A 257,298-nucleotide genomic window follows, 5' to 3' on the forward strand; every position below is an offset into this window, starting at 1 on the left:
GTACATAGACCCTGTCCATAAAGAAAAAGAGAGGGAAGGAAGGAAAGAAGAAAGGAAGGAAGGAAATAAGTAAAAGCAAACCTCAAAACTATGTAACTGAGCTATACTATCCCCCAAATCTCTCCTCTGAAAAGATTAAAATATCCCTGATACAATCTCGTCCTGTGATTTGTCTTCTAACACCTCCTGGACATTCATGCAGTCACACAGGTAATTCCCATTATTTTTCCCAAGTAGCTCATGATGCAAGAACTCATACTGCCACTCATCGTCAGGGAATTTCTCACCGCCTGCCCTGAGTAACTGCTGTGGCTACACTCTTATCTCCTGTGAAGATAGAGCAAAGCTAACCAAGATGTGAGTACTGTACCTGGGAACAGAGCTGAACATGTCACATGCTTAATTGAGAAACAGGTATTTAAATTATGCTTAAAACACACCCAAAAAAAAAGGGGGGAAAGGGAAAGGATATGTGAGCAGGAAAGAAAGCAGGTCACCTTGCCAAGATAATCAGACCCCAAACTATCACAGCCCTGTGAGAATGTAGCACTTGATCTGGTCAACATGACTGCTCAGCTAAATCCCATGGGACTCCCTCAGAGAGCCAGACTGCTGGAACATCTCATATCTGTACTGATCCCAATACTTTATCATTTAAATCAAAGGTTCAAACATTGCCTACTGTCATCCACAGTTTGCACAAATGGAATATCAACTGAGCCATCCCCTTCATTGCTGTCCATGCCCCACCCATTGTGTCTGACATCACAGAAACCAAGAATTCCCATACCACTACTTATGGAGCACATATGCCAGCTCTGATGGGATAAAGATATAGGCATTTTCCCTGAGGAAACAACACAGATATGTTTCACAACCAGTTACCACATTCCCTTAAAAAGAAAATGGAAAACCAGTCAGAACCATCCATAAACCTGATGTTTTTTTTATCAGACATAGAAGAAGATAGAAAGTAGGGGGTGACTCTTCCCTTTTGAAAGTATTAGCATGTGACTCTGGGATTCTCAAAGCTGCAGAGACATTTTACCATGGATTGTTATTAGTCACTTACCTCTACCACTTAGACTTTGATTTTAGGTCTCAAATTTTAAGGAAGTGTTTTCAGACTGTATTTCAAAGAACTGAGATTCCACGAAGGTGTCTCAAAGACCAGCAACAGGGATTCAACAGGATAAGGTACTGAAGCAAGGCATCTTTGGGCTTTTTATTCCTGATACAACAAAGCAACTCCACTCTCTGTGTTAGAATTAAAAATGGATTTAATATTTGGAAAAAAATGGCTTGACTAAAGAATTTTTGAAGATCATTGGTTTAAGCACAATGTCATTAGAAAGGTTGTGGAAATGAATACGTAAATTCCTTAACACATATTTTGTTAACATGTTCTGCATATCTTTTAGTACAGTGAGTCATTCCAGCAATTTCAAAGATCTTATTTATAAATCTCATGACAGCTGTAGTTTTGAAGTTACATAAACTTATCTGTTAGAGAAAAAGACTGAAAGAGAGAGAGAGAGAGAGAGAATAAAGAGACAACATAAGTCCTCTTTCCTTCTTTTTGGGAGATTGTGAAGCAAGGAGAATATTCTATATTTTGGGTACTATGTCCTAAAACAAAAATGTGAGAGATGGGGAGAGGTGAGAGAAGGTTTAATGGCAGGCAGCGAGAGTTTGCTTTAACACATAAACATAAATTGTGAGTCCTTGTGGTGTGTATTGTAAAAAGAGTGAATGCCTGTGCTAAGAGTTAAAAGCAGGTCTCATAAGAGCAGCATCGTGAAGAACTGGTATGAGCACTGCATTGTGAGGATGTGAAGAAAGGAGGATTAAAGTTTAGAACTAGGAATCATGGTCTGAGGTACAAAAGAGAGAATTACTCTAAAATGGGAAAGCTAATATGCAGATGCTGGAGGATTACCTAAAATAAAGGGAAGCTTATCAGAAAGATAAATATCCACACAACACCACAGAAATCTCTCAGGAATCCTAGAATATAAAATATCAGAATGGCTAAAACACATTTCAGAAAGTGGAGGCTGAGACAGAACTCTGGAGAATCAATATTTTCTTTTTTACATGCTGTGAGATGAGTTTATTGCTTGTCTGCCTGCATGGTATTGAGCTCCTCTCTGTCTATGCTTTTGTCTCCTTTCATAAACTGTCAACAATAGTGCCCATTCTTTCCACCGTGTTTTTCTCATGACTTCCTGGCCCACCACTTCTCTGAATGTCTTTTTCAACTCTGTTTCTATTACCTAATCAGTGTCCTAGCTGAAAGCCATGACAGAGTCTTTTTTGCCCAGTTAGTCCTTGTTTGGGTAGTTTTCACATGTAAAATCACCTCATGGGTAGACCCAAGAGTTGGTCAGATGGCTACCCAGGGCCAGCAACTCTCCTTGAGGAAGGAATGAGTCACCCACCATGAGGTGGTTCAGAGAATGTTCACCCTTATCTCTGGAATGGATTTGAGAGGCTGTGGGTGAGTCAGTTCCTCTCAGATGGACCAGTTATCCCAGCCAACTTTCCCAAGACAGAAATAAGGAAATAGATTTACAGAGGGGAGGAGGAAGAAAGGGAGATTATCCGGAGTGCTAAATGAGAGAGGACAGAGATGAGGCACCAAAGGTCTAAGTCAAGGTCAAAGAAAGAGTCCATTTGCTCCAAGGAAGACTTAAAAGAATAGTGCTGAACTGGTGAAGAATCTGGTGATAAAGTCTAGGTCATAAGTTGATGCACAGAAAAACGGATGATAGAACCTAAAACTAAGATTTCATTTTAGCTCTAAGAAACATCTTCTAAAAACTTCATCTCTGTCATGCACAGTTTCCTCCATTAGCAGTGCCTCTTTCAGTAAGAAAATACAGAAATAGAAATTCATATTAAAATGCTGAATTTGCAATAAAGTGAGATTTTGATAGCAATGAACAAATAAATCCGTATGACTTTTAAATTAAAGCTGTTATATTACATAGAAAAAGTAAAAGTTTAAAAATAAGTACACATCCAAACAGGTAAAGTATTATTTTTTCTCATAGTCCACATCAAACATAGTCCTGTTTATGGAAGAGAATGCCAGTTGTTTCTTAATATTTACTCTCTCTTTTTTCTTTAGTGATAAGAATTCAATTTGTGGATATACATGATCATGATCCTTCCAAACTACATACTTAGAGCTAGTGTGATCTTCTAACCAGATTTTAATCAATAATGTACAAATAGAAGTGCTGCGTTCAACTTTTAGGAAGTGTCTATTGGGAAAGTGATGGCCTTCTTGCTGATTCACCTCCCTGTTACCTACAACAGGATATTAACAGCAATCACCTGACACCAGATGTGTGTCAGGGGACACTGAGACCATTCTCAGGTTTGATGATTGACTAGCAGAACTAATATCACAGTATGGTTTATCACAGCAAAAGGATAAATATTAGAATCAGCAAAGGAAAGAGACAGATAGCATAGAGTCCAGGAAGTAGAAATAAGCAAGCTTTCTGGGGCCTCTTAGAAGGGCATTTATCTCATTCATGAGGGTTCTGCCCTAATGACCTACATACCTCCCTAAGACCCCCACCTCCTAATACCAAAGTTCCTTGGAAGAACCAAAGAGGTAAGCTCTAAGTGAGAGTGGATCAGAGGCAGAAACAAATGCAGGGTGGTGCTTTACAGAAGTTGAACAAAGGACTTCATATTTCCACAAGCCTAGAAAAAGAGGATCAAACCAATGTCACATTTTTCTCAGATTGTTACGTAGGTGACATGACAGAAGTGGGAGCTACTTTCTATTTTCATCATGGAGACCTAGGGATTCGTAGTAGCATTCCACATTCATGAACATGACCCCCGTCCTCCCTCAGATCTTATTCATCTTAGGTTCAGTAAGAATATCTACCATTTCTGCTACTATCTAATTCATTACAGCCAAGAATACCCTTTAGCTTATGAAGGACATCCACTTTTTATCATAGTCACAGTCACCAGATCTACTCTATCTACCTGGAGAGGACAGCATCTCTTATAATAAATATTACTTATTGTATTTAATTCAATTTAAAAAGATGATAATTTATAAATTTGTTTTTTCTATATGATATTCTGCTTGGTACTGATTCACTAAAGGACACAGTTGCTTGGGGATGTTTTCAACAGCCAACTTAAATAAGTCCTTCTAATCACTTCATTTAAATTGAAGCTCCCTGCTCCCCAGACCTACTCTGTCACTCTCTGGTTCCTTCTTTTTCTTTTTTCCTTTGTTCCAAAAGATTTATAACCAATTGTATACAGTCTATTTTACTCTTCTATTATGTACTGTCTGCCACACTGATCTCCATGGGGGTTGAGAATTTTGTCTATTTACTTACTACTCTGTTCAGAACAATGCCTTACATGCAACATTCTTTCAGAAATACTTGTTGAGAAAATAAATGATTGTTCGTTAAATATTTTTCTAGTTTTCTATGATGTAAAAGGGTAAAAAGAAGAAACAACCCTGAAAAATCAAACAAAATTTTAAGATTCCATGTCAGTAATAATCTCAGCAAATGTATGTCAGACAGAGTTATGATCAACAGTTAGCAAATTCATAGAATAGAAACAAACATTCTGCAGTTTCTTTTATTATACATAGTGGTAGGTAATTGAGCTGAGAAAAAACTTATTTTTTTAATTACAAAAAAACGGTTGCAAAGGATTGAAGGTCATGTCAATTTAAAAATATATTTGGAAAGCTGATTCTGTTTTATAAATTACATAGAACAATTCTAAAAATAATTTCCATATGGTTCTTTTTAGTGGATATTAATTATGCAATGCGTGGGGTTTCATTGTATCTCCATACATCCCTATAATACACTTTCATCATATTCACTCCTTCTTATTCTTTCTTGTCCCACTACCCCACCCCTTTTTAATGAGTTTTTTTATGACCTTTTCACATGTTCATATTTTGATCACACCTCCTCTCTCCCTCTCTTTCCCCCCCTCCCACTTCCTGCTGGTTCCCTCCCCCAATAATACCCCTTTTTATGTTATATCCTTTTTTACTTTTTCTTTAGATCTATCTACACTCTGCATATAAGCAAAAACATGTGACATTTGTCTTTCTGAGTCTGGCTTATTTTGCTTAACATGATAATCTCTGGCTCCATTTTTCTGGAAATGACATAATTTCATTATTCTTTAAGGCTGAATAATTTTCCATAGTGTATACATAGCATGTATTTTATCTATTCCTCTGTTTCTGGGCATTTAGGCTGATTCCAAAACTTGGCTATTGTGAGGAGTGCTACAATAAATAGTGTTTGTTGTATACTGACTTGCATTCCTTCAGATAAAAGAAATATAAGCAACAGAATGCTATGCAAAGTGAACAACTACAATGAAAAGAGAAAAAACACAGTTTTAGCAAGAACGTTTATCTGACTGATCAAAAAGCACTTCATTAAACAACAGAAGATGACATAATCATCTACATATAAAGTTAACATTTATGTCTAAAATACTTCTCTTATTTAGAAAACTAAAATATAGTAGTATTTTTCAAACTTCATTCTAGCATTAGTTTAAAATAGTTTTACATAATAATAATACCACCACCCCAGGAATATTATTACCATCCTTTTCCTGTGCTAATAAAAATCATTTAAAACATCATTTCAAATTTGGAACATCAGTTATTATTGCTCGGCATGTAAAAAATGTACTTAGAGCTATATAACAGGTATCTGTCAGATCATTTTCAAAATCTCTCGTTTGTTCTTAAGCTTGAACAGTCTACTATACAGAAAAAGTGCAAAGTTGCTTAGTGACTGTGATTTGAAATATATCAAAATTGCTCATAATCCCTACCCTGTACAGAAAACCATATCCATTAAAAAAAGCTCTTTCAACTGCAAGGCTGGAGCCCAATTTGAACCCACAGCAAAAAAGAAAGTGCATTGTCTCACAGTAACCAGGATGACTTGGGAAATGAGGTAGTACCTTCACTTACTGCAGAGACTTAACTCTATAAACAGCTCATTATTCCTCCCTCCCTCCCTCCTTCCCTCCGTCCTTCCTTCCCTCCCTTCTTCCCTCCGTCCTTCCTTCCCTCCCTTCTTCCCTCCTCCCCCTCCTCCCCTCCTCTTCCTTCTTCTTCTTCTCTCTCCCCCTCCCTCCTGCCCTCCTTTCCTCTATTCCTCCATCCTTCTCTCCCTCCTCCTTCCCTCACTCTCTCCTCCTTCCCTCACTCCCTCCTCCTTCCCTCCCTCCTCCTTCTCCTTTATTTCTTCCCTTCCTTTTCTTCCTCCCTCTTATCTCAGCAATATCTTCAATCTCAGGGAAAAATAAAATACGCTTTACCATCATTCAGTTTCCTGAACTGAAAAGAACAGTTACCATTTTGCTCTAATTTCTTCCCTGGTCCCCTGCTGCTGCCTTGGGAAACCAATGCCTGCTCCATGTGAGGGATGTCAGTGGCAAAGCTGGAATGACTAACTTAGGCCATTAGCACCATCCAGCAGTTGGAGAGATACAATAAAAGAAAAAACTTTATATTTTAGTACTTTTAATGACATTTTTTTCTGCTTCTTGAGCAAAGGGCTTGGCATTTTCCCTTTGCATGAAATGTATACATTTTGCAGGCACTCTGGTGGAGGACGGTAATCAGATGGACTGACTCCGCCCTGGGCTGCCTTTCCTGGGAGACTAACATAAACCCCCATGGGAGAAGTCTGGAGGGGAAATGGTATTAGTTCACATCCACCCCCAAAGGTCCTCCACCCGTAGGCTCTTTTTCATACTTCATTGTACTAGTTTTCATTGATGCTGCCACAAATTACCACAAGGCTATGTCTTAACACAAATTTATTAACTTAGAGTTCTGTAGGTCAGAAATCAGATTTGGTCTCAGATGTCAACAGGGCTGTGTTCTTTTCTGGAGGCACTAGAGATTCATTTTCTTTTTTTTTTTCTCCTTTTATTATATCATTTTTACATTTACTTACATTTGCATACATAGAAAACTTTCTATTTCCTAACTAAAAGATAAGAGATAATGAAGAGAGAAGTATAACTATCATAAACCAGATACAAGTTCCAGAGTAAAGGACATATTTGGAGAAATAATGGAAATGTATTTCTAAAATTAAAGGTGACAGACCTCAAACAGAAAAAGCCAATTGTCAGTGATCATGCTGGGTACTCTGGGATTGCCAGCCTATCCATACTTCTTCATATAGAAAAACTATATTTGACAAAATGAAACAGTGTTAAAATTTGAATTTTTACCTTTTTATAAAGAATATCATCCATTTCACATTATTTTCTCCTTTAAAATTACATACAGATACAATGCATACACTGGTAAATCAACATGTGAGTGACGTGATCAATTTGGTCAACCCTCATATTCTGTGCTATAAATGTATTCTTCTTTTCCTTACTGACTACAAACTTTCAGAAAAACAGCTAACTTGTTTCTCTTCTTTCTTAATCTGACTTGATTATTCCAAATCAAGGGGTGGCAATGTCTAGACTCCCTAGCTATCAGGAACTGGAAATTGAATCCTATAAAATTCCAGTGGGTGAGGATGACCTAATACCATCTTAGCCATAAATTTTACTTTAAAACTTTTTAGCTATCTCCAGTGGCTGCATCTTCTTTTTTCCTTCTCCATAACATAAACATTTGCAATTCATCCAACATGAACTATTACTGTTTTTTTTATTTATAACATGAAAATATTTTAAAACTTACTGTAAAAATGGGTTTTTAAATAATTTTTTATTAGGATGTATTTGTTATATGGGGTGGATTCATAGTGACAATTTTGATTAGGCTTATATTATATATTAGTTACTTTGCCCCCATCGTCTACCCCCCTTAGCCCTGCCCCAACCCCCTTAAAGCAACTATAAGAGATTTTTTTGTTCTGTTTCATATGGGTATATGAAGTCTGCTACCATATATCCTCACCTTAATTTCCTTCATTCACCCTCCCCGCTCCTACAAGTACCCCACCATACACACACTGTACCTGTTTTACAGTACTGTCTTTTGTTATTAATATTTAAGTTGTTATTCAAAGGAGTTTCTCATATATGTTCACTGTGGGTATACTTTATTTTGGTCCATTCAACCCCTTCCATTACTCTCCCTTACCCCTTTACCTCCCAATCCCCATTTTTCAACAGCTTTCAATACACATTCTTATATCCTCTACCTTTCCTTCATATCTCATATTTTACAATATTATTCTCTTTTCCTCTATCATTCTCTTTTCTTTTCTCTCTTTCCCTGAGTTCTATAGAGTAGTTTGTTCTACATATGAGTTTGTATATGATCATGCTTGTTTTTGTGTATATGTTTATCTTTTGGCTCTATCTTCCACATATGAAAGAAAACATGAGGTCTTTGTGTTTCTGATTCTGGCTTACTTCACTTAACATGATGTCCTCCAATTGCATCCATTTCCCTTTAAACCACTTGTCATTATTCCTTATGGCTGAGTAATACTCCATTGTATATATATACCACATTTTCTTGATCCACTCATCAGTTGTAGGGCACCTGGGTTGTTTTCAGAGTTTAGCTATTGTGAATAGTGCTGCAGTGAACATCAGTGAACAGGTATGTCTATTATATCCTGACTTATGTTCCATTGGGTAGATGCTCAGGAGCGGTATCACTGGATAATATGGCATTTCTATCTTTAGCTTTTTGAGGAATCTCCGTATTGCTTTCCACAGTAGTTGTACTAATTTGCATTCTCATCAACAATGTACAAGGGTTCCTGTTTTGCCTCATCCTTGCCAGTATTTGTTTGTTCTTATTGCTCTTGGCTGAGATGAAATCTAAGTGTTGTTTTGATTTGAATCTCTTTTATAACCAGGGAAGCTGAACACTTCTTCATGTATTTACTACACATTTGCACCTCTTCCTTTGAGAAGTCCCTGTTTAATTCATGTGCCCATTTCTTCATTGGGATGTTGATTCTTTGGGGTTGGGGATTGAGTTTTTTGAGTTCCCTATAGATTCTGGATATTAGTCCCTTATCAGATGAGTAGCTAGCAAAGATTTTCTCCTATTCTGTAGGCTGTCTCTTGGGTCTAGTGACTGTTTCTTTTACTGTACAGAAGCTCTTTAGTTTGACACAGTCCCATTTGTTCATTCTTTCTCTTAGATGTTGAGCATTTTGAGTTCTGGTTAGGAAGTCATCCCTATACCTATCTGTTCCAGTGTATTTCCTACTGCTTCCTGGAGTTGTTTAAAAGTTTCATGCCTTGTATTAAGGTCTTTGATCCACTTTGAGTTGATTTCAGTACAGTATGAAAGACAGGGATCTAGTTTCAGTCTTCTACATGTGGGATATTCACTTTTCTCAGCAACATTTGTTGAGGAGACTGTCTTTCTTGTATCATGTGTTTTAGCTCCTTTGTCAAAGATCAGTTGGCTGTAGATGCTTTTTAGATGGGTTTATGTCTGGGTCTTATATTCTGATCCATTGGTCTTCCTATCTGTTTTTGTGTCTGTTTTTATATTTGGAAGTAGATCATTTTATTTTAAAAATTATATACATTAAATTTAAATTAATTGAGAACTACAAATATTTTCCTTATGAAAACAGTCTTAGCTAGGTATGGTGGTCTTAGATATTCAGTGGCAGAGATTGGGAAGATTGCAGTTCAGGATGCTGGGACATAAACATGAGACTCTTGGAAAAATAACTTAAGCCAAAAGGGCTGGGAGCTCAGCTGAAGCTGTAGAGTACCAGCCTAGCAAGCACAAGGCCCCAAGTTCAAACCCCAGTACCACAAAAAAAAAAGAAAGAAAGAAAATTCTTGTATTGTCACCATTCCATTGATGATAAACTAAGTTTTCATTTTTGTTTGCAGTCTTTCATTTATTTTATTTTATTTATTTAGACAGAATCTTGCTCTATAGCCCAGGCTGGACTTGAGCTCAAAATCCTCTTGTCTTGGCTCCTGGGTGCAGAAATTATAGACATGGACCACCATGCCCAGCTAAGGTTTCTTTAAATCAAAGTAACTTTTAAATACAAAATTTTTAAATGTTCTTTTATACTTAGCAACTTAAAGGAAAACTTTTTTCTTTCTTTCTTTCTTTTCTTGTGGTACTGGGGTTTGAACTCAGAGTCTACACCTTGAGCCACTCTATCAACCCTTTTTTGGTGATGGGTTTTTTCTAGATAAGGTCTCACAAACTATTTCCATGGGCTGGCTTCAAATTGTAATCCTCCTGATCTCTGCCTTGTGAGTATCTAGGATTGCAGGTATTAGCCACCAGTGGCCAGCAACTTTTTATCTTTATCATCAAATATTCTTAGAAAATATGGGAAAATGATCAGATCCTTATAGGATTTCTGAAAACTAACATGCTGCCTGGATTTTTACCAACCATTTAGCAATCTGTTACTTTTTAGACCACCCATATTCTTTCAAAATCTCATTTATTTATTAATGAACCTCTTGCTAGCATACAGTTGCATTACAGAAAACTCTCCTTGGCATCCTTGTATTGTCATCATCTAGACTATATTAGGAAGGTAATCCTATTATGATTCCTTGAACTAAATTTCTATACTTTACATTACAATTATGTTCTTTGTTATAAATATTTCTTTTTTGCCTGTTATTATGGAGATTTCAAATAGAATAATGGAATTCCATGATCCTCTGCCAATTTTCATTTTCTCCTGTACCTTCATCCAAGTCCTGTACCAGTTTTATTTTGAAACAAATCCCTGAATGATGTGATTTCCTTTTGAATATTTTGGTATGAATTCTTAAAGATTGGACTTGAACCAAGGGCCTCTTAAGTGTTCTAAGCAAGTACTCTATCTACAACCCCAGAACTCTTTTAAGCATAATCACCATATTAATATCAAACCAAAAATAATTTAACCAGAATGTAATTATATTCCTTAATACAATTAAACATTTCTTAGTGCCATCCAACATCCAATCAGTGAGAACAATTATTTCTTTAACTCAAACCACATTTAGTAATACACATTAATATGACTACTCACATGCCTAGAAGAGACTCTCAGTTCTAGGAAAGTTCTGAAGTACAATGTATAGCATAGAATCTCACTAAGGTGAAATTCAGAATATAGGGGAATATATTTTGTTTACCTTTTATATGAGAAGGCACTAAGAAAATAGTATTTGAGTTTGAATTCCCATAGTGTCTCTGCTTTTGTTTGCTGAAAAAAAATAAAACTTCCATAAAAGTTTTGACAAATAAAAGACTTCATTGTACTTAAATAGTCCAGTGTACTGCCAGGCCTCAATCTAACTCTTGTCACTCAGTGGTTATATGACATTGGACCATTCATGGCCCATTTTCTTGCTTTTGAAGGGATAGTAATATCTCCTGCCTCCCAAAACTTTCAAGAAGAATAAAGGAGCCAATATAATCAAAGTGCTTAGAAGTACTCCTGACACTTAATATGTTCTCAACAAATGATTGCTGTTGTTTAAAAGAAAGAAAGAAAGAAACAGACAATGGAGACTCTCAAACATTCTTTAACTCATGAACCAAATTCTAAAAGACTTTCCAAGCATACTGAAGAGCATTTGAAAGCTGTGTTTGTAGTGACTTCTTAAAAGTACATAGAAATTTAAAAATTGATAGTGATAAGTTGTCCTTAGATAATTATCCAAATCAGAATGATCTTCACATAAATTCCATGACTACAAAAAACTGCTGCTGGTTATTTAGCCAAAACAGAAGACCCCTAAACTATCATCTTATTGTTATATAACAATATTTGCTTGTTGGTTTGTTGGCTGTTACAGAAAGGCTTTGGGTTCTATACTGTGGTTAACTGTGTTTCTTTAAAAATCCATGTGTGACTAATATAGAACCTACCTCAACACAAAATAGCTCTCTGAACTTAAAGGGGGAATGTGAAGCATAGGATCTCACTAAAGTAGAAAATCAGAGCATTACTTTTTATATTGTTTACTTTTTATTTGAGAAGGCACTAAAAATATATATTTGAGAGCTTGTTTGGAGGTTCTAGCAGGGGAGCGCAGCTACTCCTATACCCTTGACCAAAGAACGGTCCTCCTCTATCGGGGATGGTTGTCCTCTTCCACCGAGCGCGCAGCTTCGGGAGGGACGCACATGGAACGGTGAGGGAGGAAGGGGACACCCGCCTAGCCAGCCAGATCAGCCGAATCAACCCTGGCGATCAATGGGGTGACAGATGTCGCAGCCAGATCGCCCTCACATCCTAAAAATATATATTTGTATTTGAATTCCCATGGTGTCTCTGCTTTTGTTTGTTAGAAAAAAATAAAAGCTCCATCATTTTTTTGACAAATAAAAGGCTTCACTGAAGCTGAGCATGGTGACACAGTCCTGCAATCTCTACTCAGGAGGTGACTGCAGGAGAGTTAAGAGTTCAAGTCCAAGCTGGGCTACATAGCAAGTTCAAGGTCAGTCTGGGGTACATAGCAAGTTCAATGTCAGTCTAGGGTACATATCAAGTTCAAGGTCAGTCTGGAGTACAAAGCAAGACCCTGTTTTTTAAAAAAAGAAGACAAGAAAGCTTCATTGTTGTACTTAGTAGTCCAGTTGTTCCTTGCACCTCCAAGGAAAGACAGGCAACTTAAACTGTGTCACCTTGGCACATATAAATAGAAATAATGAACTCCATACAAGTGGGCAAGAAGAATCAGTTCACATTTCAACACAAAGCAAGCACAGTTCACACTTACACATTAGTTCTTTTCCATGGCCGCCACTAGGTGCTGTGAAAAAGACAAGGACAGGAAGAACACCAAGAGAAACTGCTCAGCGATATTTCAGCCTAACCAATTGTTAGGCCTTCTCTCTTTAAAGGTTAGAGATGCTGGGAGAGGAGTAGTAAGTGATCCCATTCTCAAGGTCCAGACAATAACAAAAGAGAAAAACTGAAGGAAAAACTGTACACCCCTAGAAGAGGGACAGAAAATTCTGCTTCCATGAGGGGAGCAGTAAGCAAAACTCTTTCATCTAAGACATACTCAACACACACACACACACACACATACACACACACACACATGCATGCACACTCTGATACTAGGAAGAGTTTGAATCTCATGACAGGAAAGGAGAATAATGCTGAGGAATTATACGTGAGCATACAGAGACTGCCTGAGACTGACTGAAACTAGACCAGAACAGGTGTGAATCTCCATTGAAACCATAAACCTAACACTGAGTGGCAAGCAATTGAAGTCTATAACTGGAAGCAAAGTGTGGAGAGACAACCTCCACTGTGGCACTGGAGAGTCAACCAGAAACATGGAAAAAAAAAATCCATCCAGCACCCCCAATCTACTATCCAGAGTCGATGTCTAGGGCTAGGGCATGGTTCCAGTGGTGAAGCTCCTGCTTAGTGAGCAGGAGATCATGAGTTCACACTCTAATATCAGTTATCAGCAAAAAAAAAAAAAAAAAAAAAGAATAGAGTATAAAAAAGAGTCTATGTCTGGAGAAATCTAAAGTCTATTGGGCATTGATTTTTAGATACAACAAAAATAAAAAGAAAATCTAGATCAACTACAGATCCGATTACCCAGTTCTCAAAACCAATGACTAGACAGAATATCTGACCATTTTTGGGCAGAAACATTATTTATACATATAAAAGCATGACAAAAATCAAGAGATACAATATTTAACAGAAGAGGATGGAAAGAAGACCAAGATGGTAGAACTAATAAATTGTGTCCTTAAAATGATTCTACTTACTATATTAAATTTGGTAATGATAAAGGTATGTGTTAATTAGCATTTCTATTGCTGTGACAAAATAACTGAGAAACAACTAAAAAAAAAAAACTCAAGAGAGGAAGGATTTACTTTGATTGGTGGTTTCAAAGGTTTCAGTGACACTACACTGTCTCTATTGCTATGAGCCTCAGGCCAGGCTGAGCATCATGATGGAGAGCTTGTGATGAAGAAAAGCAGCTCAACTCATGATGAACAGGAGGCAGAAAGAGAAAAAGAAAGGATGGAGACATGACATGACCTACAAAGGCACATTCACTTCCTCCCACCAGGTCCCACTTACCACAATTTCAACCACATCTGAATAATGCCATAAGACTATGAATCCATCAGTGGATAAAGCCCTTATAATTCAACCACCTCTTAATGATTGGACTCACCAGCTGTGGACCAAGTCTTCCACACATGAACCTTTGGGGGGACTTTATTTCCAAGTCATAACAGAGTAATACTTTGCATAAGATAAGTAGAAAATTACGCAGGAAGATAGAACCAAAAGTCAAGTAGAAATGCTGGAAATAAAAACATGCTAGAGTTGAAGAATTCTTTGGTTTAGCTTGTCAGACTGGACAAAGATGAGAAATGAATCAGTAAAACTGAAGGCATGCCAATAGAATTTATCAAAGCATGAAGAAAAAAGGAGTACAAAAATGTAGCAGAGCATCCAAGAGTTGAGGAACAGTAACAAATGGCTTAATAAATGAGTCATTAGGCTCTAAAGGAGAAAATAGGGAGAACAAGGCAGAAGAAACATGTAGAGAGGCAATTCCTGAGAATTTTCAAAAACGAACAAAAGATAACAAAGCACAGACCTAAGGAGTTCAACCCAAGAAGTGTAATACTTTTTAAGTTAGATACATTATAGTCAAAGTGCTTAAAAGACAAAGATTTTAAAAAGTACCAAAGACAACCAAATAAGAAAGAAACTGTATCTACAAAGAAACAAAGTATTCAAGGAACATCTTGTCAAAAATACATAATGTGAAAATAAATGACAGAACATGGAAATAAAAGACTGTCAAAGCAGAAATCTTCACCAAACAAAATTATCTTGTAAGAAAAAAGCAAAATAAAAGCTTTTTCAGAGACCAGCAGACCTGCACTATAAAAAGCGTTAAAGTTCTTGCCAGGCATGGTGGCACACCCCCCAATCCCAGCGGGAGGAGGCTGAGGCAGGAGAATGTGAGTTCAAGGCAAGCCTGGGCTGCATTTTAAGACCCTGTTTCTAAAGTAAGAAAGGACAGGGTTGAGGAGGGGGGGAAGGGAGTGGGCAAAGGAGGGGGAAGAAAACGAAAGGAGGGAAAAGGGGAAAGGAAAAAAGGAAAGGGTAAAAGGACAGGAAAGGAAAGAAAAATATTTTAAATTTTAAAAGTAAAGATTTAAAACCATTTTATCTGATTTTTAGACCTCTTTAAAGTAATTGTCAATAATTAGAATAGTAGCAAATGGAGAACATACAGAACCAGGAAAAAAGTTACACGAACAAATATATAATCACACAGTATGATAAATGCTCTTAAGAGACATTGGGGGCTACGTCCTGTAGTTTTATAGCATTATCTGGACGATCTAGGACTGTATATCAAGAGCATGGAAGACTTATCAAGAAATGGTATGCTAGGAGTACCATGACAAAAATTTGATTTCAAGCAGTCACACTGCTTATTCCACGAAGAATTGCATGATAGGGCAAAGTGGATTCAGGAGAAGGAATTAGGAGACTATTTCACCACTACAAAAAGCAAACCATAGACTTTTGGCCTAGAGTGGATGTGGTGAGAGAAAGTGATATTGACTGACTTGAGACACATTTAGGAGGCAAAAATGCAATGGAGCGAGAGATGCAAAGTGGCCCTGATGTTTCTTTTTCTCTCTAGGTCATCCAACAATCTTCAGGTGACACAAAGGTAATTTCCTGCACAAATAAAGTTAAAAAATGAAAAAAAGAAAGTTAAAGAGTGTTCAGAAAAAGTAAAATTCATGTAAAGGTTTCTTAGGCCCAAATATAGTTATAATTTTATAATGTAAGAGAGAGAATGTATTATAACATAGTTTCTTCTAATGCAAGTAGCAAATTAGTACCACTGTGTACATATTTTAGATATTTAACTTCCTTTCCCTCTAGTCTGATGACTGGTTTTGTGTGCTACCATTTACAAAGACAGGTGTGAGATATGGGATGTTAAGTATCATTGGGTCAGAACTATTTGACCAAACCATTTTTCAAAGTTTGCTGCAGTTAGTCTTTTAATGACAGGTTAGCATACCATAGCATTGGTTCATATAACCACAAAATGTGTGACTTCTAAAAACCATAACTTGCTAGTTAATGCTACAGGTTTTTTTTTTCCTTACTTCAAATGACAAAGCAAATTCTAATTATTCATTTTGCTTTACTTGGAATTTATTTCTTGCAGATTTCTAAAAATAGAGAAACCAAAAGTTCAGAGTAACAAAAACTTCTTTGGTATTCACAAATTTACATCTAGACTGCTTTCTCTTAAATTCTCTGGATTAAATTTTTAATTCCACAAATATGACTCTATATTAGAGAAATAATGTGAGCACTCAGAATGTGAGTAATGGTGGTCCTCATTATTGTCTAAATAAACTATCCTAAATAAAAATATTAAAAGAGGTGATATAGGTATAAGGAAAATAGTTTGAATTAGATGTTGAAAGATTATCATGCTAATTTAATTTTCAAAAAGTGTGTCAATAATGAGTTTTAACTGAAAGGATGCATTCAGAAAAATATCCACTATTAGTTCAGTTCAGTGTGATAGAGACGAGTGTGTGTGTACATATACACACAGTTTTTCCCTTTCTCTACAGTCTTGCCAAAATGTCAGAAAATATAGCACATCTTTCAAAACTCTGGCAGCAGGAGAGAAGGTTGCAGAAATGACAGCTTCTCTACTGAAACTCTCCAGAGAAATGCCAAGCTTGATATTCACTAGGGCAGAGAACAAAAGAGGACCAAGGAACAGCCATCAAGGTTATTTTTTTAAAATGCCATGGTAGAGCTGATTAAAGATTTTCCAGGTGTTGTGATTAAGGCGTCCACTTGCACCCACGTCCTCCCACTACCCTTCACAGGAGCCACCAGTCTGTTTCCATTTGTTTCCAGATTAGAAATCCAGGATGTCATAAACTATGAAAGAAAATGTTCATTTCAATTTTCCATGAAAATTATTCTTTTGCCTACATTTTCCAATTTGGTATATAGAATTACATCTAGTACTCACTTGTAAATTCTTTTTATCACTAGTTAGATACGATATGTTTGCTTTAACATGTCTAATGTTCTTTATATATTTCCCTTTCTTTGCTTTTGTGGTCAGGTTAGCTCTTTTTAATTTTTCATAGTGTATTCAGAGAATGAACCCTTGATGTAATGTATCACAATATCCTGTGAATTTAACCCCAAAGTATTTCTCAAACACTTCCAGTTTCCTTCATCCTCATCATTATCACATTTGTCCAAGCTATCACTATCCTTTGCATGACAATGTTGAAAGCCCCCTAACAGTCATACCAACCTTCTTCCTGACCTTCCACTCTGTTGTCAACACTGCAGACAGAGTGATCATCACAATGCCATAAATTTCACTCTATCTCCCTCCCTGCTTAAACATTTAGTGACTTCCAGTTACCAACCCATAGTAAAAAGACAAAACTCTAAAGTGGCTATAGAGTTCCACCCAGTCAGCACATCACTGGTCTCTGGTCTCCAAATGCTTGGCTGATCTTCCCATTTCATCTACACTGGATACCTTTGAGTCATCTCCTCATTCCACCTGACCTTCCTCTGCCTGGAACATTCATCCCTGCTTTCTTTGGTTACACAATGCCTACTCTTCCTTCACATCATAGGTCAAACATTACTTCCTCAGGAAAATTTTTCTTACTCTTTTTAAAAAATTATTTTAATTTTTAGTAGCATACATTAATTGTGCAAAAAGTTTTCATTGTGATATTTACAACATTTATATAGTATACTTTGATCAAATTCACATCCTTCTTTCTCTTAACAGGTCAGAGCCCCTCATCTTTCCTGGCACCATGTGTAAACTATCATTTGACATCATCATTATATTCATGACTTTACAGTTTTGGTGGGGTGGTTCATTGCTGTGTCTTTGCCTCACGAGAAGGTAAGGTCTATGAGACCATGCTTCCACTAATTGGGCTCTCAATTTATCTCCTGTACTTAGTAGAGAACCTGGGATATAGTAGGCACACAGTAAATTTTTGCTAGATTAATTAACAATATTGATAAATCTATGAAATTTCATAATGAGATGGTATGGAATGGATGGTGAACACTTTGAATTTGAAAACAAATGTTTTAAATTTTTAAATTTCTTTAATTTCCTTGTTGCCTCTTTGATCAGGTTTTTATTGAAAAAACTGTCCCAAATTATTTGACCTTTATGGAATAAAACAAATTTTAGTAGTTATGCAGCTGGCTTCTTTTCTTCTCTGGTAGGTTTCTTTTGTGCTGGTTTCTTTTTGGCTGTTGGGTTTTGGTAGCTGCAGCCTTTTTTCCAGAAGCTTCCTCTTTGCCTTAACGTTAACAGCTTTCTTTCCCTTCTTACTAACCACAGGCTTCTTGCCAGCATTGAATTATTTCTTAAATAGATTCCTTCTCCTCTTTAACACTGCATTCTTAATCATTTGATGCTGGACATCTTAAAGTTCTTTCTCAAAGCTTCTTATCTTTTCCCCATATTGTTAGATGTCTATCTTTTTTTTTGAGATTTCTTTGACCTTATTTTCTTAATAACACATTTTATTAGTTACATATTTTTAATATTTAAGCATACTCTGAGTTTCCCTGAATTTTTTTCCTGGATAAATGTCACCTGTTTTGATGTTTTCTACTTCCCTGTGAAATATATCTGCTTTCCTTTAATTCTATTTCCTATTGATTTGCTTTTGGCTTCAATATTTTATCTTGTAGACTTCTCTCAAATGTTTAATGATTATTTTGGTTTATTAATATTTAAAAGATGCTAGTGGACAGATTGGAAGTTCTGTGTGAATGAGTGCTTTTTGTTTTAGTGGAACCCAGCCAATTTGTTGAGATTTCCCAAGTGTCAATAACCATATGTCTTTCTTCAGAAGCTATACAATTTTTACAAGGAAGAATGTGCACAGTAAGCTTTAATCTCTCAGCAATGCTGTACCAAGAAGAACAAATACAAAAGAGAGTTTGGTGGTCTCACCATTCAATATATGGGTTTCCACATAATATTCTCTTTTTGATGTATAATTTTGTCTTATATTCTAAGCAAGAGACTCACTGGCCTTCAGTCTCTTGATTCAATTTCCCCAAAGAAGAAGCCTCCAGGTTTCTGACCAAGTCAGAGAGGGACTGATTCCTACCTGTATAGGATGCCAGATGGGACGAGAATGTCTAATGATTTTCCTGGACTTCCAGATGTTGCTTTCTTTTCAACCTTCGGCTCATATCTTAAGGAATTTTCATTGCAATCATTACTACCTTTTGGAACAAAGAAAATGTTAAAGGAAGCAATTTTGTAATTTTTCTTATGATTTTATTCTGAGACTGAAAGTGTTTTTACAATTAGTAGTCATTTATTGGGACTTTCCCCACTAGCACTGCAATCAGTAGTTGCCACTTGTAAACACATTAGAAGGTTCATTCTACACCCTTCCTTCTGTATTTCTTCTCTGGAAGTAGAAATAACATATACATTTGTAGCTACTCCAGTTAGAAATTAGATTTTCTTGAGAATTAACATGGATGACTAAGAAAAAAATATATCAGTTTTCAGTTTCTAAAAATGGTTTTACTCTGTACATTTAAACATCTCACTTAACTTACTAGGACATCAGTTTTTAAAATCTGTAAAATGATAAGATTGGGTTTGTGATCTCTAAGATCCTGTGTGTGTCACACATCATAGAAATCAGTAGGCTGACGAGATTGAGCATTGAGTAAATTGCAAGAGTAGACAGTTACTGTACTTGCAGTAAGACTTTAAGGAGCCTTTACTCTCCAACATTTTCAGTAATTGGCTGACAGGATTTATTGCAAAGTCACCCAAAGATGGAAATACTTTAACATACTCAAATTCTTAGGTTATTGAAGTTGTGAAAATTTAGACCTATCATCTTTTTGTCCTTTAATAGTTTAATTTCTTGGGCTGGAGGTGTGACTCAAGTGGTAGAGTACATGCTTAGCAAGTGCAAAGACCTGAGTTCAAACCCCAGTGCAACCAATAAGTAAATAATAGTTTAATTTCTTTCTTGACACTGTCAGAGCTAGGATTCTTTCTAATATATATATAATATATGTATATATATATATATATGCCATCTAATTGTCATAATGACATCAAGGAAATTGGTAAAATAGTGACTCATTATTTTCATTTCCCAGATGACTATAAATGTCACAAAGGCAATAAGCAACAAAGTCAAGACTTATACTTCATTTGTGATTTCCATATTTTGTGCTGCTTTCCCTAGAAGAAAGTTTCTGAAGATAATTCCTGTAGATAAACATATCTGAATAGTTTATTAAAAGCCAAAATTAAGTAAAGAATTTGAACTAGTAAGTACTGGACCCAGTGTCACACAGTATTCTTTCCCAGTATAACTCAGATTTCAAAAATAATCTTCATTTTGCAACTTACATCCACAAGTTTTAACTCCACTTCTGTGTTGGTAGAAGTCAAACCCATGCATATTATGTCTGATTTCTATGAGGTTATGACTGGCCTGAACAGTTAATGTCATCATCTCTAAAATGGTGATTTATCCCTAGCTATTTTATAACTCTTCTGTATTTGAAATGGTCACCAAACTTGGAATACAAAATACATTTAGATTTAGTTACTTCATCTATCCACACAAACCAAAATTTCCTCTGCCAGTTTAACTTCCTAGTGTCCCAGCCCTTCAAAGGACATTACCCACTTCTTTGGTCAAGTAGCCCACGCAGATCAATAAATTTTTTCAAAGCCTTATCATGGTCCTGGCTGTGTGACCTTCCATGCCATTAACTAATCCCATTCCTAGAGCTGAAAGAGCACATTGTCTTCCCCTTAATTACTTCCAATAGGCTTTAGAAGCACACAGATAATCTTTCTGAATTGTCCACAATGAATGTCCACTGCAACATCATCTGCAGACATGACCCCTGTCCTGAGGATAAAAGTCTTGCCACTCTGGGAGTCATTTGAGAATGCATTCCTTCACCAAGTTTAAACTGTCAATGTCACAGAGTTTAAGCTATCAAATGTATACATTTTGATCCAGAATTCACTGAAGCAAGCAATGAACTGAAATGGATCATTTCATCCCACCTCTTGTGAATAATTCCCAACCCTATCTTAGATTCTCAAAAATTCATGTCCTTTCTTTAATCAAATGGAAAATAGTAGACAAAATTATGAAGTAAAATTTCAAATTTCATCCTGTGAGATTGCCTAACAATATAGGCAATTTATTGGATTGAATAACTGAGATATCTAGATTTATGACTGGTAAAGTGACTTAATACAAACATTCCAATTATATTGCCAGGTTCTCTTTCTTTCCAACTATCTACTATGCTCCTACAGTGAAAACTTGAGCCTGGGCTTCATAATGCAACCACCTGCAGTGCACTCTATCTTAATGGCAGCAAAGTGCCTATATAGTTTACAAAATTCATATCCTCATGTCCCAGAAAAAAAGGATTCTTCTATCTCATCAGCTTTGTCTGGGTTTTTACCCATCCCCAATGGATCTCTATGGAGAGTAATTTGAGCATTTCCAAGGCCAATTCGACCATATTCAGACCATTGAATCAGATGAGTATTTTTCAAATTGTAGATGATAATCTCATTTGCAGGTCTTGCATTCAATACAATGAATTTCATGTAATGATTTCAAAAAGAATATAAGTAGAAATATCAGAGCAAATCACTGTAATATTTTTTGCTGAAACTTGCTTAGTTTTATACAAATGTATATGAGTTTGGTGTGAAGTGATATTTTTTCTATAAACTATAAAGTTTGAAAAGCAGTACTTAGAATAAGAAAAATTCAAATCTTTTCAAAGAGAAGTCAGAGTGTTGATTGGAAATGGGAATGGATGCTGGGTAACAATCAAAAGATTGTTACACCACATGGTACTTATCTGCTACCCATTGATTTATAATCTTTCTAATATGCAAATGATTTATTCTTAGTTCTAACTATAGTTTACTGGAGTAAGACAATATCAGTTTGACAAATGTCTTCTGTGAGTTTGGGAACCATTTTTTTTCAAGGCCATTTAAATCCGTCATCTCTGCCATTCTGAATAAGAAGTGTATTTCCCTCTCCAGCAAGCTTATTCCACCCATGATGCGAAGTAAGGTCTTTACATCTAACACTCTCTGTTCAAATTCCAAGTTACTTCTTAACAATCCCAGCTCTTTTTTTTCACTTATGATAGTTATTTTTATTATGTAGACTTCCCTAAAACTAGTCTCCAGATAGTGTCTAAGTATATAAGAAGGAATGAGATAACGAAGAGAGGACAGGACCAGTTATCAGAACTTCCAGACAACCTCAGACCCACCATCATAACCAGCCCCAGGATCTTGGAACTTTAAGTTTTCTGTAACTCAGTTTCCTAAAAGAAAAAAAGAGGGTAAAATTGACTCCTAAGAAAAGTTTATCTTTATGTGATCCATATGGGTAACACTAAGTTGAGCCAGGTTATTCAGTTGTTAAGGAAAAAAATAGTATTTTTTATTTCTTTATCTCCAGTTTACAGCACAGCAGGAATAAGGAAGTCTCCTGGTATCAGTTACCTAAGACAAAAACATATCCAGGAGGAGGAAACACACTAGGCTAGTGAAAACAGGTCAGAAGATAACTCTAATAATTTACTCACTCTGGGATAATTCCTTCTTCCTTCCCTATACTGTATCTTTCTCTTTTGTACATACTGTCCATCTGTTTTTGTTGTTTTTAATTCTCTAGACTGTCCCCACACCTGTCACTATTTCCCTCTTCCCAGGTGATATATAGTCTGGGACCAAAAATCCTAAGAAATGATAGAAGCAGACAAGTAGAGCCTGTCTCATGCTAGCTCTGCAATCACTCACCTGTTACTTAAATCCTCAGTTTCAATAAAAAATAGGGATAATAATAGACTTCACGGTGTCATGTTTATGAAATGAGTTAATATGTATACCATATATGGAGCACATGGCTAGAGTGCTAGGTATACTCTCAACAAGTGGAAAAGAATATCAATAAATACATGGTGAATAATGTTTAATTTCATCAGCAACAAAAGGAATACAATATAACATGGTAATATCTACTTTTCACCAGTAACCTTAGCAAAGATGAATGAGAGTGATTATACCCAAAATTGTTTTGAATATGAGATAGAAACACGTAGAGTGGTCTAATAAGTATCTGGAAAAATATAATAGTTAGTTCTGTATTGAGACAAAGGCAAGGAGAAAGAAATTAACAGAACCTGGAAATAATTTTTTATATGATCCAAGAATATTTCCTTGACAAATTGTCCCAACAGCCCAACTCTACTCCCAATATGTTAGTTTTTTTTAATCCCACATCCATTGTTCAAACTATTAAGAAGAGTTTAATGTGAATTGTGTTTCCTGTGTGCCCAGTTTTGAGCCATATATTGTGGTGAGTATAAATGTAGAAAATAAAGTGCTATTTAAAAAAATGAACTTACCAAAAAAAGAAAATTTCACATTAGAGAGTAATAGCCTACACTTTACATACACTGGAAGGAAGCCCAGCAATAAATGGTCATTTGTGGAGTATATGCTAAGAGATGCAGAATTAGAGACAAGGTCAATTTGAATAGACTAATCAGAAAAAGCTTCATGTATAGGATAAAGTCTACTGTAGTCTTCTGCAGAGAAATCCTTATGCTTCCACTGGCCTCTAAACAAACCAAGATATAAATTTAATATATATTTCCAAAGGCTCAGAAGCTTTAAGATACCAAAGAAATGAAGAAACAGTATTTGCAAGGACATTGCAAAACCCCTACCAGTGTGGCAAATCTTTCCAGCATTGGCCCCACAAGCCTCTCCAATTCTGAAGCTAAAAGACCATTCCTTGCTAGAAGAGTCCTCAGGAATCACTGAATTATCTGCCCTGTGGCTGGAACATCTTTTTGATCTTCCTTCACCCTGCTCATGACTGTCACATTTCAATTTCTGCAGGAAGAAATGCAGGAGAGTTAGTTTTAGAAGTACTTTTAGACTCAATACTTGTGGGAAAGAGAGGAAAAATATTACTGGGCAAAAAACGTTGAGTGAACATCAGTGCAATTTCAGTGGAGGCCTCAGTCAACTCTATGGAAAGTTATAAAGCTGAATGAATCTTTTGAGTTGGCTAAATTCAAGGGAGGGATAATACCAACATTTAAATCCCATGTAAATCAGCCACTGGATGCAGGTCATTCCAGAAATGCAATGTGACATTGGTTGAGGTGGCGTCTCAACTAAAGCATAGTGTGTAGGATGCTGATAGCTGAAGTCTTAATTCTTGCAGAACTCCAGCAACTGGGGGAGTAAAATCCTGAATTCTGAAGTAGAAATACAGGAGATGCATCATATTGTCTACCATATGGCCCATGCTATTAATGGTGTATCAGCCCAGTCACCCTGTGCTCCCAACACAGAGTTCTGTTGTTCCTCTTCATGCACATTCCCTTCTTCTCTTTGATGTCTCCACTTAAAGATCCCAATATACACTCATCCCTAAAAAGATGGGAAGGGATGTTGGTATAAAGGTCACACTCAGGTAAGATTTTGGAGTAGATGCCCCTCTAAAATGACCTGGTCTGTGTGGGTTGCTGGAACTATTTTTTTCTCCATTTTGACCTACTGGATGATAGAGCAATGGCTCAATTTCCTACTGGGACAGTAGAAAGAATGCCTCTCTTTATATCATCATTCATTCCTGAATGAAGTAGGATCCCACAAAACAGAAAATTAAAATATGTCCCCACACTATTCTGTGCCATGTGTTTGCTGCTTGTCATATGCTTCCAGGATCTAGAAACTAGAAAGGTCTATGACTTTCCAAAGGGAATGCATTTCTTCCTATCTACCCCACCCCACATTCCTACCCACCTCCTCAAAGAACACTCAGCCACTAAGACTTTTTCTTCCTCCAACATAGGTCACATTGCTTTTTAGCCCAGTCAGGTTTCTCAGTGGATAAACAAGATCACTCTCTCCCTCTGCTCCTCGTAAGAAAATGTCTCCCTTAATTTCAGCATAAATGACAACCACAGAATGAAGGCCAGCATTATAGCTATCAGACAGATAAAGCTAGTAAGGCCAGAAGAAGCTACTCTCCAGCAAGCGTGGCTGGAAGACTTGGAATCAGTTGAGATGAATGATCTTAGTTTGGCAGTGCAATTGACAAGAGAGGCCTCTTACAGAAGAGCAGAAAACCATTTACTCTGGATTTCAGCATGGCACAATGAAGATATGATGTTTAAAGGGCTGCCATCTTTGTAGAAATGGCCCACAGCAAGGAAAGGCCCATAGCATAGAAGAGAAGGGCCTAATCTTGTATTTTCTCAGTGTAGAAAAATGTCTGCTTCAGGAGCACAGCTGGAGTTAGAGCGAGCTTTTGGCTAAGGAGCTGTGTAATGAATTGTGAGTTATTTTACCTTTTAACCTCAGTTTTCATATTGGCAAGTGGGAGAAAATGTCAACATTTTACAGACTTTCATGAACATTTAATGAAAATAAACAAATAACTGGAGTCAAATATAGTAAGTGGCAGATGGCAGGCACTCAGAAAACAGGAGCTATGATTGTCACTTCACATGGAATCTGATGGGGCCTGTTATCTCCAAGGAGCAAGCTATAACCTATGATCAAGGAAGTGTGGATTTATTCTAACCACATCTATTTTTCTTTGTTATCTCTCACTGTTGAGTAAGATGTGAAAGTTCAGGTTTTCTTTTATTTTTCATAATAAACTTTTATTAGGTTATATTCATTTTATGGGGGGGGTTGTAGGGACAATTCCAGTTAGACTTACATTGTACCTTATTTACATTGCCCCCATCATTTCTCCCCCTCAACCCCCACTTAAAGCAATTGCAAGAGGCTTCTTAGTTTGGTTTCTTATAGGTATATGCAGTCCATCTGTCCTGTACTGTCACCTTAATCTCCTTTACCCTCCCACCTCCCACTAGCAGCCCCACCCCCACCCTGCACATGCACACTGGAAATCAAGGTCAGGAATCAAGTCCTTGCAATGGGCAGAGCACTGAGGGAGGAGCAGAGGGCCCTGTGGTTGGCAAACCATGGTGGTTGTACTAGTCACAAAAGCACAGAATTATCAAAGAAAATGTTGGGCCTTGGACTCCACGTTCTTTTCTCAGGAAATTGTACTAGAGTTTGAAGGTTGACTCTACACCTTAATATATTACTACATTAAGGATGATGCTTTTTCTGCAATGCCTGTAAGTGTAACATATGAAGAGCACTTCTGAGCAAATAGAGAGTTAACATGACTAAATGCTTACAGGAGCTTGGCTGGTAACAAACATAAGTGAAGCAGATCAAATATAAAACCAACCTAACAGATAGCAGGGAGTGTCCAGGGCTCTGATATTCAGCACAGGTAGAAAGTACATGCCCTATCCTAAGGGGACCCCCCCCCCCAACCACCTGGGAATGTGACCACAGATTGCCAAAATGTTCAGGCTTTTTCAAGGGAAGACAGATATCAGGACTTGTATGTGAAGTTTGCCAGTTTTTCAATGTTGACCACTAATTAAAAAATTCCATTCAGTTTGTGCAAGCCCTAGGTCTTATATGGGAAGAAAGGTAAGCAGAAAATATCAACACTCTCATAATTTTAGCTATGACTTCTCTTTATTAATATTTCTTAATATTTGATGCACAGAGAATATTTCCACAGTAACCAAAAACTGTGATGTTATAAACAGGGCTCAAGAGAGGACCCTGGTCATGACATGACAATTTGGGACATTTAACAAGACTCGGGTGAATGAACATAAGAAACTCTCAGGCTTCATAGTTAATCATTTGTTTTTGAACTAAGTCACATGCATAATTATGAAAGTGATCATTTGAAATGAAACACTCCATACTGATGCTCTTTACTTCATAAAGACAAAATAAAATCCTTTTTCTTCACCACTTCCAAATCTTTATGGTAAGTCCATCCATCCTTCTACTGTGACTTCCCACAGTCACTATCTTCGCATCATGAATGACATCTCTTCTAATTCTAAATCAGAACTTATGATCAAAGGGTGTGAAGAGTTTATTCAATCATTTGACCCAGCTAGGTTCACGAACAGTACTCCACAGTACATAGTAGAATGCTGAACCTGGGCACTACCTTCTTCCACTGAGGAAATAGTAGTGTTGAGAGTTATAAGTCAGTCTCAGGTAGTAAGATTAAAACCAGGAGGAATAGTGTCCAACACAAGATAATAGGCTTAGATGGGTATCCAAGGAAGAATCAAGGTACTTTGAACCTACTGCATCTCGAAGCTACCATCTTGTGAACGTTGGGCTAATTCCAGCTAGGACTAACCCACATCTGTGATTAAATATTACCGTTGACAGTGAGTCCCTGTTTTTCTCAAGCAGTTTTCAAAATTCTGAAGATCACAGATAAGGCTTGATCTTTGAGAACCAGAGAGAAAGGGTTGTATGACAAAGATTTCTATCTGTTCAGAATGACTATTTGTGTAAAAGCATGAGGATAATCTCACAGGTAATAATGACACTGGTGGAAAATCCATCTACCAGGAGGAATACAGTGCTGAGAACTTCTGGAGGCATAGTGGTCTTGTCACCTTCTCTAAGGCAAATATTGAACCCAGAACAAATGGTTCTAAAGATGCCAAATGTCCTGCTGGTTAGCTAGGTGGAAATCATATAGTCTGTAAGCAAGGGGAAGGTTTCCTGTGGAGGCTGGGGAAGCCATGAAAAGCTTTAGTACAACAATGCCAACATCAGTGAGAAGGTCATCGATGTTCTAATGTGGGCATCTGCCACACAACCTTAGTACTTGCGGATTTGGGAAATTCATTCTCATAACCTACTAATTTATGCTCTCACAAGTTGCCTTTCTTGGGATCCATTTCTCACATCCTGAAAATTTAGCTGAGATTTTGAGTAATGCCATGGCCACAACATAAAAATTAACCTTAAAAGTTATTATGAGGCAGAATACAGTTCATGGGGAGCAAGGGTGTCTCAGAAATGCCACATATAGAAACTAGGAGTGAAGAGCATCAGAGAGCCACAAGCAGAACTCAGTGCCCAATATATAATATTATAGGAGTACAAAAAACACAAAGAAAATGATCAAGGTATCATTAAGATTACTAAGACAGAAATCAGTTACTAAAACCAGAGTATTCATGGCACAGCTGTTCTTGGAAACAAGAAAAATATCTTACACTGCAAACCTAGCAAAAAGGTTTAAGAGACCTTGACTAAGTGAACAATTTATTTTAGGACCTGTCAAAAGTGTAACCTCTGCCCTGGTTCTGGTTTGGGGGCATATGGACCATAAATGTAGGGATTTTCCAACTACTAAAAAAAGACAGGAGCCAGGCATGTTGGCTCGTGCCTGTAATCCTAATTACTCAAGAGTGGAGGCAGGAGGATCTGAGCTTGAGGCTAGCCCAAGGATAGTTGGTGAGACCCTATTTCAAAAAGCCACTCAAGTGATAGAGTGCCTGCCTAGCAAGCCTGAGGCCCTGGGTTCAAACTCCAGGAATGCAAAAAAAGTACAAATAAAAAGGTTAGGGAGTTAGTTCAAGTGGTAGAGCACTTGCATGTGCAATGCCCTGGGTTTAATCCCTAGAACAGAAAAAAGAAAGACAGAGAGAGAGAGAGAGAGAGAGAGAGAGAGAGAGAGAGAGAGAGAGAGAAAGAGAGAGAAATTACCAAATATTCATTGCTAACCATTAGCTCAAACCTAAGGCACTGGTCATCTTGAAGCTGGAAGGTGAAGAACTCAGCTGCATAGACAACACATACAGCAGTAGAGATTAAAGGAGGTTGATACAACAACAAAAAATCAGTAAATTATTCAGAAACAGATTCACTTTTCTAATTGGAAGAATAGACTTTTTACATAGGAATAAGAGAAAAAACACTTCATTTTGTGGAAAAAATTCATTTTTTGTTCAATTTGTCAAGAAACTCTAAGAAAATCCTATTCTTTATGAATTCATTAAAAATATTTTTTAAATATTATTTTTGGGTAAGGGTAGTTAAATAAAAGTAATGAGACATTTAATTTAAGGATAAATTGCTCTTGCTTCTCAGATTTATAAAAGAAGTCTCTATATCAAGTCAAAGATAATGTGAGATCTGAAATCTGACAGTCTGCCCATAGAATATGGCTGAAGAATTTCTTGGGAGCTATTCAAAGCCATTCTGGCCATAAACTGTTCTGAAACCAAAGAAAAATTTCATTGATATTTGTCATTCTTAATTTGTGCTTAAGACTGTCACTCTTTCTAACCAAACAGAAGAAAATGAACATGTTCCTTGGGCCTAGACAACAAAGACTAATTGAGTTTTCTTTGAGAATAGCAGAAATATTCTGAGATTAAATTTTTTCTATGTTTTATAGTATTTCTACTTCCAATATGGCCTAAAATTTACACACCAAGGACAGAAATCTAAACAGAGTAGAGAATTTTCATAAGAACATCAACTGAGGACCAGAAAATGTTTGTATATCAAATTGCAATGCATTTCTTACTTACTCAGAGCTCCTTCCCATATACTTCTATTTATTTATTTATAATTTTGGCAGCACTGGAGTTTTAACTCAGGTTCTCGCACTTGCTACGCAGTCACTCTACCACTTCAGCCACTTGGCCAGCCTGTCATATATTTCTGTTAAAGCAAACTGAATTGTGAAGTTCAGAAACTGCCGAGGTTGGTTAACAGTACTGCACAATACAAAAGAAACAATCCAGTCTACCTGAGATGCCAAGGGACTTAGAGGACAAAAACCTCTGTTTTCACCTCCATTTTCTTGGAATGGGTTGGTCAAAATCATAAATAATATTGCAGATTGAATATGCTCTTATAAAAACCCAAATATTTTGTTTTCATTGGATAAATATATGCTATTATATTTTATAATATATTTAAATGTATCAAAGAAGAAATGGAGAATCAGCAACAGAAATGTAAAAGCAATAAACCAAGTTAAATCGACTATCTATTGAGTGCATGGTGTGTGAATAATAGTGGATACCAAGAGATATAAAACATGGTCCATTCCCTAAAGAAACTGATACTTCAGAGAAACAAAATAACGACATGAAATGTTAGTTTCCCAAGCTTAAAATATGAATACTTTGTAAGGGGAAGTATTGCATTTTAGTCTACGTTTTTAAAGAGAAAAGGAATCTGAGCTCAATTTTGGAGAATGGGTGAAATACATGTGGTTGTAGTGACATATGTTTTACACAGTAGGATGTGTAAAGATTGGGAAATTAATTTATTCAAATCAAATGTGGCCTAAGCCTGTGTGGTTTCTTAAAAGCAGGTGACTACTGCTTTTATGCCAATGTTTGAAAGGAGAATCTTGGTTTATTCCAAAGATCTAGCACCTAAATTCTCCTCTACTTACTGAAATTGGAATTTTTCCCTTTTTCACATTTTACCACTCAGGTGTTTCCCAATATTTTTTTTTACCAATCTCCTTCTATAACCAACCTTGGTATTAGTTTCCTTAGAAGGTTTAATAGTATCCATCCAAAATCCATTCCCACACAGAACCTCAGAATGGAATTTGGAAATAGGATCATGGCACATGTAATTTATCAAGGATCTCAAGATGAAATAATCCTGAGCCCTAGACTCACTACAATTGTCCTTATAAAAGAAGACACAGAGATATGCAGATAAGAACACCAAATGAAGAAGAAGGCAAAGACTGGAGTGATGTGTCTATTGTAGAGCCAAGGAATGCCTGGGCTATAGATTTTTTTTTCTTTTATTATTCATATGTGCATACAAGGCTTGGTTCATTTCTCCCCCCTGCCCCCACCCTCTCCCTTACCACCCACTCCGCCCCCTCCTTCTCCCCCTCTCAATACCCAGCAGAAACTATTTTGCCCTTATTTCTAATTTTGCTGTAGAGAGAGTATAAGCAATAATAGGAAGGAACAAGGGTTTTTGCTGGTTGAGATAAGAATAGCTATACAGGGCATTGACTCACATTGATTTCCTGTGCGTGGGTGTTACCTTCTAGGTTAATTCTTTTTGATCTAACCTTTTCTCTAGTACCTGTTCCCCTTTTCCTATTGGCCTCAGTTGCTTTAAGGTATCTGCTTTAGTTTCTCTGCATTATGGGCAACAAATGCTAGCTAGTTTTTTAGGTGTCTTACCTATCCTCACCCCTCCCTTGTGTGCTCTTGCTTTTATCATATGCTCATAGTCCAATCCCCTTGTTGTGTTTGCCCTTGATCTAATGTCCACATATGAGGGAGAACATACGATTTTTGGTCTTTTGGGCCAGGCTAACCTCACTCAGAATGATGTTCTCCAATTCCATCCATTTACCAGCGAATGATAACATTTCGTTCTTCTTCATGGCTGCATAAAATTCCATTGTGTATAGATACCACATTTTCTTAATCCATTCGTCAGTGGTGGGGCATCTTGGCTGTTTCCATAACTTGGCTATTGTGAATAGTGCCACAATAAACATGGGTGTGCAGGTGCCTCTGGAGTAACCTGTGTCACAGTCTTTTGGGTATATCCCCAAGAGTGGTATTGCTGGATCAAATGGTAGATCGATGTCCAGTTTTTTAAGTAGCCTCCAAATTTTTTTCCAGAGTGGTTGTACTAGTCTACATTCCCACCAACAGTGTAAGAGGGTTCCTTTTTCCCTGCATCCTCGCCAACACCTGTTGTTGGTGGTGTTGCTGATGATGGCTATTCTAACAGGGGTGAGGTGGAATCTTAGTGTGGTTTTAATTTGCATTTCCTTTATTGCTAGAGATGGTGAGCATTTTTCATGTGTTTTCTGGCCATTTGAATTTCTTCTTTTGAGAAAATTCTGTTTAGTTCACGTGGCCATTTCTTTATTGGTTCATTAGTTTTGGGAGAATTTAGTTTTTTAAGTTCCCTATATATTCTGGTTATCAGTCCTTTGTCTGATGTATAGTTGGCAAATATTTTCTCCCACTCTGTGGGTGTTCTCTACAGTTTAGAGACCATTTCTTTTGATGAACAGAAGCTTTTTAGTTTTATGAGGTCCCATTTATCTATGCTATCTCTTAGTTGCTGTGCTGCTGGGGTTTCATTGAGAAAGTTCTTACCTATACCTACTAACTCCAGAGTATTTCCTATTCTTTCTTGTATCAACTTAAGAGTTTGTGGTCTGATATTAAGATCCTTGATCCATTTCGAGTTAATCTTGGTATAGGGTGATATACATGGATCTAGTTTCAGTTTTTTGCAGACTGCTAACCAGTTTTCCCAGCATTTTTTGTTGAAGAGGCTGCTATTTCTCCATCGTATATTTTTAAATGTCTCTCAAGACCCATGTGTTAAAGTTTTAGTCCCCAACTGGGTGCTACTGGGAGGAGGCAGAACCTTTAAGAAGTGGGGCCTAGTGAGAGTTCTTACAGTCACTGGGGGCATGCCTTTAAACCGAATGGTAGGAATCTGGCTCCTTCCTCTTTCCTTTTTGTTCCCAGACATGAGGTAAATAGCTTTGCCTCACCTTGTGCTCCCCCCATGATATGCTGCCACAGTTCCAAAGCAGCAGTGCCAAATGGTCACAGAACCTCCAAAACTAGAAGTCAAAATAAACCATTTCTCATTATAAGTTGATTATTTCAGGTATTGGTTATAATAGCTGAAAGCTGACTAATACAGCCTGAGAAACTATTTGGACAAGGGAGAAAAAAATAGACAACAAAATATAAAATTGTATATCAAAAATTATACTGCCACATGTGGAAAGTATTTGGACAAATGTACAAATTGGAAAGTAAATACAGTAAGCTCACTTTTACTCTTGAATTTATTACATGCAGTTTTGGCCAGGCACAATAACAAAAATACGTACATACATAGATAAATAAATGGAAATTTCAAAAAAAAATTTAATTCCCATGTGTGCATTACATAACTTAATTGAACCAGAGAAGCTCTCAGTTTGTCCTGTACACTCATCAGTTGTTCTTAAATCATTGTGTGACCTGATGAGTGTTTCCCTTCTCTTAATTTTGTGAAAATCTGCTTCCCAAAAAGCATATGGTGCCCAAAATCCAAGGTAAGAATTATGGTAATCCCCCCAAGCCCAAAAGGGCATGTAATGTGTTAAGTGATAAAGGGAATTTTTAGATTTATTGAAAGGTTGGCATGTCTTTAGCAGCAGCTAGGTGTCTTTGGGGGAAAAATGAATGGAGCATCTGCAGCACAGCACTGAGCTCTAGGCATCTTAAGCATGCTTGTTTTTAACTCAACAGCAGACTCCTTGGAACAATATACCAGTGGATACCAAGAGTCTACTATAAACACTTGTATAGTCATATAAATTATTTTGTTGTAAGTAAACACAGATGTGTCTTATAAATATGATGAATGGCATATACATAAGTAAATGCAGTATAGAGAACATATTTCATGATATTGCAGACTTAAGTGATATGCACAATCACATGTATATCTTGACTACAGATTCACTGAAACCTTCCAATGCAGCATTTTTATATAGTCTCTGAGTTTGTATGTTAAATAGGAAATGCAGGGGCTTAATCTATGAACTATAAGAAGGAACTTTCTTTCCATGGATATTTCAATAAACCATCAATAGACTTTAGCTAATTAATCAGTAAAAGCAATACACACTTTAAACATTAAAACATTTCAAAAAAAATCTGAAATTTACACGTTTAAAATCTATTAGTGATGCTTTTTTTTAGCTTTTCTTTCAGGATATGTCCATATGGACTTAGATTTATACATGTGATAATATTATGCACACAATGTTGCATGTCACTTTTTATCTTTTAATCTGATATCACAAACAGTTGAATTATTTTTGTATTATTTACTTAATGACAGAGAAGTATATCAATTGACTATACCTTAATTTAGCTAATTATGATGTTTTAATATTAAATTTATTCTAAAAAAATTTATTCTTAATTTTTTTATTATAATCATTATGCAATAAGCCCTTTACACTCATACATTGTTTCTCAACAAACTTTTTGATAAATTTCCTTGAGGTAAATTCCCACAGGAGATACAGTACAGTGTCAAAGACCATAAACTTTTCTATGGTTTATGATACATAGTGTTAAACTGCTTTCCAAGAGATATATGACTTCATATTAAGTATACCATCCTTATTGGAAAATGGCCAACATTTAGCTGTTATCATTTTTAATGTTTATGCAAATTTAAAATTTGTTAAAATTGCCTTGTTACTAAGTTTGCATTCCTTTGAATATTAGTAAGGTCAAAATTTTAACATGGTATTTAATACACTGGCTCAAACAGTTAGATAATCAAATTTTCTTTCCCTAAATAAAAGGACAAATAAGATATTCTCAGAATGCATCCTAATGCCACAAGAATGCTGAAAAAAAGATAAAGAATTTGATAAAAAATTTCATCAGAAATTCATCCCAACAATGCAATGATGCCAACAAAATCATTCATCCGGAAATCATCCGTTACATGGAATTATTTTCCTAGAGATGACTCCTATAATGAGACATTCTAATACTATAAGTATATATCCAATATATAAATAATATTTGCTGCACAGTATTTTCATTTAGTTCTGAAATAGTGCTGAGTACCTAAATCAAAGAAACCATGCGATTCATTTAAAGTTCCTTTGTATGGCTGTATTTATTCATAGCTATTATTACTTTATTGTTATTATTGGTTGGGTTTAAAATAACTAAGAAACAATGCAAGGAATTGTAATGCAGCTTTAACTTTAGAATTGCAACTAAACACTACAGTCTTAGAGGAGTTTACTAGAGATGAGGTATTTTCATTTGCCTTCAGCATCCCCATAATTTCCATTTTTTTCTTCATGTGCTATTGTGGTATATGGCTCCTAATCTATCTGGTTTATTACAGCTCTGTGTACTAGCTCCCCGATTTCAATATAACCTACTTCTCTAATCTTGACTGCCAGTAATTTAAGAGACATATCCAAAAGGGTGTCATATTAAAGACTATTTGCAGATGTCTCAAAATTATTGTTCTGTACAGTTTGCTCTTAGCAAAATTACTAATAATAGATATGATATGCTTAAGGTAGATGTCATGAAATCGAGTTCCAGAGCTGAAAAATAGCTATCCAAGTGTTAACTTTAGTCATTTAAATTTATTTCCCTTTTTTCTTTAAAATAGAGTTTCAACAGTGGATTGGTAATGAAAGGATCTTTATAATACTGAAAAAGGAGGTGAATTTCTGCACAAGTATATAATTTGAAAAACCTGTTCTTTATTTTTGTTTTACTAGACTTCTATCTATTTTGTCAGATAAAGCTTAACTGTGTTGGAGAGAATTGTCAGGTACAACAAAGCTATGTCTTGCATTGCTGAATATGATTTGTAGAAAAGTTATATACAGTAAATATTGCGTACACATTTTAGAAGGATATTCCAAAAACAGTGTTCAATCAAGGTCCCATTTTATCAACTAATGTAATTTATAGTTAAAGATTGAAAATATTACAATAAAAGAATAATTCATGAAAGTACATAATGAATATTTACTGAAAGAGTAAGGAAAGCAAGAGAGTAGAACAGAAGGGAGGGAGAAGTAAAGGAAAGGGAAAAAAGAGAGAAGGAGGGTTAGATATTTCAATAAATAAGAATTTTTATATAACACAGTAAATTAACACATCAAAATTTAAAATGTAGTGCTACCTCAAATCCTGAGGAGTCTTTTCTGTTGATTAAAAATCATAATACTTATAAGGGTGGTGTGGTTCAAGACTAGATATGTTTCAATGAAACAAAATAAATGTTCACACACTACATTTAACAAATTAGCAGGAAATAAGTGAATTAACCAATAAATAGTATTATAATAATTAAGAATTCAGTATTAAAAATGTAAAGAATGTTTTACCTACCCTTACTAATCAAAACTAATTCCAAAACTTAAAGATATAAACATTGAATTTGGAATTATAAAATTCTAGGAGAAAATGGAGGTAAATATCTTCTTTTAAACATAAAAATCAATGGGTGCAACCTATAAAGGAAAAAGACATGTGCTTAACCACATAAAGCTTCTATATATCAAAAAAATCCAAAAAAAACCTGAAAGACACAAAAATAAAAAGGGTCAGAATCACAGTTAATACCTATAATATGCAAAATTCTTCTGGAAATTGTTAAGAAACTCCTAAATACCAAGAAAAAAACAAAACAAAAGAAATATGAAGACAAGTCAGAATAAACAAATTCTTGTTAATGATAAGTTGTAAAAGTCTTTCTCCATTAATAATCAATAATCAAAGCAATGCAAGTTCAAATAATAGTGAAATTTCACATTTTACCCATCAATTTTCTAAAGATTTGGTAGCTGTCAAGTAGAAAATAAGAGAAAATCTCAAATTGTTATAAAGAATATCAGCTGGCATGACCTGACTGGAAAGCAAGTTTTAACTATGCATTAACATCTTAAAAATACTCATATGATTTGATGAATTTTCACTTTTAGAAATGCAGCCAAAAGCAAAAATATCAAAGATACCAACAAAGTATGAAAATGCAATTTAATACATTATTTATTATAGTACAATACTGAAAATGCTCAAAATAGTACAGAAATAGTCTGACAGTCCCACTTATATTTGTATGTATGTGCATATTTATGTATATGTAGTTTTGTACATGTGTGTACATACATAAATATATTTATTTTCCTATTTCTTTGTATCATATACATACATAAATATATCGAGTAATGCTGATAAAATGTTGGTTAACTTTGGTTTCTAATAATTTCTGTAATATATATTGCCTTAATAATTAGAAAATTAAAATGGTTTATTTAGAATGGAAATTTTAATTTGATGCTATTTATTCATCTTACAAGATACTCACTGTTGCATAACGGAACCATCTTTCACCTGTTCTGGACAGTCTAGAATTGATAATTTTCTGGAATATATGAAAATAGTAAATACATAAGCATAGAGACAAAGCCTGTATTGTTATTTTGGATTTGGGAATTTCTTAATTTCCTCTCATTTTTAGATTTTTCTTTTCAGATAAGGATACGTAAATTTTTCTATCATGTACTTAGGTAAAATTCATCAAGTTAATTTCTCTGTTCTTTGGTGTCATCATTAAAAATCAGATGGAATTTGGTTAACAAGCTTATAATCAATCTATCACCTCTTTTCTGCTGGACAAGGAAGTAGAACTGTTATAAAAAGAAAACTTAGTTGACTGATCTGCAAAAAAAATTAGAGATCTTTTTTCTTTTGGTCTTTCAATTACAGAATCAAATTAAAAGGTTTTAAAATGTACTTTAAAATTAAACTTTTAGATTCTAAATAGCCTGACAAATACACTGTTTTATCCCACAAGTGCAATTTTATGTAAAGGTTTCCTTTTTATACAAATATGAACAACTGCGCATTCTTCTAGCAAGGGAGCATATATGACTTAAGTTTTAGAACAAGGAAGGCTTTCAGTATCCAAATTACCTAATTGTCTTTCTCATTTGACCTTTCGGCACATCAGCAGAATCAAACTGGAAAAATCAAAGAACCTCCACAACCCTAAACTTAAAAGCATCCGAGAACAGATTTTATGCAAAATATTTCCCTGAGGCTGAGGGGTGAGATCACACAACCTTTCTTTGGCTTCTTAGAAACTTTTAATTCTTTGTCTTGGCACTTTCTGATAAAACAGAAGGCAGACTATGAATGATGATACCCTATGGAGTGATAGATTAAAGCTAGCTTGTCCATTAAACCACAAAATGGTGTGCATTTATGAAGTTATTGATAAATGTTCCTTCTCTATATTAATGCATTACTTTATTCACCATAATTATTGATCTCTAAAAGCCATTCTTTGTACTAAAGTGCTTTAACCAGAGTGCCTTAATAGAGAGTTCATTAATGACCTCATAAAATGATATACACAAGTGAAAGGAAAATAATTAGTGGAGTTAAGTCACATACAGCAAAAATTCAAATATGACATACACCATTGGACACCTTTCAATAGAATTCACATATGAACAAGTAATATAAAGAGGAATCTAAAGCTTGCAGACACTGGGTTGTGTCTAAAATGGAATACAATTAAGATTTCCTACAGGAATACTGCAAAAATCAGTCATATAACAGATGTAAGAAAGTGGAAAAACAGTACTAATTTGTTTAAACTCATTTTTGGTAGATCTTCGATCAAATCATGGAAATCTACAAATAATGAATTCAAAGAGAAGAATGTGTCCCTGCAAAGTACAGTCATTCTTTTCACCCCATAAGATATTAGGACACATACAAGAGTACATAAATCATAAATCATTTTGTGTTTGATCCATTTACCACATGTGGCTTCATAGGAGTACTTTGGACATGGTTGATGTCAAGAGAAGAAATATTACAGCAGATACACAAGGAAAGGTTATATTCCTTTGCTAAAGGCACAAAATTCACTTCTACTAATCTATGATCAGGAAAAGTTCCTAATGGCTGTTGGAACTAGAAAAAGTAGACATGATATAAGTAGAAATTTAATACAAATTTATCTTATGCTAGCAAATAATATGGCTTAGTAATCATTGTGAAGCAAACATTTTTCAAATTCTAGATGTTCAAAATTTTCCATAAGTAATATTTTCATTAGGTAATTTAGCAGTAGAAACAAATTCAATAATCACTTTCATCAGCAGGTTATGCATTATTTCAATAATTAATAATGTACATGATACTATAGCTTAAATGTCCTACTGCAGCCTCCCTGTGGTCCTTTGTTTTTGTTATTTTACTATACTATATCTTCTTGTCAGGGCATTCCTTGGACATCTATTTTAAACTATTATGAAAAAGATTAGAAGGAAATATATTATAGAATGTATTGCTGAACAATATCATATGAATAAAGAGGACGAATAGATTGAGCCCATTAAAGAGGAGACTTGGAAATATTACCCAAATTGCTGATTTTTCCAATGTTGTCCACTGAAATTACTTGTTTATCAACTTCCAAAACAGGTGCTTAGAGGCAGACACAGGTGACTCACCCCTGTAATCCTAGCTGTTTGGGAGGCTGAGATCTGGAAAACTGAGATTCAAGGACAGCTCAGGCAAATAGTTCATGTGACCCCCATCTCCAAAATAACCAGAGAAAACGGTCTAGAGGCATGACTCAGGTGATGAATTACTTTGCAAGTGTGAAGCCCTGACTCCAAACCCCAGTCCCATCAAAAGAGAAAAGAGAGAGGGAGAGAGAGAGAGAGACAAGAAAGGAATATATAAAAGCCAGGCTCGGTGATTTATGCCTGTAATCCCAGCTACTTGGTAGGTGTAGGGAAGTGGACTGTGGTTCAAGAAGGGACAGAGACAGATCCTATCCAAAAAAATATAGCAAAAAGGACTGGGGGTGTTACTCAAGTAGTAGAGCACTTGCCTACCAAGCGTGAGACACTGAATTCAACCCTAGAATCACAAAAAAAAAAAACAAAAAAAAAATGCTTTCCATATAACACTATAACAACCCTGAAGTTGTGATTTTTTTTAACATTTATTTTAAGTCAAGATTTAAGTAGTAAACACCCTGATATATTCCCAGGTATACTTAAGGTTCACATTTAAGTTCTTCATTATTTTAGCTACACATTTTAGGAGATGAGAAAAATCATTTCCTCCTGAACTGGAAGCAGTGATGAACACTAAAACCTCAAATCTAAACCAAGATTTGGTTTCCAGATTGAGAAAGTATCATAGTGATAGGTGGAAAGCAAGATTCATAGCCAATGCTTTTTACAAATGGCAGGTCTACATACATGACATTATTTTCAAGAAAAAAATCATTATAATCTTCCTTCCTGTTTTTGTATAAAGGCCTCAGGCTGAATGTTCTGCTTTTACATTTTTCCTATTAATATTGTGTTTGATGAAAAACATTAATCTGATCTCTCCAGTGTAATACTCTGGGCATGTGAGATGAAAACCTATTTTGGCATAAGAAGAGAACTCAGTGTGTTTGGTCCCAGGCATCACACACTACCTCAGATAACTGTGCAAAGCACACTTGATTGCAATCAATGAATGTCCTCTTTTCTTCCTCTGCATTAAATTTTTTTCTTACTATAGTTTCTTAATATTCATGCATGATTCATGCTTTTCTCCTACACTTCAGTCAATACCATGGGAGGAGAAAGAAAAGATGTTAGTAAGAAGTAACAATATATTATTTTTTAAATCAAGCTAAAATACTACTTGGTGCAATTTTATGAGAATTGGCTGCCCCTATGGAGCTTGCGGAACTTAGAGGGGAAGGAAGATTCATTCTCACCTCTAATTTTAGTACCTCACTCGATAATTTCACATTATTTTCTTCATCCTTCCTCAAGGCTCTTCAATCACTCTAGTTTTATTTTCAGTGTTTTTTTTCAGCACCAAATTCTTGCTGAAATAAAACCTGTCCATGGAATCATCATAAGATTTGTTGGCAGTGTGCTTGTCCAAACAGCGTGAGCTTTCTATCTCCCTCATCTCTATTATATCCCAGTTCTTTGAAGGGCGTAACACAACACTAATACTATACTTTTATGGGAAGACATGTTTTTCTTTATGTTCTAAAACCAGGAGCAAGGGAAATCACACAACATTAAATTTTTCTGAAATTTAAGATAAAATGTAGCACAGAAAAGTAAAGAAAAGATGGTGCGATATTTATAAAGTTAATCATTAACTGTACTTAAAGATTATAACTTTTCATCTGTAGAGGTAGTAATAATTTAAACAAAAAACTACTATGCCCCAAATTGTGGTACTTAAGAACTGATGAAATCAATAGACATACAGAATAAAAAGATACTTAATATTCTTAAATATTTCATGCTTTCACTTTACAGGTAAGGGGAATTAAGGAAGAATAGGAACGGGGGTTTTCTCCTTTGCAGTGCACAAGAATCACACAAGGTAGCTGGTAAATATGAAGGTTCCCAACATGTCTCCACCAGAGATTCTAATCAAATGTATCTGGGTAGATTTGGGAGGATTTGTATTTTCAAGTATTCTCAATGGTTCTGATTCAGAGAGTCTGTTTGAGAAATAAATGAGCAGAATTCCACCCTTGACTCTGAGTTCAATATTGTTTCTGCTACACTACAAGGTCTTTGAACTTTGTGGAATTTGTTAATTCAATTTTAAATGAGATGTCATTAGGTTTCCAACCTAAGTTGAACATATTAAAATTCCCAAGTGCCCACTGACTTTTACCATGACCTTCAGACATTAGTAACTAGACTGTTACCCTTTCTTGCAATACTTGAGTATTTAACTATTACAGAAGTCTCTTTTTCTGTTTCCATATTATTGTGGTTCTGACAACAGAGAGAATTAACTAGGATCTGATTGGTGGATTCTGATTTAAACTGGGCACTCAAAGCATGACCCATGAACTGGAATGAAACCAGTGACTGGTGGTGAGATTTATAAGGACAATGCTTCCTTGAACAAGAGCTGCCCTAGGAACAAATGAGCAGAACCTTTACTTTAAAATCTATTAAATGGCACTGTGATTTTTTTTAAAGTGCCGCATTTCTCTGCAATTGGAAATTATTCTTAAAATGTCAAATAATTGAAATATTTTACCTTGTATAGAAACTTAAATAATAAAACTGCGACAAAATTTAATCTGGAACCATACATAAAATGCATAAAGCAATTTACCTATGCAGAGGAAAGAGTAAATTTCTTTACCTCTCATCAGCTTTGTATTTTACCTCCTAGAGGTAGAGGGACACTACCTTAAAAATCAGAAAAACAGCTATATCTAGAACTGTGTGGAGTGTAAGGAAGTTTCTTTTTTTCAAAGTCAGAAAAAAACCCAGAGCTGTACAATATTAGATAATCAGCCATTTGCAATTTAAATAAACAAAAAGCTTTTGCTCTTTTATTTAATTACCTATCATGGCTTTTAAAATGCCATACTACCAGAAATAAAAGTTCATTTTCACTTATTATCAAAAAACATTGGGCTGGGTGTGGTTGTGCACCCAGGCAATCCCAGCTACTCAGAAGAGAGAGACAGGAGTATAGTCTGAGATCAGCCCACACTCGATTAGCAGGAGACCCTATGTGAAAAACAAACTAAAAGTAAAATGACAGAGGGCATGGCTCAACTGGTAGAATATTTGTCTAGCAAGCATGAGGCCTTGAGTTTACCCCCAGTACAATTTTTAAAAAAAGCACAAACTAACAAATGCTGGTGACGATGCCAAGGAAAAGGACATCATAGAGTATTGATGGAAATGTATATTAGTTAGTACATCATTATGGAAAACAGTATGAAGTTTCCTTTAAAAACTAAAATAGATCTACCATATAATCCAGCTATCCCACTTTGCAGTTTATATGCAGAGGAAATGAAATCAGCATATTGAAGAGATACCTACACTCCCATACTTACTGCAGCACTATTCACATTAGCTATGATATGGAATCATCCAAGGTGTCATCAGCAGATGGATGAATAAAGAAAATGTGGTATGCACACAATGGAATATTAGTTAAGCCATAAAAAGAATGAAATACTTTCATTTTGACAAAATGGATGGAAATGGAGGATGTTAAGTGAACTGAAATAAGCCAGACATTCAAAGACAAATATTGCATGTTCACACACATATACAGAAGCTAAAAAAAAAATTACCTCAAAGAAGAGGAGACTATACTAGTGATTGGTAGAGGATAGCAAGGGTAAAGGGTAGCATAGAGAGAGAACTTGAATAATGGTTACCAAAATGCAGTTATATAGGAGGAGTGGTCTCTCATGTTCTACAGCACAGCAAGGTGACTACAGTTTAGAACAACATATTATATATGTTATGAAGAACTAGAAAAGAGAAGTCTGAATGGTTAAAGAAATGATAAGGAAGTAAAAATGCCAGTCGCTCAATTGTGAACATTACATCTTATATACATGAATTATCATACTGTGCCCTGTAAATATCTACAATTACTATCCATCAATTAAAAATGAAAGTTAAGTTAGAAAAGAATTCCTAACTTCAACTGAAAACTAGAACAAGTAGTCACTGGACTCACAGTGAAGACAGAAGACAGAAGGCAGTTCCTCCTCGCATCTCCCTCCAGGGTGGTGCTCTTGACCCCCTGTGCACACCATGATGAAACTGTAGAACTGATCATCATAATCAAAGAGGATGGATTGATGCTTGGTGTCTAAGCCATCCTAATAAACCTAGTGTATTCTTTGTAGGCTCTTTAGTAAGAATATGTCTACATTTTAAGAACATTTTTAAGTTTTAAGTTTCAAAAACAAAGTATTTTGTAAAGCATAGTCACCTTTTAAAACCTCACCTATATTGTAATTTTCTAATGAGAAAATATATTTCAGCTTTTTAAGGTTTCTACTATAATTATGAGAAGTTATCAGGTTTAAGAAAAAGTTATGGCTATTCCATTCAGTGCACTGAAATGTGCATTATAGGCTGCCATCAGCATTCTTTCCAACCTATAATATAAAAATACAGTTAAACATCCTAGGACCATTTCACAAGAGGAACACCTCGATATGATTATCTCTGTCTGTGAAGTACTCTTGAACATGACATCTCTGAGTGTTAATTGACTTTTTACCTTGAATTGGAGAGATTATAAATTATCAACTTTTTAAAAATGTCACATTGTACTCCTCACACCTTTTTATTCTGTTTTCCTCATTTCTACAGGAAAGGCAGCCTGATTACATGGACAGGCCTGCTTCCATCAATGGCAATGCACAGGACATGCAATGACCAGAGCTATCCCATGACATCAGTTCAGAAGATGAGGTTCTTATAGATTTCCAAAATTCAGGTTTATATATCTTCATTTATGTACCCCTTTTTCCCCACATGTGCCATAAACTCATAAAGCTTCACTGAAAACTACTTATTTTATGAAGTAGAAAATATGGTTGTTAATAGTCTTAAGCTGTATTTATCAAGTAACTGTCCAACAAAAAATGCTAATAAATCTCTACTCTAGGCAGTCCACTAGAAGGGAGGTGAAAATAAGAAAGTTCCTTTCCTCAAGAAGTAGCAGGTGCTAACACTATCTGAGTAGTGTAAGAGAAATGATCCTTGCCAAGGTGATGGAGAACTCACAAAGGTCTGACTTGTTCTTAGAGAGATTTCATGGAGACTAGAAATTCAGCTGAACTTTCAAGGGAGGTACAGAGTAGGTGAGAGATTGTTGTAAGTAGAACATTGAGTAATGGTGTAAAAGAAGGAATGGACTTATTTGGGGGAGGTCAGTTTGCTTAGAACTAAGAAATGATTTAGGAGATAAGTTTATGAAGATAGATTGTACCATTACAGAAAGGATCATGACTACTAAGAACCTTAGACATGAGGGAAATTTTTTTTAATTTTCAAATTTTTTGAGTTTGCTGGTTGGGTGTACATTGTGGCATTTACAAAAATTCTTACAGTATATTAAATATTTCTTTTTTGTTGTGCTTGGTGGGGGTACATCATAGCATTTACAAAGGTTCTTACAATGTATCAAATATATCATACTTGAATTCACCCCTTCCACTGCTCTCCTTCATCCATCCTCCCTTGATTCCTGGAACAGTTTCAATATGAATCATTTTTGAATTTACATACATGTGTACATATTATTTGTACCATATTCATCTTCCTACCCCTTTCCCTGCTACCGCCCCCCCCCACTAGTGCCAAGCACCTCCCTCCACAGAACCTGTTCCACCCTCCTGTTCTCCAATTTTGTAGAAGAAAAATACATAAAAGATAAAAACAGAAATATGGCATTTTTACTAGTTTGAGGTAAAGATAGCTACACAGGGTGTTTCCTTGTGTTGTTTCCATGAATATGTGTATTACAACTCCAATTGGTTCATCTCTTCCAGTCCTCTTCACTCCTCCCTAGTCCTTGTCCATGGAGGCTTCAGCCAGTTTAACATTTCTATATTCATTCCTGTACAGGGTGCATGCACATCAACCACATTCAAATTTTTGGTTTCCTTCCCTTGTCCTATCCCTCCTGTGCATGGCCTCCCCTTAGTGTGACCCATGTCTAACAATATTACTGCATTTGTTTTAGGTCTATAATCCACATATGAGGGAGAACATGTGACTTTTGGCCTTCTGCAGCTGGCTAACCTCACTTAAGATGTTGTTCTCCAGTTCCATCCATTTACCTGTGAATGACAAAATTTCATTCTTCTTTGTGGCTAAGTAAAACTCCATTGTGTATGAATACCACATTTTCTTAATCCATTTGTCAGTAGTAGGGCATCTTGGCTGTTTCCATAGCTTAGCTATTGTTGACAGTGCTGCAATAAAATGGGTATGCAGGTGCCTTTGTAGTAACCTCACTCACATTCCTTCAGGTATATCCCTAAGAGTGATGTTGCTGAATAGTATGGCAGTTCTATTTTTAGTTTTTCAAGGAGCATCCATGTTGTTTTCCATAGTGGTTGTACTAGCTTACATTCCCACCAGCAGTGTATGACGGTTCCTTTCTCCCCACATCCTCGCCAACATTTGTTGGTGCTCTTGATGGTAGCTATTCTACAAAAAGTGAGGTGGAATCTTAATGTGGTTTTGAGTTGCATTTCCTTTATGGCCAGGGATGGTGAGCATTTTTTCATTTGTTTTTATAGCCATTTTGACTTCTTCCTTTGAAAAAGTTCTATTTAATTCAGTTGCCCATTTTCTTTATTGGGTCATTGATTAGTTTTTTGAGCTACTTGTATATTCTGGTCATCAGTCCCATGTCTGATGTATAACTAGCAAAGATTTTCTCCCATTCTGTGGGTGGCCTCTTCAATTTAGAGACAATTTCTTTTGTTGTGTAGAGCTTTTTAATTTGATGTAGTCCCATTTGTCAATCCTATCTCTTAATTGTTGAGCTGCTTAAGTTCTATTGAGGAAGTCCTTGCCTGTGCCTATTGCTTCCAGTGTATTCCCTGCTCTTTCCTGTACTAGCTTCAAGGTTTCAGGTCTAATAATAAGGTCCTTAATCCACTTTGAGTTGACACTTATACATTTGTACTTAAATTCACCCTTCCACCATTCTCCTTCATTCCCCCACTCCCATTCTAGAAATAGTTTCAATAGACAACATTTTTCCATTTACATACATGTGTACACAGTATTTGTACTATATTCACCCTCATTCATCTTTTCTCCACCTCATTCTCCTTCCCACAGCTACCAATCCCCTCAGACAGAACCTGTTCTGCTCTCCTATTCTCCAGATTTTGTATAAGAAAAGAAAAAGAGGAAGAAAAAAATGACATTTTTGTTGTTTAAGATAGATGTAGTTTAAGTTAAGATGTAGTTTAAGATAGATAGCACTTCCATGTTTATATGTATGATAGCCAGATTTGGTTCATTTCCTCTATTTTTTCTTTTTTCTACCTTAGTCCCTTTCTTATGGTAGTTTCAATGGATTTAAAAATTCTATATTCATTCTTGTATAGAAAGTACATCAACCATATTCACCTTCTTAATGTCCTTCTTTTACCCCCCCTCACCCTATATGTGACCTCCCTTAGTGTGATCTGTTTTTCATAATATTACTGCATTTATATTAGGTCTATATTCCACGTATGAGTGAAAACATGATTTTTGGCCTTCTGTAGTTGGCTAACTTCACTTAAGATGAAGTTCTCCAGTTTTATCCATTTGCCTGTGAATGACAAAATTTCATTCTTCCTTGTGGCTGAGTAAAATTCTGTTGTATATAAATAACAAATTATCTTGATCCATTCATCAGTAGTGGGCATCTTGGCTGTTTTCATAGCTTAACTGTTGTGAATACATTGCAATAAATATGGGTGTGCAGGTGCCTTTGTTTTAACCTGACTTACATTGCTTTGGATAAGCCTCTAGGAGTGGAATTGCTGGGTCATATGGCAGTTCTATTTTTAGTTTTTTGAGGAGCCTCCATACTGTTTTTCCTAGGGGTTGTATTAATTTACATTTCCACCAGCGGTGTATGGGGGCTCCTTTCCCCCCACATCTTTGCCATCATTTGTTGTTGTGCTCTTGGTGGTAGCCAGTAAAGTTGTAGCTGAGTTCTAGGCCACAAGATGGAAAAAAGAAATGAAAGAAGGAAAAAGAGGGCAAACCATGTGCCAGCTGTCACTGAAAGAGTTATCTAACATGACATAACAAATGATCACAAATTTAGCAACTTAAGCAATGATAATTATTATCTCATGGTTTTAATGGGTCAGGTATATAGACATAGCTTAGTTAGTTCCTCTGCTTAAGACATCACATTAAGCTATTAAGATGTTACCTTGACTGCATTTCCATCTGGGTGCTCAACTGGAGGTAGATCTCTTTCCACACTGACTCAGATTGTTAGCAGAATTCATTTCCGGTGGTGGCAGGACTTGGGGCCCCAGTTTTTTGCTGGCTGTTGGCTGAAGGCTTCCCTGATAACCTAGAAGTCACACAAATGTCACAAGGGCTTTTGCAATTGCTAGCCACATAAGCTTCTCCAATGTGGGCACTTACAACATCAAGCTAGAAAGGAGGACCTCACCTGTTAGTCAAGCAAGATGCAGTCTTATGTAGCATAGCACAAACACATGAGGGACATCCCTTCATCTTTGCCACATTCTATTGGTTATAAATAAGTTACATATCCTACATGAACTCAAGGAGAGGGCATTTTACAAGGACCTGAACACAGGGGGCCAGGACCAAGGAAGTTTCTCTGGTGTGGTGGTGTTCCCCAGAAACAATCACAGTCTTCCATCTAGTAGTCCAATGCTTAAAGCTGAGCCACCTTCTGTTTATGGATGTCCAGGGTCCTGGAAAAAAAAGGCTATTATTATGGGAAAATGAAAGACTAAATATTGAAACACAACTAAAGGACCATATTCCACTCAGAATTTTGAGCAATTAAATGAGATGAGAACAATGACATCATGTGACTTAGATTAGAAGACAATCAAGTGATTCTCCCTAATTACATTTACTAAGCTTACTACCAGTTGTAGTTTAATAGAATAGAGATAAATTCCCTTAAAATAAGAAAAGTGAATATAAGTCATGTTTGATTCACTTTCACACCAATATTTAAGTCTCAGGTAAATCAATTCTAATGTGATAACTATTTTTTATTTATATAAACATGATCAACCTGATGACCTCATTTTTTAAAATGCTGTGTATCAATATAACCCTGTGCAAACTTCATAGCATTTTTACACATTTTATTCTCAAATCAACCCTCTGAAGGGATCATTGCTCTCATTTAGTAGGTGAGTGTGTGTGTGTGTGTGTGTGTTGTGTGTATACACATATCCAAGATTGACACCGAGGAGTATTAACACATCACTTACTATAAAAGGTAACACAAATTAAATTGACATGGATATCCTAGCTTCCGTTGGTTTAAGTCCTAGCCTATTATGAAAAGTAGTAGTTTTCTATACTGAGTTAACAGCTAAGATTTTTTTCCACAGGACCAAAAACTATTGCCTCCAAAGTAGTCAGGTTGAAATAAAAAATAATTATGTTACCACTCTGGGCCTTTTAACCTAGTTTAATTTTTTTCTGCTATAAATACAAAGATATCACAAGTTTTATAATTTTTAGTGGCTCTCTGTTAACCATATACCCCTATTTTAATCATCAAGAGACTTAAGTTCTGGATTTATAATTTATATATAATACCAGAGGCACAAACTACTAATAGAATCTTTCAAAGATTAATTCTTAAATATATTTTACCTAAGGACTTAAGGAAAAGAGGATTTTAAGAATTGAATTCATTTGTTCAATCAATATTGTTATGGTTTGAACACAAAATGACCCTCCACAGGCTCAAATGTTGAATATTTGGTCCCCAGCTACTGGTGCTGTTTTGAGAGATGGTAGAAACTTTAAGAAGTAGGGCCCAGATAGAGGTAGTAGGTCACTGGAGGGTGGGCATGCTAGTGAAGGTTCTACCTGTCCCTCTCTCTTACTGCTTCTTGCTTACCATGAAGCGAGCAGCCTCTGTCATACACTCTTGCTGCCATGATGTTCTGACTCACCATGGGCCCACAACCAACAAAGCTAAGGACTATGGATTGCAACCTCTGAAACCATGAACCAAAAAAAGCCTTCTTCCTTTAAATTGTTTATGTCAAGTATTTTTTCACAATGACAGTAATATTTATTTCCTTTTTCCAGAAAACTTAGCTATATTCTGTGGAAGGAACATAAAACGATTATACATCCTAATGATTAAAATGAGAATCTGTGTTTGATCATTAGGTCACTTAGGTTTGTATTTGATATCAAGTGAGAGTTATAAGAAAAATAAGAGAAGCTACTACCTTTTTTCTCAGAATGTCAGAGATGCTGAGCAATAGTAAAATTTAGAGCTGGATGAATAGGATTCCCATTGCCTATTTCCTCTATGACTATTGAAAGTGCTTGTTCATGTTTGATGGGGAAAAATGTCACATGCATAAATTGTCCCTCTTCCCAATCAAATTTTTATATATTCACTCACACTTCTCTAATGCAAATGTTTGGTGGAGAATTCAGTCAAAATAGCCTCAAGCTTTAGAATATTAGATTTGTCAATCTACAATGTACAGGGCATCTCAATTTTCTCTACTATTTCTCTTCTTTTTCTAACAACCTTTCATATCACTTTCAAAAACATACTTTCAGAGGAGCAAAATGAAATTAATTCATGTAAATATTCATTGAATAGTTATTATTTTCTTCAACCTCTTGAAATCCAAGGATCAGATATAATGGAGAAACATCATAGTAAAGTGGAACTGAGTATATTCTGGGGTCTTTATGAAGCCTGTTTTCAGACAAATTGAGAGAGAAATCATCCATTTTACTCTCACAATGAATTTCTCTTGTACTGCATGGCAGGAGGCCAGGCTATAAAATGATGTTTTAATGTTGCAAGCTAGATCAAAGAAATACCTTAATGATGTTTGGTCCTGCCTGAATATTAAGAGACAGCTTTGAAGACTCACACATTATGTTCTACAATCTGATGATTGCTTATATTTCTCCTTTAAGATAGAACACAAATTATTTCCATGGTTTATACTAAACCTATAGATATAAGTAGGTTTTTACTACCAAACAGTCAGCAACCAAGGCTTACAATTAACTACACAGCTCATAACATTAAAGCTTAATCTAGTCTCACATAGGGAAAAAAGCTATTTTTGAGGAAATGAATTTAAAAATTGAGAATTATAAACAGTGTATAGATGGCTTTTTAACTACAAAACTTAAAAAAAAACAAGACAATACAATAAGATGATTTCCTTTGGCAGTTAGAATGTAAAAAAATACTAATCAAACCAAGGAAATAATTTCTTTCTCTTCTGCATTGCATATTAAGTGACTGTTAATATAAAAGATCTGTCCCTGGGCAGTGGACAACACAGAATGAACCAGCAATGGAGGAAGCTGTCAACTAGAGAGCAGATCTTTTCCAAATCTTGCTATCTTTTTTATTACGATAAAGGACCTGTATTTTTAAATAAATCATTTGCTTATTTTTGCTTACCCAACTGGTGATACGGGAAACAAATTAAAATACTGAATTTGTTGTATATTTATTGTGATTAAGAAAAAATGGAGAATTAGCTTTGAAGACAAAATAGTTTTTATAGTAATAAATGCTCACTTATAAACATATATAATGACCCCAATAAAGACGCACTCTGTGTTCTCGACAACTATCTGATCCAGTGATTCTCAAAGACAAGCAGCTGTATAACCTGGGCACTTATAAAAATGCAAATTCCCATTATCCACCCTGATCTGAATCAGACATTCTGAAGGTGGAGCCCAGGGTGGTTGAATGAGCCCTGCAGGTGATACCGGTGCATTCTGAAGTTACTGTTGCAATCTAGTCTATTGAGCTTTAAATTGGCATTTCATGTAATGAGATGTTCATACCACTAAACTCAACCTTATGTATTTTTCACAGGCAATGTCTGTAAGGTGACTTAGAGTCAGGCAACATTCATCTTTCTATGGCTTTCAAACAGCCTGATACCCCTTCTGTTTCTTTTCCTCACAGCCAATCATTTTGCTAAGATTTTTAGTTTTGATCTATTTTCACTTTAACATCTCTGGAGAAAATAAAGAAAACTGGGGTACATTTCCTTGGGTTGAGTTAGAAGTTGCTAACTAGAATAGGATTTCAATTAAATCTTCACCCCATTACCTTTAGGTAATTGAACAAATGTCATTGATTGACATAAGTCCAAACTGAAGATCTGAACATAAACTGTAATACTTAAGTTGATCAGCTATTTCATATAAAAATACTCAGATGTCCTCTATAAATATTTGCATTTTTAAACTTGTCAGAATAATATGTGGATTTGATTTTTAGGCATTGAAAAATGGAAGGGAACTCTACAAATTGAAATGAGTTTTCTGAAATCCTTTTACAACCAACACCCTCCACATAGAAGCATTTAGATTAGTGACAAAATTTCATCCAAAGACACAAATAATTTTAACTTATATGAAGCATAAATTATTAAATCTTTATGTCATGATGAGTTGATATTCACTACCTTTATACAAGGATTATTTCAATATGTAAAAGTACATAGTTTTTTTCTTTTTTCTTCATCTTAATGATTTCTCTAGGTTTGTGATTTACAGATGCTTCCTTTTGTATTTGAAACTGGGTCTCTCATAAAAATATATTTTCTATTGTCTCAAAGCTTCCCAGAGGATGACAGTAACCTGAGCCTCTTCTATTTTTTGAGGTCCTCAGTATTTTTGTAAATAGTAATAACAGAATGTCAAAGGCAGTTATAGAAACTGTGAAACTAAACTCAACTCATTATCACATCAAAAATATTGCACAAGCTCATTTGGAGTTGACCAAATTTGAGGAGTTTCACCAATGTGAGGCCCTTAACCAGATGGCCTTCACCTCCACTTGGGCCTTACCAGAGGTTCTTGGTTGTCTATAACTAGTATTAGACAAAACTGGAATATCTCTCTAGAGGAAAAATTGTTCCCTGGTGTCGATGTCCCTGCACCAGGGAATGATGATAGAAAAGGAGAGCTAGTGGGGGTGAGGGCTGATGCTCACGTATATTCTCTCCTTGCCTCCCCAATGGGCAAGTAGCCCAGGAATAGGAGAAAATATAGGTAATATATTAACCTGCTATTACACTCACTTGAATGTCACATGTGCACAGATGGAAACTTCTGTGGAATGGATCTGTAAGATTTCACTACACCATGGGGAAAGATAGCATAACACTAAGCTGCTGAACTTCCAAATGGATGGATGGAAGCAGTCACTCTCCCCAAAGCAATGAGAAAGTTGATTATGCCTCCAGTCCAAACTGCCTTCAGTACAACCTAAGCAAAGAAAGCCCCAAATACAGTCCTAAATACACTACTTTATTCTGAAAAAGAGATTTTTCTGGGGTTTTGTTTTTGTACAGAGAAGCTAGAAAAAGAAAGAAAAGGAAGACCACTACTAAACCTGCCTATATACACTGGAACCTTCACAAATGTATGGAGTTATGAATCTTGTCCATTCTCTGAAATCTTGTGGATCAACACATTATATGTGTATATCAATACATTATAAGCAACCGAAGTGAAAGAAATGTTTCTGCTTTTTTGCTTTTTTTTTTTTTTGCTTTTTTAATATTATTGTGATTCCATGGCCATCTAGGTCAATAAATTTTTAGATGACTAATATAGTGAATTGATGGCTGCTTGGATGACAGAACAGGCTGTCTGGAGTAAGGCATATAAAAAATAATATAGGTTCTTAAAAATCTTTTTTTTCTAAGGTGGTATTAGGGATTGAACTCAGGGCCTTGTATTTAAGTGCGCTACTACATGAGCCACAGCCCCAATCATTTTGCTTTAGTTTGTTTTTCAAATAGCATCTCTCAACGTTTGTTCTGTCTCCCAAGGACCAAGATCCTCCTACCTCTGCCTTTCCAGTAGCTGGAATTACAAGCCTGAGGCCACCACTACTAGCCCCTGACCCCAGGGTTCTTAAAATTCTTGACAGGCACAAAACTCCCAAGGGAAACTCCAAGTAAAAAAATAAAAGGACAAAAACCAATATAAAACATGTCAACTAAACAAAAAATTCTAGCGTCCTGACATTTTCCTGAAGGTGCAATTGCTTCAGTCACCTCTGTATCCTCTTCTACACCTGAAGCAAGAAAAATACTATATAACTTTTTGGCTTAAAAAAAAATCAGACTAGGACTATAGTTCAGCGGTAAAGCGCTTGCCTAGCTATATGCAAGGCCCTAGGCTCAATTCCCAACACCTAAAAACAAAACAAGGCAAAGCAAAGCAAAACAAGATAAAACAAAAACCCCAAGGAACTCAAGGACTTTGGGATGTTAACTGAAGGTCTTGCTATATTATCCAAATGTCCTCACAAAGTTAATAAACAACCAAAATGTTCTATGTCTATATCATTTGGGTCTCTTCCAGTTCTAATGAATAGAAAACTTAACCCAGGCTACCTTAAGTAGAAAGTGATTTTATGGATTCACATAAGAAAATATCCAGAACTGAAACTTGTTTCAGTAATAACTGGGTTCAGGGCGCAATAAACTCTGTGTGGGTTTTAGCTTTTCAACAACTACCAGGTCTGCCTACCTAATCACGGGAGTCATTTTCAGACTTCATATGCTGACACCAAAGCTCTATGTTCCTATCTACACTGTGCAAAGTCCAGAAGAAAAATAGTCCACTTGCTTCAGGAAGGCGCCGAAAAGGGCCCAGAATGGCTCATCTTTATCTCTGATTGATCAGATCTGGGCACATGCAATCCCAGTTTACAGGAAGACCTAGAGCTCCACAGGCCAGACCTGAGCCCCAGCGTTAGCGCATAGACCAACATCACCTAAAGCAAAAGGGCAGCAGCGTAGAATGGTGGTTGGATCCTCCAAAATAAAGAGGGGTGCTGTATCCACAAAAAAAGTAAGTACTGGAAAGCAAAACTGCAAATGTCCTTTAAGGTAGCCATTAGTAAGATCCCACTAAACCACACTCTCCGGTGTGGTGTCACTGGAGCCCGGTGAGATTTTTCAGTCTTCCCAATTCAGGATCCAAATCACACTAGAGTTTTGGAGCGCATAACCTCCCACCACGAGTGCAGAAGCTCCTTCCCATTGCTTGCCGGCCCTCCACTTGTCTTCAAGGGCCGGAACGCATAGCCTTTTAGAAACTGGCGAACAGAGGAGTCACCTGCTCCTGGCCTGGCAGCAGCCCACCGCGCATTGCCCTGTCCAGTGCCAAGGAGCACGATCAGAGCTGACCACGCAGGTGCGCCTAGCCTTCCCGGCGCCGCCCCGGGGACCCGCACACTCCACTCATTCTTGACTTCTACCGATCCACTCTGGGGTACGATAGGAACCGGCGCAGACTGGGGTGTGGGGAGACTTCCAAGGTCTCCTTCTCGAGGCTAGAGCCTCCTGATGGCGCGGGGGCCGCCCGGGCGGGAGGCCGGCGGATGGAGGAGGCTGCGTCTCCGGCTCCCTCGCACCTCCTCCTCTTTCCCCGGCGGGCGCGCGCCGGCTGGGAGCTGGGAGGCAGCGTGAGGGCGGCGGCTGCGCGGCCGGGCGGGTCCCGGGGCCGCGGGAGAGAGCGCAGGAGTCCCGGACGTGCCCGCCGCGCTCTGTCGCCAGGCAGCCGCTCCCCGCGCTGCGCCGCCCGCACCGCCTGCCCAGCCCGACCCGCCGCGGGCTCGGCCCCGGGACGCGGGAGGGGACGGTCCGCAGTCATCCCCGCCCCGCCGGAACTCCGCGCAGCCGGGACCTCACAGTCGCCTCGAGGAACCGCGGAGGCCGAGGACCCGAGAGGAGCAGGATGTCCGCGCACCGCTGCCGCCCGAGGTAATCACCGCGGGTGACCCGGCGGATCCTCTCCGGGAAACCCAACCCGAGCTTGAAATGCTGATCCGACTTGAAATGTGGATTTTAGACGTGGCACCGCGATCAGGACAAGTTTCTTGCCTCTTGACCTGAAGGGGTGTTGAAATTAACACTCGTCTTGTTTATTTAGCCTTTTCTTTCCTATTTGAAATAAGTTTATTTAAACAATGGGAGCAAAAAACAAACAAAAAAACGCCTCCAGAGTGACTTGTGGGTTTGTAAACATAATCCTGAAAGTTTTTGCATGGTGTGGTTATTTGCTTATGTATATTTATTAACCTGTTAGCTCTTTGGCTAGTCAGAAAATTGACATTTAAAATAGTCTTTGAGGAACAGTACGAGTTGGCTGTTGCGTTCAGGCATCCTGATATTTATCAGCTTAGTTAGCATCTGTGTTCCCGGAGTGGTACTAAAGCCTGTCACTCGGTGAAGGTCTCGCATGTGACACTCTTGCCCTCTAGTGCCTCACCAGCTTGGTAGCAGTTTGATGGCTAATATTAATAAGATGTTACATAACACGAGGATACTGGGCCAGAACTGGCGTTGTTGCCACTTATAAAGCCAAATAGCCTGGGCTGATGGTTGCACATGCTACTGTTTCCATTTCTTTTGTAATTGAAACTTTCTCCGGCATTTTCAACTGTTTGAACTTTAATTCCAGGTAAGTGGATTTGTTTATTTATACTGTATAGTAAAGGTTAACTGGTCAATGTAAGGGGCTTTTAATAAGAGATAACTTTGTTTGCAGTTAATCAAGAATTCCAGTGTTGAAGAAATACCTCATTTCATTACTGAAGTGCAGCACTTTGATTAAGTGAAATGAAATAATGAACTATCTTATCCTTCTAGGATAATTTTAAACTTCACTTTCATCAGATTAAAGTATTCAAGAGATGAACCCTTGTAGTTGACTAAGATCTCCACTTAACGACTAAAATTATTTTGTCAAGGGGTTGTTAAATAGACTACATTGTCTGTTGCCTTGTTAGAATTTTGTAAGTAACATCTAAGATTTAAGCAATAACTACCTGCTAATCTAGACAGCAATGATTCCCAGTGAAGCTTTGTATTTGATGCAGTTTATTTTATCAATGTTATTTAAGATTGTATGATTAATAAAAATTAAATGTAGCTGGAAAAAAATCAGCCTAAGTATTGATTGACTATAGAAGTTTTAAATTAAATGAAATTAGATATATTTTTTCACTTAATGTAGTCACTTTTGGGGAGGGGTAGGGAAGAACCCAATTGCATTCTTTAAGGGATTTACTCAGATCATTTCAACTAGTTTTTGAATATTTGGGCACTGTTTAAGCCTCAAAGTCATTTAAAATTAAAAATTTATCTAAATTCTTTATAAATATAACAGGATATAGCAACCTATAATCTGGAAAAGTTTTGAGAAAAACACCTGTAAACAATGCAAACAGCTACATTCCCAATATGAAATTCGGATGCAAATAAAATATTGAGTCATGTGTTAAACTGATCCTGAAAACATTCTTTTTTTTCTCCATAGAAAAATATATTATTGTCAACTACTGAGCAATGCTGTTCACCACCAGAGAGCAGAATGATGAAAGGGAAAGTCTGATATTCAGCTGAAGGGAATCATTTTTCTTTTTCTTCAGCCATAGCTCCCTATCAATATTGTGTTTGAGAAGATTTCAAAACTAAATTTGAAAGACATTCTTTTTTAAATACTACTGAACATATCAAGAGGTTTCACTAATAGAAGTTCTTTTCTTTCCTTTCTTCCCAAGTTAACACAGGATCTTTCTTTCTGTGATATTGTTATTCTTGTCTTTATGGTCTTGATAGTAAAACAGAAGGCCTGTTTCTTTGTGTAACTGTTACAGTAAACTGGTTACTTCAGTTAATTTTCTTCATAGTCTTTAGAATGAGGGATTTTCAGGTACCAAAATATTTAGGATAAAATGAAACTTTTATCTCTTTTTGGAGAGATTTCTTATAGTTTAGTTTGGTTGAGGTATGGAATACCTTGTCTTTCAATAAATTTCCTTCAGAAAAGTATTATTTCTGAAGGTTAAAGCTAATACTAGTTTTTGGTGTAACTGAAAGGTTTTTTGAAAAAAATAGAGAAGAAAATGAGGCATTTGAGGTTTTTTTTCTGGACCACATCTTCTGCTAAAGAAGTTATTAGGAGTTACTACCTAAATATTTAATAGCTGACTTAGGATTTCAAAAATTAAAAAGTGGAAAGAGATTATACACATTTCTTTTAATTCAGAGAATTATTCAGATGACTCCTTTGAAACCTAGTTGAGTCTCAGCTGTATTTTAGTGATTAGAGTCAATTTCTAAACGTAAATGTTTATCTGTTGAGGTATAAATTATATTCAAAGAAAACTACATTTAAATACTTTGTGATTTATATACAAATAAAAACAGTAAAAGACAACTAAGAATAAACCCACTATTCTCAACTGTATGAGTACCTTATATGTCTAATTGTTCAATAATTTAGACAATGAGGAAAAGCACCAGAAGTTTACTTTCCCCATGCTGTGGTTATTGGAGATAAGCATTCGCACTGAAAAATTCCCACCCAGGTTAAGGGATACTCCAGGCCACAAAAGTAATGGCATGCATTATAATGATAATTAGTCTGAACAACACTCAAAATTATTTTGTGATTGAAGTTTCTCTTAGATTTCTAACAAAGAATTGGTTTTAGAATTTGTTGGAATGCCTGATTTTAATAAAAGTTATATCCTTAAGCACCTGATATCACAATGAGTGATTCATCCCTTCATGTTATTCTTAACATTTTGCATCAATTTCACATAAGTCATGTAAGTTACATGACTAGGGAAAAAGTATCCCGGTCCTATTAGGATCAATGTGTATAACACATTTCAAAAAATCTTGTAAATTAATAAGGACTGTAACTCTTGAGTACCTCTACTAAATAAGAGCTTAAACATCAAATTTTATAACCCTATCCTAAGGCCTTTAACTAACTCAATGTGGGCATCCATTTTATACACACTTCAATTTTTAATCTTTTTTTGTTTGATTACAATACTTGAAAATATGAAAGTAGACTGGATTCTGAAAGTAGTCTGGATTCTAGACTTCACTTTGCCATAAGAGTCATGTCATTGGAGCCCTTCATAGATCTGGGGCCTGGTTTCCTCACTGGGAGAATGGGAATCTCAGAGACTTTTATCCTGTCCTGTTTGTTGTCCAAAATTGTAGAAATTTCTCAGGAGGATAAGATAAATATATATGAAAAAAACAGTAGAGAATAACATACAATTTAACTTGTTGATAAGTGCTATTGTCTAGATTACTAGTGGAGATGTAAGCTGTCAGAATAATTTACATTCACAAAGTGTTTACCTTGTACCAGGCACTGTTCCACAAACTTGACATAAATTTTTAGTGCATGTGGTCTTCACAGAGATTGTCTGAGGAGATACTATTCCTATTTCAAAAATCAGGAAATTGAGGCACTGAGATATTCCTTACTTGCCCAAGATTAATCTCTGTCAAGTGGTAAAAGTGGTCTTTATCACTACATCACACTCTCACTTAAATTTTTATGCTTGATACACCTCTTGATATGATTTGAACAATCCATGAATCACTCTAACCATTTCAACCACTTCTACCCCTGCATATGAAATAATTCAGGATGTAGTTACTAAACTTCTACTTTTTTTGTCAGGCATAGAGTACTGCCCAGGACAATTATATTTATAGTTATAGTTATAGGAAATATAACTTATAGTTATAAGTTAGGAAATATAACTTATAGTTATAAGTATAGGAAATATAACTTATAGTTATAAGTTATAGGAAAGGTGGCACCTTTCCTAATAACGCATATATAATCTAGTATACATGATTTCTTTCTCTGTACTATGTCAATGGGATTGAGTGTCACTTATTCTAAAAGAGTACCAAAGAAACAGGAAATTTTTACTTAACTTCTTCATTGATGCATCTATAGAACAGAGAATAATAGAACCACCACATCTATAGCCTCTTCAAGACTCCTGTCATATTTCCCCATTCTTTTCTTCTGCTCTTTTTACATCATCTTCTCACTGCAGATTGGTTGACTTTCCTTTTCTGGTTCATGTAATCTGCCCTAAAACATAGCCAAACTTGATTTGCAACTTTGCATCATATGGTCCACACAATATTGTGAGGTTGTTTAACACTCTCTTCCAATTTTCAGATAAAGACAAAGATGATAAGGGGTAGATTAGATCCTCAAAGCTGCATTGGCACTACCTGCTGTTACATGCACATTCTAGCTCAATCTAAGAGAAAATCAGAGGTCATTTTCCCCTTAAGCCATACAACCAGAACCAACAGCAAACAGCCATGGAATAGTTTTCTTTTCTCACATTGCTAGATGGCATAGCACTAAGGGAAGTGTACAAAAACATGTTTTTTACCTTCCTAATTTCCAAATGCAAAGAAGGAGAGAACATTACAATAGTCATTTTCCATTTCAGTGTACCAAACAATGATTTTCTATCATTTATCTTTTTTAAAAATCCCAGTTCTTCTGATGAAACCCATTAAAAATTATTTAAGGAGCAGGGAGGGGAGATAAGAACAAGTAATAGAGGGAGTGAATTTGATCAAAGCACATTATATGCATGTATAGAAACATCACAATAAACCCCTTTGTACAATTAATATGCACTAATAAAAAAGAGGTAAAATTTTTAAATTAAGAAAACAAAAATCCCAGCAGAGACAGAGTGTATTATTGGTCATGCTCCATGCATTACTTGTCTACTACAGCAGGGTTCAGTTAATATGACACAATTTCATACATTCTTTCCCAAAGAAAAACATACTCTTTGTCAAATTTTAATACTACTAAATTACTTTGAGCAAATTCAAGACATGTATTTGAAGCCTCCAACTGCATTTTTCAACACTATAAAATATAGCTAAATTTGAGAAAGAAGAATGTTGTCAAAATCTTTTAAATATCTTTCATTTATGTTAGAACCTGAAGTTCTTTGGTTATTAATACTCATTTTCCAGATGGTAATCTTTTTTTCACATTTCTTGCACTGCCAACTTTAACATGTTTCGGTTTCATTTAGAAATTGATTTTTACTTTGGAATGGTGGTAGGTGTTAGTGGAAGAGGAAAGATAGGTTACATTGACAAGTAGGTACTTCCTCTTGCAGATATTGCAATATTTTGTAAAATGTATGTTTGTATTCATTCAGTTTGTCACTATCCAAGTGGAATAGCCTGGGATTTCCAAAAGTAATTACACCCTCTGCCTTTTGTTAATGGTACATAATTAGATAATGGCTAATGTTTTCTTGGTGGAGTCTTTAAAAACAGATGCATTGCAAACTCTAGCCACATGAAGCTCTGAAAATTCTCACAATGAGAAAAAATAGATATTTGAGTAAGATTCAATAAAAGGCACATACTGTATGCACCTGATTTATGACTCTGGTCAAAATGGTCACTGCTATTTCTCAATGTTTGTATATAGCCCTGACTGTTTTGGGATTTTCTTTTCTTTTCTTTTTTTTTTTTTGTTTGTTTTTTTCAAGGCCTTCACTTTGAACCACTCCATTAGCCCAATTTTTTGTAATAGGGTTTTTCAAGATAGGGTCTTACTGGCTTCACACTGCAGTCCTCCTGATCTCTGTCTCCTGAGTAGCTAGGATTATAGGCATAAGTCACCAGAGTCGGGCAGCCCTGACTGTTTGAGGCCAATGTGACTGATAGAAAAAAAATTCATGGAAGATGGTTTTGTTTGATAATTTCCCTAGTTTGTGAATGCAATTGCTATTTATAAATATTAATAGAGGCTTTTCTTCACCCATTCAACAAGTATTCAATGTGATGTTCTTACATTAAACATCCTTAGACATCAAGAACAAAGAAATGAGTAAAACAAGTACTTAATGAGGCTTCCAGTCTACAGAGAAAGATTACACAGAACATAGAATGACTAGTAACTGTAAAGTGAGCTATAGACTAAAGTAGAGAGTGATGAGAGAATGTTTAATGTGAAGGCCTTACAGATTTAGGGGATCAGGAAAGACTTCTGTAAGGAAGGGACATTTATACTTAGAACCATAGGATTTGGGAGGATAAAGTCAGATGAAATGGAAGGAAAAACATTCCAGATGAAGGTAACAACATGTGAGAAGACCCTGAAACAGAACAAGGGTTGCCTCTGGGAGAACTAAAAGCTGACCTATTTCCCCAGGACTTAGATGGAAGTACACCATAAACTCAGGCATGAAAGGTCAGAGTGGGATGCATACCAAAAGGGGCATAATGGACATGGATAGGAATATGGGTTTTAATCAGCAAGTGAAATAATCAGCCATTGATGAATTCTCAACTGGAAAGAAATAAATCAGTTCCACTTTGATGCTGCATTGAGAAAAGTGTAGGGGGAGCCAGGAACATTTGTGGTGAGATTAGTTGTTATAGCAGTTCAAGTGAGTAATGCTACCTGGATAAAGAGAATGTGCACTGGATCGTGTGAGTTTGGGGCAACAGAAATGAGAGGACTTAGGTTTATTTAGATAAGCAGAGCTGAATTAAAAGAAGGTGTCAAGGATGAACCACTAGGTGGTTATGGGGAGATGAAGATAGCTTTAGGGGAAAAACCATAAATCCAGCTTTGGACAGGTTGAGTTTGCTTGTGACATGATTCCAGTGGAGCCAAACTGGCTGGTATATAATAAGAAAGGGCACAGTTAATGGTGACTTCTTGTTGCTCTTTTATCAAGTTGATAGCTCAATTTGAAGTCCCAGAGCTTAGATGAAGGAAGTCTGAGTAATGAACATTTGGAATTTATTGGAGAGTAGAGGGCAATGAAAACCAGAGAATGTGTGACTCATCTAAGAAAAGGAGGAGGAAGGAGAAGAAACCCAAGGGTGGGCTGCTGGTTAAGCTTTGACCTGAGCCTCTTCTTTTGCTTGGAGACCCCCTGATTTTAGATCCCTGAACCAAGAGTGACTTCTCTGCTTTCCACAACTCCACTTAAACTAAAATACTTGTGCCTGCCCTTTATAGATTCATAGTGAACTTTCCTTGACCTATTCATTCTATGTGTCAGTCACCATTCTAAGAGATTTTAATAGTTTATCTCATAATCTTCATTAAAAGTCTATGAAATTGCTATCACAGCATCGCTGCTTCCATCTGAGGAAAGTGCAGCATCTAAAGGCAATAGCTTCCCAATGCCCATTTCCAATCCTAGCGTGGAAGGAAAAGATATGCTGTAGCTGTCTTCCCAAGTGTGTGGGATATTTGATATAGGCTGTCAGAATTCAAATTTCAGTTCAGCCTCTACTAGCTGTGATATCTTGGCAAGTTGTTTACCTTCTAGAATGGCCAACACAGTGTTTGTACATGTTAAGTGTTCATTAATGGTGTAGGATGCTACTGTTATTTTACCTTTCTGCATGGTGTTATTTCCTTCAGTGTGACTTATAGGAAACTCTGATAAAGTGATGACATTCATAACTAGTCCATCTCCCTGAACCTGTGCTTATTCAAAATACAAGTCTAAGTGGTTTGCTGGTTTTCTATATTTAATTTACAGTTTCTTGGTCATCCAGCATATTTTCCTCATCATAAGTTGAAGAGGGAGCAGAATTCAACCACAACCATCAGCACTATTCTCCTGATTGTGCAAAAGTCTATAATTTTCCATGTATTTTTGTGAGAGCACTTCAACAACACAGTAATCCTGTACTGAAGCGCTTATCTATTGATCTTGTTGGTTTATAAAAGTTTTTTTATCTTGTTTCGTATTTGAAAAATTATTGGAAACAACAGGAGCCCTGTAACCTTGGAAATCTTAGTCTAACGAGGAAGAGAAACATTAAGCAAATATTCTTGCTAACAATACTTAGCAAGATTTGTGGTAAAGGTTTCAAGGAGATGAGTCTGGCCCAAAATGGGAAAACAGTGGAGTTGGTGAGGAAAGCTTTTCGGAGTATCTGGGTTTATGTAGCATGTTCAGATGGGTGTGTGACCCATTGATTTCAGAGATTTTCACGAAGCTATTTCACAGAGCATAAATGGTTTTGCTCTTTCACCACATATCACTTAGTTGTTCCATCTGCCTGCATTTGGAATATATGTCACTAGCTCAAACTAATTTCTACCCTAATTTTTATGTTCTTATTACTGGTGCCTTTATATTCTACTCTTCAAGCCTGCTTCCTCCCCCACCATAATTCCTGCTATCCTCCCAAGTGTTTCTTCATCTCCATTCTCCCTGATAATGACCTTATGTCTGGATTCATACCACCTCCCATGGATCACACCAGCAACCCCTTAGCTGGGCCTTTCTGGATGCTTCCTACTTCTTTGCTATGTACTATGTAGTGTGGACTCTGTCCATTTTACCACTATTTGCTCATGCCAGATGACACTGCTCCACTAATCATCTGAAAATATTTTTATTGTCTCTTTTTGTTCAAATATATCCAATGATATTTCTGAGATAATAACCTTGAATTTCACAGTCACTTCCAAGGACATTCACTAATCCACAGGACTCTTTCAACCAAATATTATTTCCAATTTTATCCCAACACATTGTGTCTTAGAATTAGTTTATTCTCACTCTCAGGTACTCACATTGAAGCCATTTTATTTCTTTAGCCTAGCCAGGGCATTTTGCCTGCTTTACTCTCCAAGGCCTTTACTCTCCAAGGGCTTTATATCCAAGCCCTGCCCGTCATCTCACGTACTCTGTAGGTACCATGGATCTTAGGAACTGTCACTGACATTCCTAAGCTTTATTAATCTCTCTTTCTCTCTCTTTCTTCTATATCATAAAGTTTTACCACATGAATCATAACTTATTGTATGCAACAAATTGTTAGCTGTTGTTTCACAGTTTCATTCCCCTTGAGAGAGTCATCTTTATAGAGGAAGAATCATTTCTCTTTAAAAATGTTTTTATTAGTATATGATAATTATACAGGGGGTTTCGTTGTGACATTTCCATACATACTTATATTGTAACCTGGTTTGGTTCATCCCCTCCCCCCCATTATTCTTCCTCTTCCCCAACTCCCCTTCTTGAAATGACTTCGACAGGTTTCAATGTTCCATATTCACACATGTATAGGAAGTATCTCAACCATATTCATCCTCCTTTACCCTCCCCCTCCTACAATTACCCTCCCCTTAACATGACCTGTTTTACATTTCTGTCCTTGTCTGTTCATTGTTAGTGATGTTTTGCCTTGGTATTGTACCCATAAATATATTATATTTTAATCAGTCTAACCCCCTCTTTTCTCTTCCTTACCCTTTTCCCCCTACCTTGCATTGTCCAACAGTTTTCAGAGCATTTCATTGTTCCTACATAGCTGTAGTTCAATATTATTCACTGTCTATCATTCTTTTCTTCTTTCCCACCTGACTTATTCTCCTCTAATCGTCCCATTTTTGGAAACATGTTATATGGAGATATGTGTGTGTGTGTGTGTTTAAGTATATATGATAATATTTGTATTTGGATCTGTCTTACACACATAAGAGAAAACATGTGACTTTTGTCTTTCTAAGCCTGGCTTAGAAGGAATCATTCCTAATGTGACCTCTCTGGTACCCTCAGCACTGAGTACAGTGGTACTACTCCCAAAGTAGCTGTTCAATAAATACCTGATGGCTGATTGTAGAATGATTAACTGGTAGGTAATTTTTGTGAGTAAAGATTTGTATCTATCACAAATATTAGATTCATCACATGTTGGGCTGCTGTGATTTTATTTACTTAGTAATCAATAAAATAGACACTAAATCCAGTAAATTTTTGAGTAACTACAACCGTATTAATAGTCATGTGTAACCTGAAAAGGTAACTTTACAGCATTAGAATAAAGTAGAATTTTCAAATTAACCTATAAGCATAAATGTGCCAATGCATTCAATAAATTCCAATAGTCATTGATTGCTTACTCCATGCCTGGCACTAGGGGTGCAATGATAGACAAAAGGGCCATTCACTCTACCTTCTTAGCTTTCAGGCCAACAGGGAAGATGATTTTAAGAAAAATTTTAATTATAATTGCAGTAATAAGTGCCAAAGAGAGGCACTTTTCACAATGATCATGTGTACCCACTGGTTCTTTCCAAGTTTGAAAAATCAAAGGAAGTTTTACAGGGGAATTTGTGGATAAGCTTAATTTTCCACACCCATGTGTCCTACTGATAAACCCACTCAATAAGGGCTCAGAGGTCTGTACCTTTGCCTCTGTCTTCTGCTATAGTGCTATGCCCCCAAGGAAAAGAAGTGAAACATAGCAGAGAATGGGAAGAAGCTATTTATAGATAAGGTTGTGGTATTAACAGAAAATTCTTAGAGTCCACACCACAGATTTAAATTGGCCATGGCCAAGTGTGTTGTGTATTTTAAAAGGTCTGCAGAGAAGTTGGGTGTGGTCGTTCAAGCCTGTAATCCCAGCAATGGGAAAGCTGAGGCAGGAGAATCTTGAGATTGAGGTCAGCTTGGGCTATTTGGCAAGACCCTGTCTAGGTTTGCAGAGAACAAGAGAATCTTAATGTATCCATTTAAATACGATGTTAGGGCAAACCCTAACCTCAAAGACATTCAGTGGAATTACCTTTGGTATTAGAATAAAACTTGAGGCGTCTAATATAAAAGAAATATCCTTTGGCATTTATACCTGCTAACAGAAAAGGTAAATTTGATGCATTCTAATATCTGCTCTAAATAGTGAGAGCAAATACTCCTGACCTCTCAGTTCATCACTTCTGACAATTGGAACAAACTGAAATACTGCCAACAGAAATGCAAAGTGTGTCGCTATATTTTATATCCAGTCAAAAAAATTCACAGCTAAAATCAAAACACATACATGGAAAGATGTGATATTTTGTTTCCTGCCATTATCTTGCAGAAGATTATGTTCGTAATCATGTATACAACTTTAAAACGCAATTACTCACCAAAAGAAAATAACTACAGTTAACAACTCTAAGTTGTCTGTTTAGTTTTTTGTTGGCTTAAATTTCACCTAAACCTGTAACTAGCATGCTTCAATAGCAGAATGTTCTTCTTTATATTCCATTGATTATAGAGCACGTCAGATCACTTGATGGCATTTTCCCTGGCAGAGCGATGCTGTGTGTGCACCTCACATGGCATGTCAACCGAAACGTTCCTCAGACTTATCCCTTCCCTCTGTCCTCCCTTTTCTGTGATCATTAACATTTCAGCATTACATTGTGAGAAATGCATCAACATTGGCTTGCAAGACTCAGCTTTCTGAGACAGCTCTATGTTATCCTCCAGGTTATTCATTAATTCTAACTCTTTACCATACTTTCCAGTAAATCAGAAAGTTTAATGTTTCCCTATTAGCTTTCACAGTCATAAAGTTCTGTGCCATCAAATCTCCCTGTCATCTCTGTAAGCAGTTCCTAGTCAAATTGTTGTTTAATATTCTTCACCATTTCTTTCAGTTTTCATTCATGTCCCTTGCCCAATGTTGTACTCACTGCTATCTCTATAACCTTGTCTAAATCTCACATGTGTGTTTGAATTCCCATCATCCTTTAGGGATCTCCCCAGTCCTATCCTCCCAGAACATTTTACAGATTCCCCACTTGTTACAGTCTTTTTCTTTGTTCATCTCATTACAGTCACTTGTCCTTAATTTATAGCCATAAATGATCACCCTTGTCATTGTCTATGCTTTAAAATTCAAGACCTTTTGAAGAAATTCACCATTCTTAACATGTATATTTTAAACAGAAAAATAGCTACCCCATAAATATTTGAATGAACAACATAGATGCCCTAAAGATGTGAATGAATAAACTATAACATATAATTTACAAAATAAATATCATAAATATCCTGTAGTTATATTGCAGAATATATTCTTCACAAAGATAAACATATATTATTCAAAGTATTAATCACTGCTTACTTCATAAGTGAATAGTACAGAATTTTAAATCTAGCATTCGTTAATAGTGGTCATTTATTCCAACATTTTATTTGGAAGGTATGAGTCTAAAATGCTACAATTAAGAAGCAGAGGTGCAACGAACCCTAAACTTATGGTAAACACCAAATACAGTGCTTCCTGCCACTTTTTATCTTGCCAGCTACTTAGCTTGTCCTATGAACAATGGCAAGACATTTCTTAATTTTTTTATGATCTGTGATATTTCTTTGCACAGTGCCAGGAATGTAAGACTCTACTAAACTTTTGTTCTAAGAAACAAATGCCTGTGCTTCTTTCTTACTATTTTTCAAAGTTACTAAATTTCCAATAGTTACTAAGACTTGAAAGGAATTTGGAATTATTACAAAACAAGGCATTTCTTGTGACTTCATAACTATTTTCATTATGCTTTTAAAATGCTTTATAGGATGTTTTCATATGATTACTGAGCTCTTTGTTCAATAGTAGAAATAGAATGTACAGAAAGTGAATCTGTCAGTAAACATTCTGCAATGCACGATGCCTGAATGCATCCATAATACAACAGAGCCAAAGGAGACTGGGGAGTGTTTTATTCCTCATATTCATCTCACCACATGACTGCTCCGAATTTTGAAAAACTTAACTAGGTAAATATTCACTCTAAAATGATCAGTTGGGTTGTGGAACCATATGTGCATTTAAAAGGGTTTTTTCTAATGAAAGTAACTATTATAGGTTGTTTCTCTAATGAATTTGAAATGTATATTGAGTAACAAAATTCCTTGTGTTAACAACTTTCTAGAAAAGAAAAGGACTATCATTTTAATTGTGGAACTTAGTGAAACATGCCCAAACTTTTATAAACTTTCAGTACATGTAAGTGAACACACATGTTTGATCATACATTACATGATGCATATCTTGATGACAGAAAACAGCAGTATATGGCTCAGGCAAACTCTCTGTGGTGTCAGAGGTCTGTGATATTATCTACCAAGTTTGATGCAGAGCTCAAAGAGGAAAAGAAAATTCCTGATTAGCTCAATTATTTTTTTCTGTTCAGTGGAGTCACTTTCCTCATCTCATCCCTCTCATGTCCTCAACCACATCTGAAAGAGGTTTTCTAATTTCCTTCAAGCCAGTTCATCTGTCCACTAGTCTGCCACTTATCAGGGTCAATAAGATTTAAAAAAAAAAAAAAGCTTGCACATTCTAGTGCTAGGCACTGAATATTTCATATTCTATTCTGTTTTTTTTCTATTTTTCAGACTCTATTTCCTGTGAGTCCTGATCATGCAATACAGATGTGCTGCAATGGTGACATAAACTATTGCCTGAGGCTGGAAAAATAGCTGAAACACCATCGTTTGTTTTACATTTATGGTGCTTCTCTCAAAAATAGTCAAGGAAAGGATATACAACATGAGTTTTATCATGAAGCTTCACAGACACTTTCAAAGGACAGTTATTCTGCTTGCCACTTTTTGTATGGTGAGCATTGTTATTTCTGCTTACTACCTGTACAGTGGCTACAAACAGGAAAGTGAACTCTCTGAAATGACTTCAGAAGTGGATTGTGGTGACCTCCAACACTTGCCATATAGGCTGGTGGACATGAAGTCAGCAAGGCTTTCTGATGCCTCAAGGACAGATCCCATAGTCTTAGTGTTTGTGGAGAGCCAGTACTCACCGCTTGGCCAAGACATCATTATGATTCTAGAGTCAAGTAGATTCCAGTATCACATTGAAATTGCTCCTGGAAAAGGAGATCTTCCGGCACTTACAGACAAAACTAAAGGCAAATATATTCTCATTATTTATGAGAATATTTTAAAGTATATAAATATGGACTCCTGGAATCGAAGCCTTTTAGATAAATACTGTGTCGAATATGGTGTGGGTGTCATTGGATTCCAAAAAACTAGTGAGAAGAATCTACAGAACTTTCAGATAAAAGGTTTCTCTTTTTCCATATATGGAAACCTTGCAGTAAAAGATTGCTGTATTAATCCTCATTCTCCATTGCTTCGTGTGACCAAATCTTCCAAGCTTGAAAAAGGTTCTTTACCTGGAACTGACTGGACAGTTTTCCAGATTAATCACTCAGCCTACCAACCAGTGATATTTGCCAAAGTAAAGACCCCAGAAAACCTTTCTCCTCCCATCTCTAAAGGTGCTTTTTATGCCACTATCATACACGACCTAGGGCTCCATGATGGAATTCAGCGAGTTCTTTTTGGAAGTAACTTGAACTTTTGGCTGCACAAGCTGATCTTCATTGATGCTATCACCTTCTTGTCAGGAAAGAGGCTGACATTGTCCTTGGACAGGTACATCCTTGTGGACATTGATGATATATTTGTGGGAAAGGAAGGAACGCGAATGAACACCAATGACGTTAAGGTAAGACTCTATTATCTCAAGGTTTCAAAGTTTAGTTCATCTTTCAGCAGGGTTAACACCTTCCTGTTTTATACTGGGACAAAGGTGTTTCCTAGAACATGTAACTTCTGTTTTATTGGGAATCTCTGGGACAAACTGGGATAATTGACTACCACATCTCTCATCCTAGTAGATAATATATTTCCCTCTGAATAAAGAAAACTGAAGCTTATACTAAGAGTGTGGCATGATCTTGAAATGGTTTCCTGTGTGTATTTATAGCAACAAAGTATAAATCATTTTGTTTAGTTCCTTCTTAGAAACTACCTACTGTAGAAAACTGTTGCTAACCTAAGACAATCCATTTAAATATGAAATCAAGTGAATTTGTTTTACTGAAAATAAGTGCTCTCACAAATTTTCAGGAATTACAGATCTCATATCAAGTTAGATGTTTTTGAAAATCTAATATGCATCTCATTTTCTCTTATCATATATTTGAAACTCTGCAAAACAGGGAGAGCTGTGACTGTATAAGCATATTTATTCACACACAACATAAGGGTTTAACTTGATTTCAGTGAACACTTCTGGTACATTCATGAAGCCCATTGTGCTGCATTTAAATTGTATTATATTTCTTAGTGTAAAATTGCTTCCCTTAACCAGGAAGCAATCATTTAAAGATAGCTTGGTATTATTATGAATTGGTTATATTATATAAACAACTAGTTGTTTAATATTAATGAAAGTCAAAATTAAAGTTATCTACATTTATCTGAGTTTCCTATTCAAAATGCTATAGGAATCTATCTCTGTTATACTTCATGTTGATTTCTCATAAAAGTGAGGGGCTTTTGATATACAACTTTTATTCCCTACAGCTTTGACCTTTTGGTGAGCATCTAGAACTAAATTAGATATTTAAAAAATCATCTTAAATACTGCGTCATTTTTCTAGTCACTAAGTATCTGGCAAATAATAGCAATTTTCACTACACTAGTTAAATAAGCTAAAAATATCAGAAGGACCACTTAGCATTACTTACTATGGAGAGTGTGAAGACTAACAAGAAAAAAGAGTTCCACATTCCTGACAAGATTTTAACTCAATAGAAATTAATTAATAAAGGAGCTGTATTTATAACATGTATATAAAATGATAAACCATGGTCCCCTCCCTTTAGAAAAGAGGACAGGAAAGAATACAAACATAGAAATACATATGATGCTTGCATCATATGCTCAGTTCTTGATGTTCATGCCATATGCTGGGCACAGAGGCAGGCACAAGGGAAACAAAGATAAAGTACAGCTCCCTTCATAATGAATTTACTCTTTTGTGACGGAGATAAACAGAAAGATGGCTTGCAACATGGTAAGGTAAAAGTATCTACGTGATCCTATATAAAAACTGCTGTGGGAAACACTGTTACATGGTGAGTACAGTGGCACCATTTAACAGACACTATAAGTAGGCAGGAAAGAGTTTGAAGGCAAGAGTACAGTGGGGTGATGGCTATAATTTAGACTAAACATGGCAAGCTCTGAAACGAGGAAATGTGAGTAAGGTTGGAGGAATAAAGACAATTTAAACATTATTTAGGAGTTAAAACTAAAATGACTTAGTAATTCAGTGGAGGTGAAAGAGAATGTAAGGTCAAAGATGACATTAGGATTTTTGGCAGAGGTGAACCATTACTGATAATACCAATAGCAAAGAGGAGGAGCATAATAGTGGAGATCATTACAGTTTATAATAAAAATTTTAGCTTTATTGAATTGCATATAAGGCACTATAAGAGCTGTTTCATAGGTTGTTGGCTCACAAGAAAAGTTTGGGTAACAAGTACAGATTTGAAAGTCATCATCCTATAGGGAGTGGTTAACAACATGGAAGTGTGTGAAATCAGCCAGGAAAAGATTTGTAGAGTAATAAGAGAAGAAGAGGATCAAGTGTAGAATTTTTAGGGAAATCATCTTTTAGAAAATAAGTAAAGGGAGATAACCCATGTATAAGTGGTTAAAGGAACAGTCAGAAACCAGGAATCTGTGTTGCTGTAGAAGATGGGAATTAAGAGCTTCAGCTAAGTGGCTGGACCAGCAGTCCCAAATCCACCAGCAGAGTACTGGCCAGTCTCCTGAGGGAAATGTTGAAGGTCATTGACAACTCCTGCAAACCTCATATGTGTGGAGTGATAGAGACAGAAGCCAGTTACAGCACGTTCAGGAATGAACTAAGAGGTCAAGATGAGAAAAAAGAGAGTATAGAGTACTCAGTGGAGAAATTTTGATATGAAAGAGGGAAGAGAAAGTTAGACAGCGCCGGCAGTGGACTAGTGATAAGCTGATTAACCATCCTGGTTTGCCCAGGACTGAGAGTACTTACTACTAAAACACAGAGAATCCCAAGTTAATTAGGAGTGGCCTAATTAAAACAGGAAAAGAAAGATCAAGGATTTGGTCATCAATAGTGCATAATTAATAGAAATATTTTAATCAAGTCCTTTCATTTAACTGTTACCTTTATGAGCAAATATTTTCTCTATTTGAACTGTTAGGAAAATTGAAAAGAATTTGAGAAAATTGAAAAAAAAAAACAATCTAAAGTGGTATTTTTATTAGTCTAGTCATAGGCAAGCTATAGGAACCAAAGAAGAAAATTGTTTGAACAATTAGAGTATTTTTCCCAAAAAGAGCAGGACTAACTAAATAAAATTAAATGGAAGTCAGAAAGAGTGTGTGTGCATGTATGTGCACTTATGTGCTTTCTTGGACTACTGGACTGGTTTTGTGATGCTAAAAAATAAAATAAAATTCCCTGTCCTCTAGCATCTGTCCTCAGACTTTCAAGTCTAAATCTACGGAATGGGTTTTTGGAGAGAAAAAGTGGTACTCCTATCATTAAAACATTTTAGTTTTACAAGAAGGCACAGGATGGTCCAATGCATGCTAACAACCCATAGTCTCTTTCAGAAGTTTTCACTCACTCCTGTGCTAAAATTCATATAGAACAAATTCATATAACATTTGTGTCCCAAGACAGAAGAGAAGTGGAATGGGAACATTCTGGAAAAGCTGATCTTGTAGGGTTTTACTGAACTTTCTGCAGTTGAATACTCTCAAAAAATAAAAGAGCATATGTGTCTCCCTCTCTCCCTCCTGTACCTCTCCCTCCATCACTTTCTGTAATACGCATCAGAACACAAATAACCACAACCAGTCACACCTCACACCTGAGCACAATGAAGAATTATCTGTACCCCTTTCTGGAAGTACTCAGCAGCCCTCCCCCACACTACCCTAAACCTTTCCCACTGTTTACTTACATATCAGCATTCCTTAATGTGCAAGTTTGTGATTAACCCTTTAAAGAAAAAAATATCACATTTTTAAAACAGCTTCATAAGCAAGAGCAAGCAGTTCTTAAATCTTTAATATAATGTCATGAGCAAATTTATCATTATTTTCCTCTCTAACTGAAGATCCCAAAGAGCCTAGGGAAAAGAAAGTGCTAAAAATAGTAGGAAGCCAGAAAGCTGTGAGAAATAGTGGTATCAAGCTCAGAAGATAAACTTGGCTGATTTCTCAGTTTTGGCTTGGGGCTGACCCAGCAGGTTGTAACTGGAGTGTAAAGGTGAGCTCTGTGCTGCTTGACTTCACCTCTCATATGAATATTCACCACCTTAGCTAAGGCAAAGCCAGAGGCTTCATAAAATCAGTGAAAAGGGAACTTAGCATACCAAATGTTTAGGGAAGTGGGGAGTTGCAATCAATTATTCTGTCATAAGTAAAAATAGAAAAGGAAACAAAAATTTCTTCAAAATAGCTAATTACCTATATGCTCTGTGTGAATGAATGTCAAGAATTATACACTGTATATAATACCAATCCTTTTCTTTTGTCCTTAATCCATATTTTTCTAATTCCTTCCTATTATTTCTGTGGTTTCTTATCTTTTATTTGTTGGTATCCATTTTAACTGTATAATGTTGTGAAACATGTACATGTTTGATATCAATACTTTAAATTATCTACAATGAATTCATAGCTATTTATAACATTACTCATGTACTTGACAAGAGCATATAGTCTCCAGCCAGGATATATCTATCAGCTCAGCTTTTTAAATGTATTTTCAAACGTTCTACATTCTTTCTGGGTTTTTTTTGTGTGTGGGGGGTAAGACAGGTAATGAAAAAGAGGTATGTTTAATTCTCCAACTCTGATGATGGATTGTAAATATTTCCTTGTTATTCTATCAGTTATTGCATTTTTAGTGCATATGCTTTAAATTATATTTCATGTTTTATCATTCTGTGATTATCTTCTTTGTGCATGTGAAGGTAAATTCTCCTGAACAGAACTACATAAATAAGCAAGAAGCTTTGAAGAATTGGCTTTTGCTTCTCAAAGCCAATTGCTGTTGAAATGAACCCTTTGTTCTGCCTTTATTATATTTGCCTTTACATCTGTTTTGACTAATATTTATTTGCTGTACGATCTTCCTTTTGGCTACTATTTGAAAAGCATGACTTAATCTATTTTTATATATTTTCAGCCTCATTCAATCCTGTGTTTTTGCACTATAAATTAGTTTTGAAAACAACCTCTAGATAAGTTTTGCTTTTTGTTTGTTTTGGGGAGGGATTTTTTTGTTTTGTTCCTTTTTTGTGTGTGGGGGGGTTGTTGGTGGTGGTGGTAGATTTTATTTTGGCAGTACTGGGATTTGAACTCAGAGCCTCATACTTGTTTGCTGGGTAGGCAGTCGACCACTTGAGCTACACTCCCAGCCATTTTTTAAAGTTTTGTTTTTTTGTTTTTTTCCAGACATGGTCTTACTTTTTGCCCTTGTCAGCCTTAGACTGTGATCCTTCTACCTATCACTCCTTGATAGCTGGGATTACAGGCATGAATCATCACACCCTGCAGAAATTTTGCTTTTTATCTACCATATCAATATGTGTCTTTAATTAGCAAGATAAGTCTACACACAGTTAATTAGACCATCAATGTATAAGGAATTTTTTCAGCTCTCTTATTTGTGCTGTATATTTGTCTTACTGATTCTGTTTCTTCTTGATTCTTTCTCCTACTCCTTCTTTACTTTTATTTGAGTCAGTTTGCTTTTTCTACCCACTACTGGTTTGAAATGCATATGCCTACTTCTATCCTTTTAGTAGTTTGTCCAGAAACTTAAACAAGTATGGTAAGGAAGTGCTAATATTATTCAATGTCTCCAAACAGCAGGCAAAAAGTAAAAGCCCTTTATTTCCAATCATGCCTGCTTTCCTTTGGCTGATGAGCTAGCTGCTCTCATTCGGGACTATTCTCTTGTTGTTTAAACCCAGATACTACCCGTTATTTTTTTTATTAAGACCAAAGTTAGCCAGGTGTCTACTGCTTTCTTTGCTATCCACTCACCCTTGCATGTCAGTTAGGACTTCCTACTTCCATATTCAGCCCCTGTTTTAACAGAGCAGACAAAATGATTCTCTTATCATATAACTGATATCATGCCCATCTTCTGCTCAGAACCCTGTAGTGACTTCCAGTCTCACCCAGACTAACAATCAAAGTTCTTACAATCTGTTTCCCTTTATCTCCCAGATCACACATCCTCCTCCTCCTTTCCCTCATTCTCTCTGCTCTCTGATGTGTGACTTTACTAAAACTTAATTCTCAAGAGAGCAATATTTTCTCATGTTTTGTTTACTCTTAAGTGTTTCCAGCTCCTAGAAATGTTCCTGGCTCAGTGCTTATCTGTTAAATGAATGAATCTCATTCTTTATATCCTTTAGAAGTTTCTTTCAAGAGAATCTATTCATGGTAAAGCAGCTCACATTTTATGGATCGTAAAGTCTTTATTTACTCTCATCCTTAAGAGATAGCTTTGTTGAGTTTAAATGCTTACTTAATGGTTCCTTCCTGTGGGAACACTGTATGCAGCTCACCTTGGGAGGACTTAGACTCCTTGAGAATCACCTAAGCATTTGTGGTAGTAAAATATGTCCAATTCCACTGGTCCTAATTGATTTATAATTGTCAAATAGTTAGGCAACTTGTGACTGTTCTTACGAACATAAATGAAATGTTTGCATCTCTCTTCCTCACTCTGTTTGGTGGTATTCTAAATCACTATTCTATACTTGTAAATTTGATATAATGTGATCAGAATAAACAGGAAAATAAATCACTTTCAATGTTATCATCATACTCAAATATCCACAGTGTTCTAGCTGCTATACAGTTATTGTAAGGGAATACTTTTCAGGAAATCACTTTATAATTTAACAAGGAAAGTAAGAAAATAGTTTTGCAAAGAAAAAAATGACTTCATATCCACACTCTATTTATGTTTAATACATCTTATTAAATTCGTTATTGCATTGTGAGATGGAATGTATCCTCATTACTATTACTATTAAGGAGTCATTTGTTACACAATGGGACATTCTAAAAGAATGAGTTCTAAATCATTTTACAAAGATAAAATGTTGCTGTATGAACACATAGTGTATAAAATATATTTGGTGACTAATTACTTTTTTTTAAGGGTCCCATGCACTGTATTCTGCCCAAACGTGATCAAGAGCAGGGCACCAAAGCTCAACTAGGCAATGCTTCACAGTCTGGACTAGCAGATTTCAGGGGGAAAATACTAAATTGGGATTTAAGGTAGAAAGATATTCAGTTTGCCCACAAACTTACACACATTTACTCTCAAAGTGTTGTGTTAGGGACTTCAAAGTATACACTAATGGATAATGAAGAACATATTTTGATAAAAGGAAGTCAAGAAACAAGGAGAAAATTTTACTCTATGCCCATTGTTGAATTATGTGCATCTCTTGGTTAAGAGTTCTTTCTTCTAGCATTACATGATTGCAAAAAATAAAATGTAAAAGAATCTTCTATATTTCTGTGCTGATGTCTTATACTATTAGATCCATAAATTATACAATTGACTCCTCACAAAATAAATAACACGTATTGAATATATACTGTTTTACTTTTATCACAATTTAATTGTTGCAGAAATCCTATAAAACAAAGACTATAACTAGGAAGTGGTACTACCAGGATTCAAAATGCAGGTCCGCCTGACGCTAGAATCTGAGCTTTTCCACTTCATAGTTTCACAGTTGTGGACGTAACACAGTACTATACCATACCAATTCTTTCCCACCAAACTCTACTTTATAGAAAATTATATCCTTAAAATTTCTATTATGGTTTCATGATTCATATCTGAGTCTTTACCAAGAATTTACTTGCAAATTCGGAACAAAACATCGGTTATCAATCACATCTTGAAATGCCTTGGACTCAAGGTAAGGTTTATTTTAAGATTTGACTTTGCAAAAGTTCTGCTTCCTAGACATGAATTTTCTTTTCAGACATTTTGCCTGAAATTCTGGTAACTGTTACAGTTGGGGCAAATTAAGGTGATACAGTAGCATACACTAGGTGCTAGCTCAGTTAAAGAACAGAAATGCTCAGAATTCAGTCAACTTTTTCTTCATATACTCAAATTTTAAAGTCTATGATGTTTTAAGGTGCCTTAGACAGGCATTCCTAAATTTTTTCAAAAGCACACAAACAAAATAGGAAAAGTCAGAGAAATTCTGAAGTGTTGTCACTTGGTGAAATACGAATTAATAGCTGAAGCATTTTTTGTTCTTAACTTTTATAGACAATCATGTATAATGAAACTATAGAATTAAATACAAAGTAGATATTGACTCATAGCAATAATACAAACTCACTATGAAGTCTATCATTTTACAGCTCTAGAGGTCAGAGCTCCAACACTGGTCTCACTGAGCTGAGGACTTTGCTGCTTTGTGAAGGTTCCAGTGAGAACCTATTGCCTCATCTTTTCTTCTACAGTGTGCCCACATTCCCAAACTCACATGCTCGTTCTTCACCTTCAAAGGCAGCAGTGTTTCATCCCTCTATGCCTTCTTTCTTAACCACATCTCTCTCATGTAGTTGTTCTCTCACTAAAATTGGGAAAGTTCCTCTGCTTTTAAGGACACATAATCTAGAATATATCAAGGTCCTTAACTTAGTTTTATTTGCAAAATCTTTTTTGCCACATAAGGTGCATATCCCAGGTACCATGAATTAAGTGTGGTTGTCTTGGCAGGGATGGTAGGAGAGACACTCTGTGTGCCACATGTCATGCTTTTCAAATAATCATGCTAGCAATTCCTATCGTGGCTCAAACCATCCTCCGCCCCAAAAGACTTCCACTACTTTACTATTATTCTTCTCACCAGGAAATGAAGTTTTAATAGCATATATATGATCGAATCATTAATTTAGCTGACTCAAGAGTCAGTTGGGGAATTAGGCCAATTAACATACACCTTAACTCTGTAAAGGCCAACATGGGCAAGCAAGTAACCCTCTCTTCACTTAGGTGGTTTAGGGAATTTAGCTCTCCAAAGTCCACTCAGTTGGAGCAGGTATGTGATTATCATCAGTTCACTACTTTAGCAGTTTCTACTGTCATTTCTCTAGGAGTGCATCCATTGTGAGAACAATAATGTAATTTTAAATGACAGTTGATTGAGGCTAACACAGTTACTTAAACTCTGGTGATCATTTTCATCACACCTCTTCCATTTTATTCTCTTTGACTTTATCTATGTTCTTGCATCCACCTTAGCTTCAGTGAGCTTATTTTATTTATTTCTTTGAAATCTGTATTCTAATTGACCCAATCTAAAAACAACAATAAATTCTCTTCCATCTGCTTATCCCTCCTCCCTTTAGCTCCTTGCTTTGGTTTCCTGGTGTCTGGATTAGTACAATAGTGTTTCTTTTCTTATCCTTCATACTTACATCATTATTTTTAGGTAATTATATGTCTCTGTTTCTTTCTCTGAACTATATATATATACTGATTAGAATCAGCTTTCCGAAGAAAGAAAGGAAAAAAATGTTGCACACAGAAATTAAACCAGTTGCTGGTTAAGACAGTGAACAGTGATCTACCCAAGCTAATAATAAATATAAATTCTTTGCTATTTTTATCTTGGATTCAATAATCTGTATACCACCATTACAAGAAATAACTAAGCCATTCCTCCTCTGAGAATAATAAGAAATGAGTATTTGAGTTCAAATAGAAAGAAAGACAACTTATTCTTGCTTGATATGCTGAGAAAATGAACTGAGTGGTTTTGACAGTAAACTGCTCAAAAGTTAAAGTTGCTGGTATCAGAATAAGTAATACCTATATCCTGCAAGTCTTAGATTTCTGATATACTGAAAAATACCTTTAGGAAATTTTCGCAAAATTATTTGACAATATTTTCGGAGCAAAAAGACATAATGAAAACCCATTTTAACTTTAGTGTAATTGCTTTGACAAAATAGTTCAATAATCAAAAGATTTTTGCATAATTTCCTAATCTATTCTAGAAATGCAGTAAAAAGCATTAAAAGAAGTAAAGAGAGAGGAGAAAAAGATGTTCCTAATCTTTGTTATTTCTTTCCTAAAGCAGGATATGTCACTGTTTTAAATGAAGGGTGAATGAACAATGGAAGTGAAAAATTTATTTTTTATTCTAGCTAGAACTAGATCTCCAATGGTACTGTAACTTGTAACTTCACAAGAACTGATCAGTGTTCAATAATCATTCTCAGAGAAGACACAGCTGCTCATTCCACTTGAAAAAGCCACTTTCCCTAAATGGGTTTTGTCTCTAATGGAGGCAGTGACAGGAGGTACATCCTTGGCAGAGGCATGGGAGGACCTGTGTTCAATGCTCTGTACTTAACAATTGACACAATATCAATGCCACATCCTCAAGAGCAAGGAGAGCCTCAGAGAGCAAGCAATTTACCACACATCTTTGTTTTCAGGCCATCAACACATCTCAATCTGGCTCTCTATTATGACTGAAAGCTTTTCAAGAGCAAAATCATTACCGAATTTAAACTAACCTTTCAAGTCACTCACAGATGACATAGTCAACTGTTCATAACTGTATTTTTATTGTTGACAAGCCAAAAACACAGACAAGTGTTAAAATCACCAAGGATGAATCAACTTGTAATTTGTAAATGAACAAAAAGCAGGGTGCTACAGTATTTTTAAAGAAACAGTACAAGAATCTGCCACTAGTTTCATCTTAAGCATTCTTTCACTCAGATATTTAGATGTACTTGATCACTTATCAATGTGAGTCTTAGTCAATCTGGAGAGAACCCAGTTTACCTAGATGATTCCAACACAAATGGTAGAAACGCACATCTGAAGAAACAGTGGTTTAGATAGACTGAATTTGATATTATTTCAAAATATGAAGACATGGGTCCTACTGTCTTTCTCTGTAGAAAGTATGCTAAAATCATGTTGTATAAAAATATTTAATTACAAATATATATAAATAAGTAAGCAATCACAATAGAATTACTGATTTCAACCTGCTGCTGGAAGACGTGTAGTTTTTACTAATTTTTAATGTTTTAAAAAGACTACAGCATAATTTGGCAAATGCATATTCACGTAAAACTGACTGTGGAGATGGACAAGGTAGATTTTACATAAGAAGCAGAGGATTTGAGACAGTGATTCCATAAATGGGTGGCTTAATATTGCCTAATGAAAGTACATTGGATAATTTTAAAGTAAAGTAGTAAAAAATACATTGCTTCTGTGACCTTGGAGGAACCTATAAATCAGATCAGTTAGAAAAGAAGAGACTAGAAGCAGAGAGAGTTATAATAGGAAGTTTAAGAATCAGCATAGAGAAATTTGATGTTTTTAGAGGAAGGAGTGTTGTGTGTGTGTGATAGAGAAATTTGATTTTTTTTTAGCAGAAGGACCAGTGTGTGTGTGTGTGTGTGTGTGTGTGTGTGTGTGCATGTGTATGAGATGGGGGGTTTAATTATTTTTAGTTTTCTTGTCTAATTGAATGTGCTTTGGTATAATGAAATATCAAGGAAATCATAAACTCAAATTGGAGTAAATTATAGGTGAGATATTACTTGGTCACCCCCGTGATGTTTCTTGTCTTGGTTTGTGCACAAAACTTACATGGTCACTGCAGACCTTGTCTTCAGAGCTCTTTTACCCACATTGTCAAGAAATTCTGTCTGATTCTAAACAATAATCTTACTGAAGGAGATGTAGGAATCATAAAAAAGAAGAAAGCAGAGCTTCCACAATTTGATCACCTAGCATCAACCACCATCTATATTTTATTTACTTATTTTGGTTTTTACTGTAATCATTCAAATATAATTGTGAAATCTTAGCTTGGTAGTTTGAAGATTAAGCTTTGAGTCAAGTCAACTGGGATTCTCTCTGAAACACAAAATCTTACTTTTGTTATCTATAAAATGGATATAAAAATAGCATCTCCAATTTATAAATCATGGAGATGAAATTTATAAAGTACTCAGTACAGTTTATGGCACATATAATCCTCAGTAGAAATATGGAACACAATTTCTGTATCCGTAAAAATTGTTTGTAAATAAAATTTTATACAAGATTCCAAGATATGAAAATAAAAAAATAAAAAATTATAGGTGAGATAGAGGTATCATACTGGAGGATTCTTTTTTAAAAAATGTTGGGAGGGTAGTATTTTTTAATGTAAAAAAGAAAATTTACCTTAGGAAACTATAAACAGAGATTCAAACATTTGTCTTAAGTGAAGCTACAGTTAGGATTGTTTGGGTTAGTTGGTTTTTATGTTTTTGTCAAAATGCCCAAAATGGAAATAACTTTTGTTTTCAAATATATACTGATACTTAAATTTGTAGTGACAATAATAAATCAATATAGAAAACAAGGAAAAAAGCAAAATAAAAAAATTTCTTAGTTCTACTACACACTAACGTTTCAAACATTAAATTTAGTCAACATTTAATGTTCGAAAATCTGATACGTAAAACTTTTTATTTCATTGTTTTTAATTCATTCTATTTAACTGTGACAGGGTTAATATCACATTTATTGTTCATTTATATTTCTCTTTTGAAAATTGTCCTTTGTCCATTATTCCATTAGGGTGTTTATTTTTTGTTACTAGTATGCATGATATTATCTCTTCACAAAGAAAAAGACATGAACCACTTAGAGAAACAAAGTTTTGGCCTTTCCCCACAACTTTAATTATTTTCACTCATGTGTGTAATTAAAGGGAGAAATTAGTTTCCTTATGTTTTCAGGTCTCTCAGCCAATCATTTTTCCTCTTATTTCATATTTTGTAAATATAGCAGCATATTTCTTAGTTGATTTATACTTTTTTGCATTCATATTCCCTGAAAGCTACATGATGGTTCTTACAAATTAAATAAAAAGGACTTCATGAACATCACAGAAGGTGAAAGCTTATGTAACCACCAGGTCATACAACTAACCAAAAGACACCAGGTCTCAGTGCCTGGCACTCTGCTCCTGCAGCAACCAGCTTAGTGACAGGCAAGCCTGCAGAGCTCATCCCTCCCCCTGCAAATATGTCAGTGAGCATAACCACACCACTTTCTCCATGGGTACATTGCAAGATTGGAGTGAACCTACAGATAATGAGGTTCCAGTCATTATCTCCAGTCATTATCTCTGGATTTGTTCCTTTTTCTGAGATTAGAACATTGAATTTACCAACTCTGAGATCTTTTAGAACATTTGCAAGGAAAGCCCGCACCAAGTGACTTGAATGGAGTAATTAGGTGGGGTGAGTAGAATACACTCTCTTTTTTTTTAAATCCTGAACAATGATAACATTTTTATTGTACTAAGCATTTCAATATAAGCATGAATTTTACAGCTACAGTAAATGTATAACACACAAAGGAATTAGATATAAAAGCAGTGACAATAAAAGTCAAAAACATGATAGAAAGTGGGATAGAACAAGCAAAAGACAAAACAAACAACTATTCACTGGAAAGGATGGGTGGAAGATGCTTTCTAAAGCTATAACTTAGAATTTTGTATACTGCATTTTTCATGACCATCAGATCTGTCAAATCTGAAACAACATTGAACACATAAAAGCAAGCAAGCATTTCTTGCCTTGTTAGTTGATATGTTGATGTCTGCCCCTATCAAATCATTCTTTCAATTATTTTTATTAATTATTAAAGAAGTAAATAGTTATATCAGGTAGCTTGTTTATCAATTTAAACATGTAGTTCCTTCTCTAGTATTCAGGTAAACAGCTTATTTCAAAATAACACATAAACATTAGGGGAAATGTTACTACAAATATTTGAGTTTCTATTGAATTTTCAATTACAGAATAAAATAAGACTTGAAGCATGTTTCATAGAGGATATGTATCATTTTGTTATAAATAGATACAAATTCAAAATTCAATTTTGAATAAAATGAATGTGATCTGTGGTTGTTTATATTTGATTGGTATTAATACTTGTGAATCATTTTTTTCTTTTTTTTTCTTTTTGGACTGTGTGTGGGTACATTTTAGCATTTATAAATGTTCTTACAATGTATCAAATATATCATACCTGAATTCCCCATCTCCTCTGTTCTCCCCCATGCGCCCTCCCCTAATTCCTGGAACAGTTTCAACAGGTATCATTTTTGCATTTACATGCATGTAGAACATGCTCTTCTGAGAATTAGTGGTGTGCAGGCATATCTGACCACTCCAATGAAGGGCATTTTGAGGTATACTCAGCTTCCCTGACCTCAGCCTCTTCAGGTGAGGCATCTCATCTCAAAACACTCTCCTTTCCCTGAATAACTTATTATTCTTCTATTATATAATGCAGTTAAGATATTTTAACAAAATTTGCATAATTACCCTCTACCATTTGTTATTTTAATATGTTTAATAAGCTTGTCTTTATTCTGAAACAAATTTCCCAGCCCCTTGCTCTTACTAAATCTATGATCATTTTGTTCTACCTCCCCAAATTTTCAGGCTACTTAACCATTCTCCTCTTGACTTTCACATTTTGTAAACTGAAAAGCTCTTTGTCATTTCATCTTTCTGTTTATTTATTTTTCGTTACTGGTTACATAGCTGAACATAATATTTCTGCTGAAAAGGAACTTGGGAGTGAAAGTCAGACAGATCACTGTGGGTCCAAACTGCAAGTTGGCCCCTTTTTAGCTGATGTTCCTGGGCAGGTTTCTTACTGCCTTTCATTATCAGTTCACATCTTTAAAGTAAGGACCACTTTGCAGCATGTGTGTCATCTGTGAGAATGACAAGCTAAGTTAAATGCTTAATACCAGTAGGCTGGCTTTCTCTCTCTTTCTCTCTTCTTTCCTTTTTTTTCTATTTTTAGCAGTTGCTGGGGCTTGAACTCTGCTCTTGTGAAGCAAGCATTCTACCACTTGAGTCATACTTCATGCCTCCAGCCCTTTTTACTCTGTTTATTTTGGTGACTCATGCTTTTTGCCCAGGCCAGCCTGGACCATCAACCCTATATGTTAAGCTTCCTGCTGTTGCTGGAATGAGAGCTATGTGCCACCATGCATTGCTTTTTCCCATTGAGATAGGGTCTTCCAAACTTTTTTTGCCCAGGCTGGCCTGGAACCTTGATCTTCCAGATTGCAGCCTCCTGCATAACTTGGGGTGACAGGCACACTGCACCCGGCTACTGGTTGAAATGGGGTCTCATGAACTGTTTTGCTTGGGCTGGGTTAGAACCATGATCCTCTATCTCAGTTTCCCAATCAGGCAGGATTACAAGCATGAGCCACCAGTGCCCAGATTATCATTTGTTTTCTTTAATGAGCAAATCATTCACTGATAGGGAATATTTGAGCAGCACCTTGGAAGGAATTCTAAAATGAGTAAATGCTTTCTAAATATTTGATAGTTATAAAATCATAATTCTGAAGAAAATGAGATTATTTTTGGTCAAACACTCAAGAAGTATTAATTGGTGTCTACAATACAGAGTAATCTTCTAGAAGCTGGTGATACAGTGACAGCCACAAAAACCAAGTTTTATGTTAACATACATATTACCTCTAATGAGAGAAGACAGACAAATGAACATGTGAACAAATTAAATAATCTTAGACAGAGATAAGAGAGCTATGAAGAACATAAAACAGGGTCAGTGAAACAAGAAGATTGGATTGCTGGGGGTGGGAGTGGCTGCAAGAATGCTGATTGAAGAAGCTGGGTATGGAAATCTGTTCTGATGTGACATGGAACTGAGACCTGAAAGAGAAAAGACTACAGTAAACACAAACATCTAAAACAAAAGAGATCTATGCAAAGGAAGCAGTCCCTCCTATGGAGCAAGCTTGTAGTGGCCAGAGAGAATGGAAGCGTGATGGATGTGAGAGAGCCTGAGATGAGACACATTCAGAAAGGCAAGCAGGGACCAGATTATGTGGGATCTGGTAAGCCATAGAGAGAGTTCATTGGAGTTCTTTGGAAAGGTAGTGATATGTTCCCATACATATCACTGTACAAGCTGTACTGTACTGGCTGTCAAGTAGAGAATAGACTACAAGTAAAACCCACTCAGGTGGCCATTGCAGTAGACCAGACAAGTGATAATGATAAGAAAAATAGTGAGAAGTTAGTGGGACAGGTTGACATATATTGGAGATGGAGCTGAAAGAACTTGCTAATTCATAGTGTGTGGGGAACATTAAGAAAAAGTGGAATCAAGGGTAATATCTTGGTCAGCCTGACAAAAATGTGTTTCCTGTGCTGGAGAGCACTGAGAGAAGGAGTGTGCTGTGGTGGTTTTGAGACATGCCCTGTGGAATAGACTAAATTTGCACCTCATTTTCATGTCTTAGGAACTTGGCCAAGTTAATTACCCTCTTTACTTTCTGGGTAAAATCAAAATCATAACAGCATCTATTTTAAGTGTGCCTCAAGGTTTAAATGGTTAAATACATGTAAAGTGCTTAGAATAATGCCTGTCTCATAGTGCTAGTTATTAATAAGGGGACAAAGAGTTCTTTTCTATACTTGCTATGGTTGTGATACCTTTTAGACACTTGGGTATTCAAGTCTTGAGTTGAAGAATTCAGGTGGAAATACAGAACTCATTAGCACGTTAGTAGCATTTAAAGTCCTGGCACTGGATGAAATCATCTAGGAAAAGACAAGAGAATAGGGAATAAAGAAGTCCAGTAGGCACCTCATTATTAAGGACATGCCTCAGATATGCCTAGATGTCACAGAAAAGATCTGAGAGTTTGAATGAATTCATTATTTTTAGGAAATGTCGTATTCCTAAATTAATTCATGAACGTCTCACTTGAAGTTCTGGATCACAAGCTGTTCCCCATTTTGCATTTCACATGCATGCTTTCGCATCAAGTGATTGTCCCCTCATGATAAGATTATGTGGCATACTGTCCCTGTCACAGAGTGACATGCACAGGCTCGCTCAATAAATGCCTGTTGGGATATTTATTTAAAGAAATCATGATAAATAATCTGTCTTTGCATGGTATCACATGAAGATTTAGCAACTGAGGATATAAATTATTGTGTTCTAGGAAAGAAGATTAACTGAACTTATTTTAATGGGGGAAATATGACTCCTTTGGGAAAACAAAGATGAATGTAGGCTTATAAATAAACTTATCTTCCTAGAAGTTGTCTTTCTCTACTGCATAGGGAATAAATGAAAAGTGAAAAGATAGGCTTTAAACTTGGGCAAATTTGTGCTCAAATCTCAGATCCATATAAGTTGTGTGACATGAACAAGTTCCTTAACTCATTTCAACTCATCTTCCCATCTTTAAAACCGGGCTGATAACAATACCTACTTCATGAAGTTTGAAGAAGTTTTCAGATTTTCCAGTTTGTTCTGTCATAAATGGAACACTCATATGTTGTTTTCCTTATTTCTCTTATAAAATATACTACATCTTGGCCAGGCTTAGTGGTTCATATGTATAATCCCAGCATTCAGGTGACAGAGGTAAGAGAATAGTAAGTTCAAGGCCAGCCTAAGCTATACAGTGAGTTCCAGGCCAGCCTGGACTACATAACAAGACTCTCTCTAAACAAACAAACATACAAACTTTATCTTTACATAAATGTTTTTGCACTAATTTATGTTATTATCAGTACAAAGACTGTAGTTGTGTATAGTCATATGTCAGTTAATGACAGGTATATATTCTAAGAAATGTATTATCATACATACAATTTCATCATTGTGTCGACATCATACAGCACACTTACCTAACATAGGTGGTATAAGTCAATCACTTGAACTGGCTTTTTGATGCAATCAAGAAATGCAGTAAGATGAGGTATACGAGGCTGCTGCATACAGGGCATACATTTTTACAGTAAACATTTTTATAAGTAGAACGAGTATACTCTGTAATAATGACACACAGTAATAGTATAGCAAATACATAAACTAACAACAGTCATGTATTACCATTATCAGTCATTAGGTAACATACATAATTGTATGTACTGTACCTTTATGTGACTGGCAGTACAGTAAGTTTATTTACACCAGGATCACCATAAACCTATTGGTAGTACATTTTGCTGCAATGTTGTGATAGCTACCACTTCACTAGGCAATTGAGGAATTTTTCAGTTCTAATGTGATATGTAACTGCCATCATATATACAGTCTGTTGTTGACCAAAATGTCATTATTTGGTTCATGTTTGGACATACAAAACTCTGTGATACAAACAGTGTAAGTGGTAGATTGTGTGTGTCTGAGAGAGATTTGTGGATACAAACATACATTTTACTATAAAAATGTACTATTGAATTTTACATAAATTTTTGCTTATTTCTAAATGAAAATGTATATGTGACAAATCTTTCACATGTAATTGTAAGTATTTGTTACAAGGAGGTTATTTGTTGCTTTTGAACAAACAGCAACATCCAGAGGCAAGGACTGTTATGGGTCTCATTATTTCCTGTCTCCCAAAGTATGAATTGTATTAATTAAGTACATTTAGAGGGGAAAAGTGGCTCTTTGCTATATCCCCATCAAGCTACTGTCTCTTTACTTACTGATGCTTGTTACAATTTATTAACTGTAAATTATGCCTCATAATAAATTAACTCTTCTTTCAATTTTCCAGATGTGAAAGTTGCATAATTCCAAATCAGCCAGTTGGTTTCCTGAAAATATAGATATGTAATAATTTCCTGCAACATTGAGCCTCAGAAGAATTTAACAGCTTTTGTGATCTAGTGCCAATGTTCATTTTTAAGCCAGGAGCAAACATATAAATCATGTTCAGCACAGTGTACCTGTCTTTAGAAAGATGTTTACAACCGTGTATATTTATTAGGTTTTCATGGTTTCAAGCAATATGTGCTTGTTTGCCCTCTCTTTTTCTTGGCAGACATGTACACATACACATCCCTATCAAAAAGCTTTTCTGATACATCATAAAATACAGCCTTTGGGGAAGATTATTTTTCCCACTTACACTCCTGTGTTGTTGTTTCAGATAATGTCTTAAATAAACTGGTTTTTTTGCTGTCCAACTGTGTTTACAAGTGTCCTTTCCCCACCTGTCAAGAAGTGTAAAGTATCTGAGGTTTCATCTAATAGCTGACAAGCCAGCCTGCCAGGGTTTCATGAATACTGGCAGAAGGCACAACATTCCCAGGTCAGAGAGAAAGGACTGCCTTAGTTGGAGCAATAGCCACAGCACCAGCTTTTGAGCTGATTCTCCAAGTTCCTTTTCCAATATGGTGGCGTGAAAAGGGCTAGGTGATACCTATACATACAGTGAGTTTCATTATAGGAGGAAAATCCTGAGCTTGGGAAGCCCAAATCTTTTTGCAATAAGCTTGAATGGCCTTTGCCTCAGAAGAAAATACTGTCTTTTTTAATACTAGAAAGTAAGCATTCTTGCCCTTTGTTCCAAAGGAAGATACTGTTTCTATTTTCCAAGTCTGTTTACAAATATCCTTGGAAAGAGTGCAGAGCAGAAGGAGCCAATGCATCAGCTCACAAGACAGACAGAAATGCAGGAGCCCCAGGAACAGTCTTCCAGCACCACTGAAGCTTTTTTCCATGGATGTGTGTTAAAATTTAATAATGTTTTCTGTCTATGAGCTTTACAGTCAATATGGATTTGGGTGCTATGAAGATATGATCTCATAATCATAGAGCGCTTGCAAAAAAAAAAATCCCAAATTCCTTTTCTTTCGCTAACTGAAACTTCAGTTTTTAGTGTGTGCTCAATTCACTTAACCTCTCTGTATCTAGTTGCATCTGTGAAGTGAATTAAATAATAATAGTGTTGAAGAGATTAAATGAGATAGTTCATGTCCACCACTCAATAAATATTAGTTTTAATTAAAATTGGATCAGAGGTATTTAAACACCTCCTTAATTAAACCACCACCACTGGACCCATTTTCAGATGAAGCTTGGGAACCTGTTTGGCTTTTTGTTGGTGCAGAAGCATTTATCAAGAAGGAAATAAAAAGCATATGATACTTTTAAAGACCTATTATGTATTTTAAGTCAATTATTTGACCTAGTATTTCCATACATAATTTTTCATTATTAACAGCATTTTCATAAAGAATTATTTTAGAGATAAGTAGACTGAGATTCAGATATTACTAAAAGTCACACAGTTTGTAAGTAGAAGAATAAGTGTCAAATTGTCTGATTAAATGTTTTTCTCACTCTTTTTGAAAATATGATTCCTAGTTTAACACTTTTCAAATCCCTCTTAGGAACCTCAATTACAGTGTGTGTGTGGCATTTTTGAGAAATGTGAATTTGACTGTTCTGTGGTATATTGTCTTTTTACAAGAGGTGTTCCATTAAGCAGAAAATATCAAGTGATAATAAGGCTATAATCATAAGAAAATTCTCATTTGGATAAATTGTAAGAACTCACTATCTTTACTTTGAGAGACAGACTCTGCTGTTAAACTAAAACAAAAGTAAAAACATTATTTTTTAATTTAGCCCCACAGAAATTTTCTTTCATATCAGCTTCATCTAGAATATTGATTATATATTCTTTAAAGCATTTTTATATGAAAATCAAGCTGGGGAAATAATGATTGCTTCTTAACACTAGAATCATATATGCTATAGATTTGCAGCCAAATTAAAATTCTGTACCTCCTGAAGTCCTCATTAACAGCAGCAGATCATATTAAAAATCTTTTGAAATAATGCTTCTAGCTCTGTCAAAAATTCGCTACATCAAGAAAATTCCAAATAAAAAATAAGTCCAAGAATGAAAAACAGGTTAAAAGACTTTCTTAAACCTATCCAGGAAATAAGAGCCTGAATGGGTGATTTAAAGTTGTATTGCCATGTGGTCTAAGTTGTGTTATCAGAAATAAGAAAAGTAAAAATATCTTGACAAACACACTTTTTAGGTATGATAATTTATTTAGATGAGTCTTTCACATTTTTTTAAAGAGCACAAAACAACATTTGTCATAAGTCCTGTTTTTTAAGTATCTTTCCACACAATGTTTTTGTGTTAGCATGGAAAAATGAGGTGTTTTGCCCATATTATATTTACTTCTTAATGCACATTCTCCCTCCAATATACATATAATCGTCCTTAAAATGAACTAAACTTTTATTTTCTACCACAAACAAAAGTGTTTAAGATGGAGTTAGTAATACTAGGACAAGAAGCTTATCCAAACTGATGAACGTGTAACATTTATGCATTCACTCATGTACAGTATAAAATGTAGATTAAGGCATGATGTCCTGAGAGTTAAGGTCCTGAAGTGCTCCATTGTGCATCTCTACAAACCAGAATGACTATTACTTTTGACATTAACAGTTATTTTCTGTCCTTAGGCCAAGCTAGTTGGCAGATTGCTTTTATGTAATTCCTGTAAAGCTGGCAGGAGGTGACTCATCTATAAAAATGCTTCTTTCAATCAAGAAGAGGGTGTCAGAGGGTGAGTGGGTGGTGTCTGAGTGACTAAGTTTTAAGATCTTAGGGGTACTGAAAAAATCTAAGATGAAGGTTTCTCAGGAGATGTACACATGAAAATCTGGATTGTATCAATGAATCAAAGGTAAACTTTGAAGAGATTACTACACTGTTTGTGCTTAGCATTTCTTTCATAGCTCAATAAAAAGGGCAATCTTCAAAACTCATAAAAAAAAGCTTAGAGTTTCAAAAAAGATGTAGGATGAGACAGCGTTACAAGATATTAAAATTGAAACATTAAGAACATGATATGAAAGGGATAGATATTTCATGAATATGAAACTTATGAGTTTTTCAGAAACAGCCACAAGAAGTAGTATGGCACTAGAATAAATAAAGAGCCTACTCACTTTCACATTCAAGTAAAACAACAGAGCTTTCCTACAAATGACAGTAGCATGGAACAGAATAAAAAAATCTCTATTGAAATCCCTGAGGAGGATTTCAGGTAAATGCAAAGTATCAATATGTCCATGCAGCTAGATAATGATAACTGGTGTTCTCAGTAAATGCACAGTGGAACAGATAAAAGCCACTACAGTAATTGAACTCCTAGAGAGAGCTCACCAGGTTGACAGGGTGAAATTCTTTGCTTAATGGCTTTGTGTTCTGATTTTTCATGAGACCATGATATTATGTCTGTTTTTTTCTTTCTCCTACAAAATTTAAGGGGACAAAGCAAAAACCATAACAAAAGAAAACAATGCAATGGTCACTAAGATCCAAAAATATATGCATTCCCCTTTCTCTACATATGCAAAACAAAACAACAACAACAATAATAAGTTATAATAATGAAAAGATAATCCAGAATGATTGAGCAACTTGAGCAAGAATAGGTACCTGGATTCAAGAATGTTATCAACGAAGCATTGCAACATCCCCCACATTTTACTGCTCTGTATATTATGTTCATTGGTGGCTTGTCCTATATTTTATAACATTTATTTATTATTTTCAGGAACTGTGTACTCATGTATGAAAATGGAAAAATGAGACCTGTTGAAACTATTCTCAGAATGGGGAGAGGGGGATAAAAGAGAGTGATGGAGAGGTGAATTTAACTAAAATATATTATAAGCACTTTTGTCAATGTAACAATGTACCCCAGTACAACAAAAATATGATAATAAAAAAAAAGTCCAGTGGAAGCATTCAGACAATAGTCTTAGAACAGTCTGAAGATGTTTAGAATTTAAATAGTAATGTTTACATAGGTATGAAGAGAAAAAGGTACTAATAGAAGTTGTTCTGGTTCTGTAATTAATCACACAGTTCCTGAAAATAATAAATAAATGTTTTATTTGAAGTTATCTTTACAAAGAAAAACAATAATTTTCTCAATCAGGAACTGAATTGGTGTCATTCCAGACCCCTCTGGAACTCTGATCTGGGTCACTGAGAGCAAATGACTATTTCTTTTGTGGCCTAACAGAAAAAAATAATGAAATCTTTCCCAGTTTTAGAGTCACCTTACCAAATAGAACTCAAAATGTAAATCAAGCCTACAAACTATTATTAGAAGAAATACTGAGACTAGTCTAAGATTACTAAGTAAATGAATGTGGTCTTAGATATTCTTTTCAATTATTTCAAACATTAAAATACTGAAGTTTATGCTTTAAGTCTCATTTGTGTTTATATGAAACCCCTGCACTAATTACACATCAACTTCTGGTATGCATTTATATTTTTATGTATCAACTCCTCAAATGAGAAACCTATGACAAAACATTTTATACATGGTAACATATTAAGAATGAGAAGTAAAAGACAAACTTTGAGAACAAGGTGGAAGATGAAGTGATAACTAATAAGATACAGTCAAAAAAGAAGCACATGTCATGCTTACTCCATCATGAAGAAAACATGTCACCCCTGATGTTAGGTGACATCTAAGAAGAAAAAAGCCCACCTAAGAAGAAAAGCCACAAAATGCTAGGGTACCCATAGGGAAGGACCACCACCATCTACCACAAATGAAGAAAGCAATTATATATTCACAGCCCACTGAACAGCCTGGCAGAGGACTATCTGATCCTTTGTCTTACATCACCTCTTAGTTCTCCCTTAGGAATGACAAGGCTACACTTATAGTGATACCTATATGTACACCTACATACCTAGTGTAACCCTGCTGATAGGGCATTGAGCAATTCCACATTTGATCTTATTTTTCAAAAGAGGTGATTGTCACATATTTATTTTTAAATAATTATAATTTTTATTAGGATATAGTCATGATATGGGAGGGTTCATAGTGACAATTCCGATTAGACTTATATTGTACATTATTTACATGGCCCCCATCGTCTCTCCCCCTCTCCCCCTCCCCACCCCACTTAAAGCAATTGCAAGAGGTTTTCTAGTTCTGTTTCATATAGGTATATGAAGTCCACCTACCCTATACCATCACCTTAATCTCCTTAGTTCACCCTCCCTCCTCTCCATTTACCCCCCATCCCCTGAGGGGACACACTGTGCCTATTTTATAGTCCTAGTTTTCATAATAAATATGTGAATTGACGTTCAGAGCAGTGTCTCAATGTATGCCCTCTGTGGATGTGCTTTACTTTGGTCTGTTCAATCTCTTAGACTACTCTCCCTTATCTCTTTACTCCCACCCCCCATTTTTCAACAGCTTTCAGTACACATCCATATATCCTCTACCTTCACATCTTGTGGTAGACAATACTACTGTTTCTCTACCATTCTCCTTTCCTTTCTCTCTTACCCCAGTTCTATATAGTAGTTACACTGTTACAAATATGTTCTACAACTGAGTTTGTATATGATCATGTTTGTTTTTGTGTATATGTTTATCTTTGAATCTGTCATCCACGAATGAGAGAAAATATGTGTCTTTTGTGTTTTTGATCCTGGCTGACTTCACTTAACATGATGTCCTCCAGTTGCATCCATTTACCTTCAAACTCCATGTCATTATTCCTTGTAGCTGAGTAATAATCCATTGTGTATACATACCACAATTTCATGATCCATTCATCAGTTGTAGGGCATCTGGGTTGTTTCCAGAGTTTATCTATTGTGAATAGTGCTGTGATGAATATCGGTGTACAGGTGTCTCTACTGTATCCTGTTTTGAATTCTTTTGGGTGGATACCCAGAAGTGGTATCACTAGATCATATGGCAGTTCTATCTCTAGTTTTTTGAGGAATCTCTGTACTGTTTTCCATAATGGTTATACTAATTTGCATTCCCACCAGCAGTGTATAAGGGTTCTTGTTTTGTCACATCCTTGCCAGCATTTGTTGTTGTTATTACCATTGATTCTGGCCTTTCTAACTGGGGTGTTGTTTTGATCTACATCTCTTTTATAACTAGGGAATCTGAACACTTCTTCATGTATCTACTGGACATTTATACCTCTTCCTTTGAGAATTCCCTGTTTAATTCATGTGCCTCTTTCTTCATTGAGATGTTGATTCTTTGGGGCTGAGTTTTTGAGTTCCCTGTAGATTCTGGATATTAGACCCTTGTTGGATGAGTAGCTGGCAAAGATTTTCTCCCATATTGTGGGCTGTCTCTTGAGTCTGGTGATTCAAAGTTTCAGGACTTTGATTTCAAAGTGTAAGGTCTTTGATACACTTTGAATTGATTTTGGTACAGGATGAAAGACAAGGATGTAGTTTGCATGTGGATATCTGGTTTTCCCACCAGCATTTATTGAAGAGGCTGTCTTTTCTCCATCGTGTATTTTTGGCTCATTTGTCAAAGATCAGCTGGCTAGATGCATGGGATAATGTATGGATCTTCTATTCCAATCCATTTGTCTTCCTATTTTTTTTTGTGACCATAGCATGCTGTTTTTATTGTTATAACTCTGCAGTATAGTTTGAGGTCAAGTATTGTGATGCCTCCAGTATTGGACTTTTGCTCAGAATTGCTTTGGCTATTTGAGGTCTTTTGTGTTCCCATATGTACTTCATGATTGCTTTTTCTATTTCTGTGAAGAACATTTGATAGGAATTTTGATAGGGATTTGATAGGGATTGCATTGAACATGTAGATTGCTTTTGGTTGTATAGCCATTTTCACAATGTTAATTCTACCAATCCATGAGCATGGAAGGTCTTTCCATCTTCTGAAGTCTTCTTTGATTTCTCTCTTCAGTGGTTTATAGTTTTCATTAAAAAGGTCTTTGGGTTTTTTTAATTAAACTTATTCTGAGGTACTTTATTGTTTTTAAGGCTATTGTAAATGGGATTGTTTCCCTGATTTTTTTCTCAGTCTCTGTGTTGTTGTTATATAGAAAAGCTACTGAATTCTGTATGTTAATTTTGTGTCCTACTACTGTGCCAAAAGAGTTTATAATTTCTAATCATTTTTTGGTGGAGTTTTGGGGGTCTCTAAGGTATAGGATCATGTCATCTGCAAATAGGGATCGTTTGACTTCTTTCGTCCCTATTTGTGTGAATCCATTTTATTTCTTGCTCTTGTCTTATTGCTCTGGCTAGGAATTCCAAAACTATATTGAATAGGAGTGGAGAAAGCAGACAGCACTGTCTCATTCCTGGCTTTAAGGGGAATGGTTTCAGTTCTCCATTTAGTATGACACTGGCTCTAGTTTTGTCATATATAACCTTTATTGTGTTGACAAATGTTCCTCCTATTCCTTCTTTCTTCAGAGCTTTTATCATGAAAGGTTGTTGAAATTTGTCAGAGGATTTTTCTGCATCTATTGAGAGGATCATGTGGGTTTTTTGTCCTTGCATCTGTTTATGCACTATATTACATTTATGGGTTTATGTATGTTGAACCATCCTTGCATCCCTGGAATGAAAGCAACTTGGTCATTGTGTATGATCTTTTGATGTGTTTTTGAATTCTGTTTTCCAGTATTTTGAGAATCTTTACATCTGTATTCATTAAAGATATTGGTCTACAATTCTCTTTTCTGGTTACATCTTTATTTGGTTTCAGAATGAGTGTAATGCTGGCTTCACAGAATCTGTTTGTAGTGTTTCTTCCCTTTCTATTTCCTGGAAAAGTTTGAGGAGTATTGGTATTAGTTCTTCGTTAAAAGTTTGGTAAAATTTGCTGTGAACCCATCAGGTCCTGGGCTCTTCTTTGTAAGGAGACTATCACTGTTTCAATTTCATTGCATGTAATAGGACTATTTAGGTGGTTAATATCTTCTTGGTTCAATTTTGGTTGATTGCATGCATCTAGGAATTTACCATTTTGTCTACATTTCCCAGTTTACTTGAATATAAGTTTTCAAAGTACTCTCTAAGTATTTTCTGGTTATTGATGTCATCATCTATTTGGAACCTGGAACTTTTCAGAATTTTCTTCACTTGAAATGGAAAATTTGGAATCATAGGAGTTACTTTTCCTTAGATAAATTGGTCAGACATAAGTAATTTTCAAGTGTCTCATGAGCTAGTCCAAGTATTTAAAGATATTTCTTTAATTGAGGAAAGATATTTCCAAAAGCACAATCCCAGGCCAAATGCAAGAGATTTTATGATGTAGAAGCATTTTCATGACAGGGTCTGATTTGACCAGTTTAAAAAAGATTAAATTAATTAATATATGTGATTAAAATTATATTTTGCAAATTTAATTAAAATGAGTTTTCTCACTTTGTTTTGCTTTTTGTTGGTTTTATAGCTTAACTGCTGAAGGGCAAAATATGTATTAACATCAAAGTAGATTTTTACAGAATCTGCTAAGATTGTGCATAGAAATCATAAGACCCTATAGACATCCTTTTTTTTTATAGGAATCATGTTAGTCCATAGAGCAAGGTCCCACAAGTATGATGTATAGATAGTAATATGTTCATCCTCTGTTTGCTGCAGCAGTGTGAAAAATACTGAGCTTGGCAATCTGTAAGGTATCTTCCATCTCTAACATTTGGCTCTGCAGTTATCATGTTTAAGATGAATCCTTTGTGAAACCTTAAACAGAGGACTCTCTAGTTAGGTTCTGGTCATCAAACATTGCCTGCAAACAACTACTAAGGAAACACAAGACCATCTCTGTGGAAAAACTCCTGGGATCTTTCCCCTCTCCACGGTAGTAATACACAACCCCCCACCAGGTGTACTGAAGTACAAACATACAGAGCTAGTGTGAAAGCCCAAAGTATTATTTGGTATTTTTGCATCTGTATTATAATTGACTATTTTGTATATCTTTATTACTTCTCTCCTTTTTTGTAATCAAGTATATGAAATGTCACATCTCTTGTATGAATACCTGTGAAAACATCAAATCTTTTTTTAGAGTTGAGATAAGGGAATAAAATTTTACTGTTATAACTATGTTTCAGCTACTAGACTTTACATAGACTTTACATTATTCAAAACTTAAAAACCAAAGAAATAGATATTGTTACCATTGTTTTCAGAACAAGGAAACTGAGACTCAGAAAAGACATTTGCTAAAGTGAAAAGTTGCTTAGTGTCCTCTGAGCTGGGATGGGAGCCCAGGATTCTCCCTCCAGGAACCATGCTATTAATCATCTTTCAGGAATAGTGTCTCAGTTAGAATTTTGTCAGAAAGTCACAGAAAGTTATTCTGGTAGCTTGGCTTGTCTTGGAGTTTCTGTCAGATGTTACACCATGTCTATTTCTGGTCCTTTCAAATCAGCTGGCCTTTTCTCTTTTCATCTTTAGAGTCACCATCCTTTTTGTTTTTTCCACTATCACTCTAAACGTTCAGTCCAGAGAAGCCGGACTGATCTAAAGAAATATTTTTCCTCAATTTTAGTTCCTTTTTTTGACCTAGAACTGTACTTTAGCTTCAGATGTAACTGCTCTCAATTCCATGTCAGAAGCATTCATCTATTTATTCAACAAATAGTTGTGTCTACTACATGCCCTGGGCAGTGTGCAGTGAATGAAACAGGCAAACTCCCTGCTATCTTGTCCCCTACATTCAGTGGGAGCAGGCAATAATGGGCAAGTAAATGTACAGCATAAGACTTGTTAGCAAGTGTGGAGAAACTAATGTAAGGCAGAGAAGATAGGGAAGCATAAGGTGGGGGCAAGACTCAAGTGGTAGAGTGCCTGCCTAGCAAGCACAAGGTCCTGAATTCAAACTCCAGTACCACCTTAACTAATTAATTACAGAAGTCTGGGCCTCAGAGGCTAGAGAAATATTGGTGCCAAGTTTTAAAAGAGTATTTTAAATTTTTCAGGAAAAACCTCCCTGACATAATACTATTTGAGTTTTCTCATAAAAGAAATGTGATTAAAATGTGATAATATGAGGAAGGGATTTAAAGGCAGGGAGAAAGAATAGGAAGAACAGAGGCCTAGAAGCAGGAATGACCTTGCTGTGTTTCTCTAACAAAAAGAAGGCCTGTGGACTGGAGCTAAGTGAAAAGAATGAATTGGTACCGAGAATTGCTTCAGTTGTCTATAATTCATTCAAGATTGGCATTTGACTTTAGCAATTTGAACCATTTTCCTGAAAACTTATTTTAAGACTAGACATTTGCTTAGTGCTTTAAAATGTAGAAAGACTTTTCCCAGATATTATCTCATTTTCTCTCAAAATAGCCCATCACTGAGCAATGTGTCTAATCTGATTATTTCAGCAACAAAACACAAGATATGACATGTAGAATACACTCAATAAATGTAAGTTGAACTATTAATAAATTGATTTGTTAATTCTGTAGCACAACTTACCTCATCAGCTTTAACATGTTCATTGTTATTGAACAGCAATGATTAAAGTATGATGCAGAGATACTTCAGAGGCTGTAGAGTTGAGGGAGACAGTTGCCACCACTCTAATTTGCATATGTATTTAATTTTGTGGCAATTCACACTTTTTCTGCCTAATTCTTCCATTAGGTTCTTTAGTACCTCTCCTCTCAGTCAGTTTCTACGGACTTCTAATCAATACTTGTTAACTTGATATATCCTTACAAACCAGATCACAAAGCTGTATTAAAACTATATGAAAAATCCTGGCCCTCTCATATTGTTCCATGCCAGAGCAAGCTATGGTTCCAAACCATTGCCTGGCCTCTGCCTGTAGTCTGTTGGCACTGAAGGGGGTTGCACAGTGGGAAAGAAAAGAAAAAAACTATATGAAAAATAAAGTGACTCCAAGTGAGAGCATGAAATCTTTCTTAAAGAATAAATTTGTCTTAGTTCATTTGTGCTGCTATAATAAAATATCAGACACTGGGCAACTTATAAATAAGAGAATTTTTTTTCCTCCCAGTTCTAGAACCTGGAAAGTCCAAGATCAAGGTCTCTACACATTTGGTGTCAAGTGAGGGCCAGTCTCTCTGCTTCAAAAATGGAACTTTTATAAGGACCCTAATTCTATCCATGAGATCTCTGCTCTCATGGCTTACTCACCTCCTAAACACCTCACCCCTAGATGTTATGTGCTGAACACTACTCTAGGCAATGCAAATCCAGACAGAAGCCATTGAATTGTGCCATGGGAAGCCAACTGAATTGTGCTAATGAGGAGTGCTAAATGAACAGTATGAATACAGATAATCTCTAACTTATGATGATTTGGCTGATGGCTTTGACTTAAAAATGGTGTGAAAGTATACACATGCAACCATTCTTTTTTCACTTTCAGTATAATATTAATAAATTAGATGAGGCATTCAATACTTTATCTCAAGATAGACTTTGTGGTAGATGGTTTTTTCCTAATTGTAAGCTAACATAAATGTTCTTTTTTTTAATGTGAAAAAAATGTAGTGTTGAGAGTATTTCAAGTAACAGGACATGATGTGGGAGATCTATTTTTGATAAATTGATTAAGGGATACTAATTTGATAAGATGACTCATGAACACCATGTTAGTTTTCTAAGGCTGCCATAACAAAATGCTGCAAACTGGGAGGCATATAATAAACAGAAATTCATTGTCTTGTGGATCTGAAGTATGGAAGTCCAAAGTCACGATTTCAGCCCTGACTTACTTCCTCTGAGACTCTGGGTAGGACCCTTCCCTGACCATCCCAGTCTTCTCAATATAGCTGTCAATCTTTGTCTTGAAGCTGCCTCACTGAATCTCTAATGATGTTATCACATGACTTGTCTTCACGTAAAACCCCATCATAAGTCAAGGAGTACATGTATGTCAATAGTAACAGTAAGAGTAATAAACTATGAAGAATTAAATAAAGCAGGGAAAAAGATAAAGAGTGATAGGCTGGGCATCTATTTAAAAGAAGATGTTCACAAAAAAAATCAATATCTGAAGTGATAGATATGTTAATTGGCTTGATTCATCCATTTCACAGCATATACATCTTTCAAAACATGACCTTGTACTCTGTGAATATATATAATTTTATTTGCCAATTTATAAAGTTGAGGAAATGTTTCTTTAAAAATGAAAAATAAAAGGAAAAGAATGTGGTCAAGGTAAGCCTTACTGAGATTATGTTTAAGCAAAGACCTAAAAGAGTAAGTGAGTAAACCACATGCATATGTGGAGAAAGGAAGCTCATCTTTTAAGAGGAAACAGAAAAGCTAAAGGCCTAGAGCAAACTTGGAATGTTCCAGGAATCACATGGAGGCAAGTATGTCCACAACCAAGCCAAAAGGAAGAAGAATTATAAAAGGCCTAAGACACAGCCCAAACTATGTATGGACTTGTGAAGACCAGTTCTATTTCCAAAGAGTTCATGATGTGTTTGACCTTGACACCATCTTGAAAGCTTTTGTTAAAGTTGGTATAAAGGGTAAAGGGCATCTACTGCAAATAATTTTGTCATATAATTCATAAAATAGCCTTTAAAACTCAGGAAAAAGCAAGGATAGCAATACTCACATTTGTACACTATATTTTTTTTGTTTATTGAGGTGAAATTCATTTACATTAAAAAGAAATCAGTGTCATTTGGCATGTGCATGCAGTATACAACCACCACCTCTGTCTAGTCCAGACATTCTCATCTCCCCATAAGGAACCCCATATCCATTAAGTATCTGTACCTAATTTTCCCCTGCCTAGGAAAACACCAGTCTATTGTCTGTTTCTATGAATTTACATATTCTGTATATTTCATATAAATGATTCATATAACATGTGACCTCTTATGTGTGATTTCTTTCACTGAGCATAATGTTTTTGAGATTCATCCATTTGTAGCATGTTACGTGTAACGTGTAACCATTTCTTTTTATGGTTGAATACTATCTATTGTATGCATACACCACAATTTGTCTACCTGTTTATCCATCAGGTAGACATTTTGAGTATTTCCACCTTTGAGTATCATAAATTGTGCTACAATGAACATGTTTGTAGGTATATGTCTGAACCCTCTTTTCAATTCTTTTGGGTATATTCCATAGGATAACTGCTGAGTCATGTGGTAATTCTGATTAACTTTCTGAGGAACCACAGTATTTCTACAGTGGCTAGATCATTTTACAGTCCTATAACATATGATTCTTAAAGTACCTTTATACTCTATAAGCACTTGCTTCCTCACACCTTATCTTCCCTAGGTTAAAGCTGTTGACTCTAAGTTACCATACTTAACCCAAAGTGATAAACTGATTAGCAGATTGCTGCTACCCATCTGCAAGGGACATTCATATTTTCTAAATTAAACTAAAAAATAAACAGAGAAAAAAATAAAGTGAACAAAGATATAAAGTGAAACTTTAGAGGCTAGAATGCTATACTGTATAATTTCTAACTCAAACTACTCCAGCAGTGATAGACACAGGGTTTGGAAAGAGATAGAAGTAGATAACTTCCTATTGGTTCAATTTTACTGGAAAAGCCCTATTAATACATTCTCCATCACAGTTATGATTGATTGATCAGTCAATAGTATAGATAGATAGATAGATTTAAGGAATTGGCTTATGTGATTATAGAAGCTGAGAAGGCTCAAGATATGCAATCACAAGTTATACACCCAGGAGAACCAACTTTGAAAGCCTGAGAACCAGGCTTACTAGTGTGTTTCAGTCTAAAGGCCAGAAGGCTTGGTGTATGTTTCAGAGCTGGGCACCTGTGTCTCACAACTGTAAGCCTCACTAATTGGGAAACTGACATTGGGAGGATCATGCTTCTAGGCCAGCCCAGGCAAATAGTTAATGAGAACCAGTCTCCAAAATAACCAGAGCAAAATGGACTGGAGGTGCAGCTCAAGCAGTAGGAGTGCCTACTTTGCAAGTGTGAAGCCCTGAGTTCAAGCCCCAGTTCCATCAAAGGAAAAAAAAAGAATTTATGTTTCAGTTTGAATTCAAAGGTAGAAAAATACTGGTGTCCCAACTCAAGGTAGAAAGGGAGGAAGAATTCCTCTTACCTGTGTTTTACTCTGTGCAGTCCTTCAACTGATGCACAAGTCCCACTCACATTATAGAGGGCAACAGGCATTACTCAGTTTATCAGTTCTAATATTACTACTGTTCTATACAAACCCCCCTCAGACACCATGCCTCATCCAAATTAACACATAAAATTAAAAATCACAGAGTACTTTTGAGCAAACACAGTTTCTAGGAGCCCAAATAAAGTTTGATGTTCCTCATGTATTCATTCTTCTATGTGATTTCCAATTTGAGAATTCACAGTACCAACTTCTTATACAGCTCATGAAATCATCTCATGCATGCTGTACAGTAAGAATTATGATAAAAGATTTACTCTAAAGGAAACGGCAAGACTATAAGTAAATTATAAACTATCTTGAATTATCAAAATCAAGGAATAGAATTCTGATTCTTAGAGCATGGCATGAGGTCACTGATATTGATATCTCCCATAATGCTTTGGTCTTGCTTCAGCAACATTGCTCAATATCCTGGGTTGGAATCCAGGGATTTGTATTTTATTTACATAGAAGTTTGAGAGGCACTGAAATAGGTCATGTCTTCACAGAATAATTTGAAATTAAATGTTTTATGATTTTTTTAATTTCAAATGTTCAAATTTTATCAAGACTCAAAGCATTTTATGAAAATGAAATAGTAAAATAATATTCAAAATAAATAATGTAATCATTTTCAATATTTATGATTTCACCACATGATCAATCAATCAGAAATTCTTTCATGTCCTTATTCAGCAAATACTCACCCTGGTTTGCTCATGACATCAGGCTGGGCTGTGGGAATGCAGCAGTGAACAGGATAGACAATTGCTACCTCTTGGAGTTCACACTGAGGCTCCAAACTCACTTTTCTTTTCACATATCACACAACTCTTTTGGAGGGGATATCTAGGGGTCATTGTCAATGTGTGTGTGCTCACAGGTATTTAGCATTTTATCTTCTTGAGCAGAATAAATATGCTGCTAAAGGGATTTCCAAAATACCTGTGCAAGTACTAAAAGAAATTTGCCCTAGAATAGTAAGTGGATTGAGTTGCCTCTGTCCTGTCTTGTGAAATCCTACACTTCACTTCTTTTTTTGCTTTGCTGCCAAAAAGCAAGTATTTTAAAGTATTAAGATACTAAAATTATTTAAATGATAACATACAAAATCCCTTTTCTGTATAACTAAATGAACAAGACATAGATAAAGGTTTCCCAAAGATATTATATTGTAAGGAATTGTGACCTACTTTTTACACTTACTTCTTCTTTTAAAAGTAAGTTAGTATTTGGACTATTTAAGCATATCAACCATAATCTAAATAAAATATGCACAACCATTCTCACTTAGTGAGACTAGCACTTAATAATTTTCTGTTTCCTTCTCACATATCATTATCTGCCAATTTTGCTTCAACAAATGTTTTAGGAGAATCATCCCTTACTATGTAATTTAAAGTTTATGCATAATTTATACTGTGGACCATTTAAAGTACGCAATAAAAATAATTTGAGAGTACTATGTAAATCTTTTCTCCTTAGCTTTCACACAAACATTTGTCCTTATTCTGCTGATACAGTTCAAACAGAAATGAATGAACATTGGGTGCAATTTGAATTCCCTACTATCATGTAGAAAGAAATACAAAGCCCATGAAGGTTATATAGATAGCTGATAGATAACATTCCTCTGTAGTGCTGATTAAACAATCCTAAAAGTACTAAGGATCAGTCTGAAATATATAATTTAAAATTTTAGACCTTTGTCTTATTTTTCACATGGGTAACAAATAGGAAGAAATAGGAAATGGAATTTTGTGACAGGATAAAAATTTTTAAGGTTGGTAGAAGAAAGTGAAAAAGGTTTCACTCATAGAGCTACAACTCAGTTTCTACATGCTAGGAAGGGTTTGGGGGCCATAACCGCTTTGTCAGTTGATCATCACACCAGACCTGCTATTCAGAAGGGAACTGTGATCTGGAAAGAGCCAGTAGCTCATCCAAGCTTACACAGTTGTCAAATGGCAAAGTCAGAATCCTAAGCCACTCTTATTCTAAATCTGCTACTCATTCATCGTGCCATGTTGGTGAGGTCATGTTCAAGGACTTGGCCCTCAGCAGATGGTGGCCTTGGCCAGTAGCAACTTGATAGGAAAGACAATCCCTAAAACATCTCTTACAATTAGCAAATTCTGAGGAGAAAGCCCATGGAAGACATAGACAGCATATTCTCACATTTGGTTCTTATATTTTAAGCAGATTTCCCCTTTCAGTGTGTAGGCATTACATAAGAATATGGATAGTTTGGAGCTGAGGGATTGTTTTAACAGTAGGAATGTTGTAAGTTAGGTAGAGCAGTGCTGTGTATAGGTTTCCTGACTAGAGTCTAAACGTTATTGCGGAAAGTGACTATTACGTTTCCCAGTAATTATCTTCCCTGCATTTCTTACTGATGTCGATGCTGATGTTATTTGTGTGTGGAGAGGGGAATAGTAGTTGATCCTGGCCTTATTGCTTATGATTTTCCATTTTTCTCTAAAGGTATCATTCCTCCGGCTGTGTGTGATACTCTCTTCTAACATTAAGCCTAGTTAACTGTTTTCAGTGTATTTCAATGTTTTCCTTGCCTAGGAATAAGTCTTTAATACACAGTGTTTTCCCAGTTCTTATGTGATTAGAAAGAGACCAAATGTAGGACCATTAGAGCACTTCATAGTTCTTCAGCATCCTGTGCCCCAACTATACAAATGGTTCACTGAATGAGTGTTCTTTAATCTAGAGGGGTAAACATTTCTAATTTGGTTGATGTGATGGTTAATTTTATGTGTGGACTTGACTGGGCTAAGGGATAGCCACACATATGGTAAACATGACTTCTAGGTATGCCTGTGAGGGTGTTTCTGGAAGAAACAAGCTTTTGAAATGGTGAACTGAATAAATTATATGGGCCTCCCCAGTGTGAGGGGTACTGCCCAATGCATTGAAGGCCTGAATAGGACAAAAAAAAATAGAAAAACAAATTCATTCTCTGCTTGAGCTGAGACATTCATCCTTTCCTATCCTTAGACACAGCACTCCTTATTCTCAAGCTTTTAGCATCAGATCCCAATTCTCAGATCTTCAAACTAGAAGCAAATTATACCACCAGCCTTCATGGTTCTCTAGCATGCCTACGTAACCACATTTGCTAATAAAATCTCTTACTGGTCCTGGTTCTCTTGAGAATCTTAAAACCTAAGTATTGTATGACCAACCGATTCCTCCTGTACTTTTAGGTTTTGGAAACTAAAAGTGATAACCAGTTATTGAAAATGAAACTCACAATACAATCCTATGCCCTTCTAAAGGATTATATTACCTTATATTACTGTATATCAGTGGTAACAACACTCAGTGTTAGCATTCTTGTTTTTATGGACAACAGAAGCAGTGACTTTTGAAATCCAAAATCCTTATGTAAATCAGTTCTTCACTATTTAACCAGCTTTGCAACGAAGGAGAAGTCACTTAAATTATTTGAGTCATGTCTGTCATGTCTGAAATGGGAATAATATCAGTTACACTGAATATTGAGTATTCTTGATGCCTGCATGTACACAAGTGTGTGTGTGTATGTGTGTGTAAGAGAGAGAGAAAGGTAGAAAGGTATAGGGGTGTGCTAGTACTTTGCATTGCTGAAATACCTGACAAACGATTGAAGGGAGTTAAGAATTATTGTGGCTGAAGGTTTCAGAGGGTTCAGTCCAGCATGGTGGGGAAAGCCTGGCAAAGCAGAGCAACTCACATCATCGTGGCCAGGAAGCAGAGAAAAGGCAATGCTAGCACTGGACTGGCTTTCTCCATTTTCCTCCTTTAGTTCCAGACCCTGGGTTACTACCATTCACATTCAGGGTGGTTTTTTCCTACCTCAGTTAATCCTTTTTGGAAATGTCCTCACAGACACACCCAGAGGTATGCCTGACCCACATCCTAGGTATTTCTAAATCCAATAAAGTTGACAATTAAAACCAACCATTACAATGAGTTTATAATTAACTTCCTGATTGCTTTCATTTACTCTGACAGATATAGATACATATAGTTAGGATATACTAGTAGTATATGATTGATTGGAAAATCTTAACTCTAAAAATTCTGTGCTTAAATATAGTGTTTTTTCTGTTGCTAAAAATCTACACCCAACACTAAAACTTCTCCATCCTTAATTTGATTCACCAACCTAGTTTGTTCATTTACAAATGATAAAAAAGGTCAAAATGCAATCTAGAAAGCATAAATGAGAAACAAAAATTAGCAGATATTCCCCCAAAGAACATCACACATGTAATGAATACTAACATAGCCATATAAAATTTTATAATTATGTTTAATTTTAGTTTTTGTCTCTGATTTACTCTGTTTGATGTATTCAGTCTATAAAGGAAGTTGGATAACATCCAAAGTTATATAAAAGCTACCATTTTGCTCAATTCATGGAGCTTGATTTCTTTAAATTAGATTTTTGCTTTTAACTAGATTTTTTAATGCTTGCAAATATTCTCGGCTTTTCAGTCTGAGGACTTGAAAACTAAGGTAATAGCTTAGATGCAAATTTGAAAAAAATAATTTTGAAGGTTTTTGTGCTGAGTTACACTCAAAATGCAATTCTCATCTATTTTTATTGGACATTATGTTCCTTATTAATTCCTTGATAAGCATTTTCAGACTTGCTGAAAGTGGTTTTGTTTGTTGAAGAATAAACAAAATTATTTTGTGCTATGTACATGGCTGCCTTATTACTATATATACACTGACACACAAAGCAGTAGGAATATATGCCAAAAAAAGTAAACAACTTAAATGTACAACAATAAAATAAAACGGTTAAGTGAGTTATAGTACACCCATCTGAGTAACTGATATTCTGCATCCATTAGAAAATTTAGTTTGGAAGATTAGTATGATAGGCAAAAGGTCATAATACACTGTGAAATGAAAAATTTAAACCTACTTTTAATCCTAATTGGTATACTCTAATTTTTATTTTATGGCTCTAATTTACCTATACCTATGTACATATGCACGCACATAAGTTTACTTAATTACTGGAAAAATAAGAATGACACTCATAATATTAATATCCTTATGTATATCAACTTAATTATCTTACTTAGAAAATTGTGTTATTTTTAAAATAATCACTGGCACATGAAATTGTAAATATACACTACCATCCTGAATATATACTATATATTGGAACACTTAAAAATAAAATCACCATTTTTCAATAGTTAAACCACTTTTGAAAGTGAGCATCTGTGTCAGGGTTCCTGGGCTGGTGTGTGAGGAGACTGGTAACTGGTGACTGTTTAGTGAGACAACGGCTCACTTCCTCCTTGGTCCACAAGTCAGAGGGTTTGGTGGCCCTAAACAATGTTTGAATGAGGTATTACAGGGTTGATTTAGTTTACTGCGATTAAAGTTTTAAATATTATCACTTCATTTTAGACATATTGCATATAGAGAATAAAGAATCATTTTATATCATTTTACACTATTTTGGGAACATTATAATGAGTACATTATTTCAATTTAAAATAGAATAAAGCTGAGTGAAATTATTCTGGTAATGAAGAGTTTGGTGAAAAGGATATAAGATGAGACTAATGCTGGATGCTTATGTTTCTTGCAAGGATAGGTCAGTAATAAGCACACTATGTTTTGTCATAGACATTCCCAAAACCTGGCTTATAAAAACAATTTAAATATGAGAAGTATAGCCAGGAGCAGCGTCTCATGCCTGTAATCTTCCAGATATAGGTAAACTGATTCTCAAATTAATAAGAAAATGCAAATGGCCAAGAACAGTCAAACCAATCTTGAAGAAGATAAACAAAATCGGGGGAGTAATTGTTGAAGACATGATATTATTAATTGCAAATTACAGCAAAGAAGACATTGTGGTAGACACAAATAAATCCAACAAACAGGAAAGAGAATGCAGCAAGAGTCCACATGGATATGTTCATCTAATTTGTGATGACACCACAGTGCAATGGGAAAGGACAGCCTTTCTAATGCTTGGTGCTAACTGGATATCTTTATGTTAAGGAGAAGATATCTGATACAGCACAAAAAATATTCCAGATGCAACACATACTTATAAATTTTAAGAGAGTAGAAAAATATTTTCATGATCTGTGATATGCAAAGATTTCTTAAGCAAGACACAAAAAGTGGACCATAAGAAAAGAAACAATAAAGTGGGCCACAATCTGAATCTTCCTATCTTCCCTTCCCCTTAGAGCTTATATTTCTTTTTTTCCCATTGTACAAATGAAGGAAAAAGTTCAGATAGGTAACATGAACTGCCCCACATCACTTAAAATAGTAACAGCCACATAGCAGAAGTAGTAGAAGAGCAGCATTTAATAATTGTTGAACACATACTATAACTTGGCATAAATTCATTATCTCACTGATCCTCACAAGAGAGCTTTGAGGTAATAATTACTATTCTTACTTTACAAATGATAAGGCTGAGGCTTGGAAAGTTTAACAATATGCTCAAAGCTGAATATGGTTAGATCCAGAATTCCAGTTGAGAAATCTGACTCCCACGCCTATCCTGTACTCTAAGTCCAAGAGACCTTACCTGATACACCTTCTACAAGGACATAAAGGGAAATTCTCACACCTTAACACACAGCTAGCACCCCTTCCTGCACTCTGCAAGTTCTATCTTACCACGTAGAAGTCCCCTTCTTCACTTCATTATGCTCAGCTGGTCAACTCTCCTTTACCTGCCCAATCAATGCCTGAAGGACAAGACTAACCTGTCTCCACTGGCACTGCCAACCCATCAGTTAATCCTTTTGGTCCTGTAGTTAAGTGTGAAGAACCCAGCAAAAGGCCTGCCTTCCATTTTTTAAGGCCTTCAGGACCCACATATTACATGGGTCAATCATATACACCAAAGAGTTTGCTTATGTAAACAAAAAAGTACTAGAAAAAAAGAAATATATGCCTAAATTTCAAAAATCGACAAATGGTCAGGTGAATTTAAATTTGAGATTCAGGAGTCCTCTTCCTCTGCTTATGCACAAAAGGGAGAATCACTTGCATTCAGATAAGGCAAACAGCCATCAAGTGGACACCGAATACAATGCTGTTTATCTCCCCAAAATTTGAGAATGTGAACATGATAACACAAGGGCTCCCAGGTGTCAGTTCTACTATCAAGAGAACAAGATTTAGTTGTGGCTGAGATGTACTAATGAAAAAGGGCAGTGATCTAGGATGGGACCCAATTCAGCTTTATACCTTTAATCTAGTATGTATCGCTAATTTTATCAATGAAAATGAGCAAGTTATTTCATCTCAGTTTCCTCCTGTGTAAACCAAGATTCTTTACAAAACTAGCAGTGCTACTTTTTGCTTACTGTATGTGTGAGTGTGTGTGTGTGAGTGTGTGTGTGTGTGTGTGTGAGAGAGAGAGAGAGAGAGAGAGAGAGAGAGAAATGGAGGGAGGGAGGGAGGAAGAGAGAACATAAGAATTGGAATTTAAATGAGAAGAAGAAAAGGAGAGAAATAAAAAATAGTCCATTGAATACTCATAGCCCAGTAAATATTTTATAGGATGTAACAAAACCTTGCTTCAAAATAGTTTTACTTGAAAACAGTAGGGTATTGTTTGGTTTTGGTCACTGTGACAAAACATCTGACATAAACAACTTAAAGAGAGGAATTATTTATTTTGGTTCACAGTTTCAAAGGTTTCAGTCCATCATGTTAGGGAGGGAATGATAGAGCTGAGCATCTCACATCATGGCATCCAGAAGGGAGAGGAGGAAGAGAGAGACAAACTACTTGTGCTAGCTGCCTTTCTCCTTTTTTTATTGCATCCCAGCTTCCAGCCTATTGAGTGATACTGTCCACAATCTGGGGAGTGTCTTCTCCTCTTTGTTAATTCTCTCTGGAAACACCTCACAGACAAACCCAAGGGTATGCTTTATAATCAGTTAGGGGATTCTCAATGCAGTAAGGTTAACAAGATTAACCATTAGACAGGCATGGTGTCAAAGGCCTGTAATCTAGAACTGTGAAAGTTATCACAAGACCCTATTTGAAAAACAAACTAAAACATAATGATTGGGTGCGTGTCTCAGGTAGTAGCATGCTTGCCTAATTAGCGTGAGATCCTGAGTCAAACCACAGTACCACAAAATGGAAGGAAGGAAGGGAGGGAGGAAAAGAGGGAGGGATGGAGGAAAGGGATAATATCTTAGGTACTAGATACAAATTCCTTTGATATACACAGATTAAACGTTTCATTTAACTTCCCTTTTCCAGCTGATGATACTTTTTGCTGATTTATTGCAAGCTAAAAGACAAATATATGTATGAGTTTTATGTAATCTCAGAATTATGCCTCAATCTTAAAGTGATAAACTATTTTCCATCATTTAATTCTCTCATGTATAGAACTGTTCTATTCTCTGAATGAAAAAAGGAAGATGTCTTTAAAACTACCTGATACCATTCTCAGTCTGATAAATATTTTTTTTTAATTCTGTATTTCAGGCCCTGCTTGATACTCAGAATCTTCTGCGTGCACAAATCACAAATTTTACATTCAACCTGGGATTTTCAGGGAAATTTTACCATACAGGTAAGAAAAGAAGATTAACTGTACTCATAAGAGTCCTCTGGTCACTCTATTTAAAATTGTACAACCCTCTTACTCATACTTTCTTACATTCTTTACATCCTTCCCTGGTTTTTCTTCATGTCATTTAACTCCATTGAACTTAGTATTTTTAACCTTTAGAAAATGTTAATGGTTTGAAAGTTTATGGTACTATCTAATGCCTTTTTAATTGAACTATAATCTACATATATAAAATACGTAAGTAACAAATGTGACCTTCAGTGAATTTTCAGAAACTACATAGCTGTGCAACTCATAACAGATCAAGAAAGAGAACAGTTCCTGAATCCCTCCGCCTTGCACCTATTAACACTTGCTGGCTTCTGTTAAAGAATACCACTATCCTGACTTCTAACATCTTGTTAGTTTTGCCTGACTTGAGACAGGTGCAAAAGGATCCACCTGCACTCATATTTTTTGTTCATTATTTTGGTTTAATAAATACTGTTATGTGTATGTTGTCATTCTTTCATTTTTCATTTCTGTGTATTATTTCATTGTTTGAATATACTAACATTTCTTTGTCCATTACACTCCAGTGTGGTTTGTTGGATTTCCAATGGCTTTTTGAACAGCCATTGTAAACATTTTTCTACTACCTTTCAGAGGACTTAAGTTTTCTTTTTTCTATTGGTTATCAGCCAGGAGTGGAATTGCTAGCATGGCATACATATGATAAACTTTAATAGAAAATGTCAACTAGCTTTCCAAACTGGTTTAACCAACTTATATCGCAATAGTCTGAGTGATACTCCTGTGGCTCTACAACCTGGCACTATTTCATCCTGTTTTTCTTTTTAATTTTAGTCTTTATGGAAGGCATATAGAAATATCATTTGATGGTTTTAATGTGTATTTCTCTGAAGAATAGCAAATGAGTTTCTCTCAGAGGTTTCTTAGTTATTCTGGAGATTCTCTTTTGAAAAGCACTTTTTTTCTATTTTCTGGTTTTTATTTTTTATTTTATTTTATTTTATTGTTTTTACATTTACTTACCTGTATACATTGTTTTGACCACCTCTTCTCTTCCCCAGCCTCCAAGCTGGTTTTTATTATTGATTTGTAGAAAGTCTTTATATATTCTTAATGAATGCTTTCTCAATTATATGTGTTGCAAATAGTTTCTCTCACTGTCTAGCTTTTCTTTTCTTTTTCCTATTGGTATTTTTGAACAAAATATTTCATTTTAATGTTGCCCAATTTATTATTTCTTTTCTTTATGGTCAACTTTTTGTGTCTTGCTTAAGAAATCTTTGCATATCATAGATCATGAAAATATTTTTCTACCCTCTTAAAATTTATAAATATGTGTTCCATCTGGAATATTTTTTGTGTATGTATCAGATACCTTCTCCTTAACGTAAAGCTATCCAGTTAGCACCAAGCATTAGAAAGGCTGTCCTTTCCCACTGCACTGTGGTGTCATCACAAATTAGATGAACATATCCATGTGGACTCTTGCTGGATATCCTTTCCTGTTTGTTGGATCTATTTGTGTCCATCACAATGTCTTATTTGCTGTAACTTCATAATTAATAATAATATCATGTCTTCAATAATAATTCCAATTTCGTTCATCTTCTTCAAGATTGACTTGACTATTCTTGGCCATTTCATTTTCATATAAATTTTAAGAATCAGCTTGCCAATATCTGAGAACAATTTTTGCAAGAATGTTGATTTAGATTGCATTAAACCTATAGATTAATTTGTAGAAATCGGCATTTTAAATGTTACATCTTCAAGTACTTGGATATATTTAGGTCTTCTTTAGTTACACTTATTAATTTGTTAGTACAATAGTGGTGTATTGTTTTTATTTAATTTTCCACTCTTTTGTTGATGGCATTTAAAAATACAACTGATTTTGTGCATTGATGCTGTATCTAGTAACTTTGCTACATTTAGTTACTAATTCTATAGTTTATCTATTCATTCTTTTACATGTTCTACCTATGCTATCATGTAATTTGTGAATATTGGCATTTTTTTTCCTTTGCTGACCTTATGAATTTTGTTTCTTTTTGTGGCTGATTGCACTGACTCTGGCTCAGATCTTGAGAAGTTTATTTTATTTTATTTTTGAAACATGTCTGGTTATATAGCCCAGGCTGGCCTGAAGTCATGAGTCTCCTGTCTCAGCTTCCCAAGTAATGGGATTAGAGGCTTATGCCACCATGCCTAGCCTCAGGTCAATTTTAAATAAAAGTGATGATGGTAATAGCACTTATTCTTCACTTAGTGGGAAATCTTTCAATAGATTTATTCTTGTTCTCAAGAGGAATCTTGCAATAAAATATTTTGTAACTACTCTATTATCTTAAGGACCCTCCCTTCCTTCCCTAGGCTACTCAGAGTTTCATTATGGGTGAGTGTTGAAGGGAGTTTGTTTTATAATTATTTCATTATCTCTTCTTATACTAAAATGGATTTCCCATGAAACCTTTATTATTGTAATAGCAGAAATTATAACAGTGTCTATTAAAAATGAATTAATGAACAAATGAGCTAGTGGTAGTAAGATCACCTTGAACTGTAAGTAGCTACATGGAACAAGACCACCATATGAAATTTGACCCTGCTGTGTTGCAAAAGAAAAAAATCACTCTAAAATATTAAGAATAATTTTAAATTTTCTTTTCAAAACATAATCTGTTCAAATATATTTTATCTTATCTGAGGATAGCTGAATACAATAGTATTGAATGAATCAGGCAATATTTCAGAAGTTAAAAGAAAGATTACATATAGTTATATATCCTGTAATGACATAGTCTTCAGTCATTAAAAAGCAAATATTATCTTAAATGTAACTGATAAAGAAGGAGCTCTTGAGATTAGAACATGCTACAACTTTCATGAAAATAAAAGGGGATGGAATCTACGTAACTATAGGAAACTTATTTTAAAGTTTATAAAACTAAGAGTGGTTAAGTAATGTGGTCACTGTCACACAGCTATTAATACAGACACTGGATATCTATGCAAGGATTCATAATGAACTAGTTTTAGCAGGTATCAATGAAGAAGATAATTTGGGGATTGAGTATCAAAGATGAAAAGGAGTTACTTTCATGTATTACTTTCGTACTTCTTGTATTTTATGTCATCTGTACATGTGTAATCTAAACAAGTATGCAAATAATTTTTGAAACTGATATACTCAAACAAGTTTATCAAATAGTTTTCTATAACTTCAAATGCTTTTTAATTTTTAATTTTGTAATATGGACATGAATTATTTCATATTTATTTAATGGTTTTCTTCAAGGGTTTAATAAGTTTCCCTGGTGAGAATTCTACCTATATACAAAATCAATATAATTTTCATATGCACATTAGTAACTAATAGTAATTTCACTTTTAGATAGAAGTAATATTGCATTTCTGTAGTAAGTGAATTTCTGTTTGTTTCCATGGCAGTTACAGAGTCATGAGACTTGGCTCAAGTATATTCATGTCACTTGATGTATAATACATACAATGTATATAGTCATACAACTACATGTCTTTGGTTATTGATTTGTTTTTGTTTTAAGAGTAACTTAATGTAAGAAATTCTAAAAGACTTAGTCCCCTGAATTACTTAGATTACTATATAAAATACATTTTTTTCTATTTTTAAGTATTAACAATTGGGAATCTCATAATCATAATTTAACTTTGTCTAATGATCAAATAAGCTGCTGTTCTTATGGTAATCTCAATTATGAAAGCACAATTTGATAGCTATTGTAAAGTAATTCTAACTTTACTTAGAGTAAAGTTCTACTACCTTGGCATAGATACATGAAATGAGAACTTCCTCTTTATGTGTAGAAGTTCCATCATCTTTCTAGCAAAGTTAAACCCATCATACTACTAAATTTTATGATAGGGAGCCCCAAGAACTTAATAAAATAAAAGAGTGCCCTAAACATATACTATTTTCAATTGATTATTTTAATAATTATTTATTGATTATTTTATATTCTTTGACATTCTTTGAAGAAAAGAAAACTAACATGCAGATGAGGAATCATCAGGGCAAGATCAAGAATAAACAGAATATTTAGACTGTTAGAGAGATGGTGTGTTAGACTTTTCATCACTGTGACAAATACAAACATATGACACTGGCATGCTCCCGGTGACTTTCTTACTCCAAAACCTCCCAAAATCATGCCACAACTGGGGATCAAGCCTTTAACACATGAGTCTATGGGGACATTTCATATCAAACCATAACAGAGAGTCATTATAGGAAGAACCATAGGAACAAAATCAAGACAACCCAAGCTCACCCAAGAAATACAAGGAAAAACTCCTGGCAACTGAGTTATCTTCCTGCCAAACACTGAATGCTAGAAAATGACTCCAGCTGTCCCTCTCCTTCGTGTTTATCTCTTAAAGACTTGACCTTTTTTTTTTTTACTTGAGTATGTCCCACAGCCTTACAATAAAAGTGCTCTCTCTATATAAGCCAGAGAAAATGGAACACAGGGAGAAGTTAAGGTTAAGTTTGAAGGTTCTTGGTATCTGTATACTATGAAAGCTTCTAGAAAGCTGTAGCTGGTGTTGTCTGGGACTAGAAAAAAATAATTTTTGAGTGGGAAGAGATAAAAAATTTAATTGTCAGTCTTTCCAAATTAGTTATTATAAAATTTAATTGAAGTACATGGTCTTCCATTCTAAATGAATAATTCTTTTTACTATTAAAAAAATACCTTTTTAAAAATTAATTCTTAAGGACAGAGAAAAGCAGTAGTGTCACAATAGTTAAGACTTTATTCCAGGAGAAACCTTTATCTTATTTGATTAATTTTAACTTTTGAAGAGTTAATGCATTTTTGTGAGAAGTACATGAAAATAAAAATCAGACTTCCCTACTAATGAGCAATAACCATATTCATATACATTTCCTATACCTTTCCATTGACTACTAGGAATATTCCCTTGTTTTCTATATAAAAACAAACTTAGAAGGGCCCCAGGTCAGAGAGTTAGTTAGGTACCAAAAATAAGACTATTTTAACACTAAACTAATCAGAACCCATTTTTTGATATTTTTTATTGTTGCGATGGGATGGGGGTACATTGTGGCATTTACAAAAGTTCTTACAATAGAACCCAATTCTTATGCACAAGAGAAATTGAACTTTTGCAATTTAATTGGCAGTCCTCTAGTAGGGAAGCCAAAAGCAAAAGATTCTAGTAAGTAAGGCTGGTGTATTTCACTAAATTACTAAGAAATAAGAGTTGTCTGGAAGGTTTAATGACATCACGGATTAACTAACAACATGAAAGAGCAGTGTGATAATGAATTAGTAAATATCAAACTTATATCTAGACTACATTTGGTCAGCAAATGATAGCTAAAGACACTGAATTTAAAGTTGCTTAATCTAAATGAAATTCAGGTCTTTCAGCTCTTATGAAATAACTTATCCTAAGTTATTTCCTTAAAGACCAATTTCCTTAACCTATAAAAGGAAGTTAGTAGTGGCCTTTACTTCTTAAGGTGTTGTAATAATTAAATGAAAGATGAAAAACTCTTGACCAAGGTGAAATCTCAGTAATGGTTTTAAAGATAATACCACAGAAGGAAATAATGCAGGTAAAATACCACTGTTGTTTAAACATACATATAATAAAATAAATTAAACATTGCAATAAATTTATGAGGTTTAAGTATATTTTTTACAACTTAAGGAATTTGACCTCTGGTTTTTCTGTCTTCCCCCAGTTCTGACAAAGGAGGCAAGGACAATCCAACCATGAGCATTTCAACTGTTTTTTTTATCATAGTGTTTAAAGTAATAAGCAACAGACATTTGTTCACAAGATAATAATTCTGATTTCAAACATCCCTGAAGTAGAATTAAAGAAAATCAGATTAATTAGAGCTATTAAGAAAAAAGGAAAGACATAAATTATGCCTACTATGAATTAAGATAAATCTGACAGAAGGCAGACATCATTTTCCTACCTCCCGGATGATTCCAATGCATAAATGTTTTTATTGCAGATTTCATTGTGATAGTCAAAAAAGGGTAACACATACTTGAGCTATCTTCCTAAAGAACCCTGAGATCAGTTGTTCTGTCATGATAAACTCTGAACAAAGTCTATTTAGAAAATGAATGAAGGAGAAATTAGTGGATAGATGCAGGGAAGGATAGGAGTTATATATGACAAGGAATCAAGCTTAGGAGCAGAAGCATGGGAGACTTTTCATAAACTAGTGAATTTCAGATCACTTTATCACAATCTCATCGCTGGGGAGGTGGAAGTCAGGAATGAATTGACTACTGGGAAATGCCAAGAGACTTCTGCCTATTTTCAGTGTGAAAACTGCAACAAATAACTGACTTAAATGATATCGTGTGCTGAGGGACACAAGTGAATCATGAAATTATTTTGTTGTGACTGCACATACAACCATGTCAAAATGATTTACTACTGAGACTCTCACACTCCTTTTGGCAGGCATATTCTCATGAATACATTTGCTACTTGCCCCCATTCTCTCCAAACTACAAATTGTACAAAGATGCTAAAAGTTAAGAGTGCTGATGTTCCTGGGAATGGTTACATATTTCCATCTCCACAATGATGTTTATATCCATGTTGAACATTTTTAGAATGTTTGTCCTTTCTCTGGTTGCTCCCTAACAGATTTTCCTTTGCTTCATTTTATGTTCAAAAGCTCAACTATATGTAAGATAATATAAATGGTGTCTTATAAATACCACATATGATATCATAGCATGTATGATATGTACATATTTCAATATAGACAGATAGATGATGATGATGATAATAGACAGATAGATAGATAGACAGATGTAATCTCAATTAACTGAATAATAATTTTCCCCTGCAGGAACTCAAGAGGAAGATGAAGGAGATGACTGTCTGTTGGGGTCTGTGGATGAATTCTGGTGGTTTCCGCACATGTGGAGTCACATGCAGCCCCACCTCTTCCATAATGAGTCATCTTTGGTAGAGCAGATGTTTCTCAACAAAAAGTTTGCCTTAGTAAGTACCTTACTTTGACTACTGCATTGAAGTAGCCTATATTGACTAGAGAAATAACAAGGTTTTCATATTAAAAACTTCCTTGAGACTTTGGCATATTGGCCCTCTCCAAGCAGCTTTTCTCTCTGATCATTAAGAAGATCTTGGGATTGCAGTCTTTCAGTTTGAGGCTCGTGAGCATGTATTGGGTGCTTATCACCATGTTAATGCTTTAAGGGGTCTAATTTTAAAAGAGACTTCACAAGATGCAAAACTGTTACTGTAACACTATGGACAGAGCTCATAAGACTTATCTACTGTCCAGAAAGAGCTTCCTACTGCACTAGGAAGGCAGAATATACACATTGATCAAATCTCCAACAAAATGAGATAGTCCATGATTTAGTGTCAAACTGTAAATACAAAACTCTTAGTTCAGAGAAAGAAGTGTCATTGGGAGTGGTAAGGGATGAGTTCTTGTGGAAATGCCATTGGGTACATCCTGAAATACCAGTAAAATTTATGTGTTGGGATAAACTGGAGTGAAATAAGACTAAAGTAAAATACCAGGAAAGAGACCATAAAGTGGTCACAAGACAATGAAGACTCCATCTAGGAAATGAAAAGATATTCCAAACATACATGTTATATGGATAGAACATTTGGTTGGCTTAAGTAAGGCATATTGTTTATACTGAAGGGTTTATGATTTGGACCAGGGGAATTCACAGTAAAAGTTTTAAGTTTGAGTAGTTCACCTTTGTGGTACTATAGTCAAAGTTATACAAGAAGGTATTAGAATTCATAAACTCTATTGTTCTTTCTTAAAGACATAAAAAATCAGGAGTTCATGCTTGTTTTTTAACTTTAATCTACTCCCCAAAATAAACATTTAAGAGGGCATCCTTGTTATGGATTGATATCTTGTACAAAAAGTAGGAATAGGGTTTGTCTAAACTTATATCATGAAACAAATTACAAACTCCTATAAGATGAAGAGTCACCTTTTTTTCCAAAAAACTAAAGATAGTAAATAGCATATAAAATTGGGCAATTTGCAATAGTACTAAAAATTCTATCTCAGTACAGCAAGCATTGATTCTGTTATCTGCAGAAGTTTAACACTGCCGATTTTAAAAATATTAATCACCAAATGATGATGTGGAGATTACTTGTGAAGTTGCTAAGTAAATCCGTAACGAAAAAGAGAAAGGAATTTGTGAGGGAAGAAAATATGTAAATATAGTGAGAGAAGGCAGGAAGGTTTGTTATTTTTGTTGCTGTTTTGGTAGCCTTCAAAAATAGTTTATCAGAGCAAGTTTGATAAAAAGACAAGTCATTCACTGTTTTATCCCTTACAACTCAAACAGTATTTAGAAAAATAGGTGTTCTATTATCATGTGAGTGAGTCAATGGATGCCAATATTGTGTTCATATCTAAAATTTTTAATACTTGAAAGCAAATATGGTAAGAATATGAGTTACATGTTTTTTTACAATTTCATCATAAACTGAAAGAATAATTCTAAATCAAAATCTGATAATTCTTATCCTCCTAATTCAAGTGCAAGCAGAGATTGCTTAGGAATGTCATTTCTAACTATATGATGACAAACCAGATTATGGTGCTTGAGGCAGCAGAGAATAGTCATGGAGGATGAAGATCCTCATCTTCAGAAATAAGACTAAATGTATTTTTAATGTTTAATCAAATATAAATCAATGGATTTTTTATTGGTCAAGGGAAGATAGATAAGGAAGAAAGACTGAGTCCTGGATTAGCTAGTCCCCAGCCATTACAACATAAAAGAGAATGTATACGTAAAACATTTAGAGCAGCAGTTAGCACATAACTTTCAGTAGATGGCAGCTGTTATTTTTATTATCATTATATTTAATATCATAAAGCTATCATCTTCAATTTTTGCCTGGGCTCTTGAGTTGTTTAAAGTAACTGGTAATAGGGACAGAATCTGTACATTTAAAAGTTTGTTTTGTATTGATATGATTTCCTTAATGTGAATTTTATACAATTTATAAACATGCATTAGCTAAGACTTACTTACCATTAAGGCATTAGAGCTCCAAATTGCATTGCAGCTAAATTTAAAGGTCTAATAAGAAAAGACCAATTGTTTAAGTTTCTCTATATTTTGTGTTAGTTCCTTCATTTCTCACAATATTTCTGTATTATTTCCTATATTTCTTTATAGGTATAATTATTTTTCCTTTATGTATGAGAATCACAGAAATACAGTAACTACTTTGTGACAGAATTAAAACCAGAAATTCAAGTCTTGTGATTCTACATAAACTGTGCCACTTGGGTTTCCCCACTAGCCTCCTGGACCCAATTCACAGGTTTAAGTGTAGATTTCCCTACTTATTGGTAATCCTGGCAATATAAGAGAAATGGAGAATTTGAGGTAGAAGTTACAGAGCAACGTTTCCCTTGGATTTCTAGAGTAACTTTCCACATGATTGAATATTATTTACCAGTTGATATACAAACTACTCCAATTCAGCTGAAACTATTCTGGAGGAAACCCTTCGCTGTTACATTCCTAAATTAGTTTATATCCTGCTTTTCTCCATCAGCTTGGAGGCTCTCGATTTTTAAATGAACATAAATGTTTCCCAATGAAAGAACATTCAAAGAAGCATTGGGCTGCCCTCAGAACAAATAGGTGTTCAAACCAAGGATGAAGGTCATGGATGCAATATTCAAATGGGTGATTGAGTTAAAGACTGTTTAAAGTCTCCTTCCAACTAAGAATCTGAGACTATGATCTGAAACTCTAGGCCCTACTTTCACTATCTATAGCCAAACACCTGTCATTTTCATTGAGTATTGAAAATTACTTCTGACCTATTATCCTCTTGCACAATGTGGTCACATGCAACTCACAGAGGAATTTGATGCCCATTTAATTTAGCTTTCATAGCTCTGTCTAATAACTTAGTATGGAACATTAAACAAATTGCTTAAGCAAACTTGCATTTGATGATTGCAACTATCGAAGAGAACGCAGCTTTAGAGTTTGATTTTTTTCTAAAAAAAAACTTAGTTATCAAATAAGTACTAGCTCCAGAATTGAACTGAAATTTTAAATGGAGACTTTTTTTGAAAGGTACCATCTCTGAAGTAAAGATTAATTTTACATTGTTAACTGAACTACCACACTGTCTGAAGTATCTACTGCACAGCTTCAAAAATAAGAGAAGGTAGCCCTAGAAAAGTAAAATTGTCAATAAAAAATACTCTCAGTTGAAGAATTGTACCTAAATTTTGGCAAATCTAGTAGTTTAATTTTTAATGATAAAATAATTAATAGAGTTTTTTCTTAGAATTCTTTGTCAGTATCAGATAATATTTAACATTGTTTCAGACAATATTATAAAAATTTTTAATAGTGTAACAAGTTCCTGAAAACATGAAGTCATATTGTGGATTGTAGTTTTGATTGCATTATCATCATTTTTCAAATAATGGCTCTTTTTCTCCTTCTTTTCCAAGTTTAGCAGATGTCTATGGCCAATTATATAACATTTTAGATTGGTAAGCACATTAACTTTTCCAATATGGAAATAAAGATTATAGTACCAAAATATAATTTAAAATATATTGAAAGACTTGATGATTTAAGAAATATGTGATAATCTTTCAATTAGTTTGCTTGCTAGTAGAGAAGCAATAAATCCTATCATTTTTATTTCAGTGAAGCATTTTATTAAAAGGCACACTATACTTTCATTTTATTAATATTGAATACAGAGTGTAATTTTAGTGGTCTTAATAGAAGTGGAGAGTACCAACCAGGATGCAGAGTCCACTCAGAGCTGGTAGACACTTCCAGAGTAATCTAGGCAGCACAATTTAAGAAAGACACTGGCCATTACACAGTGCAGGATGGCCAAAGTGTATATAAAATTTACTTCATAAAATGAATGGCTTCACAAAATGAAGGGCAAGAGATAAGATAGGAGACTAAAGAATATATTATCAAGTTTAATATTCAACTTAAGAGGGCTGGTATGTTCATGCTAGCTATTTACAATGTAAAATGTGACAATACTACTATCTCTAATGCCACTATCACTGTATACCCTCCCCCAAGATGTCCCAAACCTTTCAGCTACTCAGCAACGAAATGAACCTGGCCCACAAACTGTCTCCAGTCTTCAACCCTCATCTGCCAGCAGTTGTGACTAGTCAATAGTATAACATGCTGATTGGTAACTATTTTGAGTATGGCTAAATATAATCAGCAATCTTAGGATTTAGAAAGAACTAGAATCAGTGTAATCATGAAGGAAATCACAAAAGAGCAGCAAATTAAATTTAAATAAGCTTCTAGGAAGAATGATACTTGACATCTAGTAGGTATTCAATAAATGATTATTAGATGAAAATAAATAAATATTTCTTCAAGCTCTTAAAATTCTATTCATTATGATCTTAAAATGCAGTTTTTGTTATCATTTGGATGATCCAACAGGCAGGAAATGACTAACATTGAAAAGATGGTTTGCTATTGGCAGTTCCCCAGAGAAAGAGGCATGTAGTATTATGTAGGGCTACCTGGAGAGGCACTGGAGTTGGTCAGGAGGCAGAGGAAACAAGGCAAAAATGTGGTTTCTGGAGGGAAGGGAAGGCAAATGCAGGGAAAGCAGCTTAAGGTCAGCTACTTTGAATGCTTTCAATGGGCTCTGAGGTGTCTTAGTTGCCTGGTCCATGACCCTGGGGTGATTAGAGCAGGGAAATAATTGGTGACTGAGGTAGAAGCTCTGGATTGGTTGATTTGCATTTGAAGAGTGTGCAGTCAGGCAAGAAGACTATGTTATCTCCAAGAAGTAGCTAGAGCAAGAATCTCTCCAGGATCAGTAGGTCCCGGATATCAAATCAGCAGAAAATAAAAAGACATGATTGATACATTTAAAGATGCTTTACTCCAGGTTTTGTATCTTGAAGCAACTGATTTTCAAACTTCTCATCATCCCAGTTGCCATACTTGTACCATTTGTAACTTGTCCTTCTTCCCAATATATGTTGCGCCAATGAAGTCTGATGGTCTTAGGAGAGCAGAAAACAGCAAAATACTTTTTATTTTCATTTGTACTTTACTTCCACTAATGTAGCCAAATATCACATTACATTTTTAAGCCATTGCATCATAACTGTGCCTGCCACGTCTCTGACAATGAGCTCTTTATTAAGCCTTCTGGTATTAATTTTTTTGTTCAATTGATTTTGCTAACTAAATGCAAGTCTTGAGATTACAACAGTCACTTTATTGTTTCATATTTGTTCTATATTCAGTGTTACAGTATGTAAATATCCCAATAAAGATTATTGTTATATAACAGTCTTTATATATTTGCTAGCTCTGTGTCCTTCCTATTTTTTATGATTTTGGCATTTTTATCATTATTGGTAAAACTGAGCATATCATGGTTAGAGATTTGTAGAGGGCAACAGTCTTTATTCCAAATTAATATAGATCCAGTAATCACCATTATTTCAAAATAGTTGCTATATCAACTGCAAATTTGTTTAATTCAACTAATATCCATAAGGATAACACAAAATGTCACAGGGAGCCTTTATAAAATCAGGAATGAAGATGTGCATGACATTTTTCTGATACCACTTTAGAACTATTTTAAAAGGAATGCTTAGGGGCTGGGCATGGTGACTCACACCTGTAATCTCAGCTACTTAGGAAGCAAAGATCAAGACCATCATGATTGAGGCCAACCTGGGCAAAAAGTTAGCAAGACCTCCCCACAACCACTAATCACCTGGGCCAGGTGTGCTGCCCAGTTCAGCCACCTGGAGACATAGATAGGAGGATCATGGTCCAGGCTGGCCTGGGCAAAAGGTAAAAGACCCTATATAAAAAGTAACTTAAGCAAAAAAGAAAAAAAAGAGGGCTGGGGTATGACTCAAGTGGTAGAGCACCTGCCAAGCAAGCACAAGGCTCTGAGTTCAAACCCCACTACTGCCCCCCAAATAAAGGAAGAAAATGATAAGGTAATAAATATAATAGTTCCTCAAAGTTATTGCTGTCTTCTTTATTACTTCTCAATCAGTTCTTTAGCAATCTTAAGTTTTATGGGTTTGACTTTAGGCTCATTGATTTACAGACTCCAGAATCCTATCATTCTTCTCTTTTTATGTTGTTTTTTTTTTAAAGTTTGGCATATTTTCAACTCATGAATCTTCTTATTTGCTTTCTTTACGATTAATGAAAGTATTTTCATATCAAACCTACATGCTTAGCAGGTCACTCAGACTTGTAAACCCAGTCACTTGGGAGGTAGAGAGGAACACAATTTGAGGCCAGCCTAGGCAAAAAGTTAGCTAGACCCCATCTCAAACAATAAGACAGCATAGTGGCCACATCTGTCATTCCAGCCATGCATGGAACAATCGAGATCCAGGCCAGCCCAAGCAAAAGCCTGGAAATTTTAAAATAATTTGTAATTGAGATTCCAAGATGGCGGCTAGAGGTAGGAAGCAGAAAGCGACCCTCCTATAGTGAAATCTTGGAGAGACACTGGAGACAACATTGCAGACATAATCACTGAGAAAAGGCATAACTTTGACCCCTCCACATCTCCAGCTGGTGCAGAGAATCTCCACTTCACGTTAAACGGAGAAACGAGGAAGGCCCCCGGGGCCGCCAGTGGCCGGCGCCCATACGGCGTGGGAGGACGTGGACCAGGTGAGCTTCGCGGTACCACGGTAGCCCCACAGACAAGCCTGGGCCAGAGCAGCATAGCCCCCTGGACAGACTGACCTACACCCAGGAAAAAAAGAGAAACTGAGTAATAAGCAATAAGAACAGTTAAGACACGCTGGAAAGAGGGTGGGGCGCCCTAAGCGCTGAAGATTGGGGGAAGGGAATCCTTCCCGGGACTGAAAATAAACAAGCCAGGCGGGCTGGAGAGCCTCTGGCGGGAGCGGGGCGCACGCCCAGCAACCAGGAGCGGGGAAGCTTGTGAGAGGAGGGAAGACCCACTTCCCACGTGAACTGTAAACAAACATGGCAGCCAGCAGGAGCAGCAGCACCGCCCAGTAAGCAGGAGCAGGAAAGCTGCTGAAAGTGGCAGTGGGAGGAAGACTTCAGAGGAAAGGGGGGAAGACCCACCTCCCACATGAACTGTAAATAAACACGCAGGCCTGACAACGTGGGGCGTTGTCACCTTTCCCAGTGCTTGGAAAGGGGAAAGCCTGTAGCAGAGGCTCCCGCACAGGAGAACTCTGAGCAAACAAAGCCTGTGGGACCAGGTGAGTGCTAGCTCACCCCAGAGATCTGCATAAATAACGCCGCCAGCCACAGGCTGAGAGCAGCAGGCAGGCAAACCACAGTTGCAGATACCATTCTCAGAACTGTCTCCAGACGCTTTTTTTTCTTTTTCTCCCTACCTTTGATGAGAGAACAACCGAATTACACCTGCAAGCTGAAAAACTTACTGAAACTGTATTGCATTTGAACTGGGGACACTTGGTGGGGCTTTTGTGTGTGTGTGTGTATGTGTGTGTGTGTGTGAGTGTGTAGTTTTGTTCTACTTTATGCATACCCTTTGATGAGACAACTACAGAACAACATCTGAGGCACCAACTCCAGGACTGGAGATTGAGACGGACACCCATATTATTAAGACTGAAACTGCACTGCATATAAACTTGGAAGTTTTTTGGGTTTTTTTTTTTTTAATTTTCTATTTTCCATTTTATTTTAATTCATTTTAATATATAGATATTACTTTCATTTACTTATTTTTTATTTTTTTTATCTTTGATATTCAATCCTCTCTCTGTCTCTCTAATGTCTGTTCAGCTTACTGTCGATTAGTACACTAACGCTCCCTGTTTATACCTTTGAAACTCTCTTGTCTGATACCTTGTTCTGCTTTCTCCCTCTTGTCTGTATATTTGTTTTCCCCTTTTCTTTAACTTCTTGCTTTCCATCTCAGCTCACTCTTCCATTCTAAATATTACCATTGTTATTATTACAAGCTAGAAAATACTTAATTAAACACAGTACAAGGACAGTAACAACACCAAGGACAATGAAGGGAAGACAGAAAAAACAGGGAAACCAGTTTCCCCACAGGCAAAAATTAGTACAGGAACCAGAGGGGAATGAAGAGAACAGAAACTCAGATCCAGACTCCAACAAAATGAAGATAAACTATGCCAAAGGACCCAATGAAGCCCACAAGAATAATTTAAAAGAAGACATACTACAAGTACTCAATGAGAATTTTATAGAGATGATACTGGATAGGGTCAACCAAAATGTACAGGAGACACTCAAGAAATTCCAAGACAATAAAAATAGAGAATTTGAAAAAGCAAAAGAAGAAATAAAGGAAACCATAGAAGCACTGTATAAACACCAATGTGAAAGAGAGAACACAATGAATAAATGGATAAATGAACTCAGGACAAAAATAGACAATAATAAAGAAGAAAACTGAAGGATATGGAAAACCTCAGAAAAAAGAACGAAACAGAACTGCAAAACAAAACAGAAGGCCAATCCAGCAGAATAGAACAAACAGAAGACAGAATCTCAGAACTTGAAGATGAAATGGTAATTAAAGGAAAAACAGAAGAACTATTAATTAAACAACTCAAGACCTGTGAAAAGAAAATGCAAGAACTCACTGACTCCATCAAATGACCAAACTTGAGAATCATGGGCATCGAAGAAGGAGAAGAGGTGCAAGTGAAGGGAAGGCATAATATATTCAACAAAATAATAACGGAAAATTTCCCAAATCTAGAGAAAGATATTCCCATACAAATGCAAGAGGCCTCCAGGACACCAAACAGACCAGATCAAAATAGAACTACTCCACGACATATCATCATTAAAACAACAAGTTCAGAAACTAAGGAAAGAATATTGAAGGCTGTAAGAGAGAAAAAACAAGTAACGTACAAAGGTAAACCCATCAAAATCACAGCAGACTTCTCAACAGAAACATTAAAAGCAAGAAGAGCGTGGGGTGAGATCTTCCGGGCACTGAATGAAAATAACTTCAACCCCAGGATACTCTACCCAGCAAAGCTATCATTCAAAATAGATGGAGCAATAAAAGTCTTCCATGATAAGCAGAAACTAAAACAATATGCGACCACCAAGCCACCATTACAAAAGATTCTGCAAGGGATCCTGCACACAGAAAGTGACACCCAACTTAACCATGAAAAGGCAGGCAGCACCAAACCACAGGATAAGAAAAAGCAAGACAGTAGAGAGTAACATCAAGTTAGGTACACACAATCAAACCTTCAAATAACTAAGACAACTAAATGGCAGGAATCACCACATACCTATCAGTACTAACACTTAATGTTAATGGACTTAATTCACCCATCAAAAGACACCGTTTGACAAAATGGATTAAAAAAGAAGATCCAACAATTTGTTGCTTACAGGAGACTCATCTCACTGACAGAAATAAGCATATGCTTAGGATGAAAGGCTGGAAGAAGATTTACCAAGCCAATGGCCCCCCAAAACAAGCAGGAGTAGCAATACTTATCTCTGACAAAGTAGACTTCAAACCTACATTGATCAAACGAGATAAAGAAGGACATTCCATACTAATAAAAGGGGAAATAGACCAAAAGGAAATAATAATCATCAATCTGTATGCACCCAATGTCAACACACCCAATTTCATCAAACATACCCTGAAAGACCTAAAAGCATATATAAATGCCAACACAGTGGTTGTGGGAGACTTTAACACTCCATTATCATCAATAGATAGGTCATCCAAACAAAAACTCAATAAAGAAATCCAAGATCTAAAATATGCAATAGATCAAGTGGACCTAGTAGATGTCTGCAGAACATTTCATCCAACCTGTACACAATATACATTCTTCTCAGCAGCCCATGGAACCTTCTCCAAAATAGATCATATCCTAGGGCACAAAGCAAGCCTCAGCAAATATAAGAAAATAGAAATAATACCGTGCATACTATCTGACCACAATGCAGTAAAAGTAGAACTCAACAACAAAAGTAAAGACAAAAAACATGCAAACAGCTGGAAACTAAATAACTCATTACATAATGAAGAGTGGATCATCGATGCAATAAAAGAGGAAATTAAAAAGTTCCTGGAAGTCAATGAAAATGAAACACAACCTACCGGAACCTATGGGACACAGCTACAGCAGTCTTGAGAGGAAAGTTTATAGCCATGAGTGCAAATATTAAAAAGATTGAAAGATCCCAAATCAAGGACCTAATGATACATCTCAAACTCCTAGAAAAACAAGAACAAGCAAATCCCAAAGCAAATAGAAGAAGAGAAATAATAAAAGTAAGAGCTGAAATCAACGAAATAGAAACCAAAAAAATCATACAAAGAATTAATGAAACAAAAAGTTGGTTCTTTGAAAAAATAAACAAGATCGATAGACCCCTGGCAAACCTGACTAAAATGAGGAGAGAAAATACCCAAATTAGTAGAATTAGGAATGCAAAAGGGGAGATAACAACAAACACCATGGAAGTCCAGGAAATCATCAGAGACTACTTTGAGAACCTATATTCAAATAAATTTGAAAATCTTAAAGAAATGGACAGATTTCTAGATACATATGATCATCCAAAACTGAACCAAGTGGAAATTAATCACCTGAATAGACCTATAACACAAAATGAAATTGAAGCATCAATCAAGAGTCTCCCCAAAAAGAAAAGTCCAGGACCTGATGGATTCTCTGCTGAATTCTATCAGACCTTTAAAGAAGAACTGATACCAACCCTCCTTAAACTGTTCCATGAAATAGAAAGGGAAGGAAAACTGCCAAACACATTTTATGAAGCCAGTATTACACTTATCCCAAAACCAGGCAAAGACACCTCCAAAAAGGAAAACTATAAGCCAATCTCCTTAATGAACATTGATGCAAAAATCCTCAATAAAATAATGGCAAACTGAATTCAGCAACACATCAAAAAGATTATTCAGCACGACCAAGTAGGCTTCATCCCAGGGATGCAGGGGTGGCTCAACATACAAAAATCAATAAACGTAATAAACCACATTAACAGAAGCAAAGACAAAAACCACTTGATCATCTCAATAGATGCAGAAAAAGCCTTTGATAAGATCCAACATCATTTCATGATAAAAGCTCTAAGAAAACTAGGAATAGAAGGAAAGTTCCTCAACATTATAAAAGCTATATATGACAAACCTACAGCCAGCATTATACTTAATGGAGAAAAATTAAAACCATTCCCTCTAAAATCAGGAACCAGACAAGGATGCCCACTATCTCCACTCCTATTCAATATAGTACTGGAATTCCTAGCCAGAGCAATTAGGTAAGAAGAAGGAATAAAAGGAATACAAATAGGTAAAGAAACTGTCAAAATATCCCTATTTGCAGATGACATGATCCTATACCATAAAGACCCAAAAAACTCTACTCAGAAGCTTCTAGACATCATCAATAGCTATAGGAAGGTAGCAGGATATAAAATCAACATAGAAAAATCATTAGCATTTCTATACACTAATAATGAACAAACTGAAAAAGAATATGTGAAAACAATTCCATTTACAATAGCCTCAAAAAAAATCAAATACCTAGGTGTAAACCTAACAAAAGATGTGAAAGACCTCTACAAGGAAAGCTATACACTTCTGAAGAAAGAGATTGAGGAAGACTATAGAAAGTGGAGAGATCTCCCATGCTCATGGATTGGTAGAATCAACATAGTAAAAATGTCTATACTCCCAAAAGTAATCTACATGTTTAATGCAATTCCCATCAAAATTCCAATGACATTCATTAAAGAGATTGAAAAATCTACTGTGAAATTTATATGGAAACACAAGAGGCCACAAATAGCCAAGGCAATACTCAGTCAAAAGAACAATGCAGGAGGTATCACAATACCTGACTTCAAACTACATTACAAAGCAATAACAATAAAAACAGCATGGTACTGGCACAAAAACAGACATGAAGACCAGTGGAACAGAATAGAAGATCCAGATATGAAGCCACACAACTATAAGCAACTTGTCTTTGACAAAGGAGCTAAAAATATACGATGGAGAAATAGCAGCCTCTTCAACAAAAACTGCTGGGAAAACTGGTTAGCAGTCTGCAAAAAACTGAAACTAGATCCATGTATATCACTCTATACCAAGATTAACTCAAAATGGATCAAGGATCTTAATATCAGACCACAAACTCTTAAGTTGATACAAGAAAGAGTAGGAAATACTCTGGAGTTAGTAGGTATAGGTAAGAACTTTCTCAATGAAACCCCAGCAGCACAGCAACTAAGAGATAGCATAGATAAATGGGACCTCATAAAACTAAAAAGCTTCTGCTCATTCAAAGAAATGGTCTCTAAACTGAAGAGAACACCCACAGAGTGGGAGAAAATATTTGCCAACTATACATCAGACAAAGGACTGATAACCAGAATATACAGGTAACTTAAAAAACTAAATTCTCCCAAAACTAATGAACCAATAAAGAAATGGGCAAGTGAACTAAACAGAACTTTCTCAAAAGAAGAAATTCAAATGGCCAGAAAACACATGAAAAAATGCTCACCATCTCTAGCAATAAAGGAAATGCAAATTAAAACCACGCTAAGATTCCACCTCACCCCTGTTAGAATAGCCATCATCAGCAACACCACCAACAACAGGTGTTGGCGAGGATGTGGGGGAAAAAGGAACCCTCTTACACTGTTGGTGGGAATGTAGACTAGTACAACCACTCTGGAAAAAAATCTGGAGGCTACTTAAAAAGCTGGACATCGATCTACCATTTGATCCAGCAATACCACTCTTGGGGATATACCCAAAAGACTGTTACTCCAGAGGCACCTGCACATCCATGTTTATTGCAGCACTATTCAGAATAGCCAAGTTATGGAAACAGCCAAGATGTCCCACCACTGACGAATGGATTAAGAAAATGTGGTATCTATACACAATGGAATTTTATGCAGCCATGAAGAAGAATGAAATGTTATCATTCGCTGGTAAATGGATGGAACTGGAGAACATCATTCTGAGTGAGGTTAGCCTGGCTCAAAAAAGCAAAAATCATATGTTCTCCCTCATATGTGGACATTAGACCAAGGGCAAACACAACAAGGGGATTGGACTATGAGCACATGATAAAAGCGAGAGAACACAAGGGAGGGATGAAGATAGGTAAGACACCTAAAAAACTAGCTAGCATTTGTTGCCCTTAACGCAGAGAAACTAAAGCAGATACCTTAAAGCAACTGAGGCCAATAGCAAAAGGGGAACAGGTACTAGAGAAAAGGTTAGATCAAAAAGAATTAACCTAGAAGGTAACACCCACGCACAGGAAATCAATGTGAGTCAATGCCCTGTATAGCTATCCTTATCTCAATCAGCAAAAACCCTTGTTCCTTCCTATTATTGCTTATACTCTCTCTACAACAAAATTAGAAATAAGGGCAAAATACTTTCTGCTGGGTATTGAGGGGGGGGAGAGGGAGGGGGCGGAGTGGGTGGTAAGGGAGGGGGTGGGGGCAGTGGGGAGAAATGAACCAATCCTTGTATGCACATATGAATAATAAAAGAAAAATGAAAAAAAAAAAGATGGTTAGTGGCTCTTCCTTAAACAGGAAAAGATGAGAACAAGCTTCATGATCTTGGCCTCTGTCACCAAGCCTCCCACAGGGTGTGTCTAGATAGATCAGGTAGCAGTTTATAGGTGGGCTACAGTGATGTGATAAGTTCTTACAACCATCTGACTGGATACATGGTGATTTTGGTCTAAGATGAGCTGTGTGTGCACCCTAAGTAAATAAAATAAGTATCATTCTTTTAAAAAAAAATAATAATTTGTAATTACTTTGGTTTATATCATTATCTCTTCATCTAATTTTATGCTTAACTCATCATAAATATCTTGTTTTTCTTTGATAAAGTAGAAGTAAAATAGGTAAGCAGATATTCTACTGTTTTACTCTATCATCAAAGTATTCCAAATCTCCCCCTTCACTTGTGTGAATATGGCAAATTTATTTCCAGCTGATCAGAGATATTTTCAGTTAGCAATTTCTGGAAAATTAATTTGTTCTGGTATTTATTCTCCTTAGTATTCCTTTGTATTATCAGTTACTTGTTTTCTCCTTTTTTCAAATAATTGTAATCTTTAGAAGAAATTACTTCTTTTAGCTGCATTCCACTTATTAGTAGCAATTGTTTTACAACTATTTGTTTGCCAAAATATTTTAAAATCTATGTTCCTAAATTGAAAGATCATGTCTAATTGTTTTCAGAATTAGATTTTTGTTGTTTTTGTTGGCACTGGGGTTTGAACTTAGGCTCTCATGCTTACTAGGTAGGTGCTCTACCACATCAGCCACTCTGCCAATCCCAGAATTAAGTATTTTTTAAGTATTTTGAACTCTAAGGTGACACTGTCATCTCCTCCCCAGAGTGCTAATGCTTCCACATAGATGATAAAATTCCACATCGTTAGAATGGAATGATAAGGATGGAGACAAGCAAGGAACAATAGGGAAAAGCAGACAAACTGTATTACTCAGAAGTAATCAGTGGATGTGGGTTTGAAATAGATTCCGTGGGGCTTTTTATTTGACAGAGAATGAGGAAGCAAAAGGGAACAGGTCAAAAGTAACATTGAGAAGGCAGGCAGAATTCCTCAACTGGTAGAGCTCCTGCCTAGCATGAGGCCCTAAGTTCAAACCTCAATACTGCCCCCAAAAATTAATTAGTTAATAACACTGAGGCCTGAGTCTAACTTGTTCTATCTGTGCATACTTATTTCAAACTTTGGAAACATGAACTGCTGCTTTTTCTTTAAAATCTCTGCATTTCACCTACATAAAAACACCCTTCCCCCACCTTTATCTACAGTGGCACAGAATTTCTTCTCATATTGATACATTACTAGATTTTTGAAAGTGGTTTTAATTATCCCCAAGGACTTAGAATCCTTTTCTTTATAAATTTTTCTTCATATTGCCCTGTTATTTATTCTATGGGAAGATTTCATAGAAATTCCTAACAAGATACTGTAGAAAAGTATTCCTCAATTCCTTTCCCTTTTTCCTCAAACAGAAATGCTACATTTCATCTCGAGCCTCATGTTTCTGGTGACTTAAACTGGTTTTGTAAAAAGAGAGATAAATTTAACAAATGTACTATATGAAAATAGTCCCTTGCTGCCCAAATTTATGTGGACATGAAGTGAATTAAAAGCCTTCATGAATCCTCCTATAAATTCTTACTTGTGGGCTGGAGCCAGTGCGGGGCTGGGGGAAGGTCTATTTCCAGAGCCATGTGTGCTGCTCCTGAATTTTGATTGTTCTTTCCATCTTTACATTTACCTAAAATGGAGGGGCCATTTGTTTTCTGAGAAGTGGTTATGAACACAGCAGAGATGTAAGTTGTGGCACAGGAGAAATAAGAGTGGATCCTGTACAGGTGCTAATCTTGGGTCAACTTCGAATTTTCATGTCACCCATTCCATGTTCCCAGTCATTCCATGATTTCTATCACTTCTTTCTTTTTATCATTTTATATTCCTTATTAAAAATCTTCACCCCCACTTCACTTGCAAATGTTTCATCCCACACCTGGATCACAATAGAAGCCTCCAGACTCATCTCCCTAGTTCCCCATTCTTTCCCTTGAATTTATGATCAGATCGGGGAATGTTGTAAAGCTCAAAATTCTATAATTCTGTCTTCCCTACTTGCAATAGAAACTTGCATTTCAATAAGCAAGATTCTTGTCTCTCCTAGGAAAGTATAGAAAGAGAAATTGTGGAATTCTAAGTATTAGACATTGTGTTTACTTCTTTCCATACATTCTTAGAGTACTTATGTAATTTTCCTAAGATTGAATAGCCAGTGGAGGCTGGACAAGGGATTTATTCCTGTAAGTCAAGCTCCATCACCCATGTCACCACCATAGTTGGTCTATTTGAAAGCCTCTATCCTATTGCTACCAATTGCTGTTAAACAAACCTCATAAGAATGATATTACTTCTCTAACATGGTACACTTTAAGACAAATTCAGGGTATTATAGTATGACATTTTATAATGTTTTTATCTTAAATAAATAACTATGTGTGATTTATATAATTTCTTGTGTTTGTACAAGCACCACCTCAAGCATTACTATCCTGGTGATTATTACACATACTGGAGGGTAATCAATGGTTATAACAAACAAACATCATCACCAATATTTCCATTCTCTCAGGAATATCAAACTTCAATTCACATTAGTGCTATGCAGACTTACAGATTCCTTGTTTAATCAACCTTGTATATTTTCAGGAAAGATGAAATGTGTATCAAAGTACTCTGAGAATTTGAGGCTGCCACTAGATTGTTTACAGCTTTATTAACTCTGAGAGACCCCAAAGGCCCAAATAAAATTCATTGCTTCAAATTCTAAGGAAGCTACACAAGTAAACCCGCTAATTCCCCCACTGTGTCTTCAGATAGTTTTCAGTTATGTCACCATGCTATAAAAAGTAAGTCTTCATAAATTTCTTTTTTTGCTTTTCTCTTCTTGTGCTTACTTGAATAAATCCTAGCAATTCAAAACACAATCAACTTAGCCTGTGCAAAGTACAAGTGTTTACATCATTCTTTTGAGTATTCTCAAAAAGTGCATCCGTTAGTGGTGTGTTTACTTATGAGGCACTTGACAAATGTATGATGACTCTTCAAAATTTCTGAAGCGAACTCTCAGAGAAGAAAACACCATGCCCTGTTAAATGGAAACGGACCTAACATAAATTACATAGTTATTAGGGAAGAGTGGGAGCAAATCTGTCACTTCACCCCAAATAACTTTTATCTGACAAGTGAAAATGAAGGTCAAAGCAGAGTGTATGCACATTTTGTGACTCTTTTCAGTATTACTACTGAATTCTTAGCTTAACTCTTGTTTCTGGAATGTGCTCATGCATTTGCTTATTAAATACCATTCAAACTCATTCAAGAATTCAACCACTCACTTGCAGGAGTATTTGAAAGGGAATATGAGGTCTCAAGGAAGGGTTTTTGCAGATATCATTTCTATAGCTTTATCAAATTTATGGTATACTAGGGATGTTCATTACCTCCCATTTTATACATAATGTTTATTACTTTTGCCAGAAGAAATTTGTACTGTGAATAAAAGCATTTTTAGATAAATTTAATCATAATAGTATATCTTTTAGGAACATTCACCCTTAAATAAGAATTATGAGTTGTTTGATCCAAAAGTATGGTGGAAGTATTCTAGGTTTACTTTTATTTACATATTTTATTTGTTGTTGTTTCAAAGGGAGAGACAATAATGGTAACTGAGTGAAAGAACATTCAATGACACAACTACTATCTTGTTTTTGGTATATCATTCTTTCTCTACAATATTTGAAATAATTATTTATATTACCCCCACTTGGTAAGTGAGAAACTAGAAACTTGATGAAGTTACACAACCTGTCCAAGATCCTATGATCTGTGAAGTGCAGCACTTTGATTGAGTCCAACACTCCTGAACTCTGCTTTCTTCCTGCTGCTGAGCTATTCTCTAACTCTAGGACACCTGATGCACTGATTATTTAGTTGTCATGGACTTGGCTATCTTTGAATATAGAAAGAATGAGATTCTTTTTTCATTATATAATTAATTGAAGATTATACACTCAGAAATAAGTAACTTCAGAAGATAAGGTCTCAATTCTGTTTTACAAGTTACCATAATGCTCTTCTATTTCACAAGAGCACATTATTAATACCTTTGTCCAAAGACTTTGTTACTGTAAGCATGCTTCATATTAACCAAACTGTAAGACAAAGAGCATTTCCTTACTGAGGCTTCTGGAACCATATGAATATATCACCAACCAGGGAAGTTCAAAGCTCAGTTAAGCCTCAAATTCAGGAGGGTTTTGTTTTGGTTTTGCAAATTTGAACTCGGAGCTTTGCCCTTGCTAAGAAGGTGCTCTACTGCTTGAGCTGTATGCCCATCCTTTTTTGCTCTGGTTATTTTGGAGATAGTGTCTTGATTTTTGTGAGGTATATGTTACTACACTCAACTTTTTTTCCATCACGATGGGCCCTTCAGACTTTGTTCCCTGGGCTACCCTGGAACCATGACCTCAGCCTCCCACATAGCTTAGGATGACAGGGGCACACCACTGCTTCCACCTGCTGATTGTGATAGTATCTTGCTAACTTTTTGCCGGGGCTGGCCTCAAACTATGATCCTCCTGATCTCAGCCCCCCAAGCAGCCAGGATTATATATACAAGCCACTGAGTTCATAACAAAGGTGTGATTGATTCACTCATTGGCCATGTGATTGAAATCATTCTCTAGCTCTTCTTTCCTCAGAGGTCAGACTGATATCACTTCCTTGATACCCCAACTGTCTAATTACACGGTTGGTCTTTCTGATGTGACCAAATCTCATCCTAAGTCCTCTTGTTAGTATAAAAACACATATGGTCACACAGGCTTATCACTAATAACAAAGACGTTCTTGTTACTTGGGAAATTCCAAGGATTTAAGGTTTCTTTCTAGGACCAGGAATGAGGAAGAGCAACTGAATTCTTTATTACACAATAACTGCCAAGAGAAGATGATTTTAAACCCTTAAACTAAATGTATTAAAAATAACATAACCGTTACAGAAGGCTTTTTCACATACCAACCAAAAGACAGAAATTTACAGTATGAATTTAAAAGCGTCACATAAGAAAACAGAGAGATATTCAGTAACCAAATCTACAAATATTAGCCAATTTTTTTATCAAGTCACTATCACATTTTAGGAGGTTATTACTTCCTTAAATATGTAGAAAGAAAACTGCACCTATTAGTTTAAGATTAAGTCATAGATTATAAATAGTATATTCAGATTTGGCAGCTGAATATGAGATTATTTCCAAAACTACAAAGATAATATCAAAGAAACATAGAACCTTATCTTTTAATTTATTTTTGACATAGGATCTCACTATGTATCAGACTGTCGTTGATCTCAGGATCCTTCTACCTCAGGGTCCAGAGTACTAGATTACAGGCATCTACCTCTATTCCTGGCTTAAAACAGAATTTTAAATCTGAACCTTAGTGATTACTTCTATAATTCCTTTATTTCACAATTGAAAGAAAAAAATCCAATTCTTTTGCTACTTATATCTTTCAGGATTTCAAATTTCATACTATACCAGACATCCCATTATTTGTCACAAGAATTATTCTACTTTTTTTTTCATTTTTCTTTTATTATTCATATGTGCATACAAGGCTTGGTTCATTTCTCCCCCCTGCCCCCACCCCCTCCCTTACCACCCACTCCGCCCCCTCCCTCTCCCCCCCCAATACCCAGCAGAAACTATTTTGCCCTTATTTCTAATTTTGTTGTAGAAAGAGTATAAGCAATAATAGGAAGGAACAAGGGTTTTTGCTAGTTGAGATAAGGATAGCTATACAGGGCATTGACTCACATTGATTTCCTGTGCATGGGTGTTACCTTCTAGGTTAATTCTTTTTGATCTAACCTTTTCTCTAGTACCTGTTCCACTTTTCCTATTGGCCTCAGTTGCTTTAAGGTATCTGCTTTAGTTTCTCTGCGTTAAGGGCAACAAATGCTAGCTAGTTTTTTAGGTGTCTTACCTATCCTCACCCCTTCCTTGTGTGCTCTCGCTTTTCTCATGTGCTCATAGTCCAATCCCCTTGTTGTGTTTACACTTGATCTAATGTCCACATATGAGGGAGAAAATATGATTTTTGGTCTTTTGGGCCAGGCTAACCTCACTCAGAATGATGTTCTCCAATTCCATCCATTTACCAGCGAATGATAACATTTTGTTCTTCTTCATGGCTGCATAAAATTCCATTGTGTATAGATACCACATTTTCTTAATCCATTCGTCAGTGGTGGGGCATCTTGGCTGTTTCCATAACTTGGCTATTGTGAATAGTGCCACAATAAACATGGGTATGCAGGTGCCTCTGGAGTAACCTGTGTCACAGTCTTTTGGGTAAATCCCCAAGAGTGGTATTACTGAATCAAATGGTAGATCCATGTCTAGCTTTTTAAGTAGCCTCCAAATTTTTTTCCAGAGTGGTTGTACTAGTCTACATTCCCACCAACAGTGTAAGAGGGTTCCCTTTTCCCCCACATCCTCACCAACACCTGTTGTTGGTGGTGTTGCTGATGATGGCTATTCTAACAGGGGTGAGGTGGAATCTTAGCGTGGTTTTAATTTGCATTTCCTTTATTGCTAGAGATGGTGAGCATTTTTTCATGTGTTTTCTGGCCATTTGAATTTCTTCTTTTGAGAAAGTTCTGTTTAGTTCACTTGCCCATTTCTTTATTGGTTCATTAGTTTTGGGAGAATTTAGTTTTTTAAGTTCCCTATATATTCTGGTTATCAGTCCTTTGTCTGATGTATAGTTGGCAAATATTTTCTCCCACTCTGTGGGTGTTCTCTTCAGTTTAGAGACCATTTCTTTTGATGAACAGAAGCTTTTTAGTTTTATGAGGTCCCATTTATCTATGCTATCTCTTAGTTGCTGTGCTGCTGGGGTTTCATTGAGAAAGTTCTTACCTATACCTACTAACTCCAGAGTATTTCCTACTCTTTCCTGTATCAGTTTAAGAGTTTGTGGTCTGATATTAAGATCCTTGATCCATTTTGAGTTAATCTTGGTATAGGGTGATATACATGGATCTAGTTTTAGTTTTTTGCAGACTGCTAACCAGTTTTCCCAGTAGTTTTTGTTGAAGAGGCTGCTATTTCTCCATCATATATTTTTAGCCCCTTTGTCAAAGATAAGTTGGTTATAGCTGTGTGGCTTCATATCTGGGTCCTCTATTCTGTTCCACTGGTCTTCATGTATGTTTTTGTGCCAGTACCATGCTGTTCTTATTGTTATTGCTTTGTAACTATTTCCACTCCTATTCAACATAGTACTGGAATTCCTAGCCAGAGCAATTAGGCAAGAAGAAGGAATAAAAGGAATACAAATAGGTAAAGAAACTATCAAAATATCCCTATTTGCAGATGACATGATCCTATACCTTAAAGACCCAAAAAACTCTACTCAGAAGCTTCTAGACATCATCAATAGCTATAGCAAAGTAGCAGGATATAAAATCAACATAGAAAAATCATTAGCATTTCTATACACTAACAATGAGCAAACTGAAAAAGAATGTATGAAAACAATTCCATTTACAATAGCCTCAAAAAAAAAATCAAATACCTAGGTGTAAACCTAACAAAAGATGTGAAAGACCTCTACAAGGAAAACTATACACTTCTGAAGAAAGAGATTGAGGAAGACTATAGAAAGTGGAGAGATCTCCCATGCTCATTGATTGGTAGAATCAACATAGTAAAAATGTCTATACTCCCAAAAGTAATCTACATGTTAATACAATTACCATCAAAATTCCAATGACATTCATTAAAGAGATTGAAAAATCTACTGTGAAATTTATATGGAAACACAAGAGGCCACGAATAGCCAAGGCAATACTCAGTCAAAAGAACAATGCAGGAGGTATCACAATACCTGACTTCAAACTATATTACAAAGCAATAACAACAAGAATTATTCTAATATTTAACAGTCTTAGCATGTAAACTGTTAGCAAACCTTAATTCTCTAGCCTGGAGATAAATCCTGGCTTTCCTGGTTTTATGCTAGGTTTTGTTCAGTTTACTTTCCATGATCCACCTGGCCAGCAGTCACTGCCTTTCCTCACTTCTCCTCAGTCATAGTTGCTACTCCAGGACTCCACCCCCAGGTGCCAGAGGCCCCACAGGTTCTCATGAGCTGAAATTTTTGTATGGGCCATCAGTTTTATATTAGGAAAACAAATTGCCTTTACAAGTTTTAAAATGCTTCTCATATTCAAGGAAATAGTTTCATAAACTTGTTTTCTTTGTATATATTATATATGTATTGTATGTATATATATATATATATATACACAACATATATTCATTTATAAATATGTGACAAATATGTGTATGTGTGTGAATACACCTTTTTTGTTAAAAGGTTCTAATCTCATTTTTCTGAATATGCTCTTATCATCTGGAAAAAATGTCTTAAATAGCCTCAGTTCTTAAAGAAGCCACTTAAAAAGTCAAAGCAAACAAGTTTTCTTTTTCTAGCAACAACTCCAAAATACCAAATGTAAATAGAGAAAAGCTTTATCTTAAACTCATATAAATTGTAAATGTAATTTCCGAATACTGTGGAATAGTTAACCAAAGCATGAACTTTCATATACTGAGAAAATGGGACATTCCAACCAAAATGAAATACACAAAAGCATTTAGAAGTATTGCTAAATTATGTTGTAATGAAGCTTTACATTTTTTTCTCTGTAGATTGCAGAATATCCGTTTAACTTGGTATCACTGTGGGGGTTTTAATTACATTAGTTTTCATACTTGCCAATCTGTGAAATATGGAAAGAAGCAATGGGTCTTCTAATCATTAATGGGAATTAACAAGTTTCTTCTGTTTGAAAAGATTGAGCTAGAGATAAACATTAAAAGTAAAATACCATTCTTAATTACTAGCAAGAGTTTAGGTAAATAAATACAATTAAAGATAGTAATAAACAATGATTTCCTCAGTGATGGCATTAATTGTGTTGCTCAAATACCTGAATGCTAATTTTTTTCTTTTCTCTTTGAGTTTTTAGGGGAATTTTTCTAAGGTCTACAGCATTGCTTTTTGCTTATTCAATTGTATTGTCTCCACAGTGTGTACTTGGAAATGATAATTTAGTAAAATCTCATAATTTCATATTTTATACAGTGCAATTAAGTATAAAATTTCAAGATAATAGATATGTCTGTGTGGCACTGAAATAATAATTTTAACTGAAGCCTCAAACATTTTCTTGAGTATTACTTATATAGGTATTAAAATTTCCCTGTGAGTTGCCACACATCTGCTAACTGGTAACTTCCCTGAGAAAATTGAGAAAGTAAGAATTTAAGTGAGAGGAAAGTGGTCAGAATTGGTCTGCACACTTGGTCACCAGTACCTGTCACATGCTTGCTGTAGACTGGGCACTGAGCAGAGAACAGGGAATAAATCAGAACCCAGACTCCATGGGACTTGTTTAAAGTGGAAGAGAGGAAGTAGATAACTAATTATAAAACTATGCCATATGCCATGAAAAACAAGTGGAGACAAATGGAGACAAGTCTTAACCTGCACTTCATTGATTTGGGGACTTGTCAGTAAAGACTTCTCTGAATGTATGACAGGATAAATTACCTAAAACAGACTGCAGCCTTATTCAGGTAAAGAGATGCAGTAGGAACTCCCTAGGCTGAGAAAGCCCCACATGGGAAGATACTGAGGTAGAAATGAATGTGATGAGTTTCGGGAATAGGTCAAGGTGACTAAGCGCAGTGAAAGGAAGAGGGTGACTCAAAATGAGGCTAGATTTAAGAACCAAGGGTCATATCCTGCATAGCTTGTGACCATGCTAGGAATTTTTCATTTTAAATACAAGGGTAAATCATGAAAATATTTTTTGAGGCGGTTTTTCACTATGTAGCCCAAGCTGGCCTCAAACTCAAAATTCTCTTGCCTCTGCTTTCTGGCGCTGGGATTGTAGGTGTGCACCACCATGCCCAGCTCCTTGGAAGGATTTTGATCACATGGCCATATTTGTGTCTTTAAAATATTTCTTTGGCTACTAGGTAGGGAATGAATTGGAAACAGGCAAGGAAAGAAATTGGTAGGATATTAGAATCCCATGTCAAAAGGCTATGAGATAAGATAGATTGGACTAAGGTGATGAAGGTGGTAGAATTAGAGAAAAGTGGATAAATTTAAGATATGTACTGAAGGTGGTACTGATAGGATGTGATAATGGACTGGACTGGATTTAAGAGAGAATGAGGACACAGGAAATGTCAAAAATAACATCTATATTTTGGAGGTGGTATTGGGGTTTGAACTCTGGACCTTGCTTGTTAGGTGGGTACCAAACCACTTTTGCTTTATTTATTTTTTTAAGAGAGTCTTGCACTTTTTGTCCAGGGTTGGCCTCAGACCACAGTCCCCCTACCTATGCCTCCCTCATAGCTGGGATTACACATATGTGCTACCACACCTGGCACATTTTTCAAATGGGAGTCTCACTAGCTTTTTGCTCAGGCTGGCATCAAACTGCAATCCTCCAAATCTCTGCCTCCCAAGTAGCTGAAATTATAGGCATGTGCCACCACATCCAGCTCATGCTATCTTTTTTGACATAGAATCTGGTTGGTTAGTAGTTGATAGTGTCATTTAATGGCATGGTAGAACCATGAAGAAAGAGCAGGGGTGAGGGGCAGGGGCAAGTGCTAAGACATGGAGATCAAGAATCCAGTTTTGAGACTAGTAAATCTCACTTGTGTTCTAAGTGTTTAACTTACATTTTATGGTAGCATAGCCATTTTCCCAATCTTTTTGGTCCATGTTTTCTTTCACTAGGAAACTGTTGACATAGATCACAGAGCTCGTTGATCTAAGATGCTATTTTCAATCTAGAGTCAATGAAAAACATAATGAAAATTAAATTTTAAGTTAAGATGCCTAAGAAAGTATTTTAGACTTTCTGCCACAGATTGCTGAACATTATGTACTTAGTCAGCTATTATTATTACCCAGCATTATAGCTAACCTTCCAGAACATGGGAATCTGCCTTCCCAGAACATACTACCCACAATGTTAGCCTAAACTTTTCTATATAATAAGATTTCAGATGTTCTCTCTAGTATGCAAATTTAGGGGATCAAATGCATATATCCTTTATCCAAAACTCATTAAAAAGAGTAACTCTCAGTGATTCACATGCTGGAACTACATGTTGAGAGTATTTGAATGGCTCAAGAGGGCAACATGCCCAGGAAAAGGTAGTGGGGTAGGAGTCATTATTTACGCCAGAAGCCCATGAGAGAAAATTTCAAAATCTAGTGAAAATATAAAAAATAGCCTATCTCTTTTGACAAAGGACAAGGGTGTCCCAGAAGTTTCATAATATCTGTGTTATGGTTGAGTAATGGATCACAGCACATAAAAACAATGGAGTTGCTAGAAACAGTGGCTCACATCTGTGATCCCAGCTACTCAGGAGGTGGAGATCAAGAGGATTGTGGTTCAAGGCCAGCCCAGGCAAAAACATTAGACCTTATCTGAAAAATAACTTAAGCAAAAAAAGGCTGGAGATATTGCTCAAGTATTAAAACCCCTGCCTACCAAGCACAAAGTCCTGAGCTCACTCCAGTACTGCCAGAAAAATAAAAATAAAGAGCAATGGAGGGAGGATAGTAATGACGACAATAATAAAGAGCATTTGTTGATTGTGTGTCACGTTTCAGGAACCCCACTAAATGTGTTCCCTGTCTTATTTAATTACCTCTGAACCCTCTGGGGTAAGTACTCTTCTATCTAGCATTTTAGAAACTAGAGCATGAGGTCATACTTAGGTCAGAGGTCATACTTAGGTCAAAGGTCATTTGCCAAATGCCACATAGATAGTAAATGAGAGTGAAATAGCCAGATATGTCTGAGTCCAGGGGTGGAGTTTTCCACCACTCACCACACTGTACCAGCACACCAATAAAGGATGAGACTTTACTGCCTACAGCTAGAAGGAAAACCAAAAACAGTGTGTATATTAGTTGGGGAATATTGTTTAGCACTTCAAAACAAGGGAAATGTTGCTGCTAAAGTATCTTTTTATTATATCGGGTTCCTGAAGATACTGACTACTTATAGGCATTTATAACTACCTTGAGCTCTTGATCAATATAGTTTTTTACAAATTTGCAGGCATTTGAATTTTATGATGTAGCTCTAGTCATTGTGAATTTTATCCTTGCTTTTTCCCATACTCCTCAAAAAATTCTTGTGATTGTTCATTTTTTCTTTTAAAACCTTTTTTTATTGGTGTGCTGGATGGGGGTACATTGTGGCATTTACAAAAGTTCTTACAATATATTTACCATACTTGAATTCACCCCCTTCACTATTCTCCTTTATTTCCCTTCCCCCCATTCCTGGAACAGTTTCAGCAGGTCTCATTTTTGCATTTCATACATATGTACCAAGTATTTGCACCATATTCACCCTCACACACCCTTTCCCTACATCCCTCCTTCCCACTGGTGCCAACTGCCCAGACAGGACCTGTTTTGCCCTCCTGTTCTCCAGTTTTGAAAAAAAAATGAAATCTTTGTTGAAGATAACTCTGTGTTCCAGTGCATCACATTCTTCCTTTCCCTTTTTGTTATTATTTTGGTTGTAAAACAAAGCTAGCCACACCTCTTTAACTTTTTCAATATATATTTGTAACACATTGCTGTAGCTCAATCCACTTAACAGCCTGATGTTATGGTTCTCTGTATGTGAAATTTCTCTGTGGCATGAAGAAAGCTTCAAGGGAAGCTTATTAAAGTGGAACCTTGGAAAACTATCAAACAATTGAAAAATACAAACAGAAAAATTAAAAACCCATTCAGGAAAGACAAATATGTCAACACTGAAACTGTAGGAGTTCTTTTTCTAAAAAACATGTTTCATTGTTTATGCTTGAGTTATTTTCCTCTATGCCAAAGAGCAATGAATAAGGACTAATGGCCACTTCAAGCAGAGAAGAAAAATTACAACTATACTAAGTTGTCCCAAGCCCCTTCCAAAATAATCCAGAGTTCATGTTGATTTATTTTGGGAATGGACAGAACTTGAGCAGGACCAATTGAAAAAAGAAGCATTGTGATGCATGATGGGTTACTTCATGGTTGCAGTGTTTCTATATTTGTAAATTTGAAACTTTTTTAAATGAACTTATTTTATACACTAAAGTTTGATTTCAAGTATACTAATTTCCCAGATTATTTGGCTCTTTTGGTACCCTCTATTTTCACTATGAAGACTTTTATTTCAAAACAAATTGCTCTATGGAATTTTCTACATTACTTAACTAAAAGTATCTTCTCTTGAGACAACATTGTCTGTTATAGGCTCACAGGCTGAGGGACCAATAGGAATGTGACAAACTTGGTAGAAACTGCAGCATACAAAATAAAACCCTGTGTCTGGTGAACGTGGAAGGTTCACTATTACTCTAATAAATAGTTTTATTCTTAGGAAAATGATGAATATGTTTGTAGCAAGTGTTTATTATTCAATTTGTTGAAATTGTGAGCAATAGAATAAAAACAAGTGGCTCTGACAAGGATGTGTTGAGTGGCGTTCACATCACCTCTCAAACACATATATCAAGATCAAGACTGGTGAAATGGTTACCAAGCTTCTTGAAGTCTAGAGGTCTTCATTTATCACTCTAGTTTTACAAACTAATTAGTAATGATGGATTTAAACAATTGTATTTATAACACATTTCAAAATTCTGGGGTGAAAATATGATCAAGACAAATCTTCGCACATTCTAATGAGTTTGTTTGGTCTTAGGAGCACGGCATTCCTACTGACATGGGCTATGCAGTGGCCCCTCACCATTCTGGTGTCTACCCTGTCCACGTTCAGCTTTATGAGGCCTGGAAGAAGGTTTGGAATATTAAAATCACCAGCACTGAAGAATATCCACATCTGAAACCAGCTAGGTATCGGAGAGGCTTCATTCACAAAAACATCATGGTGAGCTCCCTCCAGGATTCATAGAGTTGAAGTAATTCTTCCAGATTTCCCACATTTGTAGGAAGAAGAAAAAAAGAACAAAAAGTTACAGACAGAGCTATAGGAAAAGCTCCATTTTGTAGGAAGCGTATTGGTCACATCTAAGGAAAGGATCTTCCTATTACAATCACTTCAGTTCTTCAAATATAACTTCAAAAATAGGGGTTTTTTTCTGACTCTACTACTGATTAGCAGGCACTGATATGAAAACATTAAGAAAACATTACATCAAATTTGTAGATAATTTTGGAAGTCATCATTTCTTCAAAAAATAATTTTGCAGATAAAACTAATACCAACTCTATATTAACCATGCTGGCCTTTTATAAGCCAAACTGTGTTTTTCTTCTTACCATGCCAGGCTGAAAAAAACAAAACAAAACAAAACTCAACTATTTGCAGCAAGAAGCCACATTCGAAGTCCTGCTTAATCATTAACAGATGATAACACAGAGAATAAATGACAGATGATATTAATTAGATCATTACTCTCCATTGCCTAATTCCCTCCAGATCCTCTCTGTTTTGTTTTGCTTCTTCTACACTGGCAAAGGATATTGTTAAAATATGTTACTATCTAATATTTTGTGAGACCTTCCAAGTAAGTCATTAAATTTTAGTTTTTCCCTGAGTCAGGAAATCCAAGGAAAGCACTGTGAAGCTTGGAATGGTCTCCTAATTTAGACTCAAATAATAGAAAGAAACAGCCCAAGAACACTATGTGAACAACCGTGACAGTCAAACTGATACGCTTGAACAAATGTCAGCCTTCCAGAATTAGGCGTAACTGGCTTCTTTGTAGACAATTTTCTAATGTCTGCAGAAATTAGAGTGGATAATGACATTTAACTTGTTTCAACTCACATCTTGACTTGTCCTTCAATAAAAAAAATGTTATAAATGCTACTTGGGGATATTATGGCTAGATTTTATCCCACCCTGCCCTTCCTCTGTACTGAAAATGAATTTACTGTGTCTCATGTTGCCAGGCTTCTGACCAGAGAGAATTTAAAAGACCTGTCTTATATCATGATTTAAAAGCATTCCAATGTGCTTTTGTCATTTTAGAATCATAGGTAGCCTTATGATATGGGTGTTACTCTAAAGATTTTATTCAGTGTTTTTGCTTTGTTTCTGTTTCTGTACTGTTAGAAAACTTGCTAGGATATGACCATGAGATGTGTTTTTTTTTCTCCTGAAAAATATAGTTTACCTGTATTTTAAATGCAAGAATCTTACAGGTAATAAAGACTTCTACAGGTTTCCTGCTTTGATGGAATTGTCCCTGTGGTTATACTTTTGCATGAAAAAGTTTGATTTGTGGGCTCTTGGGTGAGAATTTCCAAGTGAGAAATGTTCTATAGGCAGCTGATTATTCAATAAGAAAGAGAGAACAAGGCCATCCAAATAGAGATATGAATGAGACCACAGGAGCCAAAGTGCCCTCCTACTGAGAGACAGAAAAGAAAAAAGGGGCAAGAAATTGAGGAATGAACCTTCTGTCAGACCCATATTTGGCTATATGAGGTGAGGGAAACTTTATGTTATGACACATTCACAAATCAAACTCAAAAGACTTACAAGAAAATTCATTATCTTCCCTACTGACCAGCTATTGATTCTGTTATCCTTGATTCAGTTCTGTAATTCAAACATCACACTGAGACCCCACTTCCAGTCAGTCTCTGAATCCTAGCAATAAGTCTTTTATAATATCTTCATTAGTACTACCACAGCCACCATCTTGAAACACTGCCGGGATTTCCATTTCTTAACTTTGGTGCTTGTCTACTTATAGTTTGACCCACCCCCACTGCAGTCTATCTCAGAAGCAGTGCCAACTTAATCTTTCTAAAATTCTGCCTCCATCCTACTTTTCTTACCTTTATGAGTTCCAGTTGTTTCCATGCCCTTTAATTTGATATTCAGGGACCTGAAAACAATCTTCTCTATGTCTACCTTTCTGTCTTCCATTTCCCTGCCACTTACACACTTGCTCCAGCCAAACAGGCCAAAAACATGTTGCTGTTTTTCTGCCTTTGCTGTTTTTTCCACCTTGAGCAACTTACTGGCCACACTCTACCTATTTCTATTCCCTATATTCTTTGGTATCAAGTCCTATATCTTATATAATTTACAGTAAAGCACCTTGGTATATATCAGTTCAATACTAAACTCAGGCCTGCCACTAATAGAAATGCACATTGGTGAAGCCTCCCATTAATCCTGCTGACAGCAGCCCCCTCGCCCCCAGTGTTTACTGAGTATTGTTGGCAGTTTTGTCTCTTTGAAGCCTTAGTTATAGGACATTGGCTTCCTGTTGACTGAGGCTTTCATAAGGTTTTCATGGGTTCATTAGAGTCTCAGAGTTCAAATTTGATAGTGTTAATCTCTGACAACCAGATCTAGAGGGTAGTCCATAGCAAAATACCTAAAAAATAGTTTAGCTAAAATCATATACTTTTAAAATAATACTAACCTGGCAATCGCATGTGAGCATTTTCTTGTTTAGCTTTTGGATACTTTTCCTTAGCCTTATATATATTAAAACCTGCAAGAGTGGAAGGGATAAATATGATCAAAGTCCATTATATGCATATATGTAAATATCACAGTAAAACTCCTTTGTATAATTAATATATACTAACAGAATTTTTTAAAACATGTACCTTTTTATTCCTCCACATGATCCAGTATAAAGATTAGAATAAGTATTTGGTAAATAAATGAAGAAATATTATATAAAGCTTTGCTTTCCAGGAAATGACATTTCCAAGACTTGTTAGGAACTATATTTTCAGTTAGAATATCTTCCTCTCACTTCCTTTCTTGTTGTTGACTTTGTGCTAGTATTATGACAATGTAGCATGCTTTCAAACATACACATCACCAGAGCTAATACTCTGTGATTTAAACTAAGGTCCTTTCAACTGTTTCAAGATGAATTTGCTTCTAAGGGTATAAGCTTTACCAGTTTACAAAAATAAAAAGGACATACAGAGACTTGATTTATTCAGCAATATAGGATACATTGATCAAGCTGAGAATTAGTTTCCTAAGAAAATGTTCCAAGAATTAGACTAAAATTTATTACAATAGATATTCAAACTAAAAAAAAAAAAGAACTAGTATACTTGTGATGGGCTGCAAAACATGGGACTTCCTGAACAGGCAATATTTTGAAAGTACTTATTGAACTAAATATGCTTTAAGAGTTAAGACAATAAAAATGAGGATCTATTTGCTTAGGGCAAAAAAGCAAAGCTCCCGCCTGTGTAAAATTTGTCACTTTCCAAAATGTATTCATTAATTTTCTGCCACTTCAAGTGTATACTGCAAACTCAGCTTATCATGGGATCATTATATTTAGCTTAAAAGTAAAGCCTTTTATAATTACACTCTTATTTTATCTGTAAAATTTTAAAAAAACGTACTGATAACAAATGTGTATAATAGAAGCAAATAATGGCTTGCATATTTAAAGGATGAAAAGGACCTTCTACTAAGTGACCATTTATCATTCTGTTTATGACATGTTCTAAAAGTTACTATGCAAGTCAAGTGGATAATCTCTTACTTTTGAAACTGGCAGATTCACACCTAGAATTTTGGGCAGTTGCAATAGCCTGCAGTAGTCTTTGCAGACTCTAGCAAATACTGTGATTTGTGTTTTAATATCTGTTATAATTTAGAATGTCATTTCCTAAGAAGCACAATGGGTTAATAATTGACTTCATTTTCTAATGCATGTGTAGAATTTGTCAGAAAGTAATATTCTTTACATTTTTGCCTACTAGGATTACAATTTAATGCAGATAATTCTAATATTTTAAATTCTTTTTACTGCTTTTTATTTCTTATGATGCTAAAATATATTAGACTTCATAATAAAAGTACTTTTTTTCAAATAAAAAACATGTTTTTTTTTGCTTTTATGAATTGTATCTTTTTTAAATTTTTTTTTATTATTCATATGTGCATACAATACTTGGGTCATTTCTCCCCCCTGCCCCCACCCCTTCCCTTACCACCCACTCCACCCCCTCCCTCTTCCCCCCACCCCCTCGATACCTGGCAGAAACTATTATTTTTATAATTTTTATTTTTTTATTATTCATATGTGCATACAATGCTTGGGTTATTTCTCCCCACTGCTCCTACCCCCTCCCTTACCACCCACTCCACCCCCTCCCTCTCTTCCTCACCCCCTCAATAGCCGGCAGAAACTATTTTGCCCTTATCTCTAATTTTGTTGAAGAGAGAGTATAAGCAATAATAGAAAGGAACAAGGGTTTTTGCTAGTTGAGATAAGGATAGCTATACAGGGAGTTGACTCACATTAATTTCCTGTGCATGTGTATTACCTTCTAGGTTAATTCTTTTTGATCTAACCTTTTCTCTAGTTCCTGGTCCCCTTCTCCTATTGGCCTCAGTTGCTTTTAAGGTATCTGCTTATGATATGAGGATAGGTAAGAGACCTAAAAAACTAGCTAGCATTTATTGCCCTCAACACAGAAAAACAAAAGTACTAACTTTTAAGATTTAAAGAGAAAAGTGAATAAAATAACTCAAAGTCTATTTTAGTTTTAAATATCTCTTTAAGTTCCCTCACTGACCATTCTTTACTTACATCCTCCTCTCTTTCCCAGGGTGTGAAGGATTTTTCCAGGGCCTAGGTAGAGTTCAATAATGATGCCAGTTTGTACATCACCTTTCATAAGAAAAAAGTTAGGTTTCAATAAAGTAATTGGTTGAAATTAGCTTTTTCCTTACTTAGTCATTTTTCTTTTAGGTTCTTCCAAGACAGACCTGTGGGCTTTTCACTCACACAATTTTCTACAAAGACTATCCAGGGGGTCCTAAGGAGCTGGATAAGAGTATTCAAGGAGGTGAACTTTTCTTCACTGTGGTCCTCAACCCAGTAAGTACTTGGAGTGATTCTTCAAATAATGATGAAAAATGACAGTGTGGGTAAAAATTATCCTGACAAAGAGGCCAGTGATTGGGTAGTTATCATCAAATCACCATGAAGTCCCAGCTCTAAAACAGTCATAAAAACTGAATTGAACCACATCTACAAATGGGAACACAGTAATTCCACAGTGACATTAGGAATTTGTGGCAGAATTGGTAGCGCACTGCAGCAGACCCTCCTCCATGTTGAAAAGTGATCATATCTTGCTTTTCTGGAAAATAAGATTTTCACCAACAAACTCTCCTACTTCCTTTAGGTACCAGTTTTCTTCAGTTAGGCAACTATTATCTCTATTGCTCTGTCTTTTTGCTTTTTTCTATTTAAGGTATAAAAAATGTTCTCATATTATATAAGTATAAAGGAAAGAAATCAGATGAGCAAATATGACATTGTTCTGCACCATGTAAATCTTACCATGCTAGAACACAAGGCACCCCTGTTTAATTGACTGCTCTTCCTTCTTCATTTCTTGTGTATCAGCAACGCAGTGAACCAATTGCATGTATTTTTGTACAAAGCAAGTATTTTTAAAGTAGTGTAGTGAAAGAAGAACTAATTGAAGTAAGTTGTATAAGGAAAAACTGTTAGTGATTTTCCCTTGTGCGGGAACATAAAAAGTAAAGCTAAAATTTATTTACTATATATGTGGGTTTGCCCCTGGCATTAGCAATATTCAAGATGAAAAACTATAATTACCTCCAATATGAAAAAAATTCTAACAGGATAAAAATTGCATAGCATTAGAAATAAACAGAATAAAATTTAAAACTCTTCTTGACCTTAATTTTTCAGGTCCTGCAAATAAAAATGCAGGTGCTTTTCCTCAGCTACTCCAATAACTAGTTATCTTTTTTAGCTTCTAGAAAATGAGGTAAAAGTAAGGGTAACTTGTCTCTGGGAAAATCTACAAGTGTGTTCAAAAATCGGGATAGTTTGGAATACTGTAGCATTTAGCCTTTGGAAGTTTATTGAATTTCAGACCCCTAAAATGTAAGTAATTTTGATTTATATGTCAGAACTAACCTGATTCTCCTAGATAACCTGTCTTTTACAAATGGTATCTTTTGAGTTACATCATATGGCTGTCTTCTCTTTTCTTCCCAATTCTGCCAAAAATACACAGGAAAAATAGTTAAACTAATGCATGATTATGAACTGCAGACTCAGTTACAATATTCTTAAAATACTAACATTTTCACTAATAACTTTAAGACTCTTTAATCTATATTCAACAAAATTCTGATATTTTATATTTCCTGTCATCATAAAAAAAATAGTACTATGAACTACTGTATTTAATTCTTTAAGCCAATAGATTCTTTGGTGCTTAAAAAGGTCCTGGTAGTATGGTTATTTCATAACTTTATAAACCACGTGATTTTCATCATATGGAAAAAGTTCAAAATTCATTCATTTATGTACAATGGATTTATATTAAAAATTTCATCCATTTTGTGATAAGAAATGTTTTCCTTTATTAAGAAATCAAATTATTATCTTAATTTTAAAATTCCCATAGTAAAGCCTGTATTAATCTTAATACTAATCTAGACTGAGCAGCCTCTTTAACAAAACAAATGATTCCCAGAACTTTATCAATAATAATTGGCAATTTTATTTACCTTGATGAAGAGATGCATATGGAATAAACTTCACAAACTTCAGAAAAGTTACAGAATGCAATTACTGTCAGATGAATATTTAGACTTAAACTAAGTTACAAATTTTGTCAGAAACCATAAAAACATACAAGGAATCCAGAACTCTTCATGTGGTACACCAGGTCCAGCTTGGGGGAGCAATTCTACTTACCTGGAAATGTGATTGGGAAGTCTACATTTAGACTCAGTGGAGTCTAGCCAAAAGGAAATCAACTGTCAATAGTCAGTGGCATCTGCCTTGCAGAATGGAGTGAGGAAAAAGGGCCTGTTTTTCTTGAGTTCTCGTACTAAAATTAAATGTTTGGATAAAGTTTGTGTTAAGGTTTTAAGACCTCCAGCTCCAGTAAAACATGTTATTAATTTAGCAATGACAGTCCTTTTTATTAGGCCAGAATGAGAATTAGAAAATCTTGATGATCTCAAGGTATGTATTAGCTGTAAGAAAGAGGAATTTTAATTGTGGTGGATTTGAAAAGCAGCCATTGTAAGATCATGTAATAACACAGGACTCCATTAGAAGTACTATTTTCTGTGAATGCTAAATGACACTGTTTACTGCAAAAAGTTAGATGGATGCTGGAGACATGGAACTTAAAAACACTCAGATGCCTTTGAGTTGAAAATAAAAATATAACCATGGCTGTAATTAATGAAGTTTTTTTCCATGCAAAAATATAATATCAAGGTGTTAGAATAACTCAGTGTTGAATGAGTGGTGGCTTCAGTGAAGTATGCTTCAGAGTTAAACTGGAATAGATCACAGCAAAGACAAACTCCTTGAGTGGAATAACTTTCTGAAATGTTCCACGGCTATCAATATATTTTTCTTGTCTAGAGAAGTGTCAATCAGGTGAATTTAATTAAAAAAAAGAGTTGCAAAGACAAATGTTAGCATTATCTAGGGAAGAGAAAATGGCCATCTCTAAATGAGTATGTCTGATGTGGATTTTGATTCATAGACTTTGAGGTTTGGACCCAGTATCAAGGTGAACCCATCAAGGCTAAGCCTGGCTAAGCCTGGAACTGAAGAATTTAATTCTTCTTTTTCTGATTATAAATTCAACTGTCAACTTTTGACTTGCAATTTGCTTTCCTATATAGATACTACTGTAGGAAAAAATGTGTGATCACAGAAACTTGTGCTTACTGGGGCAGTAATTTGTACAATTTCAAAATTTTTCTTTTAATTGGTGAATACTTCCAACACAGCCTGACTACCAGGAAACTAATAGGTGACATCCTTTTTATTCATTGGATTCATAGGCTTTACTACATTGATTTCTGCCCCAGAGATATGCACTGTCTATGTCAGTATGCATATGCTAAATCAGGTTTTGAAACTTACCAAGCTGAGAGATAGTCCCTGAAGTGCTTTTGTTTACTTCAAGGTGGTAATGGGAGTTATGCTAAAAATATCATGAGAGGGAGCCACAGAAATACACCAGGGTCACTGCATATGAACAAGCACAAATTTCTATGCAAACGTGTAATACACTCAGACACAAATGTTCTTCACCGATTCACAGTTCCACAGAGAAACCTCATAGACGTACATTTTCAAATGATGAAAAGTGGCAACTTACTTTAAAGTACCTATATAAATAATATGTAAATGAGTTCTAAGAATTAAAACTCATGCAGATGACATAAAGGACTCATTGGCAGTGACTGTACATACCCTCGATAAATGATTATTTATATAATTTATGATATATATGCTTATAGAAAAGTAGGAAGTAAGAGTAAACCATACATTTGAATACATCTCCCATTTCACCTGTCTTAGGAAGAAGTAGTAACTCTAAGTGAGATGAATGAAATTGATTCTGGGTTAGGATCGTACCTCTAGTGGGAACCATATTATCACAGATTATCTGAACAAGGATGTCACCTTCCTACTTTGGTGCTCTTTTTCCTAATCAGAAGATGTCTGAGTCTTTGCTAATGCTTCTGGTCAGTAAACATGCCCTATGTGTTCTCTCATTAAAATCACTATCTGTGGAACACTCTGTGTCGTCCCAGCATGCTTCATAATGAAGTCAGCACTTGCTTTCTTTATTAATTCAAAAAAGGCTGTGGATTGCCTTTTGAGTGGTAAGATTCACTCTCTTACCACTTACCACTTAATAAGATTCACATTAATTCAAAAAAGGCTGTGGATTGCCTTTTGAGTGGTAAGATTCATTCTCTTACCACTCAACTTGGCATTCAAGGGGAGCAAACCCCTGAAAGTACAGAAATATTATAATTCCTCTACACATATATCACAGTACAAATAGCTAACATCTTTATGCCCACATTTTACTAGATTTTTTATTCCCATGTTCTCAATTTGATATTGCACTCTTTTAACACATCCATGATACCCATCTACCCAAACCCCTGAAAGCAAAATCTAAGCTTATTTCTCTTATTAAAGAAGAAACATAAGCATGTGAATAGAATGAATATCTAAAACTGGGAGTAACATATAGATAAATAACAATTAAAACAAAATTCACAAAAGAAAATAACCTACATAAGTAGAAATTAATCCACATAAAATTTTAAAAATTGTAATTTGCATGTATAATATTTGGTTGTCTATAAAATTCGTATGAAAGAAAACAAATTTTTATTCCTCTTTTGCTTCTTTGGTTTTTTATTAGTGTATATTGTACAAAATGAAGGGTAACATTGTGATATTTTAGATATGAATTTAATGTACTTTTATCATGTTCATCCTCTCTACTACTCTTTCTTATCCCTCCTACTCTGAACTCTCTCCACTATTTCTAACTCTATTGCAAAAATTTATAATGGGTTTCCTTATGAACTTTCCATACATGCATTCAATGTACTTTTTTTTTCTTTCTTTTATTTTATTGTTTTTACAATTACTTTCATGTGTATACATCGTTTGGGCCAGTGCCACCTTCTTAGTACCCCCGCCCCCACCCCCGCTTCTGGCAGAACCTGTTCTGCCCTCTTGTTCTCCAATTTTGTTGAAGAGAAAATGTAACAGATAATAAGAAAGAAATAGCATTTTTGCTAGCCTGAGATAAAATAGCTATACAGAGAGATTCCTAACATTGCATCCATGCACTTGTGTATTGCAACCCACATTAGTTCATCTCTGCCAGACCTCTGTGCTACTTTTTGGTCCCCTTCCCACAGTAATCTGCCAGTTTAACATTACTATAGTCACTCCTCTACAGTGAGCACATCAACCACATTCAAGTTTTAGGTTTCTTTCCCTTTCCATGTTCCTCCTGTGCACATTCTCCCCTTAGTGTGTGACCCATGCATTTGTTTTAGGTCTATAATCTTCCTGTGAGGGAGAACATGCAATTTTTGACCTTCTGAGCCAGGCTAACTTCACTTAAGATGATGTTCTTCAGTTCCATCCATTTACTTGTAAATGACAAAATTTCATTCTTCTCTGTGGCTGAGTAAAATTCCATTGTGTATAAATACCACATTTTCTCAATCCATTTGTCAGTAGTGGGGAATCTTGGCTGTTTCCATAACATGGCTATTGTGAATAGTGCTGCAATGAACATGGTGTGCAGAGGCCTTGTAATAACCTGAGTCACATTCCTTCTGGTTTATCCCTAGGAGTGGTATTGCTGGATCATATGGCAGATCAAGGTATAGTTTTTTGAGAAGCCTCCATATTGTTTTCCAAAGTGGTTTGTACTAGCTTACATTCCTACCAGCAGTGTATGAGGGTTCCTTTTTCCCTGCATCCTTACCAACATTTGTTGTTGGCGGTGTTCTTGATAGTAGCTATTCTAACAGGAGTGAGGGGAATCTTAGCATGGTTTTGATTTACATCTCATTTATGGCCAGGGATGGTAAGCATTTTTTCATGTGTTTTTTGGCCATTTGGACTTCTTCCTTTAAAAAGTTCTGTTTAGTTCAGTTGCCCACTTCTTTATTGGTTCATTAATTTTGGAGGAGCTTAGTTTTTTGAGCTCCCTGTATATTCTGATTGTCAGTCCTTTGTCTGGTGTATAGCTAGCAAATATTTTCCCACTTCAATGTAGAGACCACTTCCTTTGTTGTACAGAAGCTTTTGGAATCCACGTAGTCCCATTTGTCCATCTTTTCTCTTAGTTGCTGGGCTGCTGTAGTTCTACTGAGGAAGTCCTTGCCTATATCTATTGCTTCCAGAGTATTCCCTGCTCTTTCAAGTACTAACTGCAAGGTTTTGGGTCTGATATTTAAGTCCTTAATCCACTTTGAGTTGATACTAGTACAGGGTAACAGGCAGGTATCTAGTTTCAGTATTCTGCAGGCATATAACCACTTTTCTCAGCAACATTTGTTGAAAAGGATGTCTTTCCTCCATCATATGTTTTTGGTGCCTTTGTAAAAAATAAGGTAGGCATACCTGTGTGTACTCATATTCATGTCCTCTTTTCTGTTCCACTGGTCTTCATATCTGTTTTTGTGCCAGTACCATACTGTTTTTATTGCTATGGCTCTGTAGTATAGTTTCAAGTCAGGTATTGTGATACCTCCAGCATGGCTCTTTTTGTTCAGTATTCCTTAGCTATTTGTGGTCTATTGTGTTCCAAATGAACTTTTAGAGTAGATTTTTCAATCTCTGTGGTGAATATCATTGGGATTTTGATGGGAATTGTGTTGAACATGTAGATTGCTTTTGGTAGTATACCTATTTTTGCTATGTTGATTCTGCCAATTCATGAGTATGGGAGATCTTTTCAACTTCTACAGTCTTCCTCAATTTCTTTCTTCAGTAGTTTATAGTTCTCCTTGTAGAGGTTATTTACATCATTTGTTAATTTAATTCCTAGGTATTTGAATTTTTTTGAGGGTATTGTAAATGTAATTGTTTTCCTTCATTCTTTCTCAATTTACTTATTGTTAGTGTATAGCAAGCCTACTGATTTTTGTAAGTTGATTTTGTATACTGCTACATTGCTGAAGCTGTTTATGGTGTCTACAAGTTTTGGGTGGAGCTTTTTGGGTCTTTGAGGTATAGGATCAAGTCGTCTGCAAATAGAGATACTTTGATTATTTCTTTACCTATTTTCCTTTTATTTCTTCTTCTTCCTTATAGCTCTGGGTAGGAATTCTAGGACTGTGTTAAATAGGAGGGAAGAGAGTGGGCATCCTTGTCTCATTCCTGACATTAGAGAAAATTGTTTCAGTTTTTCCCCATTAAGTATGATGTTTGCTATAGGTTTTCATATATAGCCTTTATAATGTTAAGGTACATTCTTTCTATTCCTAGTTTTCTTAAAGCTTTTATCATGAAGTGGTGTTGAAGGCTTTTTCTGCATCTGTTGAGATGATCAAGTGGTTTTTGTCTTTGCTTCTATTAATGTGATGCATTACATTTATTGATTTGCATATATTGAACCATCCCTGCATCCCTGGCATGAAGCTGACTTGGTCATGGTGAGTGATCTTTTTGATATGTTGTAGGATTTGGTTCGCAATAATTTTATTGAGGACTTTTCCATCAATGTTCATTAAGGAGATTGGCCTGTAGTTCTCCTTTTTGGAGGTGTCTTTGTCTGGTTTTGGGATGAGAGTCATATTGGCTTCATAAAATGAGTTAGGCAGTGTTCTTTCCCTTTCTATTTTGTAGAAAAGTTTAAGGAGTGTTGTTATTAGTTCTTTGAAGGTCTGGTAGAATTCAGCTGAGAATCCATCAGGTCCTGGACTTTTCTTTTTTGGGAGACTCTTGATTGCTGCTTCAATTTCATTCCATGTTATAGGTTGGTTTAGGTGGTTAATATCTGCTTGGTTCAATATTGGATGGTCATAAGTATCTAGAAATTTGTCCGTTTCTTTAAGATTTTCCAATTATTGGAATATAGGTTCTCAAAGTAGTCTCTGATGAGTCCCTGGATTCCCTTGCTGTTTGTTGTTATTGTCCTATTTTCATTTCTGATTTTGCTAATTTTGCTCTTTTCCCTCCTCATTTTAGTCAGATTTGCCAGGGACTTGTCAATCTTGTTTATTTTTTCAGAGAACCAGCTTTTTGTTTCATTCATTTCTTTGTATGGGTGTTTTTTTTTTTGTCTCTATTTCATTAATTTCAGCCCTATTTTTATTACTTGTCTTTTCTTCTCCTGTGATTTGATACTTCCTGTCCTCTCATGGCTTTGTTTGCTTTCATATTCTGTGTGCAGAATTCCTTGTACAGTTATCTGTAGTGGTGGCTTGGTGGTAATATATTGTCTTAGTTTCTGTTTATCGTGGAAGATTTTTATTGCTCTGTCAATTCTGAATGATGATTTTGCTGGGTAGAGTACCTTAGAGCTGAAATTATTTTCATTCAGTGCCCGAAATATCTCACTCTATGTCCTTCTTGCTTTTAAAGTTTCTGTTGAGAAATCTGCTGTGTTTTTGATGGGTTTACCTTTATATATATATTTTTTTTCTCTCTTACAACCTTCAATATTCTTTGTCTGTGCTTGTTGTTTTAGTGGTAATATGCTGTGGGGAGATTCTATTTTGGGCAAGTCTGTTTGGTGTCCTGGTGGCTTTCTGTAACTGAATGGGCAAACTTTCTCGAAATTTGGGGAATTTTCTGCTATTATTTCATTGAATATATTACATATCCCTTTGGCTTGCACCTCTTCTCCTTCTTCAGTGCCCATGGTTCTCAGGTTTAGCCTTTGAAAGAGTCACTGAGTTCTTGCATATTCCTTTCACTGCTCTTTGGTTGTTTGACTAAGATTTCTTCTGTTTTTTCTTTAATTTCTATTTTACCTTCGAGCTTTGAGAGTCTGTCTTCTACTTGTTCTAGTCTGCTGGAGCAGCCTTCCACTGTGTTTTTTGTTTGACTAAAGAGAATTTTATTTCCAGGATTTCTGTTTTATTCTTTTTTTCTGAGGTTTTCCATATTTTTGTTCAACTCCTCTTTTATATTTTGTGTTGTCACCTGTAATTCATAAATCTCTTTTTATGGTGTCCTTTGTTTCAGTTTGGTGTTTGCTGAAGTCCTCTCTGAGTCCATTTATTTGGTTCTGTGTCTTCTCATATCCTTTATTTTTGGTGTCTTGAAATTTCTTGAGTGCATCTTGTACATTCAGATTAACCATGTCTGGTATCTTCTCCATGAATTTCTCAGTGATATCTTCCAAGATTTCTTTTTTGGGGTCCTTAGTGACATTTTATCCTTGTTTTGTCAAGGGCAGAAACTGGGTATCCATTTTCTTCATTTCCCACTGAATCCTGTATTAAATTATCTTTTTTCTTTTTCAAGGAGAATCATTTTTTTTCAACATGTGCATACATTGTTTGGGTCATTTCTCTACCCTGCCCCCCTCCCCCACCCTTTTTCCCCTCCCCCACTCAGTTCCAGGCAGAACCTGTTCTGCCCTTATCACTAATTTTGTTGAAGAAAATACACAAGCATAATAAGGAAGACAAAGCATTTTTGCTAGCTGAGTTAAGGATAGCTATACAGAGAGATTCCTACTATTGCTTTCTTGTACCCATGTGTTACGACCCATATTGATTCAACTCTAACTGATCTTTGCATTGGTTCCTAATCCCCTGTTTATGATAAACTCTGTCATTTTAAGGTTTCTGTATTAGTTCCTCTGAAGTGGGGACATCAAATGCTTTCATGTTTTGGGTTTTCTACCTATTCCTATATCTCCCATATTTGTTCTCCCCTTGTCATGTGATCCAAGTCCAACCACATTACTGCATTTACCCTAGATTTAAAGTCCACATATGAAGGAGAACATATGATTTTTGGTCTTCTGAGCCTGGCTGACCTTGCTCAGAATGATGTTCTCCAGTTCCATCCATTTACCTGCAAATGGTAAGATTTCATTCTTCTTCATGACTGAGTAAAATTCCATTGTGTACAAGTAACACATTTTCTTGATCCACTCATCAGTAGTGGGGCAACTTGGTTATTTCCATAACTTGGCTATTGTGAATAGCACTGCAATAAACATGGGTGTGCAGGTGCCTCTGGAGTAACCTGTGTTGCATTTCTTTGGGTATATCTCTAGGAGTGGGATTGCTGGTTCATATGACAGGTCTATGTTTAGATTTTTAAGCATACCTCAAGCCCTTAAATTATCGTTTTGAGGAGAATAGTTTCCATCCCTTTTCTTCTTCCCATCAATCCACTTGTTGCTGTGCAACTATGTTCTTGATAGGCTAGTTGGTGGTTTTGATTGCCTGTTTTCTTTCCCTGATTTAGCTTTTGTTTTGTGACTCACTTGGTTGTTAGCTAGGTTGATGTGGTTTTTTCTGTCACTGACCTGGAGGTGTAATTTAGAAATAATAAATTCACAGGTCAATGCCAAACCAGTTGTTTACCTATTATATAGAAAACCCCTTGATGATAAAATCTGTAAACAGTAGGAGTTGGGGGGTAATGGTTATTAGGCTAGTTATAGATGTTGGAGAATTGGTAAAGGTGACACTCAAAAGGAGGGGCAGGAAAGGGGAGGGGGAAGAGGTATGGGGACTCCTGGGTTTTGTAGCCCTTGTGTGTGTTGGGGTGTATTTCTGTTGTAGTTGAGAGTGCTTGTGTCAGGGATTGCAGAGGACTGGGGTCGTATACAGTTGGTACAGTAAGCTAATCAGCAGGTGGTGACTGTGTAGGAGGGAGGGGTAGTGTGTTGGCAGGTTGGGGGAAGATAAGAGGCAGAGGTGAAGACGAGGGGGAAATAGTGGATGAGAAGGGACAGAAAGAGTAGTTTTGAGGGAGAACAATGGATTGTAGCACAGAGGAAGCAGGGAAGGTGAAGAGGGTAAGAATAAGGATAAGAGAATAGTGATAGTGAAGTTAATAATACAGGGAAAAAAAATAAACACAATAAAAAACACCAGGTTTAGGAACCACAAAAGCTTCAGTATTTGGGTAAAAGTTCTAGAGTTATTCCTTAGGTATCTAATCCTGGTATTCTGGTGTTAGCATATAAACAGAAGCTCTGATGTAGTCTCACTAGGCATTGGCTAGTGAGTAGTATTTGGTCCTTCTGTCCACAAAATTAATTGGAATTGTGACGTGATGTAAGACTGCCAGTTCCTACAGGGTGGTCAGAGCTGTTGTTTCACCAGCCAGCAGCTGCACTGCCCTTCAGCTGCAACTCTGTTTGGTCAGCTGCTCCCCCAGCAAGGTGGGGCAATTCAGTTTCAAATGCTGGCCTTTATCCCAGAGATTAGCTCCAGGATCTACCACCTGCCCTGCTTTGCAACCTTTGGGGGAGGTTGGCCTGTCACTTGTTCTCCCCTTCCCATGTTCTCAGCCTTTGTGCTTCTTCCAACCTCTGCTGGGTGCTACTGGTTCTTCTGGGAGGTTGGCTTGTCACCCTACTCCCACTCTCAGCCTTTGTGCCTTTCCCAGCCTCTGCTGGATGCTAGCAGCTCCTCTGGGAGGTTGGTTTGTCACTCCACTCCTGCTCTCAGCCTTTATACCTCTCCCAATCTCTGCTGGGTGCTAGCAGCTCCTCTGGGAGATTGGCTTATTGCCCTGCCCCACTCTCAGCCTTTGCTGCTTTTCCCACATTTCACTGAGAGTTCAGCTTCTTGTGCCACCCCCATTCTCTGGGACAGGTTCAGTGTTCCACCCCCACCTGCACTGTCAGTGTTAGATTATAGTTTGCTGCTTATGTTTTTTCAGTTTTGTTGGAGGGGTTCAATCTGCCCAGGGGATGCACTGGATTATTTTCCTGGGGGTGGGGAGGGAGTCACACATGGTGCATGACGCTTACCTGTTTTTTTTGCAGTTTCACACAAGCAGCTTTGGAGCCAGCTGGTGAGGAGAAATGGCACTGTTGTTTTCAGTGTGGCACAGAGTAGAGAGGCTTTCCATAGGCTAGGGGTCCAGGATGTCACAGAGTTTAATTCTGATTGATGTTCTGTCTTCTGCTTGTTGGGAGAAAAAAAGAGAAACAGCTGGGTGATTTTTTTTCCCAGGGCTAAACACATCTTGCTGGCTGTGCTGCATGGGATTTTCATGGCTGCTAGGTGCAATTAAAGGCTGATTTAAGGGTCAGTTATTGATTTTTTTATCTGCACTTAATGTGATGGCAGTTATTATTTTGGCTAGAAGCAATCAGAATTACCCAAGTGTAGGTCTGACGTCTCAAGGAAGTTTCTGGTGTCACAGAGCTTAGAATTTCTAATTCCCTACCCTAGCCACCATCTTGGATCTTCCACATACAATATACTTTGATCATATTCTCCTATTCTCCCCCCACATCCTGTCTTTATCCCCTCCCACCTCCCACTGCTTCTCCCCACATAGTCCCTTTTATGCTCATATGTGCTTTTTTGTGTCTCCATTCTGCATATAAGAGAGAAAGTGTCCATATTTAATCTTTCTTTATCTGACTTATTTTGCTTAACATGATCTTAAATTCTAACCATTTTCCTAAAAATGAAATAATTTCTTTTGTGCATAATACTGCATACTGTATATATGCCATGTTTTCTTCAGTCATCTGTTCATGGACACCTACACTGATTGTATAACTAGGCTATTGTGAATACTGCTGCAACAAACATAGGTGTGCAAGTGTCTCTACTGTATGCTGCATTGCATTCCTTCTGGTATATGCCTAGGAGTGGTGTAGCAGGATTATATGATAGTTTACTCTTAGTTTTTTTGAGAAACATCCATAGTGATTTCCATAGTGTCAGCACTCTCATCAACCGTGTATGAGGAATCCTTTTACTCTGCATTTTCTCCAGCATTTTTTTATGATAGCCAAGTGATATGGAATCTCAATGATATTTTATTTTTTCATTTATGGCTAAGAATGTCAAACATTTTTTATATTTTTATTGGACATTTGTATTTCTTTTGAAAACTGTTCAGTTCATTTACCCATTTTTAATTGGATTGTTTGGGATTTTTGGTATTTAGTTTTTGAGCACTTCATAAATTCAGAATACTAAAAACCTTGTAAGATGAACAGCTGGAAAACAGGTTTCCCCTTTCTGTAGGTTTTCTTTGCTGTGCAGAAACCTTTAATCTGATGCAATTCCATTTTTCAGTTCTTCCTCTTATTCCCTGAGGTATTGAGGGAGTCATATTCAGAAAGTCATTTTCTATACTTACATCCTCAAGTGTTTCCCCTATGTTTTCTCTAGTGCAACTTTTTATTCCCTAATGGGAATGTTATATTTCTTTCTTTTCTTATTTACTATTCCTGTAAAATATTCTGGCAATAGAAAACTTTGTTGAAAAGTTAAAAAAATGATAAGAAAAAAAACTTCAGACAATAGTAGTAATTTCTGAGACACTTGATTTTAAGAAATCATATGTCATTTGTCAGAATTTCCAGGGGAGAGTATGGGGACTCTGCATATTTCCATGGACTTAAGGTGAGTAAGTCAAAAATAAAACAAAGAAAACTGATGTTTTGCCAAGTGATCAGAGCACTTTAACATAAACTGCAGCTTAAACTAAAGGTAACTCCAATTCATTCTTTAAAACTTAGCTTAAGGGTCACTCTACTGTGTTTTAGAGGCTCCTTATTTTGTTTCCATGGAGTTTCTGCAGACTCACTGAAAGTCCTTCTTATCTGTATTGTCATTGTAGGTGCTATTAAGCTATATGCTCCTGGTAACAGAGAAAGTGTTTTTTATTTCCAAAACCATCCCAGTGCCTAACCATGATACCTTGTACAAAATTTTAAAGTAATATACCCTGCATTTGTTAAGGAAGAAAATCTGACTTTTCTAAAGAACTGGTATCAAAGAACAATGAAAAGCCAGTATCATATCTGTAATCCCAGGTACTTTGGAGACAGAGATCAGGAAGACTGTGGTTCAAGGCCAGCCAGGAAAAAGTTATTGAGACCCTTTCCACCATCTGTAGAACAAGCCAGGCATGGTGATTCTTGGCTGAAATTCTAGCTATATGAGGTAGGTAGAAGGACTGTGGTCTGATGCCAACCCAGGAAAAAAAGCACAATACCCTATCAGAAAAATAACCTAAAAGCCAAAAAGGCTATTATGTGGGTGAAGTAGCAGAGTGCTTGCCTAGCAAATGTGAGGCTCTGAATTCAAACCCCAGTGCCACCCAAAAAATAATAATAAAAAAGACAATGACTCTTAAAGGAAAGGAAATCTAGGTCCTAGTAAGACAGTTTTCAAGTCTAAATTATAACTAAACTTGAATGGAGCTGAATTATCTACTATTGAGTAGTGATCTTCACACATCTATTTGTCTTCCTATTTAGAGATTTGTTTTTGTTAAGTTTCTCTGGTTGAAGGACAAAAGGTTCACATAAGCTATCTCAGGCAATGATGTGTGGGACTCCAGAAAGCTGAATATTTTGGAATCACAGGTCCTATAAGGTGTTCTGAGTCTAAGGCATCTCTGAAGTCAATAACAATGAGAGTTATGAATCGTGGTCTTGCCTCAGTACATTAACATGAACACAATAGATGGTTTTCATGTGTCTGAGTGTCCCTTTTCTCTCTTGCTTCTGTATTTGGTTTCTGTACCCTCATTAGTTAATCTTACATGTGGCCCAGTGTGATTACATCAGATGTTCTCTGTATCAGGATACAACATTAATTCCAATGCTGACTGTTTATCCTCTTGTGGTTTCTGTTTGACCCAGCTCATCTTTTTGAGTCAGTCCATGTCAGTCTTGGCCTACTATGAAATGGTTGCCCTTGCTTCAAACTGTGACTGAGCCAGGCTCCTAAGGACCGTCCTTTCAGAAAAGACTTGGGAGAGACTGGCATTATGGCTGCTGCCTAGCCTGGATCTAAAGCCTGTGGGGATGGTCTTCAACAAATTCTAGAGATTTGGGACAAACTGTGCCTCTTGAGAGAAGATCTAATAATTTTGCATCTTATAAATTCTAAGTAAAAATCATTTTTAGATGGGATTAATTATTTTTATCATTTTATGATCTGTCTTGCTTTATGTCCTCTTGGAATGCAAGTTCCAAAAGGCAGTACATCTGTGTGTTGTTTGCGCCATAGTGCTATATCCTCAGCCCTATAAAAGTTCCTGACATATAGCAGATACTTATAAAAATATTTTGTAAATGAATAAATCAACATTAAATATGAAAAATGGGGGGTATAAACAAACCAAATTATGTTCCCCCCTCATAATGCAGTACAGTCAGCCATTTAAAAATTATGTTGTATACTAATTTTTGAGTACATAACAAATTGTCATGTTATGTTCTGTAAAAAAAGTAACTTACAAAAAAATTAGATATGACATGGAAATAAACTAGATGGAATTCATCAGAATATTAGCAGTGACTATCTTAGATCAGATGATTGAAAATGATTTTTATTTTCTCCTTTTAATCCTTATATTTCTACCTATATACATGTATATATTCATCTACATAATTATGTGCACATGTGCATATGTAATGTACTTGGATCCTCTTCATAGTTCAGTATTCTTTCCTTTCCCCCTCCCCCTACTGCTGATATCCCAAACTTAGACAAGTCCCCCTTCTACATTCATGTCCCATTATTGTTATTGTCATCATCATCATTTTAGGTCTAGATTCTGAAAATAATCAAAAACATGCAATATTTGGCCTTTTGAGCTTGGCTTAGCTCTCTCAACATGATGACACCTATCACTCTTATAACCAGAAACCTAATAAGCACACACACACACACACACACACACTATAAATGCTACATTAAAAACAACGATAAAGAATTATCTAATAGTGAAGGATACAAGATGGAGTTTTTTTAGGTTATCAGTGTAACAGGGATAGAATTAACATGTTCCTAGTTCAAAATGTTCTCTATTTTTAAGTCTCATATTTTGCCTAATGCTTGCCTCACAGTGTGATCATTTGTGTGTGCATCTTTTCTTCATATAAGAAAGATTTGTATGTGCCTCATCTTTGTGTTTCCAGTTGCCTCTAGATCAGTGTTTTGAATACTGTAAGAGACCACTAAAAGTCTTTTAAATGACTGGCTGCATGAAGAATTAAGTTTCAGGGCATGACTTGATTTGTGGCATATCCAAGTGTGAATAATAACAAGGCTGGTGATTTTAATAAAACTGCATTTTAGCAATCTTTCCTCACAAGTAAATGAAATTTGAGATTCAGAATTTTTTTAAGTGACCCTAAATCTTTAACGGGTTTTCACAGGTGATAGTGAATTTGCTTGAATGGGACAATTTGCTGCTAAAGCAGGAAGGGACCAGAAAGGTTATCTATTCCATCTCCTAATTTTAAGTGAGGATCTGGAGTCTCAGTGAGATGAGCAAGCTTGCTCAAGGACACATCTGTATTATTCTGATGAGAACCTTAACTTTCTTTAGTCTTAGTTTAGTGCTTCTACCACTGTACTACACCACTTCTATACTTCTGGTGAAATTGCCCTTAATGTGATGCACGTTAGCACTTAATGTGACTAAGTTACCTGGCACTGGGAAAATGTGTAAAGTGTTTGAAATTTTGGGCCATTATCTAGGAAAAGGCAGCTCATCTCTATGTTGGATGAAAAAACATAATAACAAGTGCTTTAGAGAAAGGCTGTAATAAGCAGTTATATCTAAAGAAAACTGTTTTGTGTACTTTTAAAAAGCTATAAATAACTATGTTCTTTTTTCTTAAAACAATAAGTCATATTTACATTGCTAACAAATTGATAAGATGCTTCAACTTGCAAAGCCAAAACTTTTTATCTCAGTCATTTGCTATCCTCTGTATCAACTACATTTTTTATCATGAATGTTCTTCCCTACTACCATGGTTTTATATAATTACTTGCCAATGCAAGACTAAGAAAATTACAAAAAAGCAGGATTAGTATTTTTGACCTCCACACCTAAGAAAAACAGGAGTCATTGAACTGAAGAGTACTAAAAATTTAAGAATATAGATAAATTAAAGAAATGGAATTAAATAGACAAACTATCTCTCATATAAGTTCAATTAAGAATTTGCCCCTGAATATTTGTACTTAAATGTACCAAGACCAAAAGGTAAAACATCGTATTAGTTAACAGGAAATTCTTCTGATACACACAATAAAGGGAAAATGAAAGTAGTTTTTCCAAGTCAATCATGCCACATAGATTCAGCTAAATATGAGTCCAACATATCACAATACAGTCTTACACTTTGCTTTACATCTGTCCTGACAAGACTAATGTTTGGATCTATAGGACAAGAGGTGACACAAAATGGAATTTGGGATCATTATAGCTAGCCTAAGCTTGCTGGAAACTACAGACAAGCTAAATGTTATCATGCACAGCCCACAAATCAGAGTGAATGGTAAATCTAGGCCAAACACATGTTTCAAAATAGGCAGTAGTGTTGAGGTTGTTGCCAGCAGTTTCCAAATAACCAATAGCTGTTTGATGGACAGAATCTAGGATACCAAAAGCCCATATTTCCCTTTCTGATAATTTGACTTGCAAGGACAAATTGTTCAAGTGATCTAAACAATAAATATCGTTATTCCTTGTTTAATCTTTTGGAAGTTTCCCATAAGCCTTCAGCATAAGCAGAAAAATCCTTCAGATGGAAAAAAGTAAACAAATCTCCTTCAAACTTTTCTGGACTTATCTTTCAGTAACTTCTTGTATGTTCTTTTTACTACCTGAGCTCAGTTTACTATCTCATTCTTTGTCTTTAAGTGCTATCACCTCAAGTCAGGATGCTTTTGTGAAAATCTGAACTTCTATGTTACATTTTCATAGACTTCCCCCAGTCTTCCACTGTTTGATTGCTTGTTTCTCCTGTATGTTCTCAAAGCACCTGGGCATAACCCTAATATAACTTTCTCACCTTACTGTAACTAAGTATTTTCCAATAGTTGTGAGTTTCTTGATTTAAAAATAAAGTCTTGCTCTAGCCTATATTCACAAAAGGTAAAAATTTTGTCATATGAAAAGTTCTGAATGAATAATAATTCATTAATTTCCCATTCCTGCATGTATACTATCTTTTGAATTTAAAAGAAAATCTGGTTGCCTTCAAGTACTTACCCACAGAATGCACTTAACTCAAGGGAGTTTGCATAACTGGGCTTTATTCTCTCTCAGTAAAGCATCTAGAGAGACCTTTGGAAAATCAGTACATTTACAGAAAGATACTCAAGTTCTCTCATAATAACAAAAATGTAAAGTTAAATTATACTGAAGTATCATTTCTGTTCCACCAGATTGTCAAAAACTAAAATAAAAAAAGATAATATATTCTGCTATCAAGACTATAGAAAAACAGGTACTCATTCAGCCTAGTAGATGTGCAAAATGATGCAGTCCCTTATGTAAGAAATTCAGCAATAGCTAATAAACCTATATATGCATTTAACCTTTGATGCAACAGTTATACTTTCAGAGTCCTACTTAGAAGAAGGAATTAGCACAAGACCTATCTTATACATATAACTTGAATGCAAATCAGTTTTTAAGTTATTCAATACAGAATTATTTGTAGTTCAAGTAGTGGGAACAACCTGAATATCTATCCATAAGAGACTGGTTAAACAATGTGTAGTACAGCCACGTAAGACAGTACTATGCACCTACAAATAGAATAAAGATTAGGTTCCATTCTCAGCAAGTAGAATGAAGAAGAGTTTAGTGTGTTAGATTTCCACAGTATTTTGCAGTTTAATTTGGGATGTATTAGTACTTGGATAGGTTGTACAAAAATTAAATACAAGAAGGATACACAAAAAATAAAATGGCAGGGAATGAGACCATTGGAGGTGGGGGGGGAAGTGAGCAGTAGGAACTTTTTATGAAATAAAGCTTGATTTTGAAACATGCAATATTTTACTTGGTGAAAATAATAAATAACCAAGGATGAAGGGGGGAGAGAGCAAATGTGAAAATTGAAGACAATGAACAAGTAACCTAACTATTTGATATATTACATCCACTTGACACTAATTGAATAAAATAATTTTGAGTGTGGTATTCTGACTGCATATATTTAGTAAAACATAAGGGTAAGAATCCAAATAAAAATTGTAAACTTTTTAAATAAATTTTGTGGTATTTTAGCTGTAATTATGAAACATTTTTCATGTGTTATCAGAGAAAATAAATGAGTACACCAGTGCTATTCGGAACTAAGTTTTCACTCTAATTCAAGAGATACAGATATGAAAAGGAGAATGATAAGGGATAATCATAGCATTTTGATTTGAATGAGATTAGTAGGAACAAAGCTTCCAAATTCTGTCTGATAAAAAAGCCTAAAATCAATGATACACAATAGCCACAAGCTCAGCTAGTCTTCAGATTTTAATTCCTAAATATTATTTCTCCCCCAAACTAACTAGGCTTTTGGAAAAAAAGCCTGATTCCAGCTCAGATACATATAAAATACAGTTGGGTCTGGAACATGTTGTACCAGAAAGAAAAGGAACACTTACAAACTAACAGGGTTTTATTAGGACAAAAATCAGCTCTAAAGGCTCTTGATAACCAAATTGGACATAATATCAACATCAGCAAGTCACATCATAGATACTCATGAAAAAAGGAGGGAAGTTCTTTTATAGAGAAGAATGCCAGTTAGCAAATACAGAGGAATTACAAAATTATAAAATCACTATTTTGCAAAAAACCAAAGAACAGTTGATTCAGATGGAAATTTTCAATTATTGCTTAAACTATTGAAAGAAAGATTGTCGGGAAACAATATATGTATTGTCTTAAATTTCATTCCATAGATTGCTTATTAATTATAAGAAGTGATCCTTTATAATGGAGAAATCTGGCAGCTTCTATATTAACCAATTGACCAAACTTAGAATAACAAGTAGTTAGATAATTCAACAAGATAGCCTTATATTATTCACTTCCTAATGTGATTCAATATAAAATTAAAAATCAGATGATATCAAGAAGATGCTGGAATAGGGAGTCTCAGGCCCAATTCCCTTTCTCACAAAGAAAGTTAAAAGACTGCTGGGGCCCAGGTTGAACATGGAGCAAACCTCATGAAAGCCAGTAGGAAAATCTATGTCACTCCCTTGCCCTCCACCTGACTCAGCACAGAGTACATAGGAGAAAACACCCATCTCCCAGCTTCTCCTTGGAGAAGGAAAGAGAAGACTGAGATGTGCATTCAACCTGCAGACTTTCAAGAAGTTTGCCTTAAGGACTGATTTATGTTTGCCTGAATGTAAGAATTGACAAGAAAGGGTATAAGTTGTGGGAAGAGAAAGAGTTGGCATGTGCATTCAATATTTAGAATTTGGGGGGAGCTATCAAAAATTTGGTTTTGCCTATTTCAGAGCTCTGTGGGCTGCTGAGAGCAAAGGGGAGTCTGGGTAGCTTGCAGCAGCTCAAGAAAACTTGCAGCAATACAGATGGATACTAGAGCTAGCAAGAGATTATAGCCTTGAACCTTCTAATTTACACTCACAAGTTCAGAAAAGATAAATCTATAAAATAGTTTGAGAAGCCTTTGAATCTCTAGCCCAGTTGCTGAAGAAAGAAGTAGCTATTTTTTCAAAGGCTTGTAAATCTCACCACAAAATAAGGCATGAGAAGAAACAGGAAAACATGGCCAATCAAAGTATCAGAATAAATTTCCATAATCCAATCCTAATAAAATTGTAGATAGATGAATCACCTGCAGAAATTCAAAATACCCATCATATAGATGCTCAAAAATCTCAGGAGGAAAATACATGAACAAAGTACAAATTTCAATAAAATGAATTGAAGAAAAATTTTGGAACTGAAGAATACAATAACTGAACTGAAAAATTCTCTATAGCAATTTAAAAGCAAATATAATCAAGTAGATGAAAGAACCAGATAACTCTAAGATAGGTTGTTTTAAATTATAATATCTCTCTTGTTATCAATGAGGGATACATTCTAAGACTTTCTTAAGGAACTGCACATAGTACATATTACCTGTACATATCATGTTTTTTCTTATTCATGTCATACAAATTTAATGGCTTTTTCATCTTCACTAAGAGTTTATCATGCACTGTGCCTATAACTTTTGCAGTATAAGGTACAACAGTAAAACTGGCATGAATTTCTTTTTACTTCCTCACAATTTCATGAAGAAGACTCATTCTAATCATATATCTTTGCAAACTCAGCATGATTTTTTTTCTTTCCTTACTAAGCTGAGAGTTTTCTCCTTTTACTTCAGAGAAACACTTTATGCTTTCTCTTTGGCATATCAAAAATGGCACCATCATTATTCTTGTGCTTTGGGGCCATTATTTAGGAAAATAAAGGTTACTTGAATACAAGTATGCAATACCATGACACTAAGTCTGATAATCAAGATGGCTACTTAAGTGACAGATGGACAGGTAACACATACAGCATAGGTACCCTAGGAAAGGAGTAATTCATATCCCAGATGGGAGTGGGACAGGATGAGGTTTCATCATGCAACTCATGCTACAATTTAAAGCTTATGAACACTCAGCTACACACAAACCTTTAATCAACAAAGACAACTACATGATAGGGATCACCACGTACTTATCAATAATAACACTGAATGTTAACAAAAGACACCAATTGGCAAACTGGATTAAAAAGGAAGATCCAACAATCTGCTGCCTACAGGAGACCCACCTCAAAGACAGAAATAAGCACTGGCTGACAGTGAAAGGCTGGAGGAAGACCTACCAAGCCAATGGACCCCAAAAACAGGCAAGAGTAGCAATACTTATCTTGGACCAAGTAGACTTCAAACTTACATTGATCAAACAAGATAAAGAAGGATACTCCATGCTAATAAAAGGGGAAATACACCAAAAGGAAATAACAATTATCAACCTATATGCACCCAACCTCAATGCACCCAATTTCATCAAACATACTCTGAAGTACCTAAAAACATATATAAACTCTAACACAGTGGTAGTGGGAGACCTTAATACCCCCCTATCACCAATAGATGGGTTATCCAAACAAAAACTCAATAAAGAAATCCTACAACTAAATCACACCATAGATCAAATGGACCTAGCTGATATCTACAGAATATTTCATACAACTTCTGCACAATATACATTCTTCTCAGCAGCTCATGGAACTTTCTCCAAAATTGACCATATCTTAGGGCACAAAGCAAGCTTCAGCAAATATAAGAAAATAGAAATAATCCCATGCATTCTATCTGACCACAATGCATTAAAACTAATGCAACAAACAACTAAACAACAAAAACAACAGTAAAAAACATGCAAACAATTGGAAGCTGAACAACACATTGCTTATTGATCAATGTGTCATTGATGAAATAAAAGAGGATATTAAAAGGTTCCTGGAAGTTAATGAAAATGAAAACATGACCTACCAGAACCTATGGGACACAGCAAAGACAGTCCTAAGAGGAAAGTTTATAGCCATGAGTGCATATATTAAAAGGGCAGAAAGATCTCAAATCAATGACCTAATGCTACATCTCAAACTCCTAGTAAAACAAGAACCAGAAAACCCCAAAACAAGCAGAAGAAAAGAAATAATCAAAATAAGGCCTGAAATTAATGAAATAGAAACAACAACAACAAAAATATACAAAGAATCAATGAAACAAAAAGCTGGTTCTTTGAAAAAATAAATAAGATTGACAGACCCCTGGCAAACCTGACTAAAATGAGGAGAAAAAAACCCAAACCAATAAAATTAGAAATGCAAAAGGGGAATAACAACAAACTCCATGGAAATCTAGGAAATCATCAGAGATTACTTTGAGAACCTGTATTCTAATAAATTTGAAAATCTTGAGGAAATGGACAGATTTCTAGATATTTACAAACATCCAAAACTGAACCAAGAGGATATCAATCACCTGAATAGATCTATAACACAAAATTAAATTGAAGTAGATATCAAGAGCCTCCCAAAAAAGAAATGTCCAGGACCTGATGGATTCCCTGCTGAATTCTATCAGATGTTTACAGAACTAATATCAACCCTCCTTAAACTTTTCATGAAATAGAAAGGAAAGGAACACTGCCTAACTTGTTTTATGAAGCCAATATTACTCTCATCCCAAAACCAGACAAAAACACCTCCAAAAAGGAGAGCTACAGAACAGTTTTCTTAATGAATATCGATACAAAAATCCTTAATAAAATAATCCAACAACACATCAGAAAGATCATACACCATGACAAAGTCAGCTTCATCCCAGGGATACAGGGGTGGTACAACATACATAAATCTATAAATGTAATACAGCACATCAATAGAAGCAAAGACAAAAACCACTTGATCATCTCAATAGATGCAGAAAAAGCCTTTGATAAGATCCAACACCACTTCATGATAAAAACTCTAAGAAAACTAGGAATAGAAGGAATGTACCTCAACATTGTAAAGGCTTATATATGACAAACTTACAGCCAACATCATACTTAATGGTGAAAAACTGAAACCATTTCCCCTAAAATCAAGAAGGAGACAAGGGTGCCCACTATCCCCACTCCTATTCAACATAGTACTGGAATTTCTAGTCATAGCAATTAGGCAAGAAGAAGAAGTAAAAGGAATACAAATAGGTAAAGAAATTGTCAAAATATCCTTCTATGCAGACGACATGATCCCATACCGCAAAGACCCAAAAAACTCTACCCAAAAACTTCTAGACACCATAAACAGTTTCAGCAAGGTGGCAGGATACAAAATCAACTTACAAAAATCATTAGCTTTCTATACACCGACAATGAACAAATTGAGAAAATGCATATAGAAACAATTCTATTCACAATAGCCTCAAAAAAAAAATCAAATACCTAAGAGTAAATTTAACAAAGGGTGTGAATGACATCTACAAAGAGAATTACAAACTCCTGAGGAAAGAGATCGAGAATGACTATAGAGGATGGAAAGATCTCCCGTGCTCACGGATTGGGAGAATCAGCATAGTAAAAATGGCCATACTACCAAAAGCCATCTATATGTTTAATGCAACTCCCATCAAAATCCCAATCACATTCATCATAGAGATTGAAAAGTCTACCCTGAAGTTCATTTGGAAACACAAGAGACCACGAATAGCCAAGGCGATACTCAGCAAAAAGAGCAATGCTGGAGATATCACAATACCTGACTTCAAACAATATTACAAAGCAATAGCAATAAAAACAGCATGGTATTGGCACAAAAACAGACATGAAGAACAGTGGAACAGAATAGAGGACCCAGATATGAATCCATACAACTATACCAACCTCATTTTTGACAAAGGTGCCAAAAATATACAATGGAGAAAAGACAGCCTCTTCAACAAATGTTGCTGGAAAGAGTGGTTACCTGTCTGCAAGAAACTGAAACTAGATTCATGTCTACCACTTGTACTAGTCTCAACTCAAAATGCATCAAAGACCTTAATATCAGACCTGAAACTACAGGAAGGAGCAGAAAGCCCTCTAGATCTAATAGGTACAGGCAAGGACTTCCTCACTAGAACCCCAGCAGCCCAACAACTAAGAGAAAGGATGGACAAATGGGACTTCACAAAATTAAAAAGCTTCTGCACAACAAAAGAAATGGTCTCTAAACTGAAGAGACCACCCACAGAGTGGGTGAAAATATTTGCCAGCTGTACATCAGACAAGAGACTGATAACCAGAATATACAGGGAAGTTAAGAAAGTAAACTGTTCTAAAATCAATGAACCTATTAAGAAATGGGCAACTGAACTAAACAGAACTTTCTCAAAAGAAGACATTTGAATGGCAAAAAAGCACATGAAAAAATGCTCACCATCTCCATCCATAAATGAAATGCAAATCAAAACCACACTAAGATTCCATCTCACCCATTAGAATAGCCATCATCAAAAACACCAACAACAACATGTGTTGGTGAGGATGTGGGGAAAAAGGTACCCTCGAACACTGCTGGTAAGAATGCAAGCTGGTGCAACCACTCTGGAAAAAAATTTGCAGGCTTCTTAAAAATCTAAACATACACCTTCCATATGATCCAGCAATCCCACTCCTGGGGATATACCCAAAGGAATGCAACACAGGTTACTCAGGTTACTCCAGAGGCACCTGCACACCCATGTTTATTGCAGCACTATTCACAATAGTCAAGTTATGGAAACAACCAAGATGCCCCACTACTGATGAATGGATCAAGAAAATGTGGTACTTGTACACAATGGAATTTTACTCAGCCTTGAAGAAGAATGAGATCTTATCATTTGCAAGTAAATGGATGGAACTGGAGAACATCATTCTGAGTGAGGTTAGCCAGGATAAGAAGACCAAAAATCTTATGTTCTTCCTCATATGTGGACTTTAGATCTAGGGTAAATGCAGTAATGTGGTTGGACTTGGATCACATGACAAGGGGAGAACACATATGAGAGGTATGGGGATAGGTAGAAAACCCAAAATGTGAAAGCATTTGATGTCCCCACTCCAGAAGAACTAATACAGAAACCTTAAAGCGACAGAGGTTAACATGAGAAGGGGATCAGGAACCAGTGTAAAGATCAGTTAGAGTTGAATCAACATGGGTTGTAACACATTTGTACATGGAAGCAATGCTAGGAATCTCTTTGTATATCTATTCTCAACTAGCAAAAATGCTTTGTCTTCCTTATTATGCTTATGTCTTTTTTTCAACAAAATTAGAGATAAGGGCAGAACAGGTTCTGCCTAGAAGTGGTGTGGGGGAGGAAGGGGGGTGAGCAGGGGGAGAAATGACCCAACAATGTATGCAGATATGAATAAATGAATAATAAAAAACTAAATAAATAAAAAAATAAAGCTTATGAATCCTTTTATGAATTGTTTGCTTCTGGAATTTTTCCATTTGATGATTTCAGACTTTTGCTGACTGTAGATAACAAAAACCAGGGGCAATAAAACCATATATAAAGGGGGACTACTGTATCCTTCCAAAAAGAAAAGATAACAACAAAAGAGTGGAGAAAGCCTGAGAGACTTAGGAAACATCATCAATTTGACCAATGAATTAATTATGGAAGTCTCAAAAGGAAAAGAGTGAAGGGAAAGAGGAAGAAATTTTATTTGAAGAAATAATCACTGGAAACTTGCCAAAATCAGAAATGAAATGGATATCCAAATTGAACAAAGTCAACAAACTAATTAGGAAGGACTGATGACATTCACATCAACACACATAATAATAATAAATAAAAATAATTATAAAATATCAAAAGTGAAAATAGATGATTTTTAATAGCAGCAAGGGGAAAGTAACTCATTACATATAACAGAGCCTCCATAAAATTATCAGCATATTTCTCCACAGAAACCTTAGGGTAGAAGGAAGAGGAAAATTACACTAAAAGTGATAAATGCAAAAAAAGAAAAAAACTATCAATAAAGAATACTATATCCAGCAATGCCATCCTTTAAAAATGAAAAATAAGGATACTCCCAAATAAACAAACAAAAACTAAGGGAGTTCATGACCAACATTCTTGTCTTACAAGAAATGGTAAAGGCAGTTCTTCAGGTTCATATGAAATATACTTGCCAGTAATATGAAGCCATAAGCTCAAATATAATATACAGACAAGAAGACAATATTGCAGTGTATAAATCACTTTTAGTTATGATATAGAAGATAAAAGACAAAAGTATAAAAATAAGTATAGCTATAAGATATTCTAGTGAACATACAATGTAAAAATGTGTTTTATGACATACAATATAAAAAATGGAATGGATGGGGAAAGTAAAAGGGTAGAATTTTAATTCAATTGAAGTTAAATTGTTACCAACTTAAAACATCAGCTTAAAAAAATAAAATCAACTAACCGAAAAAAAAAAAAAAGAAGTATTACCATTCATTCTGCCTATTTTATTGTGGCATTGATAGGATAACCACATAGAAATATCTGTGTGTCAATTGTTTTCTGATACAATGGTTAGAAAAACTATGGTTAAAATGTATTGCTATATTTATAAACAGAAGTTACTTGAATTATTAAAAGATTAAATTTAAACTTACATTATTGGAGCTGTTTGTGCTAGAATATTTGGATTTTATAGATCAACATAAGATTCCATTATGTGTGATTTGTAGGTTGTAATGATTATTTCTCTTCATTTTCTTAAATGTCCCAGGATACGTAAAGACCATTTTGTTGTACGTATCATAATAACAATTATGACTTTTCCCTCTGATGCTGTATGTTTATCAATTAAATATTAAAGAAATTTCTATATGCTGCCCCAAGTTAATCTTATAATTGATGAATATTATCAATGAGTGAAAGTCTGTTTGTGTAACTTTTAAATTCCTTCCACATGTATAAAAGTATGTATAATTATTTTTCACTAGTATAATTAGAGATGGAAATATTAATAATGATCAGATGTAAAGATAATATATGTAAAGGATGATTTTAAGAAGTAAGCCTATAAGCTCAATTGAGAACCATTCTTAGCAGTCCTTATTACCAAACATCATATGGTATGAAATTTAAAATTCTTAGAATCAAATAATTTCCTTAATTAGAATGCATCTTCTGGAATGCAGATCCTGTCTTTGGGTCAACTAGCATGTTATAAAATAAATAAAAGGAAAATTACTACCAAAAAAAAACATCAGCTTATTCTTGTTGACTAGTAGAGGTTTTAGGTAAACTCCATGGTAATCATGAAGAAAATACATAAGATTCATAAAAGAAAATAAGAAAGAATTCAAAGCATATCAGCACACAACTCAATGAAATACAAAGGAAGACAGAGAGGAAAAAGGGGACAAAAACACTATAAGACAGTTGTAATTCCTTTCCTATTATGATTATATGAAATGAAAATGAATTAAACTCCTCAAGCAAAAAAAGAAACAAGATTCTTCTACATGCTGCCTTCAGTAGACTGCTTTACATTTAATGACAGATATAGGTTGAAAGTGAAAGAACAGGAAAAATATTTCATGCAAATGGTGACTAAAGAGAGAAAGGGTTGCCATATTTTTAACAGAAAAAAACTAACTTTAATTCAAAATTTCTCACAGAGAAGGACATAATGTAATGATCAAAAATTCAGTTAGCCAGAAAGATGTATCAGTTTTAAATGTATATGCAAGGAACATTAGCGCTTCCAAATATATGAATCAACTATTAACAAAATGAAGGAACAAATAGATAGCAACACAATTATAGTAGAAGCTGATAACCTATTTTCAACAATGGATGGAACATCCAGACTGAAGATCAATAAGGAAACAGAACTTGAACAACACTAAGCCAAGTGAACCTAACAGACTTAAACAGAATATTCTACTAAACAGCAGAAAAATAGATTTTTCTCAAATGAAGACATATGACACTAAGGATCTGCTGTATAGCATCATACTTACAGTTAACATTACTGTAGTACACACTTAAAATTTTAAGGGGATAAATGTCCTGTTAAGTGTTTTTAACACACTTTTTAAAAATATCTTTCTGTACTCTTGATAGTACATTTTTCACATTAATCTAATCATGAGGAAGCAACTAAACAAATCCAAGCACTGACATATTCTATAAAACAAATATTCTAGAATTTTCAAAAATTATATTTCATATTTTAAAAGTATTATTATAGTTTTAAAGAAACTATTAAACATAATAACCTAATGTAATTTATAAACCTAAGGCTTCCTTAAAAACAGAATTTTTAAAAATATACATCTATAAAATTATTTTTATACTTATTATTTCTGAGTAACAAAATATACCAAATGCACAGTGGTTTAAAAATATTCATCATTTTATGATCACTTATGGTTTCTGTAGGTCAAAATTCAAGAATGGTGTTACTATGGGTGCAAGTTTCTTATGAGGCTGCAGTCCAGGTGGCTGAAGCAGCTATAAGCTGGGGGGATATTTGCTCCTCACATTTCAGTTTTGGCTCTCAGCAGAACTGTATGTTTCTCTGAAGGTCATATGGTACTGCTTTCAAGGAAGGTGTTAGTCCAGTTACACAGATAGTTGGATAATTGGGATTGGGCCTTCTGTTTTCGAAGACAGTGAGTTTGTCAAAGCTTTTCTTTCTAAACCAGTGCAACTTGTGTTAAATAGTGCTTATTGGTCAGCAGCCACAGCCAGCTATGGAGCCAGTAAGCAGTGTGAGTCCTGGAACAACAGACGAAGGACATGCTCCTGCTGAGGTTCCTCTGTGCCGCCATGCCATTCTCTCTCTATAAAATGTCAATAATCATGTAATAATAATAATAATAGAGGTCTCTTTTATGAGAAATTAGATACTTAGTCAACATTTGAAATCAAGGTTTCAAAAAGTATTATCAGCACACAGCAATCCTCATTGCAGCTGGCATCAATAAAAGGAACATCCTTCATGTAAGGTTCTCTATCCATAGCAAAACTGAGGCTGTGGCCTTTGTCTGGAGTAAACAGGACAGATGCCAGGCAGGCCTCGCTAGGTATCTTTTGTAGCCAAGTCATGATTCTGGGATCACTGTTTTCCCACATGGCAAAGCTTTAAAAATCTTCATAGTCTATAACACTATGATCCCACTTCTATGGGAAGTAACTCTCACAGGAAAGAGCATTAAATACAGAAAAAGTATTAACTGTAATGGAAATAAGCTGAATGTCCAACCAAAGACAAATTTTGAAATAAATTATATCTACTTAGTGGTTATTATGCATATTTTTTAATTTATGCCTATGAATAGTTTGGTAATAAGTTATGAAATATGTATTATGTATAAAAAGAATATGAAATTGTACATAAAGTGCCAAAATTTTGTGCAAAGAACTATACAAAAATAATGAAAAGATACTCATCTTTAGATGTTGACAGTTGGGTTTTTTTTCATCTTGCTTTTCTATATTTTATAATTTTCCTTTAATGAGATTCCATCACTTTTCCTAACAAGAAAGGTAAAGCACTGATTTTAAAAGTGCTAACATAAGGGCTGGAGGCATGGCTCAAAGGCTAGCAAGCATGAGGCCTGAGTTCAAACCCCAATACTGGGGGGAAAAAAGTGCTAACATAAGAGTTCTTGGTATACAAAGAATGATTAACCTTGTCTAATAATGAATTAAAATTTATGTAAATTATTTTAAGACAAAATATTAAGGGATACAGTTAAGCAGTACTTTTGAGAATTTAAAGGATCTTTTTACTTAACTTTCAAAACATTAATACCTTCTAAAAGCTCATGGAAGAAGAGATAAATATTAACAGTAACATTTCAGCTATCTCTAATTCTATTTTCTCCTTCTAATAACTAAATCAGCTGCAGCTGAGAACAAGGAACTAAACAAGAAAGGATCTGCAAAAGGGAGAGGAAACCAAAGGGACCCCTTTGTGCCATGCTGTTTTACACGACCATATTTATTTTTGAAGCAACCTTATTAGGTTATTTTACATATATGTTATCTTATTTAACCTTAACAGCAATCCTGTGAGGTATTTTATAGATGAGGAAACTGGGGTTTGAAAATAGTACATAACCTAGCCTGGCCCGGGAGTGGGTGTGAGGGGGACCACTCATACCTGCAATCCTAGCTGATCAGGAGGCAGAGATGAGGGGATTGTGGTTTGAGATCAGCCATGGCAAACAGTTAGCAAGACCCCACTCTCAGCCAATAAAAAACTGGGCATGATGGTTCATGCGTGTCATTCCAGCTATGTGGGAAGCATGAATTAGGGGAACAGAGGCACAGGAAAGCCTGGGCATAAATGTGAGGTCCTATCTCAAAAATAACAACAACAAAAGGGACTGGGGACATAGCTCAAGTGGTAGATCACCTGCCTAGTAAGTCCAAACTCCAGATTACATAATTTGACTAACGGGAAACAAACAGAAAAAGTTCTGACTTACATTCCTTTGGGTATATCTCTAGGAGTGGAATTGCTGGATCATATGGCAGTTCTATTTTTAGTTTTTTCAGAAGCCTCCATACTGTTTTCCATAGTGGTTGTACTAATTTACATTCCTAACAACAGTATGTAAGGGTTCCTTTTTCCTCCACATCCTCACCAACATGTTGTTTATATATATATTTTTTATTATTGTTGTGCTGGGTGGGTGTACATTGGAGTATTTACAAAGGTTCCTAAAATACATCAAATAGATCATATTGAATTCACCCCCTCCACTGCTCTCTTTCATCCCCCCTTCTGATTTATGTTCTTAATGATAACCATTCTAACCGGAGTGAGGTAGAATCTTGACATGGTTTTGATTTGCATTTCCTTTATGGTCAGGGATGTTGAGCATTTCTTCAGGTGCTTTTTGGCCATTTGGACTTCTTCCTTTGAAAAAGCTCTGTTCAGTTCATTTGCCCATTTCGTCATTGGGTCACTGATTTTTGGGGAGTTTAGTTTTTTGGGCTCCCCGTATATTCTGGTTATTAAATCCTCATCAGATATATAGCTGGCAAAGATTTTCTCCCACTCCATGGGCAGCCTCTTCAATTTGGTGACCATTTCTTTTGTAATGCAGAAGCTTTTTAGTTTCATGTAGTCCCATTTGTCAATCCTGTCAAGAGAAAGTTGCTGAGCCATTTGAGTTCTATGTAGGAAGTCCGTTGCCTAGGCCTATGAATTCCCATTGTGTCCCCTACTCTTTCCTGCACTAGCTTCAAAGTTTCAGGTTTTATATTAAGGTCCTTGAGCCACTTTGAGATGAAAACATATAGGATGAAAGACATGAATCTAGATTCAGTTTTCTGCATGGAGATACCCAGTATTCCCAGCAACATTTGTTTAGAAAGCTGTCTTTTCTTCATGGTAAGTTTTTGGGACCTTTGTTAAAAATCAGGTGGGTATAGCACTGTGGATTCATATCTGGGCCTTCTATTCTGTTCCACCGGTCTTCATGTCTGTTTTTAGGCCAGTACCATGCTGTTTTTACTGCTATGGCTCTGTAGTGTAGTTTGAAATTGAGTACTGTGATACCTCCAGAGTTGCTCTTTTGCTCCATATTGCCTTGGCTATTCACAGTCTTTTGTGCTTCCAAATGAAGGAATGTTAAGTCAGGTTACAATAAAGGTACCTGCACATCCATGTCTATTGCAGCATTTTTCACAGTAGCTAATCTATGGAAACAGCCAAGATGCCCCACTACTGATGAATGAATTAAGAAAATGTGGTATTTTTCACAATGGAATTTTATTCAACCATAAAAAAAAATGACTTTTTTTTTTTTTACAAAATCAGAAAACAGGAGGGCACAACAGTTCCTGTCTGGTGGGTTGGTAACAATGGGATGAGGGAGGATGTGAGTAAAAGGTTTAGTAGGGTGAATATAGTGCAAATACTGTGTGCACATGTATGTAAATGGAAAAATGATACCTATTGAAACTATTCCAGGAATGGGGGTAAAGGAGGGGATAAAGGAGAGTGGTGGAGGGGGTGGAATTTAACTATGATACATTTGGTATATCGTAAGAACTTTTGTTAAATGCCATAATGTATTCCCAGAACAACAATAAAAAAAATTTTTTTAAAGAAAGAAGAAATTCTGCATTCTTTACACAGACACTGGGCTCCACTGAGAGCTTTGTATGGCATCATTTTTAAACAGAATTTATCCGCACTTCTTAGTTGGCTTTCTCATTCTAAAGAACATATGTAAAAACATCAGCATATGAGAGAAAGGAAAAGAAGAATGCTAAAACAACAGCAGTAGGAAATGAAAGCTGACAAAAGAAAAAAGTAGTGAAAAGCAGCCAAAGAATTCAAAAAGCATAGCTGTATGGCGCCATGGAACTATTTCATGACGACATACAGCCATCCATAACGCTGAGGGAATCATGCTCAATACTTCACTTTCCATATCCTCAGAAGTATAGGTGGAATATAACAATTATTTTCCAAAGAAAACACTCTAGCTTTCTACCTCAAGTGTTCTCAACAGATGAGGTGTTTCTTTTGTTTTATTTTTTTAGTATTTGAAAATCCAGTAGGAGATTTACAAACACAAGACGATTTCTAAAACTGAGGCCCCTCAGAAGAGGCAATATCCAGATTCAGAACTTGCTCGTTACTTATCTTCCAAAAAACTGAAGGTTAGACTTAACAGCTATTTGGTTTTACTGATAGGCTTTGAAATATTTTGCTAGCACAACTTAAAAGTGGAGTTGAAGCATCAACTGAAGCTTTCTATGCTACTGTGGTTTAAATTGAATGCTGCGCTTTGTATAAACATAATTTTTGTGGTTTAACTTAGGCTGTTCTCTGTGGTCTTCCCATATAATGGGAATGCGTCAGAAGCACAGCTTCGTTTCCTGTGTAGGCTGGAAACTGTTAACAGCAAAGTTTGGAGACCGTCTGAGTGAGCTCTTTGCCATATGTTAAACTAAACTTGATATGAAAAATCATTTCGGTTTCCCGTTTCCCAGAGCATTAAAAAGAAAAAAGCAGCTCAGTCTTTATAAATATAAAAAGCATCTGTCTGCACAGGAAATTCTACTCTGTTATTTTGCAAATGATCCCTACTTATATTTACAAGAGAAATCAGATCCAATGAACTATATAGGAAGTAATGCACCATTTTGTTTAAAATTTTGAAATTCATATTCATAATTCTGTACAGCTAGCTGGACTGTGAACTATCTTTGTACAGAGATCTCAACAGTGCTGCCCAGCATGGTCCTAACGCATTTATGTTTCCAAGTGAAAGGAGATGGAATATTTTGATAGCATACTGCTAACTTAAACATTTCTAGCAGATGTAATTTTTGTGTTTATATGCTCCCACCACCATTTTCAACTCAGGAAGACTCATGAGCATTCACAAAAATGCTTGGCACAGTCTCATTATAATTTTGCACTTCTTTACTCTATGAGCCTCAAAAATATTCTCCTTGAGGTCTCTTACCCAGGTATAAATGTCTTTCAGTTAATCTTCAGTAGACCTTTAAGAATCTCTTTCTGTGACTGCCTTTTGGCCCACCTCCCTGTTGTTACCTATAATTTTGTCATTTCTTTTGCTCTAAACCAGCTTATTCTAAAAGCCATCCCTTAGTTTCACACCATTCCATAGCGCTCAGAAAAAATGCATGACCAGAACTCTGATCAAACATTGTAGTTTACAAAGGTCTTCATGCTACTTTTGTAACAGCCCATATTTTACCAGCAGTCCTCTCTCAGACCTGACTATATACTCTTTCTTACTTTACCAACTCAGTACTCCAGTGTTTATCCTCAATTTCATTGATTGTTTTCTTACTCCCTGACATATCAGACTTTTAAAAGAATCTCAGTCTTTTCATCTAACAGCCTCTTCATGGCATTTCCAGCTAAATAAATTAACTGTGAAACCATTCATTTTTCTCTAGATTTCTTTTCTTTTTCTCTTCTTTATCTTGCTTTTCATTTATTTTCATTCTTTTAGTAACTTAAGTCACTTCTTGCTCTCAATTCACTTATTTTTGTTCCTTTATCCAAAATCATATTAAAATCATATATTAATAGTTACAAGTCATCCATCATCAAGAAGTGCCTACATTTACTAATTTCTCCGGTTTGAAAGTTGCCATCTCTTTTTCTGCAGTGCGTGCACGAATCTGTTACCACAATTTACAATTGCTGGTGATCTCTGGCAAGAAAGCCTGATATATTTTTTAGTATGACAACTGAAAAAGAAATTCTAATCAAAATAAAAGAATAATATAAGAGTGAAAAGAAAATTTACATGCAGAAACAACACTTTTGGTTAACTGTATATGAAAATAATGACTTTTGATATGAAAGGAAAAACTAGGTAAACTTATAATCTTGATCTAATCTGTAGTTATGGGGCATTTACAGAAATCTTCAGAGTAAATGGAAAAGTTAACATTTGTTCATATACAAGCTGTTTGAAAACAGTTTAAAATCTAAATAAATGTACAAAAATCTTGTCTAAAGAAAAAACTACATATCAAAAGTAAAAACTAAAAAGAAACAAAAAAGTGAAAAGTATAGAACCATCATAAAAAGCATCTCTCGTGCGCAGGTAACTCGGTCCTCTAACTACTTGGCCCTTGGCAAAACGTTTGGGAGACCCCATCTCAAAAAAAATAAAAGTGGGCGTAGTGTTTCACAAATGTTATTTCACCTTCCCTTTGGCAGGAAGCATAAAATAGAAGGATCATGGTTCAGTCCTGCTGAGGCATCAATGTGAAACCCTATCTCTAAAATAACCGGAGCAGAAAGAACTGGAGGTATGGTTCAAGTGGTAGAGCACTTGCCTAGCAAGCGCAAAGCTCTGAGTTCAAACACCAGTACTGCCAAAAAAAAAAAATGTCTGTTGTGAGCTGGCGATGTAGCTCAATACTAGAGCACCTTGAAGCTCAGTGCTAGATCACTTTGCCTAACAGGTGCAATACCTGGTTTAATGTCCAGAACCAAAAGAAAAAATGAAATATCTTCTGCCATGAATAAATATACAAGAAATATTAAAAACCTGCCACTGTAATGCCAATATTTGGCTGTCCACTTTATGCTCCTTCCTTTACAACACAAATCTTTGAGATAGTATCTTTTCAGCAAAAGGATTAAAATGGTTCTCCCAGATAAAAATTTTACTCTTACCTAACAGACTAGGAAACTCCAGCTATAAGCCCTCCTTAATAAATGGTGAAGGTAAACTATATTTCTGTGATAACTGATAACAACCCCAGCTGAATGGTTTTCTTCTGTCTGTTCCTGAGGATGTGGCGATATCAAAATTCTCTCAGCCTGGATCTGTGTAGGAAAAGAGCTTGACACCCATTGAAACCAGAAATCCCACTGTGAATTGGAAAGCCTCTGGGAAAAGACTCAATATAAATGCATATTCTTTGTGTGGAATTGTTTTCCCATGTTTACAGGTATCTATCAGTCTTTTTGTCTGTAGTTCAGTCTCAGGTGGCTAGAGACTGAGTAGCTGGTGTGTGCTTCCCTACACTCTGTTTTGGTCAAAGCACTGCACATCCTTACACACTTGTGCATCATTATGTTCTATTAGCTCTAGAAAAATGTTCATCATTTAAAAGCCCAAAGCTTTTAGCAATTTTTATGGTATACTTTTGAAATATTTAATTTAATATTTAACTTAATTTAATGTTTAATTTAAAATAATTAATTAGCCTATTCCCTACACACTTTGTAATACAAAGCATTTAACAAGATAAATTCTTTTAAGTGTTTCTTCTTAAATTACTTCCGTTTTTCCTTAAAAAAAAAAAAAAACTCAAGTAAGCTTCAAAACTTTGGGGGTCATACTCAGGTAATAAAAGACCTCTAGTCACTTTGGTAATACAATAGTTTCAATAAAGCAAGTATAAATCCTGTCTCATGTAATAATCACAATACTGGACTTCATTCAAGATTAAAATTTCTCCTCATCCTGCAAGAAAGAAGCCCTCAGTGGGAATTGAGGCTTTGTCTCTACCTTCAGCCTTATATCTCTGATTAACAGTGGTTTCTAAACTGTCAAAGGTCAAAGTGAGGGAAAGTAGAGAATAGTAAAGGCCAACTTCTGTTTTAACCAATTCTTGCATGAGAAGGAAGGAAGGAGAGAGGGAGGGAGGGAAGGAGGGAGGGAGGGAGGAAGAAAGGAAGGAAGGAAGGAGAAAAGAAGAAATCTTTCTGGAGCAGATATTTAGAAAAGTAGAAACTTTATCACTAGATGAAGGAGACTTTTTCTCTTCTTAACCTTCTTCCTCCATCCCCAGTTACCCACTTATCCTCCCTAATAAGGCAAATTTTCTTATTCAACAGGCAGTATTCTCTAGACATTGATACTTAATGAAACCATTTATAAAAAACCCTTGGAATTGTTTCAAAATTCCAATGTATCGTAGGCTTACCTGATGTGATAATAATATATAAGCAAAGGTTTTTTTAATTTTTTCTATAAGTCATGATGCAATTTTGTTTAGTCAATACTGAATGAGCATTTCAATTTCATAACCACAAGTCCCTGTATCTCTTCTGTGCAGTTCTAAGTTGTTGCTATGTGGTAAGCTTGACTTTCTAGAAAGGAAACAATGATAAATTCTAGTTCTTTTTTTTGCTGGTTCACCTAGTTTCTAAAATAATTTACTTTGAGAATGTATAACTCCTCATTAAAGACATATATTACTGATGGACTCTGGCTTATCTTTAAATAAGTTATTTAAAAGAATTTATAGTTTAAAGTAACAACAAATTATAAACCATATGTAGAACACTATCTACAAATTACTTTTTAAAATATCTGCTCTAGTTAGAATCTTTTGCAAACTTGCTACGTTTTATACCCAGAGTTAGGTACCTCTATGATGGTATTTTCTCACTATACTGGGGAAAGTCCCTCCACCCACAAGCACCTTTGGCAGTAGGTGGTCTCTAGCTTTGCTGACTCCTAAAGGTTTAATTTTTAAATATATATTTCTGGTCTTTGCACATTTCTGCAGAAATGCCTTGCTAGGTATCTTGCTTTTAATTAAGTCTTCCTTAGCTAACTCTTGCATCTGGGTTGGTCTTTTCAACTGCATAACCATGGAAAATCTACCTCACTATGGTACCTTTATGCCAAACTTCATTTCTTAAGATGTCTTGTTTTAATCAAAACAGTTATGTGCAGCTTTTTTAGGCATAGTTAAGCACTGGTATTTTCTCTCTCATAAAGGGATAGTCACCTGGATTGCTCTGTTAATATCTAGCAAGTGTTCATTCTTCAGTATTATTCTTTCTTATCCTTTGAGTGTTAACTGTACTAAATTGACAGTCCCAAGTCATGCAGTATTTTATGAAACACTTGATTAGAGGGGCTACCTTAAAATAAATAAAAGCAAATTTTTAAATGGTTTTGAACATTTAGAAATTTAGCAAGCTGATCTTTGTGATTACTTAAATTCAGTTCATTTATATATAAGCCAAAGTCGGATTTTCATGTTGGTCTATTTTCTTGAAGCATTCTTTAAAAATTTTGACAAGTCTTTGAAGTAAAATTCAACAGCTTTAAGGACACTTAATTTAATTTTCTTTTTATATCTTCATCATGCTATGGTGAAAATAAGAATATTTTCATTGCAAAGTTTAATATAACCTTTGTGCTATATTTCTGCTTTTAAAAAGGATTTCTCTTAATCATTTTTAAATCCATCTTAAGCTATAAATGTATTCATTATTCTGTCACTCTATGAGTCTAATGGAAGAATAACAGCTGTTGTCTGGTCTCTAAATAACTGCAATAGGGGTTTTCAGAGTAATGTAGAGACAGTATCAGAACAGCACAAGCCACAGACACAATGCAAAATTAATTGAAAATTGGTGATCTGAGAGTTGGAGACACTTTTATGGCATGTAGACACTTTTATGGCATGTAAACACTTGTTCAGAAGCTAAAATAACAGTGACTCATTAATCCAATAGAATTTCCTCTTCTGGCATCTAACAGAAATGTTAATTGATTATCAATCATTACCTTATAATAAAAGGGCTGAAGTTTGCAATTCTGAATGTATAGCCAGAAAAATTATGTGAGAGATATAAATGTTATTAAAAAAAGACAAACCACTTCAAGCTAAATTGTTTTAAATTACATTGACCTCATCCCTGTACCTTTGAAACCTGTCCCTCATTAAGAGCAATTGATTCACTCTTCCATCTTTCTCCTAAAGGCTATCAGATCTCAAATTCGAAAGGTTAAGAGCTCTTTGCCAAATTATTCTGCAATTGGGCTTCCCTTTGAGATTCTTAAATGATGACTAAGGCACAAAACAGATAAATAAAATAGTATTCAATGAATCTAACCTTAAAAATTAAAACGACATCTTGTTCCCATTGGAGAAGGTGGTAAAATTGAAGTACTTTTTGCCATAAAACCATTATAGCACAAAAACTTGGAAAAGCTGAGACATCAAAGTGAGATCTGAGAGGGGCCACCTTGCCAAAATTCAAGTTTCTCATCCACATCCAGAATAAAAAGGTCAAGTTTCTGGAAATTAAGACTGTGAAGAAGACTTCTTGGAAAGATTGTGCTGCATGGTAAGCATGATGCCCATGGGAGGGCAGGGGCATGAGTATCTACTGCACTGCTCAGCTCAGCTCTGGCTTCAGGATTACTGGAACCCTCAGAGGACTTGATAGGTGTTCACTGGAGCAGAGGGACATAACAGGTTGGTGTAAGCCTCACAACTGACAAAATGAAAACATGAGAGATGAGTCAAGTGGTCCGTGTTAGAAAAGGGAGACACATCTGGGAATTATATACTCTCTTTTTCAAAGGCAAATCAAAGGTCCCTAAATCTCAGAGCCCAGATGGAGCCCTACTCAGAAGAGAGCCTAAAAGACACTGGGGAATATGCTGGCCTCATAAGGCGAAATTACATTGGTGAGGTCCAACTGCAAATTACAAATATCTTAGGTGGAGATAACACAAGCAACCTTACGGCAGTATCAATCAAGCAGTAATTCCCTGCATCCCTTTTCCTCCTGTACCTTCATGCCCCAAATAGTAAGAGATCATAAACTTCAGTAAGCAAGAATAAAAGAATAATAAAATCACTCACTGGAGAAGAGTGAATCTCTTCCCACTGTCTTGCAGATTCTCTCCTGCACCAGGCCCTAGTTGGGTGAGAAGAAAAGATTTAATACTTCAACAAGCTTGGAGTTGTGATTATTTCCTGGACCAGAAAATTTATACTACTAAATCAAGGCTGTGTTAACAACTTAAAGCTACATAAGAACTTTGGTCACCTAAGAAACTAGGAGCTGGGCTCACGCCCAGCAGAGATCAGAAAGATCAAGGTTCAAGGCCAGCCTGGGAAAATAGTTCACATTACCCTATCTTGAAAATTCCCAACACAAAAAAGGGCTGATAGTAGAGTAGAGCACCTGCCTAGCAAGTGTGAGGCCTTAAGTTCAAACCACAGTACCACTAAAAATAAAAAGAAATGAAACTAGGGAGGCCCTTTTGCCTGTCCTGTCCTTCATCCCAGTTGATAAATGGGAAACCAATACACCAAACAAATTTTAAAGGAAGAGTAGCAAAAGCAGTAAGTTTGGTTTAATTATTATATCCCTGAATTCTGGTTTTTTAATATCTAAGTACACAATGATTTTTAATTTAAATATTGTTTTATTAAGATATTTTATATTAACATTTTACACTATGAATTCCCTTACAAAATATAAGATTTTAAAAGATGAAATAAATTATATTTCTAAATGTCTTGGTAATGACAATGACCTCTTATTAAAATTAATATGTATAAATTCATGTTTAAATATTTTTCTTGAAAATTCTGAAATCAGGGTGTCTACTGTCTTCCAGTCTGATTACACCAATGCTGTTTTCATCCCATTACATGGCTGATAATAGCTCCTGCTAGAAATAGGACAAGTATTGGCTCTGTCCCTTTCTTGTCTTTTACTTGCACTTTGTTTATTAGTATTACCTATGAATCATCATTTCTTAAGAATTTAGTTAAGATACTTGGACATTTTGTACTACGATGCTAAAACTAGAAAATGTAACTTGTAATCTGTGTAACTGGGCTTTCATAAACTGCCATGTATCATAATGCACTGCAAGGTAAGTGTATTACACAGCTTTGCTGGCAATCACCTTAGAATCCTCTGCATTATGGAACTCTCTCTCTTTCTTCAGGGTTGCCTAATACCAGAAGAGAGATTACTGGAAAACCAAAGAAGTTAATGATTCAAAGACCCTCAGTTTCTTTCTTTTTTTTTTTTTTTCATTTATTCACATATATTACATTGTTTGGGTCATTTCTTCCCCCTGTCCCCCTCCCCCACCGTCTCCCCTCCCTCCCCACATAGCTTCTAGGCAGAACCTGTTCTGCCCTTATCTCTGATTTTGTTGAAGAGAAGACATAAGCATAATAAGGAAGACATAGCATTTTTGCTAGTTGAGTTAAGGATAGCTATATAAAGAGATTCCTAGCATTGCTTTCATGTACAAATGTGTTACAACCCAGGTTGATTCATCTCTAACTGATCTTTACACTGGTTTCTGATCCCCTTCTCATGTTGACCTCTGTCTCTTTAAGGTTTCTGTGTTAGTTCCTCTGGAGTGGGAACATCAAATGCTTTCATGTTTTGGGTGTTCTCCCCTTGTCATGTGATCCAAGTCCAACAACATTGCTGCATTTGCCCTAGATCTAAAGACCGCATATGAGGGAGAAAATACAATTTTTGGACTTCTGATGTTCTCAGAATGATGTTCTGCAGTTCCATCCATTTACTTGCAAATGATAAGATTTCATTCTTCTTCATGGCTGAGTAAAATTTCATTGTGTATAAATACCACATTTTCTTGATCCATTCATCAGTAGTTGGGCATCTTGGTTGTTTCCATAACTTGGCTATTGTGAATAGTGCAAAGACATTCACTTTCAAGGGCCCCTGCCACAATTTATTTGAAACTACTATTTCTTCCCACTACCATTTTCCCATTTATCAAACATGGCTTCATATCAGACGGACATGCTGACAGTTCAACAGCAGGCATTTTTGTGAGTCTAAGTGGAAGTAGAATGGGATGTATTTAGTTTAGGCTCACAATGTTTTTTTTTTATCAGTTTTTTTTAGTATTGGAGATGGAATCCAAGGCCTCACACTTGCTAGGCAAATACTCTACCACTTGAGGTATGCCTCCAGCTCTTTAGTTTTAATTAATTTTTAAGATGGTATATCACTGACTTTGCCTAGGCTGCCTTCTAACTCATGATACTCCTGCCTCTACCTCCCAAGTAGCTAAGATTACAAGAATGTGCCACTACAACTTTTTTTTCAATTTTTCTTATTGTCTACTAACTGTACAAACAGATGGATTTCATTATGACACTTCCATATATGTATATAATGCACTTTGATCATATTCACCCCTTTATTACCCCTTCTTATCTCCCTCTCCTATCTTCTTTTCCCTTTCCAGATCCCTAAAATCCCTGTTTTACTATCATGTCCTTTTTTTCCCCCCTAAATCCCACATATGAATAGAAAACATTCAATCCTTATCTTTGTGAGAATGGCTTATTTCACTTAACATGATGATCTTGAGTTTCATCCATTTTCCCACAAATGGCGTAATTTTTCTTTATGGCTGAATAAAACTCCATTGTTTATATGTATCACATTTTCTTTACCCATTCATTCATAGACAGGCATCTAGGTTGATTCCATAATGTAACTATTGTGAATAGTACCAACATAAACATGTGTGTGCAGATATCTCCACAGTAAACTCACTTTGATTCATTTAGGCATATAGTCAGAAGTAGTGGACTGGCTTACATGGTAGTTCTATTTTTAATTTCTTGAGGAACCTCCATACTGATTTCCACAGTGGCTATACTTGTTTATATTGCCACCAGCAGTGTATCAAGGTTCTTTTCCCCCAATGTCTTCACCAACACTTGTTATTTTTTGAATTCTTGATGATAGCCATTCTGACTTGGGTAACATGAACTCTCACTATAGTTTTGATATGTGTCCCTGCTGGATAAAGATGTTGAATATGTTTTCATGTATTTATTGGACATTTGTATTTCTTGTTCGAAAAGTGTCTGCTGGATGACATGATCTTATACCTAAGAGACCCAGAAAACAAAAACTCCACCCAAAAACTCTTACTAGATACCATAAACAGCTTCAGCAAAGTAGAAGGATACTAAATCAACTTACAAAAATTAGCAGCCTTTCTATACATCAACAATGAGCAGATTGAGAGAGAATAGAGGAAAACAATTCCATTTACAGTAGCTTCCAAAAAGAAAAAAATCAAATACTTAGGAGTAAACTTAACAAAGAATGTAAATGACCTCTACAAGGAAAACTACAAACTACTGAAGAAAGAAATCAAAGAAGACTACAGAAGGTGGAAAGAGCTCCCATGCTCATGGATTGGCAGAATCAACATAGTAAAAATGGTGGTTATGCTAACAAAAGCAGTCTACGTGTTCAGCACAATTCCCATCAAAATCCCAATGACATTCTTCACAGAGATTGAAAAATCTACCCTAAAGTTCGTTTGGAAACACAAAAGACTGCAAATAGCCAAGGCAATACTGAGCAAAAAGAACAACACTGGAGGTATCACAATACCCAACTTCAAACTATACTATAGAGCCATAGCAATAAAAACAGCATGGTACTGGCACGAAGACCAGTGGAACAGAATAGATGACCTGGATATGAATACACTCAGCTTTGCCCACCTAATTTTTGACAAAGGTACCAAAAACATACAAAGAGAATAGACAGCCTTTTCCACAAATGTTGCTGGGAAAACTAATATCTCCATGCAGAAAACTGAAACTAGATCCATGCTGTCACCTTGTACAAATATTAACTCAAATTGCATTAAGGACCTTAATATCAGACCTGACACCTTAAATCTAGTACAGGAAAGAGCAGGGAATACACTGGAAGCAATAGGCATAGACAAGGACTTCCTCAGTAGAAATCAAGCAGCTCAACAACTAAGAAAGAATTGACAAATAAGACTACATCAAATTAAAAAGCTTCTGCACAACAAAAGAAATTGTCTCTAAATTGAAGAAGCCACCCACAAAATGGAATAAAATCTTTGCTAGCTATACATAAGACAAGGAACTGATAGCCAGAATATACAGGGAGCTCAAAAAACTAAACCAAAATCAATGACCCAATAAAGAAATCGGCAACTGAACTAAGCAGAACTTTTTCAAAGGAAGAAGTCCAAATAACTAAAATACACATGAAAAAATGCTCACCATTCCTGGCCATAAAGGAAATGCAAATCAAAACCATGCTACAATTCCACCTCACTCCTGTTAGAATAGCTACCATCAAGAACACCACCAACAGCAAATGTTGGCGAGGATGCAGGGAAAAAGGAACCCTTATACACTGCTGGTGGGAATGTAAGCTAGTACAACCACTACAGAAAACAATATGTGGTCTCCTCAAAAAACTAAAAATAGATCTGCCAGACTATCTAGCAATACCACTCCTAAGGATAAATCCAAAAGAATATGAGTCAGGTTACCACAAAGGCACTTGCACACCCATGTTTATTGCAGCACTATTCACAATAGCCAAACTATGGAAAAAAGATGCCCCACTACTGATGAATGAATTAAGAAAATGTGATATTTATACACAATGGAATTTTACTCAGCCACAAAGAAGAATGAAACTTTGTCATTTGCAGGTAAATGGATGGAACATCATCTTAAGTGAAGTTAGTCAGGCTTAGAAGGCCAAAAGTCACATGTTCTTCCTCATATGCAGATTATAGACCTAATACAAATGCAGCAATATTACTGGCCACAGGTCACTTTAAGGGGAGGCCATGCACGGTAGGAATAGGGAAAGGGAAGGAAACCAAAAACTTGAATGTGGTTGATGTGCTCACTGTGTAGGAATGAATAAAGTAATCTTAAACTGACTGAGGCCACTATGGGAAGGAGACTAGGGAGTAGTGAAGAGGACTGGTAGAGATGAACCAATTTGGGTTGTAATACATGTATGCATGGAAATAACAGAAGGAATCTCCCCGTGTAGCTATCTTTATCTCAAACTAGCAAAAAAGCCATGTTTCTCTTCTTATCTTTTATGTTTTTTTCTTCTAAAAAATCAGAGAACAGGAAGGTGGAACAGGTTCTACTCAGAGGGGAACGGGGGTTGGCACCAGTGGGAGGGGGAGGTGGTGGAGAAAGGGGTAGGAGGATGAATATGGCCCAAATAATGTGTACACATGTACATATGCAAAAATGATACCTGCTGAAAGGGTTCCAGAAATCGGGGGAGGGGAGGTTAAAGAGAGTAGTGGAGGGGGTGATTCAAGTAGGATATATTTATACATTGTAAGAACCTTTGTAAATGCTACAATGTACCCTTTGCCCATTATTGATTAGATTATTTGCTCTTTTGATATTTAATTTCTTAAATTCTTTGTATATACTGGATATTAATGTCTTGTCAGAATGTATAGCTGGAAAAGATTTTCTCCCATTCTATAGACTACTCTTCATTCTAGCAACTGTTTCTTTTTCTATACAGAAACTTTTTAACTTTATGCAATACCATTTCTCAATTCTTGCTATTATTTCTTGAGCTATTAGAGTGCTATTCAGAAAGTCTGCCTGTGCCTAAATCCTGAAGTGTTTACCCTATGACTTACTCAAATAGTTTCAAAGTCTCAGGTCTTATGTTAAGGTCTTTGATTACTTAAAGTTATTTTGTTTTTTCCCAGGGTGAAATATAGCAATTTAGTTTAGTGGGTATCTAGTTTTCCCAGTAACACTTGCTAAAGAGATGTTTTTCCAATGTATGTTTTTGGCACCTTTGCCAAGAATCAGATGGCTATAGCTAAATGGGTTTGTTTCTGGTGTTCTATTTCATTGGTCTACACATCTATTTTTGTGCCCGTACCATGCTATCTTTCTCACTATAGTTCTGTAGTATAGTTTGAAGTTGATATTGTGAGTGCTCTTTTTGTTAGGATTGCTTTGGATATTTGGAGTCTTTTGTGTTTCCTTATGAATTTTAGGATTTTTTTTTATTTCTGTGAAGAATGCCATTGCAATTTTGGTGAGGATTGCATTGCATCTGTAGATGCTTCTGGTGACATTTTTAACAATTCTTTAAGAATTTTAACAATATTAACAATTCTACAATTTAATTTTGCTGATCTGTGAACATAAGAGATATTTCCATGTTCTAGTCTCCTACAATGTCCTTCTTCAGTGCTTTATATCTTTCAATGTAGAGTTTTTTAACATCTTTGGTTAAGTTTATGCCTAGGCATTTTATTTTATTTTTTGGGTCTGTTATAAATGGGATTGTTTTTCCTGACTTCTTTTTCAGAGTTATAATTGGTGTATCAAAAAGCTACTAATTTAGTATGTTGATTTTGTATCCTGCTTCTTTGCAGAAAATATGTATTAGATCTAAGAGTCTTGTGGTAGTTTTTAGGATCAAACATTTCAAAAGGTACAGAAAAGGCCTTTGATGAAGTTCCACAAATCTTCATGATAAAAGCCCTAAAGAAACTAGAAATAAAAGGATCACACATCATCATAATAGAGGCTGTATCTTCTGCAATGCTGACTTGATGGACATAAATTGATTTATTTTGTGTTTATCTTAGAAGGTCTTTATTTTTCCATCAATTTTAAAGGATAGATTTGCTAGGTATAGTAATCCTGTTTGGCAATTGTTTACTTTTGACTCATGAAGTAAATTATTCCATGACTTCCTGGCTTTAAGGTTTCCTGCTGAGAGGTCTTAATGTAATTCTGGTGACTTTGCCTTTGTAAGTAACTTGGCACTTCTCTCTTTCAATTTTTAATGTTCTTTCTTTGTTCTTTGTGTTCCTGGCATTTTAACTAAAATGTGATGCAGAAGGTTGCTTTTCTGGTTATACCTATTTGCAGTTCTAAATTACCTCATGCACTTTCCCCATATTTGGGGAATTTTCTGCCATAATTTCATTAAATAGGTTTTGTATGACTTTAGTTTGTGTCTCAGCTCATTCTTCTACCAAAGGATTCCTAGGTTTGCCCCTTGATTGCAGTGTTCTTGAAAGTCGTGGTTATGATTATTTGTTTTCTTTATCACACTACCTGAATGTAATATTCCTTAATCAGTCTTGTCTTCAATCCATGATATTCTTTCTTCTACTCAACCTAGTCTAAGACACTTCCTTCTTCTGCAAGACATACTCTATTAAAATGATGCTTCCCACTGCATTTTTTTTTATTTCATTTATTCAACTTTTAATTTTCTAAGATTTTTTTTAGGATCTCTTTCATTTTGCTGAATTTCTCATCCAAGTTGATGAATGTCTCACCCAAGTCTTGAATAGAATATAACCCATATACTATTTGATAATATCATGTAGCATAGCATTGAGAGTATAAAATGACCATTTGTAGCAGGATAATACTACTATTTCAAAATTCATCTGATGGAAATTAAAAACAAAAAGCTAAAATGTTCTCTGCAAGAACCAGATGAACGCCAAAGCATGCTCACATGCCTTCTTCAGAATAGATTAGATAATTATAATAGGTAAGCATTTGTGGGAGAATTTTAAGATAAGTCTCAATGTCATATTTTACCCAATAAAATCAATTCTTCATCTTTCTTAGGTAACATATATTTCTTTGAGCTCCAAAACCTTATTGAGCTCTTAACATGTGTTCTCTCATTAAATCCTCACAAGTAATTCAAATGGAATTGTTATATCTACCATTTTCTTCTCTACAGTCTAATGAAAGAGCCTTTTTTTTAACTCCTTTGTTAACTCTCATTCACATTTGGTTTATCTTTCAACTGTGACTCATCAATTTAAAGCCAAATAGTCAAAGATAATGCAGTTTCCAAATAATTCATTCTTGTCAGCATTACTTGGTAGTAATAAGGCAGCTTTCCTCCACTGTCACCACTCACAGTAGACTGAAGACTCCTGCTTCCTTCCTGTTTTCTTCCTATTCATCCCTTGAAGAATAGAAAGAAAGCCCAGGGAACTGGGCTGATGTGCTGAATCTAAGGCAGGTGACCCACAAGATATTAGTCTTTAAAATACATATTCTCTTTGACCCAATAATTTCACCTACTTTGAAAAAAAATTCCTATAAAGGTAGTAAAACATAAAAACCAAGTTGTTTCCAGATGTTTATAACAATAAAAGGTTATAAATACACTAAATTTAGCTGGGAGTGTAGCTCAGTGGTAGAAAGCACATGCTTAGCATGCACCTGAGTTTGATCTTCAAGCCCTCCAATAATACAATATAAATAAATAAATACATACATATATAAAAATACTAAAGGACTAACAGAAAAAAGTTCAGGAAATTTTGATGATTAATAAGATAGCTATTTAGTCATTCAAATATATACATGTATGTTTTTAAAGCATCTTGAGTGATGTACTAAAATGCTAAAAATGTACTGCAATATATACTATGTACTATATGCAATAAATACTATGTACCAAAATATATCATACCTTAAAATACACATAAAAAATTTATTTTAAAATAACTCATTTATAACAATTTATAAAAATTATATCATATATAAACAGTTTTGAACAATTCTTAGTGTTTCTCCCTTTTTTAAAATGTTCTGTTTTTCTACCTTGAATGTGTATGATTTTGTTTGTTTGTTTGTTTGTTTTGTTTTGTTGGTGGCTCAAACTCAGGGTCTCACACTTGCTGGGCAAGCACTCAACCATTTGAATTATGCCTCCAGGCCTTTGTGCTTTAGGTTATTTTTTAGATAGGATCTTGTGTGTTTGCCCAAACTGGCATCAAACTTGAGTCCTCTTACCTATGCCTCTCACCTAGCTAGGAATACAGATGTGCACCACCACACACAGCTATTTGTTGAAGTGGGGTCTCACTAACTTTTTACCAGGCTGGTCTCAAATGGCAATCCTCCCAATCTCCATCTCCTAAGTAGCTAAGGTTACGGGCATGAGCCACCACACTTGACTTGAATGTGTAATTTTTAAAAGCAGAACTACTACATATAATGAGATAGACTTGAATTCTGTTCAACAGATATTTACCAGTAATGTATTACGCAATTAAGTTTATTGAACATTCCTGTAGTCAACTATGTACATAACTGTAGATGCAATGAAGATTATAATATGGTCACTACTCTTGATTAGCTCACAGTTTAGCAAGAGGAACAAATAACTATTCAAGGCTACATATTACAGCAGTTGCTAAAAGAGAGCATAAGGGTACAGTGGCAATACAAAGAGGGCATGGTCATCTCAAATTACGCAAATCATAGGTAAATAAAAATAAGAGAGGGCATTCCAGATAGAATAAATAACATCTACATATGCTAGGCTGATTTACTACAATGAAAAGTCAAAGAAGGTAAATGGAAACATGAAGACAGAAAGAAGGTAAGCACCAGGTCATGATGGACTCTTGAGTGCTAGGTCACTATGCCCTCTAGCATTGAGGCATAGAATCTAGAGCTACACTTTCTAATATGGTAGCCACTAGCCACATACAGCTACTCCATGTTTAAACATACTGTAAATATAAAATATTACATCAAATTGTAAGATAGTATTAAAATGTAAGGCATTTCAATAATTTTAATATCGATTATGTGCTGAAATGGTATTATATTTTACATATTGTATTAAATTAAATATAGAATTAAAACTACTATTACTTTTTTATTTTTATAATGTGGCTTTTAGACATTCTAAACTACCTATGGGACTCACATGTTATATCATGTGATCAGCCCTGTTTTAGAAAATCTGTTCTAAAAAACAGATTACAGGGCACAATCCTGGAAGGAAAAAGAGTAGTTAGAAGGTTTTTAAAGAATCCAGGGAAGAGGCAGTGAGGGACTAAATCATGTAAGTACAAGGGATAGAAAGCAGGAGATTAAGTTATAAGAATGAGACTATACTAACAAAACCACATCAGCTGTGTAAGAAACAAGGAGTTGGTAAAGTGTCTGGAATGCCTCAGTTTTTTGGTTTGATAACCTGACAAATAGTAGTAACCTTACACAAAATAAGGAACATCATATCTGAGTATGAAAGTTCATTTATTCAGATATTTATTTTCTCCATGCTAGTTATTATCTAGTTGGATAGGTGGTAGAGATCTACTAGTGATAAAACAAATGAGACACCTGCTTTTCTAGAGCCTACTTAACTCTATTGGGAATAAAAACTGAATTCAACCTGGCTATGTTTAAAGTGAGATAACTCTGGAACATTCAAATAGAAATGTCAATTAGACACTTAGGTGTTTATGTATAAAATTTAGTGGAAGGATACAGATAGTAGTAGCTTGAGCTTTATGAATCAATATGATAATTCCATCTAAAGACAGCATGTAAAGAACAAAACCCTTAGGAACACCAGCTATTTAAAAGTAACACAGATAAGGAGGGATCAGTAAAGGAGAAAGTTCAAAGAAAAGTAGCAGAAAACAGTTTCACAAAAGCTAAGAAAGGAGAAAGTTTTAACAGTGGGCAACAGTGTCAAAATGAGCATGGGGTTATGTAGCTAAGAGGCTGTACTACTCACCTTTGAAAAGGCATTTTTAAGTGCAATGGTTGGGGTTCTGAATAGAGGTGAGGAATGCACTGCTCCTCTGAAGAACTTGCTTGTGAAGAACTGTGGCTGGAAAAGATATAAGCTCAAGAGGGAGCCTAAAATGAGATTCGAACATGTTTTCTGAAGTGTGAGGTCCTGAGTTCAAACCCCAGTACCACTTAAAAAAAAAAAAAGTCAAACATGGTTTCTGGAATTAGGGAATGACCATAGGAAGGAATGAAAACAGAGGAACAAGTGATGAATAAGATATCATGGAAATTTAAAGCAGATGGGATGAAAAGCACTGAGCAATAGGCTAGTCTTGAACACAAAATGGAACACCTCTGCCTGACACTGTAGGTGTCAGGAAAAAATTTAAAAGGCAAATGTAGAGCAGGTACTGCTTGCTCATGCCTGTAATCCTAACTACTCAGGAGGTAGAGATCAGGAGGATTGAGATTTGAGGACTGCCTAGGCAAACAGCAAGACCCTATCTCAAAAATATCCAACACAAAAAGGGCCTGGCAGAATGGCTGAAGTGGCAGAGCACCTGCCTAACAAGTGTGAGGCTGTAAGTTCAAGCCCCAGTATTGACAAAAATAAAAGGCAAATGTATAGGGAGTTGAGTAGGGAGTTGAAAGAATTCCTGCCTCATGAGATGTACTCCATTTACTTTTAGGATAATTAACTTGGGAGAGTAGAGGTTGAGTCAAAGACCTCAAGATAGGAATGAAAGTTTGAAACTGCTGTAAAAGGGTTCAACTGAAGAGTAAGGTAACAAAAATGAATAAAAAGAATATCCAGTAGTCCTGAGTGTTCAGATTGTGAACCATATGCTTACATGATATGAATAGCTCCCATTGTGTGTTTTCTCTGTAGCTGTGCCAAATAGTCAATATGTGGTAATGAAATAATTCAATGCAAAGGTTCATTCAAAGTCTCAGATTTGCAGAGCGCTAAAAGCAGAAAAATGATTTAGGAATCTCAGGGTGAAAGTAGGAGAGAAGTTCAAATCATTGATTATAGAATAGTGCCTGATAAAGGAAGTGAAGATAGATGCAGAAAAATAAATGAGAGTCAAGAGATTGGAGGATAAGGATGATGAGCTGCTGGAAGGAAGCTATAAATAAAAAATGATGTTTCTACAAAATAGCAATAACTTGTCAGTAAAAATAATATCTATTATCTATTAAGCAATTACTATGTAACAGATAGTGCTTTGATTTATTTATATATATATATATATATATATATATATAATTGTGATGACAACTCAATAAGGAAGGTATTGTTAGCTTCTGTTTTCTTTTAGATAAGAACATGAAAGTACTATAAGTTGAAATAACTTGCAAAGATCACAGAGCCAGTAGGTAGCAGGGGCCACTTTCTTATCTACTGGGCAGGACAAAGTCAAAGACATAAAGATATTGTTTATTTACAAAAGAACAAGGTTACATAGAAAACAGAAGGAAGTGGGCAGGGAGAGTAGTAGGGTGAATGAGGTAAACTTAGAGGAGATAAGAATAAATACTTGAGGAGAACTACAATTTTAATGGTGGTATAGGTTTACCAGAATGAATAGCAATGAAAAAATAACTGACCCCAGATTTCCTACCTTTACAAATAAAATTATTGGTGCCAGGCTCATACTTGTATCATACACAGTTCAGACAATAAAGTTGAAAGGCCCCATGCCAGCCCCCGTGGAGTTTATACATACTAGAGACAAATTAAACAAGCATTTTTAAAAGCATAATATAACTCAGAATAAGAAAATGTCAGAAAGGTGAAACTAATATGTTCTAGTGTCCAAATTTTTTAAACAATGCATTTGCCAAGACATATATATATATATATATATATATATATATATATATATATATTAAAAAAAAGATGTGATGCTCTTGGAAACACAGGACTGAACTAAGTGTAGAAAGGTGAGGCAGTGTATTCTAGGGAGCAGAAACTGCATAAACAAAACCATGGAGGTATGCAGGCCCAGGAAACCTGGAGTACAGCCGATCACAGAAGGGGTACAAAAGATAAAACTGGAAAGGTAAACTGGGACCATATTGTAACTTAGGGGGACCCACTAATTTTATTTAATACAAAAGGTAAAGAAGCACTCTGAGAGGGCTTAAACCAAGAAATTATAGAATAAGAAATCTGGCCCAGTACATCATTAGAATTGCTTTTCTGCTCAGAATTTTTCATTTATTTTCCAAAAAAAGGGATGTGTTCATATGATTGGGTATAATCATGACAGTGATGAAACCCATATATTTTTCATTATGATAAAAATGAAACTTCCAGTTTGATCACTGCCTCATAAAAATAAACTGGTTTCCTTATTTTTTCCCCCTAAAGAGCTCTGGTCTGGAGAAAAAAAAATAGGAGAAAAAGAACAGAAAGTAAATTGCATCATATTTGTCCTCTGCCATACAACATTTAAAATGCCATAAATTAAAGTAAAAATGAGCATGAAAGGCAGAAGTTATATACAGTAATAAATATCTGAGAACTACAAAGGAAATGGAGAAGAATTTTGCTTTAGGAAAAAAAAACAAAGGATTAAAGAAAATTAGGAATCAATTGCACATATCTATTTGAACCAGTTTTTAAGCAGTATTTGTGCATCTTCACACATCTGTCAGTAGAGCAGAAGGCCTGGAAAGGGATGGACAAGGGCACACAACAAGGTATTCTTTGTGCAAGCACAACTGTAAGTCTAGGGCATCAAAATATATTTTTGAACTTTATAAGACATGGTTGTTTTTAAAATGTATTCAAAAGGACCATTACAGAGCAGCCAATAATCTGAATCTTTTCCGTGAGAATAAACATATTCATTTCCACAAGAAATAAACATTTCTATGGGAAAACTGGGTATCTCAAATTGTGTTCTCATAAGAATACACCTGCATCAGGACTAGATCTCTAAAATGCAGGTGCCAGGGCCCCCTCCAAACAGAAAATCAGAGTCTCTGAATGTAAGGCCTAGTGACAGAACATTTAAAAATTTTGTATGCTTTGTATACATCTAAAGCTTTTGAATCTTTGGTCATCTGGACGGATACTGAAACAAAACTGAGAGAATGTAGGGGATTTTTTTTTTCTTCATTTTGAATTTCGAATCTTTTCACAAACAAAAGTTAAAAGATTGGGCACCATATTAATATTTGCATCCCCAGAACCAGGCAGAAGCATCTAGAAAATAGCAGAATGATCAAATTTGTGGATTTGAACTGCGCAACATGGTCATGAACGGCATAATTTATAACCAATAACATACCTTCTCCTATATCCAGTTTCCTCTGCTCTTCCCTGATCTTCTCAAAAGGAACTGCAGTTCCTTTTGCACAGACTCATGTCCTCCTTATTCTTCTTGGAAGTAATTATATATCTCCCATACTAGGACCATGATAAAGTCATAGGGGTTTATCTTGAAGATTTTGCAAATAGTATCTTTTTCTTTTTTCATAAATACAAGTGTGCATGGCATTTGCCTTTTGTCTTTTACAGAAAAAAAATCATAGATAAGTATCTTGTTATGCAAGATCTTTTTTCAACTATTAATCAAATAAACTTTATACCTCTAGCACAGTTTGCAGTGACTTGAATTTGAAGCAGCTAATATTTTTAGTAACAACTAATTAATAATAGTGTGCTCATAGCAAAAATTATTGTAGAAATGCACTTGTAACTTCTTTTGGCATTTTCCTTCTCATTGGAATCTCCAAGAATAATAAAAATAATTTTTGACCTATTGTCATAAAAAAATAATGTCTGGGACAGGGATGTAGCTCCATAGTAGAATGCTTGGCTAGCATCCACAAGGCCCTGGGTTTGGTTGGCAACACTAGAAAAAAAAATAAATAAATAAAAATAAAACCTCAGTTCTGAAGCACTCTTAAGATTATTAAGGATATCTTTTTTAGTAAAATACTAGTATCTCCTTTCCTTAAATTGGTAACCTTTTCAAGCTTTTCTTTGTTTCTTTCTGTGCCATGCAGAAATTGTTGTCAGGTGAGGAATTACCAAGAAATGAACTTTATAAATGTCACAGGTCAGAATGGGTAAGGAAGATACGCTGTCTGGAAAGCAAGCTGACCTAGTGACCAAACATTCATATCTGTTCTCACCATCCAGTGGCTTGTTGTATATAACCTGATAACTAAAAAGTAATACAAAAAAAAAACTTGGAGAAGTTACATGTTCAGCTAAAGATATGCAATAGTCTATGTCAGAGTGAATAGTGATTCATTAAAAAATACTTGAAAAAGAAATTGAAATGTTTTATATCCTGAAGAACCATACTCCCTTATTACCTTCTATTTCTTTAGGAATGCAAAAACAAATCCCAGGCTGGAGTCCAAAGTCTAAAAGGGTCAAGAGATGGCACACATTATAAAAATCTCACTTCAAAACAGTCCTTTTGTTTATGGTACAATTTGCATTGTGTTAAAGTTGCTATGTAAAGATAGGAATGAAAATCTAGGAAAGGTTCTGTGCTTGAAGGTTAAGTAGCTTTCCTTTTACAGGGCTAAGTTCAATACCTTTTAAGTACTGCTTTAATTCTTGTAAATCAGGTTCAATTTCATTAAAGTCAACATAATTAACTAGCTCATAACTCATTTGGGGTAGCCTGTCCATCAGAGAGACTACTGTTTTTTATTTTCCATAGTCATGGACAAAGAAAAGTGATAATCTGCTTTTCTTATCACAACACAAAATGTTTTATGTGGTTGAATACTGAATTCAACAGGAGCTCAAATACATTAGAGTCATGAAGTCATATAGTAACTCTAAGTTTCTCATTTTCTGTCCAATGCACATACTGTTCAAGTGAAATGTGACACATATAGATTTACTGCTAGATCTTTAATAAAAATAAAGAAGTTTTTAAAAGTAGCTAACTGGGTTAATATGTATTTTAAACATATTCAAAATTTCCTCTTAAGAGAAATGTAATTTGAAGTAACATTTTACTAGTGTTACTAAGCTGCATTCAAAAATGTGCTATGTAAAACAAAGACTGCCTCTTACAGGCATTAGAAAAGAACTTCCAAATTTAAGAACAATTTTCATATGTTTCTACTGTTTTGATAAACTTTTGAAATTAAAAAGAGAGAATAATAAAAGTTATAACATCCATATGTGGTGGTCCACACCTGCAATCCTAGCACATGGGGGGATTGAAGCAAAAAGATTATGAGTTCAAAGCCAGCCTAGGTTACATAAGAAAACCTTGTCTTTCTCTCTCTTTCTCTCTCTCTCTCTCTCTCTCTCTCTCTCTCTCTCTCACACACACACACACACACACACACACACACACACACACAAGTCAGAATGGCAGGTGCTGTAAAAACTAACTAGAAGAATAAATTTAAAGGTCTCATTTTTCACAAAGATCCAAAATGATAAAAAAATCTACCTTATCAATTCCATGACTGCATCAGCACACTGATAGCTATTGAAAATTATCCTTCAAGTAAAATTTTTGTTTGTGAAAGTTCTGAGATTTAATATATGCTTTGGCAGAATGAATAGAAATACAATTAATTTTTTTTCTTTTTTTTTTTTTTTTTTTTGGTGCTGGGGTTTAACTCAGGGCTTTGCACTTGCTAGGCAGGCACTATACAACTTGAGCCACTCCACCAGTCTTTTTTTATGTTGGGTATTTTCAAGATAGGGTCTCATGGCTTTGAACTGCTATTCTCCATATCTCTGCCTCCTGAGTGGATGGGATTACAGGCATGAGCCACGACTAAATGTTCTTGATCACAGTTGACTTCAACAGGAAAAGTTTATAGAATTTGTTCCATAGAATATAGGATATTACTAGTTTCTCTTATTTAGAGTTGTAACTAATTACTTTTTCTGTACATTATCTTTCAAATCTTAATATTATCTTTCTCTGATCTCTCTTTATCTCAATGAATTTTCTTTCAACATCTTAATGAATGACCTGTTATATTCATTATTATGATGAGTATAATAGCCATTACTACTACTCATTCAAATGACTTCAGATATTTTAGGAGAATACTATTATCATTTATAGTAGCATAAATGTCACTGTGGTTTGCTTTGCTATTGAAAAATCTCGTACAGAAAAATTCTTTCCATTTGTCAACAACTAATCAACAAAAATTATTTGCATTCACTTAAGGCAGTGACTTTTAAAATGCCCATTCTACATTCTAGGCCAATTGAATCAAATCCTACAGAATTCAAATTTATTTTATTATGAAATTTCCCCATATTTTCAATGCATGGCTCCAATCTCGGTCAGATGCTTACATAGCAAGAGTTGATTTTACATAACAAGAGTTGATTTTTTTAGCATTGAAAACTTTTCTTAAAGGAGATATTTTATATTGTGAATAATAATAAACCCAATGACTAGGAAATAGGGTTTGAAAATATTACTGATAGAAAATAACACTCAGGCATCATGTGTTTAGCTCCTAAGAAATGCAGAGGGCATTAACTTAATGCTAATAGTAACTATTCATTTATACCTCTTAACTGGAAATAATACAGTATAAACCAAATTAAATAGATTAAGATTATAAAATCCCAACCTAATGCAATTCTGGTGCTCCAAATGACTCAGAGTTCACACATCCTGAGGCATTATGTGTCAATGTCTAGGACTTTATTCAATATTAGTTTTATTGCACCAGTATGGGTAGATAGCAGCTATTAGATTTTGAACTTATTTTGTGTTATTAAATGTTAAAATTTCAGAAAAAAATGCTCATCAATGTTTGCTAATAACACATCCCATGTTATGCATTAATGTTAAGATATCTCCAAAGTCCTTATATAGACTAGTTGAGAAACAATCTAGCTGGGTGGGGTGGCTTATATCTGTGATCCTAGCTACTTGAGAGGCAGAGATCAGGAGGATCACAATTTGAGGACAGTCCAGGTATAAAGTTCACAAGACCTCATCTTAACCAATAAATACTGGGCTTGGTGTGTGCCTGTCATCCCAGCTAAGGCAGGAAAGGTAAGTAGGAGGATCGTGGTCCAGGCCTGCGAAGCATAAAGTGAGAATCTATCTCAGAACAACCCAAGAAAAAAGGGCTGGTGGTATGGCCGAAGAGGTAGAGCACCCACCCAGCAAGTACAAGACCCTAAATTCAAACCCCTGTACTAGAGGAGAGGAATATACGTATGTATATAGAATATGCGTAATATGTATATATACGTATATGTATATAGAATATATGTAATATATATAATTGTTATGATTGTTATGATTATACTGCCCTCTAGTGTCAACTGGTGTTTACACAGAAGTTCATTTGCCTTTTTCAGATCAGTATTTTCATGACCCATTTGTCCAACTATGGAAACGACCGGCTGGGATTATATACATTTGTTAATCTGGCTAACTTCGTGCAGACTTGGACTAACCTGCGTCTTCAAACTCTGCCTCCAATGCAGCTGGCTCACAAGTATTTTGAGCTCTTCCCTGATCAGAAAGACCCTCTCTGGCAGGTAAAATTGATTCAATAAATAATATGAGAAATATCTTGTAGTTCTGTGAGATAATCCAGGTATGAAGAGTGAAACCATCTGAAAGCAGCTGCATATTTGGGAAATGTTAAGTATATTCAAGAAACTACTTTTTTCCTGAACTGTAGTCTCATTGATACACATTAGAAATTACGGAATTTTCAGTGATGTATTCTGTTGGTGGGAATACTCTTCAATCAAGAGTAAGAGATCAATTTTCAGACTGCAATTGGTTAAGAGTTCATGATACTCAGGTTGCATGTTAGGCAGGAGCCAAGTGATCAGCCCTGAACACATTCCCCTTTCCCTAATGACTGAACCACATGGGAAGGTCTCTGAGAGGGCTGCTTTCGGTATTATGTTTCAGTTGTTATAACAAGCATCTTTTCATCTTAACCACTACAAATGACCAAATGCTAGCCACTGAAAAGACATGCATTTTCCTGCTCATTTAAAACCTTTTTATTAAACTGAAATAGTTATTATTTCAGATGACAAATTTAAAACAAAATTTTTTCTAAAACAGCAGTCAAAAGAGTACCCTCACTTTAGTCTTAATTAAAAATAGAGAGATGTATTTAACTTCACATATCTACAGTACTAATTGGATAGAAATAAGAAGTGACCCTGTTTGCTCATTCTTGAAAGAGTATTAAATTACTATAATTCTTCACCTTTTCTAGATAAGTATAGTTTGTAGTTAAAATGAAGGATGTTCTAGATACATCTTGCACAGTGAGTGTTGGTTTTAAGTATTATAGACCAAAAGCAGAATCCCTAAAATAGTAATTCACCTTCATTTCACCTTTTTGTCAAAACTGAGTACTTTTTAGCATCATAGTCTGTAAAGTTACATTTTTAGAAATGCATTTACCAACCTTTGAAGGCAGCTGAAAGGAATGGGTATCTCTTTAAATAGTATAATTATGGCTAGATCCATATCCTTCAGAAGCATAACAGGAAAACTCAAAGTTACTTAGAATGAAAGTCTGACACCTTATATTTTAGTTATTTGTTGAATATTAAAAGTGGATCTTCTTTTAGGATAACGAGCTGCTCAGAAAGCTCATTATCTTTTTTTTAAATCAAAAAATTAAAATATAAAACTTCCAGTAACAGAAAAATATTAAACTGGCAGTGCTATGAGTCTGCTTACCCAAAGTGGAAATATCTCCCCTTTCTCACATCCTCACTCTCAACCTCAGGACAGAAAAGAATTATTCTAAAGCCTCCATGATACCACATCAATATTTTCAATTTTTAAAAAGGAGCCTCCTTGTTTGTCCCACTGTTTCCTGGAATATCTTATAAGGATAAAAATTGGAAATGCTGATGTGATTGGACTTTGGTCACATGATAAGGTGAGAGCACACACGGGAGGTATGGGGATAGGTAAGAAACCCAAAAAACATGATAGTATTTGATGTCCTCACTGCATAGGAACTAATGGAGAAACTTTAAAGTGACAGAGGTCAATAGGAAAAGGGGATCAGGAACTAGAGAAAAGATTAGTTCAAGAAGAATCAACTTAGAATGTAACACATTTATACATGGAAGCAATGCTAGGAATCTCCCTGTGTAGCTATCCTTATCTCAGCTAGCAAAAATGCTTTGTCTTTATTATTGTTTACACTCTCTCTTCAACAAAATTAGAGATAAGAGCAGAACAGATTCTGCCTGAAAGCAAAGGGAGGGGGGAGGGCGAAGGGGCAGAGAGGGGAAAAGGAGGGGGCAGGGGGATAGCAGGGAGAAATGGCCCAAACAATATATGCACATATGAATAAATGAGAAAAAAATTGGAAATGCTGGCATTCAATGGACACACACACAAAAAATGCATCTCTATATTCTTCTCCAACTTAGAATCCTTGTGATGACAAACGTCACAGAGACATCTGGTCTAAAGAAAAAACCTGTGATCGCTTACCAAAATTCTTGGTGATAGGACCCCAGAAAACTGGTGAGAACTTTTAATGTTGTGATTAATCAAATAATCAATAAAAATACAAAAGATTAGACAATGATTTCTTGTCATAATGAGATCTTAAACTTCCTATAAAACTGATAAATGAACAACATATTATTCTCGGACATAATTGTTGTTTAGCTCAATGATGTACTTAAATGCTTTGTCAATGTGTTTTTTAAAGTGAAAAGGACAAAATAGATGTCACACAGTTTGAATATACAGCAGTCAATTTGGTGACACATCTTTTTTGTTTCCCAAAGATCTTCAATGAGAAGTGTTGCTAACCATATCTGAAATTAAAACTAATCACATGTTTGAAAGTGACTGGCAGGATTTGGTCAAAAGTCATGAGAGACACACATAAGCACCTAGAACGCTTTATAATAAATTCCTTCCAGAAAAAGAATTTGCCATCTTCCCAATATGATCTATTTGTAAACTGTTTCTTGCAGAGATGACAACTTTTTAAATGTCTAAAAGATGTTTGAAAAGCAAAATTCCTAGACATAAACAAAATTTTGTGCTAGGAAAGGTATTTATTCATACCCAGGAGAAATTTTTTGCACCTTGTCTTAAATTGGTGTGCAAATTTTTTCTCATAAATTCCTTGTTTCTTTGAGAATCAAGATTAAAGTGAATCCCAGTGGAAGTATTAAAATGCCAGATATTCAAGCTGTATCTGGGGTGATAAATTATTTGGGGTCCTTGGATTCTGGCTTCACAGAAAACAGACATTTCAACTGCATTTCTTGCTAGGGAGAATACATTCCCTCTTCTTGTCTCTCAGGAAATAACTGAGAGTTCTAAGCAAGGTACACAGAGAGCTTAGCCTATTCATTTTTTTCTTAGCTCCATTGCAAATAACATTCTGGAAAAAAAAAAAACAGGTATAGCAGACACATTTCTTGTCCTTATTTACTTAATTTGTCCTTTCCTATCTAAAATCAAAAGGCAACTAGAAGAACATTGAAACTAAGTCTCTTCAGTGAACTCCCCCGTCATCACACAACTTTGTCATTACTGATCACATCTCTCCAAAGCTTGACACACCAAGTTTGTTTCCAAATCCCATGAGGGATGTACTTTGCCTCATGCTATGTTGGAAACACAGACATTTTAACATTGTCCTTAGATGGCAGAATTATTAGTTGTCATCCTCAACCCACTTGGGTTTCCAAGTGTTATGTTACTATTTGGATATGACATTTGCCTTTGGAATAAAAAAATTTACAGAAAATGATGGTTTTATGTAGAAATTTTATTTTTCCCAGTTTTATTGACATCCATTAAATTCACTCATTTTAAATGTACAATTAGGTAATTTTGAAAATTGTATGCTTTGTAACCACCACCAAATACAGAACAGCTCTATCAAAAAAGTTTCTCTAAGTCCCTTTGCAGTCAGTTCCCCCAAACCCTCCTCATCAGCCACAAGCAACTACTTTTTTCCTTTTCTAGAATTTCATGTAGATAGAAGCACATACTTTTGTGTTTAACCTCTTTCATTTGGCCTGATACTTTTGACATTCATTCATTTTGTATCTATCAATAGTTTATGAAATTAATTTTTCAATTAGTCAAAATTATCTTCTCATAGCAGCTCCATGAGAATTAAATAGCCTTACTTCTGACTTTAGTTTTGTCAAAAGTATCCTTCTGGACAATTCTGCATAGGTTTCTAGTTATCTGGATATTCAGATATTTTTCAGTTTTGAAAATGACAAAGAATATATAAACTAAAGCTTTCAGATAGTTATTTAATTATGTGTCTCTGTAAAGATGTGGTTGGCTTACCACAGACAAAATATATATACAGGACAGTTTATTCAGACCAAAGAATATGTCTAGGCAAGACAGAATTCAGAAACCACAATCTTATTTTTTGACCACTGACAAATAATATTATGCCTTTTATTGACTATATAAAATAATTAGATTATATACATTTTTTTCTGTTTCTCTAGTGCTGGTCATGAAAGGTTATTAAAAGCAAACAACATGATATAATACAATTCTTAAAAATAAAATTCAAAAAAGAATGTTTTCTGAAATATTTCAGAATGTTTGTATTCTGAAAAAATTTAGAAAAGAACTACTTTTTCCACATTATTATAATCATACTCTTCACAGAGATTAATCCTTTCCAGTTTTTAAAAAGACCTTATTTTTTCTGAACTGTGTCTCAATTATGTAACTGAGATATAAACATACTTAATATATTTATAATTCTAAATTATATCTCAATAAAGTTTTTTAAAAACATGTTGCAAATATTCAGATATGGTACTACTTGTGTAGAAGTTCCACACAGATTATCTCCAGGGCCCTTATAAAACTCTGATAGCTAAGCATTTCCTTCCCCAATACACAGATGAGAAAAGTAAGACAGAGAAGTTAAATAATTTTTGTTCAAGTTCACACACTTGGTAAGTACTGGAAATAAAACTCTTAACCCTAGGATTTACCTGACTCCAAATTGAGAACATGTTCTTTCTACTTTACTGTTGTGAATTTGAAGTAATACAAGATCTTTTCCCAATAAATTTTATATGTTGATGCACATTTCTTCTAATTCTTTGATTTTTTAAAAGATGGTCACCAGGCCAGCAGCATTAGCATCACCAGAGAATTTGTTAGAAGTGTGAATTCTTTGGCCACTCTATAGACCTGCTCAGTCAGAAACTCTGGGACAGGACCTAGTTATGTGTGTTTTAACAAACTGTCTAGGTGACTCTGATGCATGCTGAAGTTTGAGGATCACAGTTTTAAGTACAGCTTGTGAAGACTATTTTTACTTATAGATTCCTGTGTTTCATTCCCTATAATTATCTATGATTATAGATAAATGCTTATTGTTGGCTCAGATGTAATCTACAAACACTATCTCTTTTAATTCATTTTTTAGACAGTATCATTATTGACAGAAAGTCATTTTAACAAAGTTTCTATTGTAGAGATGTGGTAGAGTTAAGTATAATAGTAAAGAAGGTTTAGCAGAATGATAAGAATATTCAAAATTCTTTGCAAATGGCAACATAACATTACTAAGCAAAATTAGAATGATAATTTCTCCAAGTGAGAAAAATACTACAAGGTCCCGTCTGATTGCTATTGCTATCTATTAACTTGAAATACAATTACAGAGCCTGTTCCATCGCAGTGTATATATTGTAAATCACATCAGAGAAGTAGAAATTATAGGATATATTTCTCTCATGACTACTGAATATACAGATCAGAAATATTTTGAAATTATGATTTTATAAACACAGTCACAGTTGCAAATGTGGGGCTAAATCTTTGACAACTGATCCCAAACTGCCTTTCTTTCTTCTGTAGTAGTCTGACAAAGCTGCACACTTTATCTCCTAATTTGGGCTAATAAAACATTAATTTTACTTCTTATCATATTGCTCACTTTAAAAGAACTCACATCCTTGTTCCACAATAGTCACAAATCTACATGGGCACCTGTGATATGCCACTCTCTTTCTAATAAATGCTAATATTATGTTATGCCACTAAAAAAAGATGCTAATTTTCTTCATAGAAACTTAAACAATTTTTCACACTACTTTTTTTTCAAATTTGTGAAAACTTGTTAAGTTATTAAATTCTGTCTTGGGCTTAGCTTTCATAGTCTTCAGAAAGAACTTTATAGAACACAAATCTCAATTTTGATGGTAATATGTTAACTAATGGTATGTTTTAGTTATATAATGCTTTATTAATATCAAAATATCTTCAGGTACATTATGTCATTTCATCATCAGAGAAAAAATGTATGAAATAAATAAGGCAGGTGATTATCCATTAAAAAAAACCTGAAACAAAGAAAAGCTAAAAGCCAAAGTCATATCAGATTGATGACTGAGCTAGGATCAATAGCTAGTTCTCCCAATCCCTGCAACAGGCCCTGTCTCACACCCCTCCATCTCCATTTTTTAGAACCTACTTCTTTTTAAACTCTGTGTGATCAGTTTAAGTCTGCAGTATATGTAAAGAATCTCCTTAGATCATTATACTATTTACATTATTAATGACTTTGAAATGTTAATACTAGGAAACCGTCTATTTCATTAATTTCTAAACCTCTGTTGTCTTTTCAGGTACCACTGCTTTGTATTTGTTCCTGGTTATGCATCCTTCCATCCTTAGTAACTCCCCCAGCCCAAAAACCTTTGAGGAGGTACAGTTCTTTAATAGAAATAACTACCACAGGGGGATTGATTGGTAAGATGGGTTATTAATATAAATCTAAAAGTATATATACTGTGCACAGTATAAACTTAGTGTTGATATTTAGAAACATATAAGTTTTTAACCCCAAAAAAGTTTACCCTCCATGCCTTGGAAATTCATTGAAATAACATAAAGGAACATGAAAATTTTTCATAGCAAACCCTTCTCAGTTAATGAAAGGACTTGTTGCCTCAAGAGGCCTGCATGTAATTTCAATTGGCATTAATTATTTTTTATGGTAATTACAGATGTGAAGTCACAAATAGCATAATACCCAAGAACTTCATTGTTCCCTGGTTATAAGAAACCTTTCAGATCTTTTCCTTGTACACTCTTCATTAGGTGATACTATGGTCCACTTGTATAATTTTCTATTGTATAAAAGGCAAAAAAATGTAAATAAAAATCTATAGATATAGATATATTTCATAAGTAATGATAATACATAAAATTTAATTGTCACCTTTGAATTAAAATTAGAAATAAATTAAGCATCTGAAGAAAATAATATAAAAAGTAAAAATGTAGATATAGACAAATCACTGTAATGTAGTAGAAGTGGATAGCACAAGGAAACATGTTAACCATAAACTATATCTTCAGGTCTTTCTATTAAGTTTGAATGCTGGACAAAGAGTGGTAGAAAAAAGCAGAATTTTAATAACAACTCCATAGAATAAATATAGCATTTTGCATTTGCATAATGAGCCATGTACATTAACCTTGTCAAATTGCATGCTCTCAGTTAAAAGTATCAATAACTTCAGTAGTTGGCTTGTGGGTAGTCTGAATGGAAAGATAAATAAGTGGATTGAGCACAGTTTGAGGACCTACTAGGGTTTACATGTGTTTTAATTGTTATATAGTTCACTGCCAAGTCTTCCAAACAGTGGTTGATACTAATGTGGTGTCAAATAACAGCAGGGAGAATCAAGAATCCTTCAGTTACTTCAGCTTCCACTTGACCACTGATTCAGATTAATATACATGCATTTATAGGTAATAGAATAAAATGTCGATGTCATGACTAAAAGGAATGATTAAAGACTTCTTTGGGGAGGAGGGGAAGAGGCAAGTACAATACTTAGAGTCCCTGGAACGTAAGAATAACTGTGGGAAGAGTCCATTTTTTTGTTGTTGTCATAAATTGTAACAAACAAAACCTTTTGTGATCATAAGCCAATAATTGCATAGGCACTATAATCAAAACAAAAAGTCCCTTTAGCAACTTACAAGGAGATGGCATAAATAAGTAGGAAGCTAAAGTGCAATGAAAGATTTTAAATATAACTCGACAAAGTTACCCAAATACAAACACTTTTGATTGACAAATTACACATTTATAAAAGGCAATTAATGCAAATAACAAATAATGGTAACTGCAAATGTCAACTTATAACAGTAATTACAGCTTTGCTCTCAACAACATCAAATGTATTCACAGTCAGACTGGCCTGGCCTCTCTCTGAAGCATGAACCCCTTTGCTGTCTTTTGGGGGTCATGATTCCACAAGGTTGAAGATTATGTCCCTCAGAGCTCCAGGGACATTTACAAAATTAACTTAGGTACAGTTAGTTAATCTGAATGCAAGGATCTGCTTTTTTTCCTTTTTCTCTTTTTGAAGAACTGGATGAAACTATGGCTACCTTAACTGACAGTCAGCCTAAGCATGGGCTGAGTGTACAAGCAAATTAGGCCAAATGAACATCAGAAAACTTCATCTTGACAAAATAGCCAATATTTGCAATCAGAGGGTCTCAAAAACAATGTTTGATTTATGCATGCATGTAGGTTTTATGCTTTGTGATTTGGTAATATTATTTTTAATTGCATGGGAATGTAGTGGAGGGTTAGAGTAACGTTTAGAAAGTCATAAAATCCGTTAGCATTTAGGACTTCTGCTATGCTTGCTAATTCTTTGGATACCTGAATACTTTTTTTTCCAAAAGTGAGCTTATCTGGGGAACCTCCAGATCCCATCCTGGAAATATGAACCTGAATTCCTTTCATTTACTTGTTTAATAATCAAACATTTTTCAAGTATCTGTAAGTCCCAACCCCTACACTAGAAAAATGTGAACACATAGGCAACAAGAACTGGACCCTGCCTTCTCTATAAGCCCCTGAGCCCGGCAAAATCAACATGATATAGTTTCAACATACAGAACTACTTCAGTGATCTTAAAAGCCTAAATTATTCCAGGTATAAAAGACTGCTGGGAAGACAAGATCATTTTTAGAAGCTAAAAGCTGTCTAACTTTCAGCACCTCCACCCTCTTTTTTTGTGATCTTTGGAGCCTCTCTCAGAACAAACATGCTTGAGATAAGCTTGGTGAATCAAATAGGATACCACTAGACACTCAAGACAGCCTTAGCATCCGTGGTACCAGAATGAGCTTCTAAACAAGAAGGACCCTGAAATGTGGTGCTCCCTGTAGATAGAATGTGCAACAGAAGAGATAGCAGATCAAACTCTTCCAAAATTTTTGTACATCTCTTTCTCTCTGAAAAGATGGCAGAATGACCTATCACCAGCAATGCCCTTCTCAGAAAACATGAAAGGATTTTGTTACTGCTCTGAGTCTCAAGACATCACCTTGTTGCAACAGTTTACACTTTGCAGTTCAGTGACACAGGAATCCTACCAGGAGTTTAATAATCTGAAATGGCAAGGTCTCACAGTTAGAGTCTGTGCAAGTAACACAAGATCTTTTGGTCCAAAGAAATAGCACACTATCAAAAGAAGTGATCATGTAAATGCATGAATCTTTTGTTCAGTAATTATTTAACTACCTTCTCTTGCTGCCCAAAGTTATGGTGGCTTATAAATTGAAGTGGATGGTGATGGCAAATGAGGCCATTTTTATAAAATTTTACAGTTCCTTTAAAAAAGCATTTTTCCTCTAAAATGTATCACTCAGGGCTTCAGAAATAACATATTGTCATATGCCAATTTAGTTGTACTTGACAACTTTTACACAGGCAGAACATTAAACAGATCCTGAATTTCAGTGCTTGAGTCTACACTGTGTTTACACTGCTGGTGATTTGAATTACCACTACCCTTAAGGAAATGAGACCCAGCCTTGGGAATTTTGACAAGAGTTTATATTTGGAAATATGTACATACTTTTAAAACTTTTCTTATAATTATTCTAATATATATTAGAATACGTAGAGAGATATAAATGGCTCTATATGAATAAAAGTTAAGCCAACAGACAATATTCACAACAGACACATTATATGTACTTTGACACTACATGACTAAGTACAACAGCACAACACACTAGTAGGAATGAAATTATTTTACTTTGAGAAAGAATTTTTACCTAAATCTTTTTTAAATGTCTTTGAACTAAACATATCTTCTTTTTTTTTTAATCAGATTCTCTTTTTGAGTGCTTACACTATTGTCTGTAGGGTATTTCTACATTTAGATACATTTTATAGTTAATCTGGTTATTATTGCGGTTTGATCACTCCGTGTATACATTTTTGTTATCGCATAACTTTCTTCTGCTATTAAGCAAACAATAAAATGTATCTAGAAAAATTTTTCCAAAATGTTTTTGTTAGGGTTCTGGACATATTTCCCCTGCTAACTATGAAGGACAAATGCCTTAAAGAAAAAGGTTTTTATTTAGGAAACAAATGAATTTGTGGGACACCTCTAATGTCTTCAGTCACCAGGATATAAGTGTAAACCAGAATCTTATTTTGAGAAAAATATTCCTTTTCTAGGTATATGGATTTCTTCCCTGTTCCATCTAATGTCACCACTGACTTTCTGTTTGAGAAGAGTGCCAATTATTTCCACTCAGAGGAAGCTCCTAAAAGAGCTGCTTCCTTGGTCCCCAAAGCCAAGATCATCACCATTCTCATTGACCCATCAGACCGAGCATATTCCTGGTACCAGGTAAGGAAGACAGAATCCCACAGGGAGAAGGGGAATTTGTACAAACCCATCATGGGTTTTAATAAAAGAGATCTTCTAGTTGTTTGACAGCTACAGCACAAATATGTATATGTGCTTCCATACATCTGCATCTTACAAGCAAATGTTATAACAATTTTAAATGATTAGATTTCTCCAAGACATATGCTCTGAAGGGTTAGATAGCAAAAACTTCAAGTTTTACAGGTTATAAAGTCTGCCACTTACAGGTTACAAGTCTGCCATTGTATTTCAAAAGTAGCTGTGGATATGTAAATGCGTGAACATGGCTGTCTCAGTAAAACTTTACAAAACAGCAAATGCCAGCTCCAAAAGAGCTGAAATAACCTCTTGTACTGAAGAAGCAATCTATGGAAAAGCATAGACAAGGATTTGTCATCCCTGCTCTAAGCCTCTTTATGCTCATTGTCATTGTTTCTGATGTTTGTTAGAACCTATCACTTTGAAATAATAATAGACTTTAGTAATATGTGTATAGAAATACACTTTTACTTTAGAAAATCATTAGAAATAATAGCTAGTAAAAAAAATCCTGTGCCAGTGATATTTTAAACACCAAAGGTTCAATAAGAAGTTGTAAAATTAAACTAAGGAACATAACAAAATTCAGCATCAGTGTCTTTAATCTGTAGGATCTTCAGTTTCCTTGTGCAGTTTTATGATTTAAAAAATGCTCTCCAAATATTCATGATGTCCATCTAGTCATCAAATAATTTTAGTGACTACCATTTGCAAAGTATTATTTTAAAAGTGATTTTAATTAATAAATGTGGACACTATACTTGACACTGTCTTTGGTCTAATAATTGGAGATATACCATAAGTATAAATAATCATATAAATTAGACAGTAGTAAGGAATGGACTAAAAGAGTCATTCGAGATAAAGCCCATCTTACATACAAGTTATATTTACTAACTTGGCTGCAAGTTAGAAGCCTAACAGAAGAAACATGCACATTCCATAAAGAAGGGAAGGATCTGAAAGGGGAACAACTGAGGTAGAATTAAAATGAAGCATTTTGATTGGTACAAAGCAGAACAATGTGTAAAAGGGTTATCAGCAGATAAGGGCTAAAATGCAAACTAAGATCCGATTTCCTTGGAACTATGAGGTTTAGATGAATGTGGAATAACATTTACACAAAAACTCCTTATCTGTACCTCTGTGAGTGGGCTGGATATGAAATCAGAGTTTTGAACTACAGGCCCAAACTCCTGGGCTTCTACATGTCAAGTCATCCCTATATATCAAAGAGACACTGGTGAAGGGCAGAGAAAGATTTATAATAGGGCCTGGGACATGCTGTGGGAAGAGGCAAAGTAAACACTTCAGCCCATTTATAACCACCTTCAGGCTACAGATATGACCTTTAGCTTTAAACAGATAAGGAAGTAGGGCAGAGAGCAAAAATTATGCTTTGTTAAATAGTCCCAGTTACAGGTATGGGCTGGTTGGTCATTGTCTCAGCTCTGGTTCTTAGGGATTCCAGAGAAGTTTGTTACTGCTGTCCTCACTTGAGAGTGATACACAGGAGAGCTCAGGTTGTGGGTGTCCTTGGTCTGCTCTTAGATAAAAATCAAAGGTGGACTCAGGAAGCAAAAGTCGGAGAAGTTTTATTGGTAGAGAAGAGAAAGGAAAGGCTGCAGCAGGATCCGAAACCAGTGGTCCCGAGTCATGAAGGAAATCAGGTTTTGTAGCTTTTTTTATTGGCTGAGAGCAGAAGTGTCTCTCTGGTGCAAATGGATGTTTCTTGGGAAGGAGAAGTGTCTTCCTGGCTAATTGACACTTTTTCGGAATGTGGATCTCCTGCAGTCCACCCTTCAAGGGGAGCAATCTGGGTCCTATGAGATGATTACTCCTGTTCCCTGGTCAGCCTCATCATTACAGGTAATTGGCCTCATTTGGCAGGGGGAAAGTGAGGTCTGTCCTACAAGGTTCTGCTGTTCCTTAGGGGTAGTTTCAGTTCTTTGTCATAAAGATATTGTCAATCAGCCCTGTCCTTCAGGAAAGAGTGACTCAGAACAAAAGACAACAGGAACAAAATAGAGACAGAGATGCCAAGCTTTTCTCCTATTTAGAGATTCAGTGCTTTTCAACAAAAGTGATTTAAGTACCTCTTACAGATACAAGGCTCTACAAGGCTAATTCTATGCATTCCAAGTACCCACACAGCTCATCTTCTCCAGGCACAAATGGTATCTCCCACTCTCACTGATAGTCACACAGCTAACTTCTTAATAATTATGATACTAGAGAATAAAGTTCCTCTGGACTGAATCCTTTGTTATTTAACAAAAGCAGAGTTCCAGTTGTCAGAAAAGGTTTTGTGACAAGGACAGGGTGGGAAAGGGTCAAAGCAGATGGAATCCTATTAATAGGCATACTGATGATAACTTGCACAGCAGAGACTGGAGACACTCTAGAAAGTTAAGATCCATAGAAATCCACAATTCCACACTTATCATTCATCCCAAACCTAGAGCCATCTTTTAAATAAATATATACATCAAACTGCATAAAGACAGATTTTTATTTTGTACCTCTTACCTTTTCCACCAGGCATCTAGAGAAAAGAGAAGTAAGTCTAATTGACCCAAAAAGAAAGAAGAAAATTGGAGCTTGGCAGCCACTTAGCCCCTGAAAATTGGGAATTTACAGAAAAAGGAGGTTTCAAGGCTGCAAGCTAACAAAACATCCTAAATATTGCAAATAAATCACTCTACAGTGGCAAAATGCAGCCTTAACAAAGTCTAGTAGCCTCTGTAGTACAGTAATTTGAATCCCACTTGCAGCAAATTTGCTATTCAACTAGATGTGGTAAACATCCACAAACTCACCACTAAGCCTGAATATTTATTGGTCAATTTAAGGAAAAGGTGATTTTCTCAAACCCATGGGCTTGAGCCTCAGCCATTATAAAAACACTTTCATATTTGGATTGCTGCTTTCTGTGATTTCTGCACAAAAAATGATTCTGATTCACTGCAAAGGTTACCATTAGATAAAATAGTCTTGGCTTTTAGATGCTAGGTAATATATGATAAAAGCTGTGGGTTTTGGATAATGTACATGTCAGAGTTCTCAGTAGTTTTTCCATTTAAAATAGCTGATAAGACTTTTCTAATCTAAAACTACATTACTAGGTAGAGCAAAACTATTTGGCAGAACTAGTAGAGTGCTTGTGTATTGTGGCTATTCACTGAGAATGATAAATGGTTTGCTTATGGGCTAAAAAGGAGATATTAATGCAGATTTCAAAAGTTTACTTTCAGAATTAAACATACACACCAAGAAAACTCAGGAAAGTTACTTAAGGAATCCTATCAACAAGAATTCAGCTTCTACCAAATAAGTTCTCAAAAAATACACTCTCATCAGTATCATAACTTTAAATTTTGATGCTTCAAGCAAAGAGTTTCATCCTTTATTAATTTCAAAACAAATAACTCTCCAACAGTGGCACTCTCCCTTAGCTTTGAGACTTGTCACAAGGATTGGTTTTTAATTATTTATGCCTATGGTTCAGGTTAGTTTAATTATCCACCTTTTCATCATAGCACCAGCGATCACATGAAGACCCCACAGCTCTGAAGTTTAGCTTCTACGAAGTAATCTCGGCTGGGCCCTGGGCACCCTCAGAACTTAGAACCTTGCAGAAGAGATGTTTGGTCCCCGGGTGGTATGCCAGCCACATCGAAAGATGGCTTGTTTATTTCCCCCCCTTCCAGGTATGAAGCAATAAGAATTTACATCATGTAATAATCTCATTAAGTTGATGACTTTGCCTCAAGGATACAGAAAGTTTTTACTCATTGAAACATTACTAGCTTTTTTACTCTTTACTTGTAAATAAGGAGACTGTGGCAAAGAAAAATAGATAGGCAGAGGTAGAAAAACAGTTTAATTTTCTAAGAATAATTCTCTCTGCTCGATTTTCTAGTGTATGCTTTTCCTGATTGTATAGAGTTTCCAAAGCTTTGTAGCTCTGATTTGTATTCTGATGTGAGTAAAGCTTGAAAGGGAGCCTCTTTGCCAAGCAAGACAATACTGTGTGTTTAGTTAAGGGCCATCATTTTCCTTCTGAACTGCCTTACTGAATTTTTCATAAGTCCTATGGGTTTTTTTAGCTTCCTTCCTTACTTCTCTTTTGCCTGACATCAACTTGAATTATAAAATCAACCACTAAAATGGATTAGATAAGCAACACAGTGACATCTAGATACTTATGTATCTAAAGACATTCTGTTATGATATGATAGCTGCTACCACATATTGCTAATTAAACTTGTATTAGAATTAAGTAAGATTAAATTTCAGTTCATTTGTCTTAGCCATATTTCATATGCTCAGTAGCTACAGGTTAGCCAGCAGATGTAGAACATCACAAAAAGTTCTATCGAACCTCTTGGAAAAGAGGTATGGACAAGCCTTGCACTATAGACTTTGTGGACTTCCATCATGGCCTCCTGTCATTTGGTCTTGCTGGGTTCACCCTCACTAGAGTTACAAATTCTTCCCCTTAGTTTCTTGAGGAACTTTCTGTCCATGTTAAGGTTCTCTGAGAATCTTACCTTCTTCTCCATATGGATTGTTAATATATTTGTTTAAACTTTATAGTACTACTCTAACCAAGAGTTCTAGTCCAAAGGTCCAACTCCTCCTGGAGTCAGGCCATATGTCAGGTCTGGCAACTCACCCCAATACACTGCATAAAGAGATGAACAGTGGTGAAGGACAAAGAAAGATTTTTATTACATGGCACGGACACACCATGGGAAGAGGCAAAATAAGCAATTCACCTTATCTTCAGGGTACAGACATTAACTTTAGGGTTAAATACAAGAAGAATTGGGGCAGAGGAAGAGAGGAATGCAGAATGATTAAACAGTCCAAGTCACGGGAGTCACAGTTGCTCATCATCTCACGATGGTCAGGTGGTGCCTGGTCAAGATAAGAAAGGCATTTTGTCTGGAGGTATCAACTTTTGTCACAAGATGTTACTGGTCAGTCCTGTTCTTCCTAGATTCCACAGTGGCTGCAAGGTGACTGCCAAGAGAATGGCTCAGAGCAAAGACAGATACAAAGTGGAGGCAGGGATGCCAAGCTTTTATCCTGCTTTTAGTTACCCTTTGGACATTTACAGGCACAAGTGAGGCATCAGTGCTTTTCAGGATAAATGGTTTCTCAGTACCTGTTACACTACTCCTGATTGGAACTGTGAAGAATGACAGTTCCTCTGTCTCATTACTACTAAGCTTATTATAACCTTTCTTTCTACAGTCTTCCTCCACAACCTTAGTAATCATTGTTTTGTTTGTATTTAAACTTGGTTTACATTTGCGATTTCTAGTCACATTTCTAAGCTGTCTTTATCTTCAGAAGGGGTGTTTTTGTTTTCAGAGTGTTTGCTAACTTCTCAAATAACAAAACATGAATGTGCTTACTTAGCATGATTTATTTCTTATTCCAGATCATTAATAAGAATGACCTGGCTGCATCTAACAATGCATGTAAAGCCCCTCAAGACAGTGTCACAGAATAAGTACAGGGCCAAAAAATTTTTCATTATACAGTTGACACTTATGTTTTCAACATGAACCGTCTTTTCTTTATTGTTACTTCTTTGGTAATTTAGTTGCTAATTATTGATGGGCAGCAGCTAAGAACAGATCCTGCAACAGTGATGGATGAAGTACAGAAGTTTCTAGGAGTCTCTCCTCATTATAATTATTCGGAAGCTTTAACGTAAGTTTATGTTCTAATTTGTTTATTCAAGGTCCAGCAGAGAACTTATTTTAAAGAAATTTAGTTTGGCAATACCTGGTCAGCTGTTTCTTATGTACTGATTGTTTTCTAGTTTAACATTAGCCATTTGGAAAAAAAACATTTAAACAGTATGACAAAGAAATATCTTAAATCTTGTGTTGATTCCTACCTATGAAAAGATTTCCCCTGGAAGGAAAGTGTAAAAACAAAATAGTTGTGAATCTTAAAACCAACAACTTACCTAAAAAGAAGCTATGTGAAATAAATTGGTAAGCTGAGCCTACTCAACCGACAATATTGGGACCTCTTGGAAGAATGAAGAAGCAATTGACTAACCTGTATGTAATTTTCAGAAACAATGTCAAACGGCAAGAAATAGCCCCATAGGTGACTGAATAGGCACAGAGAGAGGTATGACTATGGCCTTCAATGTACTTCCAGTGTTTACTTCTTGTCTTTACTCACTGTAAATGCCCCTGTCCCCACTTCAAAAGACAGCTTTCACAGCACTGGTTTGGTTTGTTGTTTGGGTTCTGTTGTGGTCTGTTGTGTTTTGTTTTGTTTTGTTTTCTTGCTGGTTTCCTGTTTTTCGTAGATTGTTGACTCCAGGGCTAAAACTAGGGAGAAGCAAGAGAGACACTAGAATTTAAGGAACAAACACTCACTCTTGGGATTGTGCCTGTGCCTAAGAGTGAGTGCCTCCTTAAATTTTGTACCCTAAGTGCCTGTCTTCCCTCACCCTACTCCTGCCTCTATATTTTTATATAAGACCTTCATTTACTATTTTTAAATACAAACACCATCTTACACTGTTCATTTGTAATGGATGACAATCAGATTTATGAGATTTATGACAATCAGATTTATGCCTCAAGCACATGAAAGATACTGAGTTGGATGAGCTGTGGACCTGACTCTCGTTATAATTTTTTTTAATTTTAAAGTTCATGGAACAAGCCTTAAAGAAACAGAAAAAGACAGTACTGTGAAGTTATTCCATTTTCCTTTTCTGTATAAAAATCATTTCCATAGATAACTGGTTTTCCTTCTTTTATTATACTTTATCCTCTGTCAATTTAGAAAGTGAGAGGAAGATTTCTTTTACCTTCCAGCATCCCTTACACTAAAGGATTGACAGAAAAACATCAAAAGCAGCTTATATCTTGTAAAAATCATACCCAGAGACCTTAAGTGACACATTTTGGTTTAGAGGACAACAGACTAGGTAGAACTCTGGAGTTTTGAGCTTCCTTCCTGAGAGTCATTTACTTTGTTGTTACTATTAACCTCCTGACTTTTTTCTATACTTCTAGTACTGCCAGAGTTTTGCAGAGCTTAGTTCAAGTATTAACAGACACCAGCCTTAAGTATTTAGCATTCAACTTAATCTTAAAGGAAGCTGAGTGATTTTCGTTTGCAGTTAGAAATTCAAGTCCACTTTCTGTCTTCTATCTTTTTAAGTATCTCTTAGAAAAGAAATCTTTTATTTTCTAAACAGTTTTCTATTTCAACTTGGCTTATCTTTAGGTCTTTTTTATAGAGTATATGGCAAGGCTCTGTATTTCAGAAAAAAAAGAAGTAGAGTATTCTATAAAGACATAATCTTTTTTCCTTGAGGAACGTCCTTGACCTGCATGCTGTGTATTTGTCTCCTTTGTATTCAGCTTGGCAGCAAGCTTTTTATTCATCTCCACTACTGAGAAAAGGCTATGTAAACTTAAGAGAATTAATATCAAAGCAATGTGTTATATACAAAGAACTGTGGGTCACTTTGCACCTGGGATTTATCTAGCTAAAATCACCCATTACATGATCCTCTTGGGGGCTCAGGGAGTAATGTAGTAAAATAAGATATATAGTCCTAGAAACCACAGTTTCTGGTCCAGCAAGCTGCCCAAGCTCTTACCCTGCTGATAGAGATGATGCACTTCCATTTAGTTTTCTTTATGTTTTCTTGCCAATCATCAGTTAACCTGACATACCTTGTAGTTGAGATAAGGATAGCTATACAGGGAGTTGAAAGTGCACTTGAATATTTGGAAATTTCATGTCTTTGTCTTAGCTCTAAAATGATCCTCCTTTACCCTGTATCCTTTTTTTTTTTTAACCAGAGTCCTGTATTCACAATTTAGTTACTCTCATTAGAGTAACCCTATAGTGATGGCTATTTTATGGTGCTTTGGAAATGTTGGGAATGACTATGAGTACAATATGTAGATTCTCAGAAATGTCATTTATACAGTTGCCAGGAGATCCTTTATACACTTTCATATTGCTTCTTATTTTCCTGATAATGATAGTGAAGATTAGAAATTTCCTTCAGTGAAAGTCTTCTATGAATATACTAAACTACAAACCAACATAAATTCTAATATAATCACATAAATTCAGTGCTTTACACACAGTACAATAAATGAGTGAATGGTGGACTATACAAAATATTACTATGCAATCTTGGCATGCAAAAATGCTCTAATTTAAGAGGTCTCTATGCTGACTATCTTATCTCCAATATAGAAATTTTAGTGTCAAAACTGTTTTCAAGAAGAATAGCAAAGAAATCCACTATTGTAAAAGTGTGTTTTATTCCTTCCCACAATATCTAAAGAAAGTGTTCAAGAATCCCAAATGCAAAGTCACTAGTCTATGATGATTTAAAATTACTTAGTACTGTCATCATGGGGTTCAAATGACATACTGAATTTGTTTTAAAAATCTGATTTTCTCAGTGAGTATATCATTTGAAATCAGCAATACAGGCTTAAAGCAATATAAATGGGACCTTTCTCATCCAATTAAAGTAAATTACAATCTTACAACTCTTATTCAACATAACTTTAATCTCTAAATTGTGTATAAGATTGATATAATGATGCTCCTTTAGTTTTTAGGTTATGTATAATAGTATTTTAAAGCTGACTTATTGTTTGGGAGAAAGCAGGGAAAGCATTACCTGACATGGATTGCACTAATTTGTATAAACTAAAATGAAAAATATAAACTGTTAATTTTGCCATGAATAGATCCATTCATAATTATCACCTGCCCATCAGTGACCATGACAGAAGTCTTCACATTCTAAAATATTAGTTAAATACCTGAACCTGACATCTTACTTGCCAATTAATTAATTTGTTGAGGTTAATGAAACCAAATTGTGTTAAACAAATTTTTAAGACTAATTTACTTTGAAAACTTCAATAATGGGCAATAAGAATTTGAAGAGCAGGGATTGATCATAGTTGTGTGTGTGTGTGTGTGTGTGTGTGTGTGTGTGTGTGTGTGTGTGTGTTGTGTTGTTTTATTTTGTCTCATGGATGAGGCTTAGCTCAATCATAAAGGACTAAATCTGCTTCAAAGTTCAGAAAGACTTCAGTTGTTTCTAATATCACTTCCTTTGTCCAGGAATTCTTTTCCAACCCAGTGCTGATGAGTTTTAGTAAAAATCTGCCATATTAAAACATTTTAGTAGCAAAAAATAGTAGCCATAATAACTAAAGTCCGTTGTTTCTCTGGATGACCTACAGAGAGCACCTAAAAATGCATTGAAAAGAAAAAAGATCTATTCCAATTTCTTAATAAATTTTTAACGTGGCTGTACCATTTCAAAATAAATATATATTTATATGTATTAAATTTTTATAGGTACGTATGTACACATATACATCCCCATGAAAACATTGTATGGTAGGCATTAGTAACTTCCTTTTCAGATAGAAAAACCAGAAAACTCAAGCCAAAAGTCACTCAGCAAATAAGTTGAGGAGGCAGAATTGAATATCAATCAGTTATTTCTGGAACCTACACTGCCAATCTGTGAAGCAATTCCCACTGGCATAAGATGTTAGAACCACAGAGAATCAATATTGTTTTTCCTAATGAATATTATATCAACAAGAAATGCTTCCTTTTAAAAGCTGGAATGTTAAAATGAGTTTTTTAAGTAGTATCAAACTTTATTAAAGACATAATCCATCTCTAGACACACTGACACACTAAATATCACTTTGCAAATAAATGTGTAATCATAGAGATATGCAAATTAAAACCATTTTCAGATACCACTATGTACCCATTGGAATGGCTATTATCCAAAAGAAAATCCAAATGGCTATAAACCCAAAAGATAATACCAAATATTGACAAGAATAGGGAGAAATTGCAGTCTCATATACTGGCCACTTTAGAAAGCACTTTTTTAGTTTCTTAAAAATTAAACTCCACTCCTAGGAATCAATCCCAAGATAAATACAAACCTAAGTACATAAAAAAACTAGTAAGTGAATGTTCATAGCAGCATTATTCATGATAGCTAAATATAAGAAACAATCCAAATTCCATCAACTGGCAAATGGATTAATTTGGCATATCCATACCAGAAAATAAAAAGAAAATGCCTATAAGTGACAAATTTACAGTCAAAAAGATAAGTGTTTACCTAGCATGGGGCAGGGGTGACAGCAAAGATTGACTACAGTACGCTTTAGTAATTATTTTTAGGTGATGGAAATGTTCTATAACTGGATTGTGGTGATAAATTTGCTAAGTATCATAATTGTACAATTACAATAGGTGAAAATTAGGATATGTAAATTGTACTGCAAAAAAATGCTAAGAATAAAATCTGGGGCTAGGGGCATAGCTCAAGTAGATGACTACCTGCCTAGCATCCTCAAGGCCCTGAATTCAGTCCCCAGTATTGAAAAAAAAAAGAATAAAATGTGCATTGCTAAAATGATTCAATAAATCATAAAAGTATATGTGCTGGGAGAGAACTGAAAAAATTCTTATTTTGTCCTATATTAATAACAAAAAGGATGTATTTTGATTTTAAAATTTATCTGCACTATTTTGGCATGGAAATATTATTTCAATTTAAAGGCATCGCAGACCTTTTAAGTATTATCTGAATGTTCTTTAGTATTTATCTGCTTGAGGTCAATCACATTTTCATTAATACAGAAATATCACTGGTTAAAGTTGCCATTCTCCTTGGAGAATCTAGGTGTCCCTGCCCACACGTCTCTTCTAGTTACTTCTAGATGACCCCAGGTTATATTCCATAAAGTTTAATACCATTTAATAAAATTCTATTAATAACTATTATATGCATGACTCTGGAGACATGATGAAAATATCATTACCACCAAGACAGGGAAGTCATAAAGAGAAATACTACACAGCACATAATACTTCTTTCAAAGTATTTACTTCCTAAAAACCTTGAAAGGAGGGGCCCAGCTAGGACCATGACTGCCAGTGTCTACATAAAAAGGCTGTTTCTTTGCTGTTCCACCAGACATCAGTGGCATTATGGCTATTTTATTGGTCCTAAAGTCATTCTTCAGAGGGACATTGCTGATGTTCTGAACAGATGTGAAGTGTGAAGTGATCTTTCTCCATCATTTGTCAGATTTTTTCACCTGGATTCTTAATTAATATTATTCATGTCTTCAAACTCACAAGTCCCCTCATCAGCCACAGTCCTTCACCTTGTATCTGTGACTGTTCTCTATGAGGAACTAGACTCAGTGCCTTAGGGCACCTGGAAAATAGGTGCAATAATTTCTCTTCTCACTTTTCTACTCTGACACACTCACACCACTGCCTGTGAACTTATGCGTGCAGACACTTGAACTAAGTGCCACACACTCATACACAGGCACTGTATAATATCTAATCAATTAGCAGAGATGAAAAAGAGCCTATTTTTCTTTTTATTCTTAATTTTAGTGTGTGAAATTCAATGTTTCTTAGAAAAACCTTCTCTCATAAGATTGCTCATTTTAACACATGGGACATGTGTTATGTATCTACAGCAGGTATATTTTAACAAAACAATAATAGCTGGTCCGAATTCTGAATTTTGATCACATGAATACCTAAAACGTGCCAGAATTCACATGTGGAAAGTGCAGATAGCAAAATGTTAATAAAAATATTGCATCAACACAGACTTCCAGAAATGTTATTACATTGGAATTTTCTAAAGGCTTTCATACATAATTCAAATAATAATGCCCTCATGAATGCCCTCTTGGTACCTTCACTACAAAACTAATTCATGCAGCTGTTTTATTGATTCAAACAAGAACATAAACTGCATGAAAAAATATGTTGTGTCATGGTGTTACACACTTGCTTTAATAATGATAAGGAAAATGCTTTGCACACATCCTATTGTGTCTAGTAACTGAAGCAAGACAGAGGCAGTTATAAATTTACATTCTTTCCAAAGGCTATAGTCATAAACACCACAACATTAGCTACATATAGGCTCCATACACACACCTTATAAATCACACTATAACTTTAAATGTTTTATTGACATATAATTTTACATTTAATAAAATTCACCAATTACAGTTACTCAGTTCAATGAATTTTAACTAATGTTTATAGCTATATCCACTGCAATCAAGTTTTAGAACATTTGTATTAGTCCAAAGAGGTTCCTCATGCTGTTGTGCAGTCAAACCTTTTCCCTTACTCCCAGCATCTGATATCAACTATCTCCTTTCTTTCACTTAGCACAATATTTTTGAGATTCCTCCAAGTTTTTATACCTATAAACAGCTGGTCCTCCTTTAATGTTGAGTAGTATTCTTTTCACCAAGAGATGGACAGAAGAGAATGTTTCCATTTGGGGCTATTATGAAAAAAGCTACTATGAACATTTGTGTAAAGATCTTTATGTGGGCATGTATTTCTTATTGTCCTTGGGTTAATACCTAGAAATGGGGCCAATGGGTCATAATCTAATTATGTTTTTAAATTTAAAAGAAATTTGACAAAATGGCTGTAATATTTTTAATTTCTACAAACAAGATTTGACAATTCTACTTGTTCCATTCCTTTGCCAATACTCGGTATTAGTCTTTAAATTCAGTCATTCTAGTGAGTGCTATTTCATTTTCATTTTCATTTGTATTTCACTGATACTCATGATGTGAAGTAAATTTTATTGGTTTATTGATCATTTTCATTCTTTGCTGAAGTGTCTGTTTCAATATTTTACTCAGTTTTATTAGTATTATCATCTTTTAGATTGAATTATATTTTCTTAGTACAAGTCCCTTATGAGATATATGTTTTGCATATATTTTCCTCCAGTCTGTGGTTTTTTTCTTCTTTAGAAGAAATCTTTTAAGAAATCTTTGCCTAATCCAAGGGCATGAAAATTTTCTATGTGATTTTTCTCTGTTTTCTTTCAAAATTTTTACAGTTTTAGGTCTTAGGTGTAGGTCAATAATCCCTTTCATGTTAATATTTATATATAGCATGATGTAAGGGTCAATGTTCTGTTTTTCCATGTAAATATTCAATTTTTCTAGTGCAATTTTTCTAAAATATTAATCATCTCCCATTGAATTAGCTTGGCACCTGTTTTTTTAACCAGTTGACCAATCATTATATAAGTCTATTTCTGGATTCTTTTGTTCCATTGATCAATTGGTTTTCTGATAACAATACAATACAGACTTGATTACTGTATCATGATAGTAAATCTTGAAAGTATGTAATATAGGATTTCGAACTTCACCATTTTCAAATCATTTCAAATTGTCTTAGCTTTTCTAGGTTCTTTATATTTTCCTGTATATATTTAAATCATTTTTAGTTTCTACAAAAGAAAAAAAGAGTCAACTGGAGTTTTGGTTGAAATCACATTAAACTATAGACAAATTTGGAAAGAGTTGATACTTTAGATAAATTTAGAGAAAGTTGATACTTATAAAGTATTTAGTCTTCAGATCTATGAACATAACACGCTCCTTCTTTTTTCTTTGCTCTTAGGAATGTTTTGTAGTTTTCAGTGCACTAATCTTGCAGATATTTTTTGTTAACTTTCTCCTCAGGTATTTGAGGGTCTTATGCTAATTTAAATGTGTTTTTATTTACATTTCCAAAATTATTCATGTAATTTTTCAAAACATTGAAAGTAGCATACAGAGTAGTACAAACTAAAAACCAAATAAAAAAAATTCGAAATGATAATTCTTTAATTGAATAACAAAGGCAATATGAAAGAATTGTCATTGCTGTTGCTTTCACTTTTATATTTAAACATGGAAATTACTGCTTTGCTTACAATGAATAATAACACAAAACATACCCAGAGACCAATAAAGAAGAAAAGGCCCTGAGTCTAGAGCCAGGAGGCCTAACTTGAATCATGACCAGAATAGTGGGGAAGTATATAGTCCAAGAAAAGTAAAACTTAACAAGCATTTTCTTCCCTTTTATTTTTTATTGAACATATGTTTAGTGAAAATTCACAAGAGCCAAACACTGTACTAAGTGCTATAAAATGAAAGGAATTCTGCACACCATTTCCTTAAGAGTAATCTCTAAATGAAGACCCAAATGAGAGTTACATGAAATACTTTGGTAAACTGAAAGGCAAATTTGACATGCTACCATGGACTATGCTGGAGAATCCTAAAAGTAATCACTGCATGGCACACCAGAATGTTTTTTTTTAAATCACCCTGTGGTTAAGTAGTACAAGTATAATCTAAATCCACAGACATGAATGAAGATTGATACATCATTTTTAAGTACTATAAATGAAAAGAATGAGTGTAAAACTCAATTTTTCCTTCCAGATGAAAGAGATAGTCTTATTAATTTCTATTAATAGGATATCTTCTGCTGAAATTTTTTCTATTAAGAATCTGGCAAACTCACAAATATGACAGATGGACTGAGATTTCAGAAATATGCCAAAAGACTTTCTGCAAAGGGATATAGTAAAAAAATTCCAGTTCCCCTAGCTGTAGATTAATATCCGAATTCATATATTTATGTTGTTGGTCAATAAATCTTAAAAACTGCTTGAAAAATACTCTTTGGGTTTGGGAGGGTTTCTTTTTTTTTTTAGATTTGATTCTCATAAAGGCTTCTGGTGTCAGTTATTGGAAGAAGGTAAAACAAAATGCCTTGGAAAGAGTAAAGGAAGAAAATATCCTCCAATGGATTCTGATGTAAGTATAGAGCTTAAAAAATACAAACTAAATGTACAAAATGATAAAATCACATATATTTTCTTAGAAAAGTGATTAAAGTCAAAATTTGGCCCTTCTAAAAATTAAGTGACATTTGAATTCAATAATCTAAGTTGCTTTTCTTGATTTTTCCAATTACATATTATTACATATTGCAAGAATAAAATAAAGTAAAAGAACTTGCAATTGTGAATCAAAACCAAAAGGTAACATATCACTACAAAAAGAATGACACCTGCACAGAATACTTTTTTTGGATACTGGGGCTTGAAATCAGGACACTTGCTAGGCAGGCGCTCTATCACTTGAGCCACCAACCCTTTTTATTGGGGAGGACTATGGGCTTTTTTGAGATATGGTTTTATGAACTATTTGCCTAAGCTGGCTTTGAACCACAATCCTCCTGATCTCTACTTTCTAAGTAGCTAGGATTATAGAAGTGAGCTACCAACACCCAGCTTGCACAGAAATTTTGTCACTAAAAATGTTCATTGAAAACAAGACAGGAAATATGTCAACTAGAAACTGCAAATAAGACCAAAAGATTTCTCTCTTTTTTTTTTTCACTGCTAAATCACTCTGTAGTATAAGTATAGCATGGATAATAATGTTAATTGCTGACATAATACACTAAGCTTTGAACTGTTACTATGCTATTAAGATGAAGGAGTTAATGTATTTCTCTAACATCCTAGCAGATGATTGAGGCTTTAAGGAATGGAGATATGTATACTGCAGTATCAGCACTCTGTGTTTATTCTGTTTAGAATGGTGATATTGCAAGCACTTAAAGTGTTAAGTTTTCTCAGTTTGAACAACCTGTATTTTGACTTTAATGCTTATTTCACATACAGTAAGATTTATTCATATTTTATTTCATAATCAGTCTATTTAGTATATAATTTTGAATGTAAGAATCCAAGATTATTATTATTATTATTCTACTTTATATATTATACTATATTATTATTATTATTATTATTATTATTATACTACCTTTAGAACTCAGAAATTTAAAATATTTGGGATTTTTTTCCGCAATGTTTAATATTTCATGTTAACTGACAATCTTGAGGTGGTCTTAGAATCCTCAGGTAACCTGAATTTATTTGAAAACTCTTATCTAACAACACCTTCAGGATCATTTGTTGTGCCAAGCCAGGCCTGAGAGACAAGGGTCTAAATTCAATAAGTTCACAATTAAATTCTGCATGGAAGGTATGGTGAAGGGGAGATTCTGTTGTATTGATAAAGAAACTATATCGTCAACACTCTAATTTTATTTGGTTTTGGTTAATTGTCAAATACACCTTCAGAATACAATGAAAACAATCCTAATACATTAAAGAGAAATCAAAAGATTATTTCTAGAGTATTTCAAGAAAGCAATATAAAATGCATTATTTTATATCAAAGATCTGCCTATATATTTATTAAAGCTAAAATGCTTAGAAGACTCTAAAGAATGTCTTTCTTAGCATTTTATTTTACTCTTGTCTAACAAACATACTGAGATATTACACAAAATTTGTTGGTAGAGATAGATGAGAAAAATACAACGTTTCAGGATATAGATTCTAGATCTCTCAACAAGGTACTATGTATACATACTTCAGTAAAAGGAGCAGGAAGATGGAAAGTGGTTAAGAAAGACTAATACAGATGGAGTAAACTTGATCAAAGAAGATTATATGTATTTTGTAAATATCACAATGAAACCCCTTTGTACAATTAATTTATGCTAACAAAAAAATTTTTAAAGAGGTGTGAAGTGGCTGATTTTGTGCAGATAGCATCCAGAGAGAGGGCAAAAATAAAAGAACCTCCACAGAGGCTCCTTTTTCCATTTGTGATGGAACTACAAATGTGTAGGATGGATTAGAGTAGGTGACAGCACTCTGCTCATCTCACCTCCTGGTACAGAGAAATGCCAGTACCCCACCTCAAGACTATCAACAAGACATTGTATGATGTGCTGAATCAGTAATCCACATGCTTAATATAAATTTTAATCTAGACCTGGTGTACCTGATACTTATTTAAGCATGATCAAAGGATATGGACTATACTTCAATAAACAAAGTTAAATGTTCTTTTATCTCTTCCTCCCCACTCAGAGCAGAGCCTTTTTGTCAAGCTACTACCGAGATCACAACGTGGAGCTCTCAAAGCTGCTGCACAAACTGGGACAGCCTCTGCCATCCTGGCTAAGACAAGAGCTGCAGAAAGTGAGATAGCACTGAGAAAAAAGCCTCCCAAGAATCCATCTTCCATATACTAACAGTCACCTTTCCAAAGCTTCCAGAAGCTATGAAAAGGCTGTCAAAAAAATATACCTCTTCATACAAGAGAAAAAGAACAAAGTTCTTTCCATGTGCTGGCATGTGGCTGCTTAGGAACAATGGTGTCTGTTACAAGCCTTGAGGCCTATGGCCTTCCTCTTAACCCATATCTGAGCCTATGGGATTATTGTAGACTACTGTGCATTCATGTGGAAGTCATAGCAATCAACATAAATAATAAACAAAATGCAGAACTGTTTCATTTCACAGTGATATTTACACTTTTATATATCAACTAAGATTGTGTCTCTGTAGATTTTTAGACCACTGTTTGCCTGTACAATGTTTTCTTATTCTTTGATGCTATAAAGTATCCTACAAAAACAAGAACCAAAATAAACATCAGAATGTAACATAAAATTCCAAAAACATAAAACTCATGAAAAAAATGTCTGCCAAAATTTAAATCCACTGAAGCATTTAGAAAGAATTATAAATCATAATTTGTGCTAGATCAGAGAGTGGAAAAGTTATATATATGAGTTTTACCTGCATCAAAAAGATAAGTACTACAGCAAGAAAAAGTATCTTTTCATATATATAGTCTAGTGCATTTATGTAAAAATTTCTAACTGTTTCATCATAATGTAACTGTCATATTGAAATATATATGGTAAACCTATTGGTTAATAAATAGAAACACACAGAGTACACCAAAACAGTAAATAATAATGTAAGTGTGCTGGGTAAATTCTCTAAGAGGGAGACATGATAGGAGTTTAAAGGTATGTCGTTCAGAACGTCATGTCCACTTGCTGTAAACTGTAAATCTATTCTAGTAGTCCTCTCTGGTTCTGCAGAAATGCATAAATAAAGTTGGAGATATGTGTCATCTCCAGAAACAGGTTGACTTTTAAACATGAATAGCTTCCTTTTTGATGTCCCCAGAACAAAGCATACTAAATGAAAACTAGAGGCAGTCTCCCTAGATGCTGTGTTTAAGCTATGTACATTTAAATTGTTGAAAAACTTCATTTTCTGAGTAATTCAACAAATTAATATCTTGGATTTGTAACTTGATATTTGAAATGATACTATTGATACAAGACAGAAAAAATAGGCACGCTAGAGATCCATTTTTGAGAATATTTCATACATCACTCTCATGGAAGATAACAGAACATTGTTAAATTGATGGATTACCTACTAAATTAAATGCAGAAAGGTCAAAGATGAGCAAGGCATAGTTCTTAAAATATATTTACACTTATATTTTTAATGAAAAAATATGATTGATAAACTTTTGAAAAAAGAATACAATAAATCATACTTATTTTCTTGTATTAGTATTTACTTCACTTTTAATGTACTTACACATACAAAAATTTAGGTAGTGAATACATTTCTTGCTATAATTATATAAGCATTTATAAAATATTCTCAAAGTTATGATTTGAAAAAAATATATGAGCCAGGTGCTAGTGGCTTGTGCCTACTATAATCCTAGCTACTTGGGAGACTGAGATCTGGAGGATCACAGTTCAAAGCCAGCCTGGGCAAATAGTTCATGAGACCCTGCCCCCCATCTCAAAAATAACCACAGCAAAATGGACTGGAGGTACTGCTCAAGAGATAGAGCGCCTGCTTTGCAAAACCTGAATTTAAAAGTGAACTCTATCAATTATTTACTAATTAGAAAACAAACTGTGAAATTCTTCCACTTACTACTAAATTTTTTAATGTCTTATAATTGTCAATTAAAATTTTAAGCACTTAATGTACTCAATGATCACACAAATTTTAAACAGTTATCAGACAGAATTTGGAAAAGAACCAATTTTTAAATCCCTGACTAAAAACAGCAAAATCATTTGGGAAAATATGGCAGCCTCCATGCTAACTGCCACCTCTTTTGAAGGAGCACATTCCAAACATGCTAGGAAAGTTACCAGAGTCATTCAACTCCATTAATTTAAGAAAACTACTGTAAGAAGATCAAACATTGTGAAAATAGGCCCCAATAGTTACATACAGTGTCATTTCATTTGGCAACAATGTTTGTGCTGATAAAAGAAAACTGACACCTAATATATGTAAAGATGAGATGTACAAATGAAGTTCTAAATAAAGTAACTAATAGCATCCTTTTGTCCAAGTAAAAGGAGTTAAGTAAGCAGCTCATCCTTAAAGTAAATGTTAAACCATGTTCAATTCTTGTAGAATGAAAGGAGAAAAGGAGAGAGATGGTACCAAAATCTACTAATTCACCAATAAATGTTTAAAACCTTTGAAAGAATTTTTGACCACTCAATATGTTTTGGAAAGAGTAGCAAATTCTAGAGGACATGCATACTTTCCACACTATATTTCCAACTAATTATTATGTTATTCTGAAAGTAATATAAATACACATGAGAAAAGAATGAGAGATAACATGACTAAAAATTAGCTCTGTATAAAATTCCCTTTTTCAATACTTAAAATATGGAACTTCCTCAGGAAGAAATGAAATGGTTATTTCAGTGTTTATAGCTATAATATTCTTGTCATTCACATTGAATGAAAATTACTGGAAACATTTTTTTCTCTGAGTTTTTTAAAAGAAAAAAATCTGAATACAATTCTGATAGTTGCATGTTACCTCATATGTATAACAATAAACTGATAAGAAAATGAAAATTTTGTGTATGGTGATTTTTAGACAATTAATAGGTGTATGATTGTTTTGCCTGGGAGGTAGTGGGGGGTACTTATATAACATAGGTATGACTAATATAATTAAAACGCAGAGATGGATGGAAAGCTTCCAAGTAGGAAGAAAGAAATTTTTTAACTATAATAGCTTTTCAACAACCTTTCTCCTCCTAAATTTTGGTGTTGTGATTTTTAAATTTTTATTTCATTTTATTTAGTTCTAACAGATGTAAAGCAGTTCCTACATCACTCATGGGCCCCTTTCTTTCTTTAAGAGTTTTAAAAGGTGTTAGGTCTATAAAAGAATCTCTACAAGGGGTAGGCACTTAGACATTCATCTTTATTGTCCACAAAGTTTCTTTTCTTTACTCCAATCCCTTTCTCTTCTAGATATCAGATTTTCTCATGTTGCAACCATCTTGTCTAGATGCTCCAAATGAATTCTCCGTAGGTCTGCCTCCTCCCCACATATACAAATTGCTCCTATCTGGAATACATCTAATTCCCAATTTTCTTTCCAAATGTTCCAGAGCCAATCAGATCCTCCAAGACAAATCAGTGACTAGTTAATATACCAACCCATCAGTATTAATGGCTTATAATGATATCATATTATGCTTTCCAGTTAAACCTAAACTTCCCAGTAGAAACTCATCAGTGGGGACTCTCCATTAGAGAGGCACTGAACCTATCAAGTATTTTGATGTAAATATGTTTCTTTTCTTTCTTTTTTTTTTTTTTTGTGGTCCTAGGTTTTGAAATCAGAGACTTGTGCTTGGCTAGGCAGGTGCTCTATTATTTGCACCACATCCTAGCCCAATATATTTCTTTAACTCCAAATTACACTATATAACTTGAGTTCTATTCTGCTAAAGCTAGCTTTGTTTAATTACTATCTGCAATATAGTTGCTTCCTTTTTACTTGCTACAACCCACTCTCAATACACACACACACACACACACACACACACACACACACACACACACACACACCTATACCCAGACAGTTGATTTCTTGGCTGGCTTGGAATGTCTATCATCTCTTCACATACTTTACACAAGGGCTGACTACATGTCATAAAGTCAGCCGTGAATTTGAGCATGAAAGTCAAAGAATGTGATGGTTAGTTTTATGTCATCTTGACTAGGCCAGATCAAATATCATTTCTGGGTTGTGTCTGAGAGGATATTTCTGAATGCCATTACATATGAATTGGTGTATTCAGTGAAGTAGATTGTGCTCCCCATCATGGATGATTATCATCCAAATCACTGAGATGGGTCATCCCATCTCATCTCGTCTTTTCTCTCAGACTGCAATTTACAACAATGGCTCCCTGGTTCCTAGGCCTTCTGTCTCAGAATGAATTAACCAGACTTCATCTAGTCTCCAGCTTTCAGGCAGCAAATCATGGGACTTTTCAACATCTATTAGTATGTGACTGAGGCAATATGTATTCACACAGTGTGAGATTGATTCCATCCCCAAGAAAATCATACTTTGTGTGTGACTCTCACCTGTAGTTAAGGGTACCAAATTGGGGCCACTTGCTTCCATCCAGTACTATTACTAGTTCTTGCCATTTATTGTCCTCAATTTTTCTCCATAAAAGTTCTCTATATATTCAGTTACATTAACTGCTATAGAATTAAATTTATTCATTTATTTGTTAGCACATTAAATTTATTTTTAAATGAATCCTACATATATGAAATAATATATAAAACCCTAGGAATATATAGCATTTTGAGCTTTCATTTCTTCTATAAATCTGTATAGATATCTATATCCTTTACATATCTATTTCTACTGGTGCAATTAATAAAGCTAATTCAACCTTCCTCTACCTTTGTGTTCTTTTCAGGCCCACAATAGATTGGGTGTTTACCACATAACAATTCAAATACTAACTTTATCCAGAAACACCCTCACGGTAACACCTGGAAATAATGTTTCACCAGCTATGTGTGCATCCTGTGGCCCAATCAATCTGACACATCAAATTAGCCATCACATTTACTTATCAATCCCGTTCAAAAAAGTCAAAGCAAATTTTACAGATTAAATGATCCACAGCACAGTCTCCAAGATATTGTTGGGAAGAATGTATTTCCCACATTTTACAATATAGAAAAATGAATTAAACTGTGTGAAATGTAAGACATTTCCAAAGCACAGAGAATATGTGACAAATTTTACATAAAACTGTCTACATTAAGCTGCTTCTTGGTTATGAGAGAATAAATTAAGTGTAGGAAATGCCTGCTGTCTACATTTCCACTGCCAAAAATGCTCTATTCAAATTGATAACTGAAATAGAAACAGGACCTTGCTCTTAAACATTATGCATAATTTATACAGTTGGACCAGAGAAGATGGGTTTTCTTTCCTCTATTTGGTATACAGCATTCTGAACCTGAATTTTTTTTAAAAAAACTTAAACAGAAATGTAAGCTCAAAATGCGATATATTCCTAGGACTTTACTTAATTTACATCTGTCAACAAACAAAACTCTTTAAAGCCCACAAGGCAAATACAATATCAAAAATAAACTTTATTTCACATACAAATGAATAAATAGACAAATTTATAAGAATGTAAAGATTATGGGCTGGGGGTGTGGCTCAAGTGTTAGAGCACCTGTCTAGCAAGTTCAATGCCCTGAGTTCAAACTCCAGTACTAAGAAAAAAATTAAAGATTATGATTTTAAAAACAATAAAAAGGTATGAAAATGCAATATTGATAAATTTTTGCTCCCACCTATGATTAAGTTGATAAAACCTATTGTTTCAATCCCCAATTGCCTTCAGGACAATCAAAATAATAAAGAGGATAAACTGGACTGTAGTCCAGTATCTGTGCTTAACTAAACATTGGGTATGTGACTTTTGGGGCCTCAATTTTCCCATCTGTCACTGTTAGTAAAAATATGATCATGGGTAAGAAGATGGTATTTTTCCCCCTGCTTTATTTTACCATGTGGAGGTCCACCAATTTTGTAATATTGGCTCTCCCTGTCTCTTAGCTACTCTTCAATAGAGGAAGAGCCCTGAATTACCTAAGTGATAATTGGAAGCAGAAATTGTACTTGAATAACTAAACCTTCCTCCTTCAATTATCTTAAGGATCTACCATTAAAAAACAGTCACTCTGATCTACTCTGACTTATATTGGGTTTAGCAGAAATTGACTATAGGTACATTTTCATTAGTGATTATTAAGTTGGACATTGTAAAGGGTTTCATCATGATATTTCCACACATGCACTTTGTGTGATGCATTTTGATCATATTCACTCCCTCTCTTCCTTTATTACTCCTCCTTCCCTCTTTTCCCTCCCCCTTCCACCTCCCAAGTTCTTTCATGACCTTGGTTTTTTTGATTCATATTGTTTTATCTTCTGCTTGTTTCCAAAAAATGAGAGAAAAATGCAGTATTTGTCTGGTGGGGTTGATTTTCATTTAACATGATAATCTCTAGTTCCATCCATTTTCTAGCAAACAAGATAATTTCATTTTTCATAATAGCTGAGTAAATCCTTTGTCTTTATCCATTCATCTGTTGGTGGGCACCTAGGCTGATTCTATAGTTTGACTACCACAAATAGTGCAGCTATAAACATGGGTAGGAAGGTATCTCCATTGTATGTCAATTTTGATTCTTTTGGGTATATATCCAGCAGTGGTAGGGCTGGATCATGTGGTACCTCTAGTTTTAAGTTTTTGAGGAACCTCCATACTTATTTCCATAGTGGCTGCACTAATTTATACCCCACCATCAGTGAATAAGAGTACCTCCCCTCCCACCCCCATCTTCACCAGCATTTGTTGTTTTTCATTTTCTTAATGAAACCTATTCTAACTAAAGTGAGGTGGTTTCACTTACCCCAATCAGATGCTGTTTCAATTTGTATCTCCTTGATGACTACAGATGTTGAACATTTTTTTCATTGATTTATTTAAAGCCACAAACATAATCAAAAGAAGAGCTAGAAACAAAACCAAAAATGTAAATATATTTTCAAAAACTAGGAAGATGAACAAGAGTATAAGTGAGGAATTAATATAGATAAGCTAAAAATGTCTCATTCTTCATGTGGGGAGCCAAAACATACTAATTTTAACTGTTACCTTTTTTTAAGTAGTTAAATTTGTTACCTTCAGGTAACAAATTAAGAAATTAAGGTAAACTCCTGGCCATATATCCAAAGGAATATGCTCTAGGATATGATAGAGCCACTTGCATACCCATGTTTATTGCAGCACTATTTACAACAGCCATGCCTTGGAAGCAGCCTTGATGCCCCATGACTAATGAATGGATTAAGAAAAAGTGGTATATATACACAATGGAGTTTTATTCAGCCTTAAAGAAGAATGAAATTATGTTGTTTGAAGGTAAATGGATGGAACTGGAAAACATTATGCTAACCAATGTAAGCCAGGCTCCAAAAATCAAAGGTCACATGTTTTCCCACACATGTGGAAGCTAGACTTATAAATTAAATGTATATATAGATATATGATCACATATACGTACATAAATACATACATATATGGTGAGAAACAGAATAAAATTTTAGTCTGAGGAGACTATGGGAGGTGGGAGAGCAAAAGAAAATGTTAGAGCATGAAAATTATTGAAACAGCCCACCTACATAAGAATATAATATAATGCACTGTACTCTAAGCTACTGTATATAAGGGGATCATGGTGATAGAGAAGGAAGGAACGAACGAACGAAAGAAGGAATGAAAGAAGGAAGACTTGTAGAGCTTTTACATAGTACTAAACAATGAAAAAAAAACTACAGTTAATATGGAAAGGCTAGGCTACAAATATACACTTCCTTTTCCCAAATACGTATGCATACAGATGTATGCAGCCAGATCTTCTTCATATACTTCAACGAAAACAATTATCAAAATAAACCTAGTACAGAAATTGATATGAGAATCCATCCACCTTTTATTAAGCCAAACTTAAGGAGATTTGCAAAAATGTAGCACAATGCCACTCTGAATTTTCTTTTGATTTTGACAATGATGTTATTCTTGGCTTTCTCTTATTTTAAAATTAATTCATTTAAAATTTTTTAAGTTTCATGTCTAATACAGTAAATATTGATAGATACAACTCTTTTAAAGTCCTTTGGCAGATATTGGGAGTTGGAAATAATTTAAGTATCTACAGCTAAGACACCATAGAAAGAAAGTAAATAGAAAACCAGACTATACCTCCCCTCCACCACCTTCAAATTCTACTCTCAAATGGAAGCTGCCTGGATGAGATAAGGATGATTCAAAACAAAGAAGCAAGGTAAACACAGATTTGGGTTTCTTTTCTGCTGGCCTTTCTCACTGCCACTGACCTGAGCCCTGAAAGTGAAAAGATGAAAGATCTTAAGTGAGGATCAAACGTAGAGAAAAGTGTGTCCAACTTCCCATTTAAAACTCTTCAAAGCAGGCCCAGTAGGATGGTACATGCCCATAATCCCATCTCATAGAAAGCAGAAGCAGGAGGATCTCAAGTTTGAGATAAGCCTAGGCCACACAGTGAGACCATATCTCAAAAAAGGAAAAGCCCACATTCTTCAGGGAAGCTGCAGAAATCACTAAAAACAGGATTTTAGATCCAAAGAGACATAGCACCCAGGACCAGAAGGACACATAATGCACAGACTGATGATGACCACAAGTTACAGGAGGAGCCCAGACCAGAAAGCAGAAGCCACTTACCAAAGATTGAGCCTGATGAGATTCACCCAATGCCAGCAGAAGACAGAGGACAGCTGAGGCCCAGATGTTTCCCTCTCACCTCATGTCCATTGTCACGGCTACCTTGGGAAGAAAGGATGAGAAAAACACTGAATTTGGCTGGATTTTCCTGAAAGAGACAAAAATTCCAAAAGTGATGAAACATATATATATATATATATATATATATATATATTTTTTTTTTTTTTTTTTTTGTGGTACCTGAACTCAGGACCTTATTCCTGGCTAGGCAGGAGCTCTACTACTTGAGCCATACTCCCATCCCTGAAACATATCTTGAATGTGGACATTTATTGAAAACTAATGACAGCTATATTTCTAATTATGGAATTAACACCCCCTACCTAAGCATTATGTCCCTGGTCCAATTAGCAATAATGGTGACTCAGGGAAAAAGAACAAATAGCCAGGATTGAGGCTATTTAAAATTATGCCTTAAGTAAAATAGGCCAGGAGTAAGCCTAGTGGTGCAGAAAGACTTAGGTCTGCAGGTGAAGCACATATGTAGATTGCAATCTTTCTCCAAAATAATCAGTTTCATCCTGAGTGACACCTGGTATAACCCTGGAATATAGACATGACCTGCAAATAATAGTATACCCAGTGATTTGATTAGTACATTCAATTTGTCAAGTAATCCTATTGTGTCTGTCTTCAATTATATCCAAAACCAACCACTTCTGACCAACTGTGCTGCTGCCATCCCATTCTAAGATGCCATCATTGCTTTCCTGAATCTCTCCCCTGCTTCAATGCTCATCTACTATAATCTACTGTCAACCCAACATGTGGTATATTCCTTAGACAAATTTGGTCAGCGCACTACTTTGTTAACACTCCTTCAATACCTCTCCTTTTTATTCAGAATACTAATAATAGTTCATACATAGCCTCTGAGACCTTACATGATCTAGCATCCACTGCCTTTGTAACCACAGTTCCTCTTTTCCCTCTCTCATCCTACAACAATTCTACACCCAAAAATTTTTATTTTCAGGATGTCTTTTTTTGTACATTCATCTTATACAATTTCCATTCTTAATCCTTCTTAATTAGTTCTGTCCAATAACTTTAAAATGATAAATATTCAAAAATTCTTATTGCTTTCAGCAAATTTGAGTCCTGAATTCCAAGGATTTTTTTTCAGGACCCTTCTGAGTTCTAGGGAATACTATTCATTTACATAAATTATCATATAGATAAAAAGAGTTTTAAACTAGAGAAATACAAAAGTTATTTCTTTGGTTCTAATTCTACTTAGTTTTCTATAATTTTACTTAGATTAAAAAATAACTACTAAAACATATATTAAATTAGAGTACTCTCATACACCATCTGATGTTTTAATTTTACTATTTTTACCTTGAGCCACTCCAGCAGCCCTATTTTTGTGAAGGGTTTTTCAAGATAGGGTCTCACGGAACTATTTGCCCAGCTGGCTTCGAACTGTGATCCTCCCAATCTCTGCCTTCTGAGTAGCTAGAATTATAGGTGTGAGCCTCCAGCACCCAACTTTATTTAAAAAAAAAAAAGTATGCAAAAATTGCTCTAAATTCAACTCAAGCTAAAATTTTTCAGAGTATTATATATGTCTTATCTCTTACTTGTGACCTCACGGCCTCCATCTGCCCACCACTAGCATTGCCCTCAGCCCCTGCTATGCCCTTACCCTTCTCCTCCCCACCCGCATCCCATACCTGCTCCCATACCTCCTCCCAAGCATGCTCAGCTCACCTGTACCCACTCCAGGAGGTGGCAGGAGCTGACAACATTATCTGAGCCCATGTGCCTTTTTCCATGACTAATCTCTCAAATTTAAAAGAGACATAACTCCTTCTCCAATGACTCAGCCTCCTATATTAAAGAATTTAAATACCTAACCCAAGCATATGATATGACTTGGCATGAGACCCATCTTCCAAGGATGGAACAATTATTCTCACCTCATTTTATTTCCCAATCCTTCACTGATATTCAAAGAAAACTTAAACAGGCAGAGTGTGGCCCTCAAACCCCCCAGGGAGATCTTATGAAAATGGCATTTAAGGTATTTATAACTGAGCTGAGGCTTGAGACCACCAAAAGGCCCAGCTTTTTGCTGCCCTGAGGCTACCTCTTCCAACTTTGAGACTGGCCGAACAACAACACATGCCTCCAGGGGCCTGCTTCAAAGGCAACCAGACAAGACATTGGGCAAAAACACTGCCCTTCACCTCGCCCGCCTCCAGGACCCTGTCCACAATGTGGCCAGAATGGACACTGGAAAGACGACTGCCCCCTTTGTCTCTGCAAGGTAGGTCAGTCTCCCACTTCCACTCTCAACAGAGTGAAGGTCTCACGGACCTCTTGGGCTTGGCGGCAGAGACTGACACAGCCCTGGGACCTTGGCCACCTTCAAGATCACCTCAGAGGAGCCCAGGGTAAGCATCCATGTAGCCCGTAGGCCTCAATCACCTACTTGGTGCTACCTGACATCTCAGGTAAGCTTTATCCTTCACAGATCTCCGTGGTGGGGGTGGACAGTCTCCTCCACCAACCAAAAAGAAAAGACAGTTTTATTTAAATTTAAAATTCTTACAAAAGTTAATTTTAAAATACAGGTTACAAAGTAAACAACTGGAAAGGATACAGATAGGTAAACTTCACTGTGTGACAAAGTTAAAGTTGACTATAGTCTAAGGGCTGCCTAAAAGATTTTTAAGGTCATGTCAAGCTAAAATCAAATTCTCTAAGGCTATAAAATAACAAGGTTATCTTAATATTGTTCTTCCCTGAGTATCATCTACAAAAAACTGTTAGATTTTATCAAAGAAATTATTTGTGTTTTCTGCTGACCTTGTCAAGCTTTAAGTACTACTAAATCAGAGTTCATTTACATATTTGCTCATGTGTCTTAAATGACCATCTTGTAACAATGCTGTGTCTATACTTTTTCTAAATATGGTACAAACATTTACAAAGTTAAAAATGTAAATTTATATCCAAAAGTGTTCCATTTAACCTGCATCCTGACAGTATGACCCTGTTTGCCTTTAAAGATTACACAAACCCTTCGCAGCAACTAATCTGGACAGTTTTGCCACAAGAGTTTAAAGACAGTCTTCATCTCTTTGGACAGATCCTGACCAGAGACTTATTAGATGGGCACTACTCAGAGGCCACCCTTCTTCAATATGTTGATGATATACTTCAGTGCAGAGCCACAGAGCCCCTCATCTACAAGGCAACAGAGTCCTTTTAAAAACTTTCTGGCCTCCAGGGATACAGAGTCTTTAAGGAGAAGGCTCAATTATGTCTCCTTCAGGTCACCTACCTAGGTGTGTTCTTAAAGGGACAGACTCACTCCCTGAGTCATGAGTGAATCAACCCAATCCTCCATTTCCCACTACCCTATACCATAAAAGCAGCTTAAAGCTTTCTTGGGAGTTACAGGATTTTGCAGAAACTGGATCCCTAGATATGCAGCCTTTAGCAAACACCTTTTTATGCTCCTTGTAATATTCCTATTTGGGTCTTAAATAATGTATGGCCACCCATTTCTCTTAGGAAACTTTCCTCCAACAGACTCTGCTTCTCTGGCTGACTATCTACTTTGTCTTAACCTCCTCCAGGAACTTCTCAGAGAGCATTCAGACCCACCCCTCAGAGGGCCCCATAACAATTTCTATTAAAACCAGAGGATCTCATTCTCCTAAAGGATCTTTGACTCTCTCCATTGGGACTTCAGTAGACGGACCCCCATCTGGTCATCCTCACAACGCCCACCACTGTCAAACTCAACAGGATTCCCCAGTGGCAGCACCTTTCAAGGATAAAACATTGCCCACTGACTTCAGACTCTTCCACTGCAACAAAGGATGAGTACTGCTGGGCCCCACATGGCTAAGCCTCTCCCACAAACTCTCTCCCTCTTCCTCTCCTGCATAAGCTCTTAGTCCTCATCTGGCTCTCAATTTTCTGCCATAGGTGAATTTAAAACACAGGTAGGGGCAGTGGGCCTAATTCTGAGAGCATGCATACTACTTCCCTGCTTCCTTCCCTTGGTTATATGATCCATTATAGAGGCTACTATAGAAAAAAAAAAAACAGCTGCACATGTGCTATGGAAATGATGCTATGGAAATACAAACCCTTAAACCAGGAAAATGCTCTTTAACCCTAGATGCCTCCAGGATTCCCTAGAGGAACTCAGCAGACAGACTTTCCCACCAGATGCTACTACAACTTTCTCTGGCCTACCAACAATTGGCCTTGTCTGCAGATGAAGCCTGGGAAAAACCATCAGCCTCCACTCCTGGGGACCTCACAAATTTCTAAATTCCAGCCAAATCCCCTTAACAATGCCCCCACTCAGCACTCAGCACCAAGCAGCTAGATCGATCAGCACCCATAATACCAACAAAAGGCTACAATGTTAGGTCCCTGGCATTCCTGGGGCGGGTGGAAGATCCCAAGGCTAGCACCAAAACCAGACCCCCTGATTTATGATTGCTTGCCCAACTCCCCTGTTTGTTTCTCTGCTTGAAAAACACCTCAGGAACTTCCAGTTACTCAACTAGCCAGGCATGTCGACCTGCTCTATCTAGCGATCGCAGATAATCAGAGACCAGACTCTCTCTCCCTCCCCCATGGCTTGGCCCCTCCTATAAAGCCCACTACCCAATTTAGTCAAGCCGCTTCACTCTGAACCCAAGAGTGACAGCCCTGTGGTCTGGTTCCAATAAATCTTTCTTTTCCACATGTGGCATGGTCTTTATTTGGCAGTTCCTTACAAATATGAATTCATAAAATTTTATTATAAAATTGGAAATATATTTCCATGGTGGGGAAAACTCTCAGTTTAAAACTTTTGGCAAAGATAGAGCTAAGATGTAGGCAAGGTAAAAAAGCATTTGTCAATTTTGCTAAATATATCACCCTGCAATTCATTTTCCTTTTGAATATTACATGTGATTCCCAGAATTCTCTTTCATTTTTATCATCCTAGTTTTCTCACTCAATAAGCATTTAATTCAGCATATATCATACAAAAAAACACTACTATTGGTAAGATGAATATGACCACATCCTGCTGTGGGCAAAAATATTCCACTTCTCCAACAGTATCACTGTCTATTTTGATATACTCCAAATTAACTTAATATTTAATTTTTAAATACAGTATTAATTTGTTATGGCAAAAACCTATTCATCAAGTTCAAATATAAAAAAGATCTGGTGAATTTCAATTGTGTTCTTAAAATACGCATCTGGAGAATGTTGTTCATTTCTATATAATCTAAGGTTTCCAAAATTTGCAATCTAAGATCTACAAAATAATTTTGTAGACATTTATTATATAAAACTGGAGTCTATATGATAGGCTGATAGAGCTATTAGGCACACCAACATTTTCATGTTACTATTCACATACACAGCAATACAGTCACGCACAATAATAAGTAGTTGTATTTAATTCAAAACCCCTAGGTGGTTAAACATATACTTAAATAACAGGACAACAGAGCCATCTAGTGGCCTCATAAAATTGATGTTTCATGTAATTTTGTTACATTACATCAAGTTTTACATAAACTAAGCTTGTCTTCTCACTGTTAACAGATATCTATAATCCTTATGGATAATAGGTCAAAGGTATTATTAGGGTAAATACAATGCATATGATGAGGAAAAAAACAGTAAAAAAAGAAAAAGAAAAATGAGAATTTTAACAAGTGATCATTACACTTCCAAATTATTTTAATATATCTGCTTTAAAAGCAGTAAATATTTTACAAATATTAGATTACAAATACTCCCATGGTAGTAAGATTTTCCATTTTAATATGCCATATTAAATGTTACATAAATAATAATCATCTTTTGCATAAATGCATGTAAGCACAAAAAAGCTTCATTGGTAAATATAGCATCACAAATCATCTGGAAATGGCAGAGAAAAAAACTCAAGCTTGTAAGATGTTAAATATTTAGCCAAATATGAGTGCAGAATCTCACCTCACTGACATGCAAATTTCTACAAGCAAGTTAGCATTCACTGTTAAAGTGGAGGTCAGTTTGAGATCACAGAGCATCTAACCAATTCCAGTTTTTCAAGGTATACTGTAGAAGATCCTGCATGTTATTTCCTTAACATCTCAACAAATATGTACATGATAGAGGTTTCATGATATCAAATATTTACTTGAGAACCCCAGTCCAAAATTCTTTTGACACACTATCACCTCAAAATTCACTGATTGTATTTATCGCATTTCAATGTCCCTCATTCCTTACATGTATTATTATCTTTCTTGTCAAACTTAAATTCCATGGCAGATCAGTATAAACCATCCCCTTGCATTCCCTTTCTTTTTCATCATCTCACTCTGTTTACTCTCTTGGCAAATTCCAACCTTAGTTAATTTCAACTCTGTCAGCTCCACACTTGCACCTATGCAGCTGAACTTGATATGTAGAAAATACAATCATGCTAAATATTTGAATTTAAATTTACTACAGGAACTTAAATGAACTCCTAATGTAGCCCAAGAATCCTGTTACATTTTCACATCTATTGACACTATCTCCTAATTATACCTTTTGCTCTCTTCTCAAATTTCCAACACTCTCTCTTAGTAGATGGCTTTGCTTTCTATTACACTGAAAAATAAAAAGCATTAAATTGGTAGAAAGGAACATTCAAAAGTTTGCACCACCATATTAACTCACCTACCAACATCTATACCTGTATACAGTTCTACAGATGAACTACCTAAACAATGATCTTAGGCTAACTTCTACCTTCGTGCACTAGATGTTATCCTTTCCCAAGCAATTCACCAAATCTTTCTTGCAACATCAAGTTTTCCATTTTTGCTGGATCTTCCCCATCAGAAAGCTTTAAGGTCTCTCAGACTTAAAAAAGAACCCACTCTTGATCTCTTGATGCTTTACAGATATTGCTCTATTTCTCTTCTACTGTGTAGTTTAATGTCTCAAAAGATTTGTCCTAGTTTGAGTTTCTAATTCTTCTCCCATTTTTCCTGTAACTGTTATTAACAAGGTCTCAAATTACCTCTGTATTGCTAAATCCAAGACACTTCTCAATAGCCATTTTACTTATACCATGAATAGCTGATTCCTTTTTTTTTTGGCTTTTGGAGACAGGATCATGTCATACAGCCCAGGCTGGCCTTGAACTCATGATTTCATGATTCTCCTGCCTCTGCCTCCCAAGAACTTGGGATTATAGGCATGAGTCACCACACACCTCTTGAATACTTCCTCTTATTAAAAAAATTTTTGAATTTCAAAATACCACTCTACTGCCTTTTCTCCTTCCTCACTCAAAGAGGAAGAGACTTTTCAGGTCTCTGCTATTTTTCCTATTAATGTTGACATGCCCAAGGCTCAGTTTTCCGTCCAATCTGCTATTTATACTTACACCCTTTGTATTAGCATCCAGTCTCATGGCTTCATATCTCTATAGTTTGACAGCTTCCATATTTGTTTCTTCAGCCCAGACCCCTCCCTGGAATTCATACTCACATATTGAACTCTCTATTCAACGATTCCACATGGATGTCTAAAAGGCACTTCAAGCAGAACCTGTACAGAACTGCTGAGTACTCCTTCCTCCAAATCTGCTCTTCCTGTAGTCCCCACATCAGCAAATTACCACCCAAAATCTTTAGAGTCATTTTAATATCATATATTCTTTTCTCTTATATCCTATACACAATCTGTCAGCAAATGCTGCTAGCTATACTATATATAAAAGTATATCCAGAACTGAATCACTTATTTGTGTACTACTAGTAGGAAGTCAATACCATTCTCTCACCTTTATTATTATAATACTACCCTAACTGGTATCCATGCCCCAACCCTAAGGTCTTTCCTAAACACAGCTTTGAGAGAGAATATGCAAAAACCTAAGTTGGATCATGTCACTCCTCTACCCAAAACTCTCCAATGACTATCATCTTATTCAAAAAAAATTGTATAATGACTGGTCAGGCTATAAGGAACCTGTCATTACTTTTCTAATCTTGCTTCTACTTGCCTACCATACTCTATCCAAACTGGTCCCATTTTTTTCCTAGCGCATGTCTACTTATGAATTATATGTTGTTAAATAACAAATCATTCCAAAATTTAATGGCTTAGAACAGTATCTATTCTCTTACACACTTTGCTTTTTGTTGTTTGGTTTTTACTACTTCATTTATTTTAACTGATACAAAATAATTATACAACTTATGGGGTACCACATGATCTTTCAATCCATAAACTGTTTGATGATCAAATCAGTAATCAGCATATCTATCACCTCAATCATTTCTTTATGTTGGAAAAATTAAAAATTCTTTCTTCTTGCTATTCCAAAATACACAGCAAATTACTATTACTTATAATACCCCACCTTGCTATAAAACACTAGAACTTACTCCTATTTAACTGCAATTCTGTACCCATGAACCAACCTTTTCCTATACCCCATTTTCCCCTACTCTTCTCAGCCTCTGGTAACCACAATTCTACTCTTTACCAAATGTCTTCCTCTACCTGGCTTATTTCACTTAAAATGTAAATCTTTAACCCACTTCCAGTTTGTTTTTACATGGTGAAAGGTAGGGTCTAATTTCATTTTTCTGCATATGGATCTCCAGTTTTTCCAGTACTACTTATTGAAGAGACTGTCATTTTTCCTATGTATGTTCTTGGTGCCTTTGTCAAAAATCAGTTGGTTGTAAATACATGGATTTAGTTTTGGATTCTCTATTCTTTTCCATTGGCCTATGTGTCTTTTTATGCCAGTACCATGATATTTTGGTTACTATAGTTTTGAAGCATAATTTGAAATCAGGTACTGTGATGACCCCAGTTTTGGCCTTCTTGCTCAGAATTGCTTTGGCTGTTTGATCCATATGAATTTTAGAAATATTTTCTCCAACTCTATGAAGAATGTCATTGGATATTTTGATAGTCATTTCAGAGAATCTGTATATCACTTTGGGTTATATGGACATTTTAACAATATTTATTCTTCCAATCCATGAAATGGGCTATATTTCAGTGTGTGTTTTCTCTTCAATTTTTTTCATCAGTATTTAAATTTTTCACTATAGAGATCTTCAGCTCCTTGGTTAAATTTATTTCTAGGGGTTTTTTTCATAGTTATTGTAAATGCAACAGTTGTCTTAATTTGTTTTCAGATCATTAACCATTGGCATTTAGAAAGCACTAATTCTTTTTTCTGATTTTCAATCCTACAACTTTATAGAATTCAATTATCAGTTCTCATAGAATTTTTGTGGAATCTTTAGGGTTTTCTGTAAGATTATGTAATCTACAATCACATTTTCTGTAGGTCAGTAATTAAAGTATGGCTGTACCTCACAGGTACAACCAACTGTAGTCAACGGTTGGTGCTGCAGTCATCTGAAGTCTGAAATAGTTAAGGATCAGTTTCCAATTTTGTTTATGTGGTTGTTGACAGGATTCAGTTCCTCATGGGCTACTGATCTGACAGCTGCAATTCCTTGCTGAATGTTGGCCAGAGGTCACCCTCTGTTCCTTGACACATGGGCCTTTCCAATATAACAGCTTGTTTCATCAAAATAAGCAATTCAAAAGATGCAAAAACACAAGACAGTCTTTTAGACTAATCTCAAAGGTAACATTTTGTCCCTATGCCACTTGAGAGTTACACAAGGGAGTAACAAGAGGTGAGGATCATTGGGAATTTTTAGGCTACCATACCAAGCATGGTCCCACTAAGGAACTACTAGGTGCTTAGAATATGTGCTGACAATATCTTAGCTAAATTCACTCCATCATTCTCCTTTCCTCATTCTTAGAGTAGTTTCAACAGATCTCATTTTTCCATTTTCATAGATGAGTACATAATATTTCCACCATATTCACCCTCTTACATTGTTTCCTTGTATCTTCCCCCTCTCACTGATACCAATCCCTAGACAGGACCTGGTTTATCTTCCTATTAATACCCCGTTTTGGGAAAAAGAAGGCATTTTTAAGGTATCTGTAGGGAGAGTTTCATTATGACATTTCCACATATATACATATTGTATTCCAAATTGGTTCATCCCCTCCATTTTTCTCCTTTCTACCTTAGTCCTCTTCTTATGGTGATTTCAACAGGCTTTAAAAGTCTATATTCATTCTTGTATAGAAAGTACATCAACCATATTCACCTTCTTTACTTCCTTCTTTTTCCCTCCCTCTCTTGGTAGTGACCTCCCCTTAGCATCTGTTTATCATTCTTATCTTTCATTGTTGAGGTTCATTGGTCAGTGGGATTTTTGGCCTGGTATTATACCCATACATGCATTGTGCTTAAGTCAATGTAACCCTCCCTCCACTGCACTTCCTCACCTTTTTTCCTCTATCATGAGTTGTTTTAGCAGTTTTCTTTGTGTTTCCTTGTGTCTTGTTCCTACACAGATGTGATGTATTTCATTATTATTAGCTATTCTTCTTTCCCTCTTTTCCTCCTCCCTTGTTCTCTCTACCAGTCCCACTTTTGGATATATGCTCTGTATTTCTGTGTATATTTAATATCACTTATATTTGTATTGGGCCTATATTCCACATATGAGAGAAAATATGCAGCCTTTGGCTGTCTAAACCTGGCTAACTTCACCAAGGATGATATTCTCAGTTCCACTTACCTGCGAATAGCAAAATTTCATTCTTCTCTATGACTGAATAAAATTCCATTGTAACTAAATACCCTATTTTCTTAATCCATTTATCAGTTATGGGGCATCTTGGCTGTTTTCACAGCTTGGCTATTGTGAATAATGCTGCAATAAATGTGGGTGTGCAGGTACCTTTATGGTAATTTGACTTACATTACTTCCAGTATAGCCCTAGGAGGTGAATTGCTGGATCATATGGTAGTTTATTTTTAGTTTTCTGAGGAGGCCCCATACTGCTTTCCATAGTGGTTGTACTAATTAACATTCCCACCAACTGTGAATGAAGGTTCCTTTTCCTTTTTGTTGTTGTCTTCATTCTAACAGGAGTGAGGTGGAATCTTAATGTGGTTTTGATTTGCATTTCCATTATGGTCAGGGATATTAAGCATTTCTTCATATTTTTTTGGTCAGGAGGACTTCTTCCTGTGAAAAAGCTCTTTTCAGTTCATTTGCCCATTTCTTCATTGGGTCATTGATTTTGGCAGAGTTTAGTTTTTTGAGCTCCCTGTATATTCTAGTTACTAATCTCTTGTCAGATGTATAGCTGGCAAAGATTTTCTCCCATTCTGTAGGCTACCTCTTCATTCTGGAGAACATTTCTTTTGTTGTGCTGAAGCATTTTAGTTTCGTGTAGTCCCATTTGTCAACTCTTTCTCTTAGTTGCTGAGTCATTGGAATAATATTTAGGAAGTTATTGCCTATGCCTATGTGTTCCAGTGTATCACCTAGTCTTTCCTGCACTAGTTTCAAAGTTTCAGCTGTTGTATTAAGGTCCTTAATCCACTTTTGAGTTGATATTTGTACAAGGTGAAAGACATGGATCTAGTTTCAGTTTTCTGCATGCAGAAAGATATCTGCATGTTTTTGCTCCCTCACTTTCTTCAAGTCTTTGACCTAATGTCACCTTCTTAATGAGACTTTTTAAATACTTTTAAACCTGAGCATCCTTTTTAAAATTTTAACTCGTACCCCTCCCCCATCACTCCTCATTTCCTTTCTTACTTCTTCTCCATACCATTGACTCATTGTAATATCCCATATAATTAGCATATTGTGGTTGATTTCTACTTTTACTTAGCTAAAGTAGCACATTTCCCTATCCTTCCCTGAATAGTTCCAGATTAGGATGAGCCACAAGAGACATTTTGTATGAGAGTTGGTAGATGCAGTAACGCAATCATCATATACTGTAGTTTTATACTTGGAAGACCTGTGTGGGACAGGAGGCAATGTTGCAAAGTTGTAAGTTGTTACTTGTCTAGTAGCTCATCTTCTGGCAGTACTCAGTTCTGCAGCTTTTTCTTTTTTTTTTTTTTTTATTTTATTATTCATATGTGCATACAAGGCTTGGGTCATTTCTCCCCCCTGCTCACACGCCCTCCCTTACCACCCACTCCGACCCCTCCCTCTCCCCCCCCACCACCTCAATACCCAGCAGAAACTATTTTGCCCTTCTTTCTAATTTTGTTGTAGAGAGAGTATAAGCAATAATAGGAAGGAACAAGGGTTTTTGCTGGTTGAGATGAGGATAGCTATACAGGGAGTTGACTCAAATTAATTTCCTGTGCATGTGTGTTACCTTCTAGGTTAATTCTTTTTGATCTCACCTTTTTTCTAGTTCCTGGTCTCCTTTTCCTATTGGCCTCAGTTGCTTTTAAGGTATCTGCTTTAGTTTCTCTGTGTTAAGGGCAACAAATGCTAGCTAAGTTTTTAGGTATCTTACGTATCCTCGGCCCTCACTTGTGTGCTCTCGCTTTTATCATGTGCTCAAAGTCCAATCCCATTGTTGTGTTTGCCCTTGATCTAATGTCCACATATGAGGGAGAACATACGATTTTTGGTCTTTTGGGCCAGGCTAACCTCACTCAGAATGATGTTCTCCAATTCCATCCATTTACCAGCGAATGATAACATTTCGTTCTTCTCATGGCTGCATAAAATTCCATTGTGTATAGATACCACATTTTCTTAATCCATTCGTCAGTGGTGGGACATCTTGGCTGTTTCCATAACTTGGCTATTGTGAATACTGCTGCAATAAACATGGGTGGGCAGGTGCCTCTGGAATAACTTGAGTCACAGTCTTTTGGGTATATCCCCAAGAGTGGTATTGCTGGATCAAATGGTAGATCAATCTCTAGCTTTTTAAGTAGCCTCCAAATTTTTTTCCAGAGTGATTGTACTAGTCTACATTCCAACCAACAGTGTAAGAGGGTTCCTTTTTCCCCGCATCCTTGCCAACACCTGTTGTTGGTGGTGTTGCTGATGATGGCTATTCTAACAGGGGTGAGGTGGAATCTTAGCGTGGTTTTAATTTGCATTTCCTTTATTGCTAGAGATGGTGAGCATTTTTTCATGTGTTTTCTGGCCATTTGAATTTCTTCTTTGGAGAAAGTTCTGTTTAGTTCACTTGCCCATTTCTTTATTGGTTCATTAGTTTTGGGAGAATTTAGTTTTTTAAGTTCCCTATATATTCTGGTTATCAGTCCTTTGTCTGATGTATAGTTGGCAAATATTTTCTCTCACTCTGTGGGTGTTCTCTTCAGTTTAGAGACCATTTCTTTTGATGAACAGAAGCTTTTTAGTTTTATGAGGTCCCATTTATCTATGCTATCTCTTAGTTGCTGTGCTGCTGGGGTTTCATTGAGAAAGTTCTTACCTATACCTACTAACTCCAGAGTATTTCCTACTCTTTCCTGTATCAACTTTAGAGTTTGTGGTCTGATATTAAGATCCTTGATCCATTTTGAGTTAATCTTGGTATAGGGTGATATACATGGATCTAGTTTCAGTTTTTTGCAAATTGCTAACCAGTTTTCCCAGCAGTTTTTGTTGAAGAGGCTGCTACTTCTCCATCGTATATTTTTAGCTCCTTTGTCAAAGACAAGTTGGTTATAGTTGTGTGGGTTCATATCTGGGTCCTCTATTCTGTTCCACTGGTCTTCATGTCTGTTTTTGTGCCAGTACCATGCTTTTTTATTGTTATTGCTTTATAATATAGTTTGAAGTTAGGTATTGTGATACCTCCTGCATTGTTCTTTTGACTGAGTATTGCCTTGGCTATTCGTGGCCTCTTGTGTTTCCATATAAATTTCACAGTAGATTTTTCAATCTCTTTAATGAATGTCATTGGAATTTTGATGGGAATTGCATTAAACATGTAGATTACTTTTGGGAGTATAGACATTTTTACTATGTTGATTCTACCAATCCATGAGCATGGGAGATCTCTCCACTTTCTATAGTCTTCCTCAATCTCTTTCTTCAGAAGTGTATAGTTTTCCTTGTAGAGGTCTTTCACATCTTTTGTTAGGTTTACACGTAGGTATTTGATTTTTTTTTGAGGCTATTGTAAATGGAATTGTTTTCATACATTCTTTTTCAGTTTGCTCATTGTTAGTGTATAGAAATGCTAATGATTTTTTTATGTTGATTTTATATCCTGCTACCTTGCTATAGCTATTGATGATGTCTAGAAGCTTCTGAGTAGAGTTTTTTGGGTCTTTAAGGTATAGGATCATGTCATCTGCAAATAGGGATATTTTGACAGTTTCTTTACCTATTTGTATTCCTTTTATTCCTTCTTCTTGCCTAATTGCTCTGGCTAGGAATTCCAGTACTATGTTGAATAGGAGTGGAGATAGTGGGCATCCTTGTCTAGTTCCTGATTTTAGAGGGAATGGTTTCAGTTTTTCTCCATTAAGTATAATGCTGGCTGTAGGTTTGTCATATATAGCTTTTATAATGTTGAGGAACTTTCCTTCTATTCCTAGTTTTCTTAGAGCTTTTATCATGAA

General features: G+C 35.4%; 1 protein-coding gene, 2 long non-coding RNA genes and 1 pseudogene across 12 annotated transcripts; 2 read left to right on the forward strand and 2 right to left on the reverse strand.

Annotated features, from left to right (window-relative positions):
- Window positions 1-44,058: 44,058 nt before the first annotated feature.
- LOC141410875 (uncharacterized) lies at window positions 44,059-53,851 on the reverse strand. 2 transcript variants are annotated; one of them, XR_012435667.1, is made up of 4 exons: window positions 53,726-53,851; window positions 47,625-47,895; window positions 47,376-47,522; window positions 44,059-47,151 (listed from the first exon to the last, which is right to left on the reverse strand). It is a non-coding gene; the product is annotated as an uncharacterized lncRNA (long non-coding RNA). The 2 variants fall into 2 exon arrangements; XR_012435666.1 differs by having other exon boundaries at window positions 44,059-47,522.
- Window positions 53,852-53,916: 65 nt separating this feature from the next.
- On the forward strand, window positions 53,917-236,997 carry LOC141410873 (bifunctional heparan sulfate N-deacetylase/N-sulfotransferase 3). Of its 8 annotated transcripts, none has more exons than XM_074041597.1 (14): window positions 53,917-54,049; window positions 68,232-69,366; window positions 110,117-110,204; window positions 117,109-117,263; window positions 144,785-144,970; window positions 149,802-149,930; window positions 206,888-207,070; window positions 208,952-209,048; window positions 213,167-213,290; window positions 217,046-217,220; window positions 220,820-220,990; window positions 222,898-223,007; window positions 231,913-232,015; window positions 234,154-236,997. In XM_074041597.1, the coding sequence occupies exons 2-14, from the start codon at window positions 68,344-68,346 to the stop codon at window positions 234,271-234,273; spliced, it is 2,664 nt and encodes an 887-aa protein (XP_073897698.1). In that variant the 5' UTR covers window positions 53,917-54,049; window positions 68,232-68,343; the 3' UTR covers window positions 234,274-236,997. The 8 variants fall into 8 exon arrangements, 7 of the variants coding, with proteins under 7 accessions (XP_073897698.1, XP_073897701.1, XP_073897702.1 ...); XR_012435663.1 differs by lacking the exon at window positions 53,917-54,049 and adding an exon at window positions 54,707-54,963 and having other exon boundaries at window positions 231,894-232,015; window positions 234,154-234,198; XM_074041595.1 differs by lacking the exon at window positions 53,917-54,049 and adding an exon at window positions 54,707-54,963.
- On the forward strand, window positions 98,187-98,310 carry LOC141411248 (small nucleolar RNA SNORA42/SNORA80 family; annotated as a pseudogene).
- LOC141410874 (uncharacterized) lies at window positions 161,398-242,801 on the reverse strand. Of its 2 annotated transcripts, none has more exons than XR_012435665.1 (3): window positions 242,754-242,801; window positions 189,028-189,082; window positions 161,398-161,503 (listed from the first exon to the last, which is right to left on the reverse strand). It is a non-coding gene; the product is annotated as an uncharacterized lncRNA (long non-coding RNA). The 2 variants fall into 2 exon arrangements; XR_012435664.1 differs by lacking the exon at window positions 242,754-242,801 and adding an exon at window positions 240,901-240,999.
- Between the last annotated feature and the right edge of the window lie 14,497 nt (window positions 242,802-257,298).

The sequence above is a fragment of the Castor canadensis genome, chromosome 9 (assembly GCF_047511655.1).
Source record: "Castor canadensis chromosome 9, mCasCan1.hap1v2, whole genome shotgun sequence".
In the NCBI taxonomy this organism is placed as follows: Eukaryota; Metazoa; Chordata; class Mammalia; order Rodentia; family Castoridae; genus Castor; species Castor canadensis.

Bases quoted from the DNA above. Each gene is read 5' to 3' on its own strand.
- LOC141410873 (XM_074041597.1), top strand. From the start codon at position 68,344: ATGGTGCTTCTCTCAAAAATAGTCAAGGAAAGGATATACAACATGAGT. The intron at 220,991-222,897 runs GTATGAAGCAAT...TTGGTAATTTAG, and splicing joins TTTATTTCCCCCCCTTCCAG to TTGCTAATTATTGATGGGCA. The intron at 232,016-234,153 runs GTAAGTATAGAG...CTCCCCACTCAG, and splicing joins ATCCTCCAATGGATTCTGAT to AGCAGAGCCTTTTTGTCAAG.